Source organism: Micrasema longulum, unplaced genomic scaffold, assembly GCF_059751315.1.
Source record: "Micrasema longulum isolate JH-2025_06_02 unplaced genomic scaffold, ASM5975131v1 h1tg001016l, whole genome shotgun sequence".
Taxonomy (NCBI): domain Eukaryota; kingdom Metazoa; phylum Arthropoda; class Insecta; order Trichoptera; family Brachycentridae; genus Micrasema; species Micrasema longulum.
The window spans coordinates 3,996-274,922 of NW_028278204.1; the positions used below are offsets into that span (position 1 = coordinate 3,996).

The 270,927-nt window shown below is 32.6% G+C and overlaps 3 protein-coding genes across 5 annotated transcripts; 1 reads left to right on the forward strand and 2 right to left on the reverse strand.

Moving 5' to 3' along the window:
* Positions 1 to 22,938: 22,938 nt before the first annotated feature.
* LOC148277538 (uncharacterized) lies at positions 22,939 to 145,739 on the forward strand (the record flags this gene model as incomplete). The annotated part of the gene is made up of 4 exons (XM_088232752.1): positions 22,939 to 23,291; positions 46,137 to 46,178; positions 97,250 to 97,339; positions 145,451 to 145,739. Coding segments are annotated over 3 exons (434 nt in total), but the record flags the coding sequence as incomplete, so codon positions are not given.
* A 39,003-nt stretch (positions 145,740 to 184,742) lies between these two features.
* LOC148277539 (sorting and assembly machinery component 50 homolog) lies at positions 184,743 to 222,456 on the reverse strand. Of its 2 annotated transcripts, XM_088232755.1 has the most exons (13): positions 222,314 to 222,456; positions 218,804 to 218,896; positions 217,860 to 217,982; positions 215,844 to 215,939; positions 214,699 to 214,783; positions 212,751 to 212,880; positions 211,028 to 211,133; positions 205,282 to 205,369; positions 203,647 to 203,828; positions 201,009 to 201,161; positions 199,946 to 199,981; positions 191,524 to 191,650; positions 184,743 to 185,731 (listed from the first exon to the last, which is right to left on the reverse strand). In XM_088232755.1, exons 1-13 carry the CDS (start codon positions 222,332 to 222,334, stop codon positions 185,544 to 185,546), a joined length of 1,428 nt encoding a protein of 475 aa, XP_088088881.1. In that variant the 5' UTR covers positions 222,335 to 222,456; the 3' UTR covers positions 184,743 to 185,543. The 2 variants fall into 2 exon arrangements, with proteins under 2 accessions (XP_088088881.1, XP_088088882.1); XM_088232756.1 differs by lacking the exon at positions 199,946 to 199,981.
* A 6,008-nt stretch (positions 222,457 to 228,464) lies between these two features.
* On the reverse strand, positions 228,465 to 251,663 carry LOC148277540 (putative fatty acyl-CoA reductase CG5065). Of its 2 annotated transcripts, none has more exons than XM_088232754.1 (11): positions 251,603 to 251,663; positions 246,835 to 246,890; positions 244,746 to 245,142; positions 243,609 to 243,857; positions 242,120 to 242,275; positions 241,455 to 241,557; positions 238,829 to 238,888; positions 236,275 to 236,407; positions 234,485 to 234,724; positions 232,423 to 232,683; positions 228,465 to 228,639 (listed from the first exon to the last, which is right to left on the reverse strand). In XM_088232754.1, the coding sequence occupies exons 2-11, from the start codon at positions 246,873 to 246,875 to the stop codon at positions 228,564 to 228,566; spliced, it is 1,716 nt and encodes a 571-aa protein (XP_088088880.1). In that variant the 5' UTR covers positions 246,876 to 246,890; positions 251,603 to 251,663; the 3' UTR covers positions 228,465 to 228,563. The 2 variants fall into 2 exon arrangements, with proteins under 2 accessions (XP_088088880.1, XP_088088879.1); XM_088232753.1 differs by lacking the exon at positions 228,465 to 228,639 and adding an exon at positions 231,811 to 232,156.
* Positions 251,664 to 270,927: the final 19,264 nt, after the last annotated feature.

Sequence of the window (270,927 nt, forward strand, 5' to 3'; positions counted from 1 at the left end):
ACAAATAAGTGTAAAATGTCATGTCACAAAGTGAAAAATGTTTTTGATAACAATAATATTTATATTTCTATTTTCATTTTTTCAAAATCAATATTTTAGTAGGTTAAATGCTGTTGAAAGGCGATCCCCCGGGCAAATGGGTGGTAAAACGATGTATGATAGGTGCACAGATTTCGAAATCCGTGAACTGTGTAAGGCTGAGACATGCATTATCGACAGAATCAAGAAAGGGGTGCTGCGTTGGTTTGGAAATGTGGTCAATAGGCGGCGAAATAACGGCTAAAAGGATCTACGATGCGAATGTCGATTGATGCAGAAAACGAGGAAGACCGAGAAAGGCATGGAACAATCAAGTCCATCAAATACTTGAAGATGGACATGTCAAAAGTAGGAATAATCGGCGTGCGTGCATGAGAAGATGTATGAACGAAGAGGAAGCGAGGTCTATATGCAAAGATAGAGTGATATGGCGTTCTATCCTATAATCTGTTGTTGTTGTAAATTACTTTAGTAAAAATATCAATATAAAACGCCTCGTTATATTATTAAAAAATATTTTAAAAACCCGAAATAATATAAAAAAAAAATTATTTGCAACACTCAAGGGACCACAACGTGATTTAAATAATATAGTCAAACTTAACAAAAGAGATTTTAATGATAATTTTATAAAAATCATTATTAAAATTTAGCGAGTACCTCAGGTGAAAATCCTGCAAAAAGAAATCGACTGGAGATTAGTCGGTCTCATGGTGTGCTGGTTATTGCGTTTGCCAGGCATTAAGTAAATAAATAATTGTGAAACAATAAATACCGATCCACCTTATTGTATTTGATCATGCCGTGGTGTGAAATGCGCCAATCATGCGATATCACGCAGTGGGCTCGTGGTTTCAATTTCCGGCGAGAGCACAAAAATTAAATGTTATTTTTCTTAAGCCTGGGTGTTCTATGATGTAATTTACCGCTGTAATAAGCCACCTGGCCAGTTGTGGTGCAAAAAAATGTCTTTCATTCATATGCATACTATCTTCTTCCAAGTCGGTCCCTCAATGCTGAAGATCGTGATTATCATGAACACGTTTGATTAGTCTGTTCCACTCCAGCCTGTCCTCAGGCCGACGAACTGACTCATCAAATTTTAGCCCCGTAGCCACCTTTATTTGGTCAGTCCATCTATATGGAATTCTACCCCGGCTTCTCCTGCCTCCAACTCAGCCAAACACACTGACCATTACACCACGAGGCCGACAAGAAAGTATTGGGTGTTAACATACATTGTATCCGTCTTTTTCCAAACGAAGAGAATGAGAGGACACAGCAAAAAAATACAACAAATTAGTCAATAGTGTATTCTCCTTCAAATAAGTCAATAATTGTGTAATAAGGCAAACGCGCTGACCACTACAACACGACGCCGACGTTTGAATAAACTCGAACAGAAAAAAAATAAAGGGCGCAGTGCTTATTTATTTATGAGGGAGTGCGGATATTATCCATGGTGGTATCCCACTGAGTTCCTCCAGGGTATGCTCGGTTACAGCAGTTTGAAGATCAGACAACCCTGAAATTATGCGCAGCATTAGCTTTTATGTTCCGGATAATTATCTTAGACAGCATCAGCATAGACTGTTTCACATTCCAATATACAGGACCAACCTGCCAACGGTTATGCCTGTTGGAAGGGCTATCTCTATGTTTAACAATATTACTTTGGGCATTGACATTTTTTCGTCTCTGTGGGAGTTTTTCGTTACAATATTCTCTTACTTTTTTAACGTATTATTCTCTGGATATTAAGTGCACTTATGTGTTATTTTTATACATACCAATTTTCTATATGTATGAATTAAGATATTCCATTTTGTAATATACATATATATGAATGGATAAAATTTAAAAATTGAAATTTGTTAGTTATTTTAATGCTGAAACGAAAAGTGCTGAATATTTCGACAGCCCTGTTTTTTAAACTAAAATTTTAACGCGTGAGTTTTATTTTACGATTGTGTTAGTAACATGGCGTAATGTGCACACGAGCATGCGTTACGCAAGTGTTAGTGTATGCGAAAAGCCCTTCCACAATGCGTTGTCGCGACTCTCGCATACCTACCTACACGAAGTACATGTATTACACGGTTCTTACACATACATGCGCGTATAATACGTCACCAATTTCACAACCCAATGCAAGGCGTCTCGTGGTTTTCTGAGATAACAATTTCATTCCGTATCCGGACGGAATAAAAAATATAGTTATAGTCCTTAAAATACAGCTTGATTAGAATGACAGTTGTCAGCAAAAGTGACCACACAATTTTGTAGTGACGTATAAAGAGTGATTTATATTGACACACGAAAAATCATTCGTATCTGGCAGATTAATATTTTTTTTAAATACAATGCTTGACATACATATATACATGTAAACTAATTTTTATTAAATTTTTTTAACAATAATTTGTTAATACAATTTTTTTATACGTATAAGAATATTTTTTAATTTTTTTTTTTTATTTTATTAAAAACCTTTATTTTAGCATAAATAAACAATACATTCAGTAGAAAAATGAAACACTTAAGGTTGAACTTGCCAAAAAAGAGTCTAGCTCTTGTGTTTGGCAAGTTTACAAAATAACATAAAAATAAAACATAAAATGCAAAACAAATTAAAAAAATAAATAAAAAATTAAACAATTTTATAAATTGAGAAAATATAACACTAAAAAAAATATATATATATTTAATAAAAACACAAAATTTGTAAACACGGGCACATATTAAACATACATCTCTTTTTTTAAAATACAGTTAATGTTAATGTCAAGAATGATATGATATGTAAATGTATATTTTTTTTGTTTAAATTCTTTACAAGTTATTTACAATTTGCTTTTTAATTCAATTACTTTTCTTATATCCATATATATACTTTTTTCTTTTTTACTATGTAAAATTTACTTTTTATTTTGCATAGCAGTATGCTTTTTATTGTTTCTACGTGTATACAAAAAAGCGTTGTTAATCTTTTAAATGATTACTTACTATGTTTGTACTTACCTGTATATTTTTTGTAAATGCCCCTTGGGCGTATTGTAAAATTAAATAAATAAAAATATAAATTAACATAAAAATACAAAACCAGCTTTAAAAAAAAAACTAAAATAAACCTAATTATCAAAGACGTTCTTACAAGGTTACATCATTTTGCAAAAATATTTGAGATGGGACAAATTGATCAATGTAAATTGATTGAATAAATAAATAAAACATTTGATTTTGTTTATGAGGAAAAGTATAAATGTCTTATTTTTTGGTAAATAATTGTCTTAAACACACTATAATAGGCTTGTTTTTGAGTTTTTATATCAATTTTCGGAAACAGAGTTTTATGTTTGCCTGAAAAAACTAAAAAAATCAATTTGATCGGTATATGATCACTGATCAGTAATTTCCCATCGCTAGTGACATTAGTTTGCCAACAAGCTATATTTTAAGGACAATAGTAGTGACGGACCGAAGTTTCGGATTTGCTTTCGGTCAGTTAAACGAGTTTCGGCTGCGGTTTCGGTTTGCTTCGACATTCGGCCGGTGAGTTTTGTTTGTTGTCACGTTAAATAAAGTCCTTTTTGAAGCATGTATTGCCACTCTGTTGCAACAAATTTAGATTTGAATGACTCCCTTGGAAATCCAGCGTGTCTGAAAACATTTGAGCATACTCAATACATTGTTGAATGAACTTATTGGTAAAAGAAGAATTATAAAAATTTGAGAATTGTTTGAAGGCGTTTGCCTAGTGAATGAATTGGTATAGCCGGATAAATCTCACTCGCATGATAAAGGTTTCAGCTCTTTTACTTCACCAAAGTCAACGCTCTAATTTTCTTGTAGCTGCTTGATTGTGGAATAATCTACCCACTAATGTTACAGAGAAACATTCACATTCTATCACTTTTTCACAATATTTTAAATAATCCCACTTCGCCTGTTTATCTGAGAGAGCTCATCCAACCTCTTTCACAACACGGACTATCTCTTCTTTCCAGTAACGAGAGAACCCTTTTAATACCCTGTCATCGCTCTAATTTTCTTGCCTCCTCTTTCACAATAGTAGCTGCTCGATTGTGGAATAATCTACCCACTAATATTAGAGACGCCCCTTCTTTATTTACATTTAAGTCAAGATTGAAATGTCACCATTTAAATATTTGAGTTGTTCCTTTATCCTTCTTCTTTCCTTCCCATCCCCTCTCCTCTCTTCATAGTATACTGTTATTTTTTTATATTGATAGTAGAGTGTTAATTTATTATTTATTTTTATTTTGTTAATATTTGTTTTTAATTTTGGATAAAATTGTAAGATTCAATATGTCCATGTACTTGTGATTTTCTTAAACTGAACGGTTTGGGTAGGTAGGAAGAAATTGCCTTAAGGCAATATGCCCGCCCTTATATGTATATAAATTGTATAGTTTATTTTATTTTATTTTTTATTTTTATTTATTTAGGATAAACAACAGTTGTTTTATAAAAATATAAAAAATAGTACATACATCCAGTTAAAGTTTTTCACAAATATAATGAGAGAACATGTTACACAGTAAAGGGTTAAAATATATATTATTTGTTTTATTTATTTATTTTAAAGAAACAAATAGTCGACAATGATATAATAACATATTTTTTTTTAAATACAGTTTAAAGATAGACCAGCAAAGTTTCTAAATAAAAATCATACATATTATTACATTGTGTTACAACAAAAGGATGTGTTTATGTGTATTTGTAGGTGTAGATGTGTGTTTATGTGTATTAGTGTGGGAGTAAGTATTCAAAAGGGTGCATCATTAAATAGTAAGTGGGATCGTATCGCAGCCAGAAATAATAAGTCTTAATTTATTTTTAAATAAATTAAGACATTATAGTTAGTAATAAAAAACATTAGAGTTAGAGCAAGAACGAGATTATATAAGACATGAGAAAAAAAAGAGCTCGTAAGAAGGTTAAGGGATGAGGAAATAGAGTGAAGGAGTGAAGGAGAGGGATTTTCATAATATAGTTTTCAAAATTTTGATATTATAATAAAATAAACATAATTAAAGGAACATAAACTTATCACACACTGACAAATGTTTCATTTTACAAGTCACAAAATTTTGTATTAAAAATATCTAATATGTATATAAAGTGTTAAATTAATAAAAACAGATGGAGGGGTGTGTAAAGTGGCCATTTAAACCAGCCGATGGCAGGTCAAAAGCCCTGTAAATGCTTAAACTTCCATATTCTCTAAACAAAATTACTCATTAAATTCATGCCTTTCATTTTAATCTGTATTTTATAAATAACTAATTTTAATGAATTTAATAATAAAAGGCTATTTAAATAAGTTTTGGATTCGGTATCGCCTAAAAGAAGCCGAAATTCGGTATCGTTTTCGGTTGAAATTTTTTTTTCGGTCGATCATTAATAGTTATTTTATTAACGATTTTATACTGTAAAAATGCAGTCATATATAGACTTCATAGTTTGAGCAATAAGTACTGAGACATTGGTGATTCATTCCATAAGAAGTTTAGTTCCTACAAGGCGGCTCTGCTCTTACATTTAATGGGTGGGAGAAGAGGTTTTTTTTATCATTTAATATTTAAATAAACAAACAAACAAACCATCACGCCGTTTCTCCAAAGGGGTAGGCAGAGAGAATATAACGCCATATCACTCTGTCTTTGCATACACATCTCGCTTCCTCTAAATTCATAGATCTTCTCATGCACGCACGCCAATTATTCCTACTCTTGACATGTCCATCTTCAAGTATTTGATGGACTTGATCGTGCCATGTCTTTCTCGGTCTTCCTCGTTTTCTGCATCCGTCAACATTCACATCGTAGATTCTTTTAGCCGTTATTTCGCTGTCCATTCGCTTCATGTCCAAACCAACGCAGCACGCCTTTCATGATTCTCGTCGATAATGCATGCGTCTCAGTCTTACAAGTTGACGGATCTCGACATTTGTGCACCTATCATACATCGTTTTACCACACATTTAACTGAGCGATCGCATTTCGACAGCATTCAACCAACTTTAATAATTGTTTTTCTAATTCCATACTTCGCTCTCATACATTGGGGTTGGCACTAAACCTCTATTGTGAACTTCTAGTTTTGCCTCCTGCGACAAACATTTGTTTGCCAATGTAGATTTCAGTGCATCGTTCACTCTGTTCCCGGCACTCATCCTCCTTTTAATATCTTTCTCAGTCTTTGCATCCCTAGTAAACATACTTCCCAGATACACAAATTCTTCTATCTGATTCCGAATATCTCCGTTCGCACTAATCTCACATTTAGTTATATTTTCATCCCTTTCAAAAACCATCACTTTAGATTTATCAACATTCATTAGCCAATCGCTTTTCGTGCATACATCGTAGACATTTATTTGTTACTAAAAATTGCGGGTCTTCTTTGCTGCTAGCAAGAAGCACGGCTTCATCAGCATACAGAAGACAGTTAACAGTTATACCACTCATTTTTGCTCACATTTTGAAATCTTTTAGTTCTTTCATACAGTTATCGATGTATACGTTGACAACACACATCCCTGTTTGACTTCTTTAGGAATGTTAAACCACGATGTGAATGACCCATTTATCCTCACACATGCTGTGCTGTTCTTGTAGAGTGACGCAATAGCCCTCGTCAGGTTACCATTCACTCCGTACTCCGATAAAACCTTCCACAATTTTTCTCTTAACTCTATAACATGCTTTTTGCAGATCGACACATGCGCAGAAAAGCTTCTGGTGTTCAGTCATATTTCGTCGAGCAAATATCTGACCCTATTAAAAAAATTGATATATTTATTGATAGGTGTTTTTATCTCTTTATTTTATTTATGGGTTCGAAATACTTATTTTTATGATTTGTTTTCAATATGTCACAATAAAATATCGTATTTTTATATCTATAGTAGCTTTCAACCGCGGCTTTCCTCACGTGGTAAAAAGGAGAAATTATTTATGTATAGTCATGTCTTTTATCAGTAAGAGTTTTTGTTTATCTGTAAGAATTTTTCTAATGAAATGATATATTTTACCGGGATCGAAAGTAGTTTGGTTTTCCTTCTTGAAAGAAATACGATAATCCGTTTGACTATAGTGACGTAACATCGTTATTTTGTTCACAAATCCAAAATCCTACCACAAAACTAAAACGGGAAGCAAACCAAATGAACCATAGATAAAGTAACAAAATTAAAGAAATTTAAAGAATTAATTTCAAATTGATTTCAATGTGATTTTTCTAATGCCGAAGAATTATCTTTATCTGTGTAGGATTTAGGATGCTGAGGGTTTGGTTGGAGTTCCTACCCCAGTTAGAGATTGACAGAGAAGACACGAGGTTGCTGTTTGATGCGTATTTATTACATGGCGAATAAGATACAGCACTTGGTTGTGTAGCACGAGCGTAGCGGCGACGATGGGTTGAAGAAACTGCTCTTGAACTACATGCTGGAGCTGAGTGAACCGCACTGATCTTGTTAGGCTGATTGAACGAGCTGACTGATGTCGGCTGCGTCCTGTGGTCTCTTTATAGACCATATTCCTTTGTAGTTCATTTCTTCATGGTAGGGACGATGTGAATGTACTGCAGGGCGACGATCCCGTCTTTATGTGCAATATTGCTAGAATTGAAATATAAGTTGTATTGGATTCGATAGAAAATGATGACATCGCATCGTCGGTCATTAGTCTACTTTAGGTAAACTAATTTAACACGTGTGTGTCATCGACTATGGACTATGGACCCTACATCTGTACATATCGAGACGGTGCACTTAACTTCTGTACTATCTCTATCTACCTCGTATGTTCTACCGACTTGTCATCTCGACGTTATTGTAGTCCGCGTTCCTCACTTCATTTAAATTAAAACTAGTTCCTATTCATATTTTAAAAAGGCTTCTGTGATAAAAAGTTTCCACTTTAAAGCGTTTATAAACTCCAATAAATCCAAATCAAGCAAAAAGTGCTAGTTTAAACGTGATTTTTACATGACTTTTAACAATTACCACGACGGTATGCCTTACGATCGTCTGTATTTATCTACCGAGCGATAGCAAAGCTGTCTCCTTTTACGCTTTGATACGTACATTTAGGAATATTGTACAACAGATGGGAAAATAAAAAAACGACATTTATTTTTTATAGTGGCAACATTTTACGCCTAGATGCTCATATATGTAATTAGGACATAATCTAGCCACATTATCTGTGCATCTAGGCGTTTCTTTTTTAAAACTGACAGTTATGTCAGAATTCAATTCTACTTACAAATTTACTTGTTTCGCTCTCATATTTTTAATAGGCTTTTAAGAAAAAAAGTGCCGACCTCAGAATGATTAAAAATTAAAATAATTCGTAATTAAAGGAAAAATTGGGCTTACATCAAAACTTGAAGGTGAGTGGTCGGTAGTGTATCTTCGAAATCGCTCGGGAGAATTTATCTTCAACTATGACGTCATAATGAAGCTATATCACTTTTGTGCGTAGATATGTGTGCTGTGATGTACCCTTTCCTTTGTTACATATCGTTGTACCTACCCAAAAGTTAAAGATGAGGGCGTGAGGGGTCGGTAGTGTTTCTTCGTAATCGCTCTAGAGAATTAATCTTCAAATATACCGTCATGGTAAAGGTATGACATTCATAGCTTACCAACATAATCGCAGCTGATAGGAAGTTAAAATTTATCTTCAATTTTACCTACAAAGTAAAATTATGTTTTCTGTATTAAAAATAGAACATGTGCTTACAATTTTTTTTCTAAACATGTTCAATTACCGGTTACCGATGAAGATACTTTTAATTTCTATACAAATATACACACTTTCGTACATAAATATCGATATTAGTTTATACCGTCTCAGTATATACCGATAAAATAATAAATAGCCGTTCATAATCGCGGCCCTGGATGGTTTAGATTCACAATCGAACCGCGTAGGTGAAAAAGAAAACATTGAAATGTCAAACTCAGTGTCAAATGACACTTAGTATATAGTGTATTGAAAATTATTATGTAGAAAAAATGTTTTCCGAACTAGCTAATATCAGGCAAGCCAACGTTTGGGGACCATAACGTCTGGTCCGCTAGTAAATTATAATGAATTTCCACTAAGATTCATTACTACCTAACAAACTTGAATAATTTATAATTATTTGTTTTATTTGAAAAACCATTTTATGATGAAATCCTACTGTATGTTTTTTCATTAAAAATATTTTTCTTTTTTTTTCAGAAAACGGATTACCTCATTTACGATACTCCGTCAACTAAAAATGTAAGTGAAATATGTATATTTTAAAATATAGGAATGCAAAACACCATTATACTTTTAATCTTTATATATATAATTCTTCTGTACGTGTGATGTCACTGAACTCCTCTTAAACGGCTTAACCGATTTACGTGCGGATTTTAGCGAAATGAAGTAAAAAAAATAATTTTAAAGCAAAAATCTTTTTTTCATCGACCTACCAGGGTTGCATTCGACGAGAATGCATATACAAAAAAATGGAAGAATTTTGTTTTTTGTGTTTAAAAAAGTTTGTTTTTTAATATTTACAAACAATTGCTTTTTATGGATATCAATTAGATTCTTTCCTTACATTCTTTATGATTTTTACCCATTTATTTCTTATTACTGGATTTTTGGTAATACTAAAATAATATTAAAAGACATTCAATACATTTTTGAAAATCGTATTCATGAATAAAATGCACCTCTGTTGGTAAGAAGAGCTGAGTTTGACATTTGCGAAAAGAATTCTATATTTGAAATTTTTTTTTTTTTTTTTTTTTTTAAATCTTAAAGTAGGGCACACATATCATACATATCGTTATGTGTGTTCTAATAATAACATTGCAAATATATTTAATTTATAAATTGTTTATCACATATATGTCTTGACCATTATTTGAAATTGAAACATACACAAGTACCTAGGTACCTACTTAAATTCAATATTTGAATATTAATAATATTTAGTTTTGGAATTCAATCATTAACAAATACCTAGGTACCTACTTATCAAGGAAAAGTTTTTTTCCGAATAGCAGGCAAGCCAACGTTTGGGCAGCACAACGTCTGTCGGGTCCGCTAGTATATCTATAAAAATGCCTATATTAAAATTACAACTGAGACGGGGAACATTTTTGAAGAAAAGAAAATCTAGGCGGTTACAGGAGTTGTGACCCGTCGTTAATTGGATAAGGTGGTCACATTACGCACTGTGTAACATTTCGTTCGTTCGAAAAAAATATAAAAAAATTTACATGAATCTTTTCTGTAATAACTTGATGGTGACCAAAGAAAGAATGTTTATTGTAGGGATCATAGCAAAAAAATTAAGTATGAAAAAACAGTACTTATTAAGTTTACGGTTGCTCGTCTGAAGATTCCTAAGATAATATTCCACTATTAAGAAAATGCTCTCATCATTATTCCCTTCCCGCACCCAATGGTGCACAGGGCACTGCTTTGGTACACCAATCGCAGCATATCTTGATCATTACGTGAAGGATTTTTATTACATGAAGGTAAGATGATCAGTCTTACAGTTCAGGTGCCAGTCCAGGGGCTATTTTTTTAATTTTTTAAATTTATTTTACAATTTTAAAAAACCCGTTAGGGTTACATTAGAAATTTAATATTATCTAGTCATTTTATGTCTCGTTTAGTCTAGTTAGTTCAGTCATCATGTGCTTTTTCAGATTGATTTTAAATTTGTCTCCAGTAAAAGTTTTCAAGTAGTAAGGTAAGTCGTTGTAGTGTTAAAGTCCATTATGTAGTATTTTTGACTGTCCTGTGTTTGTTTAAGTGTTGATAAATCCACCTGGTCCATGAAGAAGTATAGAAATTGAAAAAGTAACATTTTCAGGCGTTGCCTAGTATGTAGGTAAAATAATTCAATTAGATGAATCTCACTCGCATAAATAAAGGTTTCGGCTCTTTAACTTCACAAACATCAATAGATGAAAGAATTGAAGGAATATAGATGTTCAAATATGGACAGAATGGTGAATGTTACACAGTGTGTAAAGTGGCCACTAAAACCAGCCATATACAGGTCATAAGCCCTGTAGATGCCTAGACTTCTATATTACCTTCTCTTGAGTGTTCTATATCTCTGTTGTAATATGTTAATACTTTATATTTGTACAATAATGATTTTTAATTTCTTACATTTGATTAGCTAGGCATTTATAACTAAGAAGTTTTAGTTTTTCTTTTTTATGTTATTTTTTTATTAGTATAGGACTACTTACGCTCTAAAGACAGAAAATCTCCATCTTAGAACAGGCTGTGCCATGTTAGATGGAGACTATCATAAACAGAGAACACTCCGTTTTCATTTTACATTAATTGGTTTTATATAGATTCCCTGTTATTAATTATGTATATTTTTTTTTAGCAATAAATTTATAAATAAAATAATATGACAGTTTTGCCAACATTAGTCTTTATGGAGAGCCACATTTAAATTTTCACAGATATACAGGGACTCGCTCCTTTTTTTGTACTTTGTATCCCAGAGCCGTATAAACACGTGATTATAATAACCACGCATTGTGTCCCGGTCCCGTGTTTTTACGTTGTTTATCAGCAGCAAAAAAGTACCAATAAAAGTCACTAGATGTCAATAAAATGCACTTTTTTAGACAGCTGATAAACCACGTGAAAACACGGGACCGGGACACAACGCGTGGTTATATAATCACGTGTTTTCACGGCTCCGGGATACAAAGTGTTAAGCTCTCAAGGAGTTAAGGATTGGATTTTCCTTAGTGGGAGGGATTTGAGTGGGAAAACTTCTTGATGATTTTCCTAATGTTTGAGTTTGCTGTTCACCATATTGATGGGTTATATATTTATTTTTATTTTTATTTTAATGTTTCTGATCCAATATATTTTTTGTGGCAATATACCCGTATGTCTGCGTCAACAATTTACTCTTCCCAACTCAGCACAAACTTTAAGTCCCATGGAGTCGGGACTTATGTCTCAAAAAATGTGTAATAAACTACCCTTAAGTAAATAAATAAATAAATGGTATTAAGTAAATAAATAGAACTTCATGTCGCACAGTGTAACGTGCGTTACCGAAGCGAAATAAATATTTGTTTATCTAAATTAAATTATTTATAAATATTTGTATCCACACTACAAAATGCAATGAAGGATATCGGTTTCATAATGATAATTGCCTCCAAATAACTGAAAAAATAGCAAAAAAAATATTAGGGCATAAAAATTCATAAAAATAAAAAATGGAAGAAGCAAATAAATAATAATGTAAATAGAATTAAAAAATTTATAAATATGTATTTATTATATTAAAAAATATATCAACTATCGAAAAATTAAAGTAAATTTAATTTGCATTAGCTCAATCCATATTACAGTACGGAATATTCGGATAGGGTGGTGCTTTTAAAACAAATATTTTGGCCGTCGAAAAAATACAAAAAAATATTTAAAATGTTGTATAAAAAATCGTCTACTTTTCCCCCCGTCGTATTATTTAAAAAAGGGTTTTAGATATAAAATCGTTATTTAAAAAGAATTGTTTACTTCAAATCCACTAAGACAACATAAATAGTAGTGTTTCTACGTCACAAAACGTAAGTACGCGACCTAGAACAAGTGGTATTATCTTAATTTAAAAATTTAAATCAACTACAGCACAACATCATTATACTTACAGATGATTTTTTTTTAAATAAAATATTTAAGTTTGTATCTAAAAATTCTTGATGGAAGTTCATTGTAATTTATTATGGAAATAAAATACTGGTGATACTTTAATCTCAATCAGGTCTTAAAAATCATTTACAAAGTGTTTTGGGTTAACTAATGAGTTGATATAATGATATTTTAATAAAGACAAAAATAATTTAATTTAATATACTTCCATTTAACTTTGAATTCTCTGTCCTTGTATCCTATCTCTGTTTTGTGTAAACGCATTGAATTTCTTAGTGAAGATACCAGTCTCGAAGATGTTGCGAAAGCGACGAAACCAGTCACTGGATATTCCAAATTTGTGGATTCAACTATCACTTGTATTTTATTTAATGAAATGAACAAATGAAATAAAAAGTGCAGTCAGGTATACAACATATTTAAGAAAAAAGTAAATAGTTATTACAATATTTGAATTTGTCCAAATGTTAACAGCTTTCCAGGGAATTGAATCCAGTCCTTGACTACAAAAATTTGGGCAAACTCAAAATAATATTGATAAATCCACCCGGTCCATGAAGAAGTATAGAAATTTAAAAAATACAATTTTCAGACGTTGCCTAGTATGTAGGTGAAATAATTCAATTACACGAATCTCACCCGCATAAATAAAGGTTTCAGCTCTTTAACTTCACTAAAATTAACAGATGGAAGAATTGAAGAAACATGGATGTTCAAACATAGGCAAAATGGTGAATGTTACACATTGTGTAAAGTGGCCACTTAAACCAGCCATTGACAGGTCATAAGCCCTGTAAACGCCTTGACTTCCATATTCCCTTATTTAAGGTATTTTCCATCCCTGTTGTGATTTGTAAATAGTTATTTTTGTAATTCTTTTTTGTGTAGCAGTGATTGAAAACACCGTTTTTTAAAAAATTTATATGTTACTAGCGGACTCGACAGACGTTGTCCTGCCCAAACATTGGCTTGCCTGTTATTAGCTGGTTCCGCAAATATTTCTTCGATATTCGAATTTCAAACACACAAAAAATCACTAAAACTGGAAAAAAAATATTGGTAAAAAAACATGTTTTTTCCCTAGAACCAGAATATTAAAGAAATAAGGACACACGTTATTAATTTTTCCTTTTTTTGAGCTATTTATAAATTCGTAATAAGGGTAAGTTTTTTGTTTGATTGGTTAAGAGTCCTCGTCGTGCTCAAATCAAAATCGTGCAAAAAATACTGCTCTAGTGCCATAATCAAGGGAGAAAATACAGGAATGAACGTGAATGAAGAAAAGTCAGACCACGTTTTACCCCTGAGCCCTCTAAAGTTATGACACTCAAATCATGCGCAACGCAAATTTAGTCATTCTTTAACCACCAGCCGGATGTTGTGTGGTCTTGACATTTAATCGGTAACCAATAGAAAAGAAAAGAAAAATTACCGATTGTGTCGTGAAAGCGTGCAAAAACTGTTGGGATAAAAAGAAAAAGCCTTTTCATTGATAAAAAGGTACCTTGGTCATTGTGTAGGAATGCGATTTTCAAAAATGTGTTGAATGTCAGTTAATATTATTTTCTCATTCCTAAAATCCATTAAAAAAAATAAATGGGTGCAAATTATAAGGAGCGCAAAGAAAGAATTGGATTGGGATCCATAAAAAGCGAATGCTGTTTATAAACATGCAAAACAAACTTTTTTAAACACAAAAAACAACATCTTCCCATTTTTTTGTAAATGCATTCTCTTCGAATGCAACCCTGTTAGGTCGATGAATAAAAAATTTATGCTCCTATTATTTTTTTTACATAAATTAGATTGAAGATTTTAATATCTACAAACACGCGCAACGCAAAGATCTACATTTCGCTGAAAACCGCACGTAAATCGGTTAAGCCGTTTAGGAGTAGTTCCGTGACATCACACGTACAGAAGAATTATTTATACGTAAAAACACTAAAAACATTTACTAATTAATAATTTAAAAAACAAATTATTGTAAGACGTCACTCCTCATTGTGTACACTATATATATTTTTTTTTCGTAATGGGAAACGTTAATGTAAGTATATGTATTAAATTTATATAAAAAATGTATTTAGTAGTAATATTGTATACTTGTATTTTTTTATCTGAATAAAGTTTAAAAAAATGTTTTCGTGAAAATGTTTCCTTAATCGATGTTCAATGTACAGTGAAATACAGAATAAATATTTTTTGCATTACATAGATAACACACTGAAATAAGACTCCATTTTGGTGTTAAATGTAACCCGAGTTACCATGGAATTATCCAATGTATATGGGTCTTTCGATTGTACTGAACTTTTTATCAAATTTCGAGAATAATTTGAGAAAAAAATGAATCTGTCTAGCAGATGTTTTAGTCAGGAATCTAGATTAGCATTACGCACACTTATTTATTTGATAATACAAATATTCGCACACATGTAATCATCTTATACACGCACTGGGCAAAATAACGTAATCAATATATCGTGGTTATACAAGTAAAAGTGACCATTTGCAAAAATGACGAAATTGAGATTATTAACTTTCTGACATTGTGTTAGCATAATGCTTGACTGGTAAAAACGCCAAGTCAATCCAACACTCCGAAAAAAAAATAGTTTTTAAATATGTGACCATTTGATAGAAGCTCAAAGATTTTTGACAAGTAAAACTGACCAACACATATCGTCACTTTTATTAGTAAATTTAAGACCCAAAGAATTGACCAAGTAACATTTTACATGTAGGTAGATGTCGCCAGTGAAGAGTTAGTTAGAGTTAGTAGTAAGTATTGAGTATGTTAGTATACGTTTTGAATTTAACAGATATGTTTTTTTAAACTAAAAGTTCATTAATAAAATGTATTCTTTAGATTACCACATAACACTTCTTAATTATATGTTCTTTTTCATATATTTTGTATTTCTGTGTTTATTTAACCTATATAAATATTTAAAAATCCCAAAAACGTTATTTACAGTTATAAAATAAAATAAAATAAACTAAAATAATACCTCCGTCAATGAACGAAACAAAAATGTTTATCTGTAAAATTTCATGACAAATTTTACAGGCAAAGTTAACTAAGTTTTTCAACTTTTTGTTTTATTTAAAGCTGAACACGTTTTTGAAATACGTTTATACTTTTCATTAAAGTTAAAAGTACCGTACATGTAATGTAATCAACCACCTTCTTGAAAAATCTGATCTTTGAGAAGCAATTGAACTCTCGAAAAACACTAAAATGAATATGCGTGCAAGTCAAATTTTAAACATCGTTTTTCTATCGGCCTTGTGGTGTAGTGGTCAGCGCGTATGCTTACCATGCAAGAGGTCTCGGGTTCGATTCCCGACATGGTTGACATGAAATAATTTTTTTTTTAAAAGGGTGTTTTTACACTAGAATATTTCATAGTCCCTGGACTGGTACCTGAAGCGTAAGACTGATCATCATACCTTTATGTAAAAAAAAAACCACACTGCGATTGGTGTAATAATGCAGCGTCCTACGCACCATTAGGTGCGGAAAAGGAATGAACGCAAATGCTTGAATTTAATTATCAAAAGGAATGGTGATGTTTTTCTGTCGCTCTTTCGCTCTTTCGCAAATGCTTGAATTTAATTATCAATTTAACATAGTAGTCTATTGCACGCTCATAAGCGCGTCTGGGCGCAAAAGAGTAGGAGATTATTTTTATAATTGGTTTGCCGTGAATACCATACCTTGCGCTTGTTCACAAATACTACACAAGCGTAATGTGTAAAAAAGAGTATTAAAAGCAAATATAGAAATCCCCACTAAATGGAAAATTAGTTATTGATGCCAAAATAAACTATACATAAAAACCTATCTACATAAATAAAAGTGTAATTCAAAACCGTCTCTAAATCTTGCAAAAACAGATTTCAATTATACTACTTGACACAGCAAACTTAGCATTCTCCATTGGGTTAGTGAATCGTGATTAGAAATCTCACAATTCTTATTTTCAAAGTTTTTCGCAATATCTCAACCACTCCTTCGATGGAGATTTCTAAGTTTGGTTCTCATACCCTCGAATGTATTGTTCACGCCAGCTCTTCTTAATAAACCAGTGTGCCTAGTTGTCATCTTCATATTTATAATTCCTCTGTACGTATGATGTCACCGTATTCCTCCTTAACAGAGTTATCAATTTACGTGCGGTTTTCAGAGAAACTTAGATCTTTGCGCTCTGCGTGTTCGTAGATATTAAAATATTCAATCGAATATGTAAAAAAGAAGTTAGGAGCATAAATGTTTAATTCATCGATCTACCGGGGTTGCATTTGAGGAGAATGCGTTTGCAAAAAAATGGAAAGATGTTGTTTTTTGTGTAAAAAAAAGGTTTTTTTTAATGTTTACAAACAGCATTTGTTTTTTGTGGATCTTAATCAGATTCTTTTCCTAAATTCCTTATAATTTCTACCCATTTGATTCTTTTTATTGGATTTTTGGTAACACTAAAATAATATTAAATTCTATACATTTTTAAAAATCGCATTCCCTTCGTAAGTTCACCTCTTTTTTGGTGAGACGACCGGAGTTTGACGTTTGCAAAAAAGCAATATATGAAAAAAAATATATATTTTTAAATTGAACCGTAAACAAGTACCTAGGTACCTACTTAAATGAAATATTTGAATATTTTCAATTTTGAGTTTTGGAATTTAATCGCAAACAAGTAGTTAGGTACCTACTTATCAATGAAAAGCCTTTTTCCAAGCTAATAGCAGGGAAGCCAACGTTCGGGCAGGACAACGTCTGACGGGTCCGCTTGTTAAATAATATAAATACATTTTGAGTACGTCGTTTAAGTACTTAAAATAACGCTTGCTTAAAATGACAGCTGTTAAACTAATGTGACTAGTGGTGGGAAAGTACTGATCACTGACTATGTACCGATCAAATCGATTTTGTCAGCTTTCTCATGCAAACATGTAACTCTGTTTCCGAAAATGGACATAAAAACGCAAAAACAAACCTATTATAGTGTGTTTAAGACAATTATTCACAAAAAATAAGACATTTATACTTTTTTCACGAACAACATCAAATGATTTTTTTTTTCTATCGTTTTACATTGATTCATTTGTACCATCTCTAACGTTTTTGCGAAATGATGTTACTTTGTAAGAACGTCATTAATAAATAGGTTTTTTTTTGTTTTAAAGCTGATTTTGTATGATTAATCAAAAATTTATAAAAAAACAGTAATCAGTATATATAGAAACAGTTATAAAGATACAGAACAAAGTGAAAAACAAAATAAAAAATGGAGTGAAAACGGTAAAAATGTAGTAAAAACATAGTAAAAATGTAGTAAAAAAACGAAGCAAAACATAGTAAAAACAAAGTAATAAATTTAGTGAAAACATAGTAAAATGCATTAAAAATAAATAAATATGTCCACAAAAATATTTTAAAACTTAGTAAATTGCGAAATAAAAACAGAATACATAGTAAAAAACATATTTAAAGTCATAAAAATAAAAAGAATGTATGTGTAGAGCAAATATATTAAATAAAACATAGCAAAAAACCGAGTAGAAAGAGAAAAAAAACAAATAAAAAAATAAAGAAAAAGATGTAATAAAAAATAAATAAATATGTAAATAAATCATTTTTTTTAAATAACACAAAAATATGTGTCAAGCATTGTATTAAAAAAATAAATTAACAGGCCAGGTCCGAATGATTTTTCGTGTGTCAATATAAATCACTCCTTAGACGTAACTACAACGTTATGTCTTCACTTTTGCTGACAACTGTCATTCTAGTCAACCTATATTTTAAGGACCATAGATTACGATAATTTTTGCAGGCACTGTACATTACATAAGTATCTGCTTACGCATACATCTACAGCTGCTACGTCATATCAACATTAACACGTCTGTCTCCCGTACGCACACATGCTCAACTACGTCATAATATAAAACTGGAGATAAGACTAGTAATAGGCACAACACTACTTCTATTAAATTAAATTAATTACCGTAAAATTAATGTACGAGTTTAAACGATTCATTAAAATATTTTTTAATGTGTTTTTACACATTATTTAACATAATTTATATTTTGATTATTGATTTATTTACGGGCTTATCAATTCCATTTAACAATGGCAAATACATTTACAATATTTGAGTTTGTCCAAACGATTGTAGACAAAAGACTGGATTTCACCCCCTTGGGGGTCGTTAAGATTAACAAATTACAACAGGGAATGAGAATACCTTAAATGAGGGATATGGAAGTCTGGGCATTTACAGGGCTTATGACCTGTCAATGGCTAGTTTAAGTGGCCACTTTACACACTGTGCAACATTCACCATTTTGCCTATATTTGAACATCCATTTTACTTCAATTCTTCAATTTGTTGATTTTAGTGAAGTTAAAGAGCCGAAATATTTATTAACAATATTTTGAGTTTGTCCAAATTTTTGTAGACAAGGACTAGTATGTAGTATGTAGTACCTAGTATGTAGGTGAAATAATTCAATTAGATGAATCTCACTCGCATAAATAAAGGTTTCAGCTCTTTAACTTCACAAACATCAACAGATGAAAGAATTGAAGGATTATAGATGTTTAAATATAGGCAGAATGGTGAATGTTACACAGTGTGTAAAGTGGCCACTTAAACCAGCCATTGACAGGTCATAAGCCCTGTAGATGCCTAGACTTCGATATTACCTTTTCTTAAATGTTCTTCATCTCTGTTGTAATATGTTAATAGAAACATTTGTTGTTGTGAAAAGATTTATTTGACTAAATTATTTTACGTACTAGGCAACGCCTGAAAACATTTTTTTATTATTTTTTTAATTGAAGAAATATGGATGTTCAAACACATAAAATTCTATAATACTTATAATCATTTATTTTGATAATTTGATTTTAGTTTTCCAATTATTGTTATTTATTTATTTATTTTAAAGAAACAAACAGTCAACAATGATTTAACATTTTTTAAAAATACATTTTAAAGACAGACCAGCGAAGTTTCAAAACAAAAAATCATCCATGTTATTAAATTGTGATACAACAAAAGGATGTGTTTATGTGTATTTGTATGAGAGTATGTGTAGATGTGTGTTTAGGTGTATTAGTGTAGGAGTAAGTGTTCAGGTGTGTGTAAGTGTGAGCATCATTAAATAGTAAGTAGGATTGTATCGCAGCCAGAAATAATAAGCACAATATTATCCTAAATAAATTAAGGGGCATGTAAAATATATCGATAGATGAAAAATAAGCATTAAAGTTAGAGCAAGAACGATAGAGGAAAGAGTGTTGTGCATAGTTAGTGCTACAGACTGGCAGATGGAACAAATACTTATTTCTCGTCGCGTGAAAGGGGACATTAAGATTAATTTTGGAGAGTAGGTTAAAAGAGTCTACTTTATTATTTAATAATTTATGTAAATAGCATATTTCAGATACAGTGCGTCTATTTTTAAGGGTAAAAAAACCATTTTGTCGGCAGATTGGCTGTAAGTACTAAGCGTTTTATTTTTTTTATAATCCAGGTATTTAAAAATTTTTTGTTGAACATTTTCAATCCTTTCTATGTTTGTTATGTAGTGTGGTCTCCACACTACGGATGCAAACTCCAAATTACTGCGTACAAAAGTTTTGTATAAAGTTTTTAAATGTATTTGGTTTAATGTATGTGTAGAACTACAAACTATTATGTAACAGGTGTCAACCGCCCCCTTACAAGGGTTCAAAGCTTTAAAAGGTCAATACGGACTTAAAAAATAAAAAAATATAACGTTTAAAAATAAAAATAAAATTTGACCATGTGGACGTTTGTTTTTTCAAATGAAATATTTTTCATGAAATTCTTTAATACTGTTTTTTTTGACAATTTGATTTTAGTTTTCCACAACAAACAAACAAAACAATCCATCACGTCGTTTCCCCGTAGGCGTAGGCAGAGAGGATAGAACGCCATATCACTCTATTTTGGCATACAGACCTCGTTTCCTCTACATTCATACATCTTCTCATGCACGCACGCCGATTGTTCCTACTCTTGAGATGCCCATCTTCAAGTATTTGATGGACTTGACCGTGCCATGTCTTTCTCGGTGTTCCTCGTTTTCTGCATCCACCAACATTCGCATCGTAGATCCTTTTAGCCGATCTTTCGCTGTCCATTCGCTCTACATGTCCAAACCAACGCAGCACCCCTTTCTTGATTTTGTCGATAATGCATGTCTTAGCCTTAAACTCTTCACGGATCTCGGCATTTGTGCACCTATCATACACCGTTTTACCACACATTCGCCTGAGGGATCGCAATTCGACAGCATTCAACCTACTTTCATAATTATTTTTCCAATTCCATACTTCGCTCTTATACATTACAGTTGGAACTAGAACTCCGTTGTGAACTGCTAATTTAGCCTCCTGCGATAAAAATTTGTTTGCCAAAGTAGATTTTAGTGCACCGTTTACCCTGTTCCCGGCGCTCACCCTCCTTTCAATATCTTTCTCGGCCTTTCCGTCCCTAGTAAACATACTTCCCAGGTACACAAATTCTTCTACCTGATTCAGAATATCTCCGTTCACGCTGATCTCACATTTAGTTATATTTTCATCCCTTTCAAAAACCATCACTTTCGATTTATCAACATTCATAAGCAAATCGCTTTTCTTTCATACATTAATAAAATACCGTTCTGACTAATGCTGTTTTTTTTTTCTTTTTTTCATGTATATTTACTGAAATATTAATTTAAACATTTAAAAAACTAAAACACAGAAAAAATACAAATGGTCCCTTCTGCCACCTGACTACCGAAATTATACAATATATACACTCCGCCGCTTATTCGCACATCGATAGTTATTTGTGATTGAGCTACTGGACAATATTATGTAAAATTTAATTTACCATCCATTGTGCACATTCTCTCAAAGACGAGAATTTTTCAAGTATCAGTCACTATATTATGGGGCACCCCTGAGAATCTCCCATTTTTCAACCCGAGAGCTAACAAAGTGAGTAAATAACGTGTAATTCCTTCGTTATTACCCGACTATAAGAGTTTGTTTTACCGCGATCGCAAGTGTTCCCCGATCTTAATTTATACACTCCGTTTAGCGTTTATTGTACGCAGCGTTGCCAGATCTACCGATTTTTCGGTAGATCTACTACCGATTTTGGGAGCGATCTACCGATCTACCGAATTCGATTGAAATTCTACCGATTTTTATACATTTCCTTGTTTTTTCCACAGAACAAAATTTCAATGCAAATAAAACTAATTCATATTATAATAATTTATTGCTTGTTTGCTCACTTCGATTGTCATTAGTTGCTTATTTAAAAAAAAACTGCTTATCTATCGTACATAAGTATACAATAAATGATAAATTAATTATGGAATTGGCTAGTATTGTTGAATATAATATGGTAAAATAAATCATGGCATAGAATTTCATGACATTATTGAAAAATGTATATATGTCTATTTTATGAAGTGAAATGTAGAGTGATTACTTTTCATATTGAAAATAATATAAATGGTTTTATCTTCAGTTAAATATCTATTTAAATTTAGTTGATCATTGTTTTAATTATTTGTTCAGTACTTCAGCAGTTAGCAGTTTTTATTAAGTTTTAAGTTTCGCTGAAAGAACTTTAAAACGTTAATTATTTTATTGTTTGACAATAAAAATACTATATATTTGGATAAAATTGTGTCATTCATTCAATAAAATAATATTTTGAATTTTAATCTATGCATTATATTATTATTTTTTATAAGAACCAACTCAAATATTTCTTTTCTTAAATGAATATTTGAATATTGAAATGAAATATTGTAATTTACATTTTTTTGTCAGAAAAAGAAGACATTATAAATCACTATATTTTGGTGATTAACTTATTGCAGTCCTTTTGGTTTTTAATTGTTCATTTACTAAGCGTTTTCAACTATTTAAAGCAACGACCTTAGGCAAAACGGCGCTTTAATTTCGAACAACTGTCAAATTAATTTTTGCCCCCCTCCTCCCCTCCTACCCCCTCTCCCGTATCTACCGATTTATTTTTCTGAATCTACATTTTTTCGCTTGATCGGGTCTGGCAACGCTGATTGTACGCCACTGTTCGCTGCACTTCTATGTAGCTCCGTGGAGGGGGGCACACACACCCAACTACACTCCTGACTGCGCGCGCACCGCACCATCTTCTTGGGCTAGGTCAGTAACTCAGTACCGCTCCGGTCCCCCGGCGGGCAGCGTTCCCAAGTCGGCAGCCACGAAACTAATTCAAATAAAGAACAGAACATTTTCAAATAATAAAGTGACGTTTGCACCGGGACGTTCGAAATCGAAATTCAAATTCAAAACCGGCGGGTTTTGCGTGCATCTGTGCGTCGGACGCCGCGCCGACGCGACGTCGACCGGACGACCCGAAAATTTCCACACGTACAGAAAAAAGTGCAGAAAATCAACTATTTTCAATGAAATCTACGAATATGTAAGTGATAATTTGGGGTATTAAGTTTATCTAATAAGAAACTCTCCGAAAATTCGTTTCCACATAATATTTCATTGTGTCGGGCGCCGCCCAGCGTGCGAATTTTAAACTAAAAATGAACTTCATAATTTTATTGAACATGCATTTTTACATTATTTTTATTCGAAGGCATAAACCTTTAATCAGACATTTAAATTACAATGTATAATTAATGCTATGTGACGGAATAATTCCCTTTTTATTTATCACATCTATATTATAAAAATCATTAAAAACTCCAAATAAAGTTATAACAAAAAGACAGTGTTTAAATATCGGGAAAAATAAATGCAGTTTTGGTGAAATTCAGCTGAAGGAAAAGAAAAAAAGGCATTTATATCATTTTATTATAATTAAGCGAAAAAGTCGCTTTGTTATCGTTAAAAAAAAAAATAATTTAATCTATTCTCTTTATTGCGCGATTAATAATGTCATAAGACACTATTTGTTCAGACTGCAGCGCACTGTTGTAAAATCAAAATGGTGGATCGTCGTTACAACATGCACAAGGTAAATCTCAATAAAATTAATTATCTATATTTACCACGCTTAATATGTCATTATCTGTTTCGAACGTTACGTATATGAGCTAAAAATATGATTAAAATAATCATTTCGTTGACATTCTACCATGCTTTGACCTTAACGCTAATTATTTATAGAAGATAAGTATATTTATTTATCTAATGAAATAATTTTTTATGCTGCGTTTGCTTAAACGTTTTTTTAAACTTTCTACCCCGTTTTTTTGTGTTTCTTAGCGTTCAATTGTTTTATCGCCGCCTGAAATTAATTCAAGATGGCCGCCGCGCAAGGAAATGCAATGCATATATATTACGTCCACATAGATACAGCTTTATCTAGTCTAGTGCACCGGACGCCAAGTCGATAAATGCGAATATTCCTTTCCCAGGTAACGCCGGCCATGTTTCTTTTTTGTGCGTCCGGAAAGCTCTCTATTTTTCAGTCTTGAGTCTTAATGTTTCATGTGAATTAAATATATTTTTTCGGACATTTCTGCGTTTAAATGGAAACAGCAGGTAGGTGCCTTATTACAAATATCAATTTAAGTCAATGGAGAGGGGGCGTTTTATGAAATAAACTATGAGGAAGTTTAGTGCTACGGGAAAACGGGTCCAGAGTTCCGAACCCACTTTACCCCACTTTTTCTTAAAGTAAGTTACTAATAAATTCGTTGAAAATGGACCCAAAATTTTTAATATTTTGGTAAATCATAGGAACGGAATAAAATTTTATATATAAAATTGTGCAACTATATTTCCATACAAATTTAAAGTATTTACGCACAGTAAACAATATTTTCTTACGCACAGTAAAAGTTAGAGCATTTAATTATATTGTGAAATTTCTCGAAAACGTACAAATTTAAAAAAATAAAATAAATAAACAACTTTAAACTACGGCTTAAGTTCATACGAATCTACTAATGATAGAGTGTTGTGATAGATTTCCGGTTTCCAGGAAGCCGAGTCACCAATCAGCAGAAATAACCCACGAGAACTTGTGACGTCACAGGCGAAGTAATTTTCAAAAAACATTTTTTTTTTAAACTCTTAAAAGACTGGTAAATAATGCATTTGTGTGCGGTGATGTAACATCGTGTTACCACAAGCAAAAGACGGAATATTCTAAAGTTCAGATATTTTTAAAAAAACATGGAGACATACTGTTTAATAGATTATTTTCCTTAACGTATTCAAATAAATGTATAATTTAGCCCTGTTATAGCACAATAAATTAAAAAACAAAAATAAGCCGCTCATATTACGCGCGTGCGTCCCCCGTCACTGTCATCAACCGACGGAAGACTGAATCTGTTTTACACAACACCCGCCACAGAACAGCGTCTCTGTCTTTCTTCTAATGAGTTGTATCTTTGTGCTCTCTCTTATACAGTTGTGTTGCTGAATTAGCGAACATTCATTCTTCGCGTAGAAAGGATAAATATTTTTTGTTTTAACATCCAGCATAGATATACAGATGTTACTTTCCAAATCCGGTGTGAAAATGTCCATTTGAAGATTAGAAAAAAAATACAAGTTCATCATTTAAATAAATAAGTGAGATATATCAAGTCTTGTATCGTTTGTAGACTCACCATAGCCGATACACCGCAGCAACATAAGAGTTAAATTACCGATTTTATTATTATTTTTTATTTATCTTTATTTTAAATATTGAAATAGGGCACACATAAACATATTCTTATGTGTGCTCCAATAATAAATTAATTTACAAATTATTTAACACACATTTCTTAACCTTCTGCTTGAGTTCCGTTTTTTTTCTTAATAAATGTTTTTTCCCATTACATAATATTTTTTAACAGCCTTATATAAAATTAAATTTTGTTACTTTACCTTTTTTCTAAATGGGAGTCTGATTTTTATCTTTTCTCTTGTATTGTGATTATGTTCACGTTTGTTTTAATCATTTTGTTTTAATCATTTCCGAAATACTGTGTTATTTTAAAAATTAATAATATTATACACAAACATCATCGTATGACAGGCGCCGTGGCGCAGTTGGTTAGACGGCGATCTGTGAAACCGGCGTCGCGGGTTCGATTCCCGCCAGTTGCAAGAAAAAAATCCAAAAAAGATTTTTTCTCAATTGGTCTGGGTGTTGTGGTGTATTTTTCATTACCTTCTTCCATATCCCCTTTATCCCACCTGCTGACAAGCCTTAAAATAGATGCTTAGCGGGTTATTCCTTAAAAAAAAAAATAGTAAAATATTCTTTCCAATTTACACTTGTGTGTCGGCTTTTTTTCAAACTGATTCTTCGCTGGTCTGTCTTCAAACCGTATTTTAAAAAAAAATATGTTATTATATCATTGTCGACTGCTTGTTTCTTTAAAATAAATAAATGTAATAAAAAATAAACAGCTTTCAAAAGTTTCATTTTATCCTATGTTGGTCTTGTTGCAGAAACAATCGATAAAATCGACGTTTCGTTGTCCCGTTTTCCGCACCCCAAAACTGAACCGATTTTGTTGTGTTTTTTAAGGAAGAGTATGAGAATGATATTTGCTATGTCGGTATTATTTCAGTTTTTTCTACATTTTCCAACATATCTGTATATCGTACGTCCGAAGACGGCAAATAAAGCTAGGCGCTTTTTTTTGGGTGGTCCTAGCTCCTATTGGAAACAATTTATAAAAAAAGCAAAATGATAGAAACCCGCCAATGGTAAATATCTATCAGTGGCGAGCCGTGATTTATTTTATTGGTAATCTATAAAAAATGTTCATTAATTTGTACTAAATATCGGTACCTACATCTTCTCTGGTCTCAATCCTGGGATTGGCTGGCAGCAATTACATTCATTCTTCTCCTCCATTCCTCCCTGTCTTGTGCGGCTCTTTTAAAGTCAGCATATGATGAGCAGCGCACGTCCTCTAATAGGTCCTCCGGGTACTCTCGGCGTGGGCGTCCCCTAGAATGTGTCCCCTCGGTCATCCCCTCCATTATGACATGCAGGAGGCCTTCTTGACGTATTACATGGCCGATCCATCTCGCTCGCCTTTCGGACAAGGTCCTGAGCAGGTGCCTTCCACCTTCGATTCTTTGGAGAACCTCTTCATTTGTAATGTGGTCTCTCCAGGAAATTCCTAGTAGTCTTCTATAGGACCACATCTCAAAAGCCTCTAGTCTCCGTTTATCTCTTTCGGATAGGCACCATGTCTCGCAGCCATACATAGGTCTTGATTAGGAGTATTCTTAGTTTTAGGTCTATATTATTTGATTAAATTATTTTTGACCTTTTATTAAATGCAAGTCTAGCTTGATGTATACGGCTGTCGACCTCGCTCTTAGACCGACCGTCCCACGTTATTTTGCTCCCGAGGTAGACAAACTCCTTGGTGTTCTTTAGTGGTATTCCCGACATCACTGCTCTCATCTGGTGTTGCATTCGGCCTACAGTCAGTAGCTTTGTTTTGTCTTTATTTATCTTCATACTGTAGTTATTTTGAATAATGCTTTCCATAGTTGTTAAGGCCTCTTGCAGTTCTTCTTCACTTTCAGCAACCATAGCAATATCGTCAGCAAACCTTATCATATCCACCTTTTGCCCGTGTATCTTTACACCTTCTCTGTGACTCATCGTCTCTCTCAAGTCGTCAATCGCACCCTGTATATAAGCGTTAAAAAGAACAGGTGATAGTGAGCATCCCTGTCTTACCCCTTGTCTTATATTGGATTCTTTTGTATCATCGTCACATCTGATTATAGCGGCCCCATTCTTGTATAGCGCCTGGATTATTCGTCTATCTCTATATTTCATATCAATTTTCTTTAAAATCTCGAAGAGTCTTTAAAATCTACCTACATAACATGTAAGTAATGTAATTATAAAGGACTATTTTTTTTGTGGTTCTGTGAAAATCAACTCAAACAACAATTATTATTAACTACGCGATATACGTAGCTTTATTCTACACTATTTTAATACAATACTAAACTTCTACAAAAGTTTATCAACAAATACCACAATAACATTCAGCAGATATTTCCATATGATCTCTTATTGACAGTACTGTCAAGACTTGGGCACTGGCCGATTTCTTTTTAAATGAATAATGCCTAAAACGGCCACTGCGAACGCCACCTGTCCTATGTGATACATAATATGTCAACGGTATCTTATCAAAGAAAAATAGTCCTTCGGAAATAATGTTCGAAATACTAGTTTCCAAATAGAGAATCTTCTAAAAATATTTGTAATCTGCAAGTTTGTTTTAGTACTAAAAAAGCCGACTTGGGTTAAAGACAAAAAATACAGTGTACTTTTTTGTATGGAAGAATAAGCTGAGGTAATCGGCTAGTTTCGTCGTTCAGCGAGAATGGAAAAATAAATAACAATTATTTTATTTATTTTCCCATAAACATAGTTACTATAAATTATTATTATTAAAAGTCAAATATAATGGTAAGCTGTGCATAATCGCTTATTTTGACGATTCGCCCCTGATATCTATGGTGTGCAAAAAATCACTGCTCAAGTGCCATAATCCAGGGAGGAAATACGAACTTAAACGGCTCTTATCAACTAACCATGTGATGTAACATATCGTGGGCATACAAGAGAAATTGACCAAGTGACCAAATCATGTTCAGGGGAGCCATTTTAGTGTTTTTCTAGAGTTCAATTGCTTCTCAAAGATCAGCCTTTTAAAGTAGGTGGTTGATAATTTTACATTATATGTACGGTACTTTCAACTTTAATGTCAAGTATAAACGTATTTAAAAATCATTATCACTTTTACATAAAAATATAAATAAAAATAAAACTTAGTAAGAAATTTTGCAGATCATCATTTTTGTTTCGTTCATTGAGGGAGGTAGTATTTTATTTTAAAACTATAAATTATGTTTTTGGATTTTTTTATTTCAAACATGATTTTTTTTATATTTATGAAGGTTTTTTTTTTTTTTTTTATTATATTGAAAACATATTATACATAATTATATACAATATTCCCAAGGAGTTTTTTTTAAAAAAAACTCATTTAGGGACATACAGATAATATTTTTTTTAGAGACGTTTTTAAATTTTAAACTATAATATTATTTAACAAAAGCAGAAAAATTAAAATTATGATATACTACAAATTAAAAAGGGTATGAAAAATACTTGAAAATAACAGAATAAACAGAATACTAGGCATGGAAATAAATTCAAAATAATGTTTACATTATGCAATCTGGGAAAGAAAATTGAAAAAGTTTAAAAATTACATGTATGTATATATACATACTGAACTAGTACAAAATAAAATCATTTTTTTTAATTAACAAAATATGCGCACACCCAATACAGGTTAATTTTTTTTTATCAAAAACGTTGAAAAAATTGAAATTATGTATACAAGCCAAAAAAAGTATATAAAAAGAAAAAAACACAAATAACATTTAAATAGTATTAAAAATTACATATACAAGCAAAAACGGTGAAATATTAAAAGGTATATGTTCAAGATGCGCATTCTCTATAAACTAACATTATTTATTCAAAGTACTTCTGGAAAAAATAATTCTTCAATTCGCACGTCCTGTTTCTATATTTTGAAAAAGGTACTAAATAGAAAAATAAATAGGTTAAAAAGAAATACAAAATTAATGAAAAATAACAAATAATTAAGAAGTGTTACGAAATAATCTAAAGAATAAATTTTATTAATGATATTTTTATAAAAAAACCGTATCTGTCAAATACAAAACGTATACTAACTTACTAACTACTAACTCTAATTAACTCTTCACTGGTGACATGACACCTACAAGTAAAATTAACAAACTGTTACTTGGTCAATTCTTTGGATCTTAAATTTACCAATAAAAGTGACTATGTGTGTTGGTCAGTTTTACTTGTAAAAAATCTGTGAGCTTCTATTAAATGGTCACACATTTTACGAATTAATTTTATTTTAGAGTGTCGGATCGACTTGGCATTTTTACCAGTCAAGCATTATGCTAATACGATGTCAAAAAAACAAAATCTTAATTTCGTCATTTTTGCAAATGGTTACTTTTACTTGCATAATCGCGATATATGTAATATACTCACTTGAGGCGGGAAAATAGCCTCGAAATTTCGAATATTTTAATCAATCATAAGAACGCAAATATGAACCTATTGTTTTATAAATGGAGCCAGTCGGCAGGTACTTAGGCGATTAAAGTTTAACGAGCTGACAACCTGGCAACATTCCTATCCACATATCTCTCCATTGGTCACTTATGCGAGGTGTTGATTGGCCGAATTCCAAGATTTATATAAACAAGCGAAATATATTCGTTACGCATCGTTTTCAAACTATTTCTATATTTTGCACACTCCGAATCCCTTACCACTACTATCTCGGGAACATATAGAGAGGAATAGAGAATGATGCAATCTCCTATCTAGTGTAGTTCAGATCCATTGGTGATGTCAATTTTAAGATATTTGACAGGAACATTTTAGGTTATGTACTATACAGAAAAATAGAGAAAGATGCAATATATATATATATAATTTATAGAATTAAGAAGAGTCCAGAAGGAGCGTAGAATCATATTTCAATACATCGGACTGTGCCTAATAATTCCCCCACTATGCCCCACTTTCGCCGCGCGCATTCGTGAAGTCGCCGGGTAATGTAAGGTAAAAGAAAAGCAATCTGTCAATTTTTCTAAAACTTTATTGTGCATGCGGAAACATCGATTGACACAACATAGTAGATAAGTAAAGGGTCATTTAATAAGAGTAATTGAATTAATGAACTTTGAACTTAAATTATACAACAAATTTTATTTTACATAAAAAAAATATTTTTATATCATATTAAATAATATTTCATATTTTAAAGATAATGTCGATCAAATGTCCTCTACGGCATTGTTTAATCCGAGGTCCAATTTTCATTATTTCTCTCATTAGATGAGCAAAGTAGGGTAAACAAATTTACTTCCCTGGCAACACTAACGAAATTTCCATTTTGTTTCTTCGACAATCTGACAGATGGAAAAATAATTCAAGTTTTAAGTAATGCATTTGCTCCTTAAACATTCGTTTGTTAATTACACATGAAATGTGATGCCATCCTATTTTTTCAAGATCCTAATAGTATTTTTACACTTTAAAAGGACAAACTCGGCATAGTTGAATTCAAATCAGAAGTAGCGTATTGAGAGACCTTTTAAAACCTAAGCCCTTGTAAAGCAGTGCCTTCAAACTTACCCATACACGCGTAATTACAACTGAAAAAAAACCCACACATATACGTTTTGTAGGAGTATACAAATCTGTTAATATGAAGATAACGGGCATTGGCAGTTCGTGCCTCTACCGACATTGGCCCTTAGCGGCGCCACGATCGGAACAAAACACTACTTATCCGAATAACATTTGGCGCATTTTTCAAACTTTACAAATAGTTACCGAATATGTCAAATTATTTTTTGTTATTGTTTTAATGAAATTCTAGTAGGGTAGGCACTGCTTTTGTGCCTATATGGAACGCACGCCACTGCTTCTGCGTACAAAATGGAGTGTTAAAGATATCAACACTATTAAAATTCTCGTTAAATGCTTCACATATACGGGGGATGGTAGAATGTTTCCGATGGTTTGTTTTAATAGTACGAATATAGAAAACATCAGACAGTCTAGTTGGTCTGGAGGGGACACGGTAAGCAAGAAGATGACTTAGTTCTGGGGAATCAAATTTATTATTTACAATTTTGTAAAGCGGAATCTGATCGAAAATATCTCTTCTGTGTGTTCATGAATCATATTTTAATGAAGCTATATAATTTGGAAAATGCAAATGAAATTTGTGTTCTACTTCAATATTATGTATCTTTTTTGGGTGATACCGTGTATGTTGGATTTGATCCGACGTTTCGGCTTACATTGCAGGAGCCATCTTCAGGGAAAACTGTGTGTTTTATAGAGAAATGTATGTGTTTATGTACTAGTAATTTGTACCGTGTCACAGTCAGCAGTAGGCGCATTTCTAGTTTTGTAGTAAAGAATAATTATGTTTATGTACTAGTAATTTGTACCGTGTCGCAGGCGGCAGTAGGCACATTTCTATTAGTTTTTGTCATATGTAGTGCTGGGAACCATGTTGAATTTAATTTAAGCCCGTCGTCTTTGTTTATATTATTTGGATGTCTGTGTATTTCAATTGCCTCTTTTATTATTCGTGCACTATAATTACTAGGTTTATGTAGAATTTTTGGTTCAAAGGCGAAAAAATGTCCTGTGTCTATAAAGTGTTCCGCTATTGTGTTCTACTTGTTTCAGGATTTTTTTTGAACACTCAATTCTATTGTTTTTCAATTTGTAAACAGGGGACCAGATAGCAAATGTACATAAGTTTTAAAAAGATTTGCACAGCCATTCTGACATTACTATTGGTACGCACAGAGGTGGGTGAGCCCTTCGTTAAATAAATAAAAATCAATATTCTCTGATCAAATCAGTACATAAATGCAATTTCAGTGGATGCTTTAAATGTATTATGAAACATAAAATTTCATTGCCTTTTGAAATTTGTCGAAAAATATATTCATTAGGGATGCGCAATTTATTTATTTAAATTTTTATTCCAGTAAAATGGCTATAAAGTGCAGAGCCAATTCTACCATATAAACATATAAACGTGAACATAAATATAAATATAAACAAAAATATAACAATAAACATAAATATAACAATAAATATAAATATAAACATAAAATAAGATTTTATATTGCAGCACTTATGGTGGTCTTAACATATCGCGCCATCGCTTGAACAACGGTGATTGGAGCCACTCTGCAGTGGCTTGGAGAATTTCGTTATTAGGCTTTTTTAGGCGTTCCCATAGGCTCCAGGCTCTTTGGCGAAGCAGGGCAGCGAAGGTGTTTATTCGTCCAGCTTTAAACATTTCAGAGGCACTGCAGTACCTAGGCAATCCGAATAATTGTCGGTATGAGTTTTTATACGTGATCCTTAATTTATTCCACGCTCCTTGCGTATAGTTGTTCCAAATTTCCGCTGTATACATGGACGTCAAATACGAAGTAAATATGATTTTCTTCACTTCGTTACTGCATTGAAAGAAGCGTCTCGCTAGCATAGAGGCCCTGACATTAATGGCTCTTCTCTGTCTCTCTATGTCCTGATCGTCTTTACAATTATCAGTCAGAGGCAATAAAATGGCCTATTCGTTTTTTGTTTACATAGTGTAACGATTGCCCGCAATCGCCTATAGTTCTTAAAATATAGCTTGATTAGAATGACAGCTGTCAAACTAATTTCATAAGGGATGGGAAATTACTGATCACCGATCAAATCGATTTTATCAGTTATTTCATGAAATCATGAAACTCGGTTTCCGAAAATTGATATAAAAAACGCAAAAACAAGCCTATTATAGTGTGTTTAACACAATTATTCACCAAAAATTGAGACATCTATACTTTTTTCATGAACAACATCAAATTAATTATTTTTTTATTCGATCAATTTGTCTATCTCTAACGTTTTTGCAAAATGATGTAACTTTGTAAGAACGTCGTTAATAATTAGGTTCATTTAAGTTTTCTTTTAGTTTTAAAGCTGATTTTATATACTAATGTTAATTTATGTTTCAAGCATTGTATTAAAAAATCATTAACACGCCAGATACAAATGATTTTTCCTGTGTCAATATAAATAAATCCTTTGACGTTACTACAAAGTTATGTTGTCACTTTTTCTGACAACTGTCATTCTACTCATGTTACATTTTAAGGACTATAACAATGCTTTAAAACGCCGATGTTTGATAATACACTATATTGCTTTCATATCTTCTTAAATGTTCAACGCAATATTTTTGCGATTTTTGAACGATTATCCGTCTTGCTTTACATGTGCACATTTTTCTTCCTTTTACCGTAATTGAGCACAAATGATTACACATATAAATAACATTTAAGTTAATACTTAATATTTTTAAAAAATATTAGTGTTTTGGATAGTTAGAACAAAATTATACACCTCCTCTCTTCCCCTTCACCTTCCCACTCCGACGATCCCACGAATCTCCTTCCCAACTACCTCTTGTTAAAAAATTGGCAGCCCATCCCTGGGTACGCATATCCTTATTTATCCATATTACATCTCTCAGACACCTATCGGGGTGTAATGTGTCGACATTATTTGATGCTTTGTTTACCTGTTCTCGGACTTCAGTGTACAAATCGCTATGACTTCTGATTTCGACGCCCAGGTATCTTAAACTCAGGAACAGTTCCACTGGCACTGGCTCCTTGTCAATAGTTAGCTTACACCTTATAGGTTGTCTGGACTCTGGATACTGTGAGTTTTTTTGTTTTGCTTGATGATATTGACATGTTTGGCCATTGTGACACTAGATGGAACTTATTCTGCATTCTCTCTAGGTCATCCTCAGATTCAGCTATTATAGCTGCGTCACCTTTATAACATATCATATTGATTGTTTTATTGCTTATTTTGTAGCACAGTTACAAGCCAGTTTTTTTTTGTTTTGAAATAATAAAGGATGTGAAATAGATTTTTGGCATCCCTCTTAAAATAATATTTTCTTGCAATTTGTTGTTTTTCAAATCAGTATTTTTAAACCACATTTTGGCGGCCTTCGTGGTGTGGTGGTCAAGAGAATTTACCTACGCCCGGAAGGTTCCGTGTTCGATTCCCGGCGAGAACACAAAAAAATAATGCCATTTTTCTCAAGCCCGGGTGTTCTGTGTTGTAAAAGGACCATTTATATGCCGATGATTTGCAATTGTGTATTAATTTCGAACCCGTCGACATTGTTGAAACACATAGAGTAATGTCACTTGCACTCGAGCATATCTCTTCATGGACATCTCATAAATCCAACAAAAACTCAAATCGTACTTGTTGGTAGTAAACAAATGTATTCAAAAGTGAATTTTTCCACACTTCCTCTTTTTCAAAATAGACGGTACAGAAATTCCATTCATGACTTCAGTCAAAAACTTAGGTATTATCATTCAGAAGCATTTAGGGTGGCACGATCAGGTTAACGAAGTTAGTCGTAAACTTTATAGCAGTTTGCACTCACTTAAAAGGTTACAGAATTTCTTGCCAATTAATGTTAAGCAAACATTAGTCCAGAGCTTACTTCTTCCACTCCTTGACTACGCGGATGTATGTTATCCAGATGCTAACTCTGAATTGCTTGATAAGTTAGAACGGTTGCAGAATATTTGAATTCGTTATATCTTTAATCTTCGCAAATTTGACCACATAACCGAGTATCGCACGCAACTACACCGGCTCAGTATCAGGCATAGAAGAAACATTCACATTCTATCACTTCTTCACAATATTTTAAATAATCCCACTTCGCCTGTTTATCTGAGAGAGCTCATCCAACTTCTTTCACAACACGGACTATCTCTTCGTTCTAGTAACGAGAGAACCCTTTTAATACCCTGTCATCGCTCTAATTTTCTTGCCTCCTCTTTCACAGTAGTAGCCGCTCGATTGTGGAATAATCTACCCACTAATGTTAGAGACGCCCCTTCTTTATTTACATTTAAGTCAAGATTGAAATGTCACTATCTAAATATTTGAATTGTTCCTTTTATCCTTCTTCTTTCCTTCCCTTCCCCTCTCCTCTCTTCATAGTATAGTGTTATTTTTTTATATTGATTAATTTATTATTTATTTTTATTTTGTTAATATTTGTTTTTAATTTTGGATAAAATTGTAAGATTCAATATGTCCATGTACTTGTGATTTTCTTAAACTGAACGGTTTGGGTAGGTAGGAAGAAATTGCCTTAAGGCAATATGCCCGCCCTTATATGTATATTTATTGTATATATATATATATATATAAAGTGTCAAATAAATAAATAAAAGGACGAACTAAATAATAATAATAAATAATTTTAATGTCCCCTTTCACGCGACAAGAAATAAGTATTGGTTCCATCTGCCAGTCTGCAGCACTAACTATGCACAACACTCTTTCCTCTATCGTTCTTGCTCTAACTATAATGTTTTTTTTCATCTATTGATATATTTTAAATACCCCTTAATCTATTTTAAAATAAATTAAAACTTATTATTTTTGGCTGCGATACGATCCCACTTACTATTTAATGATGCACACTCCTGAACACTTACTCCCACACTAATACACATAACCACACATCTACACTCACTCTCATACAAATACACATATTTTGTTGTAACACAATTTAATAATATGTATGATTTTTATTTAGAAACTTTGCTGGTCTGTCTTTAAACTGTATTTTTTTCAAAAATATTATTATATCACTGTCGACTGTTTGTTTCTTTAAAATAAATAAATAAATAAAAAATAAATAAACAAAAGAAAACTTTTTTTGAAGTAGCGTGGATCTGGTATGTATTTAGCCAAACTTATCACAAAACATTTATTTGCATGACGAGCTTTCTGATAATGTCAATTTCGTTTTATATTTTTGAAGAAGGTAGTCATCATTTAAGTGCATTTTACCTTTGCCATATGTCAATAATGGCTTGTTTTACAACACACATTATAGTCACAAAGTGGTATAATACCCCAGAAAGTATTGATGACCACTCTGTGGACGTGTGCGGTTTTTGCTCTAAGTAATCGGTTATACGGGCATGTATATTATATTATTTTTACGGTTTTGTGGATAAGAGCATCTGGGGGCAATTACAATACGAATATATGGAAGACTTCACCATTCCCATGACGATATAGTTGAAGATAAATTCTCCTGAGCGATTACGAAGATAAACTACCGACCCTATCTTAATTTTTTGAGTAGATACATTAATTAATTTATTTATTTATTTTATTAGGTAAACAAACAGTATGTTCACATATATTGCCAATTTCTTTGTATATTAGTGTAAGAAACTCACGCACACACCAAAAAAATTGTTTACACTTAATACAATAATTTAAATTATGTTCAATATAATAAATGTAAAAGAAACGAAATGAAAAAATATTTATATAATAATAATGTTAAATGTCTGCTTCTCTCAAAATTTCAATAATTTTTGACCTAAATTTACATACATTGCCACAAAAAATATCAGCCTCGGTAAATATATTGTTATATTGGTCGCATATTCTAGGTATTGTAGATTGTTTAAAATAGTTTGTTGACGCGTTTTCAGTGTAAAACAAAAGATTTTGTCTTGTCGGTCTAGATGGCACACGGAATGGAAGTCTTTCTAGTAGGTTAGGAGAATCAATTTTATTATTTATTAATTTGAATAAAAATAACTGGTCCAACATTATTCTTCGATTTTTAAGAGAGTTTATTCCATGGTACTGCATACTTTCAGCATGATTAGAAAGGTTAATGTTTAACCGGTAGTCGACCTGCTTAAAAAAATGTTGTTGGACCCTTTCTAGTCTATTAATACTTACATTATAGTAAGGTGACCAAATAGGAGTACATTATTCTACCTGGGGACGAACAAATGTTTTGTAGAGTTTTGTAATTAATATGTACAAAGGGCTCAAGTTCCCCAGTGTACACATTTATTTATTTGACGGACTTATGCAATAAAATTAAAGCTAGGACAAAAAAAATAATATTACTACCTCAAGACAAGATCCGGTTTATCTTAGTGAATTTTTAAATCTATAAAGACTTACACCAAAAAAGTCCAGATCTTGTTTCGAGTTAATACGACACAATCGGGACATTGGTGCATGCAAGCCAAAGTTTGTGCTGTGCTGATCGAGGAACAGCACATTATTATTTCGCAATCGGCGGATCGGAACACTGAATGCCACCTGTTCTAGTAACGATGGTACATCAATTAAGCCATTCAGCAAATTAAACATAAATATGGAGTCAATGTTATTTCTGCGTTTTTGTAGACTTGAGATTTTTAACATTGAGTCCATTTCTCCGTAAGTTTAGTCTCCCCTCTCGAGGCCGATCATCATACGAGTATATATATTAGTATTATTATGGATAACTTATATAGCGCCATTTTCGTAATACAATACTTCAAGTGCGCTTTACATAGTGATTATATAGATACTACTACTACTACCATCACGCCATTTCTCCATAGGCAGAGAGAATGGACCGCCACACACGTCTATCCTGGCATACATTCCTAGCTTCTTCCACATTCATACATCTTGTCATACATGCCCTTCGGTTCTGTCTCCTTTGGACAAGACCAGACTTAAAATTTTGGTGTATAGACTGGGGGATTATGTCTATTGTTCCAACGACTTGGTGTCCATTTTGGTCCGTATTATTTTATGAGACGCAACATTCCTGTTCAATTCACTTTTTACATGAATATCACACAAACGCGTGTATGAGCGGCTTGATTTATCATTTTGTATGTCATTAGAAGGCAGATATTTGAAATATTATGATATATTATATGGAAAAATAAATTTAACTGAAGCTTTTAAATTTGTATTTTAATTTAAACTATTTAATTTTTTTATCACATGCTACGGATTTATTCAAATGATTTAGAGAACAAGTGGGTTTTAAGTTTTTTCCCGAAACATCACTTCACTCTTACAGACTCGCACCTCTGCTGGGAGAGCATTCCATGCCTTAGGGCCTGCGACCGCGAATGCGCGTTCGCTGAATTTAGTGCGTTGTCTGCGTAGAGGTATAATAAATTTTCCTCTTGCCGTAGACGTAGCTGATCTAAGCGTAAGACGCCTGTCAGCTAGTTCATCTGAAACGCATAGTTCCTTTAGATATTCAAAAGAGTTCGTATTCCACCCTTTGTGGTGCGCGTAGCCAGTGTATTTCCCGAAGTAGTGGAGTGATATGACTGAAGTTAGATATTCCGAAAATAAGTCTCGCTGCAACATTTAATACAGACTGCGACATACAGATCTAAGCATTAAAAGTGACAAAAATTTTGTTCTACTGAGCAATTTTTGCTTTACTTGCGATCGATTCAAATTTTCGTTCTGAGGTCAACGGTTTTCTTCTTAAAAGCCTAATCGAATCGGGTTGTGGTCCCGTGGAAGTTGTGGAGTCACGGTGAAGTTTGAAAACTCTGGATCGTGTGAGTATGAGATCGATCCACGTAATCTTTGAGATTTGTAAAAAAATGTTGCCACTAGGAAAAGTAAATATAATTAAAAAAATATATATATTTTCATGAATGCACGTGTCAATACGTTGATAGAGCCGAATGCTTTTTAACACCAGCGTAGATAGAGATGGACAAAAAGTTAACCATGCTGTCTTACGAACTGTCAAATGTCATATAAAAATCATATTCAAGCCAGCGCTTTTTGCGTTAATTGCGATTTGTTTAATTTTTTTATTGTTTGCAAGTGGCTGTTTTTTATCGCAGAAGCCTATTTAAAATACGAAAGAGTAATACATTAACTTTAACTAATCATTGAACGCGGAGTAAAGATTCAGCGCCTAACCAACCACCCTAATCCACCTGGTCTATAATTTCAAAATATTGTTGATAAATTACCTGGTCCACGAAGAAGTATAGAAATTGAAAAAATAATATTTTCAGGCGTTGCCTAGTATGTAGGTGAAATAATTCAATTAGATGAATCGCACCCGCATAAATAAAGGTTTCAGCTCTTTAACTTCACAAACATCAACAAATGGAAGAATTGAAGGAATATAGATGTTTAAACATGGGCAGAATGGTGAATGTTACACAGTGTGTAAAGTGGCCACTTAAACCAGCCATTGACAGATCATAAGCTCTGTAAATGCCTAGACTTCTCTGTTGTAATATGTTTATTATATACAAAAAGTTAAATAAATAAATAAAAATTAGCAAGTATCCCATTTTGACCGAAAAAATAAACGGTTTCATTAGTCATTTAGCCATGTTACTTGTTACCGCTATTAAACCGCCATTTTATAATAGTGTTGGCTTTCGAAATACACTTTATAAGAGATACCAGCTGTTGCACACGACTAAATTTATAAAAACACTGCACTTTGAATGCATTTGTCTTACCATGGACCTCCCAAGACAGCAGGAGAACCATTTGGGACCAAACCGCGAAATGTATGCCTGGAAAGCAGGCTAAATATTATGTGTCCTCTCCAATTACCATTTAAGGACTTACTTGACGAAATGGAAGTGTTGAAAATGGGGACAGTGATCGGCCCGAAGCGCTGGCAAATGTCGCAATGTTGAAATAACGTTTGACAGTTGACAGTCTGGGATTTCCGGTAATCTTCGGCAATCTTCGGTATTTTTCCTAAAGGACTATTCAACTTCAGGGTGCCTGGAAGAGTGACTGGACAGGTGCCACCGTTTTGTAGCAACAATTCACGGACAGTGTGTACTTGTAATGCCGTATTAAATAGACTTCATGTACTCGGCAATAGTTATTTCCACGTATCTGATATATTTAGTGTAGGGTATTGTTCCTATAGAACAAACCTTTTGAACTTTTTCAAAGATGGTGAATGGTAATTATATTTATTTATTCATGCATTTCATAATATATATATATACATACAGTTTTTTGTTCATTCTGCCTAGCTGAGTGAAACAGTACTTATGATTTTCTTGTTGTTTTACTGTAGAATGTTTTACTATTTAAACTTTCTACTGAATATGCTGTATGATTATTAGGTTATTTTTTTAAATATAAATCTTCTATAATTTTTGGTATGATTTTTTTTTATAAATCTTAGGAATAGGGTAATTTATGTTTTAAAAAAAAAAAATACTAAGCCAAATATGTTAATATTATAAATGTTTGTAAAAGGCAGATTTGCTGTTTATGTTTATAAAATAAAATAAAAATAAAATAAATAAACGTAGTTTTGATGAAAGCAGCCGGTCCACAATTTTTAAAAAATAGGTATTGGTATTATCTAGTTCAGGAAGATCAATTCTATTTTCTGCTTAAAACAGCCGCTTGCATACAAAAAACTGTAATAATCTTCTGAAAATTTCACGATGTCAAAATGTATTGAAAATAAATGTCACCTCATACATTCACAGTTTGTATGAGGTTCAACATTACATCTGGCTGTTTTCTGCAAAATGCATATTTTTTTTAGATTTTTTTAGATTTAGAAAAATCATAATATTTCCTTTAAAACGTCTTAAAAATATTTTTAAAATTATTAAAATAAACCTATTAATTGATTCTTTACAAGAAAAAAATTTATATTCTACAATGTTTTGAGTATGTCCAAATGTTTGCAGATACTCGTAGGCTTGATTTTCTCCCAGGGAAGTTATTCAGATGTAAATTTGATGCAACAGTGGGAAAACTTCACAAAAGTCAACAGATGGAAGAGTTGTGACAACGTGGATATTTAAACATAGGCAGAATGGTGAATGTTAGTGTGTAAAGTGGCCACTTACACCAGCCAACAACAGGTCGTAAGCCCTGTAAATGCCTAGACTTCCACGTTCCTAACTCAAAAATGTTTTCCTTCTGTTGCAAAAAATTTAGTTAAAGCAATACGTTCAATATTTACATAAAGATGTAAAACACCAGAGTTTTGCTAGGGCTGGCTGTTTTCCGCAAAATGCACATCTTATGGTTGTGGGGTAAGCCAAATTTTAAAAATGATCAAATTATTTTTCGTGTAATAAAACAATTAATACATGCATTATTGATCATTCGTCAAAGCAAAAAACTATTCCAACTGTTATTTAGATTCGATTATTCACTCTTTTCAAAAAATTGCTATTATTTCAGTTTGACTTATCTGTGGCTGGCTGCTTTCTGCATAATTACGTCATAATTAATCATAATTAAGTCACTGCACAACTCTGCTCCAGAATATCTAAGGGAACTCTGTATTCCAGATGACTAGCTGACCGACGTCTTACGCTTAGATCAGCTACATCAACGTCGAAGGGAAAAGTTATTATACCTCTACGCAAACAGCGCACTAAATTTGGCGAACGCGCATTTGCGGTCGCAGGCCCTACGGCATGGAATGGTCTCCCAGCAGAGGTCCGAAACTGTGAGAGTGAAGTGATGTTTCGGAAGAAACTTAAAACAGACTTGTTCTTTAAATCATTTGAATAAATTCTTAGCATGTGGTGACAAAGTACATTTTTCTTAAATTGAAAAGTTAAAATTAAATTTATATCTGTATATTATCACATTGTAAAGCGCCCTTGAGGTATTATATTACGAAAATTGCGCTATATAAGTTATCCATAATTATTATTATTATTATTATTACGTTCGCATGATGTTTTATTGGAGTTTCAGTGAGTACCTACTTTGAAAAAAATAGTATTTATATTGCCCATTAACAATCATAGGGTTGGCTAGGGAAATAGATTATAAAAAAAAACATAGGCGGCGCTAGACTCACTATTGTCCAATGACGCGAGTCCCCGCCTTTATTTTATGAAGGGCCCGTTCGAAATAGAAAAGGGAGTATTTTTTATGGTGGGGGGTCCTAGCATTCTCATATTTTCTAGCGCTGTCAACATGTCATGTTTTTTTGACGTTTTTTCTACTAGCAACACTGCCTACCTGGAATGTTAAATGGCGGTGCGGCTTTTTGGTGGCAAAGGTGTACAGAATACCTAGAGATCAAATATTTTGATGCAAGATTCAACGAAAATATCATGACAAACATTATCCAACAGCAATGCTTTGCTATTGCTATATTGAGTAGGTATATACTCGTACATAGAGTAAATGGATACAATTGAAAGTTTGATATCAATTATTGTATTTAGTCCAAATTAGATATGTACGTATGCATTGTTATATTTGTTTTTCGGTTTACATAAATTGTGAGGACAGAGAATTTCAATAAATAAATATTCAAACATTGGTCCGAAAAAATACGCGTGTTCTAAGGCTTCTTTACAACTCATTGGTGCGAAGCAGACTTGAGTGTGGATCTCTGATCTGGGCACCCCACGAATTGAAGTACTCTCTTATGCTAGAGATGGTTCAGAAGAAATTTCTGAGGTATCTTTACTCAAGGGAGTGCGGATGCTATCCGTGGTTGTACCCGTCTGACTTCATACTGGGAATGCTCGGCTACAATAGTTTGGAGAAAATAAGAAATGCATACTTGCTTATGTATTTTTTCCGGTTGATCCGTGGTATTACGATCAACATAGGTGTAACGGAGAGTATTTGTCTTTATGTTCCTATTGACAACCTTAGACATAGACAGCTTAAGCTGTTTTATCTTCCTGCTGCCGATGGTAATGCCAGTAGGAAGAGCAAGATCTTTACTCAACAGTATCTCTTCGGATATCGACATCATTCATATTAGTGAAAAAAAGTTCAGAGGATAGCATTCTTTCTCTATAATTGCTGGGTATTTTTATTTGACCATCTTTGTATATTTAAATTTTATTATTAGATTTTTCGTTTTATGTATGCATTGAAATATTTTGTAATGTACGTATGTTTCTTATCAGCCCATTTCTCTCCACTGCTGGATATAGGCCTCTTCCAATTTTTTCTATGTTTTTCTGTTCTGGGCACTCTGTTTCCATCCATGGCCCACGAGTTCGACGACGTCGTCAGTCCATCTCCTCTGCGGTCTCCCTACTTTCCTTTTACTTTCGTCGGGTCTCCAGTTTATTATTCTGGGGGTCCACCTATCGACTTCTTGTCTCGCCACATGACCCGCCCACTGACATTTTTGTCTTCCCACTCTCTCTGCGATATCGGTCAACTTTGTACGGCGTCTTATCTCCTCTTTCCTTATTCGGTCTCTGAAGGAGACGCCCAACGTTTGTCTTTCCATAGACCGCTGAGTGCACTTAATTTTGTGAACACTTCTAGCAGTGAGTGACATGGTTTCAAGACTGTATGTTGCCACGGGCAGAACACGAGAGTTGTAGACTTTAGCCTTCAGACTATTTGGGATTTCCTTATTTCTGAAAGCATGTTTCAGCTTTCCAAACGCAGCCCAACTTAACCCGATTCGTCTAAGCAGTTTCGCAGTTTGATTAAATTTTCCCAATTTAATTTTGTGCCCAAGGTAAATGTGCTCATCGACAGTACCAATAGTTTTACTTCCAGTACATATGTTGCTAGGTATTGGACTCAATATCTTGGTTTTATATCCATTTCCATACTGATCTTTCTAGAGGTTTCGTATAATTCTTTTACCATAGTTCCCAGTTCATTCTCTTCACTTATCATTACTATATCGTCTGCAAAACGAAGGCGGTTTAGATACTTACCATAAATTTTTATGCGTTTGTTATTCCAATTTAGCATCTTGAAAACGTCTTCTAGGCTAATGTAAAAAGTTATGAAGATATCGTGTCACCCTGTCTTACACCCTTTTAGATCTTGATTTTCTCCGCCTTTAGATCGTCGTTTACTTTTGCATCCATGGTAGCATTTTCATATGGATATTTAATCGACCTCGTGTATCTAGAATCAATCCGGCATTTTCAAGTGCATTTATGATTGCCCAGGTTTCCACATAATGCTTTACGATAATCTGTGACGAGAATATAAATCTACATTAGATTATTGCACATTATTTGAGACATAAGTTCTAACTCATATTTATGATTTTATAAATTTAATAACGTTAGATTAGATGCTCTTCATTTAAGTCAGTTACCAGCTACGAGAAATCTAATGCCAGCAATGTCTAATGCTATATGATTTTATCGGCCAACGTTTATTTTCTAAAATTTTTAATAGATCTGGTCAAAGATGAATGGTTCACTTGAAATCCCTTATTGTAAATCCAGACTTGGGCAAAGGCACTCATTTTTCATAGCTCCAAGGCTGTTCAATGTATTTCATAAGGACAATAGGATAGATATGAATTATTTAAATTTGAATTTATTTCAACAGAGAGGGAAAACATTTTTGAGAAGGGAATATGGAAGTCTAGGCATTTTTTTTTTAAATTTATTTATTCACACTCTTTATCAAAATACAATTCCATATTCACTTTGCCCAGCTAACAAGGGTACATACCCCGTTCCAAGCTAGGCAATTACATTTTAATATATTATAATACTTAACAAATTAATATAGAGCACAGACAAACAAAATATAAACTTATTCGGATACACATTTTGATTCATATACATACAGACATACACATATATACACATGTACATACACACACACGTACATACACCCATGCGCATACACATACATACATTCATAAAAACATAGACAATTTATTTATGCGAAACTTCTTGGTTGTCATCTATAAATATATATTTTTTTAAATTATTCTTTATTTTTTATATTTTATTTTTGACATCCAGTAAGGTTCTCCAATCCGTGGCATGCATCAACTTTTCTGACTCCCTACGACCAATGTCATGAAAGAGCGAGGTCAACACCTTCCGTAACTTGACAACACTCCCGTCTTTCCACGATTCTGGCAAAAGGTTATGGACCTTTTTGCCTACGTTATAGTGTTGTCTCGATGCCAGAACAGTGTTGACCCCTTCACTTAGTATCAGATCCCTATTAGAGTATCTTGTATTATAGTTGTGGTTGACACAGGGATTAATGTTTTCCCTCTCTGTTAAAATAAATTTAAATATTAACAACTCCCTAGGGAGGAAACCCAGCCAGTCTGCAAGTATTTGGACATAATCAAACATTGTATTTAAATTTGTTTCAAATAATTTTTTTTTTAAATTATGGATAAAAAAAGCAGATTTGAAAAGCTTCATTTTTAATGAATAGAATTTACTTTTATTATATTTATTTCATTTTTAGTAACAAAAAAAATGTGTTCTCATTTTTTTACTTTTTGATATCTTTTGTATTCTTCCAGTAGCCTTTATTTCCATTAAAAATAATATTTATACCCACACACAGGCCATGCCTTTGTGGGATTTTTTTGGGTGTTAATGTAATATACCATTTTTTTGTATTTTTGAAACCACCCTGAAAACATTAAAAAAAACTATTTATTTATTTAAAACTTCAAGTAAAAAGACTTATTGCTAAAAACAATATCATCCAGCCAGCCAAAAAACCGACTGGTCAAAAGAAGAGTAATAATTATTAAAATACTTGGCATACTTCTACTTATTTATTTTGACCAATTAGCGCTTTCGCCCTCTAATGGGCATCTTCAGACTGGTGGAATAAGTGGAAGTGTACCAAGTATTTTTTAAATTAAAAACTTATATGTAAATATAAGTTATTACTCGTACATCATTACAATGGAATTCCATCAAAAATTGTCAATGAATAATTTAAATGTAATATTTATGTTTTATTAAAAAAAAAAAACATTTTACAATGAAACCCTGCTGTATGTTTTTTATTAAAAATATTTTTCCTTTTTTTCAGAAATCGGATTACCTCATTTACGATACTGCATCAACTAGAAATGTAAGTGTATTATATTTTAATATGTAGGAATGCAAAATACAAATATATTTTTATCAATATATCTTTTAAAATACTTGGGAACATTTAAGAAAAAAAATCAGGGCGTTTAAAGGACTTGTGATCCGCCGTTGATTGGATTAAGTGGTTACATTACGCACTGTGAACATTTCATTCGTTCGAAAAAAACACCAAAAACTTTACAGGAATCTTCTCTGTAATAACTTGATGGTGCCAAAAGAAAAAATGTTTATTTTAGAGATAGTTTAAAATAAAAAAATACGCTACAAATAGCTAGGGAGCGCTGAATCTGAGTGCCTTTCTAGTGATTATTGATCGCAACGTTCTACGCGGCTCTGTCCACTCTTACGTCATGACTGGTACTGCAGCGACTTCTCTTGAGCAGTGAGTGTCATTACTTCCCTACATTTTCATTTCAGATTATTATATAATATTACTCAGATAATATATTACTTATAACTTAATTTTACTCACATGTATGTATATTTAATAATGCATTTTTCATCGAATATGTAAAAGACACCTTTACCCGTATGCAGAGACAAACCTTAAGGTGAGGAAAGTACATTCTATTGTCTTCACTTTTGGGTTATTCTCTGCATTTGAAATTAGAATGTACTTTCCTCACCTTAAGTTTTGTCTCTGCATACGGGTATTAGTGTCGTTTATTTGAATTCAATGAAATAAAATAAAAATTACTATTTCAATATTTGAATATTATTAATATTTAAAGCACCAACTTTGTAGTCAAATTTATTACTGAATGATATTAAATACTTGAATAAAACCACTTACCGACTTTTCTATGTCTACCAGTTGCATGATGTACTCGTCTCTTCACCGGGACACCAATTAAACCAACATTTATTTATTTTATTATTATCATTATATTACATACACAAAATTATAATTTATGTAAAGTTGCTTTGACTGTCTAACTAGGGTTATTTACCCCGTTCTAAAACAGTCAAAAAATATAAAAAAACAGTAATCAATTTATAGAAACAGTTATAAAGATACAGGACAAAGTGAAAAACAAAGTAAAAAATGAAGTAAAAACATGTTAAAAAATGTAGTAAAAAATGTAGTAAAAACATAGTAAAATTGTAGCAAAAACATAGTAAAAATGTAGTAAAAACATAGTAAAAAATGTAGTAAAAAAAACGTAGCAAAAAAAATAAATTATAAAAACAAAGTAATAAATGCAGTGAAAACATAGTAAAAAAAAAACCATGAAAATATATAAATATGTCTATAAAAATATTTTGAAACTCAGTAAAATGCGAACTAAAAACAGAATACATAGTAAGAAACATATTTAAAGTCATAATAAAAAAATGAATGTATGTTGTATAGCAAAAAGCATATTTAAAGAACATGCAAAACAAAAATATTTTCATAACCTAATCAGTGCATGTTAGGGTTGTTTATTAAATGCATGCCGTGAAGGTGTATAGTGGGTTTTGCATGTTGGTTTAGTTGGTATCCTGACGAAGAGACGGGTACGTCTCGAAACCGGTGGACAAAGAAAAGTCGGTAAGTGATTATATATAAATTTTTGATAACGTTTAGTCTACTATTTTTGTGTTAATTTATTTTTAAAATATTTCAATGTGTTAATAGATATAAAAAAAACTGTGTTTGAAGTTAGATATAGATTTTGGAATGTAATCGGGGAGTGTTTGGGAAACGGACATTTTTTGTAATGTAATCGGAGAGTGTTTGGGAAACGGACAGTTTTTTGGAATGTAATCGGGGAGTGTTCTTTAACAGACGTTTTTAAAAAGGTATGAAAATTCTTTATTTTAAACAAATTAATATTGAAAATAAAATAAAGCCATTGTTATTTAAAGCATAATCTCTGAATACTGACAAAACAAATTTAAAAAAGACAATTTTAGGTACCTATGGTAAAAGCGAAAAATAAAATATACGAAAAATGTCCGTTTCATGAAACCGTGTTCATACAGGCTACCATGTAGTGGACACAATTTTACAAGGGAAAAATCCCCCGTGTAAAAAAATGTTCCAATGTGTATTAAAAATCTCCTGTGTAAAAAAAGGTTCCAATATGCATGAATAATTTTACAACATACTACCTAAAATTCGTCATTATAACGATATTGTAAACGTCTTGCCAGAAACGGAAAATGACAAAAAACGTTCAAATAGTCTTTTGCCATTTTGACAGCCACGCGAAATGCTTCCTCATTTCCCTCCAATACTTCGCGAGCGAGCATTTTCGTTCGGCAATGTTCGGAAGCGCGACTCGCACTCGATACACGTGCCAAATAAATACGTCTATTTTAGGAAAATTCGCCGTACGTCGAACGCTCATGAACGAGCGAAAATACATTTTCCACTCACGTCAAAGAGAGATAGTAATAATCACGTATGTTGCGCATTAAAACATATTTAGGTATTCTATGAAACGGTGATATGTTATAAACTATGTTTTCACGTGCGTGAAAGAGACAAGTAGCGAACGTACGTTTATTATTAACATCAATACAAAAATGACATTTCATAATAAATAATAACAGTATAATATAACATTACCTAGTTTATTACCCAGATATTTGAAGTATATTTTAATGATTTAAAAAAGGCATTATTACCGTTCTATAGATGGTGCCACGTTTTTTCATACATGTCAGGCACTTTTTTTCTCGTCATACTGCTTCCCGCGCTTTAAGAATTGGAGCGAGACCCGGATAGATTTAAAACAATGGGTCTGAAAGAGAGAGATATGAGAGAAAGTTTTGCAAGGCGGGAGATAAAGATATGATTCTTGTTGCCATGCAAAAATTATTACAGTGCGTTCGAAAAATCAGATAAAGTACCTGCCTATTTTTATTATTATTTCTAAGAGTCTGGGTGGATGAAGAATACAGTTCTGACTGTGAAATAGAAGTAGAACCCTGGAATAGCGTTTTCGATTCGATGGCTGCTCTCAAAAAAGACCTGAATAAGGAAATACAGTGGATACAAATTCGCCTCTTTGTGTAGGGATTGGCGCGTTTGCCTATGATTCTCTAGGACCGGGGTTCGATGCCCGGCTGGGTGGAAGTGAAATATCTTGTATATTTTAATTCTAAAAATAATTGATTATGTTTGTCGTGTACGGGCCCGTTTCATACGTATCGTGCCAATCCACTCGGTCCGGTAAAATTAGGGTGGATGGATACTTACATGTATTATTTATTATTTGGTTTTATTTAGGGAGAAGCACCAGTAAATAACCCCCCCCCCCCCAGTAAATGACCATTGGTTAATAAAACGCAATATAAAAGAATTGCTACATGTGTCCAGTCAAAAAACTTTTAACACTAGAAACTATGACAAAAGCAGTAGGCGGACACATCTTTTGGTAAGAAACAAATCTCAATTTTGAACTGTGAGTTGTCAAAATGTAATAGTGCGTCTTCCCGTTATTGTTCTGAGATTGATAGTGTTTTTATAAGGAAAGGTGTGGTAAGTGTTTTAAATGATGCTATTTCTTATGCAATTCTTTGAATATGTCCATATTCTGATGTGTTAGGGTGTTTTATAATGTTATGATGTAACTAAATCTGAGTATTATTTTTACTGGGGTAGTAGTGGTCATTCACTGGTGATTCTGCTATAATAGTAATATTAATTATAATTGTAACACTCGTATTTCAATAAAAAAGAAAAAGTACTTAGAAAAAATAACGTGTTTTTATTGTTTTCTTTTATTTTGTACGCTTAAATAATTAAATTTATACCGTTAATGTAGATTTCACTACAAGCTGAACCTCAAACGGTCATTCATTGGTGCTTTGACCCTACTTAGTTTCGACTCGCGGGTGAAAATTTTGCTCAAAGAAATCGAGTGGAGATTAGTCGGGCTCATAGTGTACTGTTCCGTGTGTTTACCTGCCTATTGATACATTTAATAATTAATTAAATAATTATTGATAAATCTGCCCTATGTTATTTCATGGTGCCGTGCTATGTTGGACGATCGACTGAATTGGCGGATAAGAATTTTACCTCTATCCTTTATTTTATTTTATTTATTTTATTTTATTAGGGAAATCAACAGTTCTACATACATATTTTTAGTAAACAAACATATATAGTGTATAAACTCAGAACTAATAACAGATTTCCACATAGTATACAAAGTTAGTAAAGAAAATATATATTACATATCAAATAAACACATACAATTTATACATATAAAAATGTTATTTTCATGTACTCAATAATCAAAGATTTTTTAAATATTAATTTAAGAACATTAAGTTACTGTAAATTGGGCGGGATAAGGACAAAAATGCTTGAAGAGAGGATAAGGAGGGGGGGGGGGGAGATGTACATATTTATTATTATAATGTCTACTAAGTTACATAATACATTTTTAGTGTAAATTTTAAATCTGACAGTGATGTTTGTATAATCTATATTTTCAAATTTTGTATTGTACATTGAAAAAGTCCTACGAAAAAAAGCATTTTTAACATACGATGTTTTACTTATTGGTACATGAAACAGGTGGTACCGTCTACAAATCCTGGCTGGCACATGTATTGTTATTAAACCAAGCAGCTCTGTACAGTCAACCATTCCTGTCACAATTTTGTAAAGCAGTAGTTGGTCCGCACACACTCTGCGGTATTGTAGAGAAATGATTCCATGGAAGGTGGAGGCAGTGAGAGTAGATACATAAGAAATACCGGTTTTGTATTTAAGGTACTTTATAAATTTGTTTGGAATATTTTCTATTCTACTTATATAAATTAAATAAATGAATAAATTAACTCATTTTTATCTGATAAAATTTGTCGTTTAAAGCTTCTTCGGTATAGCACCGTCTAAACGCTGTATATTAGGAAGAGAAGAGTTTAAATTTCTCGCTTACGTATAACTCCAATGAAACTCATTGAAATGTCAAAAATCATAACATTGAAATTTAAAAAAATGTTGTTTTTTTTATATAAATTGTTTTAAATTTGAGATAATTACAATACATTCTACAAAAAAAACATTTGACAGATAACGGTTCGCGGGTTTATTCCTGCGCTTTACCACGTTGCGTTGAACCCAGGTGTAAGCGTGGAATGAGTAACTATGGTCGCTAGCACAGCTTTATACCGAGTATAACTTTATGCGAGGTTTAAGAATTTTTAATATACCATCCTTATTCTACCACTTTGCCTTGGTATAATTTTATACTTTATCTATAAATAAGGCCCTACAAGTATTTTATTAAAATTATTTTGATGGCTAAGTATACAGGGTGTTCATTAAACCTTGTCACATCCGAAACCACGATGATCAGTATGAGCAAGAAGACATATTCACACATAAAAATATTTTTTAAAACGAATATTTTTTTTTTTAATATCAAAAAAAGCAAATGGTTGCTTACTTCTGCAGAGGAGAAGCGAGGAGTGGAAGAAGGGAATCTGATACTGCGCCGCACTTTCCTCACTTTTCCCCTGCAGAAAGAAGCAACCATTTGTTTTTTTTAATATTTTAATTTTTAAAAATTTCTAAATATTTTTTTAAATATGGTAATATGTCTTCTTGCCCATACTGATCATCGTGGTTTCTGATGTAACAGGGTTTAAAGAACACCCTGTATAGCGCCATTTTCGTAATTTAATCCCTCATGGTCGCTCAATAGAAATTGCACAGAAAAATATAATTAAGATATTGTACAATAAACATAGACTATTTCCTATTAAAGAATTATACGTAGAGAGTGGACTCCTTGGTTTTAGAAATTTACATTTATTTCAGTAAATAGGGAATTGTTTAGTAATAATTTAAATCGTATTAGCAATAGATCCGATAGTGTACTGTCAGTTCCAGGATGCAGAACTAAGTTCGCACAGAGGCACTCCTTACATGTTGGTCCAAGATCCTTCAATCTTCTAACCAAAGAATAACAAAACAAAAAATCACTGGTACAGTTGAACGTAGTTATGCAGAAAGCAGCCAGCCAGTCCACAATTTCGGAAAAATGCGATATTGATGTAATTGGGTGCAGTAAGGTCGATTACATGTTCTGCTAAAAACAGCCAGACCGCTTTCATATAAAAAACTGAATTAATCACCTCCGGAAAAAGGTGTCGTATTTCTCAATTTGCAGAAAACACCCACAAAACTAGAAAAATCGTATGGTACTTTAAAAATCTTTTAAACTGGTCAAATACACAATAAAATTCTTGTTTGTAATATATAAAAAACCTATGTATTTATTGTTTATTGTTTGTTGAAGTCAAAAACATTCAAACTATTGTGTAAATTTTATAATTCACTTTTTTCACAAAATGGCTATTATCTCAGTTTCTCTTTTCTATGTCTGGCTGCTTTCTGTATATTTACGTTCAGTTTAAAGTAGGTTTGAGGTCTTGGATTAGCACGGAAGGAAAAAAAAGACACCCTTTTTTAAAAAAATAGTTAAAATTATAAATAAAATGCACACTGCAAAAAAGGCCTGTTTTCGTAATATCAGCATATGTTAATTTTGTTTTTCTTTTCTTTTCATGGTCATGTCATACCATATGCTATAAACTTATTAATAATTAAAAAAGGAATGGCCCACGCTCAGGCGCTGAAGTCTTTGTTGGCATTTTTTCCACTTTGTTTGTTTGTTTGCTAAATTTTAATATGTATTTTTTTAAAGTGTATTTTTGTAATTAAAATTCCATGTAAATAAATGTATGGAAAATAAACAAATAAAAAAAATATTTTTAAAAAAAAATGGTGCTTTACTAGATGATTTATAACTTAAGCAGCGCATCCGAGGTCCTAATTAGCCAAGGCCTTTCGTTAAGGCCCGCAGAGCTGATTATTTGAGGTCCGGTGGGCCGAATCAACTAGCTTGTAATAGTCAGCGATAGCTGACTGTTATTATTTTAAATTACAGATTCTTGGCCAACCCTCATGTTGGCGGTATGAAAAAATGTTTTTTAACATATTTATATTTTGTTTCAATCGAAGTTGATTACGAATGAGGAAGTTCAGTGCTACAGGAAATTAGATTTAAAAAGTGTATTTAATTGGACGGCAAAGTTTCTCGAAAATGGATGAAAAAATATAAAATAATGGATTAATTTGCTCGACGTCCCGCGTTCTTGTGAATCAACTAATGATGAAGGTGATAGATATCCAGTTTAAGGGAACCCAATTTACCAATCGGCAGAACTCACCGTAGAGAACTTATGACGTAACATGTGAGTAATTTCGAAATCGCAAAACCTTGAAAATCCATAGCGGTGATAAAACGATATATTTTTTAATTTGTTTTATTTTGCTTAGTTTCATAGTCCATGGACAATAAAAAATATTGTTAATTAAACCGGCATTCACTTCGTAACACTTCATCGTAAATTATTATAAAAATAAAACTTTGTTATTAGTGTTACACAATTTTTATTATTTTACAAGAACACTACTACAGTTTCGGGAGAGCACTCCTCCCATCGACGGGTGTTATAAAACTAATATAGTAAACACAAAATATTGTTCACAATGTCATATAAGTCAGATGAGTGAAAAAAACCTCCCTATTCTAAGTTTCACTGATTAATTTGTTGATTTTTTGTTTAAATTCTATGACATTGTGAACAATATTCTGTGTTTACTATATTAGTTTTATTTCACCCGTCGATGAAAGGAGTGCTCTCCCGAAACTAAAGTAGTGTTCTTGTAAAATAATAAAAATTGTGTAACACTAATAACAAAGTTTTATTTTCATCAAAATGAATAAAAAATATTTTTTAAAACCACTAAACTTCCTTATTGGGATAATTGTGTGTTTTAGTTCATGATAAAAATTGAGAGTTCGTATAAGGATCAATCAATCAAAGGATATTCAGATATTTCATATAAATAATCCACCAAGAAAACTTATTTAAAATCAGTTTTTTTCTTCTTAAGGCAATCCATCCTTAGAAGGATAATTTTTGTTAAAATGTATTGCTGTCCTACAATATATGTTTATTGAAAATAAAATAAATAAAGCAACTTTGTTTTTAACCACTTATTTTTTTTTCTACTTACCGGTTTCAAAGCTATACAAGCTTCAACAAGTGTTAAACCAGCCATTGACAGGTCATAAGCCCTGTAGATGCCTGGACTTCTATATTACCTTTTCTTAAATGTTCTTCATCTCTGTTGTAATATTTTAATATAAACAGCTCCCCAGGGAGTTGAATCCAGTCCTTGTCTACAAAAATTTGGACAAACTCGAAATATTGTTGATAAATTACCTGGTCCATGAAGAAGTATAGAAATTGAAAAAATAATATTTTCAGGCGTTGCCTAGTATGTAGGTGAAATAATTCAATTAGATGAATCGCACCCGCATAAATAAAGGTTTCAGCTCTTTAACTTCACAAACATCAACAGATGAAAGAATTGAAGGAATATAGATGTTCAAATATAGGCAGAATGGTGAATGTTACACAGTGTGTAAAGTGGCCACTTAAACCAGCCATTGACAGGTCATAAGCCCTGTAGATGCCTGGACTTCTATATTACCTTCTCTTAAATGTTCTTCATCTCTGTTGTAATATTTTACTATACAAGCTTCTTAAGCATGGTATACCTAACTAATGAATTCCACCATATTTTATTATATTAGTATTATGCTATACGTATAGTAAGGAATAATCGCATGTGGTGGTGTTCTTACAACAAATATTTTACAGGTCGAAAAATACAAAAAATAGTTATAAATGTTATATGTAAAAACCCGCCTATTTTTCCCACTGCCAATTTTTTTTTTAAATGTAGTGTTTGAGAGATTGAATCGTTATAAATAATTCTTTACTTCAAATTCATAAAGACAACATAAATAATAGAGTTTCTACGTCACAAAACGTAAGTACGCGAACAAGAACTGGTAATATCTTAATTCTAAAATTAAGGAGTTTTAAAAAAAAAAACTCCTTGGAATATCAACAATATTTTGAGTTTGTCCAAATTTTTGTAGACAAGGACTGGATTCAACTCCCCGGGGAGCTGTTTATATTAACATATTACAACAGAGATGAAGAACATTTAAGAAAAGGTAATATAGAAGTTTAGGCATCTACAGGGCTTATGACCTGTCAATGGCTGGTTTAAGTGGCTACTTTACACACTGTGTAGATTCTTGGCCAACCCTCACGTTGGCGGAAAACATTTTTATTTTGTTTTAATCGAAGTTGATTATGAATAAGGAAGTTCAGTGCTACAGGAAATTGGATTTAAAAAGTGTTTTCTTACACGCGGAAAAATTAGAGTATATAATTGGACGGCAAAGTTTCTCGAAAATGAATGAAAAAATAAAATATAACGGATTAATTTGCTCGACGGCCCGCGTTCTTGTGAATCAACTAATGATGAAGGTGATAGATATCCAGTTTAACGGAACCCAATTTACCAATCGGCAGAACTCACCGTAGAGAACTTATGACGTAACATGTGAGTAATTTCAAAATCGCAAAACCTGGCCACTTTACACACTGTGTAACATTCACCATTCTGCCTATATTTACCTGGTCCAATTACCTGGTCCATGAAGAAGTATAGAAATTGAAAAAATAACATTTTCAGGCGTTGCCTAGTATGTAGGTGAAATAATTCAATTAGATGAATCTCACCTGCATAAATAAAGGTTTCAGCTCTTTAACTTCACAAACATCAACCGATGAAAGATGTTCAAATATAGGCAGAATGGTGAATGTTACACAGTGTGTAAAGTGGCCACTTAAACCAGCCATTGACAGGTCATAAGCCCTGTAGATGCCTAGACTTTTATATTACCTTTTCTTAAATGTTCTTTATATCTGTTGTCCTTGGAATATTATATAAAATTATGTATAATATGTTTTCGCCTGAGTTCGATAGGGATCATGTTAGGATCTGTCTTAGGATTTTGCCGGTAGTGTCTTAATAATTTGATGTTCCTCTGTGATTTATTATAGATACGTATTGTTTTTCTTCTGTTGATTGAGTGCATGTTGTATAGGGCAAATTATTCCAATGTTTCCTATATGTATTTGGGTTTCGTGTCGTTTGATTGATTTGTTTGTATTACTACGTTCTTCTTCCTTTCCGATGCGGGATCTGGAGCGTGCGGCCGCGGTCTCAATTTGGAACTAACACAGTATTCCTCCACTGTCATACTGGGAAATTAGAAAAAGGTGATTGTGCTGACCATGTGTATTTGATTGATCACAAACTGACAATACTGCAGCGAGGGGTACAATGAAAGTTTTTAAAGTTTATTTGTTTTGGTATTTTCGCGGTTTGATTGTAAAGAAATATTAAATTTTCGCTTAATTAGTTTTAAAAAAAAAAAAATTGATATTGATATGTGAAACTGAAGAAAGACTCAAGTCTTTATGAACAGTTTCGGGAAAGGGGTGGATGCTTTCATTGTAATATGTTTTTCAATTTAATTAAAAAATAAAATAATAGATAATATCTAATAATAATTACAGCCATAGAATTAAGAATAGTCCAGAAGGAGCGTAGAATCATATTTGAATACAACGGACTGTGTCCAATAATTGCCTCACTTAGACACACTTTCGCCGCGCGCATACTTGTAGTCACCGAGTAATATTGCCAGATCGCGAAGAATATAACCATAACACAAATGTAAGGTAAAAAAAAACAATTTGTTAATTTTTCTAAAATTTTATTATTGACACGAAAATATTGATTGACCCAACAGAGTAGATAAGTAAAGGGTCATTAATAAGAGTAATTGAATTAATGAACTTAAACTTAAAATATAAAACAAATTATTTTTAAAGGAATTTTATTTTACATAAAACGGATATTTTTTTATCATGTTAAATAATATTTTATTTTTTAAAGATAATATCAGTCAAATGTCCACCACGGCGTTGTTGAATCCGAGGTTCAATTGTCATTATTTCTCTTAATATATGAGCAAAGTAGGGTAATCATTTTTACTATCCTGACAACGCAGGTTCAATTTTTATTATTTATTATAGTTGGATAATTTATATAGCGCCATTTTTGTGAAAATCACTTCAAGGGCGCTGTACAATTAATAAATATCCCAGTACGTCTTGCAGCTACAGAGCGCATGGACGGTTGGGATTCTAGTTCCTCGTTTTCAATTAAGATCAATAAAAAAATATAACAGATAGGAGCTAGATTACAGGGCGTCTTGCAGCTACAGAGCGCATAGACAGTTAGAAATTTCTCTTATTATATGATCAAAGTAGGGTAAAAAAAATTATTACCCTGGCAACACTTACGAAGTTTCCAATTTATTTCTTCGACAATCTGACAGATGGAAAAATAATTCAATTTTTAGGTTATGCATTTGTGACAAACACATTCATTTGATAATTACACATGAAATGTGATTGCGTCCTGTTCCTTTAAGATCCTAGCAGTATTTATACACTTTTAAAGGACACAACACGGCATGGTTAAATTCGAATTACGAGTTGCGTACTGAGCGACGTCTACAAAGAAACTAATGGGTCAAAACGTAAACCTACTCATTTATAAGTAGTTGAGTCGCTTTCTGTTTGATGTGCGTATGCGGTTTCTGGACTATTCTTAATTCTATGACTACAGCACATCATTATTATACTTAAGAGGAATATTTTTCTTTAATTAAATGAACAAAGGAAATAAAAATAAAATATAAAAAATAAGGAATAATTAAAAAAATATATATTTATAGTTGACAACCATGAAGTTTCGCATAAATAAATTGTCTATGTTTTTATGAATGTATGTATGTGTATGCGCATGGGTGTATGTACGTGTGTGTGTATGTACATGTGTATATATGTGTATATTTATATATATGTGTGTATATATGTGTATGTCTGTATGTATATGAATCAAAATGTGTATCCGAATAAGTTTATATTTTGTTTGTCTGTGCTCTATATTAATTTGTTAACTATTATAATATATTAAAATGTAATTGCCTAGCTTGGAACGGGGTATGTACCCTTGTTAGCTGGGCAAAGTGAACATGGAATTGTATTTTGATAAAGAGTGTGAATAAATAAATAAATAAAAATATAAAAAAGTGCTGTCAGGAATACAACATATTTAAGAAAAAAGTGAAAAGTTATATTTACAATTATTTTTTTTGTAGCACTGATTGAATACACCGTTCATTATTTATTTTCCAATTTATTAGTTATACTAAAAATATTAATTATTAAAAATAAAATAAACAAATTCTTGTAAGACGTCACTCCCCGTTATGTTTACTAGAATTGTTTTTTCTTTTATTTAGTGGGAAACTTTTTTGTAAATATATGTATTAAATTTATATAAAAAAAATATTTGCAAGCAATATTGTATATTTATATTTTTCATCTGAATTAAGAATAAAAAAATAAAAAACTAAACTCCAGAGGATTGAGAGGAATTTATTATTTCAAAATGCTTTGAAATTGACATAACTAAATACTAAAAAGAAAATTTTATGAACTACAGTCATATAATAATCTCTTAATAATCTTTTTGATGTTTCTGATTTGGTCAAATCTATATCTTTCAATGTGCCTAACAGGCCAATGAGGCGTCATATTTATTTTAGATATTTTAATGTATCTAAGTCTATTTAAATTTATTTCAACAGAGAGGGAAAACATTTTTGAGAAGGGAATACGGAAGTTAGGCATTTACAGGGCTTATGACCTGTAATTGGCTGGTTTCAGTGGCCACTTTACACACTGTGTAACATTCACAATTCTACTTCTTAGATTTTCACGGCCGTTAAGATGCACAATAAGTTTTTCTGGGTTATTATGCCGTGTGTCGTTCATCATACATCAACCCTGATGATGGACGCTGTAACGCGATCCGAAACGTCGGTAGAGAGTACGAACGACACACGGCATAATAACCCAGAAAAACTTATTGTGCATTCACCATTCTGCCCATGTTTAAACATCCACATTTCCTCAACTCTTCCATCTGTTGACTTTTGTGAAGTAAAAGAGCAGAGACCTTTATCACGTGGGTGAGATTCATTCGGCTGAACCAAATCACCTACTAGGCAATGCCTGAAAACAATTTTCCAATTTTTATACTTCTTCTTTTACCAGGTAGTTAATTCAACAATGTTTGAGTATGTCCAAATGCTTGCAGACTGACTGGATTTCCTCCCTAGGGAGTTATACACATTTAAATTTATTTTAACAGAGAGGGAAAGCATTTTTGTAATTTGCACATTGATTCTCTGTTCCCGAGAATTCAGCCCTTGGGAAAAAACACACTGATGACCCAAAAATATATGTTTTTGTATAACTTTATCAAACTTGAACAACCAATTTTTCTTTTTTTAAAAAATTTGATTCTATTATTTTTATTTGTTTTTTCATATGATTTTTCTATTTAAATTGTATTTTTATATTTGTTAATTGTTTATAACCTATGCATATGTAAAAGCTCTTAGGGCGTTAATAAATCAATAAAAACTGCATTTTTAACGTGTGTTCTCAGATTTGGACATTTAGAGGGTTTACTGACGATATTTTCAAACATTCAAACGTAGAATAGAATTATTATTCCTGTTAGAATTTTGAACGGCGAACGAATTAGGCTCAAATTTACAAATTTATTTCGTACAGCCCCGCGTGCGTTGACGCAATCGTGAATAAGTAAAAAAACGTTAAACAACTGTTACGAAAACAAAAACACTCGTAAAAAGAGCATATCATTTCGTACGTGCATGATTCAAACCCTCGTTCTCTCGCGTCATTTTTACTAGCACGTGTAACTAATCTACGCTTTTTCTTCGCCCGGCCGCGCTCTCAGACTTTCTTTACTCAGCGTTCGAAAGAGACAAAAGTATATTAAAAACGCGTTGCTAAGCGAGATGGAATAGCGTCTGGGTCGCCGGCGCGGGAAAGAGACAGCGCTACAAGGAGTTCTGCGGCTTAGAGCGAGATGCGAAACTTCTGCATCGGAAATGTGCGACAGAAACAAAGATGTGCGATTTTCAGGTGTGGGAAAGAGACGTGTAGTGTCTGGGCGAACGAGTGGGATGGCCAGTTGACATATGCGCGGGAAAGAGATAGGAGTACATCCGTTGCATTTCGAGACTCCATTGTTTCGTTTTACTGCTCTTTATTTTAATAATTATCGATTTATTTTCGTTTATTTCAACATTTTAACCGCGAGTTCTACGACAACATTTCAAAATTTCTCTAGATGCACCTCTCCTTTTCCGATTTACATATTTTGGATGCAATTGCAGTGTGAAAAAAAGAGATAAATGCATTTCTGTCGGAAGGCGTGGTGCATTCTTAAAATTTATGAAGGTGTACGGTCATTTTTTTGAGACTTTTTTTGGTGATCGTCTGTTAACTTGTAAGACTGAAAAACTTTATTCAATATGGAAAAAAATATTTTTCTTAAATTATTTTAAACGAAGTTTTTTTACCATCAACATCAACATCATCACCTTTTCCTCACCCAGTGGTGCATAGGGCACTGCATTGGTATACCAAATGCAGCGTAGTTCGATAATCTTTTGCATGAAGTTTTGATGATCAGTATAACGCTTCAGGTGACAGTCCGGAAACAATGAAATATTGCTGTTTAAAAAACCTTTAAAATCAAAATTTCACGTCCGATCGAACCAGGAACTAAAGAATGGTAGACGAACGTGTCAACTAGGCGGACTTATCTTCACTCGATTTGCTTATTCATGTCTTCCCTGAGAGCAGCCATCTAGTCGAGAACACTTCTCGAGGGTTCTAGTACTATTTTACATACATAACTGTATCATTCGTGACTGCGATTATTAATTTTCATTTAATTATTTAAATACATAGCGAACAATTCACTACAATATTTTAAAAGTTGTACTGCTCCGTCAGGACCTATTAAAAAGGGAATATGAAAGTATAGGCATTAACAGGGCTTATGAGAACTATCGGCATTATCAGGGCTTATGAACTATCCTTGGTTGGTTAATGCGTTTACATGTGTAAATGGGAGCTAAATTTCTAACTGTCAATGCGCTCTGCAGCTGCAAGACGTCTTGCAATCTCGCTCCTATCTGTCATAATTTTAATTGATGTTAATTGAAATCGAAGATCTAGAATCCCAACCGTCCATGCGCTCTGTAGCTGCAAGACGTGCTGGGATATTTATTTATTGTACAGCGCCCTTGAGGTGGTTTCCACAAAAATAGCACTATATAAATTAATTATAACTATATCAAACTATACATATATATTTACCTCTATTGATGGAAATACTTTCAATTTCTATACTTCTTTTTATACTGGTTTGTTTGATCAACAGAATTGAGATTTTTGCTTTTTTACTTCACAAAAATCAACAGATGGAAGAGTCAAGGAAATGTTGATGTTCAAACATAGGTAGTATGATGAATGTTAAACAGTAAGTGGCCATTTAAACCAGCCTATGACTGGTCGTAAGCTCTGTAATTGCCTTGACCCTTCTCCCTTCTCAAAAATATTCCCTTCTCGGTTGCAATAAATTTAGATAAAAATATTCTTCTAAATTTGTTGCAACAGAGAGAAAAAACATTTCCAAGAAGTTATATGGAAGTCTCGACATTTAGAGGGCTTATGACCTGTTATTGGTTGGTTTAAGTAGCCATATACATCTTGTAACATTCACCATTCTACACATGTTTAAATATCTACATTTCCTCAACTCTTCCAGCTGTTAACTTTTTGTGTAAGTAAAAAAGCTAAAACCTTCATCGATATGGGTGAGATTCAGTTCAATTCATTCAATTTTCAGCTCTTCTACTTCACAAATGTCAACAAACGGAAGAGTTAAGAATATGTGGATGTTTTAAGATGAGCAAAATGGTGATGTTACATAGTGTGTTAAGTGGCCACTTAAACTAGCCAAGGCCATAAGCCTTGTAAATGCCTTAATGTCCATATCCCCTTCTCAAATATGTTTTCCCTTTTTGCTGCAACAAATTTAGGTCTAAATAACTCCCTAAGGAGGAAATCCAGTCTGTCTACAAACATTTAGACATACTCAAAACATTGTTGATAAATATTATTTTTCGTACCACGAGAACTTCCATAACTTACCTTATTTTTATGGTATAGATATAAATACTTAAATAATGAATGCGTCATGTTTTGTCTTAAAAGCTAGTAAAAATAATACATATTTCAAAGCCTCCCAATTACATAATGTAATCCCTGATATCGGCTAATAAATCTAGTGTTATCTTTGAGTTATACGAGATTATTAATATATATGTACATAGCAGGGGCGAACCGTGTATAGAAGCGATTATGCGCAGCTTACTAATATATTTGACTAACCATAATAATGTTTAATTGTAACTTTATTTACAGAAAAACAAATAAATAATAAACATTTATTTTAAATCATTTCCACTGTTTATATTTTTATTCTAATATAAATATACATTTTAATAAAGCGCGCCCAGTGCCTGTGGTGACCCAAAAAACTAGCCAATTATTCCACCTTATTTTTTCATACAAATAAGTATACTATATTTTAAATGTATTAACCCCAGTTCGGGTTTTTCTCCTAAACTTGCAGATTACACAAATTATTTGAAGAATCTTGATTTGGAAAACAGTATTTCAAACATTATTTCTCAAGGACTATTTTTCTTTGAGATGGTACTTTTGACATAAGACCATAATTACTTTCATGCGTCATATTGCAGGACATATAGCGCTCCACGCGGCCGTTTTTAGCACTATTAATTAATAGAACAATTCGGCCAGTTGACATTTCAGTTGAATACCTAATATCGACTGAATTCACAGTGGTATTTTTTATTTATTTTTTAATGAATTATATATAAAAGTAATAGATAATATATCTACATAATATAATAAATCACGAAGTTACATAGTTCGAGTTGATTTCATGGATGAAAGTTGTTGTATCACACAGAACCACAGAAAAATATCAATTTATAGTGTCTATTACTTACATTATATTTGTACCTCCTATGTAGATACAAATATATGATTTTTTATAGCTTACCTGTAAATAAAATTACCATTCGCCACTGGTACATGGATTGTTCAAAGGAAAGTAGATTATAGCAAACAAAGAGAGATCAATGAACTTAATTAGAAAACTATTTATTCCATTATATCGTAACTTTTTACTGATAACATTGCCACTATGAGATAAATCCATCAAGGACAAACTCACGTATCTAGTATCGTTGTAAAATTATTAATAGTTAATAACGACGAAACGATATGAATTTATTATAACAAAATATGGAAAACTAAAATTCATACAACGAGATAGCGCCAAACTTCATTCCATGTCCGCTCCCTAGTTGGAGCATATGGTGTTCAAAAAAAGCTACTGGCATCTCTGTCGACTGCCAGCTCCCGTGCATCCTTTCATGTCAGGTTCGCGTCCCGTAGTTCCGACATGAACTGCCGATGAACAGACAGCAGTGGACGTCCTGGACGTCGACAACCTGATGCCTTGTAAAACTCGAGAACCTCTCAGGAGGCACGCACAGTACATGATCAAGCCAACCGTATCGCCTCCGCTTGATGACGGTTCCCTCATTACGTCGTTCCGCACTAAGTCAAACCACTGCACACCCAAGATTCTTCTGAGACACCTTTTCTCAAAACTCAGTATTTTGCTGTTTTGGGCCTTAGTGAGGTGCCACAATTCGCATCCATGGAGGAGAATAGGTGTTATGCAGGCGTTATATAGGGGGCATTTGGTTTTCACTGATTAAATATCCGATCTCCAGACAGCCTTCATACTGTTGAATGTGGCACCTGCTATTCCTAGCCGCACTCCTAGTTTTTTTTGAAAGCTACTCTTTAACTTCACTGAAATCAATTGGTGGAAGAATTGAAGATATATGGATATTTAAACATGGGCAAAATGGTGAATGTTACACAGTGTGTAATGTGGCTACTACAACAAGCCAATGACAGGTCACAAGCCCTGTAAATGACGAGACTTCCATATTACCTTATCTAAAATGGTCTCCATCTCTGTTGTAATTTATTAATTCAAATTGAATACCATTAATTCATTGTCCTCGTTTGTATTTGCTACGTAGATTCATGTTATTTTTGTTCAGTTTCTTGTATATATGTTTTTCATTTTAAAAAAAATATATATTTATAATTTTTCAATGTTTGTATCTTTATTTTTTATACATAATAATGTTCCGTCACTGGGGCCGAAGGAAATATTTTACAATAAGTGAAACGTCCCTTAATTAGTCATTTAACATAGTTAATATCATAATAAAATAAAAACATAATTAATCAATTATCATCTTAAACATAATAAGGAATATAAACTAAAATAAGCATAAAAAAATATTAAAAATTCATATAGACCTGTAGACTAAATTTCATAAACAGGACACAACTTTTTTACCTTTTTGGCTCTATCCACTAACTGTTGTAATAATAATAATAATAATGTTTGGATAATTTATATAGCGCCATTTTTGTGAAAATCACCCCAAGTTCGCTAATTGGCTTAGTCCGAATAAATAATAAATAAATAAATATTTACACCTGAAAATGGGTAATTCAGAATCCCTGAAACTATTGGTGTGATAAATTATATGAAAACCTTGCGTGGTATATATACAAAGTGTTTTATTTATATTACATTGCAAATGTCAGTCTATCTTCTTTACTGACGCGCACAAAGCATACATTAAAAATTCTTTCAGCAGACTTCGAACTCAGACCCTCCCGTAAAAGAAACAGCTATACGATTTTTTTGTCAGTTTCGACTTTGAATGGTATTTTAAGATGTTGAAGTGGAAATGATGCACTGAAAAAAATGCATTGAACGAGAAAGAGACGGACTTATGATAATGCAGACTTTATAGTAGGTATAACTTTTGCTGTGGTGGTTGGCGCGATCGCCTACCACGCAGAGGTCCCGGGTTCCATTCCTGGCAACATCAACATGAAATATCAGTGTTTAAGGGTTGTTTTACACGGAAATATCTATAATATTATTCTTTCAGTCGGGGGCTGTGCAGGCCCATCAGAATGATGCAAAATGTCCATTTTTTTATTGATTTCTTCCAGTACAGACTTTATCTGCTTATACGGGGCGAATTTCTATCCCAGTAATTTAATCATTGTAAGAACGGATAATCAAATAAACGTTCAAATAAAAAGTTTAAAACTTAAATTGAATATTTCGAAAGACGTGTTGAGCTTTTTTTAATCACTACCCTGTGATGCACGTGCATCGTGGAAGAAAGATAAATAATTATTAATTTATATATTTGTTTGAATAAAAATAAATATTACCGTTTTCATAATTTACCCAAATATTTAAATTTTGAGGGGCATTTTCAAACAGTTGTAAATAACTCCAATCCATTCTGTCCTAATGGCCTTACTTAATAGGCCCTACGGGCCTCAGTTGAACGGATTTTGTTTTTCAATTAAATTCAATTTAATTAATTTATTTTAAATAATACATACATTATAAACTAAAATTTAATACGTACATATTATAAAAAGACAAAAAAAATATAAAGAGACCCTTGTCAAAATAGAATCCTGCTCCGGAAAACCCCTTCAGATACATGGAACAGATCAACACCCAGAGCGATGTTGATCAGCATAGCGGTAGCCCTTCCACCAGGCATAACCATCGGCAGGTTGGTACTGGATATCGAAATATGTAACAATCTATGCTGACGCTGTCTTAGGTAATTATCAGGAACATACAACCCAATGCTCATCATAATTTCAGAATTATCGATCACACCGCGCAACAATCGGTAAAAATGTGTAGTCAAATACACATTCCATCTAGTCTCTAAACTGTAGTCGAGCATACCCTGGAGAATCACGGTCGGGTAGTCTTTTAGGTCCTTGCTTAAATAGGATCACGGATACACTACATTCGTTATCCATAACACATATAAAAATCAATATTCATGAATTTTGGCGCTATATAAGCTATCCATAATAATAATGTATTTTTTTTACAATTTATTGGATCAAGATACGCTGCGATTTTATTTATTAATTTATTTATACTTTTACATTATTTGTATTCTTTTTTGATGCAGAATAATGTTCCCTCACTGGGGTGTCCCGTGCCGAGGGAAACATTTTACAAAATGTGAAACATGCCTTAAATTAGCTATTTAACAAAGTTAACTTAATTTTAAATTTAAATTTGATTTAATAGCATAATTATACATTTTTACAATTTAAAAAAATTTCACTTCTTATATTTTTACTAAAACTAAAATCCCACCAAGCCACTTTTTGTAGCTTGTTGGTGAAGATTATATTTATACTGACCTAATAATATTATTTACATTTATAAAACAATGAATAACATATAAAAATTAACAGCCGGAAAGATCAGAATAAACAGGTTTATGCAAATAATAATATATAAATTTATTTTTTAAATACAAGAAAATATATGAAGAAATAAAATATTTACACCTAAGCTACTATTCATATATAAACTCTTGATCGAGTAGCCACTCTCTTATTTTGCTCTTGTTACAATGTGAGTTAAATTTAAGTTCTTTTGGTAATAAATTAAAAATTCTAGGTACTAAATATTTGAGAGTTCTATTTCCATATTTATTACATACTTTTGGTACTACCAAGCCATCATTAGACGTGAAGCGTGTATTATGGTTATGTTTGTATAATAATAACTATAAATAAAACGTAATTAATCTAATTATCTTTAACATAATAAACAATATTAACCAAAATAATCATAAAAAATATAACCAATTTATATAGACCAATATAATAAATTTCATAAACAGTACACACATTTTACCTATTTGGCTTCATCCACTCATCAATCCGTGTGCAACCCACCTCCACTATCCATTTCTTAATAGCAATTTTATATTGTGAGAACTTACTAATTGTCGTTATGGATAATGGAAGTAGATTGTACACTTTAACCGAGTAGTAGGCCAATACTCTTTGACCGAAGGTTGTATTTATTTTTTTGCAGTATCTAGTAACTCTTGTATTTGTAACGGAAGGTAGAGAATAGTGTTTACGTGCGTATAGTAACAAAGCTTTTACATAAAGCTGTTTTATAGATTTTAGATTAAGATTTTCAAATATACCGAGGGAGCTAGTTCTGATTGGGACTCTAAAGATAATTTTTATTTAAGCTTTTTGTGCAATTATTATTTGATTGATCAGTGTGTCATTTGCACATCCCCATCCAATTATCCCATATTCCAAAACTGATTGAGTTATCGCGTAATATATTTTTACAAGTTTTTTTAGGCCAATTATATTTCTTATAGTTTTAAAAAAGTCAATTTGCTTTTTCAATTTATTTTTAATATGTTCGATTTGATTTCTCCATCTTAAATTCCCATCTATATAAATTCCTTAATATTTAATTGAGTCTACTCTGTCCAACGACGTACAATTGGTGTACAAATGCAGTGCCCTATGCACCATGAAGTGCGGAAAGGGAATGATGATGATGATTAAACTTTTGGGAATTTTTCAACTTTTGAGAACGAAATTTGGTAAGCGGAACGGTGCTGTGTTTAGGCTTTTCTTGATCAACCTGTCTTGACTGTTCAAGTTATCACTATATATTTTTTTTTTTTTTTTCATTAAAAATTTAAAAAAAAATATATTTATGAACTTATTAAGGCTTTTTAGGCTATGCCCGTGTCAAGCCACAATAAATAACAATAAAAATACATAGTAAAATTTATTAGATCAAATTATAATGACATAGAATCACAATCTAGAAAAAAGGTAAATGTAATAAATAATCAAATTCCAAAGAATTTTTTTTCCAAAGAATTCCAAAGAATTTTTCCAAAGAACTTTACACGCTGTGTAGCGTTCAGCATTATGCCTATAATATATGTGCTGATCGATATTTTCTCTTATAGTGAAAATATTATAATACACGAATAATATTTATTTTATTTAATTCACACGAACGCCCGGAGGGCTTTTACAAGTATGGCACACACCTACATGAATCTATAAACTTACCTAAACTCCAAACTCTCCAAACTCGAAGGAACATAACTGATGCCATTTTTATGTATAAAACTTTGAATAACATGATAGATTTCCCTAAGATTCTGTCACTTATTAACTTTAGAGTCCCAGTAACGCAGACCAGAAACCAATCTCTTTTTAAAATTTCTAAATGTTCAACTAAATCTTTTCAAAATTCATTTGTAAATAGAACCTGCCATATGTGTAATCAGAAATTAAATTGTATTGATATTAATAACATATCTTTAACTTCCTTTAAAAGTGAAATTTCCAAAAATAATTCAAGTTATGATGTTGCGCCTTGAATCCGCAGCCTATATTATGCAGGTGATGTGCAGTTCTGTATGTAGGCACATAATAAATGTACACTGGATGGTCAACTATAGTTGTATTATTTATTATAATGTGCAACTGTGTGACCAATATTCATTTACATATCTGGTAATATTATAAGTTTTGTATGATTAGTTATTTTATGTTATGTATAATTTTGATGTGACAACATTTACAATAACAATATTATGTGGAAGCCTCTAATTGGACTTTATGATATGTATTTATGGTATAATTGATTCTTATAAATGTATAAATGTCTGTTGGCTTTCCAATGAAATAAAATATAAAAAAAAGTGTAAGAAATATAATATAGCGTTTAGTACATTCAAATACATATTCCTTCATATAACTAGTAGTAGCGCGATGCTTGGACTAGAAAGAGGTAATTATTCTTATGCTGATATAAGTCAATGTTAAATATTTCCAGTCTACAAAAACGTAGAACTAATATTGACTCCATATATATGTTCGGCATACTAAATGGTATAATCGATGTGCCATCATTGCTCGGACAAGTAAAATTCCATATTTCGACTCGTAGGCTTAAAAAAAGGAAGTACTGTTCATCGATAAGCATAGAACAAACTATGGCCTTAATTCTCCAATGACCCGCTTTTGTCGTATTGTTGACTCAAGACAAGATCTGGACTTTTTTGGTTTAAGTTTACAGCGATTTGAACGAGCACTAAATAAATAGTCCAGATCTTGTCTCGATGTCCCTTATGTTTGTCAATGCTTCTTTTCTTGTTTTAAAAACGTTTTTAACTATTTTTTTTTTTTTTTTTTAATAAATATTTGCGTTCTTATGATTTACCCAAATATTTCATTTTAAGGGGCATTTTCAACCAGTTGTAAATAACTCACTATTAGAAAATGGGAATCGAGTTGGGGTAGAGTGGGATTCGAACCACGGACCTTTGGTCCGTAAGTCCAAGACACTAGCCACAGGACCACAACCCGATTAATTTTATATTAATATTAAAATCCTATAAATTGTACAAATGGACAATGTCCGTTAATAAATAAATAAGAAAACATAATTTTAAAACACATACATATGTATATAAAAATGACACGATACACCATAAATAATGTAAAATATTTTAATAAATCAATATACCCAGCAAAATAATATATTTTTTTTAGGATACGCTAAAAAAAATTATGTTGTTACAGTATGTTTATATAACACTGATTTTCTCAAATTAAACGAGTCGGGTAAATGGGACAAATTGCCTCAAGGCAATATGCCCGCCCTTATGTGTACGTAAACTGTAGGTATGTTTTTTTTTAAAGAAAGAGAACCCGGGTTCTAACTATTTACTCAAATATTTAAATTTTCAGACTATTAAATTTCCTAAAAGTCGTAAATAACATGCGCTGGAAAAATGGAAATCTATTTGTGGTACAGTGAGATTTGAGCCTCGGACCTTTGGTCCGTGAGTTCACAGAACTACCACGGGACTACAACCCGGTTTTATAAAGTGTATATAAATATAAAGTTTTTAAATAAATAAATAAATACATAAACTGCCTATGGTCACCTAAATGACTTTTTAAAAATGCGGTCTCGCTTTTCTTCACACAAACGTATTTACGTATTTTCTTCCTGGATTATGGCACTTGAACAATGATTTTTTACACAATATAGATATTTACTATGAGTGTGTCATCAGACACATTTTTTAAATAGGTTTTATTTTCTTTTATTTTATTGAAATAAACGGCACTTAGTGCCTTTTACATATTAGTTACAAATACAATGAAATATAATTAAATATACATACATGTAAGCATAAGTAATACAGAGCATTTAAAACAATATTATGGATCAACAAATTAGGAAAGTCTAAAAAAGATAAACCATATAAAATAATAAAATATTACCAGTTATTGAATTATCGATAAAAAAAAGATAATTTAGTATTTGAAATACTTTGAACCATTAAAAAAAACTAAGAAGACAATTTAGAATAATATTAATTTTTTTTTTATATAAATGTATTATTATTTAAAACTAATACTTAGGTAAATAGTATATATTTATGTATAAAAATATATAATGATGTGAAAAAAATGATGAAGAGAAATATTTTGTACTAATAAATTAATTCAGAAAAGAAACGAAAAAAAAATAAAAAAAACACTAATAAAGAGGTTAAAACCATTCTTAACAATAGTAACAAATAGTTACCTAGAACTATTACCAATGAAATAAAGAAGAAGAGCCGTTCTATATGTACTAACTTTCATGTGAAATGAGTCACCAACGTCCTGGTACTCATTGTCTAGAGAGTGAAGTCTATTGATGACAGCATTTTTACCAGGTTGTTTACTATGTGAACTAGGACCGTCCAAAAACCCTTAAAAAGGCCCAGCTTCATCTCTCGTCTTCTTAAAAAGTATTTCTTTAAAAAAAACCAACCAAATTGGTTCAGCTTTGGGGTGCGGAAAACGGGAGAACGAAACGTCGATTTATCGATTGTTTCTGCAGCACTACCACATGATCAATATAGGATAAAACGGGACTTTTGAAAGCTGTTTATTTTTTACTGCATGTAAGCAGATGACCGTCACAATAGATCGTCACAGGTCGCAGTGACGTCAGGAGCTTGAATAGCACTGACCTCCACCTCTGAGAATAAGAATGTGAACAGATGAAGAAGACAGTTGTGTGTGAAATAGAACCAGAATCTAGGACGAGCGCTTTTATTTATCTATGCTTTATTAAGTTCATTCATAACATCTTAAGAACTAATATAAACATTACATTTTTTTAATCAAAATTTTTCAATAGCATTTTTTTCAAATTAATTCGAAATATTTCGATCTCATCAATCTCCTTCATTTCTTCAGGTAACTCATTGTACAGCTTCAATCCCTTGTACAGTGAGTTTTGAGATTCTGTTTTTCTCCTCATTGCTAATCTTATCTTTTTTTTATCTCTTATTTCATATATATGACATTGTTGTCTAAATTTTATTATTGTTTTTATTTTATTCATCCCCTTAATTATTTCATACATAAAAATTGCTACATTATATTTAATTTGCTGCTTTACTGTAAGCGAGTCAATTTTTTTTTGTGTATTCTTTCTACATTAGAATAGATATTTCTTTTGAGTATAATCCTCATCGCCTTATTTGGAAGAATTAGTATTTATTTAATTTCTTCTTAATTACATAAAAAAATAATAGAAGATCAGTAATTTATGTGTGGACATATGATTGTTTTAAATATAAACACACTGCTCTTTACAATTTTTACATTTCGCAATCTTCCCATAAATGATTTTTGAAAAAAATATTTTTTTGTTACATATTGAGAATGTGTTTTGAAATTCAAATATCTATCCAAGTAAACGAAGGCTTTTGACTCGATGGCTACTCTTAGGAGAAAACCCTGAAAAAATTGTCGATTTTATTAGGCATAATCAGTCCGATTTGCAGATGTCTTTTTCGCACAATATCGGGGAGGCGTTTACGAGAGAGTGACAGAAAAACTATGCTTAAATACATATTTATCAAAATACACACCCACGCATATTCTCTTAAAAATGTTTTTTTATTTATTTATTCATTTTAATTTAGCTTGCTCGTTTCACATTGGTTTCTGGCAAGAATCTATTGGGTTCTAACAAAGATTGTGTCCCTTTTTTACAAATGAAGAGTAGGTACAAGAGAACACAACAAAAAAATCTCCTTAATTATTTTATAACAAATTAGTCAAAAATCCATATCATCTTTACCGTATACTGCCCAAAAGTCTCGAGCGGCTTTAGCAGCTTCATTCCCTTGATTAAACGCGAACAGAAGGAGGTGTCAAAAACGACCACTATCGTCCACTTGACATTCCATTTTCAAAATGGAATTATTTTATAACAAATTAGTCAAAAATCCATATCATCTTTACCGTATACTGCCCAAAAGTCTCGAGCGGCTTTAGCAGCTTCATTCCCTTGATTAAACGCGAACAGAAGGAGGTGTCAAAAACGACCACTATCGTCCACTTGACATTCCATTTTGAAGGCTTGTTATCAAATAAAATTATATTTTCACGTAAAAGTAAATACAATATCTTGTAGAGTAGAACGAATGACGTATAAATGCCATTTGTCGATGCGTTTTAAAGCTGCAAGACTTTTGTGCTGTTAGCTATCATATTATTTTTATTATATTATGTAAATATTATTAACTATCAAATATCTAAATTTAGTAAATGGGGTCGAGAATTTCAACCGTCCGTGCGCTCAGTAGCTGCAAGACTTGTTGTTATCTAACTTCTAATTTTATAAATTTGCTTTTTATTTCGTTTTTAAAATATCACTTAAATTCTAAACTTCATTGTCAAATAAAAATTTTAAAAATAAAAATGTAAATAGGGGCTAGATTTCTTATCGTCCATGCGCTCTCTGAAGCTGCAAGACGTTCTGTTATCTAGCTCATATATATCATAATTGGAGACAAGGAACTAGAATCTCAACCGTCCATGCGCTCTGTAGCTGCAAGACGTGTTGGGATATTTATTTATTGTACAGCGCCCTTGAGGTGATTTTCACAAAAATGGCGCTATATAAATTATCCAAACATTTTTTTATTTTATTTTATGTATAACGTTTACCGTTTTTAATGCTCATTTTTTAATTTGAAAAAAAATGACAACTTATGTTAGCTCTAAATATCGTGCGAAGTAATTCTATCTGGGACTTTGAATGGATATGATTTTTTTTTGTTGTCTCCAGGTAGATAAAGAATACAGTTCTTCTGTAAAATATAATCATAACACAGGACGGTAGTTTTCAGCTCGATAGCTACATCATCATCATTCCATGTCCGCTCCCCAATTGGAGCAAACGGTGTCCTAAAAGAGCCTCTGGGCATCTCTGTCGTCTGCCAGCTCCTCTGCTTCCTCACGAGTCAGATTTGCGTCCCGTAGTTCTGAGATGAACTGCCGACGATCAGTCAGCAGCGGACGTCCAGGACGTCGAGAACCTGATGCCTTGTAAAATGGGCAAGCGTGGTTAAGTCTCTCAGGAGGCATCCGCAGTATATGGCCTAGCCAACCGTATCACCCCCGCTTGACGACAGTTGTCACCGAAGTTTGCTGCGTCCGTTCTCTTATTACTTTATTCCTCACGAAGTCAAACCACCGCCCACCTAAGATTCTTCTAAGATACATATTTTCAAAACTCAGAATTTTGCTGTTTTAGGCCATAGTGAGGTGCCACGTTTCGCATCCGTAGGGAGAAGAGGTGTTATGTAGGCATTATATAGGCGGCATTTGGTTTTCACTACTCATATTTTATCAATTATTATTATTATATACCGCTATTTTATTTATTATCTTCTGCATTTGTTTTACATAACATAATTTGAATTATTGTCTACAGTGAAAACATGTTACATGAAAGCATGTTTTCAAGAGATGGAAGAGTAGAAAAGGATGTTGAAAAGAGAGTGAAAGCGGGCAACAAAATGAACGGGGCATCAAGCACAGTAATTTCTAATAAAAATATGACAATCGAAGCTAAAATGGCAGTGCACAACGGAGTTTTAGTATGGAAGTGAAACATGAAACTGGCAGAGGAAGAATGAAAGCCGAGTGAACACGATTGAAATGTGATCTCTTAGACGAATGTGTGGGAAATCAAAGCATGACAGGGTTACGAATGATGAAATCAGGCGAGAGTGTAAATCTGAGTCAAGTATAACTGATAAGATTAAGAAAGGGTCTCTGAGATGGTTTGGTCACGTAGAACGAGCGTTAAATAAATATTTCAGTATTGCGTCTGCAAACATTTGCACGAACTCAAAATGTTGTATTTTTAAACTTGAGTTCAAATTGGAAAGCTTCAGTTAGATTCTACTTGATCCCAAAACCGGCCGGCTGCATACTGCATGCTGCACTCTGCACACTGCACGCTGCACATTGCATACGTATGCAAGTATGCAAGTATGCAAGTATGCAAGTATGCAAGTACCTACTTACATAATATTATGTAGCCGAGTGCCGGTGATGACAATTATTGCTATTTATTTTCATTCGTTTAAATTAGCATGCTAATAATAGCATAGCACTTCAGCAATGAAAACGGTACAGTTATTTTTATTATTATTTTTATTATTTTATCAACATAAACAGAAAATCTGCCTTTTACAAAAGAAATATAATAATAACATTTAAAAAAAAAAATTAAATGTGTTGTTTTCATCAATATTTATTTATTTATTTATTTTAAAGAAACAAACAGTCGACAATGATATAGTAACATTAAAAAAATACAGTTTAAAGACAGACCAGCAAAGTTTCTAAATAAGAATCGTACATATTATTAAATTGTGTTACAACAAAAGGGTGTGTTTATGTGTATTTGTATGAGAGTAAGTGTAGATGTGTGTTTATGTGTATTAGTGTAGGAGTAAGTGTTCAGGTGTGTGTAAGTGTGAGCATCATTAAATATGTTTCAAAAATTCTATACATATCTACTTTTACACATCTAGTAAATGTTATCATTGTTTGGCTTAGTATTTATTTTTTTAAAACATAAATACCCTATTACCGAAGATATATAAATAAATTAAACCTTAAAATTATACAAGATTTATAAAAAAAATTAACCTATAAATTATACAACATGTTCAATGGAATGTTTAAACAATAATAACAATAATTTTAATTATAATAAAAAATAACTGAAAACATGAGTGGAAAAAGGTGTGTGACAAAAACGAAAGCAGAGATATCTGTAGTTCAATAACAAATAACTAGCGACGTGATAATAATTGCTCACCATGGTTGTTTATCGTATTCGCGATCACAGAGGAACATCATGAAATACAAAAATATTTACATTTCGCGACGTATTATCCTGCTGCGCAATCACATATTTTAATTTCACTGGTGTAAATATGAGAAATATTACAAAACTGTTATTTTTATTAATTTATTTATTATTTATTGTGCAAATCATTGCATTTAGCCAGCAGTTGGTAAGCCAAATGTCAAGAAAAGCATTCGCCATAGAAATTGTAATTTAACTTTCATTTTTTTGTATTAGATACTCCTTACTCTTTTGCAAATGTAATAAAGTGTTTTATTTTTATAGGAAACGCCGATTTTTTACCAATGATGTACGATTTATGTACGAGGAAAACAAAAAGCCAACCAACACGAGCGTTGACTTAGAGATTACACACGCGTTGACTTATGATTGCGATAACTTATGCGTGCCCGCTCAAATGTTTAGCATGTTTTTAAGCACGTCGATAGTTATTTGTGATTGAGCGACTGGGGTTTAATTTTTGAACAGCTCTTTTTAATGGCTTTCTGTGAAGGGACGGTACATAAAATTTAAACTTATCTAAAAAAGTAGAACCTCCATTCACTTTTTATTCAATTGTCATTGAACAATTATACATACATAGATTCTATAATACATACGGTAGAACTGCTTAAAATATTTCCGATGAGAATATCGATGGATGCAGAAATTGAGAACAGAGAAAAACATGACATGACTGAATCCAACAAATACTTGATAGACATGTCGAAATTCGTAATAATTGGCGCGCGTGCACGAAAAGCCAGCGTAGCGTGGTATTCTATCTTCTCTGCCTACCCTTATAGAAACGGCGTTAAAGTTTGTTCGTTTTGTTTCATTTGTTTGTTACGTACTTAAAAATCTTATAATTTGTAGATATTCGTCGATTTCTGCACCTCAAAACTGAACTTTTTTGTTGTTTTTTTTTTTTAGAAAGATTATCTGAATAAAATTTTCTGTGTCGATACCTTTTGCGTTTATTCAAAAAAAGTTACCATGTTAATTTGTATACCGTGCGTCCGAATACAAGAGACAAAACTGGGCGCTTTTGAGGATTTTTAAATGGTTCTAACTGTCAAAAAAAACAATTTATCAAAGAAACAAAACGACAGCGACATGTAAATAATAAATATCTATAGTGCGTAAATAAATTGTTCTCCAGAGAGAAAATACGGGAATACGTTTGAATGAAGAAAAGCGGGAACACGTTTCCTTTTAAGCATAGTAGGCGAACGCGCCAACCGCTACACTACGGGGCAGATTTATCTCAACTTGATTTCCTTCATCAGGATTTTTATCTCAGACGAGTCGAAAGCGCTCGTCGTATTTCACATGCAGAACTAACTGTATTCTTCATCCTCCCGGACACAAAAAACATGCAGGGTTCAGATACAAAATTACGTCAATTTTCTCACTGAAATTTCGAAATGTCATTTTGCACTTAGCAAAAGCATTTCAAATGCTGCGCTATTTAGGATATCATGCTATTGACATGAAAAAAATAGCAATAATTTGCACTTCAGTGCCGAGTTGGTCGGTACTCATTGCGATTCAGCGCAGACTCCGAAGAGGGGGCAGAGAAATGTCTCTCGAAACTCACCGCTCAGTCTAGTTCCCATCACTGTGGTGTGACGTCGTTTTTGTAAAAAAAAAACACAAAAAAACTCTTCTTTTTTAAATAAGTGGCTTATAATATTTTGAAGTAAGTGTACATACGTCTTTAAAATAATTGTAATACAAAAATTCACGGGAACCAATTTGAAATTGTTAATACCTGATCGCTTTTTTATGTGATTTCTTTCTACGGTCATTTTTGTATCCACATGCAATGGTGCATAGGGAACTGCAAATAATTTCATAAAAATTCGTTATTAATAGTGGTTCGTTGTGTGTCCGGACAAATAAATAGTACAGTTCTGTGTGTGAAATTGGACGAGAATCCTAGACGAGTGGTTTTGACTCAATGGCTAAATCCAGGTAAAATATTCTAATTAAATAAAATCCTTCTCTCTTTATCCCCCCCTCTCTTCATAGTGTAGTGTAGATATTTAGTAATTTTTTTATTTCTTAAAATATATATTATTACTATTTTATTATTTATAAATTTATTGCAAAAAAATAATATGCATACTTAATAACCGGGAATCTATTTAAAACCAATTAATGTAAAATGAAAACGGAGTGTTCTCTGTTTATGATAGTCTCCATCTAACATGGCACAGCCTGTTCTAAGATGGAGATTTTCTATCTTTAGAGCGTAAGTAGTCCTATACTAATAAAACAATAACATAAAAAAGAAAAACTAAAATTACTTAATTATAAATGCCTAGCTAATCAAATGTAAGAAATTAAAAATCATTATTATACAAATATAAAGTATATATATGTGCCAAGAATACATGTTACTTAAACATAAATAATAAAGTATACTATATAATAAAACAAATATAAAACAATAAAATGCATAAAAATAATATGTGTAACAATAAAGTACTACGTTTATTGATTTACATATATACTTGTATATGTTCATCAATATTTTATTTTATTATTTCTTTTTTTTTATTTCCCTTTCCGCAGCTAATAATGCATAGGGCACTGCATTGATACACCAATCGCAGTGTATCTTGATCATTTTTGTTACATAAAGGTAAGATGATCAGTCTTACGCTTCAAATACCAGTCCAGGGACTATAAAATATTCTGGCGTGAAAACACCCTTTTCAAATAAATATTTCATATCAACCATGCCGGGAATCGAACCCGAGACCTCTTGCATGGGAGACAAACGCGCGGACCATTACTCCACGAGGCCGACATGTATAGTGTAGATATTTGTAAATTTTTTATTTCTTAAAATATATATACTTGTATATGTTTATCAATATTTTATTATATAATTAACATATTATAATATACCAACAGCATGTTCATACGAGTATACCCCTGATTAAAAAAAAAAAGAACGGTTTGGGAAGGTAGGAAGAAATTGCCTTAAGGCAATATGTCCGCCCTTATGTATATGTATGTGAGCAAAAACAAAAAATCAACACGCCGTTTTCCCGTTCAAATAGGCAGAGAGACAAAACGCCACATCACTCTATATTTGCATACATATCTCGCTTCCTCTACATTCATACATCTTCTCATGCACGCACGCCGATTATTCCGACTTTTGACATGTCTATCTTCAAATATTTGTTGGATTTGGCCCTACCATGTCTTTCTCGGTCTTCCTCTATTTCTGCATCCATCAACACTCGCATTGTAAATATTCTTAGCCGTTCTTTCGCTGTCCATTCGCTCTACATGTCTAAACCAGCGCAGAGCCCCTTTCTTGATTTGTCGATAATGCCTATCTCAGCCTTGCATAATGTACGGATCTCTAAATTTGTGCATCTATCGTACATAGTTTTACCACACATTCGCCTGAGAGATCGAATTTCGTCAGCATTCAGCCTACATTCATCCCTGTTTTTACAAGTCAATACTTCGCTCCCATGCATCAGAGTCGGGACCAGGACTCCACTGTGAACTGCTAATTTTGCCTCCAATTTCTATACTTCTTCATGGACCAGGTGGATGTAGGCCCTGTAGATGCCTAGACTTCTATACTACCTTCTCCTAAACGTTCTTCATCTCTGTTGTAATATGTTAATATAAACAGCTCCCCAGGGAATTAAATCCAGTCCTTGTCTACAAAAATTTGGACAAACTCAAAATATGGTTGATATACTTATACGAATAAAAAAAAATGGTATTAACAAATAATAAAAATTTGTTTACAGTAAATATATATAAGATAATAACATAATATCATGTACACAAAAATATTTGATACATTCATTTCAGAAAAAGATAATAATACACATTAAAAACAGAAAAAAAATTGCATGAAAAAGAAAGTTTCATTACGACATTAATAATTAGTTTTAAACAGTGCATTTCAGAACGTTTTAAAATGGATAATTGTCGAATTAAAAATGTCTGTATCACAAGTGAATTTGTTGCATTTGCGAGAGAGTGATAAAAAAAGGATGATCGAATAGGTTCCAATTCATCAAAATTGTCTGGCCCGCATATTTTCTAAACACTGTAGACTGACAAATGTAAGGAAATCATACGATTTCGCCATTTTAAAACACAGTTTTTTCAAAATTGTGTACGCAACTAAAAAAATAAAGTAATTTAAAATTGAAATAAAGGTTACTGGAAAAATACGATAGATATCAAAAAGTTAAAAAATTATATCAAAATCACATTTTTCGTCGCTAAAAATGAGAAAATTTTAATGAAAGTATATTTTATTAATTTAAAATTAAATTACATTTAAACGACATTTTGAACAGTTGTTCTTGACCTAATGTTATTAAATATTTGTATGTAACCACTTGCTGGCTTTTCTGTTTTCCGCTTTCAAGACGTACCGTCTCTTCGTCAGAACACCATTTAAACCAACATGCGAAACCCACTATACACCTTCACCATGGTTGTCGCACAAAAATATAAAACCAGCACGACATGCATTTTAATAAGCACATGCACTGATTAGGACAAACATGCACGGATTAAAATATGAAAATATTTTATGTTGTTTAAGAAATAGTTGTTTTTGAAGTCGCTGGTCTTAATTCGCCGTATTACTGGCAGGGCCGGAGAAATGAAGTGCCGTATTAAACATGGAGTCATAGAATTAAGAAAAGTCCAGATTCCGCACACGCACATCAAACAGAAGGCGACTCAACTACTCATAAATGAGTAGGTTTACGTTTTGACCCATTAGATTCATTGTAGACGTCGCTCAGAACGCAACTCCTGATTTGAATTCAACTATGCCGTGTTGTGTCCTTTTAAAGTGTAGAAGTACTGCTAGGATCTTAAAGAAACAGGATGCAATCAGACATCATCTGTAATTTGCAAATGAATGTGTATATAACAAATGCATTACTTAAAAATTGAATTATTTTTCCATCTGTCAGATTGTCGAAGAAACAAAATGGAAATTTCGTTAGTGTTGCCAGGGTAGAATTTTTTTTTACCCTATTTTGCTCATCTAATTAAAGAACTAATGAAAATAAGACATCGGATTAAACAACGCCGTGGGGGACATTTGAACAAAATTATCTTTAAAACATATTATTTAACATGATATAAAAATATCCATTAATTCAATGACTCTTATTAAATGACCCTTTACGTATCTACTCTGTTGTGTCAATCAATGTTTCCGCGTGCACAATAAAATTTTAGAGAAATTAACAGATAACTTTTTTCTACCTTAAATTTGTGTTATGATTTTTTTTCCCATCAAGCCACATGACCCGGCGACTTTACGAATACGCGCGGCGAAAGTAAGCCGGAGTGGGGGAATTATTGGACACAGTCCGATGTATTCAAATATGATTCTACGCTCCTTCTGGACTATTCTTAATTCTATGCATGGGTATTGTACTTCCATGGCCCTTTTTTAAAAGGTTCTACGTCTCTGCTGAAATATCTCTGAATATGTTCCTAGTAAATAAAGTTCACTGCACTTTAAATTTGATTTAATACCTGCGTCTATGTTTGTTACGAGGTATAGTGTGATCATAAAATATATCGCCGTCTTGATGGCGAAATGACCTACGTGAAAAATGCTTAAGAGAGTAGCTGGTGTCTGGGAATTCTGATGAATATTTACAGACATTATTTTTGTAACACCCTGTCGCAAATGTCTCCCCGATCCTGTGGGAAAAAGACAACTGAACGTCGGACTGATTTTGCCCAACTAAAACAAACAAAATCGACATTAAACTGTCCCGTTTTCCGCAGCTTAAAACTGAACCGATTTTTTTTCCCGATTTTTTTTATTCCGCAAAGTATATAAATTAGTAAATTGTTTTCAGGCGTTGCCTAGTAGGTGAATTGGTTCAGCCGGATGAATCTTACACGCATGATAAAGGGTTTCAGCTCTTTCACTTCACAAAAGTCAACAGATGGAGGAGTTGAGGAAATGTAGATGTTAAAACTAAATAAAGATACTGCAGAACTAATTTACAAAACAATCATTCTTCCACATATAGATTACTGCTCAACAATATTATTTTTAGCAAACGAAGGAAATTTAAATAAACTAGAAATTTTACAAAATAAAGCGATGAGAATAGTTCTTAAGAAAAATAAATATAGCAATGTAAAAAAAATGAGAGATGAACTAAAATGGTTATCTGTAAGAAGGAGACTTAAATTTAATATGTTGATATTTATACATAAATTTTTTCACGATAAATTACCAAAATATTTTAAGGATAAAGTTGTCTTAAACAAAAATTGTCATGAATATGCTACTAGACAAAAGGATAAAATAAGACTACCATTATTGAAAAGAGCTGAGTCGCAAAATTGTTTGATGTATAAGGGTTTAAAAATGTATGATGAGATGCCTGAATGTATGAAGAATGAAAAGTGTCTGAAAGAATTTAAAAATAAAGGTATAAGTTACTGTAAGGAAATGTAAATATATATAGATGATGTAAATGTACATAATAGTTTATATTAGTTTTAATATAAGCTAACTTAAGAAATAAATAAAAAATTTAAAAAAAAACTTAGGCAGAATGGTGAATGTTACTCAGTGTGTAAAGTAACCACTTAAACCAGCCAATGACAGATCATCAGCCCTGTATATGCCCAGACTTCCATATTCTTTTTTCAAAAATGTTTTCTCTCTCTGTTGCAACAGATTTAGATTTGAATAACTCCTTAGATAGGAAATCCAGCCTGTCTGCAAACATTTGAACATACTCAAAACATTGTTTAATCTTCTTTGACTGAAAGTTGTTTTGATTTCCGATTGCTCTTGCAGCATCAGGGTGGAATGTCTAGTAACTCTAGAAGCTCATTCAAACCGCTTTAACTATTTTTAAAAATATTTTTTGGCTTAGTTTGATAGCAAATTTTTTTAAAAAATCACCGAACTTCCTTATTTGCGATAGTCCTGAACCTGATCAGCCGCTATAATAATAGACAGAGGATTAAGAAAGTTGACAGCTTAAAATACTTGGGAGTTCACATGACTGAGGATAGAAGCATGAACAAAGAGCTCGCAACCCGCCTAGGAATTGCTGGAGCATTATTTAACATGAAGCGTGTTGTCTGGAACTCTAGTATATACTTGGTCAAAACGAAATGCCCATTATTCACTTCTTATATAATACCAGTTCTTCTATATGGGTGCAAATCTTGGCACCTTACCAAAGCTCAGAACACCAAATTTCTGAGTTTTGAGAGTAAGTGCTTGAGAAGAATATTAGGTATAAAGGTTGATTGATTTTATAACTTACATTAAAGTCTGAGAACGGACGCAGCAGCCTCCTATAACGAGCGTCTTGACGATGCGGCAGTGAACCTGGTTTGGAAACGTGCTGTGCATGCCTCAGGAGAGCCTAAACTCAAGTTGCTTCTTCTTTAAACCTGCGGGCTCACGCTGTCCTGAAAGGCCATGAGATTACGATCTTTCAAGTTTATTTGGCGGAACTAAGGGGCCCTGGATTACAAATATATTTAAAAAAAATATGTGTTACAAATTCTCTTAGATGAGTTCTGCTGATTGGTGAATTGGCTTTCCGTAAATCACAAATCTATCACAACGCTTTATCATTGTTTGATTCAGAAGAACTAGTGACGTCGTTCAAAGTAGTTCGTTTTTATTTAAAACTTTTTCATTATTTTTTCCATACATTTTCGCGAAACTTGGCAGTAAAGTTTAATGCTCAAGCTGTTACCGCGCGCACGAAAAACCTTTTAAAAACAAGGTTTAGTTTTTAATTTCCTGTAGCACTAAACTTCCTTATTGAATTCGATTCAATGATAGCATGAAAGAAGATGACTAGTTATTAAAGAAATCAAGATATTTGCTGGCAGATCAAAGAGTTCTAGGCACGACGGAGTGAAAATAATAATTTAGTCTATGTTTTTCAGTATGAAAAAGTCAATTTTGTCTGTGGTTCTTGTTGGGATATTAAATTATATAAAGCTCAGTAGTTCCGCGGTTCAAAGAGTGTAATTTTTACCGCGCCTAAGAAAATATTTTTTCTATTTAATTTCTCGTAGCTCTGAACGTCTTCGTAATCATTCGCCCATTGATTGCTTTCGCTTAAGCAGGTATCTTCAAGTATTATTTTTTTAGAAATAAATATAATTTTAAAATGTCTTGTGATCATACTGTTAAATTTATATGCATTTATATCAATGTATGCCAAATATCTACCTGCGCGGATCGAATCTCATTTTTAGTCATTTTGCATATATAATTTATTAAAAAATACAATGTGAATCCACTTGTGCCTATATTTTGATACCAAAAAGCTTGCTTACCTATGGAATTCCGTTTAGTACAGAAAAAAAAAACTATTTTTTCTATGAAAATTGTACATTCAAATGATTGAAATATTGTCATATGTGTATAAATCTCATTTCTGAAAAAGCATTGCTGAACAACTAGAAGAATTTGTGTATCTGGGAAGCATGTTTTCAAGAGATGGAAGAGTAGAAAATGCGGGCAACAAAATTAACGTAACACTAAACACAGTAATTTCTAATAAAAATATGTCAATCGAAGCTAAACTGGCAGTGCACAACGGAGTTTTAGTCGCAACACTCATGTATGGAAGTGAAACATGGAACTGGCAGAGGAAGGATGAAAGCCGAGTGAACGCGGTTGAAATGCGATCTCTCAGACGAATGTGTGGGAATCAATGTATGAAAGGGTTACGAATGATGAAATCAGGCGAGAGTGTAAATCTGAGTCAAGTATAATTGATAAGATTAAGAAAGGGTCTCTGAGATGGTTTGGTCACGTAGAACGAATGGACGATGAAAGAATGGTAAAACAAGTATATATGGCGAAAATGAACGGCAACGCGAGACGAGGACGACCAAGGAAGACGTGGCATGATCAGATAAACCAAAATCTTAAGCCTGGTCATGTCAAAAGCAGACCGAACGAAAGGGCATGTATGACAAGATGTATGAATGGGGAAGAAGCTAGGATTGTATGCCAGGATAGATGTGTGTAGCGGTCCATTCTCTCTGCCTACCCCTGCGGAGAAATGGCGTGATGGAAGAAGTAGCTGGAAAAGCCCTGGGGGTGGGAGTCTATAAATACTATGAAGGCATCTTTTACTGATTCTTCGGGTTTAGTTATTCCACTGTCCATTAAAACAATTAGTAACGAAAAATTGTTAAAAAAGGCTTTAAAAAAATGGAGCTGGGTATGAGTAAGATTTATTTATTTATTTGGTTTACAAACAATAAAAAATAATACATAATACACATCAATATTAAACAATAAAAAAAATACACTCCTTATTTTTAATCAAATACACGTAAACACTCATTAAATACATATTCAAATAAAATGAGCAAAATAAATTATTAAATTGAAAATAAATTATTGTAAAAATTGTACGAATTGTAATGTATTATAATATAATGTATTTTTCAATAACATAGATATATTTAACTGCAGTAAACTCACTTTTAAAACAAGAATTAAAAAACTATTATATGAAAAAAAATATGTTTCTTTATAAAAAAAAATATTTTTACATTATTAATTTAAGTTGTTTCTATTCACTCATATCAAACACACACGCACTCTCTCCATAAACCCACTCTCCCACCCATATACACTCACACACATATTCACATACCTACCAAAACCACACTCCACTCACTTACCCACGCATCCTCACGCACAAAAACTAACTGAAATGGATTTTTATAATTGTATGTGGAAAACTGATTTGACTTTATTTTATGTTTTTTTATAATGTTGAATACATTTTTTTTGTATTGCTGTTGTTTTTCTGAATAAACAAAAAATAAAAAAACAAACATGAATAAAATTAACAATAAAAATCAAATTATTTTAAAGAAATCATTCATTAATATAAAACTAATAAAAGCAATCCATAAAATACCAATAAAAACAATAAACAAAATATGCATAAAAACAAAAGCAGCTATGTAACCTATTAAAATTAAACAAAAAAAAAGAATAATAATAATTATCATGGTTTATTATCAAAAATAACAGTGACCTTATCTACTACATACTCTATATTGTCACATCTCACAACATCTTCGAGATTTGCACTGGTTAAAAAACCCAGAGAGAATAAAATACAAGCTGTGCTGGACAGTATTTAAATCCCTTCATGAAATGGCTCTGAGATACATATCGGACCTTTGTATTAGGGAAAATACATGTCAAAGAAAATCTACTCTTAGGTCAGCATTTGATTCAGGAAGAGGAAAACTTGTCGTAATCCGGCGCTCCCCAAACACTAGATTTGGAAATCGTGCTTTTGCCACCGCCGTCCCCTCTGCCTGGAACCAATTGCCTTCAAACTTACGAATCATCGACAGTCACAGTCAGTTCAGATCCCAACTAAAATCCCACTTCTTTAGACTATCATACCCTCAATTTTAAATCTGGAAGTATAATATATTGCTTAAGTTTAGTTAGAATGTAAGTTTAGATATACAATCGTAAAGCGCCCTTGAGGTGATTTTTTACAAAAATGGCGCTAAATAAATCAGCCAAATATTATTATTATTACATACACAGTTAGGTAATAGATTTCTCTGGATCATGTCAAGTCTGTCTAACTAGGAACAACCTGTTTTAAGTATCAATATAAAAACGCATTTTGTATACACTTCTTAAATCTAAACAAAATGGATTGTCTCATTCTCCCAAACCAATATTGAATCACTTGCTCCACAAATGTATAATTTGTGTTATGTTTTTGTTATTTTATAGTGCTTTTTTTAATACAAATAATATAGGTATTTATAAATGAAATATAAACATAAATACGAAGTGTATAAAACTGTTTGAAAATTTTGTAAATTATCTCTGTGTATTGGTAGTCATCTTTGTTTATTTTCACATGTAAAAATATATTTTTTGAAAAGTATGAAAAGTATGTTTTTATGTGTCCTCGGCACGGGTAACCCCACATGTAGTGAGGTCACATTTTTTATTATTAATTATCATTGTTTATTTTGTGGAAAAAAAAAATTCGTCTTTTTTGATATAATAAATAAATTAAATCAATTTCAAATAAAATACAATAAAACAAATTAATGTATAAAAGTCACAGGGCCGTCGTAGGCCATGCAGGAGCTCTCGGGCAGACAGAGGTTGAGGTTTTTAGAAAGGGACCCTTTTAGAATTTCAAAGCCCCCATCAGGTCGGGGGCCCTGGGCTCGCGCCCCACGCGCCCTTATGGAAAATATGACCCCGAAAAGTTGCTTATATTTATTACATTTCTAAAATATCCGTCAGTTTTTACCATTCTCAATTTTTTGGAATAAAAAATTGACAAGTTTATAAATAATTTGCTTATCTCGGCTGAGACACAATGACATACATATACACGCAAGCGACTTTCAGAAGTATTAGTAACTGTTATTTCTAATTCACTAACACTATAAGAATTACGTTTATATGAAACAGGGTTGTGCAAAATATGAACAAAACAAAATTATTTTAACAAATGAAGAAAGAATAACAAACGAAAGTTTTATTTATTTATTTTTAACGCGCATCTGGCTTTTCATATTAATGCAACAACTTATTGATGTTTTCTGTAGATATTTCTTGATAAAACTTCATAGTTATTGATTTTCAGTCCTGCCTTTCAGATGCTTAATTAGGTGAAAGAACTCGTCGATCAAATTAAACACAATAAATCCTAAGGACATTTGATAGATATTTTTATGAAAATCATTAGCAGTGTTGTAAATGTCTTGGTATTTACAAAGTTTATGATCTGGCTCATTTCAGCAGTGGCCACTCTATAAAATTCACCTTTCCACCTATGTTTGGACATCCGTATTTCTTCATTTCATCCAACTATTGATTTTCGTCAAGTGCCCCTGCAAATGCTTAGCCTTCCATATTTCGTTGTAGTCTGATGAATTTTATGGAAATCAAACGATTTTGCCATTTTAAAACACAGTTTCATTCAAAATCCAGTTAATAAAAAAGGAAGTAAAAACCGTTTTCGGTAAAAGGTATTTCTGATAAAAAATATGTTAAAAAGTTTTATATAACTAAAATATAATTACTTTTTGACCAGAAAATTACGCTTCTTGAAATTTTGACTCAACTTAGGTACTCAAAAGACAATGCATTTGAGTTAATTTTGTTGTAATGATTTTAAGATAATAATTTGAACGAGACAGTGAAAAAAATATTTAAATTTTGATTTTAAAAAGGAAATACCAGCATTTTAAATGACACCAATTTGCCGGCATCAATTCTTAATTTTGAAGTAAAATTATGCCATCAATAATTGTTTAAAATAGCCAAAATATTTTAGATTTAAACTCTTTTTAACTTATTATGTTTTCGTATCGGATCTAAGTATTTACTTCAAACAGTACTTTTTCGGCCAAAATGTTAATTTATTTATTTATTTATTTATTTATTTCATTTTATTTGGGATTTTTACAGCTATTACATAAACAAAATAATTAGAAAAATCTTAAAAATACTAAAGCCAATTAAAAAAATCCACTGTAAATATAATGACACATAATATATAAGAAAAGAAGTTTAGTAATTGTATTTGTGTGACGTTTGTATTCATGTGTATGTGAATGTGTGTATGCGTGAATGAATGAGGGAGAGGATACATGTGCGTGTGGGAATGAAAGAGGGAGAGGGTGCGTTTGTATGGGTGCGTAAGTATGAAAATAATATATTTGCTTAAAACTTGTAAATTGTATTAAAAATGGTACAATAAAGAACTTAGTAAAAAGTTAGAAAGTTAGAAATGTTCATATTGGCATTTATTATTAATAGTTAATTGGTTTTAAAACATTGCCAGTCTCATTAACTGGTTGACTTGACTTGGGGTCTAAATCATGGCGGAGTAACGTTTTTAACGTGAACATTAAACAAAAATTAAATTCTTAAACGGCGTTTTCTAGCATCCCTGTTTTTCTTGACGTTCTACCACATACACAATTGGCGCACGCTAGAACGCACACACGTATTATTTTGCACTGTAATAATAACACACACGCACTAACACAAGCTCGTACATCTTATTACAGGCCATTGAATGTTTGTCTGTGACAGGGTTGTCAAGATTTGAAATAAAAACAAGCTGTTTTCAAAAACAATAAAAATGATTATTTGAATCAATGCCAATTTAAACAATATTAAGTACAACAACAGCCTGGTGGTGTAGTAATCAGATCGATCACAGGAAAACTATTTCTGAGAAGGGAGTATATAAGTCTAGGCATTTATGGGGCTTATGACCTGTCATTGGCTGATTTATTTGGACTATTTTTTTTCCTTTTTTTGCACCACAACAGGCCAGGAGGCCCAATTACAGTGGTGAATTACATCACAGAACACCCAGGCTTGAGAAAAATCACATTTTAATTTTTGTTTTCTCACCGGGAATCGAACCCGGAACCTTCCGTGCGTGAGTCAAGCGTCTTGACCACTACACCACGGAAGCCGCCTCTTGACACACTGTGTAACATTCACCATTCTGCCTATATTTGAACATCTATATTACTTCAATTCTTTCATCTGTTGATGTTTGTGAAGTTAAAGAGCTGAAACCTTTATTTATGCGGGTGAAATTCATCTAATTGAATTATTTCACCTACATACTAGGCAACGTCTGAAAACATTATTTTTTCAATTTCTATACTTCTTCATGGACCAGGTAATTTATCAACAATATTTTGAGTTTGTCTAAATTTTTGGAGACAAGGACTGGATCCAACTCCCTGGGGAGCTGTTTATATTAACATATTACAACGGAGATGAAGAACATTTAAGAGAACGTAATATAGAAGTCTAGGCATCTACAGGGCTTATGACCTAGAGATGCCTAGACTTCTACATTACCTTCTCTTAAATGTTCTTCATCTCTGTTGTAATATGTTAATTTATAAGAACCTGCTGACGAGTTGTATGTATGCAACTCAGCAGGACTTTAATTTAAGACTTTTTTGTAAATATTAAAAAAAAAAAAAAAACCAACCAACCCAACCAACCCTGTTTCCAGTTGTAACAACTACATACATGTGGACTTGTGTTTGTGTTGGCCGATATTTACGAACAAATTTGTACTGTTACTTACTATACATTAGTTACTCATATTCCAGTTATTAACTCCACGCATATATGCTAATATAAATCGTAAAACTCTACTCCTGATTCTGACGTCAGAAGATCTCAGCTTTCTGAGTGTCCGCAGATTAGATATTATATGAGTACAAATGTACAAACTAATCACCCCGCTGTTTCACCAAAGCGACAAGCAGCGATAATAAAACGCAACTTAATCTTTGCCTATGGATATCGCTTCCTCTACATTCTTATAGCCCCACCACACTATGCTCCTTGCGCTGCTCATGCTCATGCCCCTCGCGCTGCCGCCTTCTCGCCCGATGTTGCCCTCTCCGCCCACACACTGCTCTACTCGCGCAATTAATCGCGACGCTCCGCACTTGTCATTTGTCTTTCTATACAATGGACGATGAAACTGTGACGGCGTGCGCGCTATGCATTTTAGTACAGCTAATTATATCAATGTATGTTAATATAGAATGATGGAATATTTTTATGTTTTTTAAAATTTTTTTAATTACTTTAAAATAAAAAAGTACCTTATAGTCTTTAACAGAATATTTTCAGAAAGATCTTACATAACACAAAAATATTATTTCTGTCTATTTATTATAGGAGCAAAAATTCATAAACATTTCTTGTATAACCAGGAACAGGCCATGCCTGTGTGGGATTTGTGTTTGCTATTTTTACAACAATATTTTGAGTTTGTCCAAATTTTTGTACACAAGGACTGGATTCAACTCCCTGGGGAGCTGTTTATATTAACATTTTACAACAGAGATGAAAAACATTTAAGAGAAGGTAATTTAGAAGTCTAGGCATCTACAAGGCTTATGACCTGTCAATGGCTGGTTTAAGTGGCCACTTTACACACTGTGTAACATTCATCATTCTGCCTATATTTAAACATCTATATTCCTTCAATTCTTTCAAGGAATATAGATGTTGCCACTTAAACCAGCCATTGACAGGTCATAAGCCCTGTAGATGCCTAGACTTCTAAATTACCTTCTTTTAAATGTTCTTCATCTCTGTTGTAAAATGTTGCTATTTTTACAGTTAATATGTATTTCATTTATATGTAATTATCCTTTATTTTTCTAATAGGTACTTTGTTTCACCTCTTCTGTATATTGTAAAAAAAAATTACAAAAAAAAGTTTTAAAAATGTCATACAAATAAATATACATCATTTAAAAATGACGTGAGCGTCTTGTGTGAGCGCTCGATGCGTACTGCGACCCCGGGATTATGTGCCCCCCCCACTCGCGCTCATATTGCCGGCCCTTTGACTCCGACCGACAAAATAGGGAGCGATGGGCACGACGAGGAGCATGACGAGCGGCATGACGAGTAATGTTGCCACACTACGTCTCTGCCTCCTTTCCCTGCTACTTCCCATCCACTCGTCGAGTGTGGGAAGTAGCAAGTTTCAAGTTTTAATACTTCGTCTACAATAACATCAGTGGCTAATTTATGAATACATTTTCGATCGTTTTTAAATCGTATTTCTATATAAGTGTACACCCCTCTGTTGGCGAGAAGACCGGAGTTTGACGTTTGCAAAAAGAATGCCATATTTAAAAAAAATATATATAATTTATGTTTTGGAATTCAACCATAAACGAGTGCCTACTTAAATTCAATATTGGAATATTAACAATTTTTAGTTTTGGAATTTAATCACAAACAAGTACCTAGGTACCTACTTATCAATTAAAAGTATTTTTCCAAGGCAAGCCAACGTTCCGGCAGGACAACGTCTGTCGGGTCAGCTAGTAGCATATACGTCCTAAGCCAATTACAAAAGTTTCATGAAGAAACATAAATACAAGAAGTAAACAAAAAAAACATAAAACTTTGTAGCAAAGATAAACAAGGGCAATAAAGTAATGGTGTACAAAAGAAAAAATCATAAAAACGAAAGACATTAGACTTCGAGCTAAACCAAACCAATCCAACTTCATCCCACACTGTTTTAGTCGCGAAGAGATCGACGAAAAGCCGGAAGATCTATCCCAAAGAATTCCAAGTCGTGTGACGAATCGACCAATCTACACATTCTGGACATTGGGTAATTATTCTTATTTTGAAATAGAGCAATCTCTTAATCTGTCTTCATTGGATAGACGTAGAACTGAGATGGACCTTATATGCATTTTCAAAATACTTAATGCTATAAGTGATGTCCCATATCTGTTGCAATCAATTTCTTTTCATGTTCCCAACCGTGTCACCAGAAGTCAAAATCTGCTATTTATAAAATCTTCCAAGAGCAACTTTGGTTTTTATGCCCCAATGTCCAGAATGTGTAGATTGGTCAATTCATCACACGACTTGGAATTTTTTGGGATAGATCTTCCGGCTTTTCGTAGATCTCTTTGCGACTAAACAGTGTGGGATGAAGTTGGATTGGCATGGTTTAGCTCAAAGTTTTTGATCTTTCGTTTTTTTAAATATATCGTATACTATTATTGTTTTGCCCTTGTTTGTCTTTGCTAAATAGTTTTATGTTCTTTTAGTTCAGTTTATTGCATTTATGTTTCTTCATGTAACTTTTGTAATTGGCTTAGGCCGTATATATATAATAAATAAATATACGAGGGCATTAAAAACTATTTTTATACGGTACTGTATGGGAGTGTGTTCACTTAAGCGAACTGCCACTGTCAAAGATCTGGGAGTTATGTTTGATGCTAGACTGAAATTTCATACTCACATAGGCACTGTCTGTGACAATGCGCGCAAAATGTTGGGATTTGTTCTTCGAACAACTAAGGTGTTCTTGAATACTCGTGTTCTAAGGGTTCTTTATAACTCATTGGTGCGAAGCAGACTTGAGTGTGGATCTCTGATCTGGGCACCCCACGAATTGAAGTACTCTCTTATGCTAGAGATGGTTTAGAAGAAATTTCTGAGGTATCTTTACTCAAGGGAGTGCGGATGCTATCCGTGGTTGTACCCGTCTGACTTCATACTGGGAATGCTCGGCTACAAAAGTTTGGAGAAAATAAGAAATGCATTCTTGCTTATGTATTTTTTCCGGTTGATCCGTGGTATTACGATCAACATAGGTGTAACAGAGAGTATTTTTCTTTATGTTCCTATTGACTACCTTAGACATAGACAGCTTAAGCTGTTTTATCTTCCTGCTGCCGATGGTAATGCATGTAGGAAGAGCAAGATCTTTACTCAACAGTATCTCTTCGGATATCGACATCATTCATATTAGTGAAAAAAAGTTCAGAGAGGATAGCATTCTTACTCTATAATTGCTGGGTATTTTTATTTGACCATCTTTGTATATTTAAATTTTACTGTTAATTTTTTCGTGTTATGTATGCATTGAAATATTTTGCAATGTACATAAACGTTTATAAAATACATAAATTGAAATAAAAAAACAGCCGTTAAAAATAACTAGTTAATTTTTTTCGTGTATGTATCTTTTGAAATAAATGTATTTTTTAGTACAAATTTTTGACTAACCCTTCTTTTGACCAGTCTGTTTTTTGGTAGACTGGATGATATTTCTTGTATCAATAAGTCCACCAAAGTACCAACTATTTGTAATTGAAGATTTAAATAAATAAATTAGTAAAGTTGTTCTTCATTCTGTCTCGAAATGTACGTTTGAAATCACGGCCCGAAATATTTGCGTAAATCAGAAGAACGCAAAAAAAATAATATTTAAACTATTATTTGCAGCACTAGCTTTGAAACTTTTCATTTGAAATAATATAACAAAATAATGGATTAAATATCTTACATATTTCTAATAGAAGCCTAAAGTTATAAAATTAAATTAAATTTATTTTAAATAAAATTAAAATTATAAAAAATTGTCGAAAATAACCTTCTCGTAATTAATAAGCAAATAAATAATCACTTAATAATCCGAGTAAACAAAACACTTTTTCTTTTATTTTTTTCTTATTTCATCATTATTGTAATATTTAATTTATTTTTTACGTGTGGAATGATGCGGAGTGGCTTTTTAAAGGTACGCTTTTTTCTTCTTTTTTTGACATTGTATTTTGTAATGTATAGTTGGCCTATAATTTTGGTTTATTTGTTAATATATTTTTTTTGTTATAATGGCTGTTGTTCCCTTTTAATAAATAAAATAAATTCACTATTAGAAAATGGAAATCAAGTTGGGGTAGAATGGGGTTCGAACCTCGGACCTCTGATCCGCGAGGCACGGGACCACTCTGCGAACATTTTGGCGCATTCTGAATATTAAGTGTAATTTGTTTAAGAGAATGGCATAAAGACTCCGTAGAAATGTACCGAGTACTGACGCCCAAATTGGTTGCGAATGATTATTTCTCAACTTGTATTATGTAAGACAGAACCAAATCACTTGTACGGGTTTGTTATGCAAACCGTACTGTAGAAGTGAGAGGGGGTAGGTCTAACTGTGTTTCCCAAACTGTCTGTCTGCCAGGACCGTGCGGTAACTTTTCGTAAGTTCATTATGCAGACATTCAAGTTAGAATCCCTCTAAAACTTTGGTAAATAGATATATCATTTCAACCATTGGTCGTTGGCCAACTGGTCATTGATCGCTTCGGGCTCATCTCTTCAAAATAAAACGTGTTACCTCTCCATTTTTTTTATTTTTTTTATTTCGAATACAAACAGGTGTACGAGTTGAATTAATATTTTTAGAAAACTATATAACATGTATACATAGTAGGGCCTGCCATCCAATTATATGTATTCACTAAATAATACTGTAAGAAAGCAACGACGGTTTAATGTTCAAACTATATAAATAATAAATAATATTTATTAAAATAAGAGAAATATGGACAAAACAAGGAGATAGTGGGAAGGAAAATAAGGAAATTGATAAGGAGTTGTGAAGGATGATTGAAGGAAAGTAGGATTGGAAAGTTGCATTTGATTTAATGATGTCGAGCAAGAAAAGAGACAAAACGTCTATTCTCTGTTATTCTAAATCAAGCCTATTAGTTCTCTTCTGTACCTATTGTATGGAGTGTTAAATATATCAAGACTATTAAAATTCTTGTTAAATGCTTTACATAACTTCCTGGGGGTTATCAAGTGAAACTAATATTAATTTTATTCAAACCTTGCAAAATTCTATGATCAAATTGCTGCTACATAAAGATGTATACCGCCAGAGACACAATATTTCAATATCATTAATGTATAAATCTGTAAATAAATTATCTGTTAGGGCTCTACTTTGGTACAAATTAATTTGTCAGCATGCGTCGCACTCCGAGTATAAACTCAAGTTGGTACATGATTACAACACCAGGTTTACTAGTATGGAAGGGCTAGCTGTTCCTAGATACTGCAATAAATATGGCAAAAGGACACTGCAATACAGTATACCTAAAATATTTAACATGTTACCAAACAATATTAAAAATACTGAGTTAAATACAGGAGTGCGACGTTTGCTCAAATTATGGTTATTAGAAAAAAGTTTTTTGTATTAGTGATAGTTTTTAATTTTTCATAATGTAATCTGTAATTGTTTTTCAAGTAAAATTATTGTAAATGTAGGTTAAGTGTAAATAATCAATGTAATTTATAAGAACCTGCTGACGAGTTGTATGTATGCAACTCAGCAGGACTTTAATTTAAGAATATTTTTGAAAAATAAATAAAAAAAAAAAAACGGTAAACAATTGAAAAAAAATAAAAAAATGCGAGGGATCGTAGAATGTTTCCGATGGTTAGTTTTATTTTACGAATATAGAAAATATCAGAGAGACTAGTTGGTCTGGAGGGGACACGGTAAGCAAATAAATGAATGAGTTCTGGGGAATCAAATGTATTATTTACAATTTTGTAAAGCAGGGTCTGATCGAAAATATTAGGACTGTATTGGCGTACGGATGCGAGGTAGTCATTGACAGTGAGGCCAGCTGAGGTGCTGGACATGTTTGAAAGCAGAGTTCTTCACCGAATCTGGGATCCCGTGAACGATGGTGAATCGCACAGAATATATGAAGTCCCTAGTATCTCCTAGGTCAAGGCTCGAACCTCTCCATGTTGTGAATGCGGTTTCTAAATTCCCTTACCAGCTCAAATGTCTACCATCGTTTCTGATCTAAATCACTAAATTGTGTCAGTTACCTATTTGAACAATCTTGCCAACGAACTCTTTCAAAATTGACTAACTAACTTTATTGGTTGCAATAGTGAAAGATATTTTGTAATTGTGATAATTTATTAATATGATGTCTGTGACCAAACACTTAACTTGAGAGTGGCCAAAACAATGTGTCATGTCAAAGTAATGTGTCATTTGCTTTTATAAATCCAATTTTGTCATATTCTAAAACTGATTGACATACTGTAAATCCAATTAGCCAATAAGTAAATTAAGCCAATCTGTAAATCTACTTCATAATAAACTTGTACTTGACTGTAAACTTACCTTTAATGAACATATTGATACTATGATTAACAAGTCACTAAAACTCTTGGGTTTTGTCAGTGACTTTACTAATATGTTCACGGTTAAAACATTATATTGCTCACTTGTTCGTCCTCTTTTAGAATATGCATCCGTGATCTGGTCTCCCTTCTACGTAGGCCGGATACTTCATATCGCATCGGTGCATCATCGTTTGCTAAGAAAAGTAGCATGGATGATTGGCCTCGAGATGGGAGACTACACTTACGGAGAAATGGAGTCAATGTTAAAAATCTCAAGTCTACAAAAACGTAGAAATAACATTGACTCCATATTTATGTTTAATTTACTGAATGGCTTAATTGATGTACCATCGTTACTGGAACAGGTGGCATTCAATGTTCCGATCCGCTAGTTGCGAAATAATAATGTGCTGTTCCTCGATCAACACAGCACAAACTATGGCTCGCATGCACCAATGTCCCGATTGTGTCGTATTGTAAACTCGAGACAAGATTTGGACCTTTTTGGTGTAAGTCTTTATAGTTTTAAAAATTCACTAAGATAGACCGGATGTTGTCTTGAGGTAGTAATTTTTTTTTTGTCCTAGCTTGAATTTTATTTACTTATATTTTATTTTATTAGTGCCGGTATTAATTATAGGAAATTGTATTTATCATCGTTAGAAGGGACTGCATAAGTCCGTCAAATAAATAAATAAATAATATATTTTTAATAGTTCTTTTAAGCCAATCTGTAAATCTACTTCATAATATATTTTTAAAAGTACTTTTAAGCCAATCTGTAAATCAATTTTTTTTAGTTTATTCTTATTAGGTTTTTTATTTGTTTATTTTTCCATACATATATTAATTTATACTATAGGAATATAATTACAAAAATACTTTTTAGAAAAATACATCTTAAAATTAAGCTTTAACACGAATTAGAAAAAATTCCCACAAAGACTACAGCGTCTGAGCGTGGGCCAATTCTTTTTAAATTATGAAGCTTATAGCACATGTATATGGTATGACATGACCATGAAAATTTCATTAAAAGAAACAAAATCGATTCAGTTTTGATGTGTGGAAATCGGGAAGATGAAACGTGGATATTGTTCATTTTAAGGCAAAATCAGTCCGACGTGGAGTTGTCTTTTTTGGACGGTATCGGGAAGACATTTGCAGAAGAGTGATAAAAAAAGAAAGTTCAAATACCCTTTCATCAAAATTCTCTACCACAACATGTCCACTTAAGTAACACATCACATGAAAACAGTCCGCCATTGTACTAATTATATATTTTTTGCTATTGTTTCAGAAAGAAATGCATGTAACGGAATCTCTGAAGATGTCTTAATTGGGATTTCGCATTTTATTAGAGCTATAGGAATACCGCTGTTTAAATAAGGTAAGAAGGCATTATTTTTCCTCAGGTACTTCGCTTCCTCTACATTCATACATCTCCTCATGCATGCACGTCGATTATTCTGACTTTTGACATGTCTATCTTCAAACTTTGCTCATTATACACTACAGTGGTTTTCAAGAGTTGTGGCGATGTGGCTCTTGGACAAGGCGCAATACCCATAAAGCATAATGTTTTAATCATGCATCATTTTTTTAATGCAGTTATGTGTCAATGATTATGTACTTGTGAGAGGTATAGTGAGCGGTAATAGCGGGGTGGTCCGCTGTCATTCGGGTGAATATGAGTGTGAGTGTCCGTGCATCACCTTGCGGTCGCTTCTTGGTGTGCTGCCTGCGAGTGCAAAACAAAATAAATTAGAAATATACATAGCACATTGTTCTTGAACTTTGCAACAATGGTGATTGGACTCATAAAGGTAATAAACCAAAATCAGTGATCGAACATCCCATTTCCAAGACAAACGAAAACGATTTTTTTAGCCTTGTACATGACACGTAAGGCTTCTAAATACAGGGGTCCAAGTATATATAAAAATAAAAAATACATAAAAAACATAGCATATTGTACTCATGTAAGTGTGTTTTTTTTTCTTAATGCCCAATAAAGATTATTATTATCATTATGGATAATTTACAAAGCGTCATTTAAAAAAAAAACTCACTGGTGCTGTACAATTGGTATCACAACTCGTCTTGCAGCTACATAGCGCATGGACGCTTAGGATTCTAGTTCCTCGTTTCCAATTACGATAGAATATAATACAAGATAACAGATAAGAGCTACAGAGTGCATGGACGATGATTGGAGTTCTAGACCCTAATGATGATGAATTTTAAGTATTCAAATTCCTAAATTCCACACAAGTCATGGTCAAAAAAGCTTTGTCTTTAAAGGTGTAAAAAATTACAATAATCTTCCCAACGAACTAAAAACTATTCAAAATAACATATCAATAAATAAATTTAAATCTAAAGAAATTTTTTGAACACGTGTAAAAACTACAAATTAAATTTTAATTATTATGAATATATTATTGTTTTATGATTTTTCTTTATATATCCTATGTTTTTTTTTCTTTCTCATGTACTCGTATTTAAAATTTAAAATTATATAAACTCTTATAAATAAACAACTACAACAGTGTAAGTCACTTCCAAGCACAAGAGTTAGTCTATTTTTTTGGAGAGTTACAGTGATAACATTGACTAGATGTGTAAAAGTAGAAATATATAGATTTTTTTAAAAACATATACCTCTTATGAAATTTAATAATAAAAAACCAAAAAAATATTTGATAGTTTCTGATATTTTCACACGAAAATTGGAGTAACAAACGCTTTGCAGTTACAAAGCGCATGGAATTTTAGAAACTTACAATTATTTAAATAAAATGTAAACATCGAGCAGAGTAGTCAAGTTCAGTGTTCATGATAAAAAGTTAATAAAAAAAACAACTGAGTACTAAAGTACTGAATCATACATGATGAAGGAAGGGAAGTTCGAGAAAATCATCGAACAATACATTCCACAAAAGTGGTCCCAAAACAGAGCCTTGAGGACAGCCACATGAATTCTTACGTGATAAACGTGTACTACCTTCGGGATACGCAACGTTTCGATTTGTAAAATAGCTTATTATAATTTTGAATAAGTTTGCAGGTATTTGTCAAAGTCGTAGCTTGGATAAAAAGTATGATAAATACTATTAAAGTAGTGTGTAAAATGGTCATACCACGTTTTTCTTAGTCTTTTTCGCGATCCATTAAGATTTGCATTATAAACCCTTTTAGTTGTTCTTTCACTGTCCATTCGCTCTGCATGTCCAATCCACCGAAATACAACACTCCTATCTTGTTTTTGCCGTTCAATAAATTGAAAATAATGATTCCGTTAAGTATTTCATAGTTGCTGTGTCCAGGCGGTTCTGTATATAGTATTGAACCAGAATCTTAGACGAGTGTTTTAGACTCGATGGTTACTCATAGGTTAAAATCCTGAAGAAGGAAATCGAGAGGAGATAAGTCCGCCCGGTTGTCTAGTGGTTGGCGCATCAATTGACAATATTTAGGAGGATATGCGGTGCGAGGCATATTTTTTGAATCCGTATTTGAACACTGTTTTTCTGTCACTCTCTCGCAAATGTGCGTTAAAGACAAACGAACGTCGCACTCATTACGCCGAACTAAAATCTTCGTTTCGTTGTTTCGTTTTCCGCATAAACTGAACCGGGTTGTGGTCCCGTAGCTAGTGTCGCGGACTCATGTATCGGAGATCCAAGGTTCACACTTTGCTCTACCATAACTCGTCCCCATTTTCTGACTGTGAGTTATTTACAACTCGTTGAAAATAGCCCCCAAAATTAAAATATTTGAGTGAATCAGAAGAACGCAAATATTTCCTAAAAAAACACCAATATTATGATTTTTCTTAGAAAGAGAATCAGAATAAAAAAATCTGTGTAGGTTCCATTTGAGTTTTCCAAAAATAGTTATGATATTTGTATACCGTACGTCTGACGACGGCTTTTGGATGGTGCTAGTTTCCCATAATAAACAATTTATTAACAAAAAAACCTAGTTGATCACGCAAATGATAAATATCTATAGTGTGTAAAAAAATCATTGCTCCAGTGCCATAATCCAGGGAGAGAATACGTGAATACATTTGTTTGAAGAAAAGCGAGACCACGTTTCCTCTTAAGATCCTTACAATCCACCACAAAGTCATTACAGTTTTTTTTATGTAATTTATTTATTTATTTATTATATATACGGCCTAAGCCAATTACAACAGTTACATGAAAAAACATGAATGCTAGAAACTGAACAAAAATTACATAAAACTATTTAGCAAAGACAAACAAGGGCAAAACAATAATTGTATACAATATATTCATAAAAACGAAATACCTAAGATTTTGAGCTAATCCAACTTGATACCACACTGTTTAGTCACGAAGAGATCTACGAAAAGCCGGAAGATCTAAAGAATTCCAAGTCGTGTGATGAATTGACTAATCTACACATTCTGGACATTGGGGCATAAAAACCAATGTGGTTTTGCAAACTTAAACATTTCATTTAAATACAATAGTGAAAAATATTTTTACAAGGAGTTATCATGGACAGTAAACTAACCTTTAATGAGCATTTTATTATATAAATAAAACACGAGTGATACTTTAATCCACAAATTTGGAATATCCAGTGACCGGTTTCATCGCTTTCGCGACATCTTCGAGACTGGTATCTTTATTAAAAAGTTAAATGTATTTATACAGAACAGAGGTAAGGATACATAATTCAAAGTTATATTTAAGTAAATTAAATAAAGTTATTTTTATCTTAAGGATCATTATCGACAAATTTTCTATGGGTTAACTAATGAATGGATATAATGTTATTTTAATGAGTTTAAGTATTTTAACAATGTTTGATTATGTCCAAATGCTTGCAGACTGGCTGGATTTCATCCCTAGGGAGTTGTTCATATTTAAATTTATTTCAACAGAGAGGGAAAAAGTTTTCGAGAAGGGAATATGGAAGTCTAGGCATTTACAGGGCTTATGACCTGTCATTGGCTGGTTTAAGTGGCCACTTTACACACTGTGTGATAAAGGTTTCAGCTCTTTTACTTCACAAAAGTCAACAGATGGAAGAGTTGAGGAAATGTGGATGTTCAAACATGGGCAGAATGGTGAATGTTACACAGTGTGTAAAGTGGCCACTTAAACCAGCCAATGACAGGTCATAAGCCCTGTAAATGCCTAGACTTCCATATTCCCTTCTCGAAAACTTTTTCCCTCTCTGTTGAAATAAATTTAAATATGAACAACTCCCTAGGGATGAAATCCAGCCAGTCTGCAAGCATTTGGACATAATCAAACATTGTTGAATTACTACCTGGTAAAAGAAGAAGTATAAAAATTGGAAAATTGTTTCCAGGCGTTGCCTAGTAGGTGATTTGGTTCAGCCGGATGAATCTCACCCACGTGATAAAGGTTTCAGCTCTTTTACTTCACAAAAGTCAACAGATGGAAGAGTTGAGGAAATGTGGATGTTCAAACATGGGCAGAATGGTGAATGTTACACAGTGTGTAAAGTGGCCACTTAAACCAGCCAATGACAGGTCATAAGCCCTGTAAATGCCTAGACTTCCATATTCCCTTCTCGAAAACTTTTTCCCTCTCTGTTGAAATAAATTTAAATTAAGTATTTTATTTTATTGTTGGTGTCCCATCCTTCGTGAGTGTGGTTTTGTAAATAATGATTTCTGAAAAACAAAGGGTAAAAAGTCATTAGTAAAATTATATTACAATGGGTAAAGTAATGGGGAATGCACATGTGTTATCTGTTCATTAAGTAATTCTACGTCAGGTTTATTTTTTAATCTATTAATTTCGAGAATTTCTAATTTGTCAAGTTTATGGCCTTTGGGTGCAATATGAATTATTTTTACATTATTTTTTAATTTGAAGGAACTCATTAAAATAACATTATATCCATTCATTAGTTAACCCATAGAAAATTTGTCGATAATGATCCTTAAGATAAAAATAACTTTATTTAATTTACTTACATATAACTTTAAATTATGTATCCTTACCTCTGTTCTGTATAAATACATTTAACTTTTTAATAAATATACCAGTCTCGAAGATGTCGCGAAAGCGATGAAACCGGTCACTGGATATTCCAAATTTGTGGATTAAAGTATCACTCGTGTTTTATTTATATAATAAATTACAATGAACTTCCATCAAGAATTTTCACTTACAAACTTAAATGTTCTTTAATGAGCAGATTGATACCATGATCGATAAGTCCCTAAAACTCTTAGGTGTTGTTAGCAGAACATCCAGTGACTTTACTAGTATGTCAACAGTTAAAGCACTCTATTGCTCACTTGTTCATTCTCTTTAAGTATATGCCTTCGTGATCTGGTTTCCTTCTGTGTAGGCCGCATAAATCACGTTGAATCGGTGCAATATCATCAGTTAAGAAAAGTAGCATGGATGATTGGCCATGAGAGGGGAAACGCAGAAATGCATTGACTGCATATTCATGTTTAATTGACTAAATGGCTTAATTGATGTACCATCGTTACTGAAATAAGCTGGATTTAATGTTCCGACCCGCCGGTGGCGAAATAATAACGTGCTGTTCCTTGATCAGCACAATGGAAACTATAGCTTGAATGCACCAATGTCCCAATTGAGTCGCATTGTAAACTCGAGGCGAAATCTGAAGTTTTTTGGTGTAGGTCTTTCTAGATTGAAACAATCACTAAGATATACCAGATTTTGTCTTGAGGTAGTAATTATTATTTAATTTCCTTATCCTAACTTTAATTTTCATTCGTTTTATTTTATATCTATAGTACCTTTATGTTCTGCCGTGGCTCAGTTAGTTAGATGGCCAACTGTGAAACTGGCGTCACTGGTCGTCGATTACCGCCAGTTGCAAGAAAAAAATCCAAAAAAGATTTTTTCTCAAATGGTCTGGGTGTTGTGTTGTATTTTTCATTACTTCCTTCCATATCCCCTCTATCCCACCTGCTGACAAGCCTCTAAATAGAGGCTTAGCGGGTTATTCCTTAAACAAAAAAAAGAAACGTATTAACCTTTGTTAATACATGTTTTTTAAATAAATTAAATGTATTAACAAAGAATATTAATAAGGACCGAATAAATTCGTAAGTAAATGCATAAATAATAAATAAAAACGAATAACTGAATTTATTGGAAGCAAACACAGTTTTTGTGGTCATGGAAGAATGACAATATCCGACATAGGCCCTTAATATAATTTTACAAACTCACCGTGAAAGAGGCAATGAAATCTGTAGAGCTCAATTTAATAAACAATATTTTGAGTTTGTCCAAACCCCTGTAGACAAGGACTGGATTCAACTCCCCGGGGAGTCGCTTACATCAACATACCACAACAGAGATGAAGAACATTTAAGAGAAGGTAATATAGAAGTCCAGGCATCTACAAGGCCTATGACCTGTCAATGGCTGGTTTAAGTGGCCACTTTACACACTGTGTAATATTCACCAATCTGCCTATATTTGAACATCTATATTCCATCAATTCCTTCATCTGTTGATGTTTGTGAAGTCAAAGAAAGAAGAAAATAAAGGTTTCAGCTCTTTAACTTCACAAACATCGACAGATGAAGGAATTAAAGGAATATAGATGTTCAAATATAGGCAGATTGGTGAATGTTACACAGTGTGTAAAGTGACCACTTAAACCAGCCATTGACAGGTCATAGGCCCTGTAGATGCCTGGACTTCTATATTACCTTCTCTTAAATGTTCTTCATCTCTGTTGTGGTATGTTATTCAATTTAATAAGTATCGTGGTGTAAAAAGTAGATTTTTTTTTAAAGAAAAATTTGTTTATTGAAATAAAAATGTTTTTTAGTATGAGTAACATATACTGTAAGAAAATAATTTATGATGGTTATGTGATTCATGGGGTAGCAACATTTAATTTTTGATGTAAAAATAAAATTACTGAACAACAATACAAAATCAATCCCACGTATTGAGAATCTCGATTTATTTAAAAAATAAAATATTACGTTGTAGACAGTTGGGAAATCGCCGATTGAAAGCAGTTCGTCGACCCTCGTCTCGTCTAGACTGTGTCTAGCCAGCCGCCGGTAACGCTCCCATCGCGCCCCCCTGCCGGCGGAGCACCGCGCGCGCGATGCGAATGTGACCATTGATCGCCGAGGCGGGCGGTGTCGTAACGGCGCATGGCCCAATTTTTTTTCGTCTGTGTTTATTTTGCGTTTTGCATTCAGTCTGGGTAGGAGATTCGCAGGTGTCCTTGTTGCTTTGTGATGGAAAACTCTAGTATTATACAGCCGTGCGGGTATGGTATAATGCGAATTGTGGTACATAGCGGTCTGAAATCAGTGCGAAGTTTACAGTTCACAATCGTACGTGGGCACATTACTTACCGCAAAACTTCAGACGAACATTTTTTTCTTCTTTTACTTAGTTAGTGGTAACTCAGAATATGTATAACTCAAGAATATGGGCACCATTTTATAACTTCCATGTCGTGAAATTGGAAAAAGTTCAAAATATATTTTTTGGGTTCATTTAATTTATTTGACACTTTATATACGTATACATTTTTTATACATATAAGGGTGGGCATATTGCCTTAAGCCAATTTTTTCCTTCCTACCCAAAACGTTCAGTTTGAAAAAATTACAAATACATGGATATATCTTACAATTTTATACAAAAATTAAAAACAGAGATTAAAAGAGTAAAAATATATAAAAAAATAACACTTTACTATGAAGAGAGGAAAGAGGATGGGAAAGAATGAAGGATAAATACAAAAATAATATTTTACAAAATATTGGTTTCCGTTGTTCTCTTCGCTATACTAGATTAAATTCCCTTTTTTATGTACCAACTTGTAAAAACAATTATACCTCGAATTCATTCATTAGACGTACCTGTAGAAATTATAACGGACTCAGTATTGATGTAGATATTTCCAACTGCACGTTGCATTTGTAGAGAAAATTTCTTCATGGGGTCGATTATTTGGGATAGTTGCTGAATGTGCATCTTGAGTGGTTTATGCTATGTATATGTGCCGCACGTAATGTATATGTTTGTGTATGTTTTATATGTGCGTTCATGTGTGTGCGTGGATGGCTCGGAGTGTACATTCGGTATTTTTATTTATTTTAATTTATTACCTCCATGGAAAACGCAAATGTCAACAATTATTCTTTTCTCACTTAAAATTCTTATTTATTTTTTATTTTTTGTCACATTTAATGTTTGTATTTTTTAATTTATGAAAACTTCATTGGTCTTTTTACAGTAAAAAATTGTTGTTTTTAACACTTATTTTGTATGACTCTATGTTTTCTGAATAAAATAAAATAAAATAAAATAAATAAAGGAACAATTTAAATATTTAGGTAGTGACATTTCAATCTTGACTTAAATGTAAATAAAAAAGGGGCGTTTCTAACATTAGTGAGTATTTTATTTTACAGTCGAACAGCTACTACTGTGAAAGAGGAGGCGAGAAAATTAGAGCGATGAATGGGTATTAAAAGGGTTCTCTCGTTACTAGAACGAAGAGAGAGTCCGTGTTATGATAGAGGCTGGAAGAGCTTTCTCAGATAAACAGGCGAATTGGGATTATTCAAAATATTGTGAAGAAGTGATACAATGTGAATGTTTCTTCTATGCCCGATACTGAGTCAGTGTAGTTGCGTGCGATATTCGGTTATGTGGTCGAATTTGCGAATATTTATTTATTTTAAATACGGCATAAGCCAATTACCACAGTTACACGAAGAAACATAAATGCAAGAAACTGAACAAAAAGAATAAAAATATATGTAGCAAAGAATAACAAGGGCAAAACAATAATGATATACAACATATTCATAAAAACGAAAGACATAAGACTTCTAGGTAAACCATGCCAATCCAATTTCATCCCGCACTGTTTAGTCGTAAAGAGATCTACGAAAAGCCGGAAGATCTATCCCAAAGAATTCCAAGTCGTGTGATGAATTGACCAATCTACACATTCTGGACATTGGGGCATAAAAACCAAAGTTGCTCTTAGAAGATTTTATAAATAGCAAATTTTGACTTCTGGTGACATGGTTGTGAACACAAAATGAAATTGATTGCAACAGAGATGGGATCAATATCAAAGATATAACATATACAAATATTCTGCAATCGTTCTAACTTATCAAGTAATTCAGAGTTGGCACTTTAAACTTAATTTTCTTGCTGAACAGATTGACTATAACTTTTGACGTAACCATTTTAACCTGTCATCCCTTTCTACGCGATGAATTCTTAATGAAACAATCAATTTGTATAAAATGGCGAATGACACACTGGACGTTCCTGATTTAACGAGACTTTAAACAATATGATACAATATGTACACTGTACTATACGTAATTTAGATAAATTGTTTCAGTGGTGGTCCGCCAATAAACTACAACTTAATATTTAACATGTTGGACCCTGACATAAAGACGTCTGTCAGTTACAATGTTTATAAGAAGAAGGTGAGCAAGTGGATTAGGGGTAGACCTTTTTATATCCTGTAATTATTTTCATGACTAAAAATTGCGTTGCTTTTAATTGAAAAAAATCTCTTATTGTTTTTATGTATATTTCATTTTTACTTTTTATGTTTATTCATTTACATATGTTTTTTTTTCTTTTTAATACTAGTATTTTAACCGTATCTTATTTAAAAAAAAAAAAATATAAATGGTATATTCTGTAATTTATTTTTGTTCTTCAATTTTTATTGTTATCGGTATGTTTTCCAATTTATATTTTTGTTTAATTTCTTAATTACTCATTTTATATATTATAATGTGTATTTGTGGTTCAATTTTTATTATTATCGGTATGTTTTATAATTTATAATAATTGTGTCTCATTTATTTACTATTAATGGCATATTTTCTAATCTATTTTTATGATTCAATTTTTATTATCATTACTTGAATGTTTTCTAATTTATATTTATATTGATTTTTTCTAATGTTATTATTATTCTTTGAATTTATTAAGCATCATTTAATGAAATTAAAAATAAAAAAAAACACATGAAAAAAAATAAGGTCCTTCCTAAACACAGGAATTTCCTAGCTAGTCGGGACCTGAAACAAATAAACTCTGTACATTTTAAAATTGTGAAATACTAACTAAATAAATAAATAAATAAATTTAAAAATGCCAGATAATGAGATTACGTCCGAAAACAGCAGATGTATGGTCGATAATTCCGAGATTATGATGAGCATTGGTTTGTATGTTCCTGATGATTACCTAAGTCAGCGTCAGCATAGATTGTTTCATATTCCGATATACAGGACCACACTGCCGTTTGAAGGTCTACCGCTATGCTGAACAACATCGCTCTGGATGTTGATCTGTTCCATGTATCCGAAGGGGTTTTCCGAAACAGGATTCTCCTGCTATTTTGACAAGAGTCTCTTAATATATTTTTCTCTTTTTATTACATGTACGTCTTTAATTGAAGTTCGTAACGAATATGTTATTTTAAATAAATGAATTGAATTGACAATGTTTTAAGTTTGTCCGAATTCTTGTAGACAAGAACTGGATTGAACCCTGTAGGGAGTTGTTAATATCAATATATTACAACAGAGATAAAGAACACTTTTGAGAAGTAAATATATACGTCTAGGCATTTACAGAGCTTATGATCTGTCATTGGGTGGTTATGTAGCCACTTTCCCGTCTGAAGAAACATCTCATTTCTCTTCCTTAATCTCTCATATTTTCCTCGTTCTTCTTTTTCCTTTTTCTTTAATTTTTATATCTTAATTATCTTTTGAATTGAACTATAAAAGTTAAAATTTTATTTTATTGGTTGGTTGAAAGAAATTGCCGTTTGGCAACCGGCCCGCCAATGTACATTTACATTATGTACAAAAATTTTAATAAATAAATAAAAATATCCAATTCATTCACAATTCATATTTAATAACAATATTTTGAGTTTGTCCAAATTTTTGTAGACAAGGACTGGATTCAACTCCCTGGGGAGCTGTTTATATTAACATATTACAACAGAGACGAAGAACATTGGTCCATGAAGAAGTAAAGAAATTGAAAAAATAACATTTTCAGGCGTTGCCTAGTATGTATGTAGGTGAAATAATTCAATAAGATGAATCTCACCCGCATAAATTAAGGTTTCAGCACATCAACAGATGAAAGAATTGAAGGGCCATAGATGTTCAAATATAGGCAGAATGGTGAATGTTACACAATGTGTAAAGTGGCCACTTAAACCAGCCATTGACAGGTCATAAGCCCTGTAGATGCCTAGACTTCTAAATTACCTTCTCTTAAATGTACTTCATCTCTGTTGTAAAATGTTAATAAAAGCAGCTTCCCAGGGAGTTGAATTGTCCCAGTCGAAAATATGGACAAACTCAAAATATTGTTGATAACTTAGTAGACATTATAATAATAAATATGTCTACATCTCCCTTCCCCTCCTTATCCTATCTTCATGCATCCTTGTCCTAATCCCGCCCAATTTACAATAACTTAACGTTCTTAAAAATAAATAAAAAATCTTTGATTATTGAAAAATATTTACGAGTTCGTGAAAATAACATTTTTATTTGTACAAACTTATATGTATTTATTTAATATGTAATATATTTTCTTTACTTACTTTGTATACTTTGTGGAAATCTGTTATTAGTTCTGAGTTTATACACTATATCTGTTTGTTTACTATAAATATGTATGTAGAACAGTTGATTTCCCAAATAAAATAAATAAAATAATTTAATCTAGCTGTACCCTACCTAATATACACACTGCGTAACATTCACCGTTCTGCCCACATTTGAACATCTATATTCCTTCAATTCTTTCATCTGTTGATGTTTGTGAAGTTAGAGACCTGAAACCTTTATTTATGCGGGCGAGATTCATCTAATTGAATTATTTCACTTACACACTAGGCAACGCATGAAAATGTTATTTTTTCAATTTTTATACTTCTTCATGAACCAGGTGGATTTATCAATATTTTGAGTTTGTCCAAATTTTTGCAGACAAGGACTGGATTCAACTCCCTGGGTCATAAGCCCTGTAGAACCCTAGACTTCTAAATTACCTTCTCTTAAATTTACTTCATCTCTGTTGTAATATGTCTACTAAGTTACATAATGCATTTTAAGTGTAAATTTCAAATCTGAAAGATTGATTTTTGTGTAATCTATATCTTTAAATTTTGTATTTTACACTGAAAAAGTCCTACGAAAAAAGCATTTTTAACATACGGTGTTTTACTTGTTGGTACATTGGTTATGCGGGTTATGAAACTCATCGGCCAAAAGCCGAAACTAATTAAAGGTCTCAGGTCACAGGTCGCGTAGTCGCAGCACGAGCCAAAAGAGGCACCCGAGTACAGACCGCACTTTTCTGCCATTTTTTTAGGCCGAAACAGAAACCGCGGCCGCAACTCGTTTTACTGGCTGAAACTGACCAAATCCGAAACTTCGGTCTGTTACTAATAAATAATATATGCATATATGGCCCAGCTAACCGCAGAACCGCCACTCGACGACGGTTGTCACCGGAAATTTCGCCGTCCGTTATCTCTGTACTTAAAGCTGAAACGCTGGAAGTCACATTTGGTCAATTGTTCTGGTGAGCGGGTGAAGTTGTAAAACTTTCATAGTTTGACTTCCCTAACGAAACGTAGAAGCATTTCTGATCTGTCTTTCCTCTTCAAAATTTAAACAATTTTATCGATAGTCCATATCTCTCGGAGCGTATTTCAATCAATTGTCCCGTAAAGTCAACACGACAAGTTCAATTTATTGCCCAAAAAAAATTATGTTCAAAACTCGTTTATTTATCGTAGCTGCTCCAAATTTAATTAACTTTGTCCCCATTTAGATATTTTTAGTACAAAATTTCGTGACTTTTTTGTGAATTGACAACAATTAAAAGTATTAAAAGTAAATTAAAAAGTAAAACAAAAAAAAAACAATTAAAAGTAAAAGTATAGTGACAACAATTATCTAAATATACAAAACTATAAGGCTTCATTAATTATCTCACAATACATACTTGTATGTCAATAAATACTTACTTTGTTATATTTTCCCCGAAATTCAAATATAAATACCTAAATTTCCCATTACCTATTAAACACTTAGCCTAACTCTTTACCATTGGTTTTTCCCTCAATTATGATTAATGTACATGCTATAGTTCATAAGATTATTTTTATTTTCTACTTAAGTACCTTGAATTATATAACTATATAAGGACATTCAATCCAAATAATCTTCACATTCATTTGAAAATGCCCTAATAAGGCGAAACAATTGTCACGAAGTTTTTATTTTTATGTGTTTATATTTGTAAAAATAATATAAAGTGTTCAGTAGACTCAAATCAGTGTTTGATTTCTAATTATAAGTTCGATTCTATGTTTTGCTGAAAACAGCCAGGCCGCTTTTAACCAAAAAACTGGAATAATCATCTTCTAAAAATGGTGTTGATTTTAAAAGAACTCTAGAAAAATCTCACGGCACTTTAAAACTACTACTAAAACTGGTTTAATACGTAATTAGATACTTGTTTGAAATATATAAAAAAACTGATTAATTAATTGTTTATCATCTGTCAAAGTCAAAAACATTCCAACTGTTGTGAAGATTTAATTATTCACTGTTTTCACAGAAGTGCTATTATCTCAGTTTCAATTTTCTATGGCTGGGTGCTTTCTTCATAACTACGTTCAATTATACTATATTATTTAACAACAATATTTTGAGTTTGTCCAAATTTTTGTAGACAAGGACTGGATTCAACTCCCTGGGGAGCTGTTTATATTAAAATAACATTTTCAGGCGTTGCCAGTATGTAGGTAAAATAATTCAATTAGATTAATCTCACTCGCATAAATAAAGGTTTCAGCTCTTTAACTTCACAAACATCAACAGATGAAAGAATTTAAGGAATGAAGATGTTTAAATATGGGCAGAATGGTGAATGTTACACAGTGTGTAAAGTGGTCACTTAAACCAGCCATTCACAGGTCATAAGCCCTGTAGATTCCTAGACTTCTATATTACCTTCTCTTAAATGTTCTTTATCTCTTTTGTAATATGTTTATATTATTTATGTTTAAGTAACACGTATTCTTGGCACATATGAATCATTTATATTTGTATAATAACCATTTTTAATTTCTTCCATTTGATTAGCTACGCATTTTTAATTAAGTAGTTTTAGGTTTTCTTTTTTATTTTATTGTTTTATTAGTATAGGACTACTTATGCTCTAAAGGTAAAAAATCTCCATCTTAGAATAGGCTGTGCCATGTTAGATGGAGACTATCATAAACAGAGAACACTCCGTTTTCATTTTACATTAATTAGTTTTAAATAGATTCTCTGTTATTAAGTATGTACACTAATTTTTTGTAATAAATTTATATATAAAAAAAATGGTTAAGTATGATTGCTTATGACAATAAGACTTAATCTTGAGCAAAATCCCTCGCTGCGTCAGAGGTGGTTTGTTAAAAAAAATGTGTAATTTATTTGGTGTCCACTGCTTTAATACCAGCAGAGTGTTATTACTGCCCTACTGGTGTACTGGTGTTTTAGAACAAGCTATTTTAGTAGTGGTATACCGGAGGACTCCAATGTTTTAAGCATGAATAGAATCTGAATATATGAACAAAATGACATTCATAACTCAATTTTGAAAAAAATGGGACTTCCAGCCATAGAATTAAGAATAGTCCAGAAGGAGTGTAGAATCATATTTGAATACATCGGACTTGGTACAATAATTCCCCCACTATGCCCTACTTTCGCCGCGTGCATTCGTGAAGTCGCCGGGTAATGTTTTCTTGATGGTAAAAAAAATCATAACACAAATGTGAGGTAAAAAAAGCAATCTGTTAATTTCTCTAAAATGTTATCGTGCACTCGGAAATATTGATTGACACAAGAGAGTAGATAAGAAAAGGGTCTTTTAATAAGAGTAATTAAATTAATTAACTTATAACTTAAAAAATAAAACAAATTTTATTTTACATAAAACGGATATTTTTATATCATGTTAAATAATATTTGATGTTTTAAAGATAATGTCGGTCAAATGTCCACCACAGAGTTGTTTAATCTGAGATACAATTTTCATTAATTTTCTCATTAGATGAGCAAGTAGGGTAAAAAAAATTACTATCCTGGCAACACTGACGAAATTTTCATTTTGTTTCTTCGACAATCTGACAGATGGAAAAATAATTCAATTTTTAAGTAATACATTTGTTATATACACATTCATTTGCTAATTACACATGAAATGTGATTGCATCCTGTTTCTTTAAGATCCTAGCAGTATTTCTGCACTTTAAAAGGACACAACACGGCATAGTTGAATTCGAATCAGGAGTTGCGTATTGAGCGACGTCTACAAAGAAACTAATGGGTCAAAACGTAAACCTACTAATTTATAAGTAAATATTTTGAGTTTGTCCAAATTTTTGTAGAAAAGGACTAGATTCAACTCCCTGGGGAACTTTTTATATTAACATATTACAACAGAGATGAAGAACATTTAAGAGAAGGTGTTTTAGAAGTCTAGGCATCTACAGGGCTTATGACCTGTCAATGGCTGGTTTAAGTGGCTACTTTACACACTGTGTAACATTCACCATTCTGCCTATATTTGAACATCTACATTCCTTCAATTCTTTCATCTGTTGATGTTTGTGAAGTTAAAGAGCTGAAACCTTTTTTGAAAGTTAAGTAGTTGAGTCGCCTTCTGTTTGATGAGCGTATGCGGTGTTTCCAGCCTTTCAGCTTGAAGGTACAGGTTTTATTTCTGCATTCCTTAGGAGGCGAAAATGACGATGATAGTAAGTACGATTTTGAGCGGGTTGTTGCAACATTCTGAACAACTGTGTGCCCTGTTCCTAGCAGACAGCTTGCGAAATGGCAGTTTTGCAATCCAATGTGTTGGATTTGAAACATTGTATTAACTTTTAGATGTCATGGACTGTCTGGAGGTCTTAAAAATAAAAAAAAAGCATTCTCCTAACCCTTTCAGTCCGAATGCTTATTATACTATGCATGAATTTTATGATTTTTTTACTCTCAAACGTAACCACCAAAATAAATATCACGGCGGCCTCCGTAGTGTAGTGGTCAAGAAGCTTGACTCACACACGGAAGGTTCCGGGTTGTTATTTATTTATTTATTCAAAACTTTATAAACATATACAATATATATAATATATATATAACAGAACTAGCTCCCTCGGTATTTTTGAAAATCTTAATGTCAAATCTATATAACAATTTATGTAAAAACTTTGTTACTATACGCACGTAAACATTATTCTCTACCTTCCGTTACAAATACAAGAGTTACTAGATACTCCACCCTGATGCTACAAAAAAATAAAATAATAAATACAGCCTTCGGTCAAAGACTCGATTAAAGTGTACAATCTACTTCCATTATCCATAAGGACAATTAGTAAGTTCTCGCGATATAAAATTGCTATTAAGAAATGTATAGTGGAGGTGGGTTGCGCACGGATTTATGAATTATTTTTAATTGGTCTATATAAATTGGTTATGTTTTAATGTTTTTTTTTGTTTTTTATTGTTTTTTATGTTAATTATAATTAGGTTAATTGGATTAATTACGTTTTTTTTATTGTTATTATTACGTTAACTTAAATAGCTAATCTTAGGCATGTTTCACATTTTGTAAAATGTAAAAAAACAAAACAAAAAATACAAACATTGTAAAAGCATAAATAAATAAGGGCGGGCATATTGCTTTGAGGCAATTTTTTCCTACCCACCCAAACCGTTCAGTTTGAGCAAATTACAAATACATGGACATATTGAATCATACAATATTATACAAAAATTAAAAACAAAGATTAACAAAATAAAAATATAAAAAAAATTAACACCATACTACGAGTATAAAAAATAACACTATTCTATGGAGAGAGAAGAGGGGATGGGAAGGAAAAATGATGGATAAAGGAATGATTTAAATATTTAGATTGTGACATTTCAATCTTGACTTAAATGTAAATAAAGAAAGGGCGTCTCTAACATTAGTGGGTAGATTATTCCACAATCGGGCAGCTACTACTGTGAAAGAAGATGCAAAAAATAAGAGTGGCGTAGGGGTATTGAAAGGGTTCTCTCGTTACTAGAGCGAAGAGAACAGTACGTCTCCATGTTTTTTTTTTGTAAAATTGTAAAATGAGCTTTAGAATATTCCGTCTTTTGCTTGTGGTAACACGATGCTTTTTCACCGCGCGCTGAGGAATTATTTACCACAGTCCTTTAAGAGTTAAAGCCTGGGCATATAAAGGGATTATGACCTGTTATGTGGCCGTTTTACACACCGCGTAACACTCGTCGTTTTGCCCATGCCTGAACACCCGATCTATTAAGAGTTTTAAAAAATGATCTGCTCTGTGAAATTCAGTGAAACGCTATCAATCGACGTTTAGTCTTACACACGAGAGCAGACGTAAATTTGTCTGGAAATATCAGAACTGATATGAAATGAATGCACTTTCTTCATTTTCTAAAAATACATTTTGTCCTTATCAGTTATTTATAAGGTATGTTTTGTTGTACGAACTTGATAAGGATGTTTACTTAACGTGTATCGATCTTTTAAATTTATACTTTTAATGGTCAAATACTAGAAACATTTCGCAATATTCCAAAAAAGCAATATTTTATTTTATTTAATTTTTTTTTTTTTTTTTTAAAGAAATTTTTTCCACATAAGCATTCTTCTAAACAATTTTTTTTAATTCCCGCCAAACTGCAAAAGCAGTTTTTTTGCAGGGATTTCTCTCTTTAAACATTTTGGTAACACAAAATAATAATGTTTACATAAAAATATAAAAAATCTTAAATATATCGATAAAATATGTTAGTTTTAAAAAAAAATAAATACAAGTAAAGCAAGTCTTTTTTGATACCGAAATATATAAAAATAATGAACAAACACTTTTCTTATTTTACGATTTTTTTATAAATACAACTTACGGGAAAAATGCATTCTCTTCTTATACATTATTTGATAATATGTAAAATGCGTTTTTAAATTTATTTTTTCTTTTTCTTCTTAATATATTTTTATTTTTTGTTATTTTTGAGTAAAATATATGTTTATTTTTATTTTTATATGTTCAACATGTAAAAGCCTACATGGCGTTTAAATAAATAAATAATTTATAGCATTTTTCCATCTTATGGCGGCATTTCTCTTATAGTGTCACGAACGCCATATATATAAGTAGAATAGAAAATATTCAAAACAAATTTATAAAGTACCTTAAATACAAAACCGGTATTTCTTATGTATCTACTCTCACTGCCTCCACCTTCCATGGAATCATTTCTCTACATTACCGCAGAGTGTGTGCGGACCAACTACTGCTTTACAAAATTATGACAGGAATGGTTGACTGTACAGAGCTGCTTGGTTTAATAACAATACATGTGCCAACCAGGATTTGTAGACGGTACCACATGTTTCATGTACCAATAAGTAAAACATCGAATGTTAAAAATGCTTTTTTTCGTAGGACTTTTTCAATGTACAATACAAAATTTAAAAATATAGATTACACAAACATCACTCTGTCAGATTTAAAATTTACACTAAAAATGTATTATGTAACTTAGTAGGCATTATTTATTTATTTATTTATTTATTTATTTATTTTTGCACCACAACAGGCCAGGAGGCCCAATTACAGTGGTGAATTACATCACAGAACACCCAGGCTTGAGAAAAATCACATTTTATTTTTTGTGTTCTCACTGGGAATCGAACCCGGAACCTTTCGTGTGTGAGTCAAGCGTCTTGACCACTACACCACGGAGGCCGCCTTATATAATAATAAATATGTACATCTCCCCTCCCCTCCTTATCCTCTCTTCAAGCATTCTTGTCCTTATCCCGCCCAATTTACAGTAACTTAATGATCTTAAAATAAATATTTAAAAAATCTTTGATTATTGAGTACATGAAAATAACATTTTTACATGTATAAATTGTATGTATTTATTTGATATGTAATATTTTCTTTACTAACTTTGTATACTAAGTGGAAATCTGTTATTAGTTCTGAGTTTATACACTATATCTGTTTTTTTTACTAAAAATATGTATGTAGAACTGTTCATTTCCCAAATTAAATAAAATAAAATAATAAAAATAAAAATGTAGCCAAATAGTGATTTTTTAAAAACATTTTTAAAGTAATAAAGTTCTCATCATCTCTGCTGTAATAATAGTTTACTTTATTTATGATTTATTAAGTTAGTTCATAACATCTTAAGAACTAATAAAAACTTTTAATAATATTACAATTTTTTTATCAAAATTTCTCACTAGCATATTTTTAAAAATTAATTTTAAATATTTAATTTTTTTCTATTTCCTTCATTTCTTCAGGTCACTCATTGTACAGCTTCAATCCCTTGTACAATGATTTTTGAGATTCTGTTTTTCTCCTCATTGGTAATCTTATCTTTTTTTACCCCTTGTTTCATATGTATGACATTGTTGGTTAAATTTTATTATTGTTTTTATCTTATTCATCCCCTTAATTATGTATGTATAAAAAATTGCCACATTATATTTAATTTGTTGCTTTACAAGCTAATTTCTTTGTGCATTCTTTCTACATTAGAATATATATTTCTTTTGAGTATAATCCTCATTGCCTTATTTTGAATAATTTGTATATTTTGAATGAAATTTAAATATGTTAATGTTAACAGCTCCCCAGAGAGTTGAATCCAGTCCTTGTCTACTAAAATTTGGACCAACTCAAAATATTGTCAATAAATCCACCTGGTCCACGAAGAAGTATAGAAATTGAAAAAATTAAAAATTCAGGCGTTGCCTAGTATGTAGGTCAAATAATTTAATTACGCATAATTTTTTATTTATTTTATTAATTTTTCCTGCCCATAAGGCTTTTATATACATGGAAGTTATATATAAAACATGAGTATATAAACAACATAAAATTTAATAAATACAACATAAAGCAATAAAAGATAAAACAGTGTTTAGAAGTAATATTAGTATAAAAAAAGAAGATGAGTATATTAATAACATGAAATTATAAAAACACAATATAAAAAAAAAAAATATATGGGAACATTGTTAAGAAGTATGGTCGGAATAAAAATAAAACTAACAAAATGAGTGTATAAACAACATAAATTTAAAAAAAGTATATAAAGAAATAAAAAGCTTTCAGCTCTTTAACTTCACAAACATCAACAGATGAACACATTGAAGGAATATGGATGTTCAAATTTAAATCGGGTTGTGGTCCTGTGGCTGGAATCCCACTCTACCCCAACTTGATTCCCATTTTATAATAGTGAGTTATTTACAACTCGTCGAAAATGGCCCTCAAAATGAAATATTTGGGTAAAACATAAGAACGCAGATATTTCTTTTATAAAAAAAAACATGGGCAGAATGGTGAATGTTACTGAGTAAAAGTGGTCAAAACCAGCCAAAGACAGGTCATAAACCCTGTAGATGCTAATACTTCTATATTGGCAAATACGCATTTCATAGATAAATATTTCAATTTCTTATTTTTTCGTGATAATATATGCTCGCTTGTTTATTAATTTAACTTAAAACTGTCTTTCTTGCTTACCGTAACACTTTATTTATTGTTTGCTTTACATAATTTATTTCATAAGCTTATATCTTTGCATTTTTTGTTTATATGCTTACTGTTTTTTCTTGCATACCTTTGTTATTAATGTTTTTTTTATTTTTACTCTGTAAAACTTTTTATCATATTCTTTTTTACTAATTTCACAAATTTGTTCTGTATATTCTGAGTTTATTATTTAGTATGTTAGCATGTATTTCATTTTTATTTTTTGTAAATGCCTTTTGGGCGTTAATGAACAAAATAAATAAATAAATGTTACCTTCTCTAAAATTTTCTTCATCTCTGTTGTAATATGTTAATGTAAGCAGCTCCTCGGGGAGTTGAATCCAGTCCTTGTCTACAAAAATTTGAACAAACTCAAAATATTGTTGAAAAAAAACAGATATACGAGGGTAAAGTCGATGGTAAATGAAATGAAATTATTAACATATAAACAAAGAATATTTTACAATATAATGATATTTGTTCATAAAATTATAAACTCTAATAAAAAAACAGAATTTTGGAAAAAAAATGATCGGAACCAGCATGAACACGATCACAATACTAGAGAAAAGAACAAAATTAGACTTCCATTTAGGAAAAAGGCAAAGTCACAAAATTCAATTTTATTTAAAGCAATTAAAAAGTATTACGAAATGGAAAAAAATATTTATGAAGAAAAAAACATATCAAAATTTAAAATAATGGTCAAGACATATGTGATAAACAATTTATAAATTAAATATATTTGCAATGTTATTATTAGAACACACATAACAATATGTATGATATGTGTGCCCTACTTTAAGATTTAAATATATAATATAATATAATTATTAGTAGCATTAAAAATACTTTTAAATGTGTAATTTTGAATTCCCGCAAAACGGTCATTCCATTGGCCACGCCCCTAATCGCGATTTATGATAATTTTTTCCTGGCCATTGAAATTTATTTAGAACCATATCACAAGTCTTGACGTCACAGCAACCAAGGCCAAACACGTCCTATTTTACTAGTGTATTTATTTAATTTCTTTTTTACATTTATGTATGAAAACATTTCTCCAGAATATCCATATTGGTTTTGAAAATACAACGAATTATTCTTAATCCATTTCATATATTTAATTCGGTATTCGTAGTATGTAATTTTTTCTTATTAGGCCACAAAAGGCAATTACCCTATACGCCATTTTCTTCGCGTTTCTAACGTGTTTTTTATACGTCGTTAGTCAAACCAGTACTTCAAAAATGTATTTAGCGGAATAATGCAAGGTCGTATTGGACCTCCAGACGGTGACCCTGGGAGTCGAACACGATGCTCTTATTTCGTGATGGGAGCGTTCACTGACCTACTAAGCGTAGCCAATCAAGCGTACCTGTTTTTTAAATTACATTATTAAAATTCAACTGTACGTAGAATCGCAAGTGCAAAAAACATAACATAAATATCACGGAGCTTAATGCGTACATTTTTATGGCTGTAGGAGTTGGGTCAACAGTGGCTCAATCACGAATAACTATCGACGTGCTAATAAGCGACGTGATAACAAAATCTCCCCATGGTTGTTTATCGTATTCGCGATCACAATGGAACATCCGTGAACACCTAATATTAAATGGCAAAAATTTACGTTTCGCGACGTATAATCCTGCCGCGCAATCACATATTTGAATTTCACCGGTGTAAATATGGAAAATATTCCAAAACTGCTATTTTCATTTAAGTATTTATTTATTATTTATCACGCTATTGAATGCATTTATCATTATCATTATTTATTTATTATTTATTCTAAAGAAAAAAACAGTCGACAGTTATATAATAACATTTAAAAAAAATACAGTTTAAAGACAGACCAGCAAAGTTTCTAAATAAGAATCATACATATTATTAAATTGTGTTACAACAAAAGGATGTATTTATGTGTATTTGTATGAGAGTAAGTGTAGATGTGTGTTTATGTGTATTAGTGTAGTAGTAAGTGTTCAGTAGTGTGCATAATTAAATAGTAAGTGGGATCGTATCGCAGCCAGAAATAATAAGTCTTAATTTATTTTTAAATAAATTAAGGGGTACGTAAAATATATCAATAGATGAAAAAAAGCCGGCGGTTGGCAAGCCAAATGTCAAGAACTACAGTCGCCATAGTAATTGTAATTGATTTTCACTTTTTTGTATTATATACTCCTAATTATTTTGCAAATGCAATATTGTAAAGTGGCCACTTAAACCAGCCAATGACAGGTCATAAGCCGTGTAAATGCCTAGACTTCCATATTCCCTTCTCAAAAATGTTTTCCCTCTCTGTTGAAATAAATGTAAGTATGTTCATTGTGATCGCTCAAATGTTTTTAAACACGTCGATAGTTATTTGTGATTTAGCAGGTGTTTTTCTGTCACTCTCACGTAGGGCCTCTCCGATTATGTACGAAAAAGACAACTGCTTGTCGGACCGATAATGCCTAGCTTAAATCGACAAATGTTTTGTCTCGCATTTCTGTTTTCCTTTTCTAAAACTAGACCGATGTGTTTTTTTCTATGTCGCTATCTTTTGCGTTTTTCAAAAATAATAGGTTGTTAAAAAATGAATTTCCTAATTTTTAAGTTATTTCAAATGTATTTTTTTATTTGTTCAAATAAACAGAATCAATCCAAATACTGTCCATTATTATCGATGGTCTTTTGTCATCTTTCTTGTAGAGCCATGATTTCATCCTCATAGAACTTCTGTGGTTTGCAGGTAAAAAACTGAGACAAGCGATTTTCACCGTCAATTCTTGAATCCAATTTCTTTTCCCGTAGAGAGTTTTGAAGAGACCGGAACAAATGATAATCTGAAGGCGCAAAGTCAGGACTATACCGTGGGTGGGTCAAAACTTCACAGCCAAGCTCCTCCAGTTTTTGTCGGGCGACCAAAGATGTGTGTGGTCTCGCGTTGTCCTGCTGGAAGAAGACGCCATGGGATTTCATCAATTCTAGTCGCTTTTTCTTGATTACTTCGCTTGGTCTCGTTAGTTGTTGACAATAGTGATCCGAAGCAATATATTTGCTAGGCTGCAGTAGCTCATAGTGAACGATACCCTTGTGGTCTCACCACAGGCATAGCATCACCTTCTTATTCGTCAATTCTTGCTTTGCGACTGTTTCTGGAGCTTCTGATCGCTTCTTCCACGATTGTTTCCGCTGCACTTTGTCGTGCGTGATCCATTTCTCATCTCCAAAGACCATTTGTTTTAACAGTTGCTTGTTTTTTAACTTTTTCAGCAGCTCGTTTCAGGCGAAAATTCGGTCCTTTAAATTTGTTGCACTCAGCTCATGCGGCACCCATTTATCGAGTTTCTTGACCAATTCAGCGGAATGCAAATGGTTTGAAACAGTTACATGACCAATGTTTAACTCCTAAGCAATCTCACTAGTGGTCGCATGTGAATTTTCATGGACTTTTTCCATTATTTTGTCGATTTTTTCCGTGATGGGCCACACAGAGCGAGGTGCATCTTTGACATTAAAATTTACCGAACAAAACCGCTTGAATTTTTGTTGTGTCAGACGTATTATTAGAGCATTGTCGCCATAAACTGCACATTTTTTTTCACAGGCCTGCGATGCATTTTTGCCATTCAGAAAGTAAAACTTCAAAATACCACTAGTTTCCTCGCTCGACAATTTTTTAAATTTATTTATTTAACTTTTTGTGCATAATGTTATTTGTACTTTGGCGGGCTTATTGCCAAATGGCAATTTCTTCCGACCAACCAATAAAATAGAAGTATAATTTTTATAACTCAAGTTACAGAACATATTCAATAGAAAAAAAAGATTAAAAAGCTAAAGATAAATAAAAATAAAAATAAACGTATTTGTTTTTTAAATTAACTTACATCAAAACTATTACTCAATGGGAAAAGGGAAAAAAGAGAAAAAAGAGAAAAAAGGAAAGGAGAAGAGATTTAGGAAGAGATAGGAGATGTTTCTTCAGACGTGATTTAAACATAGATGATGTAGTAACATCTTAGATGGTGGATGGGAGATGATTCCACAGTCGAGCCGCATGGACACTATATGAGTTAGAGAAGAAAAATGAATTGTGGATGTGTATTAAGAGAGTGCCTTGAGAATTAGAACGAAGAGGTAAACCGTGAACTGATAAGCATGTTCAAAATAGAATAACTTTTACACGATTGATAAAAAGAAGTTTATTGAAATTAAAAATAATCTTTGAAATGTCACTTTTCCATCGCGAGCCTATTTGTCAAAATCGGTTCAGTGTTGTCAGAGCAAATTAAGTTCAACCCCATCTTGCGAAAAAATACGAAACTACTTTTTGAACAACCAATATTTATCAAATTTGTAAGCCGTACCTACGTCCGAAGACGGCAAATTAAATTATGCTCCTTTAAGAGTTTTTTGGTGGTCATAGCTCTCATAAGAAACAATTTATCGAAAAAACAAAATTATAGAGATATGCCAATGATTAAGAGCTATAGTGTGTAAAAAAATCATTGCTTTAGTGCTATAATCCAAAGAGAAGGGGGAATTTATATTGCATAGTAATAAGTCTGTCAACATATTAACTCGTCAGCCTCCAGGGCCTCGATTATGAGGGGAAGATAAAGACGTCATACACCTTGACGTTAAAGTTGAAGATAAATTCCCTCTAGCGATTATAAAGATATACTACCGACCCCCCACCTTCAAGTTTTGGGTAGGTACATCGATATGAATCAAGGGGAAGCGTACGTCACGGTACAAATATCTACGCTCTAAAATGACATAGCTTCAGTGTGACGTCATAGTTGAAGATAAAACTCTCCCGACCGACTTTAAAGGTACACTACCGATACCCCCCACCATCAAGATTTGATGTAAGTACATCGGTTTATACCGACGGGTCTAGAACTCCTCGATACGTTTATTTACGCATTAAAAGTGTCAAAAATTTTGTTCCACCCAACATTTTTTTCCTTTAATTATGATTTGAGGTGATGATGGTGATAGTTTTGAGGTTGCCCCTTTTTTTCTTAAAAGCCTATTAAAATATGAGAGACAAGTAAGTCAGTCTTGAAGTCGAAATAAATTCCGACATAACTGTCACTTTAATTAAACGAACGCCTAGATGTGAAAATAATGTGGCTAGGTTCTGTTCTACGGAGAAATAAGAGTATCTAAATAATAATTTACTTATTATATTTTTTCCATCTGTTTTACTAGCTTTCCGAGTGTATGTATCGAGCCGTTAAAGGAGCCGGCTTTGTAGTCGATCGGTAGATACATACAGACGATCGTTAAGCGTACCGTCTAGGTGATTTCCAATAGTCATACAAAATTCATGTTCAAGCGAGCATTTTTCGCTTGAATTGGGATTCATTAGAGTTTATAATCGCTTTGTGGGCACTTTTTATCACAGAAGCCTATTAAAATATAAATGAGAACTATTTTAAATTTTAATAATGTGAGTTTTTGGTTGGGTTCGATCATAGATTCCACTTTAAATTGGGAAGAACAGATAAAAACAGTTTGCAATAAGCTAAGAGTTTGCCTACTTAACATGTACCATTTAAAACCATACATACCATACCCAGTGCTGAGACTAGTTTACTTGGGGCTAGTTGACCCAATTATTCAATATGGATTAAGAATATGGGGACTAAGTTTTAAATCTTATACGGATAGAGTCTTGAACTTACAGGTACAAATTTTAAAAATTATCGTACCTGTAAAAATAAAGAATGAGGCAAAAGACAACAATAAAATATTATTTGGTTTTGTTAACGTTTTGCCAATAAACAAACAGTGTCAGTATAAGATAATGACAGATCATTTCCTCGATTGCAATTTTAAATCCAAAATAAACCACCAGATCTTGACCCGACAAGTATCGGCACAGCAGCTGATGGTACCACGACAGAAAAACTACTATGGTGACAGAACAATGGGTAGTGTAGTACCAAAACTGTACAATTTAATACCAGCCAAAAATCGTGAAGAAAAAAACCTAATTTCATTTTAAAAAATAGTCAAAAAATTATTAAACAGCAAGTGAAACTTAAGTGTATAAATAAATTTTATTCTTCAATTATTATTAAACTATGTACTTACTTATAAATTTAAAAAAAAAATGTAATGTAACCCGCAGACAAGCTTCGGCTTTGCGGGAACAAAAATACAATTATGTATGTTACTTATTTGTTAAAATGAATAAAACTTTAAAAAAAAAAAAATATTACGTCGAGATGACAATGAGGAAGTTCAGTGGTTTTTTTCAAATTTTTTATTTGTTAATAGACTGTTAAACTAAGTCAAATTTTTTTTTTTTTAATTTTTACATATCGTATTATCGGTGCTACGATTTTTTAAAGTTTTGTATTTCTGAAATAACTCCGCGTGTGACGTCAGAGGTTCATTTCCGCTTATTCTCATTCAGTTCTTCCCATTGGTCCAGAAGCGACAAGCAGACCGGAAATCTTCCATAGCTCTCAGATCATAGGTTGATTCACATGAACCAGTGACGTCATTTAAAGTAGTGCGTTTTTATCAAAATATTTTTTATTATTTTTTCTGTACATTTTCAAGAAACTTAGCAGTACAATTGAATGCTCTAATTTTTACCCCGCGTAAGAAAACATTTTTTGTATCCAATTTCCCGTAGGGCTGAAGTTCCTCATTCGGTAGAACATACCTAGATATATAGAGATAGTACGGAAGTTAAGTGTACCGTCGCGATATGTACAGATGAAGATAGTGTTTGTAATCGCGGCCCAGGCTCTCGGCAGGATACTCCAAACATTTCGACATCGGTTCGGCGATATCTCTTCAAACTCGCGTCTCGAGGTCGGCATTGCGAAACTTTAGTCTGCGAACTGGCTAGACGCCCTAACACACAGCCAAATAACACTCACACACATACAGTGCATCTACATGACAATAAAGCTATTGTATTTCACGCTTGAGCAAATGGTATGAGTGGAATGTTTGCTATTTTGCAAAAATCATTAGCATGCGAATTTTTCACTTAGCAGCTATTCAAATTTAAAGAGATGGATACGGGTCTATTTGTAAAACTAGTTTGAAGTATATATATATTTTTTCATTATTATTTTTTTTATTAAAATAAAAATTTGGGTTTTTATGATTCACCCAAATATTTAATTTTAAGGGCCATTTTCAACGAGTTGTAAATATTTAAATTTATTACAACAGAGATGAATAACATTTTACAGTAGGGAATAAAGAAGTCTAGACATCCACAGGGCTTATGACCTGTCATTAGCTGTCAATTAAGTGGCCACTTTACACACTGTGTAACATTCACCATTCTGCCCATATTTACCATAGTAAACCAGCCAATGACAGGTCATAAGCCGTGTGGATGCCTAGACTTCCATATTCCGTTCTGTAAAGTGTTCTTCATCTCTGCTGTAATATGTTAATGTTTACAGTTCCCCAGGGAGTTCAATTCAGTCTTTGTCTAGAAAAATTTGGACAAACTCAAAATATTGTCGCTTTCTTGTATTCTTTTCTTGCAACTGGCGGGAATCGAACCAGCGTCGCCAGTTTCACAGTTGGCCGTCTAACCAACTGCGCCACGGCGACTATCTGTTCAATTTATTAGCCAATTTGTTGAGTTCTTTATCTGTTTTTTTATTGTTTACTTTTTAGTATGAACACTTTACAAATTTACTATTATGCTTAATGTTCGTTTTTGTAAATTTATTGATAATTTTAAGTTGCCAGAATTTCACGTGTCTATGCACTTTGTAGCTGCAAGACGATTAGTAATCTAGCTTCAATAGGTTAATGTTATCAACTATCAAATATCCTAATTTAGTAAATGAGATCTAGAATTCCAACCGCCCATGCGCTCAGTAGCAGCAAGACTTGTTGTTATCTAACTTTTTTTTTATAAATTAGTTTTTTATATAATTTTTTTTAAATATCACTAAATCTCTAAACTTCATTGTCAAATAAAAAATAAAAAACGTAGAAGGGGCTAGATTTCTTATTGCCTATGCGCTCTGTAGCTGCAAGACGTGCTGTAATCTAGCTCCTGTATATCATAATTGGAGATGAGAAACAAGAATCCCAACCGTCCATGCGCTCTGTAGCTGCAGACGTGGTGGGATATTTATTTATTATACGGCGCCCTTGAGGTGATTTTCACAAAAACGGCGCTATATAAATTATCCAAATATATATATAATTTAAATTGACAATAAATAATAGCATCTGCTATTACTAATGATTTGTCAACGCTAATGCTGATATGCCATCACGCTTATTTGTATTTTTTGTGTGTGCATACTTTTGGCATATTTTATGTGTTAGTGTGTTATGACCCAGCAAATACCGAATACAGTAGCAAGGACGAATGATTTGAGATTTACCGTACGATAAAGGGGTATTCTAGTTTTAGTGCTGTACAACAGCGTTTATATGGTATTTTTTAGTAGCATATTATAATTAATTACTCATCAAGCTTAATGACTCTTCGGTGGGACACACAATAGAGAAATATCACTTTTTTAAAATCATTTTTAAAGTAATAAAATACTGTCCTGTAAAAAAAATACTTTTAAATTTGTAATTTTGGATACCCGTTAAATGATCATTCCATTGGCCGCGCCCCTAATACGTCACGATTCTTTTTTTTTTGTTCCTGGCCATTGAAATTTGTTCAGGACAATATCACGAATCCTGACGTCACAACAATCAAGGTCAAACACGTCCCATTTTTCTAGCAAAGTATTTTTATTAAATTTATTTTTCACATTTATGTATGAAAACTTTTCTTCACAACCTCTGAACTTCCTCATTTGTAAATTCGTAATTTTTACTAGTCGATATTATTATGTTTTGATAACTCTTGTGTGGCTGTGATGTCACACTAGTCGAAATAGGGCACAAGACTTGATACATCTCTCTTATTTTTTTAAATGATGAATTCGTATTCTTTGCAATCTTCAAATGGACATTTTCACACCTGATTTGGAAAGTAATATTTGTATAACTATGCTGGATTTTAATCCAGAAAATATTTATCCGTGCTACGCGAATAATGAATGTCCGCTAATTCAGCAACACATCTATACATATACCTTATACAAGAGAGAGCGCGAAGATAGAAGTCATAACAAAAAAGACAGAGACGCTGTGCTGTGGCGGGTGTCGTCTAAAACAGATTCAGTCTTCAGTCAGTTAATGACAGTGATGGGGGACGCTCGCACGTAACATGAGCGGCGTATTTGTGAGTTTTAATTTACTTTGCTATAACAGGGCTAAATTATATGTTTACTCGCATAAATTATGGAAAAGGAATGATTAAACTGTATGTCTCCATATATGTATATATTTTTTTCGAATGTCTGCACTTTAGAATATTCCGTCTTTTACCTGTGGTAACACGATGCGCGCAAAGGGATTATTTACCACAGTCTTTTAATAGTTTAAAAAACCTCGATAAAGGGAAAAAAGTACACGCAAGAACTCTTGTGTATGCATTTCTCCATTCAGTAGAGACGTCATAGCGACCTAGTTTCAAATCGGTTCTATTTTATTTTTTGCCAATTTGAGAATGCATTTTATCGCAAAAAATCCAATCTTTTGATTCCCGATTATAAAAACTATACAAAGAGGGTGAGGTACGCTGACGGATATGTTACCCCAGGTATAAAAATACTCGAGGTATGTATTTAAAAAAGTTTACTTTTTAATTGAACATCTGTTAGAAAATGGTTTAAAATGAGTTTTTTCGTGAGAAATAAACCTTTGACGAAAAAAGCACCGTTTATCTATTTATTTTATTTGATTTATATATACCTGGTAGGTGCACTAGAAGTGAGGAATTATTTTTTACAACAATTCACGGACCAAATTTGAAATGCACTCACCTATATCCAGGATACAAGTATGGAAATGAATAAAAACAAATATTTGATATTTTCAATACAAATTCTGTTCACAAATTTTGTTCATGTTATTTTTTAGTAAAGTAATGGATTTATTCTAAAATATAAGATAAAATTTAACTTTGTTTCCTGGAATACATGTTTTTTTATTTATTTAACTTTTTGTACATAATGTTATTTGTACATTGGCGGGCTTATTGCCAAATGGCAATTTTTCCAACCAACCAATAAAATAAAAGTTTTATTTTTATAATTCAAGTTACAGATAATATTCAATAGAAAAAAAAGATTAAAATAGAAATAAACGTATTTGTTTATAAATTACCTTAAATCAAAACTATTACTCAATAGGAAAAAGGAAAAAAAGAGGAAAAAGAAAAGGGGAGAGATTAAGGAAGAGAAAGGAGATGTTTCTTCAGACGTGATTTGAACAGAGATAATGTAGTAACATCTTTGATGGTGGATGGGAGATGATTATATGAGACATAATTTAAATTGTACATTGGTGGATTTATTGCCAAATGGTAAATTCTTCCAACCAGCTGATGATGATGATTTCACTAAATAAAGATATTATTTAGCTAATTAAATTTTTATTTTTTTATTTTATTTTATTGCTCAAAAAACTTATAATTTTTTAGTACTAGTATTTATAGGTACTAATGTTGTATTAATTTTTTTTATTATTATCCAGTTATTCTCAATTTTACTGTGTTATATTTATATTTAGAACACAAGATTTTCTCGTGGTTATGGTTATCTTTTATTTAGAGATGTTATGTTTCTTTTTTACTTTTTTGTTTTTGTAAAATGTTCACTATTTTTTTTAGTTTTTATTGTTCTATTATTTCATTCTACATACAACATGATTATTGTGCACTGTTGTGATTATTTCTGTAATTTTTTTTTTTTGTAATAGGTAACACACATACGCGCGGGGGGCATTTACAGTATGGAATTTGGAAAAGTGTTGATGAAAGTAGGTTAAATGCTGTCGAAATGCGATCCCTCAGGCGAATGTGTGATTAAACGATGTATGATAGGTGCACAAATGTCGAGATCCGTGAACTGTGCAAGGCTGAGACATGAGACAGAATCAAGAAAGGGGCGCTGCGTTGGTTTGGCCATGTTGAGCGGATGGACAGCGAAAGAACGGCTAAAAGGATCTACGAACGTTGATGGATGCAGAAAATGAGGAAGACCGATAAAGACATGGCATCAAACAAATCCATCAAATACTTGAAGATGGACATATCAAGAGTAGGAATAATCGTCGTGCGTGCATGAGAACATGTATGAATGTAGAGGAAGCGAGGTATGTATGCAAAGACAGAGTGATGTGTTTTTAAAAATAAAAATTGACTAAATACCTTTTAAATATCCGTGTTTTTACTTACTTTTGCTGTGTAAGTTATGTTTGTTGTGTTACTATAGTTTTAAGAAATTGTTTTTGTATATTTGGATACGTTTTTTTATGTGAATTGTTTGTGTAAATACATATTTTTTTAATAAAAAAAAAACAGAGGCATTGAGGGGATCCTGAGGGGTGGGGACGCCGTGTTGGCCTCTGTCCATACGACCTACTCCCCCCTCCTTAATCTGCATAGAGTTTGTATTCCTTAATAACTTTATTAAGAATATTCATAATAACTTTCCTCTTTGCGCAGCTGACAGAGAGTCTTCCAGGACTATATAACAGCTGCGAGTGGATGGTGGGCTTAAGGATCTCTCCTCAACGACTATCTACACTATAACAGGGGCGAACCGTGTATAGAAGCGATTATGCACAGCTTACTTTTATATTTGACTAACCATAATAATGTTTTATTGTAACTTTATTTACAGAAAAACAAAAAAATAATTACCATTAATTTTAAATCATTTCCACCGTTTGTATTTTTATCCTAATATAAATATAAATTTTAATAAAGCGTGCCCAGCGCCTGCGGTGAGCCAAGAAACTAGCCGATTGTTCCAGCTTATTTTTTCATACAAATGAGTATACTATATTTTGAATGTGCGGGTTTTTTCTCCTAGATTAAACTTGCAGATTACACCAATTATTTAAAGATTCTTGATTTGGAAAACAGTATTTCAAACATTGTTCCTTAAGGACTATTTTTCTTTGAGATGGTACTTTTGACATAAGACCATAATTACTTTCATGCGTCATATTGCGGGACATATAGCGCTCCACGCGGCCGTTTTTAGCACTATTAATTACTAGAACAATGCGGCCAGTTGACATTTCAATTGAATACCTAATATCGACTGAATTCATAGTGGTATTTTTTATTTAATTTTTAATGAAATGTATATTAAAGTTATGAATAATATTTTTATTTAATTTTATTCAGAAAACATACAGTCATACAAAATAAGTATTAAAAACAACAATTTTTTAACATAAAAACATCAATTAAGTTTTCATAAATTAAAAAGATATAAACATTAAATGTGACAAAGAAATAAAAAATAAATAAGAATTTTAAGTGAGAAAAGAATAATTGTTGACATTTGCGTTTTCCATGGAGGTAATAAATTAAAATAAATAAAAATACCGAATGTACACTCCGAGCCATCCACGCACACACATGAACGCACATATAAAACATATACATTACATGCGGCACATATACATAGCATAAACCACTCAAGATGCACATTCAGCAACTATCCCAAATAATCGACCCCATAAAGAAATTTTCTGTACAAATGCAACGTGCAGTTAAAAATGTCTACATCAATACTGAGTCCGTTATAATTTCTACAGGTACGTCTAATGAATGAATTCGAGGTATAATTGTCTTTACAAGTTGGTACATAAAAAAGGGAATTTAATCTAGTATAGCGAAGAGGACAACGGAAACCAATATTTTGTAAAAGATACGGCGAATCAACTATATTATTGAGAATTTTGAAAAGAAAAATTAAATCATATCTAAGGCGCCTTTTTTGTAGTGATTCTATATTAAAATTGATCAAAGATTCGCCGTAATCATTTTCAATGTTGCCAAAACGATATTCCAGGCTCCTTATAAATTTATTTTGAATGTTTTCAATTTGATTAATATATACATTATATTGAGGGGACCATACTAATATACATATATATAATATAATATATCTCGAAGTTATATCGTTTGAGTTGATTTCATGGATGAGAGTTGTCGTATCACACAGAACCACAGAAAAATATCAATCTATAGTATGTATTACTTACATTATATTATGTACCTCTTATGTAGGTACAAATTAGACAGCGGAGAGACTATCACTCCCTCTCACTTCTGTTCAATGTACTTCATAGTCCTAACGCTCCTATATACCTGTGTGAAAAATTTCAACGCTTATCAGTTCATGGTTTACCTCTTCGTTTTCATTCTCAAGGCACTCTCTTAATACCCATACACAATTCCTCTTTCTTCTCTAACTCATATAGTGTCCATGCGGCTCGACTGTGGAATCATCTCCCATCCACCATCAAAGATGTTACTACATGATCTCTGTTTAAATCACGTCTGAAGAAACATCTCCTTTCTCTTCCTTAATCTCTCCTCCTTTCCTTTTTCCTCTTTCCACTTTTTTCCTTTATCCCATTGAGTAATAGTTTTGATTTAAGGTAATTTATAAACAAATACGTTTATTTATATTTTTATATATTTTTTACTTTTAAATCTTTTTTTTTCTATTGAATATGTTCTGTAACTTGAATTATAAAAATAAAAATTTATTTTATTGGTTGGTTGGAAGAAATTGCCATTTGGCAATAATAATAAAAAATGTACAAATAACATTATGTACAAAAAGTTAAATAAATAAAATAAATGATATTTTTTTATAGCTTACCTGTAAATAAAATCACCATTCGCCACTCACTATACAGTATATGGCCCAGCCAACCGTACCGCCTCCGCTTGACGACAGTTGTCACCGCAGTTTGCTGCGTCCGTTCTCTTATTATTTCATTCCTCACAAAGTCAAACTACCGCCCCTTAAAACTCGGTATTTTGCTGTTTTGGGCCCTAGTGAGGTGCCAAGATTCAAATCGGTAGAGAAAAATTGGTGTTGATTTTAATTTTAGAGCCTTCTTTAAATTATGTTGATATTTCTTAGAATCTTGGTAGAGTTTCTTGAAAGTTTAAAAAATGTGTTTTGATAATAAACATACTTTTTTCGTATGGTATTTTTTAATGACCGCATGTTTCAAGAAACATGTTTTATTAATTAATAAAGTAAAACTAACATAATTGATGTTGCAATGGAGAAAAGGGCTGTTTTTCGGAAAAGTGGGTACCGTAAGAGACTTAGCATTTGTTGTCATCATCATCGTACCATACCGCTCCCTGATTGGAGTATTTATTTATTTATTTATCATTTATTTATTCATATATATGTACATTACAAAATAAAATATCTTATTTTTTTATTTTTTTTATTTATTTTTCTTTCTGTTGACGCCCATGGGGCTTTTACATTATACATACTATATAATAAGAACAAGTTACACATTAAACATAATTAACATTTTATCAAATATAAAAATTTAAAAAATATATTTTTTAAATTTAAAAATAAAGTTACATAGTTAACATAATACACTATTAAGACATAATAATACATACATTATATTATGTTCATAATATAAGGCATAGTAGGATTAAAATAAAACACAATTATTATTATTATTTTTTTTATTTTTTTACACCGGTAAACTAAACTTTAAAGTGAAGTTATCCAAAATGTTGAAAACTGAAAAGGGTTTTATAAACTAAAAATATAAAACATAACACGGACTAACTTTTAAGCATACATAAATACGATCGAAGATTTATTGACTAGACTCCGTCGCGTCGGTCGCCTGTAGTACTTTAATTCATACTTAATTCATACATATAGATATAATTAGGTAAAATTAGATATATATATAAAAAAACACATTAGTATACATAATATCCAAAGAATAATATGTTAAAAAAGTAAGAGAATCTTGTAACGAAAAACTCCCTCAGAGACGTGAAAAATGTCAATGTCCAAAGTGATATTGTTCAACATAGAGATAGCCCTTCCAACAGGCATAACCATTGACAGGTTGGTCCTGTATATTGGAATGTGAAACAGTCTATGTTGACGCTGTCTAAGGTAATTATCAGGAACATAAAAGCTAATGCTCCGCATAATTTCAGGGTTGTCAATAATACCGCGCAACAATCGAAAGAAGTGCGTTGTTAAATACACATTCCTTCTAGTCTTCAAACTGCTGTAACCGAGCATACCCTGGAGGAACTCAGTGGGATAAAGCCATGGATAATATCCGCACTCCCTCATGTAGAGAAACCAAAGAAATTCCTTCTGAACCCCCCTATATGGTGTCCACGAAGATGCTCCAGGTATCTCGGTCGACTGCCAGCTGCTATTTATTTATTTGACACTTTATATACACATACAAGGGCGGGCATATTGCCTTAAGGCAATTTCTTCCTACCTACCCAAACCGTTCAGTTTGAGAAAATTACAAAACATGGACATATTGAATCTTACAATTTTATACAAAGATTAACAAAATAAAAATACATAAGAAAAAATATCACTATACTATGAAGAGAGGAGAGGGGATGGGAAGGAAAGAAGAAGGATAAAGGAACAATTTAAATATTTAGATAGTGACACTTCAATCTTAACCTTAAATGTAATTACACAAAGGGCGTCTCTAACATTAGTGGGTAGATTATTCCACAATCGAGCGGCTACTACTGTGAAAGAGGAGGCAAGAAAATTAGAGCGATGACAGGGTATTAAAAGGGTTCTCTCGTTATTAGAACGAAGAGATAATCCGTGTTGTGATAGAGGTCGGAAGAGCTCTCTCAGACAAACAGGCGAAGTGGGATTATTAACATATTACAACAGAGATGAAGAACATTTAAGAAAAGGTAACATGGAAGTCTAGGCATCTACAGGGCTTATGACCTGTCAATGGCTGGTTTAAGTGGCCACTTTACACACTGTGTAACATTCACCATTCTGCCTATATTTGAACATCTATATTCCTTCAATTCTTTCATTTGTTGATGTTTGTGTAGTTAAAGAGCTGAAACCTTTATTTATGCGGGTGAGATTCATCTAATTGAATTATTTCACCTACATACTAGGCAACACCTGAAAATATTATTTGCCACTTAAACCAGCCATTGACAGGTCATAAGCCCTGTAGATGCCTAGACTTCCATATTACCTTTTCTTAAATGTTCTTCATCTCTGTTGTAATATGTTAATATAAACAGCTCCTCAGGGTGTTGAATCCAGTCCTTGTCTACAAAAATTTGGACAAACTCAAAATATTGTTGAAGTGGGATTATTTAAAATATTGGGAAGAAGTGATAGAATGTGAATGTTTCTTCTTTGCTAATACTGCTGCTCCCAAGACAAGTTCCCGTCCCGTAGTTCTGACATGAACTGCCGACGAACAGTCAGCAGTGGACGCCCAGGACGCAGAATTTATAGCCTGATAAAAAGCTATCACGCCATTAAAAAAAAGTTAATGATCATTAGATAATAATAAGTATTTAAAAGTCTGATGTATAGAATTATAATAGTTCAGAAATCGCGTAGGCGCATCAAACTAAAGCCGACTAAACTACTCATAACATAAATGAGTAGTTTAAGTTCTTTTTGTTCAGTTTCTTGCATTTATGTTTCTTCATGTAACTGTTGTAATTGGCTTAGGCCGTATGTATATAATAAATAAATAAATAAGTTATGATTTATGGAATATTTCTTCAGTAGATGTCTGTATCGGGACTCTAAGTAATATTTTAATGATGGATTTTTGTGCAACAAATACACTATTTAAAACTGTGTCACTCGCACCACCCCAACCGATTATACCGTACTCCAAAATTGATTGGCACAATGCAAAATAAATCTTTAAAAGTTCCTGTACATGAATTATATTTCGAATTGGTTTGAATATATACTTAGTCTCTTAAGTTTATGATCCAATGTGATCAATAATGAATGAGATATACCTGGCTGAAAAAAAATGGCGCGAAACACGAAATTACTTTTTTCGCAACCTATTATATAAAATATATATTTTTAGATAAAAAAAAAACATTTTCATATCACTATCATTTACCGAGTTATAAGGCCATGTATTTTTACTCTAAATTGCAACGTTTCTACATCATTTTTATTCCTTTTTTATTTACGTTTTTTCCATGTCTTCACGGTTTTTTATGAAGTGTTTTATTTGCACGGGAAGTTTTTTTACTTTCTTTAAAATGCATCCTGCGTCTGGCATTGCGCGAGGTTCCATCCAGCATCTGCTACGGCTACTTGAAGCTTTACTTATCCAAAGACGTAGGGTAATCCGATTTGAGCATATTGCAACACAGAAAGAAAACGCTTTTGTTTAGGGAGTCTTAAAGTCTACGCATTTACACGGCCTATGACGGCACGATTTAAGTGGCCTTGCCTAATAGGTGGAATAATTCAGCCAGATGAATCTCTTCCACATCAATAAAGGTTTCAGCTCGTTTACTTTACAAAGGTCAACAGCGATCTTTTCTACCGTTTTTCCCCTACAGAAGTAAAAAAATATTAGATTTTTTTAAAGATTATTTTTTTAAATATACCAAAACGTATTATTATGTATATTATGCCAAGACCTTGGCAGTTTTTTATTTTTTTTTATTTATTCATATTTTTCGCTTACAAACTATAATTAATAATAAAAACCATGTGATCTCACTGGGGTTTCCCGTGCCGAGGACACTTAACAATTTAATTTTTTGAAATTGCATTTGAGAATAAACAAAGAAGACTAACATAAAAAACAAACATAATTAACAAAAATGATTTTATTTTGTACTAGTTCAGTATGTATATATACATCCATGTAATTTTTAAACTTTTTCAATTTTCTTTCCCAGATTGCATAATGTAAACATTATTTTGAATTTATTTCCATGCCTGGTATTCTGTTTATTCTGTTATTTTCAAGTATTTTTCATACCCTTTTTAATTTGTAGTATATCATAATTTTAATTTTTCTGCTTTTGTTAAATAATATTATAGTTTAAAATTTAAAAACGTCTCTAAAAAAATTATTATCTGTATGTCCCTAAATGAGTTTTTTTTTTAAAAAACTCCTTGGGAATATTGTATATAATTATGTATAATATGTTTTCAATGTAATAAAAAAAAAAAAAAAAAAAAAAAACAAATATTTTTAAAAACAAGGTATTTATGTACATCTATATTATTTATATTACAAAACACACAATGAAAATAACAAAAACCTAACATAAACTATACAGTTGTAAAGTTTAAGTATCCACTTTATACACTATGTAACATTCACCGCTCTGCCTATGTTTAAACATCTACATTTCCTCAACTCTTCCATCTGTTGACTTTTGTAAAGTAAAAGAGCTAAAACCTTTATCATGGGTGTGAAATTCATCCGACTGAACCAACTCAACGTCTTGCCTCTCTGTTGCAACAAATTTAGATCGAAATAACTCCCTATGGAGTAAATCCAGCCTGTCTGCAAACATTTGGACACATTCAAAACATTGTTGTATTATTTATGTTCAAAGCATTAACTTTGTGCTCAAACATGTTAATAAATATTAGTATTTTACCACTTACCGACTTTTATGTCTACTGGTTTCGAGACGTCCCCGTCTCTTCGTCAGGAAACTCACTACGCTAACATGAAAATACTGAAATACACTTTCACTTTTAACCGCCACCGTATACGAAAAAATACAAAAAAATTACACACTATTAAATTCAGAATTTTTATATAAATATTTTTTTAAATTATAATTTTTAATAATTTATGTTTTTTTTCGTAGATAATATGTATACTACGGTGACGTAAAGGTGAAAGTGTATTTGAGTATTTGCATGTTGGCGTAGTGAGTTTCCTGACGAAGAGACGGGGACGTCTGAAAAAATCAGAATTTAATACTATGTTTTATTTAAACTATTTATTGACAATTCTTGATCGAATTCCATTGTAATGATGTAAAACCTTATATTTACATATAAGTTATTAACATATTACAACAGAGATGCAGAACATTTAAGAAAATGTAATATAGAAGTCTAGGCATCTACAGGGCTTATGACCTGTCAATGGCTGGTTTAAATGGCCACTTTACACACACTGTGTCACATTCACCATTCTGCCTATATTTGAACATCTATATTCCTTCAATTCTTTCACCTGTTGATGTTTGTGAAGTTAAAGAGCTGAAACCTTTATTTATGCGGGTGAGATTCATCTAATTGAATTATTTCATCTACATACTAGGCAACGCCTGAAAATGTTATTTTTTCAATTTCTATACTTCTTCATGGACCAGGTAATTTATCAACAATATTTTGAGTTTGTCCAAATTTTTGTAGACAAGGACTGGATTCAACTCCCTGGGGAGCTGTTTATATTAACATATTACAACAGAGATGAAGAACATTTAAGAAAAGGTAATATAGAAGTCTAGCCATCTCCAGGGCTTATGACTTTTCTTTAATGTTCTTCATCTCTGTAGTAATATGTTAATATATACAGCTCCCCAGGGCTGGCTCTGCTCGGCCTTCCGCGTTTTCTGCATCCATCAACATTCGCATCGTAGACCCTTTTAATAATAATAATAATTATGAATAACTTATATAGCGCCATTTTCGTAATATAATACCTCAAGGGCGCTTTACAAAGTGATTATATAAAGATATAAATTTAATTCAAACTTTTTAATTTAAGAAAAGTAATGTACTTTTTCATATTACTTTTTCACCACATGCCAAGAATTTATTCAAATGATTTAGAGAAAAAGTTTCTTCCGAAACATCACTTCACTCTCACAGTTTCAGACTTCTGCTGGGAGAGCTTTCCACGCTGTAGGGCCTGCGACCCCAAATGCTCGTTCGCCGAATTTAGTGCGCTGTTTGCGTAGAGGTATAATAACTTTTTCTTTCGACGTAGATGTAGTTGATCTAAGCGTATGACGTCTGTCAGCTAGTTCATCTGGAATGCAGGGTTCCCTTAGATATTCTGGAGCAGAGTTGTGCAGTGACTTATACATAAGCCAACAGAGTTTGTATTCCACCCTCTGTGGAAAACGTAGCCAGTGCAATTCCCGAAGTAGTGGTGTGATATGACTCAATTTATATTCCAAAAATAAATCTCGCGGCATTCAACACAGACTGTAGGCGAGTCATTTTATTCATTGGTAGACCTGCGTAGATACCATTACAATAATCGACTCTAGACACTACAAACGCATTTATTTATTGACGGGCGGCATCAACTGGCAAATTTTGGCGTATGCATTTAATCTGCCTCAGCTGGTAAAAGCATGAACTTATCGTTCTACCAATTTGAGCGTCAAGAGGAAGGTCAGAATTGAGGAAGACTCCCCGTAGTTTAACGGTGGGTAAAGCGGTACTTATCACATCGGGTAGTGCCGTATCCTGAATCAAATTCTTTCGTCTGGCTGAAGCCATCCGTAGTTGTTCCGTTTTAGATGGATCAAGTGTTAGTCTATTTTCAGCCATCCAGTTTCCTATTTTCTCATTGCATCCATTAATCAAATCAACAAGCACATTTCTCTCGCTCAGTTTAGCCGTTCTTTCGTTGTCTATTCGCTCAACATGTCCAAACCAACGCAGCACCCCTATTAATATGAGCTTTTATCTTTTTGAAGTTCTTTTGTACGCCTATGTACGGAATCGAATCCTGGAAGCGAACCTTTCTTACGTATTACATGTTATATATATGCTATGGGAACCGGGAGATCCTTTGGGGGTGTAAGGTCAATGTCTCAACGTTTTGCAATATGTTCTCAGTGTTTAAATCGTCTATCAGCTTCGTTTAAAACGAGCAGAGAAAGATGCCGAACGTCAAACGAAAATGTACTACTACTACCACCACGCTATTTCCCCGTAGGAGTAGGCTGAGAGGATGGACCGACACACTCGGCTAACCTTTACATAAATTTATAATATTACAAATCAAACACTGATTTGAGTCATCTGAACACTTTATTTTACCAATGTTTGAGTATGTCCAAATGCTTGCAGACTGGCCGGATTTCTTCCCCATGGAGTTGTTCATATTTAAATCCATTTCAACAGAGAGGGAAAACATTTTTGATTAGGGAATATGGAAGTCTAGGCATTTACAGTATGTAAAGTGGTCACTTAAACCAGCCAATGACAGGTCACAAGCCCTGTTAATAACTAGACTTCCATATTCCCTTATCAAAAATGTTTCCCTCTCTGTTGAAATGGATTTAAACTTTATTTTATTTTTACAAACATAAAAAATACAAATACAAAAATTTCATGGCAATTGTTTCGCCTTGTTAGGGCATTTTCAAACGAATGTGAAGATTAGATTTATTTAATAATCTTATATTTATTTATTTAAGGGTTTTGAACCACGAACCTTCGAGCCGTGAATCCAAGACACTGGCCACGGGACCACAACCCGATTTAAATAACTGTTAGTACTTAATCAAAAATATAAAAATAGATAATGAAATAACATCGAACTATCAACAAGCAAATAAAAGTATGAAAGGAAAGCAGATTAGTAAATTTTTACTATAGTCCTTAAAATGTAAGTTGATTAGAATGACAGCTGTCAGAAAAAGTGACGATATAACTTTGTAGTAACGTCTAAGGAGTGATTTATATTGACATACGAAAAATTATTCGTAATTGGTAAGTCAATTTATTTTTTTAATACAATTCTTGACATATAAATCAACATAAATATAGATTTGGTTCAGCCGGATGAATCTAACCCACGAGATAAAGGTTTCAGCTCTTTTACTTCACAAAAGTCAACAGATGGAAGAGTTGAGGAAATGTGGATGTTCAAACATGGGCAGAATGGTGAATGTTACACAGTGTGTAAAGTGGCCACTTAAACCAGCCAATGACAGGTCATAAGCCCTGTAAATGCCTAGACTTCCATATTGCCTTCTCAAAAATGTTTTTCCTCTCTGTTGAAATAAATTTAAATATGAACAACTCCCTAGGGAGGAAATCCAGCCAGTCTGCAAGCATTTGGACATAATCAAACATTGATGATATAAAATCAGCTTTAAACCTATAAAAAAACTAAAATAAACCTAATTATTAACGACGTTCTTACAAGGTTACATCATTTTGCAAAAACGTTAGAGATAGGACAAATTGATCAATATAAATTGATCGAATAAAAAAATTTTTTTTGATTATGTTCACGAAAAAAGTAAAAATGTCTTATTTTTGGTGAATAATTGTATTCAACACATAATAGGCTTGTTTTTGCGTTTTTATATCAATTTTCGGAAACAGAGTTTCATGTTTCCATAAAAAAACTGATAAATTCGATTTGATCGGTACATGATCAGTGATCAGTAATTTTCCATCACTATTCATTTGAGATTGACAGCTGTCATTCTAATCATTTTACATTTTAAGGACTATAGTTTAAAACTTTGTTTTATTGTGAATTCGCATACAAACAAAACTTTTCACAAACATTATTTAAGGATGTAAGGATAAGTCAGCCGGTCCTTGAGAAGAAAGGCTTAAACAAAAAGAATAAAAATTCAAAAGGGCTTTGTATGCAAGTATATGTGACGGGTCTCTCTCGAGATTTTTCGCAAGTATAGATAGTTCGTGAATTTGCCACGGCAAAACACTCACGCTTTTTCTCCGAAGCGGTAGGCAGAATATGTCAATCGACGCTAAACTGGCAGAGCGCAACGGAATTTTAGTACCAACACTTACGTATGGAAGTGAAACATGGAACTGGCAGAGGAAGGATGAAAGCCGAGTGAACGCGGATGAAATAAAAAAAAAATAGATTTAAATTTGTTTTAAAAATCTTTTTAAAAATTCTAAGGTTAGTGTCTAAAAATATTAAAAAATCCAAACAGTGTTCAAAAAGGGTTTATTTATTATTTTTTTAATATTTCGGTTTAAAAAAGGCTTGTTTTGCTATATTTTATTTTTTTAAATTTTATTTAGTTGATATATTTAAGGTTTTTTTCACGTCTACATTAAATTGTTTTGCTAACATATTTAAAGAGAGAGATCCCTGCAAAAAAACTGTTTTTCAGTTTGGCGGGAATTAAATTATTGATGACAATGAATTGAAGAAATATGGATGTTCAAACATTGGAAAAATTGTGAATGTTACACAGTGTGTTGGCTTTTATTCGCCATGCAATAAATACGCATTAAACTGCAACCTCGTGTCTTCTCTGTCAATCTCTAACTGGGGTAGAAGCTCCAACCCTCTCAACTACCTAAATCCTACAGATATATAGATATAGAAATAGTATTTGTTCATAAATTACCTTAAATCAATACTATTACTCAATGCTAGTCCTATCTCAACACAGGACTTTATAAAAAGGTTAAACTGGCTAAAAAGCCCAGAGATAATAAAATACAAGCTTTGCTGGACAGTATTCAAAGCCCTTTATGAAATGGTTCCGAGATACCCATCGGACTTTTGTATTAGGGAAAATACAGGTCAAAGAAAATTTTCTCTTAGGTCAGCATTTGATTCAGAAAGAGAAAACTTTTTAAAATCCGGCGCTCCCCAAACACTAGATTTGGAGATCGTGCTTTTGCCGGTGCCAGCCCCTCTGCCTGGAACCGATTCCCTTCAAACTTACGAATCATTGGCAGTCCCAGTCAGTTCAGATCTCAACTAAAATCTCACTTCTTTAGTTTATCATTCCCCTTAATTTTAAATCAGAAAAAAATAATTTGTCACTTTAGTTTTGTTGGAATGAAAGTTTAAGTATACGATTGTAAAGCGCCCTTGAGGTGATTTTTTACAAAGATGGCGCTTTATAAATCAGCCTAATATTATTATTATTATTATATTATTTACTTTCATTTATTTATTTTATTAATTAATTTATTTTTTACGTATTTATTACAGCAATTTACAAGTAATTATTTAGTAGTAAAAGTAAACATATATATTTTGTATTTTTGCTGTTGGTTCATCTAAACTGCCTAACTAGGGATAGCTTCCCCGTTCTAAGGCAGTAAATTATGTATTTTATAATGATATTTTAAAGTATTTACAGTTTTATCATAATGTGTGCTTTTTCAATCTTAAAGGTAAACAATGAATATCCAGAGAAAACATAAATAATACCAAAATCTCACAATCTTAGTCCCACGAAGTTGGGACTTGTCTCAAATAATGTACAATAAACTTTTGTTGGTAAATAAATAAAGAAATAAAATGGAATAAAGGGAATAAAGGGAAAAAAGAGGAAAAGGGAAAAAGAGGAAAAGAGGAAAAGAGGAAAAGGGGAAAAGGGGAAAAGAGGAAAATAGGAAAAGAGGAAAAGAGGAAAAGAGGAAAAGAGGAAAAGAGGAAAAGAGGAAAAGAGGAAAAGAGGAGAGATTAAGGGAGAAAAGGGAGATGTTTCTTCAGACGTGATTTATACAGAGATACTGTAGTAACATCTCTGATGGTTGATGGGAGATGACTCCACAGTCGAGCCGCATGGACCCTATATAGGTTAGAGAAAAAAGAGGCGAAAAGTATCCGCCGGGACACATAATAAAAATAAAAGAAAAGAAAACTATAAATGTATTAAGTTTAGTAATAAAAAGACAAAACAACGATATAAATTGAACAAAAATACTGTATAATTTCACATTAAGAGGAAATACGGTCTCATTCCCGTATTTTTTCCTTGGATTATGGAATAAGAGCAAAGATTTTGTTCCACAATCCATGGAGAAAATACGGGAATACGTTTGTATGAAGGAAAGTAAGACCATGTGTCTTCTTAATGTGATTGTTTTTTTTTAAAATTATTTGTTTCTAAAGGTAGCTAAGACTTTTTACCTTTAGAGTAAAAGTAGAGCAGTTTTTTCTGCCTTCTCGGACGTATGATATACAAATCTGATTTTTATTTTAAAAAACGCAACAGATGCGTCACAGACGATTTCATTCCGACACTCTTTCTTAAAAAGAAAACAAATCGACTCACTTTTGGGGTGCGGAAAACGGGTCAGCGAAACGTCGATTATGCCAATTTTAGTTAGGCAAAATTATGCGCACGTGCAGATGTCTTTATCGCACAGTAACAGGAAGGCGTTTGCGAGAGAGTGATAAAAACCCAATGTCCAAATACTTATTCATTAGAATAGCGAAACATAACTTTTTTTTACATTTTTAAAGTTATAAACGTTTATGAAGTACTGTAGAGTAAAAAAATCGGTCTCGTGGTGTAATGGTCAGTGCGTTTGCCAACCATGCGAGAGGTCTTGGGTTCGATTCCCGACATGGTTGACATATTGAATAAAAAATGTGTTTTTTCACTAAAATATTTCATAGTCCCCTGGACGGGAACCTGATGCGTAGGACTGAACATCTTACCTTCGTGTAACAAAAATGATCAAGATACGCTGCATTTGGTGTACCAATGCAGTGTCCTATGCACCATTTGGCGCGGAAATGGAATGATGATGAAAAAACTTTTTTTTTGTTAATTCTTAGTAGCATAAAAAATATTTTTAAATGTCTGATTTTGAATTCCCCCAAAAACGGTCATTCATGCCATTGGCCACGCCAAAATACGCCATGATTTGTGTTAATTTGTTCCTGGCCATTGACATTTGTTTAGAACATTATCACGAAGCTTGACGCCACAACAACCACGGCCAAACACGTCGCGTTTTTCTGTCAACGTATTTTTATTAAATTTATTTTTTACATTTATGTATGAAAACATTTCTACACAATAACCCATATTGATTGAGAAAATATAATTCGTTATTCTAAATACATTTAATATATTGTTATCGGTATTTGTAGTATGTGATATTTCCTTTTTGTTTGGCTCCTTGTGTCCTTTTAATTTCTTGGAAAAAGAATTCTTCTATTTGTGAATAATATGTTTTAGTGATTTTCTTTTGCAACCACCCTGTGCAAGTTTGCACACAAATAAAATAAAACCTTTCCCGACATTTCTTCCCACAGGGCGTCTGCATGTGTGGGTGGGTTCGCCAGGGCATTGAACTTAAGACCCTAGACTGCACAGCGTTCGCGCTATCAGCTTTCTGGACCACAAATGCATTATTCATTGGTACTTTTCGCCAATATATACATTTTTTAACGAAAACAATAGCCATTGCGATTAACAAATTAAAACAGATATTACAACAGAGATAAAGAACAATTAATAAAGTAATTTGCTTTAATACTTAACCTCAATATCAAATACATAGATGGCGCTCCAAACGCGCTAGCGAAAGCTTTCCTTGTTTAATGACATATACAAAAACCAAAACTGTCACCGATATGGATATTCGCTAATAAGCGGAATGGGGAATGTTGTAGAATTCTACATAAAAGTGGCCACTTGAACCCAACCTATGACAGGTCATAAGCCCTGTAAACGCTCGAATATCCATAATCTTGAAACAAAAATTCTACCCATCTCTGTAGTGATATAAATAATGAGATAAAGAACATTTTAAGGAAGGAAATATAGATGTCTAGGCATCTACAGGGCTTATGACCTGTCATTGGCTGGTTTAAGTGGCCACTTAACACACTGTGAAACATTTACCATTCTGTTAAGTGGCCACTTAAACCAGCCAACGACAGGTCATAAGCCCTGTAGATGCCTAGACATCTATATTGAATCAGTCCAACATCGCTTGCTTTGAAAAAAAAGCGTGGATGCTTGGACTAGAGAGAGATAATTATTCTTATGATGAAATAGAGTAAATGTTAAATATTACTAGTCTACAAAAACGTAGAACTAATAATAACTCCATATATATGTTCGGCATACTAGATGGTATAATCGATGTTCCATCATTACTGGGACAAGTTAAATTCAATATTCCGACTCGTAGATTGAGAAACAAAGTACTTTTCATCGATTAGCATATAACAAACTATGGCCTTAGTTCTCCAATGACCCGTCTTTGTCGTATTGTTAACTCAAGACAAGATCTGGACTTTTTTGGTTTAAGTTTACAACGATTTAAACGAGCACTTAATAAATAGTCCAGATCTTGTCTCGATGTCCCTTATAATTGTCAATGCTTCTTTTTTTTATGTTTTAAACTATTCTTTTATTGTAATATTTAAACCTTATAAATTGTAAACATGGACAATGTCCGTTAATAAATAAATATTGCCTTCTTTAAAATGTTCTTCATCTCTGTTGTAATATGTTAATGTTAACAGCTCCCCAGGGATTTTAATCCAGTCCTTGTCTGCAAATTTTGGACAATCTCAAAATATTCTTGAATTATAACAGAGATAGAAAAATCATTTCAGAGAAGGGAATATTGAAGTCCAGACATTTGCAGGGCTTATGACCTGTCATTGGTTGGTTTAAGTGGCCCCTTTACACACCGTGTAACATTCACCATTAACCATATTCCCTACCATATTATTTTCTCTAAAATGTTCTCCATCTTTGTTTAAATTTGTTAATCTTAATGACTCCCTAGGGAGTAAAATCCGGCTTTTTGTCTACAAACATTTGGAAAAACTCAAAGCCTTGTAATAAAATCTACTGGACCGAGAAGTTTAAAAGTTTGTAGCTCTTTTTAAAATATTTTTAAGCCAATCAACAGATTTTTGAAAGCCCTAACAGATTGGCATTATGGACTATATATTATATAATATCACTTAATCTAAACTATCTTAAATATTAGGAAGTGGTGATAACGAAATACCTTTGTTATAGAAAATACTTAAGTGCTATCCACAAACTAACACAACTATCTCACGTAGAATCAAACCCCGAACCCCCCAGATAATTTTTAAAAATACCAAATTATTCTAAAGTATTCTGTTTCTTTTGTTTCAGATGTCAATTGGAGGGAAAATCACCAGAAGATATTTTCAAAACAAGAATAGAACGATTTAAAAATTCAAACAGGAATGTAACAATAAACAAACACGACAGGACAACGCGATGCAGTGTAAAGCATTTTCAAAATTGAAATTTACAAGTATTTGGCATTTAATTTTTTTCAAAATTTTAAATATTTATATTACGTAAGTGTGTTGATTGATATAAAAAGCGCTTAAATCTGTTTTTCTGTATTTGAAAGTTGAGATATTTTTATGTTTAAAATTTTTTCAAATATCAAAAACTTCCTTATTCTTTATGTAAATTTTTTTATATTTTTTTTTAGATTTATATGGTTCTTCAGATGCTCAATGAATTTTTCTGGGTTTTTATGTCGTGTGTCATTCGCACGCACTCTTTTCGACGTTTCGGAACGCTTTTCACCCTCAGTCATGAGGGTTGGTGTTATTTGTGTAAATAATATGCAACGTTATGCACTTAGGATACAGGCATAGAATTATAATAGCCCAGAAACCGCGTACGCGCACCTTGCTTAAGCCAACTAAACTACTCATAAATGAGTAGTTTTGGCCATTAATTACTCTGTAGACATCGCCAAGTATGCAACTGCCGATTTAAGTTCAATTACTCCGTGTTGTGTCGTTTTTAAGTGTCGAAATACTACTGGGATTAAAAGGAAATACGGTGGGATCACATTTAGTGTGTATGTAGCAAATTCACAAATAATATTATTAAGGAATTCGAATATTTTATTTACCGTCTATCAGATTGTTAGATAAAACAAGGTGGACATTCTGTTAGTATTTCCAGGGTAGTCGAATTTTTTACTCGGTTTTCTTTTATTAAGCCGTAGTATAATATTAAACGGTATTTATTTACTTAATTATTGTTCAATTATTTTTTTACGTTTGGCTTATAAAGGTACTTGTTTTTTTTATAGTCCAGTCAGTAAAATATAACATAACATAACACAAAATCATCTTACATTTGTGTATATTGTTCACGGTCTGGCAACATTACTCGGCCATTTTACGCATGCGCGCAGGCGTTATGTCGGGTAGAGAGGGGACTTTTGGACACAGTGCGATGTATACAAACTCGATTCTACGCGCCTTCTGGTATATTATAATTCAATGGACTCAGGCAATATTATTTCATTAAAATTTACTGCTTCAGAGAGGAAACACATTTTTGAGAAGCAAATATGACATTTACAGGACTTTTACACACCACCATTGTACCATTCTGTCTTGTTAAACATCCGAATTTCTTCAACCCATTCATCCGTCTGAAAGCTTTTTTGACGAGGTTAAGATTAACCCTCCCTCCTCGGTGATGTGTAGCTAGTACACATTGCGTCTAATAACTATAATATCTTTATAAATATTGGGTTTAAATTTTCACTATCCCTCGATTACACATTAAGGAAATCGGGGATAAATTACAAATATCATCAAAAGTATTCTCTCAGTCAGTCACGTAGCCCAGTACTAGGTACGAGCTACGAATACTTAGTAGCTCTCGGGAAGTATGCGCGGGTGCACGTTTCGCCCAAATCGTAAGCCATACCCAATGTTTTTTTCATGTTTTTAGCAGTTAGATTTGAAATATTATAATTTTTAATGAAATTATGGTTAATTAAAGCCATTCCCTATAAATATTTCACTATTCCCTTTTTAAATCTCTTATTTTATTGATGTGTAGTGGCTACACAGCACCGTTACTCGAGGGTGTATTTAAAACAGTAAGGGATAGGTTAATCTGGCATTTTTTCAGTACTAGGTAACGCCTCAAAATATTATACTTGAAATTTTTTCAGTTCTTTGTACACCATATTTTTTTCTCAAAAATGTTGCAATAAATTACGATCTTATTAATTTACCCTGGGAGTGAAACCCAGCATTGTCTACAAACATTGGACATTCTCAAAATATTTTTGATTCAATGTTTTCAAATTAAAATTATTCAAAACATTTGGTTTTAAATTATGTTTTTTTGGATTTCCCCGATTTTTGGTCTTATCGACACAGTTGTTAATCTGTTTTTTTTTCTAGATTTTTTAAAGGTGTTTTATCAAAATTTTCATCAAGAAAACAAGTATTGGGTTTGTCTCATAGGTGTAACCCGTAGATCCGAACTTGTGTTATAAAATTAAGGATTTTAAACACATTTTTCTTACTTCACAAGCTCGGTTATACGTGGTATATCTGTGAGAATACGTTCTTCAAAACTGCTATTTTGGATTCATACTAAAATTTAGTAAACCTACTAATATATATATAGAACTGTATATCTTATTTTTATTTTATTTATTTCACATAAAACACAATTTTTTTTTCTATATGAACACCTCACTGGGCATAACCCGTGTCGAGGCATTTATTTACTTTATTTTTATTTTATGTTCTAGTACATGATAAATATGATATAATCTCAAAGTAATAATGCGTAACCTAGAGAGAAGCCCTGCCAGTATGTTTCATTGAACGCAAGCGATGTTGGTTTGTTGGTAAGCAACCAATTGGTGGCCATTTTGTTTTATTTGACAACATAAACATAACGGTTCGATCGGATGCTTTTGTAGCTGTGCTTGGCTTAGTTTGTAAATAACTTTGATATTTACGTTATAATAAATAAAAATCGACTATGGTGAATTGCAGTATGTTTGGTTGCAGCAGTAGGAGCGTCAAAGGTCTTAAAGGAGTCAGTTTTCACAGGTAATTGATTCCGAATATTTTCCCATGATTAACATTGATTTTTGGCATTTATTGTCCAGACACGTGTATTAAGTTGCTTACAAACTTTGCTTATTTACTTATACAGATACTATTTTTTCTCAATTTAGGAGATAAATTTGACAACCAAATAAATAAAAAAATAAATAAATAAATAAATAAATAAATAAATAAATAAATAAATAAATAAATAAATAAATAAATAAATAAATAAATAAATAAATAAATAAATAAATAAATAAATAAATAAATAAATAAATAAATAAATAAATAAATAAATAAATAAATAAATAAATAAATAAATAAATAAATAAATAAATAAATAAATAAATAAATAAATAAATAAATAAATAAATAAATAAATAAATAAATAAATAAATAAATAAATAAATAAATAAATAAATAAATAAATAAATAAATAAATAAATAAATAAATAAATAAATAAATAAATAAATAAATAAATTAATTAATTAATTAATTAATTAATTAATTAATTAATTAATTAATTAATTAATTAATTAATTAATTAATTAATTAATTAATTAATAAATAAATAAATAAATAAATAAATTAATAAATTAATAAATAAATCAATAAATCAATAAATAAATCAATAAATAAACAAATTAAATTTTTAAAAAATGAACAAATTAATAAAAATAAAAAATAAATCTCTTGAAAAAACGCCCCTAATACGCCACGATTCGGCTAAATTTCAAACTATGTTTGAGACAGTTTCAATTCGAACAAGACATCGTCAAGAATCTTGGCGTCACAAAAATCAAGTCTAAACATGTCCCATTTTTGTAGAGACGTATTTTTTTACAATTTTATACAAATCATTTTTCACAATACAATTATTTTTCTAAATCCATTTCACAATTTTTTTATCGGTATTTGTTAATGTGATATCTCCCTATTCTCTACCTTGGGAGATAATTAGCATTAAAGCCCATTTAAGCAAATAGTAAATAGGCGAAGCTTCTGAATGATCACTTTTCATTTAACTAATATTTTGTATATTCTAGTATGTGTTATATAAATAATATTATGTACGTTGCAAAAAGAAATGTAGAAGATAAAAAGAGTAGTGTTCTTATCTACAAAATAATCATATGTCCACACATAAATTGCTGTTATGCCATTATTTTTTTATGTTATGAAAGGGAACTTATAATGTACAAATTCTTCAAAATAGGGTGATGAGGATTATACTCAAAAGAAATATGTATTAATGTAAAAATAATGCACAAAGATATTGGCATGATCACAGTATTGCAACAAATAAATTATATTGTAGGAATTTTTATACAAAAAATTATTAACAGGATAAATAAAAAAAATATGATCAAATTTAACCAACAATATCATGTCTTTGAAATTAGAGATAAAAACGTAAGATTACCAATGAGGAGAAAAACAGAGTCTGAAAATCAAGGCGGTCTCCGTGGTGTGGCGGTGAAGACGCTTGACTCACGCACGGAAGGTTCTGGGTTCGATTCCCGGTGAGAACACAAAAATTGAATTTGATTTTTCTCAAGCCTGAGTGTTCTGTGCTGTAATTCGCCACTGTAATTGTGTCTCTTGGCCTATTGTGGTGCATTACAAAAATAAATAATGATTTTATTTTATTAGGTAATTCAACAAACTACATACTAGAAAACATACAATTTGAAAGCATTCTTCGATATAATTTGACATGCATATATATCTTCAGTTATAGAATTACACAAAATAGATTAATATGTTAAGTTGTAATGCATATTTTTTTTTTATTTTTTATACAGGATACAATGCAATAAAAAATAAGTTGTACGTGTGTACTTATTGAATAAGATTTATTCCTCAGAGATTATATGAAAATGCTGAGAGAGTAACATGAAAAATTACAATTTTATTGTTTCGGCAGTATATATTATACTCCCAACACATGCGGGCCATAGGTGTGTGGTTTGTAGCATTATTTGATTCATTATTTTGTTCAAGTGATTGAAGCTATACATTGAGTTACCTGAAGAAATAAAAGAAAGAGAAAGCATTGAAATATTTAAATTTAAATGAAAGTGAGACGAGGACGACCAAGGAAGACGTGGCATGATCAGATAAACCAAAATCTAAAGTCAGGTCATGTCAAAAGCAGACAGAACCGAATGGCATGTATGACAAGATGTATGTATGTGGAAGAAGCTAGGAGTGTATGCCAAAATAGACGTGTATGGCGGTCCATTCTCTCTGCCTACCCCTACGGGGAAATGGCGTGATTGTAGTAGTAGTAATTGGAAAAAATATGTTTTTAAGTAATTTTTGAAAAAAAATTGAAATGTTTCAAAAAGTTTCTATTAGTTCTTAAGATGTTATAAACTAACTTAATAAAAAATAAGTAAATAATGCGTCGGCCCCGTGGTGTAATGGTCAGCTCGTTTGCCTAGAGCTGACCATTACACCACGGGGCCATGCTAGAGGTCTTGGGTTTGATTCCTGACATGACTGATATGAAATATTGATTTAAAAGTGTGTTTTTACACTCTAATATTTCATAGTCCCCGAACTGGTACCTGAAGCTTAAGACTGATAATCTTACCTTCGCGTAGCAAAAAAAAGATCAAGATACGCCGCAATTTGTGTACTAATTCAGTGCCAAAAAAAAAAAAAAAAAACAATGAACCTTCCATCAAGAATTTTCACTTACAAACTTGAATGTAAAAAAAAATATCATAATTTTGTGAGGCTACATTGCGCGTTTGCCCACCATGCGAGAGGTCTCGGGTTCGATTCCCGACATGGTTGATGTGAAATATTTATTTAAATTAGTTTTTTTATATCAGAATATTTCATTGTCCCTGCACTGGTACCTGAAGCGTAAGACTGATCATCTTACCTTTATGTAACAAAAATGTTCAATATACGCTGCGATTTGTGTATTAATGTAGTGCCCTACGCACCATTAGATGCGGAAAGGGAATGATGACATTGTTATTTGGAAGCAATATTTTTATTTATTTATTTATTTTACATAAACGGCATTAATTGCCTTTAACATATGAAGAAAAAAAAATACATAAATAAAAACATAACAAAAAATTATAAAATTGCATAACTATAACAATAGTAACAAGTAGGTAAATACACATAAGCAACCAAAAATATTAATGAAATAAATACATAAATATGAAAAAACAAAAAAAGGAAAAACATTTTTAATTATAAAGAAATGTTTAAGAATAATATTGCGAGAGCAAAAAAGAAATCAGACTCGTTTTATAACTATCAAGTCCAGAACCAAATATATCAGCCTTGTCCTCATACTGATTGCCATATCTATGGAGCCTAGGGATAGGCGAGTGCATGTGATAGTTGGTCCTAGAACTTGCAGAACAAAAAGGAGATCTGTGGCGGGTATGTCGACCAGGTACACGGAAACACACCAACTCCAGCAAATCTGGACAGTCAATTAATGAATTGATCACCTTAAAAAGAAATATTAGGTCAGTTAGGATTCTTCTATCAGAAAGTCTTAAAAGATTTGCTGAAGACAACAATTGATTATAATTAAATTAAGCCCTATTATTGTGAAATTTTACGAAAATTTAATAATAATAAAAAAAAATATTTGTAAAACGCCATTAAAATTTTTAGTTAAGGCTGTTAACAAAATTAATTATACAAAGTTAATCAAAAAAGGGTTTCCACTAAAATGTGTAACTATGTTCTTTTTAAAAAACGATTATAGGAAGCATAATTTTACCCGAATTTTCTAGAAATATAAAAAATTTGTTTGATTTGGATTTTTTTTAAAATTAAAAATCTAAGTCAAACGAATTTGACGCGCTTTTGCGGTAAATAAAAATCAAATAAAAACAATAATTTTCCAAGGCATATCTGAAAAAAGTATGATTAAAAGTTTTATATAACAAAAAAAATATTATTTTTCCGCTGGCATATTACGCCTCTTGGCAAAATCGAATGATTTCCTTACTTTTTAAGACTAAAGACTGGTAATTAAAACTATCTATCTAAAAAACGTATTTCATCTAAGAATAATCTAAAATAAAAAGTGTGATTTTAACATATTACAACAGAGATGAAGAACATTTAAGAGAAGGTAATATAGAAGTCTAGGCATCTACAGGGCTTATGACCTGTCAATAGCTGGTTTAAGTGGCCACTTTCTACACTGTGTAACATTCACCATTCTGCCTATATTTGAACATCTTTATTCCTTCAATTCTCCCATATGTTGATGTTTGTGAGGTTAAAGAGCTGAAACCTTTATTTATATAGCTGCCTATATGGTGAATGTTACACAGTGTGGAAAGTGGCCACTTAAACCAGCCATTGACAGGTCATAAGCCCTGTAGATGCCTAGACTTCTATATTACCTTCTCTTAAATGTTCTTCATCTCTGTTGTAATATGTTAATATAAACAGCTCCCCAGGGAGTTGAATCCAGTCCTTGTCTACAAAAATTTGGACAAACTCAAAATAGTGTGATTTTAGTTAAATCTTAAGAGATTATTTGATGGGTGGTAGAATTCCGAATTAAAATTTGGTAACGTATCCAAAATAAAATACTTTTATCGTATTAAATTCTACTTTTTAATATTTTTTTTGATATACAAGAATGTATAAATAGGTGCGAAGGTTTTCACGGCCGCTGTTATCAATATGTTTTTTTTTGGGTGATACCGTGTGTGTTGGATTCGTTCCGACGTTTCGGCTACCATTGCAGGAGCCATCTTCAGGGTAAACTGAGTATTTTTTTAACACTGCGGTCAGCGAATGTGAAGCATCGTAAATAGGTACGACATACATCTTTGATTTCACAGTAAACTGGCATAGACAGTTAGTCATTTTTACTCCACTATGCGTTTTGCACGATAATGCTGATGCGGCACGACGCGACAACGCTCATTTTTAGATCATAATTTGAACCTGTCGTTCTATGAAGTATCATCTTTATTTAGTTATAGCTCGGTGTTAAAAATTGGTTATTATTCAACAGATTTGACTGTATTTACGAATATTTGTACAATTTTTTATAATATTTTCTCATCACGCATAAGGGATGGCATATTTCGGCGTCATTTCATAATAACAACCCCTTAGATAATAAAGGCATGGAAGGCGTTCTGTAAGGGGTCATGTTATTTTTTTAAAAATTTAAATCTTAAAATAGGGCACACATATCATACATATTGTTATGTGTGTTCTAATAATAACATTGCAAATATATTTAATTTATAAATTGTTTATCACATATGTCTTGACCATTATTTTAAATTTTGATATGTTTTTTTCTTCATAAATATTTTTTTCCATTTCGTAATACTTTTTAATTGCTTTAAATAAAATTGAATTTTGTGACTTTGCCTTTTTCCTAAATGGAAGTCTAATTTTGTTCTTTTCTCTAGTATTGTGATCGTGTTCATGCTGGTTCCGATCAATTTTTTTCCAAAATTCTGTTTTTTTATTAGAGTTTATAATTTTATGAACAAATATCATTATATTGTAAAATATTCTTTGTTTATGTGTTAATAATTTCATTTCATTTACCATCAAATTTACCCTCGTGTATCTGTTTTTTTTCAAAATGATTCTAAAGGCTTTATTTTGTAATACAGTTAGTTTATCTATGTTTTCTTTGTTTGATAAAAATAAAATGCTACAACAGTAGTTAACGTGTGGTTCAATAATTGCTTTGTAAATAGTTTTGCAGGAGTCCTTATCAATAAATCTTTCTGATCCTTCCCAAAATTGATATTTTTTTGCAATATTATTTATTACCATCTTAGCGTTTTGGTGAAATGTAAGTTTTGAATCCAACATTACACCTAAATATTTAATTTCAGTGACTTCATTAAGTTTTTCATTTTCTATTACAATTGATGGTGTAATTTCTATTCTTTTGTTTCCTATATTCATATATTTAGTTTTGTTAACGTTTAATTTTAATTTATTAATTTTTAGCCACAGTGATACACTATTAAGATCATGATTTAGTCTGTCCATAATTGTTTTATAATTTTCTCCCGATATATATATTAAGGCATCGTCTGCAAAGAGTCTTATTTTTGAATATTTTAATGTTTCGACAATATCATTTATGTATATAATAAACAAAACCGGTCCGAGAACCGATCCTTGTGGTACTCCCAATGAAATTTTGAGGGGCTCGGAAATTTCATCATTCACCTTCGTTATTTGGTATCTATCGCCAAGGTACTCTTCAAACCATTTTATAGTTTTTCCTTTTATTCCTATTTTTTTCAATTTTTTAATAATTATTTCTCGGTCTATTGTTTCGAAGGCTCTTTTAAAATCCAAAAAAACTGCAATTACGAACATGTTCTTATCGGTTTCCTACGTTTTATCTACAAAATGATAGGAAAATGATGATGAAAAGAGAGATTCTTCAGAAAGTGGTATGTTGGGATTTCAACGCTTCTGTCGAAACTAAACCTATGTTTGGGTGAGGTAGTAGGTTGTATAGTATTGTATTACACCATTTTAAGGCGACTGTGCGGCCTGCTAACTTTCCCAGATGTGTGGTTCAACCAACATCCAGCATCCCCCGACCAACCGACAGCCAACATCGGACCGATCCTCCACCAAGAAAGAAGACACTCAACAAAATATTATTACGACTTTTATATGGTGTTTTAACATATAAAAAAGCGTTTGCGTACTACTTCCAATGTATCGAAATATTTTGTGTTTTTTTTCAATTAACAACTGTGTTAGATAACGGGAATCAACTTGTGGTAGGTTGATTCTCTGACCTATACTTAAAAGTCCAATACAATTTCACGGAAACTGAATAGAAATTCCTTTTGAAAAATTGAATTTTATTATTTATGTATTTTTGTTCTAATAGCTTTAATGAAGTTAAATGTTTAAATTTTAAATATGAAACGATTGAATCATTTTCGGTGTAAGAATGTTCCAATTTTAAATAAGATACTATTTAATCATTTTCGACGTAAGAATGTTCCAATTTTACGTATAAAACAATTGAATCATTTTCGGTTTGAGAATGTTACAATTTTAAATAAAAAATAATTTAATCATTTTCGTCGTAAGAATGTTCTAATTTTAAATATGAAACGATTGAATCATTTTTGGTGTGAGAATGTTCCAATTTTAAATATGAATCGATTGAAATTTGTTGCAACAGAGGAGGGAAAATATTTTGAGAAGGTGATACGGAAGTCTAGGCATTTACAGGGCTTATGACCTGTCACTGGCCGGTTTAAGTGGCCACTTTACACACGGTGTTAACATTCACCATGTTGACCATGTTTAAACAACTGCGTTTCGTTAACTCTTCAGTCTGTTGACTTTTGTGAAGTAAAAGAGCTGAAACCTTTATCATGTGGGTGAGATTCATCCAGCTGAACCAATTCAACTACTAGGAAACGCCTGAAAACAAATCTTTATACTTTTAATACCAGTTATTTCAATCAAAATTTTTTTGAGTGTGTCCAAATGTTAGTAGACAGGCTGGATTTCGTCCCTAGGGAGTTATTTAGATCTAGATTTGCAACAGAGAGGGAAAACATTTTTGAGAATGGAATTTGGATTCACGTGGAATGTTTTTCAGTTGCAACAAATTTAGATCTAAAGAACTCCCTCGGTAGGAAATCCAGCTTTTCTACAAACATTTGGACGTACTCAAAATATTGTTGATGAATCGACTGAATCATTTTTGGTGTAAGAATGTTCTAATTTTCAACATGAATAATATAATAAAATATATATTAAATCATTTTCCTATATATTAAACTATTCTTATTTTAAACACGTTTTTTAATGTTTTATTTTATATTTTCAAACACATGTCGCTTTTGCTGTATGAAAATTTCAATTTTAAACGTAAAGTTTCATTTTTACATGTAATGTTGTAATTTAAAATTAAAATTTTATGTTTTCTTTCAGCATTTTCATTGCCCAATCGCAGCCCATTAAAAAAAGATTTATACTGTCTAAATCTAAAATTGAAAAAAAAATTTAACATTTGATTAAAATATAAAAATATTTAAATATTTGACGCATTTGTTATGCTGTAAAAAATAATAAATATTATGAAAAAAAAAAAAAAACTCGCGTTTTAGACATTTTCATAAAAAGCCAACGTCCTAAAAAAAAATTTAAAAAATAATATCAGTACCCAGCGCGATTTGTTTATCTCCATTAAAATTGTTTAATTTTACTATGAAAATTTTATGTTGAACATTATTTATACACATATTTAATAATTATTATGAAAAAATATATAAAAAATGCCAATATTAGTTTTATTTAGAAAATAAATATTTTTGTCGATCATAAAACATTTTTGTGTGTATTCTATAACTGTATTTTTCTATATTGAACGATAATTTAATATTTTAAACATATAGCATATATTTGGGATTAAAATATAAAATAAATAGTAAAATTGATCATAAAAATGTCATTAAGACATCTCAATAGAGACTAATATTTTTGTCTGGTTTACTTGTAAGTCACACTTTATACACCGTGTAACATTCACCGTCCCGCATATGAATATAATAAATTAATTTAATTTTTTATTCTGTTTTTTTTCTGAAGCCTTTATTGATGTTAATGAGATTCGTCCAAATTGTTTGGAATGTAGGTAACGCTTAATAAAACATATCATTAATTTTATATTTTCACAAAATTAGAATTTTTGTAATATGGATGTTCTAATAGAGGCAAAATGGTGAATGTTACAATATGAAAAGCGTTATAATGCGTCGTAAATCAGTCAATGACAATAATCATTAATAATTTGTTAGGTTGTAAAAAAAAAATATCATATAATAATATTTTGGGTTGTGGTCCTGTGGCTAGTTTCGCGGACTCACGGACCAAAGGTCTGTGGTTCGAATCCCACTCTACCCCAACTTGATTCCCATTTTTTAATAGTGAGTTATTTACAACTCGTTGAAAATGGTCCTCAAAATTAAATATTTGTGTAAATCATAAGAACGCAAATATTTCTTTTTTTTAATATTTTTATCATTTTATCAATACAAATCACTGCCAAAAAATATTTTGTTATCAGTATAACTAACATTAATTTATTACGTTTAACAAGAACAACTTTAGTTTTAGAAGGGAGCTCCTCCAAAACATTTTTATAATTCTTGTTGATAAGAAGAATTCTCTTCCAATACAAAAGTATTCTTACACGGTAAAAGTATTGCAATAAACAGGGAAAATATTTTTGGATGGAATGAAATATGAAAGTTTAGGCATTTACATGTTTTATGATATGTCATTGGCTGGTTAACGTGGCCACTTTACCCGCCGTGTAGCATTCGCCATTCTGCCTATGTTTAAACATTCACATTTCCTCTCCTCTTCCATCTGTTGACTTTTCTGAAGTCGTTGCCTACTAAGTGAAATAATTCAGTCTGATAAATTTTACCTACATAAATAAAGGCTTTAACTAAATCAGCTAAGCTCACAAAAAACAACAGATGGAAAAATTTAAAAAATATATATTTAAAAATGGGAAAAAATTGATGTTACACAATGTTTAAAGTGGCCCTGTAAATGCCTAGACTCCCATATTTCCTTCTCCTAAATGTTGTCCATCGTTTTTGAAATATTACAGGCTTAATGTTTTATTTAAATTCTCAATAATATATCATTTAGCGTTTTTAATAATATATATGAAAGTATTGGAAGCAAATTTTTAAATCCCCGCCAAAAACGGAAAATTGGTTGTTGATGCCAAAATTAACTGTACATAAAAACCCATCTACCGAAATAATAGCGTAATTTAAAACCGTCTCTAAATCTTCGAAAACAGATTTCAATTATACTACTTGACGCCGCAAACTTAGCAAATACATCAATCAAATACGCCTTCAATGGAGATTTCTAAATTTGCTTATAATACAGTCATATATAAATTTTAAATCTTTCAATTTTGTATTTTAATCCCAGATTCAACGTAAAATAAGGTTAAAAAATGTAAAATAAAGGTATTTTGATGATGCGATAAAATTGGCGAAACCAAATTTAATATTCGTTTAAAAATAGCGAAGCAATTGGCATAAGTCCTTAAAAATCTCAAGAATCAAAATTTTTTCAAAAACATAAAATATCACGTTAAACCTTTATTAAATTTATTTGAAAAATAAAAATACTGTTTTGAAAAAATATATTTAAAAATAAAATAATAAAAAAAAAAACGGTTAATTAAGCTGGCTTGATACAATTGGTTAGCTCAGCTGTTGAATTAACTGGCTGATCTTTTTAATTGCAAACTAGTTAAACACCGTCCTTCGATTGACTGATGAAGATGCAGCATTTAACGGCATACGAAGCGTACAAGGCGGAGATATCGCACATGTATTTCTTATGTGACACAACTCAAAAATCAGTGTTTTTGAGTTGTGACTATGTAGGAGATAAGGAAATACAACAGAATACAAGGAAATGCAATTTATCCGAACTCCAGTTACCCGGATTGCCAATTGTAAGTAATTTTTCGCGTTTTCTCAAAATGACATATTTTGAGTTGAATCACCTTTTTTTTATTTTTTTATTTTATTTTTTTATTTATTTTCATCACTTTACAAATACACGCGCGATTTATTATATTCACTCGATTTTCTGTTTTAGGATTTTAAGCCGAGAGCAGCCGTCGAGTAGAACATCCACAAAAGCACATCTTACACACGGGGTAAAATTTTATTTTATTTAACAAATTTACGGACAACGTCCAATTTAAACAAATAATATAACAAATATTAATACAGTAACAAATAATAGAAGAAATAGAACCAAGAAAAGCAAAGACAGACAGACATTATGGAATCCAGGTTAATTCTACAAATATACAGTTACAATATTTGAGTTTGTCCAAATGTTCATAGACAAAAGACTGGATTTCACCCCCTCGGGAGTCATTAAGATTAACAAATTTCAACAGGGATGGAGAATACCTTAAATAAGGGAATATGGAAGTCAAGGCATTTACAGGGCTTATGACCTGTCATTGGCTGGTTTAAGTGGCCACTTTACACACTGTGTAACATTCACCATTTAACAACAATAAAGGTTTCAGCTCTTTAACTTCACTAAAATCAAGAGATGGAAGAATTGAAGAAATATGGATTTTCAAACATAGGCAAAATGGTGAATGTTACACAGTGTGTAAAGTGACCACTTAAACCAGCCAATGACAGGTCATAAGCCCTGTAAATGCCTTGACTTCCATATTCCCTTATTTAAGATATTCTCCATTCCTGTTGTAATTTGTTAATATACAGTTAATTTACTGGGAATATTTCTTCTGTCTATTTATAAAAAACACTCAAGTCTAGGCATCTACAGGGTTTATGACCTGTCAATGGCTGGTTTAAGTCTAGTATATAGGTATTCTAGGTTAAAGCCTAGTATGTAGGTGAAAATATTCAATTAGATGAATCTCACCCGCATAAATAAAGGTTTCAGCTCTTTAGCTTCACAAACATCAACAGATGAAAGAATTGAAGGAATATAGATGTTCAAATATAGGCAGAATAATGAATGTTACACTGTGTGTAAAGTGGCCGCTTAAACCAGCCATTGACAGGTCATAAGCCCCGTAGATGCCTAGACTTCTATATCATCTTCTCTTAAATGTCCTTCATCTCTATTGTAATATGTCAATATCAACAGCTCCCCAGGGAGTTGAATCCAGCCCTTGTCTACAAAAATTTGGAAAAACTCAAAATATTGTTGATAAATTACCTGGTCCATGAAGAAATTGAAAAAATAATATTTTCAGGCGTTGCCTAGTATGTAGGTGAAATAATTCAATTAGATGAATCTCACCTGCATAAATAAAGGTTTCAGCTCTTTAACTTCACAAACATCGACAGATGAAAGAATTGATCCTTCAATATTCCTATATAGATATTCAAATATAGGCAGAATGATGAATGTTACACAGTGTGTAAAGTGGCCACTTAAACCAGCTGTTGACACGTCATAAGCCCTGTAGATGCCTAGACTTCTATATTATTACCTTCTCTTAAATGTTCTTCATCTCTGTTGTAATATGTCAAAATAATTTCGATCTTGATTTTCATTTACAAATGTAATCATTCTGGGTAGAGGCGCATGGAAACCATAATTAGTCTTATGATGACAGAGGAACAGAATTTTATTATTTCTGAGTCTACGTGAAGGAACGTTAAGAGATATTTGTTGGAGAATAGTCGGGACATCAAATAAACTATTAAGTATCTTAAAAATACTAATTAAATCTGCATTAAATCGACGTTGTGAGAGACTGGGAATATTCAAGAAAAGTTGTGGTTAAAAAAGAAATGGCTAAAAAATATAAATATTTTTTCTGAAAACTGTGAACTTCGCGTCGGTGCAGAGTTCAAAATATAATGTGCCTATTCAGTTGTCGGAGTATTTTAAAATATAACCCTAAAATCTTTATTCCTATACAATTTACTGGTACGCGAGTGACGAGAGATTTTTTTTGTCGCTTTGAAATAAAAGGGGTCGGATTTACCCCTGTTCGAATCCCCTCGTGTCGTATTGTATTTGCGAAAAAAATAATAAAAAAACGGAACCATCTGCTGTGTGCAATGCAAAAAACTGCATTATTCCGCAATGTGACGTCTAGACTCTCGCTCGTAAGATCATAGGGACATTACAAACTTCTTCATATTTGTTTAACTCTTAAAAGACTGTGGTAAATGATCCCTTTGCGCGCGGTGATGTAACATCGTGTTACCACTAGTAAAAAAGGGAATATTCTAAAGTCCAGACATTAAAAAAAAAAATTAAAACGTGGAGACATATTGTTGAATGATTCCTTTTCCATAACATATAATTGAACGTAGTTATACAGAAAGCAGCCAGCCATAGAAAAGTGAAACTGAGATAATAGCCATTTTGTGAAAAGAGTAAATTATAAAATCTACACAATAGTTTGAATGTTTTTGACTTTAACAAACGATAAACAATGAATTCGTAATTTTTTTATATATTAAAAACAAGAATCTTTTTTTGTATTTGACCAGTTTAAAAGATTTTTAAAGTACTATAAGATTTTTCTAGTTTTGTGGGCGTTTTCTGCAAATTGAGAAATGCCGTTTTTGTGATCGACACCTTTTTCCGGAGGTGATTAATACTGTTTTTTTTATATGAAAGCGGTCTGGCTGTTTTTAGCAGAACATAGAATCGACCTTACTGCACCCGATAACATCAATATCTCATTTTTTCGAAACTGTGGACTGTGTGTTTTCTGCATAACTACGTTCAATTTAGCCCTGTTTGAGTAAAATAAATTGAAAATCACAAATACGCCGCTCATGTTACACGCGTGCGTCCTCCGTCATTGTCATTAACCGACTGAAGACTTAATCTGTGTTAAACTGTTAAGCGACACCCGCCGCAGAACAGCGTCTCTGTCTTCCTTGTTGTGACTTTTATCTTCGTGCTCTCTTGTATAAGGAATCTGTATAGACGCGTTGCTGAATTAGCGGACATTCATTCTTCGCGTAGCAAGGAAAAATATTTTTCGTGTTAACATTTAGCATAGTTATACAATTTTTTTTTCCAAATCGGGTGTGGAAATGTCAATTTGAAAATTACAAAAAATACGAATACGAATTCATCATTTAAAAAAATTAGAGATATATATCAAATCTTGTGTCCTATGTCGACTAGTGAGACATCACAGCCACACAAGAGTTAAACATTCATCGATCTTCTTAGTGTTAAATGCGGTTATATGGAAAAGCGATAATAATAGAATTATAGTACAATATTTGAGTATGTCCAAATGCTTGCAGACTGGGTTTAAAATTTATTTCAACAGAAGGAATTTTTTTCTGAAAAGGGAATATGGACGTTTCGGCATTTATAGGGCTTATGACCTGTCGCTGGCTGGTTTAAATCTCTACTTTACACACTGTGTAACATTTACTATTCTGCCCATGTTTAAAGATTCACATTTCCTGTGAATGTCTAGACACCCATATTCCCTTCTCAAAAATGTTTTCCCTCTCTGTTGCAACAAATTAAAAAAACTGCAGAAAAATATTTAAAAAAATATATAAACCTTGTATATTTTAGTCGTGTTGTTACCACCTTTGTGTAGGCACCTAGTTGGTGGCCTAATTTTGTGATGTACAAAGTTAGGTGGGTGCACAGAATGAGAGCAAGTAAAACAGGGTACTTACGTTTTACACAAAGATTTATTCACGAAACTAAACTACTGAAGCTAACACATTGAAAGAAGGATTCTAATAACTATATTAGGCAAAATAAAATGAAGTTGGTAAATCTAAATTGGCGGTAATTTTGTGCCTCGAAGACGCGTGCGGTGAGGTCGGAATCCGGTAGTTTTCTCTCGGTCGGTTTGGCCCGTTCGTACGCTCTACGTCGGCGTTCGGCAATGTTCGGCTCGTGCCGTCGTTGTCGACCCGCCACACAGCCCCCTTCCAAGTTTTGAAATCTGTTTTTCAAAACTGACGCTGTATCACCCTCCTGCCGCTACGCGTTGTGTATGCCGGTTGTTCTGTTGGTGTTTCCGTTTCTGCTGGACTGGCTCGTTCTTCCGCTGTCTGGAACGCCGGCTTGCACCTGTCCAGCGAAACCTTTTTATGTTCGCCATCCACGTCCAGTGTTACCGTCTTTTCCGCCCTGGTGATGACCTTGTAGGGCCCCTTGTAGTTCGGCATCAGGGGTTTGTACACTCTGTCGTCCCTCAGAAACAAGTGTGTGGCTCTCTTTAGTTCCGGGTGGATGAAAACGTTACCTTTATTGTGGTGCTCGACTGGCCTTGGTTTGACGTTTTGCATGAAATTTACCAGTTGCCTAGTGTAGGAGTCCGGGTCAATGTAGTCGTTCGTCTGCTCCAGGATGTCTGCTGGTAACTTTAGTTTGCACCCATACAGCATCTCTGCTACTGAGTGCTCTGCATTCGTGCGCAGTGTGGCCCTCAGTCCGAGTAGTATGGTGCTGATCGATTTTGTCCACGGAACAGGGTGGTGAGCTTTAATGGCCGTCTTCAGCGTTCTATGAAATCGCTCGATCATGCCATTACTTTGTGGATGGTAAGGCGTCGTGTTGGAGTGTGCTATGCCTGATCTGGAACAAAACAAGTTAAAGTCCGTAGACATGAATTGCCTACCCTGATCAGTTATAATTTTCTCCGGTACGCCGTATCTCGCAATCCAGTTGTCCCAGATGGCTCTGATGATTGTGTGGGTCTGGATATCTGCGATAGGGATTACTTCCGCCCATCGAGTGTATCGGTCGATACATGTGAGGCAGTACCTCAGTCCCTCTGATGGTGGAAAAGGTCCGATGAGGTCGACATGGACCACGCAGAATTTCTGTCTCGGCATGTCGATCTTGATGATCGGTGTCCTCGTGTGTTTGTTGACTTTGCTCTTCTGACAGGGTATGCAGGCCTTCGTCCAAGCTGCGCAGTCTGCTTTCATATTTTTCCAGACGCCTCTTTGACTGATGGTCTTGGTCGTGGCGTCGGCTCCTGCATGGTTGAGGTTATGCACTTGGTTGAAGAAAGATCTCTGTAGCGTTTTTGGGATGTACGGTCGCATGTTGCCTTTGTTGAGATCGAAGACGATTTCTTGTCCCTGCATGTTGGTTTTGATCAGGTTCAGAGCAGTGTTCTTGTCGTCCAAGAGTGCGAGTAGTTCGTTGTCCTGCCTTTGTTCTTTATGGATCTTTTCGAACGATATGTTTGCCTCTTGTTCGATCATGTCGATTCTTGGTAAGGTATCGGCGACGACGTTGTCTTCTCCTTTTATGTATTTGATGTCCGTGCTGAACTGTGAGATGTAGTCTAGATATCTGAGTTGTCTGGGGCTTTCTTTGTCGTGACTTTTCCTTCTAAACACGAATTGTAGTGGTTTATGGTCCGTGTATATACAGAATTCTCTGCCCTCCAGATAATGTTGAAAGTACCTTACAGTCTCAAAAATGGCTAGTAGTTCCCTGTCGTACGTACTATATGAACACTGAGCCTTGTTCAACTTTTTTGAGAAGAAACTTATCGGTTTGTAGTTGATGCCGTCTGTGGTTTGTTGTAGCACGCCTCCGATTGCGTAATCTGAGGCGTCTGTCCACACTGACATCTTGCTGCTTTCCTCTGGGTAGCTAAGCTTAGTGGCGTTGATCAGCGAGTTCTTGACCTCTTCGAAATCGTGTGTAGTGACTTCGTTCCACTCTACTTTTCTGTTGTCATTCTTTTTTGCTCCCTTGAGGTAATCGTGTAGTCGTATCAATTTGTGTGCTGCTCGTGGTATGAATCTTCGGTAGAAGTTTCCCATGGCCAAGAATCTTCTCAACTGCTTAATGGTTTCTGGCTTGTTGAGGTTCGTGATGGCTTCCACTTTTGTTGGCGAGGGTCCGATGCCTTCAGCCGAAATTTCATAACCAAGAAATAACAGTGTTTTCTTGGCAAACTCGCATTTAGATGGGTTTACCACCATTCCATGATCTTGAAGTCGCTGGAACAAGGCTTTTAAGTGTTCCACATGTGTTTCTTCGTCTGGTGAAGCGATCAATATATCGTCGATATATGCGTGTACTCCTTCTAGACCTCTTGTGACTTCGTTGATGTGACGTTGGAATGTTTGTGCAGCGCATGATAGTCCGAATGGCATTCTTACAAATTCAAATAACCCGAATGGTGTGGTTATAGCTGTCTTTTTAATGTCAGTTTCATTAATTGGAATTTGGTGATATGCTCGTTGTAAGTCAATTTTGGAAAAAATTTTACAGTTAAATAAGTCATTGCATATATCGTGGATATGTGGCAAGGAATAACGCTCAGGTACCGTCTGTGCGTTTAAGCTACGGTAATCGCCACAAGGGCGATAAGTACCATCGCTCTTCTTCACCATATGCAATGGAGAGGCCCACTCACTCTTGGAGGGTCTACAAATACCTTGAGCCACCATGTGATCGAACTCTTGCTTCGCCTGCCTCAGTAGTTCTGGGGACAGCCGACGAGTCTTACACATAACGGGTTTGCCACGGGTATCTATATGGTGGATTGTGTTGTGTTTATCCAGCCCTGCGTATGGTTTATTGATATCTACTAGTTGTGGATACTTCAATATGAGTGAGTGGTAAATGTTGGTTTTGTCTGTTAATGATATGGAACATGTTATGTTGTTGTTTGTGGAGATGTCAAATGCTCTGACTATCTTGCCGTTTGTATTGTCTACTAACCGTTTGTTCCTAACATCTACTAACAGGTGGAAGTTGTGGAGAAAATCTGCTCCTATAATAGGGCGTGTCGTATCCGCTATTATAAACTTCCATGTAAACATTTGTTTACATCCCAGATTCAGTGTTACCGTGGTAACTCCGAAATTCTGGATCGTAGTCCCGTTCGCTGCATAGAGAATTAGCTTAGACTTTTCTCCATGGCGTTTGTGTAAAGATCTAGGAATTAATGATATTTCCGATCCGGAGTCAACGAGGTATGACACACCGGTATCCCGATCTTTAACAAAGAGACGTGTTGTGTTGGTTGAATCAGCCGCCTCCGCTATGATTCGACCATCTAGTTTTTTGAAGCTAGATGCGGTTTAAATTCACATGGTGTGACGCATTTCTTAGCTTGATCGCCAAATTTTGTGTGGAAGTAACAAAGAATAGTTTTCTTGTTATTTCCGTTGGCCCTATAGCTTGTTTTGTTGAAATTGTTGTTGTATTTGTTGTTATTGAAATTGTTACTGCTGTTACTTGTTGTGTGTTTGAATCTATTGTTATTGTTGTTGTGACTATGCTGTTTGTTGATTGTGTGAAATAAACTCTCTACCTTATGGGTTAGAGCTTGTACGGACTGTTCTAAACTACAAATGTTATTTTTATTGTTGGTACCTACTACCGCTACATTATCCTGTGTGTACACCTGTATTAGGCGATCTGCTATCGTCGCTTGCCTATCCCAGTCATCTTCGCTTATGGCTAAATGCGCTTGGATCGTCTTGGGCAGTTGTTGTATCCACAAGTATTGCAACGTCGTTTCGTCTATTTGTAAACCTATTGCTAGCGTCCGCATCTCTCTAAGTAGGCTGGATGGGTTTCGATCCCCAAGCTGTAAGGAAGAAAACAGTTTTTCTCTCCTTCTGTCCTGTGGACAGCCCATGCGTTGGATTATAGCTTCCTTCAGCCTCGTATATTTTGCTCGGTTCGGTTCCATGAGTAAAATATCTGAAACTTGTTCTATGTGCGCTTGTTCAAGTTTTGACACTAAGTGACTATAACGTGCGTCTTCTGAAACTATGTTTGCCAACTCGAATTGTGCTTCTATCTGTTTAAACCAAAGTTCGATGTTGTTCACCCATAGCTGTGGTAGTTTAACGCTAATCCTATCCGTGTGGAACATGTTGTTTGCTGTGTTGATATTTGTCAAGTCAGTGTTGTCCTTGTTAGCCATTGTTTACAGTTTAAAAATATTCGTTTTTAAAAAAAAATTCAGAAAAATGTATGTAATAATGATTACAGTATAAGTTAAAATATTGAAATAAAAGTATTCAATAATGAGTGTAGTTGTATTAAAAAGTTAAGTTTAAATTATTAGATTTAAATTTAAATTTTTATTTAAATTTCAAACAAAAATATTTATTTTTTAAATGTCAGAGTCACTATTTGTTATGTATGTACTGTGAAAGTTATAGAAAAGAAAATTAAAAACAGAAAATTTAAATAATTATTTTACCATACGGCGGAACACATTTTCCAACTATTAGGTATTTGTATTCTCCAAGCCTGAGTGGTCCCCTCAATATTAATATTCCTTTTGATTGTCCGTTGTACAATATATCAAGTTTAAAAATGTTTATGGTAAAACTTCAAATCTGTAACACATAATAACATGCATAGCCTAGGTTAAAAATATAAACATATATAGTACAGTCACACGATATAATGTATATAGAAAAAAAGTATGGATACTAATGTCCACGTACTAAGTTAAACATTCGTCGGCTTAGCCGCCCGAATATCTGTTTGTTTGATAGTTTCAAGTTGTTTACAAAAATAAAATTTTACAAATTGCAAGTATTGTGCACGACTGCGCCAGCTGAAAAATATTTCCGATAGATTTCGCTGGTAAAAAAAAAACTTACTCCCGCAGTGCGTTCACAAGGAGAAAACTTTCGGATGCCTACGTCACGCTTGTCTCGCCATATAATATTTGTCAAAAATAATTATGTTCCGGTACCCTGTAAGTACCTCTACTCAATCTGGCACCCTATGTAAATGTTCGTGTGAATTGTTTGTGTGTTCGACTCAAGAAAAATAAAAAAAAAATAAAATTTATATGTGTTGTAGGAATGTATTACTCGGCGTGCGATTTTTGGTGAGCGAGTCGCTCGAACGTATTATATTATGTTTGTTTATAATAATTTTAGTTAAATTATGAATCACCTGTTTGAATTAATCCCGGCCGAGTAATATTGTTAAGAAATTAATCACAGTTTAATCAATTCACTAGTTACATTAATTACATTTACATTAGTTACATTTACATTGAAGATTGTTACCGACAGAAAAATTCACTCGATTCGCTCGGTCTTTGAAAAATCTAATTCTATTATATATTATAATTATTATAATATAATTCTATTATACTAAATTAATTAACCTTACAATAAGTTAACCTTGAAATAGATTAACCTTGATTAATTACAAATAAATTAAAAGTGCAATCAAATTAAAAATGAAATTTTAAATTTTTCATGTACCGACCGAAAAAAAGTAATTGTTGTACAATTTTGTCAAGCGAAGATATTTCTGTCTGAAATTTTGCGCAATTTTTATGGAATTTGAATGGGGTCACCGTGATTGCTTGTTTAATGTTGTGTTTTCGTGTTCAAACGTCGGGGTATACCACTTTTAGTCGTGTTGTTACCACCTTTGTGTAGGCACCTAGTTGGTGGCCTAATTTTGTGATGTACAAAGTTAGGTGGGTGCACAGAATGAGAGCAAGTAAAACAGGGTACTTACGTTTTACACAAAGATTTATTCACGAAACTAAACTACTGAAGCTAACACATTGAAAGAAGGATTCTAATAACTATATTAGGCAAAATAAAATGAAGTTGGTAAATCTAAATTGGCGGTAATTTTGTGCCTCGAAGACGCGTGCGGTGAGGTCGGAATCCGGTAGTTTTCTCTCGGTCGGTTTGGCCCGTTCGTACGCTCTACGTCGGCGTTCGGCAATGTTCGGCTCGTGCCGTCGTTGTCGACCCGCCACAATATTATAATGTATATATGATGAATGTTCTTGGGACAAGATGTATGAATGTGGAAGAGGCTAGGAGTGTATGCCAGGATAGACGTGTGTGGCGGTCCATTCTCTCTGCCTACCCCTACGGGGAAATGGCGTGATGGTAGTAGTAGTAGTAGTAATGAATGTTCATAATTATGAAACTCTTATATAAAATAAAAAAATTACATTTAAAAAAAAATATGGTCAACTCCCTAGGGAGGAAATCCAGCCAGTCTCCAAGTATTTGGACATACTCAAACATTGTTGAACTAACTACCTGGTAAAAGAAGAAGTATAAAAATTGGAAAATTGTTTTCAGACGTTGCCTAGTAGGTGATTTGGTTCAGCCAGATGAATGTCACCCGCATGATAAAGGTTTCGGCTCTTTTACTTCACAAAAGTCAACACATGGAAGAGTTGAGGAAACTCGGTTGTTCAAACAAAGGCAGAATGGTGAATGTTACACAGAGTGTAAAGTGGCCACTTAAACCTGCCAATGACAGGTCATAAGCCCTGTAAATGCCTAGACTTCTATATCACCTTCTCTAAAATAATAAATTAAATACAAAATCTTTATCGATGTACTGCTTATTATTTTTGCATTAAATTAATTGACTTGTATCATAGTTCTGTGTTTCAGGCGGAACTCTTTACGGTCAGAAAGGCTCTGATCTGTTTTGAAGACTCCGCCGAACAGGTCGTAACAAAAAGAAAAACTGCAAATCTGGCATTCACGTACTAACAGGCCGCAGCTCGGCTAACCCAATTGTAATAGACACCAAGACGGAGATCCAGAAGCTACGATGAAGACATCAGATCGTGTACATCGGCGAGATAAAGGACACTGCGGAATCCTTGGCAGTGAAAAGGCGGACGAAAAGGCTCGAGAGACTACTGTCAAGAAGATGGCCCCTTAACCAATTTCTCGTTTAGCTATGTCAAAAAGAAAATAAAAAGCAGGATCCTTCAACTCTGGAATGGCCGTTATTTGAATGGTATTACCGAAAAAATTACTAAAATGATTTTTTCCTACAATTTTTTTATATTTTTAAAAATATATTTGGACCCCTGTATTTAGTAGCTTTACGTGTCATGTACAAGTCTAAGGTACTCGGAAAAAAATCGTTTTTGTTTGTCTTGGAAATGGGATATTCGATCACTGATTTTGGTTTATTACCTTTATGAGTCCAATCACCATTGTTGCAAAGTCCAAGAACAACGGCGCGTGATAACTACTTTTAACGACAGTGTGGATATCTAACAATCTTCTTTCTTTCAAAGTTTAACCCCCCTTACTAAACGTAGAAGTTTCTGATCTGTCTTTCGTCTTCAAAATTTTAAAGAATTTTATCGATAGTCCATATCGCTTGGAGCGTATTCCAACCAATTGTCCCGTAAAGTCAACACGACAAGTTCATTTTTTTAAATAATATATTGCCCAAAAAAAATTATGTTCAAAACTCGTTTATTTATCGTAGCTGCTTCAAATTTAATTTACTTTGTCCCCATTTAGATATTTTTAATACAAAATTTTGTGACTTAAAAAAAAAACTTTTTGAAACACTGTAAAATGAAACAAGTGTCAGTGTGTAATAAGTTTATGTTTCTTTAATTATGTTTATTTTATTAAAATATCAAAATTTTTAATTGGTCAACTATATTATGAAAATCCCTCTCCTCCACTCCTCCACTCTATTTCCTCATCCCTTAACCTTCTTACGAGCTCTTTTTTTTCTCATGTCTTTTATAATATATTATTTTTCTCTTTACTGTGTAACATGTTCTCTCATTATATGTATTTGTGAAAAACTTTAACTGGATGTTTGTACTATTTTTTTATATTTTGTATTCTTATATAACAACTGTTGTTTTTCCTTAATAAATAAAAAAAAACTAAAGATATCCCATCTTTCCTGCATTCTGCTTCCAGATTATGGCGTTGTAAACTGATAAATGAATTAAAACCCATATAGGTAACTTCTCATAGCTCCGTATCCGGTAAAAATTTGGGTCGTTTCGAAAGTACTTTGGTGATGATGACGGAAGTTTGCCGCATCAGCCAGCATTGGGTTTAGTGATTTTACCTGTAGAAGAAGCGCGGTAATGATTCTCCCAACGCTGCTGCGTATTTTGTTTTATACAGCGTTTAGCAAAGCTAAGAGGAAATTCTGAGAAAAAATGTGCCGTTCATTTACAAGTTGCGGCTCTTGCTAGTTCATCTGCTCTCTCGTTTCCTACGATACCAGCATGTTCTCTTATACCTACCATTTACCAAGCGTCTTTTTCAGGAGAATGCGGCAAGCCGGCTTCAAAGCTCAAGCTATCCCAAAACCTTACGGGTCACGGTGGGTTGATGAGCTACCCGCATCGCTTCAAGCTCTCCGAGATCGACAGCTGGCCATGTGATGATGAAACTCTTCTTGAGGACATTTTGATGTTCCTCACCTGTTCAGTTTCAATTTTATTTATTTATTCATATATTACAAAATGGAATATATCAATTCATACATTTAAAAATAATTAAAATAATTAGGTAAAATTGGGTGTATATAAAAAAAAACATAAAACATAATATCCAGAGAATAATATGTTAAAAAAGTAAGAGAATCTTGTAACGAAAAACTCCCTCAGAGACGTGAAAAATGTCAATGTCCAAAGTGATATTGTTCAAAATAGAGATAGTCCTTCCAACAGGCATAACCACTGGCAGGTTGGTCCTGTATATTGGAACGTGAAACAGTCTATGCTGACACTGTCTAAGGTAATTATCCGGAACATAAAAGCTAATGCTCCGCATAATTTCAGGGTTGTCAATAATACCGCGCAACAATCGAAAGATGTGCGCAGTTAAATACACATTCTTTCTGGTCTTCAAACTGCTGTAACCGAGCATACCCTGGAGGAACTCAGTGGGATAAAGCCACGGATAATATCCGCACTCCCTCATGTAGAGAAACCGAAGAAATTTCTTCTGAACCCTCTCCACCATAAGAGAGTACTTCAACTCCCTAAATCATCGAGTCACTCTCGAGTCTACTTCGCACCAACGAGTTATAAAGAATTCTCAGTACTCGTGTACTACCAAAAACCCTGGCAGTACGCAAGACGAATCCTAACATCTTCAACGAACTACTACAAACTGTTTCGATCTGATCATGGACTGTCGGGGAACAAGTGATGATGCATTGCCACTTTTTTGCTTTCAGATACTACAGCTGGAGACGCGATGCAGAAGTCTGGGTGACCTATAAGACGTCGGATCACTCTTCTAGTGGAACGGAAGACCTGTTGACTGTCAACTGTGTTGGCCGGCTTCTCCTGAAGAGTTTTAAATGGTTTCGTCTTCACAAAAGCAAATGCTGAGAAGTTCCTGATGCGCCTAATTCAAATTCAAATTATTTATTCACAAAGTAACATAACAAACAACAAAGGATTTAATACGTTAAATTGGAAGTTTATATCAAACCAAGAACCCTTGAGCAATGGTTCGACATTATTAAGGTATAATACTCTCTAATAGCAAGAGTATTTGCTTCTTAAACATAGTTTCACTAATGTGAAAGATGTCGATCTCCAAAGTGATAATGTTCAGCTGCTTGACTGCTCTTCCAATCGGCATGACCAGAGGCAGGTTGGTTCTGGAAACCGGGAGGTAAAACAGTCTGTGCTGACGCTGTCGGAGATAGCCATCAGGAACATAAAAATGGACACTCTCTAAAATGGCCGAGTTCTCGATGAAACCCCTTAACAGTGTGAAAAAATTGGTCAGTGTAGACCCATCCCTTCTAAGTTGTAAACTATTGGTCCCAAGCATACCCAAGAGGAACCCAGTGGGATAGAGCCACGGATAACTACCATACTCCCTCATGTAGAGATACCTCAGATTTTTTTTCTGAACCCTCTCCAACATGAGGGAGTATCTCGTTTCGTAATACAAAATATCCCTCCTGATCCCAAATCTGAAATAGAAAATAGAAGCTTCTTAAAAAGCTGAAAAAAACCGCTTTAATAAATATAAACTTTGTACAAAATAAACAAGGTAAATTATAAAAGCACATTTGAATCGGGTTTTGGTCCGGTGTAGAGATGTAAAGCTGGTGGTGTACCATACCTTCGAGTTCGACTATCGTCTATCATCTCATTAACCTTAATAATAAGTTAAGAAATACCTTTTAGTTTTTTATATTTTACTTTTTGTGCTGTTATATGTTCACTTAATTGCCATACTTACTAGTTCTTTGCTCGATGTATTATTATTGTGTTTTTAAAAAAAAAAATATTATAAACTTTTTAAAATCATTATTATGTTGTTGAAATTCCACTCGTCGATGCGCTTTGTAGCTGCAAGACTTTTTGTAATGTTAGCTATCATAATATATAAATCATATTACGTAAAAGTTATAAACTATCAAATATCTAAATTTAGTAAATGAGGTCTAGAATTTCAACCGTCCATGCGCTCAGTAGCTGCAAGACTTGTTTTAATCTAACTTCTATTTTGTAAATTTATTTTTTACTTCGTTTTTTAAAATATCGCTTAGACTCTAAACTTCATTGTCAAATAAAAAAAATGTAAATAGGGGCTAGATTTCTTACTGTCCATGCGCTCTGTAGCTGCAAAACGTGCTGTAATCTAGCTCCTATATATCATAATAGTTATATATCATAATTGGAGACGAGGAACTATAATCACAACCATTTATGCGTTCTGTAGCTGTAAGACGTGCTGGGATATTTATTTATTGTACAGCGCTCTTGAGGTGAATTTCACAAAAATGGCGCTATATAAATTATCCAAACATATATTGGTAGTTTATTGGCTTCCGTATTCTACCGTATTATACGGTAGAATACGGTAATTTTTGGTAATTTTTTAATTTTTTTTAAGAAAACGTTTTTGTTAACAAAATGGCTGTTTAATCACTTGAATAGTAATTTGAAGAAGCATCTCCTTTATCTTCCTTAATCTCTCCTCCTTTCCTCTTTCCTCTTTTTTCCTTTTTCCCATTGAGTAATAATTTTGATTTAAGATAATTTATTACGTTTATTTCTATTTTTATATATCATTAGCTTTTTAATATTCTTTTTCTATTGAAAATGTTCTGTAACTTCAATTATAAAAATACAACTTTTATTTTATTGGTTGGTTGGAAGAAATTGCCATTTGGCAAAAAGCCCGCCAATGTACAAATAACATTAGGAACAAAAAGTTAAGCAAATAAATAAATAAAAATTATACCCAGAGTATTTTATAGTAAGAAACTATATCTGTGTAAGAAACTGTATAATATGTTGAAGACGGTATTTTTATGTAGTTTTCATAGAAAACGTTAAAAAAAAATAAATGGCCATTTAATCATTTTATTAGTAAAAATTCCTTAATTTCGACCATAGCGCACTGCCTCATTTCAGTCCATAGGACACTGTTTGATATTTTTATTTCTTTGCCTTTCTCAGGTAAATTTTCCGTAAAGAAGCCGTTCTGTCACGGAACATGAAATCATTAATTAATAAACTACTTAACAGACGGCAAGGGGCTCAAAATAAAACAAGAATAACAAAATTATGGTAAGGCGACTTAAACCAGCCAACGACAGGTCATAAGCCCTTTAAATGCCTAGAGTTTCATATTATTCCCTTCTCAAAAATGTTTTCCCTTTATTGCAACAAATTATAAACCAAATTTATTTTGCTTAGATACTTGATCAAATAAAGTAGGGTTTTTTTTCTACTATGAAAAGTGGCCACTTAAACCAGCCAACGACAGGTCATAAGCCCTTTAAATGCCCAGACTTCCATATTATTCCCATTTAAATGTTCCCTCCATTGCAACAAATTTAGATCTGAATAACTGCCCAGGGAGGAAATCCAGTCAGTCTGCAAACATTTGGACATACTCAAAACATTGTTGAAAATAAATTTAATTCAGAAAGATGATAATCTAGCGCGGACATATTTTTTGTTTAAAACGAAATATCAGCAAAAAAACTGCAACCCTAATGTTACAATTACCCCTATTTTAAAAAATAAGGGTTGGCACAAAGCAAATTTGAGTTTGTATTTGTTCTTACTTACTTTTATTGGAACAGAAAGGGGCTATCGAAATAAGCCAAAAATAATATAATAAAAAAAAATGTATTGTTATCAGGGCTATGATTTTAAAGTGACGTTATTTTGAAATAACTTCGCTTGTAACATAGCGAATTGTCGTCGGCGAGTTGAGCTGACATTTAAAAACAGAACCCCGTACGTATGAAAACACGCTAAATATATTATCCCAGAAACCGGAAATCTGTCAACACATAATTGAGTGGCTATTTTAAATAGCGTTTGACCAGAACCTATGACGTTTTAAACTGGTTTTTTTAAACAATGTTTTGAGTATGCCGACAGGATGTAGCTCAATCACAAATAACTATCGACGTGCTTAAAAACATGCGAAGCATTTGAGCGATCACAATGACCAATAATGAACATGCTTAAGCTATCGCAGTCATAAGTTAACGCGTGTGCAATCTCTAAGTCAACGCTAGTGTCGTTTTGTTTTTTTTTCCTCGTAAATAAACACAGTTCGCTGACGAAAAATCGGTGTTTACTATGAAAAATAATATGATATAGTGCATTTGAATAATAGTAAATAGTATCCATTACAAAAAAGTGAAAATTAAATTACAAACGATTACTATGGCGACGTTTTTTCTTGACATTTGGCTAGCCAACCGCCGGCTAAATGCAATGATTAGCATGATAAATAATAAATAAATAAATAAAAATAGCATTTTTGGAATAGTTTCCATATTTACACCGGTGAAATTCAAATATGTGATTGCGCAGCAGGATTATACGTCGCAAAACGTTAATATTTTGATATTTAATATTAGGTGTTCGCGGATATTGCATTGTGATCGCGAATACGATAAACAACCACGGTGAGAAATCGTTATCACGTCGCTTATTAGAACGTCGATAGTTATTTGTGATTGAGCTACTGGATTCACTTTCCTTTCAACATCTTTTTCTCTTGAAAACACGATTTGTATCAAAAAAAACTATTGGAACAATGTTCTTATAGCTAATTAAAAAACAGGTCTTTTATAATACCAGCCGATTTAATTGAAACTATTTGCTCACTAGGAATGTTCATAAGCCCTGTAGATGCCCTGTAGATGCCCTGTAGATGCCCTGTAGAAGCCCTGTAGATGCCTGGACTTCTATATTACCTTCTCTTAAATGTTCTTCATCTCTGTTGTAATATGTTAATAAAAATTTAAAATACTAAAATGACTAGATTTAAAACTGAAGGTAAAATAAACATTCCACCTGCGAAAACTTCGTTCAATTTTTATAGTTTTAGTTTTTAGTTTTTAGTTATTATTTTTTCTTCAATATAGGTATAATTTAAACGCATATTGAAAGTCAATATATAGATAAATAAACTAAACAACACAGAACAAAGAAATTGTCAGGTTTCAATAAATAACTACTCCTTCCAAAAATAATCAAATAAACTAACACAATTAAAATAATACTATTAGTTCCATATACTGCTATCTTCCATGATATAGACCCTCGTGTATATTTATAATATGCTCCCACAAGATATATTTATTTATTTTTATTTATTTATTTAATTTTACAATACGCCCATAGGGCATTTACAAAAAATACACAGGTAAGTACAAAACATAGTAGTGGTAATTTGAAAAATAAACAACGCTTTTTTTTATACATGTAGAATCAATAAAAAGCATACTGCTATGCAAAATAAAAAGTGAAACTTTACATGGTAAAAAAGAAAAAAAATATGTGGATATAAGAAAAGTGATTGAATTAAAAAGCAAATTGTAAATAACTTGTAAAGAATTTGAACAAATATATATATATATATATATATATATATATATTTGTAAGTTAAAAAAATAACAAAGAAGACAATTTTGAATAACATTAAAAAAAATATATATATATGTATTATTATTAAAAACTAATATTTAGGTAAATAGTATATGTTTATGTAGAAAAATATACAATGATGTAAAAAATGATAAAGAGAAATATTTTTTACTTATAAATTAATTAAGAAAAGAAACGAAAAAAGAAAAAAAAACACTAATAAAGAAGTTTAAAACAAATTTTTAACAAAAGTAACAAATAGTTACCAAGAACTATTACCAATAAAATAAAGAAGAAGAGCCGTTCTATATGTAATAAATTTCATGTGAAATTTTAGTGAAGTTAAAGAGCTGAAACCTTTATTGTTGCGAAGAGATTCATCTGACTGAATTATTTCACATACTAGGCAACGCCTGAAAACAATTTTTCAATTTTTAAACTTCTTCTTGGACCAGTTGGTTTCATTACAATATTTGAGTTTTTCCAAATGTTCATAGACAAAAGACTTCCATATTCCCTTATTTAAGGTATTCTCCATCCCTGTTGTAATTTGTTAATCTTAATGACCCCCGAGGGGGTGAAATCCAGTCTTTTGTCTATGAACATTTGGACAAACTCAAATATTGTAATTCTTATTATATTGTGTTTTATTAACCAATTGTCATTTCTGGGGGGTGGTCATTTACCGGTGCTTTGACCCTATATGAAATTTAATATAACTTAATCTATTTTGCCAGTTTTTAGAGCGATAAAAAGTTTACAAAACTGCATCATTAAGCCAAATCCGAATACGAGAACATATTGTCTTATTTACTATGTATAATAAACGCCGATTTTCGGCACTGAACAAAAATCAGATAAATGAACATTTTTGCACATCCCTGCTACTCGGACAAAGTCAATAACAATGAGTTTCGATTTTTTTGCCATTTTCCATCATCAGATTCCCCCCTTTGGTTACATTTCGCCCACGGCTAATTTTCTTCGCTGTCTCGGTAAAAAAATACGAGTTGAAAAAAATCTATCCGCAGGAAAGTATTTCACATTATCACCCCTCTGTCGCACATTGAGCGATCACAGCTAAATAATTTTATTTTTAATAAAATAAATAAAACAACTTTGTTTTTAACCACTAATTTTTATTTTTCACCGACCGGTTTCAAAGCAAACAAGCTTCTTTGTCAAGGTTTAGGTAACTAAAAAACAAAAAAATAAAAAAAAAATAAAAAAAATTAGTGGTTAAAAACAAAGTTGTTTTATTTATTTTATTATAATGAATAACCACAAAGTTAGTGCTTCAAATATAAACTTTTTAATTTTATTTTTATTTAGACTAATATTTAATAGACCAACAAAATATACCGAGTATTGTCTCGATGTCGTTATTTTTTAATCCTATAGTCCTTAAAATATAGCTTGATTCGAATGACAGTTGTCGGCAAAACTGACGACATAACTTTGTAGTAAAGGGTTGATTTATATTGACACACGAAAAATCATTCGTAACAGGCATGTAAATATATTTTTTTTATACAATGCTTGACATATAAATCAACATAAATATATGATATCAGCTTTAAAACTAAAATAAACCTAATTATTAACGACGTTCTTACAAGGTTACATCATTTTACAAAAACGTTAGAGATGGTCAAATTGATCAATGTAAATTGATTGAATAAAAAAATAATACATTTGATGTTGGTCATGAAAAAAGTATAAATGTCTTATTTTTTGTGAATAATTGTCTTGAACACACTATAATAGGCTTGTTTTTGCGTTTTTATATCAATTTTCGGAAACAGAGTTTTATATTTGCATGAAAAACTGATGAAATCTATTTGATCGGTACATGATCAGTGATCAGTAATTTCACACCACTAGTGACAATAGTTTGATAGCTGTCATTTTATTCAAGCTGTATTAAGATTATTCAATTGTGTTTTATTTTAATTTTATTATTTTTGTTAATCATTGTATTTTTTTATTTTTTTTTACAAAATACATAAGAGATTATTTGAAAAAGTATTTTTAAAAAAAAATAATAACATGGCAATTAAATACATATTAAACCAAAAAATCCCACAAAGGCATGGCCTATTCGTGGGTATACAAGAAATGTATATGATTTTTTTGCTCCAATAATAATATACAGGTATAATATTTTTGTGTAATAAAAATAAGAAAGAGAAAATAAAATATTCCGTAAAATATAACGGGGTACTTTTTAATTTTTTAGTAATTTCTTATTTATATATTTTTAATTAAAAAGGAAATAAAAAATATTTAAAAACACAAAAATATTTCTTATTCTTTAATAATAATCTTATCTTAAATCTTTCTTGCCCTTGGCAACAAAATATATCATAGAAAAAAAAGGCTGATATTTTCAGTTTGAATCCAGGATAGTGCGTATTTAGGATTAACGAAATATTATTAGTAAAAAAAGATTAAAATTTTTGGGCTTGTAAATATGCATGCCTCTGTGCTAGCTCGTTTTACAATATGGTATTTCTAGCACACGATTCCTTGATAGAGATGAGATGAGACTTGATATATTGGAATAGCTAGTAAATGAATTTTGGTTCATGGATATATATTTTAAATTTTGAAAGCAATATGTTTATCTTATTTTCAAAAGTTTAGCTTCTAAGAACAATTGTGGAAAAGTGCGGTTTTTGTGAAGCATTATTTTTAAGATAAATTTTTGAACAGTTTCTAATGGCTTAATTATGGTTGGTTAAATATAATAACACTTATATAACTAACAAATTACAACAGGGATGGAGAATACCTTAAATAAGGGAATAAGGAGGTCTAAGCATGGTCGCGCCACTTGCCCGTTGGCAGTTGCGCGCTCGAAAATGGCCGATTCGATAAATGCGTTATCCTCTGCTCACTTTACCACAGAACCCTAAATACAATGATGGCAATTCCTACCTTATTCTGGGTTCTGGCGCCTCCATTGCTGATACTTCTTTCGCGGCTGTCAGGATCAGATCCTGCCTTGATGTCAGGGAGAAGGGGCACTTGACGGATTATACACACCGTAGATTTAATACTTAATTTAATATTATTGATGGCAAAAATATCTTTTTTGCAATCGCGATGACAATATGAAAATCACATGTGCACACGGCCGGTTCAATAGTTATTCTGTCGCCGGAACAATATAGGTACCCACGGTAGAAAAAATGCAACATCTTAACCAGGGTGCCGTAGGTAGTAAACAAATCCGAACGCCCCATCCTAGCAAATGTGCTAGATATATAATATATCAATGTGTGCACATGTGGCGTAACCTAGGCATTTACATGCCTTATGACATGTCATTGGCTGGTTTAAGTGACCACTTTACACACCGTGTAACATTCACTATTTTGCCTACTGTTTGAACATCCATATTTCTTCAATTCTTTTATTTGTTGATTTTAGTGAAGTTAAAGAGCTGAAACCTTTATTGTTGGGAAGAGATTCATCTGACTGAATTATTTCACATACTAGGCAACGCCTGAAAACAATTTTTCAATTTTTAAACTTCTTCTTGGACCAGTTGGTTTCATTACAATATTTGAGTTTGTCCAAATGTTCGTAGACAAAAGACTGGATTTCACCCCCTCGGGAGTCATTAAGATTAACAAATTACAACAGGGATGGAGAAAACCTCAAATAAGGGAATATGGAAGTCTAGGTATATACAGGGCTTATGACCTGTCATTGGCTGGTTTCAGTGACTTATATAATTAATAATCATAATAACTAACAGGGCCCTGATCCCCGATTACAATGCAAAGTTTACATTTATTTTCAATTTTATCTACTAAGTAAATTTAAGTGTTCTGTATGAAAAGCAGAATATGTATACCTATATTTTTTCTTCTAAACATGTTACCAATGAAAACACTGTAAATGTTCTTGCAAACAAACTCATTTTCGTACACAAATATCGATTTTTCTTTATAGACAGTCGAAGATAACTCTGTTAACTTCCCACTGTAATCGGGGCCTAGTGGTGTAATTCTGTAAAGAGTGGTTGATTTGAAGTTTTTTTTGCATGCGACTACACTTTGCTTCGTATATGGCCACACTGATAATTAAATGTCAAATGGTGTATTGTAAAAACGTGATAAGCCACACCAACGTCAAACAAAGGAAATTGATACTCATCAGTAGCTCAATCACAAATAACTATCGACGTGCTAATAAGCGACGTGATAATAATTTCTCACCATGGTTGTTTATCGTACTCGCTATCACAACGGAACATCTGTGAACACCTAATATTAAATGTCAAAATATTTACGTTTCGCGACGTATAATCCTGCTGCGCAATCACATATTTGAATGTCACTATTGTAAATATGGAAAATATTCCAAAACTGCTATTTTAGATTTTTTGTTTATTATTTATCATGCTATTCATTGCATGTAGCCGGCGGTTGGCAAACTAAATGTCAAGAAAAGCAGTCGCCATAGAAATTGTAATTTAATTTTCACTTTTTTGTATTAGATACTCTTTACTATTTTGCAAATGCAATATATTGTAGTATTTTTTTAGTAAACGCCGATTTTTGCCAGTGAACTGTATTTATTTACGAGGAAAACAAAAAACAAACCGACACGAGCGTTGACTTAGAGATTACACACGCGTTGACTTATGACTGCGATAACTTAAGTATGTTCATAATTGTTCATTGTGATTGTTCAAATCTTAGCATGTTTTTAAGCACGTCGATAGTTATTTGTGATTGATCTACATGCGCATTTTTCATTTTGCTCGCAGCAGACTAAAGTCCGTTTAATAAAACAGATGCCAATTGGCCGCAGGTTGAGGGAACATATTTCGACCGCTTATGTTTACTCTAGTTATATAGGTACATCAATGTATATGTCATATGACAATAGTAGGTATGCAGTGTCGATTATTGTCACAATTTCAACTACAACCTTTCTTAACCTACCTCAGTATTCCTTTATCAGTCGCGTGATTATTTTGTGATCGCCGCGCCGCTTTAGATTTCAATAAATCGCGCCAATGGAATCCAATCGCGCCAGTGTGGTGCCAGGAGCTCGCTCCAGAGGGCCTTACATGTTACGCGTATTTGGTGCCGCTTTCTCTAAGTCAAGTGTCAGATCCAATGGAGTGCTGAAGGAACGAGAAAGACAGGAAGAGGTAATGGCTACCCTGCCAGTCCATCATAGAATTATGCATGTTACTAGATATCGATTTGATAGTAACTACCAGAAAAGATATTTACATTCACATAATACAAAGCACAACGTGAAAGCTCGTCAGTGCCGAGGTTTGTAAACAAGTATGGCCAAAGAACACTTCATTATGCAATTACTCAAATTTTTAATAAGATTCCTAAGCAGATCTTAAAAGAAAATGTTGACAAAATTTTTAAGGAAAAAATAATTTAATGGCTCATATGTAACAAGGCTTTATACTGATTATTATTTTATTTTAACAATCATCTATTAATTTTTTTGTGTATAAATTTTGTGTAAAAATATGTTCGCTTTTAGTTCTTAATAATGTGTATTTTACTTTTTAAAATTATGCAATTTCTCTTAACGCTTTTCGATAGATGTTGAACTGATTCAATATTTTTGAGGTGAACATCATAATATGGAGACCAGAGTACTCTAGGTGCGGGTGAACTAGGGAACAGAAGAGAGTTTTAAGGGCGTTGATATTTTTGAAGTCAGTTGTGTTTCTGTTAATAAATCCAAGGAGTTTTAAGGATTTATTGATAACATGTTCAGTATGAACTGTAAAAGACAGTTTAGTGTCAAGTATAATCCCTAAATCTCATATACTAGACACAGATGAAAAATATTTCATCGTTCAGTGAGAAGTCATTTATGTTTGGGATTTCCAGACAAAAAAATCTCATAACCTTGCACTTACTTTTAAATATATATATTCATTTTGGGAATCGAACCCGAGACCTTTTGCATGGAAGGCAAACGCGCTGACCAGAACGCTACCAGGCGGACAATGTGTTTATGTACTAGTAATTTTTACCATGTCACAGTCGGCAGTAGACACATTCCGAGTCATTTTTGTAATGTGTAGTGCCAGAAACCACGTTGAGTTTAATTTCAGCCCATCGTACGTCGTCTTTGTTTATGTTATTTGGGTGTCTGTGTATTTCAATTGCCTCTTTTATTATTCGTGCTCAGTAATTTCTAGTTTCATGCAAAATCTTTGGTTCGAAGACGAAAAGATGTCCTGTGTATAAAGCGTTCCGCTATTGCAGATTTTCAGTTTTTTTTTCACACTGCAAAAAAGACACGGAATGATTTTTGTTTGCATATTTTACTATGAACCACACAGTTGACCCCGAAGATAGCTCCTGCAATGGTAGCTGAAACGTCAAAACGAATCTGACTTACACAATATCGCCTAAAAAAGATACATATTGATAACAGAGTAACAAACTTAAATTCAATCATCACATTGATCATATTTCCAAGAAAGCGTCCAAAATCTGTGGATGTATTTTGCGAATATCTAAGCCATTCGAAAGCCTAAAAATTGCAATTACATTGTATAAATCATTTGTTCTTAGCTTGCTTGAATTTAATTCTATGATATGGTCTATTAATTATAAGATTCACATAACGCGGATTGAATTGGTGAAACGTAAATTTTAAAATCGTTAATATTTAGAATGGGATCAAATACTTTCATAATTAACTATTATGATCGTCTAGAGTCTTTAATATCTTCAGTTTAGAATTCAGAAGGATTTTGGCTGGTTTGACATTCTTGCACAAATTAATATCTAACTGTATAGATGCCCATGATATTCTTGCTCAGATTAACCTTAATGTACCTCACCGTAACTTGCGTACCAATGTTGTCTTTGCTGTGGGAAATTATAAAACCAACATCGGATTCTTTTCCCCTCTGCCGAGGATTCTCAGAACAGAGAACAAAATCTGATTAAACGGTACTGCCGATGTGTTCCTACAGCAAAGGCAAGCGTTCAAGAAGCAAGTGATGTTGTAACTTCTGACTTGCGATGACACAATTACCATGTCCGCCTAGATTATGCCATAATTATACCTTAACTAACTAACTAACTAACCATCACGCCATTTCCCCGGAGGGGAAGGGGTAGGCAGAGAGGATAGAACGCCACACCACTCTGTCCTGGCACACTTCCTTTGCTTCCTTCACATTCATACATCTTCTCATGCACACACGTCGATTATTCCGACTTTTCACATGACCACTTTCAAGAATTTGTTGTACTTGATCATGCCATGTCTTTCTCGGCCTTCCTCGACTTCTACAACCAGACACATTCGCATCATAAATCTTTTTAGCCGTTCTTTCATCATTCATTCGCTCCACATGACCGAACCATCGCAAAAGACCTTTCTTAATTTTGTCGATAATGCTTAACTCAGCCTTGCATTCTGCTCTAATTTCGACATTAGGGCACCTATCATACATTGTTTTTCCGCACATTCGCCTGAGGGATCGCATTTCAACAGCATTCAGTCTACTTTCGTCCCTTTTTTTCCAACTCCATGCTTCGCTTCCATACATTAGGGTTGGTACCAGAACTCCATTATGAACTAAGTAAGTTTTCCGATTTTTCGCTACATAAATCCAGTAGCCATTTGTTTACAAATTTAATTAATTGAATTATACCTTTGTAAATTTAAATAATAATCATCATGTTTATTAACAAAAAATTACAATTTCTTTATCTACTACTTACATACTTACGAGTAGGTAATAGATTTCTCCGGATTCTGGAGTCTGCCTTACTAGGTGCAACCTGTTTTAAGGCAAACATTTTTATGCAAAAATAAACAATAACATGACTACCTACTAGTAAGTTTATTATAGAGTTTTACAATATTTAAATATACCATTTATTATTTTAGAATGTTGTTGAGTAAGTTTTCCGATTTTTCGCTACATAAATCCAGTAGCCATTTGTTTACAAATTTATTTAATTGAATTCGGGTCATGGTTTTGCAATGTCCGGGTAACATATTGAATATTTTGGGGCCCAGAAACCTGAAATTTCTTTGCCCGAATTCAGAGTTTGCGGTAGACCCCATGACTTATGACCCTTTAGTTTGACTTCTGGTTGTGTGGGAGTGTTACTTTTGGGATTTGGTAGAATAATTTGCTTTCACAAAGATTGTTTAGATTAAGTGTTATTACATAATATATACTCATTAATGCCAATCTGTTAGAGCTTTCATAATCCTGTTGATTGGCTTTAAAAAAAAAACAATGACAGTGAAAATCTACGCACCTATTTACTATTCATATGGCAATTAGTTTACTTTGATTTATGAATAAATGTAAAAAAAATTAAAAAGTAAAAACACAAGTAACAAGAAATAACAATACTTTTATTAATTAAACATACATTTTATTTACATTTTTTTTCTAATTCACGGTCAAATTTCTACAGTCGAATTGTAGAGGATTAACAATCAATATTCTACTAGAAGCTTCGAGAAAGAAAAAATTATTTACAAAAATATTTCTCGCAAATATCATTATCACCATCATAAATATAATTATTACATTTTTTCCTGTCTTCTTGAGAGTTCGTATCGACATATCGATGTCGGTAAATAAAGACAGATGAAAAGTTAAGCATACCATCTCGGGAATTGTCAAATGTCATATAAAAATCATGTTTAAGTGAGTACTTTTTGCTTTAATATCGATATTTAATAGCTTTTAATGACAGAAGTCTGTTTCAAATACGAAAAATAATAAGTAATTTTTTAATTTTAATTTAGCATCGAACACGGAGCAAAGTTTCGGTGTCACATATTCGTTGAATTTGATCATATGACATCTGAGATGACTGTAATGAAAAGATGAATCAACAAGTTTGTAGAGCATACCGAGGTAGACAGAGACAGTAGAAAAGTTAAGTATACCGTGCCGATATGTACCGATGAAGATAGCGTTTGTAATTGAGGTCCTGGACTGGCACTCGAAGCGTAAGAATGATCACTTTACCATCTTGCAACAGATGATTGAAATATGCCGCATTTGGTTTACTAATGTTACGCTGGGTGCGGGAGACGGAATGATGATGATTAGAATGATGTTACAACTCTCACGCGGTACTGGTTGAATTTTTTCTATGGAAAAGATTGTAATTTTGTTTTTGTTTATAAGAAGTTAATGCCTAGACCAAATTGTACGCCCGGAGCGGCGATGTCGCCAGGTTGCTGCCAAATCGGGAAGCAGTAATTTAATTCTAGCTTGGCGATGCCGCCGATGCGGAGCGCTATGCCCAACCCTGTCGCCAATCTCACGTCCTTTGTGATTGCCTCTATATTCTTTTCAGCGTCTTGATCTGAAATATAGAAAAAAAAACATTTTGAAAACGTCCCACACGCATACGAAACATTCCAAAATAAAAAACATTTTCGAATCATCATCAGCTTAGTGAGTTTTCAACAATGTTTTGAATATGTCCAAATGCTTGCAGACTTGCTGGATTTTCTCCCTAAAGAATTGTTCGTATTTAATTTGTTGCAACAGAGAAGAAAAAACATTTTCGAGAAGGGAATATGGGAGTCTAGGCGTTTACAAGGCTTTTGACCTGTCATTGGCTGGTTTAAGTGGTCACTTTACTCACTGTGTAACATTCACCACTCTGCCTATGTTTAAACATCCACATTTCCTCAACTCTTCCATCTGTTTGACTTTTGTGAAGTAAAAGAGCTGAAGCCTTTATCATGTGGGTGAGATTCATCCGGCTGAACAAATGGAAGAGTTGAGGAAATATGGATGTTCAAACATGGGCAGAAGGGTGAATGTTACACAGTGCCTGAAGTCGCCAGTTAAACTAGCCAATGACAGGTCATAAGCCCTGTAAATGCCTAGACATTCCCGTCTCAAAAATGTTTTTACTCTCTGTTGCAACAAATTTAAATAAGAAAGAAATATATTTGTGAATATTTGCATGTGTATGGTGATTTTCTTGCCTTTGTTTTACTAAGTGCAACGCATTATTCGCTATATCTAAGATGCAGTTAGTATGGGAGTAATGTGTCTATTTATTATACAATGATAGATAATGATGGAAATTCACCTTCTACGTCTATCTCAAATGAGATTTCTTCAGTGTGATGACGATCTTGCGAAAGCGTGTGGAAGGAAAAAAGAAACATGCGAGATGATTAGCGATCCAAATTGGCAAATCAGCATAAAAAAATACCAAACAAAAGGTTTTCCGTTAAGAGCTATCATTCAAAATTCAGTGCTATTTTAGAATGAGGAATTCCACTGTTTTCTTATTTATTTTTTTCTATTAGCGTACTATTTAACTAAGCAAAAATAAATAAAAAAAAAAAATTGTGCGTTATTTACAAAGATATGATTTTTTAATGTTACATTTATCAAATACCGCGCCAAATGACTGTAATCAGTGAGTCACTTTTCAGTAGTGACGTCATGAAACGGTTGGCGTTCTTACTTTCACTGACCTGACAAGAATCTATGGAATATTGCTTTGATTACTTCATGTTGATCGTAATTTGCTCATTTCTATGTAATGGTTGTTTTTACGAACGTTTCGATTTAGAAAAACCTAGAAAGTTGACATAATCTCTGGTTGAAATGTCAACAAAGTATTTCTATACTCTATATACTCTCTATTTCTATACTGTATACTCTTCTTTTTCTATGGTCAAAACGTTCCTTACAAGGTGCGGGGGCTTTAAAGCTGAAACCGGAAATACTACACGTAGATATAAGGAGTGACGTCATTATTTACGATTTTAAAATGAATACTATTTTTAACATTTTTTATTTATTTTTGCGTGCGTTTTTGAGATATTTCATACTGTTCTAAAATTTTTAAATATTCACGTGTACACGAAAACATTTTAAAAATTTAATTCCGGGTTGGGCTGGAATTCCTCATTGTCAAATTTACAGCCGTCACTCTTTGACATTTGCGCAACAAAAGCAAGACTGTTCATCTTCAGAACTGCCCTTAAGACCAAGGTAGGTCAGATGACATGGGCATTGATGTTTCTTGGTGAGTTACTTTATTATCAAAACAAATTCCTTAAAAGAATGACCATTTAGAAATATACAACTATAGTCCTTAAAATAAAGCTTAAAAATGACAGCTGCCAAACTAATGTCACTAGTGGTGGGGAAGTGCTGATCACTGACCGTGTACCGATCAAATCGATTTTATCAGTTTTTCATGCAAACGTGAAACTCTGTTTCCGAAAATTGATATACAAACGCAAAAACAACCCTATTATATTTATTTATTATATTTGGATAATTTATATAGCGCCGTTTTTGTGAAAATCACCTCAAGGGCGCTGTACAATAAATAAATATCCCAGCACGTCTTGCAGCTACAGAGTGCATGGACGGTTAGGATTCTTGTTTCTCGTCGGCAGTTATGATATATAGGAGCTAGATTACACGTCTTGCAGCTACAGAGCGCATGGACAATAAGAAATCTAGCCCCTATTTACATTTCTATTTTTTTATTTGACAATGGAGTTTAGAGTTTTAGTGATATTCAAAAAAATGAAATAAAAAACAAATTCATAAAAACAGAAGTTAGATAACAACAAGTCTTGCAGCTACTGAGCGCATGGACGGTTGGAATTCTAGACCTCATTTACTAAATTTGAATATTTGATAGTTGATAACATTTACCTAGTGAAGCTAGATTACTAATCGTCTTGCAGCTACAAAGTGCATGGACGAGTGAAATTCTGGCAACTTAAAATTATCAATAAATTTACAAAAACAAACATTGACCATAATAGTAAATTTGTAAAGTGTTCGTGCTAAAAAGTAAACAATAAGAAACTAAACAGATAAAGCACTTCAACACTATGGATAGCATAACAGATAAAAATATCCGAAGGGTAGCTTTCGTAGATGTTCGGTAGTCACTAGTCACTGTCGCAGTATCGCACACGTGCAAACACATGTTTTTGCTAAATTCCTAGACTTAACCTAACGTATACAATCAGTGATCAGTAATTTCCCATCACTAGTGAGTGACATTAGTTTGGCAGCTGTCATTTTAATGTTATATTTTAAGGACTATAATGAACACTGTTTACCGAATGCAAACATTAATTTGTATTGATGTAATACCTTATATTTACATATAAGTTATTAATTTAAAAAATACTTGGTACACTTCCACTTATTTATTTTGACCAATTAGCCTCTGTTCCATTGAAATATTGCGTATTGTATATTTTTCAACTTATTTTTAAGTGTACCTACACTTAAGATAGTATTTAGTTTTGTATAAATTATCCATACACTGTATAATATTCACCAGTCTGAAGATGCCCATTAGAGGGTGAAAGCGCTAATTGGTCAAAATAAATAAGTGGAAGTGTACCAAGTATTTTTTAAATTAATAACTTATATGTAAATATAATTTATTACATCAATGTACAGAAGTAACATACGTAACTGGAGATCTGAACATTCGTTTCGACCGCAAGACGGATTCAGAATCGGTTCGTTTTAATGCACTTTTAAGTGATTTCGATTGTTCACAAGAAGTAAATACCCCTACACATGATGCGGGAGGTACACTTGATGTTATAATACGACGGAATTGTGATAAAAAAATCACAGTTTTTGTAACAGACATCGGACTTTCAGACCACAGATTAGTGCACTGTAAAATTAATATCCAAAAACCAACACCAACTTACAAAACACTCGCATCAAGGCCATGGAGAAAATTAAATTTAGAACATTTTAAATCCGAACTTCTGACATCGTTGATTGGTCCGGACATTGACCGTCGCTCAAACGACGTCGATCAATTGGTTGGGTTGTACAATGAGGTACTATCTAACCTGATAGACAAACATGCACCATTTACTACGAAAACTATTCGAAAAAGGAAATCTGATGCATGGTTTGACGAAAATTGTCGACTCAAAAAGAAAGAACTAAGACGTCTAGAACGCAAATACAGAAACACACGGTCAACTTTGGACCGATCAATATGGTTAGATATGCAAGCCTCTTATAGGACATTTATAAAAGAAATAAAATCTAGTTTCTGGTGTACAAAAATCACTGAACAGAAAAAGTCTCCAAAACAACTCTGGCGAAGCCTTCAATCTGTTCGTGGTGACTGTATAGCAGAGACATCTAACACAAGCGCTACTGCCACTGATTTTGCCGACTTTTTTACAAATAAAGTCGAAAAAATCAGACTGGCGTGTAGTTCAGCGAAAAAACCTGTAATTTTAGATAATGCCCTTCAAAAATTCAGTAAATTTGAACCAACGTCTATAAATGAGGTTAAAAGGATTGTTGCGGCATTACCCAACAAACAATGTATATTAGATCCGATGCCAACATGGCTTTTGAAAAAATGCATTAACGTATTAGCTCCATTTTTAACAGATTTATTTAATACATCCATGGAGCGCAGCATTGTTCCGAGAGCCATAAAAAAAGCAAATGTAACTCCACTTTTAAAAAATTCCCAACTAGATGTGGAAGATCTTTCCAGTTTTCGCCCTATTTCAAATCTTCCCATCGTATCAAAAATACTAGAAAAAATAGTTTCTCACAGGCTCGTTAACTATATCGAGCGGAATTCTTTATTTTCGGTAAGGCAATCGGCATACCGACGTTTTCATTCCACGGAGACGGGAGTGATAAGAGTACTGTCTGACATTATAACGTCGGTGGACTCTGGTAATCTGGTGTTGATGGCTCTTCTGGACATGAGTGCTGCATTTGATACTGTAGACCATAATATTTTGCTTGAACGTCTGGAGAAAACTTATGGTATCCGTGATCAGGCACATATGTGGTTCAGTTCATATCTTAATAAAAGAGAATATGCAGTCGTGTTCCAGGGTAAAAGCTCAACCAACTTTCGGGTGTCTACAGGAGTGCCTCAAGGGTCAGTACTCGGACCACTTCTCTATCTCCTTTACACTAAAGATATAGAGAACATTATCAAAGAATGTGGATTGTGGTCGCACTGCTATGCAGATGATACGCAGATTTATTTTTATTGCAAACCAGGCGAGAGAAGTGTGCTTGTCAATTTAATTGATGGATGCATCAAGAAAATAGGAAACTGGATGGCTGAAAACAGACTAACATTAAACCCATCAAAAACTGAACAACTGTGGGTGGCTTCAGCCAGACGACAGAATTTGATCCAGGATACGGCTCTACCCAATGTAGGGAGTGCCGTTTTACCCACCGTTAAACTACTGGGAGTTTTACTCAATTCTGACCTATCTCTTGACGCTCAAATTAGTAGAACGATAAGTTCATGCTTCTACCAGCTGAGACAAATTAAATGCATACGCAAAAATTTGCCGGTTGATGCCGCCCGTCAATTAATAAATGCGTTTGTAGTGTCTAGAGTCGATTATTGTAATGGTATCTATGCAGGTCTACCAATGAACAAAATGACTCGCCTACAATCTGTATTGAATGCCGCAGCGAGACTTATTTTCGGAATCTCTAAGTTCAGTCATATCACTCCACTACTTCGGGAACTACACTGGCTACGTTTTCCACAGAGGGTCGAATACAAACTCTGTTGGCTTATGTATAAGTCACTGCACAACTCGGCTCCGGAATATCTAAGGGAACTATGCATTCCAGATGAACTAGCTGACAGGCGTCTCACGCTTAGATCAGCTACGTCTACGGCGAGAGGAAAAGTTATTATACCTCTACGCAAACAGCGCACTAAATTTGGTGAGCGCGCATTTGCGGTCGCAGGCCCTATGGCATGGAATGCTCTCCCAGCAGAGGTGCGAGACTGTGAAAGTGAAGTGATGTTTCGGAAAAAACTTAAAACCCACTTGTTCTCTAAATCATTTGAATAAATCCGTAGCACGTGACAACAAAATAAATTATTTTAATTAAATTACAAATTTAAAGCTTCAATTAAATTAACTTAACAATAGAGTCACCATGTAAAGCGCCCTTGAGGTATTTTATTACGAAAGTGGCGCTATATAAGTTATCCACAATAAACAATACATCATTACAATGGAATTCCATCATGAATGAAATAAAATTAATTTGTACAATGAACATGAAGGTAATTTTAGTACTGGGGTTGATTTAAAAAAAAAATGAATTCAGAAATACCTGTGCTGACGGGTCCCGTGTTGCCCCCGTTGACGAAGAAATGTGCCCGGAAAAGATCTCCGAATCCACCCCTACCAGGCCTGAAGGGCAGAGGCGTGTACAGGTGTAGTCCTGTTTCCCAGTAGAACTAGAAGAGACAAGTTAATTGATTTATGTTAGAATGAGGAAATTCAGCGCCACGGAATATTGGATATAATTTTTTTTTTATACGCTGTAAAAGCATTTAATAAAATGTACGGTGAAGTTTCAAACCCGTAAAGCATCAAAAAGATCTCAGCATAATCACATTAATAGATTTAAAATGGGAAGCTCACATCTCACATCTCTTCGTCTTCGTTTGGAATTCGTAATCCATTGTTATCTTTTTTTAAGTCATATCTCAGTGAAAGGAAACAGTTTGTAAGGGTAAATAATTCCATCTCAAACAGCATTAGTGTATCTTCGGGTGTACCACAGGGTGCTCACCTTGCTCCCTTGCTATTCAATCTGTTCATCGATGATATTCTTACCCACTAGTACTAAATGCACTCTTGTACAAGCATTACTACTACCCATTCTAGATTATGCTGATGTTTCCATGACTGATTTAAGCTGTGAGCAACTCCATAAACTTGAATGACTTCAGAATACATGCATAAGGTACATTTTTGGTCTTAGGAAATATGACCACATTTCTGATTATCGTAGGCAACTGAAATGGCTCAAAATTAGGCAGCGGAGAGACTATCACTCCCTCTCACTTCTGTTCAATGTACTTCATAGTCCTAACGCTCCTATATACCTGTGTGAAAAATTTCAACGCTTATCAGTTCATGGTTTACCTCTTCGTTCTCATTCTCAAGGCACTCTCTTCATACCCATACACAATTCCTCTTTCTTCTCTAACTCATATAGTGTCCATGCGGCTCGACTGTAGAATCATCTCCCATACACCATCAAAGATGTTACTACATTATCTCTGTTTAAATCACGTCTGAAGAAAAATCTCCTTTCTCTTCCTTAATCTCTCCTCCTTTCCTTTTTCCTTTTTCCTCTTTCCTCTTTTTTCCTTTTTCCCATTGAGTAATAGTTTTGATTTAAGGTAATTAATTACGTTTATTTCTATTTTTATATATTTTTAACTTTTTATTTTTTTTCTATTGAATATGTTCTGTAACTTGAACTATAAAAATAAAACTTTTATTTTATTGGTTGGTTGGAAGAAATTGCCATTTGGCAATAAGCCCGCCAATGTACAAATAACATTATGTACAAAAAGTTAAATAAATAAAAAAAATAAATATAAAAAATGCTTTTCTTACTTCATCAATTTGTCTGTTTGCTGATGACACTAAAATTCACAAACAGATTGACAGCCCTTCTGATTCTTCACTATTACAATCTGACTTATTGTCTTTTAGCACCTGGTGCTCATCCAATAATCTACATCTCAACTTAAGTAAGTGCAAGGTTATGAGATTTTTTTGTCTTGTAAATCCAACCATATACGACTACTCACTGAACGATGGAATATTATCTTCTGTGTCTAGTATACGAGATTTGGGTATTATACTTGACACTAAACTTTCTTTTACAATTCATTTTGAACATGTTATCAATAAATCCTTAAAACTTCTTGGGTTTATTAACAGAAGCACAGCTGACTTCAAAAATATCAGTACCCTTAAAACTCTCTTCTGTTCCCTAGTTCGCCCGCACCTAGAGTATTCCTCTGTTATCTGGTCTATATATTATGATGTTCACATCAAGAATATTGAATCAGTTCAACATCGTTTTTTAAGAAAGATAGGCTGGAGGTTGAGCTTATCCAGAGACCTATATACGTATACTGAGTTAGAAAATACCTTAAATATATCTTCTCTTCAAGACCGTTGAAATAAATCCGACCTTATAGTCCTTTTTAAAATTCTCAACTCACTCTTTGATGCACCTGAACTACTGAGCTCAATAAAATTAAATATACCAACTAGAAACCTCAGACAAAACTTACTCTTTCATACCGATAACCATAGAACTAACTATGGTTTTCATTCCCCTATGCCCAGAATTCTTAGGTCTGCCAACAAACATACCAGTCTTGATTTCTTTGATAACAAGTTGTCTTCTTTCAAACGATCACTGAATCAAATTCAGTTATAAACATCTCTCTCCCGCTTACACTTCCACAGAGTCTACTATAAACCATTGAGTCTTTCTAATTTTTTTATAATAATTTTCTATGTATAAATGTGTCCATAAAAATGCCCATTGGGCATTATATAAATAAATAAAATAAATAAATCTCATACATATATTGCCAAGAAAGCCAAATTGCTCCAGAGATATTTCTTAAAATATACAAGACCCCTGAAAGGCCTTTTTTGGAGTATGGATATCAAGTATGGAGTCCCCACTTTACTTAAGACATCGAGCTACTGTAAAAAGTCCAAAGATGTGCTACAAGAATCCCCATGTTACTCAAAGGATGCCACGGTAGATTATAAGTTTTTTTATTATAGAAATAAAAGACGAGTGCTACTTTAATCCACAAATTTGGAATATCCAGTTACCGGTTTCATCGCTTTGGCGACATCTTCGAGACTGGTATCTTTATCAAGGAGTTCAGTGTATTTATACAAAACAGAGGTAAGGATAGAGAATTCAACATTGTATGAAAGTCAAGTCAATTAAATAAAATTATTTTTATCTTAAGGATCATTAAAAAAAAATTCGGGTCAACTAATGAGTTGATATAATGCTATTTTAATGAGTTTAAGTATTGTTTATTTATTTTTATTTTTTTTGGTGTTCCATCCTTCGTGAGTGTGATTTTTGTCAATTATGATTTCTGAAAAACATAGAGTAAAAATATATTACAGTGGATATAGTAATAGTTATCTGTTCATTAAGCAATTCTCTATGTTGGGTTTATTTTTTAAATCTATTAATTTCGAGAATTTCTAGTTTGCTAAGTTTATGGCCTTTAGGTGCAATTTGAATTATTTTTTAAATCGAAGGAATGTTTATTTAAAAAAAAAAAATATTGAGTTTTTTTTCTTGCACCACAACAGGCCAGGAGACCCAATTACAGCGGTGAATTACATCACAGAACACCCAGGCTTGAGAAAAACCACATTTAATTTTTGTGTTCTCACCGGGAATCGAGCCCGGAACCTTTCGTGTGTGAGTCAAGCGTCTTGACCACTACATCACGAAGGCCGCCTTATTATTTTCTATTAAATGATTGGCGAAATTTGAATTATCATTATTGTTAGACCTAGTAATAATAGTAAAATGAACTCGATGTAGAATTACTTAATGAACAGATAACACACATGCATTCTCCATTACTTTACCCATTGTAATATATTTTTAATAATGACTTTATACCTTTTGTTTTTCAGAAATCATAATAGACAAAAATCACACTCACGAAAGATGGGACACTTAAAATAAAATACTTAAACTCATTAAAATAGCATTATATCAACTCATTAGTTAACCCGAAAAATTTTTGTTAATGATCATTAAGATAAAAATAATTTTATTTAATTCACTTTCATACAATTTTGAATTCTCTATCCTTATCTCTGTTTTGTATAAATGCACTGAACTCCTTAATAAAGATACCAGTCTCGAAGATGTCGCGAAAGCGATGAAACCGGTCACTGGATATTACAAATTTGTGGATTAAAATATCGCTCGTCTTTTATTTCTATAATAAATTACAATGAAATTCTTTTAAGAATTTTCACTTACAAACCTAAATGTTGTAGGCTATAAGCTCTAGGACTTACATCATTGGAAGAACGACAGAAGAGAGGGGGCTTGATCAAAACTTATAAGATACTCAATAATTACTATGACAGCCCCCTGCATGAGATGTAGCAATTAAATCCCAATACAAATTTACAGGATCATAACTGGAAGCTCTATCGTCCTCAACTCCACGTCAATCCCAAGAAAAACTTCCTTTCCAGCAGGGTAGTTTCAGACTGGAATAAATTGCCAAGCCTCGTTGTCCATTCCATTTTGGTCGACCAGTTCAAAAACCGTTTGGATGCTTTTTTTAAAGGAAAAAGAACTCAGACAAAAAGCAGTACACGAGATATAGGAGCATCAGCAAAGGCTGTCTGCCTATCACAAATCATAATAAAAAATAATAGCTAAGTTCTTAATTTTTTTTAAATTCCCTTTTAATGGTTGCGTCAATAAGGATCTTCGCATTACTTTAGACAGTAAACTCTCCTATCGTGAACACATTGATAATATTGTAAACAAATCCCTCAAACTTCTTGGTTTTATCAATAGAATGACGACGGACTCCGAAAATATTACTACCATCAAAACTCTTTACTTCTCACAAGTTCGACCCCGTCTAGAATATGCTTCTCCAATTTGGTCTCCATTCTACAGGACTCATATTGACCATATCGAGTCTGTCCAACACCGTTTTCTAAGAAAATTGGCATGATTGCTCGGTTGCAAAGGGGTAAAGCTAGGGTTTCCTAGGACAGCGGTGCCCGTATTTTAACGGCCGTAGTGAACGGTGATGCAGTGGACAGCCGTCGTAGAGGTGACTAGAGTGTGGTTTTTTAGGAAAACGGTGTTATCAACACCATTTAACACCGTTTTCCTAGGAAACCACTCTCTAATCACTTTTACGATGGCTGTCCACTGCATCACCGTTCACTACGGCCGTTAAAATACGGGCACCGCTGTCCTAGGAAACCCTAGCTTAATTATTCCAATTTTGAAATAGAGCAATCCTTTAATCTGTCTTCATTGGAGAAACGTAGAGCTGAGATGGACCTTATATGCATTTTCAAAATACTTAATGCTAGAAGTGATGTCCCATCTCTGTTGCAATCAATTTCTTTTCATGTTCCCAACCATGTCACCAGAAGTCACAATCTGCTATTTATTAAATCCTCTAAGAGCAACTTTTGTTTTGTGCCCCTATTTTTGCTTAATATGATGGTGATAGTTTGCAAATAATATCTAAATTTATTGTAACTGACTATTCTAGTGTGGTCAGGTCAAGTCGTCAAGCCTATCCTCATACGAAAGTCTACACTCGACACAAAGCATGCGGTATCTTGGTAAATTAGTACTGTAAAACTAAAAATTACGTGGGACACAAAAAATATAAATATAAAACTCAACAGTTTAGAGAAAACTATTAAATTATTCAGCAATTTCATAGGAGTAAGAGATGATCGATAAACAAGTCACAATGAATTATTAGATGTATTTTTATTCAAGGAGTTATTAACAGAACGGACCAAAGAACAAAGCATCAAAAAATACCGTTGACAAAAATTAAAAATGCTGTGATAATTTTCAAATTACAAATCGGAAGAAATCATTTTGAGAATGCCGAAATTTTACCCTTTAGGAAGCTATCAAGATCTAGAAGTTATATTACATGCCCTGGGTACACATAGTAATCGCTAGTAGAAATATGTCAATCGAAGCTAGACTCGCAGTGTACAATAGAGTTTTCATGCTTGTGTATGGAAGCGAAGCTCGGAACTGGCTGAGGAAGGATGAAAAATGCAAATGAGAAATCGATGTATGACAGGGTTACAAATGGGAAATCGGTGTACGACAGGGTGTCGAATGGAAATCTATGTATGACAGGGTTGTAATGGAAAATCGAAGATTGACAGCGTTACAAATGGGAAATTGATGTATGGCAGGGTTACATATGGGAAATCGATGATTGACATGGTTAGAAATAGGAAATCGATGATTGACAGGGTTACAAATGGGAAATTGATGTATGGCAGGGTTACAAATGGGAAATCGATGATTGACAGGGTTACAAATGGGAAATCCATGATTGACAGGGTTACAAATGGGAAATTTATGTATGGCAGGGTTACAAATGGGAAATTGATGATTGTCAGGGTTACAAATGGGAAATCGATGATTGACAGGGTTACAAATGGGAAATCCATGATTGACAGGGTTACAAATGGGAAATTTATGTATGGCAGGGTTACAAATGGGAAATTGATGATTGTCAGGGTTACAAATGGGAAATCGATGATTGACAGGGTTACAAATGGGAAATCGATGATTGACAGGGTTACAAATGGGAAATCCATGATTGACAGGGTTACAAATGGGAAATTGATGTATGGCAGGGTTACAAATGGGAAATTGATGATTGACAGGGTTACAAATGGGAAATCCATGATTGACAGGGTTACAAATGGGAAATTGATGATGGCAGGGTTACAAATGGAAAATTGATTAATTTGTTGTTTTTTTTTTAAAGGAATAACCCCCTAAGCCTCTATTTTGAGGCTCGTCAGCAGGTGGGATAGAGGGGATATAGAAGGAGGTAATAAAAAATACACCACAACACCTAGACCAATTGAGAAAAAAATCTTTCTTGGACCTTTCTCTTGCAACTGGCGGGAATCGAACCGTCTGGGCCGTCTAACCAACTGCGCCACGGCGCCAGTCAAATATTCCTCGCCTGTCATTGATAAGGTTACAATGGGAAATCGATGTATGACATAGTTACAAATAAGAAATCGATGCAAGACAGGGTTACAAATGGGAAATCGATGATTGATAGGATTACAAATGGGAAATCGATGATTGATAGGGTTACAAATGGGAAATCGATGAGTGACAGGGTTACAAATGATGAAATCAGACTAGAGTGTAAATTGAAGACAGGTAAAATGAGAAAGTTCAGAGGTTTTAAAAAATACATTTGATTAATCTTTAAAGATATATCAAATAAACGTATATTAATATACTATCAAACTAAGTAAAAAAAATATTTTCATGTATTGTATTATAATTGATATGATTCCTTTAAGTTTTGTGATTTAAAAAATCCCCACCGAAACTTCGAAGGACACCCACCACCTACAATGTCATAAGTTACATTCTATGAGTGATTCTGTCATTCAAAAGTAGTGAGCCCCGTACAAATTATTTGTACCCTCTAAGCAACATGGTAAACACGTGTTCACATGAACCTGTGACGTTGCAAATAGCTCAATTTTGATGAACCTCCTCATTGAAAAAATAAAAAAGGGTCACGAAAATGGTTTGGTCGTGGAGAACGAATGGATGATGAAAGAATGATAAAACAGATACATGTATAGGGTTTTTCAATAGGGACGACGCATTTTGTTTTTGACATTTCTCGAATTGGAGTGAAGTTGGCTTTGCAATTCATTGACATTTTTAAACGTCAGTCTATGCCATTTAATCATGGAGAGATACACGCTTCAACAACGTTTGCAAATTATTCATTTAAAAGTATCAAAGTTCACGTTCTATCGCGACTAAAAATGCTGTACAATAAATAAATATCCCAGCACGTTTTGCAGCTACAGAGCGCATGGACGGTAAGGATTCTTGTTTCTCATCTCCAGTTATGATATACAGGAGCTAGATTACACGTCTTGCAGCTACAGAGCTCATGGACAATAAGAAATCTAGCCCCAATTTACATTTCTATTTTTTTATTTGACAATGGAGTTTAGAGTTTTGGTGATATTTAAAAAAATGAAATTAAAAACAAATTTATAAAAATAGAAGTTAATTACAACAAGTCTTGCAGCTAAAGAGCGCAAGGACGGTTGAAATTCTAGACCCCATTTACTAAATTTAGATATTTGATAGTTGATAACATTTACATAATATGAAAGCTAACATTGGTGGCCTCCGTGGTGTAGTGGTCAAGATGCTTGACTCACACACGGAAGGTTTCGGGTTCGATTCCCGGAGAGAACACAAAAAATTAAATGTGATTTTTCTCAAGCCTGGGTGTTCTGTGATGTAATTGGGCCTCTTGGCCTGTTGTGGTACAAAAAAAGAATGTGTAAATGTGTAAACATCACAAAAAGTCTTGCAGCTACAAAGCGCATCGACGAGGGGTTACATTAAATCCCTGGCCTATGCCAACGAGCCAGCAACGTTAGAAGAGCTGCAGGCCAACATCGAACGCGAAATTTCTGATATTTCGGCCGATCTGTGTGCTAGAGTCATGGAAAATTGTGTCCAGCGTATACACTTATGCGGACATTTGAACGATGTCATATTCTATAAATAATGGCATCAATTTTACTTTCATTTGGAATAAAAATCATTTGCATAACTAACCCGCAAGTCTTTTTTCAATTGAAAAAACAAAATGCGTCGCTCTTAATGAAAAACCCTTATATATGGCGAGAATCAATGCTAATGTGGGACGAAGATGGCCAAGCAAGATGCGGCATGATCAGATGGACGAAAATCTCAAGTTTGGTCACGTCAAGAGCAGACACGATCCGAGGGCATGTATGACAAGATGTATGGATGTGGAAGCAGCTAGATTTCGGATTCGGTGTTCTGGTTCTAAGTCACAAAAGTAATAAATAAAAAATTACAGCATTTATAATTCCCGTTAACGAGCAAACACATCTCTTACTTTCACTCCATCGATTCTTGTCACAGAGTAATCACACTGAAAATAAATATGATCAAAACTTTAAATTATTATATTTAAATACTGTCTGAAAAAATATCCCAGCAGAATCGAGGGTCAAAACGCTAATGTGCTATTATGCATAGCTGAAAATCTATTTATTTATTTATGCTTTATTAAGTTAGTTCATAACATCTTAAAAACTAATACAAACTTTAAATAATATTACAATTTTTTTATCAAAACTTCTCAACAACATATTTTTTAAAATTAATTTTAAATATATCGATTTTTTCTATTTCCTTTATTTCTTCAGGTAACTCATTGTACAGCTTCAATCCCTTGTACAATGAGTTTTGAGATTCCGTTTTTCTCCTCATTGGTAATCTTATCTTTTTTTTACCCCTCGTTTCATATGTATGACAACTGTTGGTTAAATTTTATCATTGTTTTTATTTTATTCATCCCCTTAATTATTTTATGTATAAAAATTGCGACATTATATTTAATTTGTTGCTTTACTGTGAGCGAGCCAATTTCTTTGTGCATTCTTCCTACATTAGAATCGAGTTGTACTATACGAAGTTTGATAAAAAAAGTATATGAAATATTATAATTAACATATTACAACAGAGATGAAGAACATTTTAGAGAAGGTAATATAGAAGTCTAGGCATCTACAGGGCTTATGACCTGTCATTGGCTGGTTTAAGTGGCCACTTTACACACTGTGTAACATTCACCATTCTGCCCTTATTTGAACATCTACATCCCTTCAATTCTTTCATCTGTTGATGTTTGTGAAGTTAAAGAGCTGAAACCTTTATTTAAACGGGTGAGATTCATCTAATTGTATTATTTCACCTACATACTAGGCAACGCCTGAGAATGATATTTTTTCAATTTCTTAACTTCTTCATGGACCAGGTGGATTTATCAACAATAAAATGTTCTTCATCTCTGTTGTAATATGTTAATATTAACGGCTCCCCGGGGAATTGAATCCAGTCCTTTTCTACGAAAATTTGGACAAACTCGAAATATTATAGTAAATTTGTTTACTTACATTGCTTCCGAGAGCATTGCCTTCGCTCTGAGGCCCGACCCCTCGTTCCCGGAAGCCGCGGATGCTCTGTGGACCTCCGATAAAGAAGTGTTCCGTCAGATTAGTTCCGTAGAAGTCGTTTAGAAGACCGATGTGAAGTCCTCCTTGCAGTACCTACGAGAGTAAAAAGAATTTCATTATTTGTTATCATATTTATTACCTTCAGTGTGGCTACATGCAAAATGTGTGGATATGTGACTTGATTTGAATTCATCGTTCTTGCGTTTTCTATTACTATTGTATTCGCATTTATTATTCTTTTATTCGTAATTTAAAAAATATTTTTAAACATTTTATTACGGTTATTACTTGCATTTTTAAATTCTGTTTCTGTATTTCAATTTTAATTTATTTATTTTAAAAACATTTATGTACATAACAAAAAAATTCAATGCATACATAAAACGAAAAAATTAACACTAAAATTTAAATATACAAAAATGGTAAAATAAAAAATACCCAGCAATTATAGAGAAAGAATGCAATCCTCTCTGAACTTTTTTTCACTAATATGAAAGATGTCAATATCCGAAGAGATACGGTTGAGTAAAGACACTGCTCTTCCTACTGGCATTACCATCGGCAGGTTGGTTCTGCAAGCAGGAAGATAAAACAGTTTAAGCTGTCTATGTCTAAGGTAGTCATTAGGAACATAAAGAAAAATACTCTCCGTTATACCTATGTTGATTGTAATACCACGGATCAATCGGAAAAAATACATAAGCAAGTATGCATTTCTTCTTTTCTCCAAACTATTGTAGCCAAGCATTCCCAGTATGAAGTCAGACGGGCACAACCACGGATAATATCCGCACTCCCTTAAGTAAAGATACCTCAGAAATTTCTTCTGAACCATCTCCAGCACAAGAGAGTACTTCAATTCGTGGGGCGCCCAGATCAGAGATCCACACTCAAGTCTGCTTCGCACCAATGAGTTATAAAGAAGCCTGAGAACACGAGTATTCAAGAACACCTTAGCTGTTCGGAGAACAAATCCCAACATTTTTCGCATTATGTCCCTATTATACAGGGTGTTCTTTAAACCCTGTCACATCCGAAACCACGATGATCAGTATGGACAAGATAAAATATTAGCATATTTAAAACAAAGAATTTTTTTAAAAATAAAATATTTAAAAATCAAATGGTTGCTTATTTCTGCACGCGAGTGAGGGGAGCGCGGTGCAGTATCAGACTCCTTCCAACCCCCTCCTCGTATCTCCCCCGCAGAGGTAAGCAACTACAGTAAAACCCCCGTTTTACGTTTTTCAAGGGAGCGATAAAAAAGTGTGAAGCTGAGGAAAACTTTAGAAAAATGTATGGAAAAAATGAAATTTCATTAAAATATAATTATTGTATAAGACTATACTAAATATACTGCAGAAAAATTGTAAGACCGTCATGATTGGAGATTATTCATATTTACCAATGATTTAATAAAAATATTTTGTATTTTTTCAAGTAATACCACAATATGTTATTTTTTAATTAATTTAAAAAAAAACATGTTTAAATTATTTTATCTGGGTACTTAACAGTTAAAACACGACAATAAAAAAAAATATTTGCATAAAATGCATACAACGATTTTTTCCCTAAATATTGGGAAATTTTATTTATATGGTGTCACTTTTTTTAGTATGGCACCACCAAATTTCAACTGTGATTTACATCGCAGCAAAACTGTTTCACACTTTTATGAAAACTGTTTGAAATATCTCCTTTTCACATTATGTGTGTATAACATCAAATAATATTTATATTGCCATTTTTTTTTACTTTCTGCATCGTATTTTATTGATATAAAGACTTTATTCTTCCTAAACATGCGTCAACTGCATGTCACTATTTAGTTAAATGTCAAAATTAGACACTTGAACAAAATGGTCAATTACACTGCACCTACTTTGAATTTAGTTTGAGACAATACTTTACACATTTTTTTATTTACCTCGATTTTATTCTCCATTCACGCGGCGGCGTGTGCCTCGTCTCGTATCTCTTTTTCACATAATGTTTATAACATCAAATAATATTTCTATTGCCAATATTTTAATCTTTCTGCATCGTAATTTATTGATGGAAATATTTATTCTTCCTAAGCTTGCGTCAACTGCATGCCACTATTTAGTTAAATGTCAAAATTAGACACATAAACAAAATGGTCCATTACACTGCACCTACTTTGAATTTAGTTTGAGACAATACTTTACACATTTTTTTATTTACCTCGATTTTATAATATATGTCACTTTAGCTTAGTTTGAGTATCCGATTGTAAAGCGCCCTTGAGGTGATTTTTCACAAAAATGGTGCTACACAAATAAGCCAAATTTATTATTATTATTATTGATCGATAACTTGTAAAAACATGAAATAATGAAAAATTTTGTTAATCTTCAAATATATTGTTGTTTTCATTTGCTTATCACCAAAGTTATTTTATTTTTATTGATTTTAATTTCAAAAGATCTTCTGGTCTGTCCAAAGATATAATAATGTCTGCGCGTGTTAGGAGATATAATGCAAAGTTGTTAAGTTAAAAAAATCAATAACAGATGAAAATAAACATGATAGGTCTTGTTATCTCCTGACTTACAAACTGATCAGCCAGCTGGATATTGTGCTGAAGAAAGAGGTCGTTCTTCAAGAAGGCCATACTGCCTCCGAGGCCCGCTAGCTCCGAAGTGAACTGGACCAGCGTGCCTCCGGTCGGGAATATTTTGTCGTCGCGCCCGTCCACAGATACGATATGGCGAATGGCAGATTTCATTGTCGGACCTGCATAAAACAATGTTACACAGTTTGGAAAAATACAATAAATAGAGGATTTTGGATAAAATATTTTTTCACTATTTATTAGTAGCATAAAAAATAATTTAAAATTTATAATTTTGAATTTCCGCTAAAACGGACCATTCATTGTCCACGCCCCTAATACGTCCCGATTCGAGGAAATTTTTGAACTTTATTTGTAAGCGTTTAAATTTAAATAGAACATCATCACAAATCTTGATGTCACAAGGCCAAACATGTTGCGTTTTTATAGAGACATATTTTTTTATAATTTGCTTTTTAAAGTTATTTATGAAAACATTTCTCCAAAATATCTATGTTGAATGTTGAAATCTATTTCATATATTTTTATCGCTATTCGTGGTATGTGATATTTACCTTTTAGGGAGATGTCTGGGTAATGGAACTGTAAGATTGATTTAATAAAATACAGTAAAACCCCCTTTTTACATTATCAAGAGAGCAAGAAAAAAAGTATAAAACTGAGGAAAACGCTAAAGTGAGGAAATGAAAAATGTATAGAAAAAATAGGAATCACATAAAAATTCAATTAATTTGCTTTACTATAGTGTACATATACTTCCAGAAAAGTTGTAAAAACGGTGATAATTGGGGATAGTTAATATTTTTTTTACTATTTTCAATGATTTCACTAAAAATATATTTATATTTTGTATTTTTTCAAATAATATTATGTAATTTGATTTAAAAACAGCATGTTAAAATTATTTTATGTGTAAATAAAAAAAATAAATATAAAATTTTGAATTGGCATAAAATAACGTACAATATTTTTCCCCTAAATGTTGGGAAATTTTATTTGTATGGTATCATTTTTTTTCTATGGTATCACTAAAAACAACTGTCATATAGATCGCGACAATTTTTAAACAATCTTTTTTTAAATTTTAAATATTTCTATTGGTATGTTTTAAACATCGCGATTTATTAATATTAAAACTTTATTGTCCCTTAACGCTTGTTAACCGCGTGTTGTGATTTGTACAAGTCAATATGACGTTTTTGTTTAAATGAAAACTAAGACTAACCCTAAAGGAATACACTTAAACAAAAAGGTCAATCACACTGCACCTGCTTTGAATTTAGGTTTAAGACAATAATTTATCCTTTATTAGTTGTTTACCTGTTTTTATTCTTCATTCGCGTGGCACACGCGGTGGCGCGCGGACCGCGGCATCATTATTACGTCATAATTTTGGGTTTTTTGACACATCAAATGAATTCCGATTTTTTTTTACGTAAAACCGGGGTGATGAAAAGTGTAAAAAACGTTAATAGGGGGGAATATTTGTATGAGAATGTACGAAGAAACCTGAACATTTCGGTGTAAAAAGCGGGAAAATGTAAAATCGAGGAACGGAAAAACGAGGTTTTACTGTAATATAAAGTAGTATGTAAAAATGGAAATTAAAATTACCTGCACATTCTCGTACTGCAAATGATGAATTTCTCAAGAGGGGATTTGTTTCCCTAAATAAGCCTTCCCATTGCAAGTTGTGATGAGTCTGGAAGGTTGAAAAAATAGGTGTGATTATTGGTATAAATAAATAATATCGACTGCTCCAAGTAAGACAGCACTAAGTCATAAAATATAGTTTTGCGGGAAAGCAAATTGAAAGTTTGTTTTTTTTTCCATATTCTTGGGCCAGGATTCATGAGTTTTTAAAAATTGTAAAAATATATTATTGGTCTACACTTTCTAAGTAATCTAATTTCCTACTATTTTATAGTGTTTTGGGACATAGTGCTGTTTTCGTCGGAATTCGTGTTTCAGCTTTGTGTAGTATGTTGATTTACTTCTCTATTCCAGGGAAAATCAAATAAATTATTAAACTTCCAATGAGCTATTTTATTTTTAAAAAATGAAAAAGATCAATTATTAACATAAAAACCACCCAAATTTATGATATTTTTGAAAATCCCAATAAATCAACTGTTCAAGGCATACAGTTGGTCTATAAAAATTAGGACATTCTCAAAATATTACAAAATTAAGAGATTTTAAACATAAATTTATCTCATCTCTTTAAAAACCTACATTTATCATAAGAAATAAAAAATAATTGTTGATGTTGAAGGATCATATTTTTAAAATTGTCGAAACATTAAAATATTCAAAAATAAGACTCTTTGCAGACGATGCCTTAATATATATATCGGGAGAAAATTATAAAACAATTATGGACAGACTAAATCATGATCTTAATAGTGTATCACTGTGGCTAAAAATTAATAAATTAAAATTAAATGTTAACAAAACTAAATATATGAATATAGGAAACAAAAGAATAGAAATTACACCATCAATTGTAATAGAAAATGAAAAACTTAATGAAGTCACTGAAATTAAATATTTAAGTGTAATGTTGGATTCAAAACTTACATTTCACCAAAACGCTAAGATGGTAATAAATAAGATTGCAAAAAAAATATCAATTTTGGGAAGGATCAGAAGATTTATTGATAAGGACTCCTGCAAAACTATTTACAAAGCAATTATTGAACCACACGTTAACTACTGTAGTAGCATTTTATTTTTATCAAACAAAGAAAACATAGATAAACTAACTGTATTACAAAATAAAGCCTTTAGAATCATTTTGAAAAAAAACAGATATACGAGGGTAAAGTCGATGGTAAATGAAATGAAATTATTAACATATAAACAAAGAATATTTTACAATACAATGATATTTGTTCATAAAATTATAAACTCTAATAAAAAAACAGAATTTTGGAAAAAAATTGATCGGAACCAGCATGAACACAATCACAATACTAGAGAAAAGAACAAAATTAGACTTCCATTTAGGAAAAAGGCAAAGTCACAAAATTCAATTTTATTTAAAGCAATTAAAAAGTATTACGAAATGAAAAAAAATATTTATGAAGAAAAAAACATATCAAAATTTAAAATAATGGTCAAGACATATGTGATAAACAATTTATAAATTAAATATATTTGTAATGTTATTATTAGAACACACATAACAATATGTATGATATGTGTGCCCTATTTTAAGATTTAAATAAAAAAAAAAATAAAAAAAAAATTACAAAAAACAGAAATATAATGAATATTCTGATACAAGTAATACCGTATTGGATGAATCGAAAAATTCCAAATTCATTCACTTTCTTCGTCTGATACCGTATCTCTTGTATCAGAATTTTCAATTTCAGAATCAAATGATAAATAAAAATTATGATATGCCTTTGGAATTAGTAAATTGTTACATAATGATAGCAAATCTGTTTGCTTAAGTTTGTTTTTTATTGTACGCAGCAACAGGTTTAACCATTCTTGCAGACTGCCTTCCTCTAGTTCGTTTTTCAAGAATGGCGGTTAAAGGTTCTTCCATGCATCCATACCTAATCAAATCTTCCAATGGTCAAATAACAAAGTTTTATCGACATTATTTTTTTTATTATTTTTTTTTTATTTTTTTTTTTTTTATTTAATATAATCATACAATGCATATACATTATACTCCCAGGAGTTATTAGAACTCATTCCGGGACTGAGGAAAATATAACAATTTTATAAAGTACATGATATAAAGAGTTACAAGAGACATCGCATTTCTGGCTAATCTTAAACCAGTTCATACAAATAGAAATTTGAAGATCAACCAGATCAGATTAATTTCAATAGAGATATGCCAGTTTAAAGTGTAACAATTATACAATTAAAAATATACATCCTAACTACAAACAAACATCTTACCTTGAAAGAAAAATCTAACAATTATAAAAAAAGTACATCATTTAAAGATCAACCAGAAATGGACCAGTTTAATGTATAACAATTATAACAAAATACATAATATGATAGACTAATAAATTTATACTACAATATACAATTATAAAATATACAATATACATCCTAACCAAAAAGTACATAGTATGAAGAACAAACAAGAAAAATACTATTTTATCCTACAAATATGCAATTATAAAATAAAAAAAACATACATCCTAGCTAAAAAGCATTAAACATCAGATATAGAGAAACCTTAAATAAAACAAACCATTAAAAAGCAAGCAATCAAAAAGAAGGAAAACAAACACAATTTCTTATAAATAGAAACAGTAAAACATCAAATTAATATCCAGTCAAAAATAACCTTTATATTTGTTTTCTATAAAAAGGTTTAGGAAGAAATTCTTAAGGGCCACGCTTTGCACTTTACGAATTTTGTTTTCTTTAATTTTACTTGGTAGCTTGTTATAAAGAGTTCGAGAGATATTCTCCAAAGACTTTTTTCCAAACTTCGTTGAATTAAATTTCGGTATATGTAGATTTCTTGAGCTACGCGTATTGTGGCTATGTATCTCGTTATTAAGGGGGTGTTTTAAATTTGTAAGAGCTGAGAAATTTAAAATGTTTAGTATGGTGCTGGTGATATCATGCATAGGTATGACTTTAAAGGGAAGTATTTTGGTTTGCCTGTATATATCTTTTACATGTGTATCCCAAGGCAGACCGAAAATACTCCTCAAAGCTCTGTTTTGGAGAACCTGGATCTCTGAGATCAGTTTTTGTGTTGCAAAACCCCAAATACATGATAGATAAATCAAGTGTGAGTGAATCAAGGCATAATAAATTGAAAGTAGAATAGGTTTAGGAAGTAGACCCCTAAGTCTATACAGAACTCCAGTTACAGGTACAATCTTGGATTTTACGTGGTCAAATTGATGGTTCCATGAAAGTTGGGAGTCTATCAATAACCCTAAATATTTAGTGACATGTACTCTTTCAATTTGATTCGTTCCGAGTAAAATGCTGAGATGGATATTTTTTTTATTTCCAAATAGAATATACGAAGTTTTTTTAACATTTAAGCTCAATTTATTAATTCTCAACCAATTCGCAAGGTGAGCGAGATCTCTTTGCATTGCATTCTCCAGTTCCTCAATCGTAGGGCAGTTATAGAAGATGATAGTGTCATCAGCATATAATTGAAACGTACCTTTTATGCCCCAAGTAGTGACATCGTTAATGTAGATTAAGAATAATAGTGGACCAAGAATGGATCCCTGAGGCACACCACATGTTATCATTCCAAATTCACTTGAACACTCTCCAATTTGAACCGAACAGTACCTGTTGGTGAGGTAGCTACGAATTAGTTCAAGAGGAGTACCTACCACTCCCAGGTGTTCAAGTTTATTTAGTAAAATTTCGTGGTCAACAGTGTCGAAAGCTTTTTTTAAATCTATAAAGATACCAGCTGCGAAATTGCCCCTGTCTAGGTTTTTTTGTAAGTTGGAAATAAAATCAAAAGCAGCACATTTTGTATTAGAGCCTTTCCGAAAACCGTACTGTTGGGTTGTAATAATATTATTCAGATTCAAATATTTTATTAACCTATCTTTGATTACGTATTCGAAAATTTTTGAAAATACCGAAAGAATTGATATTGGCCTGTAGTTGGACACATCTTTTTTGCAGTCGTTCTTATATATTGGGACAATTTTTGCCATCTTAAGCTGATCTGGAAAGACACCAGTTAACAACGATTCATTTACAAGAATTGCAAGGTGATCTGCTAATTGATCTCTGCAGATCCCAAGGACAGCAGGAGTGACACCATTATTATTTATCGATCGAAGAAGAAAGTAAGTCTGACTTACAACCATAGACGGAGAATATTTCCCGGAGAGTAAGGAAGTAAATCAACTTACTTCTTTATTCTATGAAAAAAAATAGCTTTTTGACATACAACTATTTTTTATATTAATTTATTAACCAATTTAAAAGAGATAGAATTATGAAAGTCTTCTTGGAAGGAAGACAATGATTTATGACCTTCAAAAATGAAAGTAAGTCAAAAACCTCAATTTCGGAGTTACTGCCTTCTTCCTTGGAGCAGTCGATGTATCAACATTATTTTGAGTTTGTCCAAAATTTTTGTAGACAAGGACAGTGGTGGTGGAACCTAGTTTAAATTTACTATCTGAACTCAGATCAAACACGGTCAACCTCAGGTTACCACACAGTGACTCGAGGGAGTTTTTTCACGGAGTATGTTAGTAGTGAAAAAAAATTTTTAATGGAAAAACCCTACTGTAAAAGGATTTACCACAATGTGCAATTCCATACTTTGATAAGTTATTTAACCACTTAATGCTCGGGTTTTTTTCACAAAAATAGAACTAACGAAATTGCAATTTATCACTAATTTTTAATATGTATTGTTACGGACGTCGTATAGACTCAGCAGCCCTTCCTGGGGCGACTTGAATAAATAGTGCAGAAACCTCGGTATATGTAAACACGAAATGCTGCCTCCCCAATAAAGACTTTAATTTGTTACCTTCGGGGGTGGCTTTCGTTATACCGAGGCCTATAGAATTAGGATGTTATTTGTAAATGTAAATTAATAATATTTTCTCTGTCCATGTTTCTTACCGCGCGGTCTGCACCCTAGTGCGGGCGGGTGGCGGAGGGAGGTAGTCCTTACACGTGGCGAGAGAGAGATAGACAGAGCGGGCGACAGCGCGCTATCCCTCTCGCGACAGGATTGGTCGGCCTACTCCTGCCCGCCATTGGCCGGCCTATGTCGGCCGCGCGGATTCGTTATGTATAAAACAACGCAGCGCCGAAAATAAATCAGCCTCTATCTTTTACTCGTGTTTGAATCATCTCCCGCTCTACTCTCCGCCGATACCGACTACGCTATAAGACCTTCGCCTGCCCTTGGATTCGACTTCTGGATTTCTCACTTTACGGATCCCGACCGCGGCGCTCTCTTGGAATTGAGTCCTTTTCAGGACTACTAGTCAAATCGGCCTTTCGCTGCAGTGAACCAGTGCCAGTGCTTCGCCCTTCGGTTCCCGCCGCCAGTGAAATTAAGTGCGCGCTTCGTTCTTCGGTTTCTGCTGCCTTACAAACAGCGGAAGGGACGACCTCGTGAAGAGTGGTGGACCCGCTAACTCGTCGGTAGCGCGTCAGCTACATGTATAATACTTGCAAAATATTTTTGTAATGAAAACAATAAGTTAAAACAGAAGAAACAATTTGCGTGAACCTCTAGGAGCGTCAAGTGGGCGACTGGCGAGCTCACAACTCAGTACGTTTGCTAAACGCGATACGACACATGCGCCGTGCGCGAACAATGCTCGTTCAAATGCATTAAGCGGTTAAGTTTTATATGCACCTTTTTTGTGCTTTTGAAGCCAATGTCTAAAAGAAGCCCCCTGTCCAGCTGGCGGAATCCTGACCATGGAAATTCTCCGGCATGCTGGATGAGACTGGCACTCAGTCTGGAACAAAAGGATAGAGAAAGATCGAAAATGCACGAGATTAAAATATGCTCTGTGTCTACTGACGAACAGTAAACACACAGTTCTACTGATCGTATAGAAATAATAACAATTATAGTTAACAATATTTTGGGATTGTCAAAATTTTTGTAGATGAAAAAAATTCAGGTGAAGGAATTAAAGGAATATGGATGTCCAAACACAGGCAGAATGGTGAATGTTACACGGTGTGTAAAGTGTCCATTTAAACCAGCCAATGAGAGGTCATAAGCCTTGTAAATCACTAGATCTCCATGTCTCTTCTCTAAAACGTTCTTCAACCTTTGTAATCTTTTTAGATTTAGATTTCTTTATTTATGAAAAAATACAAGGTTTTTAAACTTTACATATTACATTACATTACAAATTTTATTTGTACGAAATATTCCCAATCAGCAAAAGTGCCGGTATGAGGGGTTATTTTATAAAAAAAAAAGTTTAAATAAAAAGTGGATAAAATATCATCACATATCACTTGTCACACGGGCTGTAAGAACTGATTTATTTTAGTGTTTTTTAAGTACGTATATGTTTTGCATATTTTTTAGGTCATATAAACAGCTCCCCAGGGAGTTGAATCCAGTCCTTGTCTACAAAAATTTGGACAAACTCAAAATATTGTTGACTGCTTTGATATGTTTTGTCCACGCTAAATTTTTATCCACTTCCAAACCCAAGTACCCATCTTAACCTCAATAACTCCTAAATAAATAAAATAATTGTTATTAATTATAAATCACTACCACCATTTATATCTTCCTACAAAAAAATACATCTATAAAGTGCGCCCAGCCCGTTCTCAGTGAAAGATGAAACTAGCCAATCACCTCAGCTTATTCCTCCATACAAGAAAGTACACTATATTTTATATCTTTTACCCAGTCGCGGTTTTTTAGTACTAAAACAAGCTTGCATATTACAAATTAACGTAAATATGCAGAAAGCAGCCAGTCCAGATTTGAAAAAAATAAATATTGGTGTTATCGAGTGCAGTAAGGTCAATTCTATGTTCTGCTAAAAACAGCCAGACTGCTTTCATATAAAAAACTGTGATAATCACCTTCTGAAAATAGTGTCGATCACAAAAACGGCATTTCTCAATTTGCAGAAAACACCCACGACACTACAAAAATCATTAAAACTGGTCAAATACATTATTAGATTCTTGTTTGTAATATAAAAAAAAACTAATGTATTCATTGTTTATCACTTGTCAAAGTCAAAAACATTCCAACTGTTGTGTAGATTTGATGATTCACTATTTTCATAAAAGTGCTATTATCTCAGATTCACTTTTCTATGGCTGGCAATTCTCTGCAAAACTACGTTAAAATATAATTCGAAGATTCTCTATTTGAAAACTAGTATTTCAAACATTATTTTGGAAGGACTATTTTTCTATGATAGTATTTCGTTGACATATTATGCATCACATAGGACATGTGGCGTCTGAAGTGGTCGTTTTTGGCGTCTGTCGCACGATAACTGCTTTTAACGACAATGTGAACATCGGCTAGGTATATTCCAACTTTCCTGCATTCTGTTTCAAGATTATGGCGTTGTTTATGGAGTACTTACACTGGTTGTAGTTTCGAGTTGGGATATGGCTTCATGAACGACAAGGAGAAGTTTGAAGATTTCCTATTCCCGAGGCTATATTCACACTGAACTCGTTCCCCTCTGCCAAGTAAATTTGGCATTTTTACACCTGAAATTAATAATCACTCGTTATATTTAAAAATACGCACAATCATCATCATCGCCTTGTCCGCACTGAAAAATCAACGTTAATAAAAAAATGTGTAAATTGTTGTCTCAAACTAAATTCAAAGTATGTTCAGTGTAATTGATCATTTTGTTCAAGTGTCTAATTTTGACATTTTACTAAATTGTGACATGCGGTTGACGCATGTTTAGGAAGAATGAAGTCTTTACATCAATAAATTACAATGCAGAAAGTTAAAAAATTTGGCAATAGAAATATTATTTGAAGTTATGAGCATAATTTGGAAAGAAGATTGTTTAAACAGTTATCATAAAAGTGTGAAACAGATTTGCCGCGATGTAAACGACAGTTGAAATTCTGTGGTGCCATACCAAAAAAAGTGATACCATTTTTTTTTAAATCCCAATTTTTAGGGAAAAATCATTTTATGCAAATTCAAATTTTTATTTTCGTGTTTTTAAGGTTAAGTACCTACATAAAATTATTTTTGAAAGTTTTTTTTAAATTCGATTTAAAAAAACACATTATGGTATTGATTGAAAAAATCCCAACTCTTTTTAATGAAATCAAAGGTAAATATAAATAATCCCCCATTATGACCATCCATCTCTATAACAGATAGTCAAATTCGCGACTGAGGTGTTATTATTGATACGAAACTAATGTTTAATATTCATATCATGAATCAGTCCTGAAAAAAGCATATAAAATGGTCGGACTTATTATGCGAGTATCTAAACCATTTAAACATGCAGAGACATCAAAAGCTCTACAAAACGTTTGTCCCCAGGTAGAATACTGTACTCCTATTTGGTCACTTTACTATAATGTAAGTATTAATAGACTAGAAAGGGTCCAACAAAATTTTTTCAAGCAGGTCGACTACCGGTTAAACATTAACTTTTCTAATCATGCTGAAAGTATGCAGTACCATGGAATAAACTCTCTTAAAAATCGAAGAATAATGTTAGACCAGTTATTTGTATTCAAATTAATAAATAATAAAATTGATTCTTCAAACCTACTTGAAAGACTTCCATTCCGAGTGCCATCTAGACCGACAAGACAAAATCTTCTGTTTTACACTGAAAACGCGTCAACAAACCATTTTAAACAATCTACAATACCTAGAATATGCGACCAATATAACAATATATTTACCGAGGCTGATAATTTTTGTGACAATGTATGTAAATTTAGGTCAAAAATTATAGAAATTTTGAGAGAAGCAGATATTAAACTTTATTATTATTATTATATACATAGTTTTTCATTTCGTTTCTTTTAAATTTATTATATTGAACATAATTTAAATTATTGTATTAAGTGTAAACAATTTTTTTGGTGTGTGCGTGAGTTTCTTACACTAATATACAAAGAAATTGGCAATATATGCGTACATACTGTTTGTTTACCTAATAAAATAAATAAATGACCGTTTTTACAATTTTTCTGCTGTTTTTCATTTCCTCAGTTTAACACTTTTTTTCGCTACTACCTTGAAAAACGTAAAACAGGGGGCTTACTGTATTAAGCTTCTACTATATTGAGACTAAATAAAAATAATATGTAATAAACTAACTGTAAGTAAATAAATAAATGGTGGGCTTAACAATGAAGTTGGCTGTAGTATTGCCTGATGTAAAAAAGCTAAAATAACACCACCTGCCGAGAAACAGGTAGAACTAATTCATGTCCCTATTATATTATTATACCTTACCCGCCAGAGCACACGGAGAAAAGTCTCCTCTTAAATAAAGTCTTTTTTAATAATTAAAGATGCAATTAATTTCTACAAACCCACAACAAGCGATCCTTCATTTTTCCCCACCATAGTGTTGACTCCTCCTATGACCCTGGATAGCTCTTTCACATGGAATGTTACCTAGAAATACATTAAAAAAAATTTGTATTTATATTATTCGGGTTCAGGTCCAAATGCTGGTTTCCAGATTAAGAAAACTGTGTCACGTATTCTGCTCGCTTCGGAACATCTCGGACATTGGCACTCAGAACTGTGAATTTCGCTCTTTTCCAGTCAGTGGCAACCTGTGGTATAGTGGGCTGGGGAGGTTGCGATGCGTCCATCGTGAATTAATACTTAAAGTGATGCTTCGATGTCCCCCCACTTTACCATCTGAGACATTGTTTCAATTTATGAAGGTACTGGACATAAGACAATTTTTTTAAAAGAGTCAATGACACATTTCTGGTCATGTGGTTACAAGAGGAGATCCCAGCAGAATGCCCGTACGATGTTTTCCTGTAATTCGAATTATTCAATACAAAAAATACGTATGACTTTTGCTCAGAGAAATTTCTCTTTTGTGGCCCCAAGAGTGTTCAATGTCCCGGATTAACATATTAAGTTCTCCAAAACGAAACCCATTTTCAGGAGAAATGTACAAGTTTTGATTTTGTCAAGGGAAGAGACCATTGCAAGAGACTGCTGCGAGATATTGCATAGATTTATATATTTATTTATTTAACTTTTGTACATAATGTTATTTGTACATTGGTGGGCTTATTGCCAAATGGCAATTTCTTCCAACCAACCAAAAAAAAGTTTTATTTTTATAATTCAAGTTACAGAACATATTCAATAGAAAAAAAAAGATTAAAAAGCTAAAGATATATAAAAATAGAAATAAACGTATTTGTTTATAAATTACCTTAAATCAAAACTATTACTCAATGGGAAAAAGGAAAAATGAGGAAAGAGGAAAAAGGAAAGGAGAGATTAAGGAGATGTTTCTTCAGACGTGATTTAAACAGAGATAATGTAGTAACATCTTTGATGGTGGATGGGAGATGATCCACAGTCGAGCCGCATGGACACTATATGAGTTAGAGAAGAAAGAGGAATTGTGGATGGGTATACTATTTAGAAAATATTTGACAAAGAGAAAAGTTCTAGTTTTTAAAGAGAGATATTTTTAACTAACCTCAAATCCATCTGGGCTAGCATTGGGGCCCTTAGATACATCGATAAATATTCCAATATTGCTAAAACACCCCATGGAGTCGAGTTTGGACCTAACCTAGAAAAGTGTAAATAGATTGGACTAAGTATAATTTTTTGAGTTCAGGAGGATGAAGAATAGGTTCTGTGTGATTAAGTTCTATACCAGAACCCTGGATGATTGTTTTCTGCTCGATGGCTACTCTCAGGTAAAAATCAGGAAAAAGGAAATTGAGCAGAGATAAGTCCAGCTCGTAGTGTGCATTCGCCTACTGTGCTTGAGGTCCCAGGTTCTAGTCCTGACAGGGATGACATGAAATAATTGCTAACCGTTTTCTTGGCAATCTATCCTATAGGATACATACAATTTCATTATTTCTCATTAACGTTTTTTTTCACCGTTTTCTAAGAAAGGTGGCATGGTTGCTCGGATTACAAAGGGGTAATTATTCCTATTTTGAAATAGAGCAATCTCTTAATCTGTCTTCATTGGAGAGACGTAGAACTGAGATGGACCTTATATGCATTTTCAAAATACTTAATGCTTTAAGTGATGTCCCATCTCTGTTGCAATCAATTTCTTTTCATGTTCCCAACCGTGTCACCAGAAGTAAAAATCTGCTATTTATTAAATCTTCTAAGGGCAACTTTTGTTTTTATGCCCCTATGTCCAGAATGTGTAGATAAGTCAATTTATCACACGACTTGGAATTATTTGGATTAGATTTTCCGGCTTTTCGTAGATCTCTTCGCGACTAAAACAGTGTGGGATGAAGTTGGATTTGCATGGTTAAGCTTGAAGTTTTATGTTTTTCGTTTTTATGAATATATTGTATACTATTATTGTATTGCCCTTGTTTGTCTTTGCTACATAGTTTTATGTTCTTTTTGTTCAGTTTCTTGAATATATGTTTCTTCATGTAACTGCTGTAATTGGCTTAGGCCGTATATATAATAAATAAATATGTTAAAACAAGATTAAAAGAGCATTAAGTTAATAATAATATATGGCTGATTTATTTAGTGACATTTTTGTGAAATATCACCTCAAGTGCGCTTTGCAATTGTATACGTAAACTTATATTCTAACTAAGCTAATGTGACATATTATATTTTCTGATTTAAAATTGAGGGTATGATAATCTAAAGTGAGATTTTAGTCGAGATCTGAACTGACTGGGACTGTCGATGATTCGTAAGTTTGAAGGCAATCGGTTCCAGGCAGAGGGGCCGGCAATGGCAAAAGGATCTCCGAATCTAGTGTCAGGGGAGCGCCGGATTTTGACAAGTTTTCCTCTGCCTGAATCAAATGCTGACCTAAGAGTAGATTTTTTTGACATGTATTTTCCTTAATAGATAGGCCCGATAGATATCTTGGAGCCATTTCATGAAGGGATTTGAATACTGTCCAGCAAAGCTTGTATTTTATTATTTCTGGGCTTTTAACCGGTGCAAATCTCAAAGATGTGAGAATATTGTTTTACTCCTGTATAAGCCTTGCTGCTGGATTGAAAACAGATTGAAGGTTATCTGTTTGGTGTTTTGGGAGATTTGCGTCTATTACATTACGGTAATCTAGACGCGAACCTGCTTTACCATATTTTTCAATCAAAACTGCATTATCACAATTCATAATACACTTTTTTTTTTTAATGTTTGGAATTCTGAAGGTTTCAGATAAGAGTTAAAAAGACATATACAAGATCTGCTTAAAAAATAAACAGAATTTGAATAAATATTGATTTATTTCTCAATATTAATAAGGTCCTCCTCAAAGTTATCACTATCGGACATAATACACTTATGTGTACGTTTTTTCAAATCCTCATAATATTTCTGGAACGAACTTTATTCCATGGCCTTCGATTTCGTCAACGATTCTGTCTTCATTTTCTGTATGGTCTTGAAAGTCGTCGAAAAAAAAAATGGCAGGGGGCCAAATCAAGAGAATAAGGTGGCTGGAGAATCAATGAATAAATAAACTATTACAATCATATACCTTGTCCGCTTTGACAATGACTTCTTCAAAATCTGAAGCGTGGAATAAGTCGTCAATAGAATCCTTTATAATATCATCCTTAGTCCTTCCAAGTCCATCTATGTAAACATTGTCCACTCTAGCCTGGAAATTATACAAAGCAATTTATTCAGTAATTTTATTCAGTAGTTATAACTCTTGGCTTTTACATATCGTCAGGTTTATTCAAATTCAAATAGATTTATTTGACTAAAATAACACTATAAATAAAAAATAGCTGTTTATTGTATTTTTTTATTTATTTAAATATACGCCCCATAGGCATTTTTAAGGACATATTTATACATAGAAAATTATTATAAAAAAACTCAATGGTATATAGTAGACTTTGTGGGAGTGGAAGCGGGAGAGAGGTGTTTATAATTAAGAAGAAATTTTTCTGTTCGACAAGGTATTGTGTTTGCTTTTATCATCATCATTCCCTTTCTGCACCTAAGGGTGCATAAGGCACTGCATTGGTACAACAATCGCAGCGTATCTTGATCATTTTTACAACATGAAGGAAAGATGATCAGTCTTACGCTTCAGGTACCAGTCCAGGGACTATGAAATATTCTGGAGTGAAAATACCATTTAAAATAAATATTTTGTGTCAACCATGTCGGGAATCGAACCCGAGACCTCTTGCGTGGTAGGCAAACACGCTGACCATTACACCACGAGGCCAGTTTGCTTTCGCGTTATTTTTTATTTTTATTACAAGCCTTCAAAATGGAATGCCAAGTAGAAGAAAGTGAGGATTTTCGACACCTCTTTCTGTTCGCGTTTAATCGAGGAATAAAGCTGCCAAAGCTGGTTGCGATATTTGCGACATATACATCAACATTTGTGTGCTGGGATTAAAACTCCCTTGTGCACTGCCAGTCAAGCTTGGGTAAGTAAGAAATTAAATAAATTATAGTTACTTTGACTTCGCCATATCTAGTTTTCGGTTGGTAAGAATCAGAGTCGAAATTTGAGCCATTACTGGAGTCAAAAATGGATTTATCCCTTCCTTCCTGAAAAGTGTAGTAATTTGTGAAACAAACTCTTAAAATGATTTATTTTTCTTTAGTAGAATCAATAATAAGATATGGTATAAAGTCGTGGGGACATTCGACTAAAACTAATATTAAAATGATCCAGGGTCTACAGTATTCTATAGTTAAGCGAATTGTACCTGCAGAGATTTACGAACAAAGAAGTAATAATGATCTCCTGTACAAAACAATCAAAACTCTGCCTGTTCGAGGACTACTGTGGCTTTGCATCATTTTGGAACAATTCAATAGTAATACATTCAAGTTTCCTCTCAAACATAACCATAATACAAGGTTCACGTCAAATGATGGCTTGGTAGTACCAAAAGTATGTAATAAATATGGAAATAGAACTCTCAAATATTTGGTACCTAGAATTTTTAATTTATAACCAAAAGAACTTAAATTCAACTCACATTATAACAAGAGCAAAATAAGAGAGTGGCTACTCGATCAAGAGTTTATATATGAATAGTAGCTTAGGTGTAAATATTTTTATTTTTCATATATTTTCTTGTATTTAAAAAATAAATTTATGTATTATTATTTGTATAAACCTGTTTATTCTGATCTTTCCGGCTGTTAATTTTTATCTGTTATTCATTGTTTTTATAAATGTAAATAATATTATTAAGTCAGTATAAATATAATCTTCACCAACAAGCTACAAAAAGTGGCTTGGTGGGATTTTAGTTTTAGTAAAAAAATATAACAAGTGAATTTTTTTTTAAATTGTAAAAATGTATGATTATGCTATTAAATAAAAAAAAATAAAAAAAATACAAATTAATAAAATATTTATTTGCCAATTAGTATTTACAATAGAATTAAATGAGATTAAACAGTATTAATACAGTGGAATCTGCAAAGATGTGATTTGAACAGAGATGTTGCAGAAACATCTTTGATAATGGATAACAGATGATTTCACAGTGGGGCCGCATGGACATTATATAAGTTAGAAAAGAAGCAGGAATTGTGGACGGGTATTAAGAGACTGCTTTGAGAATTAGAATGAAGAGGTAAACCATAAACTAATGAGTGTTGACAGAGGAAATAGGTACGTTAGGACTATGAAGTACAGTAAACAGAAGTGAGAGGCAGTGATAGTCTCCCCACCGTCTAATTTTAAGCCATTTCAGTTGCCTACTATAATCAGAAATGAGGTCATATTTCTTAAGACCAAAAATATACCTAATGCAGACATTATTTCTTTTAATCAGTATGGTGTAAAGTCAACAGATTAGAACTAAATATTAAAAAATGCAAAATAATGTCATTTCAAAGAACAAAACAACCGATTTCCTTCGAGTACCTAATAGAAAACTCCAAAACTGATGTAGTTAAGTCCATCAGAGATTTAGGAGTTGTTTTGGACTATAAACTGACATACGAGCATATAGATAATACAGTAAATAAATCACTGAAATTACTTGGCTTCATTCACACAACAGAATATCCTCTGATTTTACTATTGTCCGTACAATCAAAACTCTTTATTGCTCAACTGTTCGCCCTCTTCCAGAATATGCCTCTGTGGTCTAGTCTCCATTCTATGTGAATCGTATAAATCACATTGAATCAGTTTAATATCGCTCGTTTCGAAAAGTAGTATGGATGCTTGGACTGGAGAGAGGTAACTATTCATATACTGATATAGAATCAATGTTAAATATTTCTAGTCTACAAAAACGTATAACTAATATTGACTCTATATATATGTTGTGGTGTGCCATCATTACTGGGACCTGACAGGTAAAATTCTATATTCCGACTCGTAGGTTGAGAGACAATGAAGTTCTGTTCATCAATAAGCATAAAACAAAACTATGGCTTTAATTCTCCAATGACCCGTCTTTGTCGTATTGTTAACTCAAGACAAGATCTGGACTTTTTTGGTTTAAGTTTACAACGATTTAACTGTCTTGCCTTGATAGTCCGGCTCTTTTGTCGGAGTTATCATTAAATGTCCCCGGCTACCGCACCCGTCACACGTCGAGCTCTCTATTTCATGTGCCAGCAGTTCGTACGAACTATGCCCAGAACTCTCCACTTATACGTTTTGTTAGTGAATATAATTTGAACTTTCCCCTTATTGATACATTTGATTGTAAAAAAATAACATTTAAAATGCGCATCTTAAAACATACTTTTTTGTCTTATACTTAGTTTCAATAATAAAGTCTTATTTTATCTTATCTTATTTTATTTTATTTTATTATATTTTATCTCTAATTCTTAATATATTTGTATTTTCGACACTTGACACTTGTGCAATATTTACACACATGTCCACTCTCATTCCAATATAACACCCACTCACCCACCCTCTCACTCACTTACACTCACACAAACACACTAGTATGTATTGTACGTGTATTTAATGTATTTCTGTGGATATCTGTCATTGGTTTTATTCTCTGTATATTTTATTTGTTGTATTTTTGTTACATATATTACTGTTGATATCCCCAATAAATAAAAAAATAAAAAAATAAATAAAAACGAGCACTAAATAAATCGTCCAGATTTTGTCTCGATGTCCCTTATGTTTGTCAATGCTTCTTTTATTATTTTTTAATGTTTTTTAATATTGTTTTTTACTTATATTATAATATTCATCCCTATGAATAAATGGACAATGTCTGTAAATAAATAAATGTATTCTGAAGACGTTTAAGTTTATTGAATAGTTTGTGGCTTAAATCAGTCATGGAAACATCAGCATAATCTAGAATGGGAAGTAGTAATGCTTGTACAAGGATGCATTTAGTATTAATGGGTAAGAACTTTTGCAACCTTCTAAGTGAGTGTAGACTGAAAAATATTTTGAGGCTTAATTCATTAGTACGAGCTCGCCAGCAGAGATGTTCATCCATTAGTACTCCTAGATTTTTTACAGATCTCCTGTATTAGATATAGGTACCATTGACATTGAGAGAATTAAGAGTAGGCATGTTAAACTTACAAAGCAATCTTTGGCAAGAATAATCAGGTTGAGTCAGGATTAAAATTTTGGTTCAGCTATGTTCATGAATATTTTTGTCTTCTATTTAATGTTATCAAACAGTTATTGATATCAAACGTTCCATAGTGATTACAATAAGCAGATTCCACTTTCAGTAATTAATTTATTAATTATATTTCAGTAATCATGAATGAAATTCGAAAATACTCGAATAAAAATTAAATGAAATATCGTAATTATTAAACTTTGTTAATGTTTTTTGGAATATAAAATGTTTTAGACACGAGATGCATATTTTTAAAATAAATAAACCATTCTTATCTACAAAATAGACAGAATATTGTAACCTCACTTACTGGGTATTGTGTAACATGACAGATCGATCAAAAAACATTAAATACAACGGATTTAGATAGTTTAAAAAATACCTTTGCATGGACGGTGCCCATTTTATTTTTTATTAATAGAACTACTTAAACGAAGTTGAGGGAATTACTGTAAATTAAAATTTCGACAGGAGTTGCTTTAATTTGTTTTCCTTCGGTTAAAGAGTGTAGCCAGACTGAAGACTGATTATAAATTATTACAACATACAAAAATATGATGACGCAATAAAAGTACTTACTTGTTGGCAGCTGTCAAATTCAAAACGAAATGAAAAAAATATAATGAAATACATGTGAAATACATAAAAAACATACAAATAAATAAAAATACAAGGAGGTTTGATGATTTCTTCCTGTGTAAACTTTCATTTTACTTATACTGCGGCCCTCTAATATGAGTAAATCTGGGATTTGACTCAAAAGACAGAGGATAATAATAAAAAAAAACTATGATGTCGAAAAGTTCAGAAGATGTTAAAGGCTTTTATGGAAATGTCTTGACCCTTTTTCCTAATTAGATGTATATAATGTATTAATGTACGCCGTTTTTGAGTTTCGGGTTCTTTATTAAATTTAGATGGCTTACTAAATTAACTTTTTGCATATAAAGAGAGCCTTTGAGAGTTTTTTTGTTTAAAACCATTAAAATAAGTTTTGTTTTCAATAATGTATTGCTTGCGTGTTGTGCAAATTAAATAACAGCGCTTTCGAAAAAAAATAACACTTCGATCTCGATGTATTAATTAAAAATAAAGTGATATAATATGTTAAAAGTGACAGCAAATACATTTCGGGGCCCAAAATGCTGACAATTTTAAATGTTCAAAAGTCGAATTAACTGCGCCCGAAGGGCTGAATTTTCTGTCATTTAACTGTGCATGTACATGCTACTAATAATTTATTATTTTTCGTCATAATGATGAATCTGACGTGTGGAATCGGTATTTTTCTGTGTAAGTTCTCCCAACAAAGATTTACTACCGAACTGTGCCAGCGTCCACTAAGACCGCCAGCTCCATTCACAAGCTCTGCCTGCATCACACGTCAGCAACCTTCCCTTCAAATACAGCTAGCCATACCGGGCATCTGAGGAAATGCGGTCTGATTAAAAAAAAAAAAAAATTATTTTATTTGGGATTTTTACAGCTATTACATAAACAAAATAAGTGGAAAAAATATTAACAATGCTAAAGCCAATTAAAAAAAATCCACTGTAAATATAATGACACATAAAAAAATATGAAAATAAGTTTCGTAATTGTATTTGTGTGACGTTTGTATTCATGTGTATGTGAATGTGTGTATGCGTGAATGAATGAGGGAGAGGATACATGTGCATGTGGGAATGAATGAGGGAGAGGGTGCGTGTGTGTGGGTGCGTAAGTATAAAAAAATAATTGTTTAAAACTTGTAATTGTATTATTTTTCAAGTTTTGTAAAATTATAATACTTTTCAAATAACACTTTTCATTAAAAAATTATAAATAATGCCACCTATGAATAATTAGTTTCATATTTTCGTTTAGAATCACCTTAATTATACATTACATATTTTTTTATATTATCAAAAAATAAATGATTTTGAACAGAAATAACAGAATGTTTTTTGCAAAATAGTTTTATTAAATAATCACAAATTTATAAATGAAGTTCTTGAATAACAGTTATGAAGATACCTATGTTTAAAATTTATTTCAACAGAGACGGAAACATATTTGATAAGGGCATATAAAAGTTTAGCTATTCTCAGAGGTTATGATTGTCATTGACTGGTTTAAGTAGCCATTTTAGTGCCCTATGAACCGCTATGTGTGGAAAATGAGTTAATAATAATGCTTTTTAAACGATGTTTTAAGTGTGTCAAAATGTTTTATTTAATTTATTTATTCATCTTTTTTCACATCATAAACTATGATTAATAATAAAAATAATGTGACCTCACTGTTACACTTAACAATATACTTTTAAAAATATTTTTACATGTGAGAATATACAAAGAAGACTTAATATACAGAGAGAAATAACAAAATATCCTCACGGTTTTAAACACTAGGGGAAGGGTGTACAAAATGACATAGGCGGGTAAAATGACATAGTAATCATATCTCAGAAACCAAACTCTTGATCATGTTTGAACCTGCACAAGAATGAGCACTGGTACGACACATAAATACTCACCAATATTTAGGACGCTTATGGCGACCACCCGAGAAGGACGTGTTGCGGGTTACTTTGTGAAGTAAATCAATATATTTGTTGCGCGGACACCGAAGGTATTATTATTATTTTATTTGCATTATTCTACAACACAAACTTTTTTTTTTTTGGTTTTCCCTCTCGGTTGAAATAAATTTCAATATCGATAACTCCCTAAAGAGTAGAATCTAGCTTTATCTAGAAACATTTGGATACGTTCAAAATATTGTTGATGCCCAGGTTTAATATTTATTACTGTACAAAAAAATAACAAAAATGCTTTAATTATTATAAATTCATTTAACTACACCGACTCCTTAAAATATTATAATTTCAAAATAGTTAATAGCTTGTAGTCAAAAAGAAAATGTTGCTAGCAGAAAAAAATAGGTGAACGTAGCGTAGCAGAGTTCACATGACGACAATTTATAGACAGGACAATACTGTCTCGACTGCGCCACGGTAGGATAGTCGGACAATACAAACATAGTTCAAAAGTGGAATGCTGCAAAAAAGGAAATGGAAAATGAGATGGGGTAAGCTATTGTCCTGCGGAGATAACCTGTCCGTCAATCTCCAGAACAATTTCTTGGTCCATTGTTCAGTACTCCAATATTTTGTTTACACTAGGACAATAGGTTCAAAGCTGTGACAAGACAGTATTATCCTGTCCTTGCTGAACTGCGTATAAGAATGAAATCCCACCACACATATCGCTAGCCCAAATCGACGGTGAAATATCTCTGAAGAATATATTTTGTGATAATCAGACTTTGAGGTGTGTAATGGGTCTGAATAAATTAAATTATTCGAATATGATTATTAATATTATATTTTAACATGGGTTAAATATCTAACTTCAATATTTTATCATTTGAAAACATTAATTTACTCAATTAATTTACCATTTGTTCACTGTACCAAAAACACCTGCGCGTAACGGTGCTGTGTAGTCAATACACATGCAAAAAATGATAGATTTTAAATGAGAAAAATAGAATATTCATGGACAATTGCTTCAATAATTTAAAGCTGAAGTCAAACGTGGTAATATTTCAAAACTTATTACTAAAAATATGAGAAGACCGTTTGGCTGACGTTCACAGCGAAAAGAGGGGCTGCCCCTAACAAAAGCTCGAAAGCAACTGCGCAAAACTGGCGACTGGCGTACTATGGCAGTGGTACAGGTCACTTTGCTACTGGCCTGCGTGACGCGTGAATTTGTCTCTCTTGCTCGCGAATATACCACCTACCGGAAATCTAAACCAAATATGAATGATATTTGTAGAGGTATTAAATTTATTAGATGCAATTTGTACTGACTACACATTTCTCGGAAGGGAGAGTTAACATATCTGCATGTCAATGGCGAACAGTGATTTTATTTACAGGTAAGATATATAAATTATCATAAATTTGTACGTACATAGTACATAATATTATAATAAAAGTAATATTATACTGTAAATTGCTATTTTTTCATTGGTTATGTGTGATACAACATCTCTCATCTATGAAATCAACTCAAACAACGATTATTATGAACTTTGTTATATATTATGTTATCCATTACAAGTTTATAAAAAATAGCACAATTAGTTCAGTGCGTATTAGGTAATCCCATTACGATTAAAATTTCAACTGGCCGATTTGTTCTAGAAATTAATAATGCCAAAAACAGCCGCGTCGAGCGCCACATGTCAAAGAAAAATAGCCCTTAAGAAATAATGTTCGAAATACTGTTTTTCGAATCGACTTCAAACAATTAGTGTAATCTGCAAGATTACTCCAGGAGAAAAAAACCGTCACTGCGTTTAAGATATGGGATACTTATTTGCATGAAGAAATAAGTTGGAATAATCGGCTACTTTCATGGCGCACTGCTGGTGCAGGGCGTGTTTTATTAATATTTTGAGAAAAATACAAACGAGGGCAATGATTTATAAGAAATAATAATTATTTGTTTATTTTTCTGTGAATAAAGTTAAATCAAAACATTGTTATGGATAATCAAATATAATAATAAGCTGCGCATAATCGCTTATATAGACGATTCGCCACGGCTGCATGTGTATATTAAAATCGTAAATTTCGGGATTATCTCACTCACTGTTGCTTTACTGATCACTCTCAAAAGAAGAATAGCCTCACATATTTCGCAATGAAAACTTATTGTAGAAGGAAATATAGAGGGCAGGCGGGGTATGGGACAGAAAAGAGCATCATCAGACTTTAAGACACAGTGCAATGTATGCTAACTTGGTTCTACGCCCATAGTTGAAGATAAATTCCCCCTAGCGATTATAAAGATATACTACCGACCCCCCCCTTTCAAGTTTTGGGTAGGTACATCGATATGAATCAAGGGGAAGCGTACGTCACGGTACACATATCTACGCTCTAAAATGACACAGCTTCAGTATGACGTCATAGTTGAAGATCAAGTCTCCCGACCGACTACAAAGGTATAGTACCGATACCCCCCCCCACCATCAAGTTATGATGTAAGTACATAATTTTATACCGATGGGTCTAGAACCCCTCGATACGTTTATATACGCATAAAAAGTGTGAAAAATTTGTTCCACCGAGCGATTTTTCCTTTAATTATGATTTATTATTTTTTTTAATCATTTTGAGGTTAGAATTTTTTTTTTTTAAAGTTTTTAAGTTTTATAGTTGAATTGAATTCTGACATAACTGTTACTTTAATAAAACGAACGCCTAGATGTAAAAGTAATGTCGCTAGGTTCTCTCGTATTAACAAACAAGAGTATCTAGGCGTCAGACACAGATTATATGCGTCAGAAAGTTACCACTAAAAAACTAATTTGGTTATTATATTTTTTTCATCCGTTTTACTATCTTTCCGAGTGTATGTATCGAGACGTTATAGGAGTAGGCTTTATAGTCGATCGGTAGATACATACAGACGATCGTTAAGCGTACCATCTAGGTGATTTCCAAAAGTCAGGCAAAATTCTTATTCAAGCGAGCATTTTTTGCTTGAATTGGGATTTATTGGAGTTTATAATCGCTTTGAAGTGAGCACTTTTTATAACAGAAGCCTATTTAAACTATAAATGAGAACTATTTTAAATGTTAATGACGAAAGGAACGCGGACTAATTGTTTGCGGTCATTCCATTGGCTTGTTTTGATCATATGATGTCGATATGACAAGCAGGTAGAACATACCGAGGTAAGATACAGATAGTACAGAAGTTGAGTATACCGTCTCGATGTATACATATGAAGATAGCGTTCATAATCGAGGCACTGGTATATTATAATGAGGAATTCCAGCCCAACCCGGAATTAAATTTTAAAAAGGTTTTCGTGTACACGTGAATATTTAAAATTTTTGAAGTAGGATGAAATATCTTAAAAACGCACGCAAAAATAAATAAAAAATGTTAAAAATAGTATTCATTTTAAAATCGTAAATAATGACGTCACTCCTTATATCTACGTGTAGTATTTCCGGTTTCCGCTTTAAAGCCCCCGCAACGTTTCGACCATAGAAAAAAAAGAGTATAATTTGTGTAATTTGACATTTCAACCAGAGATTATGTCAACTTTCTAGGTTTTTCTAAATCGAAACGTTCGTAAAAACAACCATAACATAGAAATGAGCAAATTACGATCAACTAAATGAAGTAATCAAAGCAATATTCCACAGATTCTTGTCAGGTCAGTGAAAGTAAGAACGCCAACCGTTTTATGACGTCATCACTGAAAAGTGACACACTGATTACAGTCATTTGGCGCGGTATTTGAGAAATGTAACTTTAAAAAATCATATCTTTGTAAATAACGCACAAAAAAATAAAATATTTTTGCTTAGTTAAATAGTACGCTAATAGAAAAAAAAATATTAGAAAACAGTGGAATTCCTCATTCTATGCGGTTAGTTTTAAATATTTCTATTTTAAATGTTTTGTCCTGTATGACGCGTATTAAAAAATGTATCGTCTTTGTCTTCGGCTCTTTCTAAATTTTGTTTTTTTACTAAAACATGCCTTGATAAGATTGATGAATTAAAAATAAGCTATAATTGACAACGGCGAATCGTTAAAATTAAAGTGTAAATTATTTTATCTGAGTCTAAAGAAAAACTTCACTGCGCAGTATCCGGAGACAACTTGGATGAAACGGTGAGTCCAGTATAATCTGAAAACAAAAAAAAGATCGAATGTTAACGAATGTAAGTTCTATCCATATTTTTTTTTAATTTGAAAATGAGTGCCAAAACTAAAACAAAATGGTAAAGTGTATGAAAAGAAAAGAAAATTTTCTGTTCAACAAGGTATTGTATTTGCTTTTTATTTATTTATTTACACTCTTTATCAAAATACAATTTCATGTTCACTTTGCCCAGCTAACAAGGGTACATACCCCGTTCCAACCTAGGCTAATTACATTTTAATATATTATAATAGTTAACAAATTAATATAGAGCACAGACAAACAAAATATAAACTTATTAGTATACCCATTTTGATACATATACATACAGACATACACATATATACACATGTACATACACACACACGTACATACACCCATGCGCATACACATACATACATTCATAAAAAACATAGACAATTTATTTATGCGAAACTTCATGGTTGCCATCTATAAATATATATTTTTTTAATTATTCCTTATTTTTTATATTTTATTTTTAACATCCAGTAAGAATCTCCAATCCGTGGCATGCATCAACTTTTCTGACTCCCTACGACCAATGTCACGAAAGAGCGAGGTCAACACCCTCCGCAACTTGACAACACTCCCGTCTTTCCACGATTCTGGCAAAAGGTTATGGACCTTTTTGCCTACGTAATAGTGTTGTCTCGATGCCAGAACAGTGTTGACCCCTTCACTTAGTATCAGATCCCTATTAGAGTATCATTTAAGTTACATGTGTTATTTTATTTTGATTATAGGTAAGCCTTCAAATGGAATGTCAAGTAGACGAAAGTGAGCATTTTTAACACCCGTAACTCAATCACAAATAACCTACGACGTGCTTAAAAACATACTAAGCATTTGAGCGATCACAATGAACAATAATGAACATGCTTAAGTTATCGCGGTCATAAGTCAACGCGCGTGTAATCTCTAAGTCAACGGTCGTGTCGGTTTGTGTTTTTTTGTCCTCGTAAATAAATACAGTGGCAAAATGTCGGCTTTTACTATAAAAAATAATACAATATATTGCAATATTTTGCATTTGCAAAATAGTAAGGATTTACTAATACAAAAAAGTGAAAATTAAATTACAATTACTATGGCAACTGCTTTTCTTGACATTTGGCTTGCCGACCGCTGGCTAAATGCAATAGATGGCATGATAAATAATAAATAAATTAATGAATAAAAATTGCTGTTTTGGAATATTTTCCATATTTACACCGGTGAAATTCAAATATGTGATTGCGCAGCAGGATTACGTCGGGAAACGTTAATATTTTGACATTTAATATTAGGTGTTCACGGATGTTCCGTTGTGATCGCGAATACGATAAACAACGGTGAGAAATTGTTATCACGTCGCTGATTAGCACATCGATAGTTATTTGTGATTGAGCTACTGGAAGTTTTGAGAATAGGTGTTTCAGAAGAATCTTGGGTGAGCGGGGGTCTGACTTTGTAAGAAATGAAGTAATAAGAGAACGGACGCAGCAAACTCCGGTGACAACCGTCATCAAGCGGAAGCGATCCAGTTGGCTTGGCCATGTACTGCGGATGCTTCCTGAGAGCCTTAATCACGCTTGCCCACTTTACAAGGCATCATGTTCTTGACGTCCTGGACGTCCACTTCTGACTGTTGGTCGGCAGTTCATATCAGAACTACAGGACGCGAACCTGACTTGGGAGGATACACAGGAGCTGGATGACAACTTCTGACAATTTTCGTTTTCCACAAGCGGATATATCTAATATATCTAAATGGGGAAGGCGAAACAAACATAGGTTTAATGTTTCCAAGGGTTTGGTCACGCCCTTCACTAGGGCCCAAAAAACTTTTTTGCTACAAAATGAATGACCAGAATCTGATATGAACATCGAATGTTAAGGATCTGGGCGTTAAATTTGTGAGCACCCTGACATTTCATGAACATATAGAGACAATCAGTGGTAAAGCATTGAAGATGTTAGGATTTGTTCTGCGTACTGCCAGGGTTTTCGAAAATACCCGCGTACTCTTTACAACTCCTCGGTGCGAAGTAGACTCGAGAGTGGCTCGATGAATTGGGGGCCACATGAACTGAAGTACTCGCTTATGATAGAGAAAATCCAAAAGAAGTTTCTGAGATATCTCTACATGAGAGAGTGCGGGTATTATCCTCGGCTCTACCCGGCCGAGTTTCTCCAGGGTATGCTCGGCTACAACAGTTTAGAGACTGGAATGAATGTGTATTTGACTACACATTTTTATCCATTGTTGCGCGGTATGATCGATAATCCTGAGAGTATGATGAGCATTGGTTTGTATGTTCCTGATAATTACCTAAGACAGCGTCAGCATAGATTGTTTCATATTCCGATATACAGGACCACCCTGCCCGTTGGAAGGGCTATCGCTATGCTAAACAACATCGCTCTGGATATTGATATGTTCCATATATCCGAAGGGGTTTTCTGGAGCAGGATTTTCCTACTACTTTGACATGAGTCTCTTTCGTGTATTTTTTCTTCTTTTGTATAATATGTACGTATTGAATATATGTTTGTAATGTATATGTTATATTTAAAATAAATAAATTGAATTGAAAAAATTGAATTGAATTGATGCTTGGAGGATCTTTGTGGATACCATATTCTTCAACTAGGGAGTGGACATGGAATGATGATGATTTTGATCTATTTGTGTTCATAATGAAATAAGATAAAATTAATATAAGTGAGCAAATATCTGTACTTTAAAACTGAAATGCTAGAAGTCATATTTGATAAATTGTTCAGGAGAGCGGTTTGAAGTTGTGAAATGGTTTAAAATGTACCGATTGATGGTCTTTCAATAAGAATATTTAAGAAAATAACATTTAGAGTATGGACTATTTTAAATAAATATGGGACTGTTTTTTGCTCCAACCGCCCGGCCTGCGCCCTTATTTTTCATCGGACTTCAGTATAAAAAGTAATGTAGATTGAATGAAAAACAATGCATTTATAAAACTTTCTTTAGTCAAAAACAGTAAATAACGTGCCATTAATTAAAACAAAAATTATTTATGAAAATAACAGGTAAATACAAATTTAATGACATGATATGAATAGCAATAAAACAGTAATTAAAAGTAAACTTTTAAGTTTGTAAATGAAAATTCTTGATGGATGTTCATTGTAATTTATTATATAAATAAAACACGAGTGATACTTTAATCAACAAATTTGGAATATCCAGTGACCGGTTTCATCGCTTTCGCGACATCTTCGAGACTGGTATCTTTTTTAAAGAGTTAAATGTATTTATACAAAACAGAGGTAAGGATAGATAATTCAAAGTTATGTGTAAGTAAATTAAATAAAGTTATTTTTATCTTAAGGATCATTATCAAAAAAAAAATCTTTGGGTGAACTAACGAGTTGATATAATGCTATTTTAATGAGTTTTAAGTATTTTATTTTATTTTTAGTGTCCCATCTTTCGTGAGTGTGGTTTTGTAAATAATGATTTCTGAAAAACAAACTTTACCCATTGTAATATAATTTTACAAATGACTTTTTACCCTTTAATAGCTAATTAAAGGCATGTTTCACATTTTGTAAAATGTTTCCCTCGGCACGGGACACCCCAGTGAGGGAACATTATATATCTGTATAAAAAAAATATACATAAATATGAACAAAATGACATTCATAACTCAATTTTGCAAAAAAAATGACTTCCAGCCTTTCAACTTTAAGGTACAGAAATAATTTTGGAATAAATAAATAAATCACCTTTGTACTTTTAGCTTGGCAGCGGGCATAGAGTCCAGCGAATCTTTCAGTATGAATTTCCTTATACCCATCAGGTAACAGGCCAGATAGGCGTTCCAGTCGATGGGCTTTACGCTGCAGGGAAACTCGTTAGTCTCCTCAGTGGTCTCCAAGGCCCTCATCAGCGCGGTCATGTTCTCTATGGAAAACTTGAACTCGTTCATTGCGAAGAACTCGCCGGTTAATGTGGCCATTTTGAAACGACGCGCCAACTTCATCATTCTAAAAAATAATTACAGGAAATTATTACATGCAGCATTATAAAAAGTCAGCGAAAGTCTTAAATGCCGTAAGGGGCAGAGCATAATTTGTATAACAGAATTAATGTCGTTGATCATTATCAACGACATATATCCCCTCATTAGGAATTCCAGCCCAACCCTGAATTAAATTTTTAAATGTTTTCGAGTACACGTGAATATTAAAAAAATTTGGAGTAGGATGAAATATCTCAAAAACGCACGCAAAAATAAATAAAAAATGTTAAAAATTGTATTCATTTTAAAATCGTAAATAATGACGTCACTCCTTATATCTACGTGTAGTATTTCCGGTTTCCGCTTTAAAGCCCCCGCAACGTTTTGACCATAGAAAAAAAAGAATATAATTTGACATTTCAACCAGAGATTACGTCAACTTTCTAGGTTTTTCTAAATCGAAACGTTCGTAAAAACAACCATAACATAGAAATGAGCAAATTACGACCAACCAAATGAAGTAATAAAAGCGATATTCCATAGATTCTTGTCAGTTTTGTTATTGGCTGGAGAAATACAACTTACCGCGGTCAGTGAAAGTAAGAACGCCAACCGTTTCATGACGCCACTACTGAAAAGTGACACACTGATTACAGTCATTTGGCGCGGTATTTGATAAATGTAACTTTAAAAATCATATCTTTGTAAATAACGCACAAAAAATAAATATTTTTGCTTGGTTAAATAGTACGCTATAGAAAAAAAAATTTAGAAAACAGTGGAATTCCTCATTCTGAAAGTTTTTTCAATAGAAAATACGGCTGATTTAAGAATATGATGAATTAATTTTTATAGCTGCAACTGTTGACGATCCATTAAAAAAAAATAATTCAATAGCCTGATTCGTTGAGATGGTCAGTGTCAATTTTGAACAAGTTGTGACTTGTCAGTCAGCGTTGAGCTAGAAGTCTCTGGTGTAATCTGCGTCTGACGCGCATTATGGATTTCAAACAACGAGTTAACATTACGCTTTGTTTTGTTGCCAAAAAATGTTAATGAAGCTCATAAAATGTTAGTTTCAGTATGTGGCGGTAATGTGGTGACTGAAGAGTGTTTACAAAGTGATATATGAGCCATTTAAAAGTGGAAACTAGTCGGTTTAAGACGAGCAACGGTTGAGAACCAAAAAAAAACTCAAAAATAGACGAAAACGTGCGAAAAGTAACAAAAAATATTCGTTGAAACGGGCTATTGATAATTCGAGATCTTATCGAAGAACCGAATATATCACATGGGTCCATGGAAAGCAATTTACTCGTTTATTTGCAAATGAGACGAGTAAGTGCCAAATTAGTCGTAAAACCTCGCTTTGATCCGCAAGTTTTTAAAAAAATATTTTCGACTTTCGTCATTTGCCTTTCTCTCTGAAATTAGACCACGAGTCTTATGGCTCTTTCCAAAAATAAAAAGCCGTCCCAAAAGAAAAAAAGTTTTGATACCAAGGCCCTTCCGAAAGAAGATGCTTCCAATCATGGGATTAACGTTGGAATAAGTGCATCGCTGGCCAAAGAGAGTACTTTGAAGGAAATTAATTCAATTCTTGTTCGTTATTGAATAATTCACCGTATCTTCGATCAGCCCTTGCCCCTTTAATTATTTGCCCAAACATTTCTATTTTCAGACTATTTCCAAAAAATCTTTATTACGCCAGATGGAAAAATAGGAACCGAGCTGTGGTAGAGTGGGATTTGAACCTTTGATCCGTAAGTTCACAATACTACTACAGGACCACAACCCTATTCGATTAAAAAAAATGATTGACTCACAGGGGTTTTTTTCCTTGCGCCCTCATGATCATATCAAAGACGATGCTCGGTAAGTAGTGGGTGCTGAGTTCCCAGAACAGGTTGGCCAGCCTATTGGTGGTGTAGTTGAAGTTCGGGTACATCATCACGTACTTAGTGGGGCTGATTCTGGCGTGGTCCACAGCATACTTGGTGAATTGGTACCAGGTCAGTGGGTTGGTGGAGCCGGAGGTGCAGTTGTAGATCATAGGCTGGGAGACCCTGAGGAAGAAAAAAAAGAGTTGTTGCTCAAATGAAACGAGAGAAAAACATGTTTTATTGGCAATAATCTTCTGTCGTCAACACCTGAAGCGGAGAGATGATGTTCACATAACTACAGGAAAAATACCTTATTTTGTGTGACTTATGAATATTTATGAAGTTTTTTTGTGGCTTACCTATAAAAAAACCACCGCTCGCCGCTGCCATTCACTCTACATGTCTAAACAAGCCTTACATACTGCACAAATCTCAACAATTAATAAAACATTTATGCTCCTAACCTCTTTTTTGACATATTTGAAGATTTTAATATCTACGAACACGCACAGCGCAAAAATCTATATTTCTCTGAAAACCGCACGTAAATCGGTTAAGCCGATTAGGAGGAGTACGGTGACATCACACGTACAGAGGAATTATATATATATACATACATATATATAGTTGGATAATTTATATAGCGCCATTTTTGTGAAGATCACCTCAAGGGCGCTGTACAATAAATAAATATCCCAGCACGTCTTGCAGCTACAGAGCGCATGGACGGTTGGGATTCTAGTTCTTCGTTTTCAATTAAGATCAATTAAAAATTGTAACAGATATGAGCTAGATTACAGGACGTCTTGCAGCTACAGAGCTCATAGACAGTTAGAAATTTAGGGCATATTTCCACATATTAAAACTTGACAAATAAATTTAGTGTATTGATGATATTAAACAAATAAAATAATATTAATAATGAAAAGGAGTAAGATTACAACACGTCTTGCAGCTACTAACGCATAGACGACTGGAATTCTAGACCCCATTTACAAAATTTAGGTATTTTAAAGTTGACAAATTACAACAGGGATGGAGCATACCTAAAATAAGGGAATATGGAAGTCTAGGCATTTACAGGGCTTATGACCTGTCATTGGCAGGTTTAAGTGACCACTTTGCACACTGTGTAACATTCACCATTTTGCCTATGTTTGAACATCTATATTTCTTCAATTCTTCCATTTGTTGATTTTAGTCAAGTTAATGAGCTGAAACCTTTATTGTTGTGAAGAAATTCATCTGACTGAATTATTTCACAAGCTAGGCAACGCCTGAAAACAATTTTTCAATTTTAAACTTCTTCTTGGACCAGTTGGTTTCATTACAATATTTGAGTTTGTCCAAATGTTCGTAGACAATCCAGTCTTTTGTCTTTGAACATTTGGACAAACTCAAATGTTGTATTTTAAAGTTGATATATATGCTAGATAACCAATCATCGTGCAGCTACAAAGCGCATGGACGAGTGTTATGTGAATTATAGATCTAAAATAATTCAATTAATTTTACTATGTGTTTTGTGTTCTTGTTTATTATCATGGCTTGACACGGGCACAGCTTAAAAGGCCCCAATTAGTTCATGAATCTGTAAACGAGTGTTATTTTGAATGAATAAATAAATCTCCCTACGAAAAACGCGTTTTCGTGCGTCGCATAAAATACCCGACTCATGCGTGATCGCTAGCCCATTGTTTCTCCTTAAGACTGGTCAGATTATTTTATTTTACTTGTGTTTTGTGTGATGCCAAGCAGCTGTTATGCAGGAATTGACGGCCAAATCCACTGGGACCAGGTCCATCACGCCATTTTCATTGCAGATGGCGCTTCTGATTGTGCCTCTTGATATCTCCATGACGATACCTTGAATAAGAAGACAAAATTGTTGATATCGTTTCAAATCAACTTTAGAAGTAGGGTTAAGCCAGCAAAGAGTGCCCACTATCAAAGGATGATTTATTTTGAACACGTTTCCAAAGTTAACAACACTGCGATTTTAATCAGTTCACTATAGTCTAAAATATAGAATTAAGAATAGTCCAGAAGGAGCGTAGAATCATATTCGAATATTTCGGACTGTGACAAAAAAACACTCCCTTACGCCGCACGCATGCGTGAAGTCACCGCGTAAGGTTGCTAGATCGCGAAAAATATAATCATAACACCCATCATGATAAAACTGTAACTACTTTTTAAAATTATTATAAAATACATAATTTACTGCCTTAGAACGGGGAAGCTATCCCTAGTTAGGCAGTTTAGATGAAGCAACAACAAAAATAAAAATATATATGTTTACTTTTACTACTTAATTAATTTGTTGTATAAATAATTACTTGTAAATTGCTGTAATAAATTTGTAAAAATAAATAAATAAAATGTAAGATAGTTATATTTAAAAAAAGCAGTTAATTTTTCTAAAATTTTATTGTATTCGCGGAAACATTGATTGACACAACAGAGTAGATAAGTAAATGGCCATTTAAAAAGAGTAATTTAATGAATGAACTTTGAGCTTAAAAAATAAAAATAAAAATATTTGACATAAAACGTATATTTTTATGTCATGTAAAATAATATTTTAAATATAATGTCGGTCAAATATCCACCACGACGTTGATTTTTTATTAAATTTTTTGTTTTTTACAATATACATAAGAGGTAAAACAGAGTATTAAAAAACAAAGGATAATTACAAAGCAATGAAATACATATTAATAGCAAACAAAAAAATCCCACAAAGGCATGGCCTTGGTTCGTGGGTATACAAGAAAATTATAATTAATTTTTGCTCCTATAATAAATAGACAGTTATAATATTTTTGTGTAACATAAGAAAGAGAAAATGAAATGTTCTGTAAAAGATTATATTATGATTTAATCCGAGAGGTCCAATTTTCATTAGTTCTTTCATTAAATGAGCAAAGCAGCGTAAAAAATTTGACTACCCTGGCAACAAAATGTTCATTTTGTCTTCTTTGACAATCTGACAGATGGAAAAATAATTAAATTTTTAAGTAATGCATTTGCTACTTACACGTGCATTTGATACTTACACATGACATGTGATCCCATCTTGTTTCTTTGAGATACCAGCTGTATTTCTACACTTTAATACGACACAACACGGCATAATTGAATCGAAATCGGGATTTGCGTACTGAGCGACGTCTACTTTAAGAGTAGTTTAGTCTCCTTCTGTTAGATGCGCGTATGCGGTTTCTGGACTATTCTTAATTGTATGGTCTTAACTTATCGATCGGCGTGTCGTTACATTACATTTCTTTAAGATGCTATTGAAGTTTTTTGTTGGTTTTGATCTAAAATCGATAAAAACAAATCATCTAGTACAATACTAGGAGAACTACTATGGCAGTATTATTTTATTTTGTTTCATGATAATTTAACTTAGCGCTTTATAAATTATCCACAGTAATAATTGATACTGAGCCAGTGTAGTTGCGTGCGGTCTCGTATAAAAGTGTGTTTTTGGGTCACTGTTATTCTCGGGGTTGACTACATATTGTTTCAACAATGTTTTGAGTATGTCCAAATGTTTAAAGGCAGGCAGGATTTAGTCCCTATAGCGTTATTTAGATCTAAATTAGTTGCAACAGAGAGGGAAAACGTGTTTGAGAAAAGAATATGAAAGTCTAGGAATTTCAAGTTTTAACTTAGTTTAAGTGAATTTGTTTTTGTCACTAGAAGATTACGCATGCGTATTCTATTGAAGATTTATATCTTATTCTTTCTGTGCCATATTAGGTCCCCCTGACGCCGACGTTGGCGATCACCCTAGAGTAGGCATTCCGATCCTGTGCCAACTGGAACAGCGCCTCAACCCCACGCACTTCCGTCCAGTCACGAATGTTTCTCAGCCAGGACATCTGTTGCCCCAACTCCACGCTTTCTTGCGATCTTCCCCATTATGATCAGCTGTAGAAGCGCATATTTGCTTCCGCGCATGATGTGGCCTAGACATGCGAGTTTTCTCTGTTTTGTTAGGACAGTAGTTCTTTTTCAGCACTGGCTTGTCTCAGCACCTCGACGTTGGTAACTAAATCTGTCCATGGGATTCTCAGCATTCTCCGTGGAAGCCACATTTCAAAAGCCTCTAATTGGTTTATAAAGTTCACCTTGAGGGTCCATGTTTTAACCCCGTAGAGCAATATTGTCTATTTTTTAGTGATAATATTAGAGCACATAAAAATATATTTATTTGTGCTCTATTTCAAGGTTCAAAATAATAATATAAAACAATTAGAATGAAATGTAATAACAAACCTGTCACCCCAAAAAGATTATCGATCCATCCTGGAAAAGGTTCCTTGTAAGCTGCTGTCACTGCAAATTAGAAGAAATTTTTTTTTGAATACTCGTTATTTTTTTCAGGCGTTAAAAAGACTTCGGAAGGCAAAAATTTGAAGTCAAATTTGAAATTCCACCCATACATGTTGCAAATCGTTCAGCAGTTGAATGAAGGAGATAAAAATATGTCAGAAAGAATTTTCTACCCCGACATGTTTAAACTAAAACAAAATATAGTAACAAGGCGTATTTTCACATTGCAGAGTATGTCAATAAACTGAATATTCACTATGTGAGCGAGAGCAACCCGCAAGTAAATTATCTTTGTTGTAAAGGTGTCAATTATATTATTCGATTGTTAGTTGAAAATACATGATTTTAAAAATTAAAATAACGTAGGACCAAATTAAAAACCTTGCGGAATGCCGTTTTTCGTATCAAACAATTTTTACTTTCTAGACTGCATTTTACGAGGTTTGATTAATATGCTCCATTATTGACCTATTTTGAAGTGAATAAGAAAGGTTTTCATACCTTATTTTATGACGTAGTTTCGCTGAACTTGAATGCACTTCATAAATCGATGCTGCAACATTTCTATAACATGAGCCTGATCCCTGCCAACCACCCATGACCTCATTGTCGTCCAAAACATTCTTTCCAAGCAAATGTACCTCGAGTTTTGGAATTACCCGATAGTCACTGGGGACTAGATCAGGTGAATATGGAGGGCGTTCAAACTTCAAACTTAGCTTTATAATACCAGCCATTGATACTAACGTCTTATGTGCTGGAGAAACAGCATCTTGCAGCATTTTGCAGTGGTCAGCGGCCTGTTGTAACTAAACCGTTGCAGGTTTCAACTTGTTCGCTATTTTACACGCAGGCATTTAGGCTACATGATGCATATACACGAGCTCGACTGTCAACTCGAAGCAGGTCAGGGGTGGAGCATTAATCAGTCGTCGTATATTTTATTGCGATAGTATTGGATGACAGATATACTCATATAGTATTCATGTATTAGTTTGTACAGATATTAACACATAATTAAAGAGAAATGACTCGATCAATATTTCCATATGAATATTTGATCGAGGAAGCGGCATAGAGAATAGGGGAGCCAATCTATTTAATTATTTATACAGATCGAAATGAAGATAGGTACGAATAAAAGTGCTGTTGAAATTGAGCTTCTCATCATTAAATATTCATGCATAGAGACATTACGGCAATTGATATAAGTGGATCAAGTTTATGTTTATTTGTAGAGTTCTCTTTAGCCAAATTATGGCATGTTAACAATCATTTATAATCATTAATAGACACGCTATTATTTTGCAAGGAGCATATCGTATTTAGCAAATATTGCGTTACCCCAAAGAATTGAAATTAAGGAATAGCATACCACGATACACAATCATGCAAACATTTATGTAAGACATACGCATTTTCTTTTATTTAACGGTGGCATCAAACACCTCAGTTAGCAAAAGGGGTTACTGTCTCGGCATCAGGTGGCAACCGCCCGTAAAATAAAAACCAAACAACAAATCTCCTAGTCCGACGTGTAGACTGAGGCCTAGGAAGGCTGACCTTAACCAAATGGGATAAACAGCCAGGAAAAGGAAGTACAGTATTTAATTCAGAAAAAAATACCACAGTAAAATACGAAATTATATCAATTAACTCGGCAGTTGCCATCTCTTGTGCTTTAAAATCCATGGAAAAATAAAAGTATGATTATTAACAGAGTAAAATGAGAATTTATATAGCATGCGTGAGACCAATAGTGACATATATGCCAGAAAGCATAAAAAATTAAATTAATGTAAATATATTTAAAATTAAATGTAAAAAATATATATGTGAAAAATATAAGGTAGTAAATAGTGTTAATAGTGAATATAATTAATGAAAATGTACATATGAAACAGTTAATATTATAAATTAGGATACAGTGTATAATAGTGATAAATAATGTTAGAATAAGTATAGATGTAAATGTTGTGTTGTAAATATATATTAGACTATGTAAATACATAGAACTAAATAAATAAATAATAATAATAAAAATATATGGCGCTGAAGCAAAAACAGACTCAGTCAGGACTAAACAGGTATTGAGGACTTCCAAGATGAAGAGACTGAGAATGATAGCAGACAAATTTCTAAGATATCGTGAGATGTGTGAGGCTGAAGGCATTGTAAGATGGAAGAGACAACAAAAGAAGAACTGGTACGGTCATGTCTAAAGAATAGACACTACCAGGTTTTATTATATCGCACTTATATCGGGATTAGTTTTCTTAGAAGAGCTCTCAAAAGATGAAAGGAAAGATGGAAATCTACCTCACAGGAGGAAGATCGCTCTAGAAAACAGACCACATAAGCCTATAGCGATAAAGAATACCATAGTGGTATATTTACGTTTTCCATTATGTAAAAGATAAAAAACCATTCTTTTATGCCATAATGGGTAGTGACGTTTTACAATGACGTCCATTATTTTTTTGCAGATTCAGTCAATTTATTCTTACGTTGTTTTTCTGGTGTATATTAACTTTTGTTTTAAAATTATTTTCTCTCAAATTGATCTTACCAATCGATGGTCTCATGATGCATATCGGGAGTCCAGCTCCATACTTCAGGACGATCTGCTCTCCTAATGCCTTGGTGAGTGTGTAAGTATTAGGATGAGATCCCTGGGGAATATACATGATATAATTAGAGTATGTGCCTTGATTGTATTATATCCCCTCTATTATTCCAAAAAACTCTTGAATATTCTAGTCTGGGAGTGAAGATCAGTGGAGTCATTATAAATAATATCAGACATGCGGATGCAAAAAAAATACTGGCAGAAAGTATATCAGATCTTCAAGAACTCTTTAATATAATTGACGTGACAGGAGAGGAGTAAGATTTGAAAATTAATGTTGCTAATACCAAATGGATGACGATGGAGCAACTTGATTATTCTGCATCTACTTTACAGTTCAATGAGGTGAAAAAAACTTTGGTAAACGTGGTCAAATGCCACACTACATATATTATACATGGTTGGTTTTCTTGGCTGTGAAACATGGACTCTGAAGGTGAATGTATTGAATCATATGCATAAAATGTTGAAAATATCAGTCTGTCTTGTCATTTTTGGAGCCTCCCTTGATTACAAAGTCTGGTTACGGACGGATTGAAAGAAGAGAGGAAGAAATAAGTGTTCTAGTTAATGATATATAATTGGGAAAAAATGGTAGGGTTTACCTGAATTCTAGGAGTGATGATGTCCAGAAGTTCCTGAGGAAGAGCCGCAGAACATTGGATCAAGGCGTCAGGATCGTGAGTAACTGGGTAAAACTTCTCGTCAATTTCAGAATTCTTGTCTGAATTGCTGTAGGCCGTGGACACGTGAACAATGCTCTGGAATTATTTATGGAAAATATAAATGTATAATATAACATAAGTTGTGAAGTGAAGTGACTTGAGCCTCAAAAAGAATATATAACCCCACAATTCCAAAAAACGTTGCAGTTAAGGATAAGGTTTGGACCCGAAGTATTTGCTGTTTACCATGTGTTGAGATACTTCACCAAGATACCAGCCGAATTGAATCACCCTACAAAGGAAAATGGAACAAAAACATGCACGCAAACTACTGTCCGGACCTTAAAAGATACAACAATGTTTGAATATGTCAAAATGCTTGGAGACTGGCTGGATTTCCGCCCTAGAGAGTTATTCATATTTAAATTTATTTCAACAGTGAGGGAACAAAAATTTGAGAATGGAATATGAACGTCTAGGCATTTACAGGGCTTATGACCTGTCATTGGCTGGTTTAATTGCCCGCTTTATACACCGTGTAAAATTCACCATTCCTACTATGTTTGAACATACACATTTCCTCAACTCTTCCATCTGATGACTTTTGTAAAGTAGAAGAGCTGAAACCTTTATCACGTGGGTGAGATTCATCCGGCTGAACCAAATCACCAGTGTTTCAGCGTTTGTACGAAACAGATTCAGTTGGATATTGACAGTGATGGGGGTGCACGCATGTAAAATGAGCGGCGTATTTATAATCTTAAATTTATTTTGCTATAACAGGGATAAATTATATGTTTATTTTTACAATTTATGGAAAAATAATTATTAAACCGTGTGTTTCCATGTTTATATTTTTTTCAAATGCTTTAACTTTAGAATATTCCGTGTTTTACTTGTGGTAACACGATGTTACATCACTGCGTGCAAAGGAATTATTTACGACAGTATTTTAAGGGTTCACTTTACAAAATACAATATTTATTTATAACTTGTGTCTACCAGGTATTCGAATTTGAATTGATTCAAGCAAAGCAGTGTTGTCAATTATCGATTTCAATATTCTAGAATTTGCTAAAACTTTACGGTCTGGCAATGGAGGCAATCTCATTTTACTTTTTAAGAAATAGTGATTTTGGGATTCGACAGTAGTATTAATTTATAAAGCGCTAAAATTTATTGAGTACTTTTTCTGTAGCATGACACTAAACCGAAGAGTTGTACGAGTATTCAAGTCGTTTTCTAACTAGTTAAGAGTGCAATGATTATTTCACAGTAAAATCTTTTTTAAATTTGACACTACTCTCAAAACAAATCCAAACATCTTCATTCCATCACTAGCCATCTGATTAATATGAAAAGTAAACTGCAGTTTCTCATCAAGCGAAATACCCAGATCTTGTATTTTATCTTTAATTTTTTTTCCTACCTTGAGTACTTTCATCCTATGACACAGTTCCAACATCCGCTTTGTTCCGAGCGTGTTCAATGTCAGTGCTTCTGACAAAGGTTCTATGAACCTGATGGTGGCAGCCGAGTGTATGACTATATTGATTTCCTCTTCCAAAGTCTTGCAGTTGGCTGGACTCATTCCGAGATCTGGCTGGGCTACGTCTCCCTCGACTGGAATGATTTTTTCCAGTCTCTCGGGCCATTTGTCACGAATCCTGTCAAAGATCTGAAAAATACGTAATAATTTAAAATACTTTCTTACAATAAGCTTCACTTCTTTTGCCTTTGATTTCACCTCAATTTAGAAATAACAGAGTAGTTTCAAGCTGAAATTATTGACAAAAATAATACATTTGTTTGATCGATAATTAAAAAAATTGTTTGAAATTTTTCTAATAGTAGAATACTTCGGGATATCTTGTGTAAAATTTTGAATACCTACAAGGTAAGATTAGAAACTTTGGAGTTATTTTTTATAGAAGATTGCTGTTTGGGTCTCACATATTTATGTTTATCTGTCATTGAAAAAGTTCACCAGATGCTGGACTTCATTTTAAGAATTTCCAAACCCTTTAAAAAACTTTATACATTTAAGATTCTACACAACACTTTTGTACGCAGTAACTTGGAGTTTGCTTCAGTTGTGTGGAGCCCATTATACATTACAAATATTGAAAGGATTGAAAATGTTCCAAGGAAATTTTATAAACACCTAGATTTTAAAAATTATAAAACGCTTTGCACTTATCACTTAGTGTCCACATAAAATAGTGCACTCAGCGGTCTATGTAACGACAAATCTTGGGCATCTGCTTAACAGACCGAATAAGGAATGAGCAAATAAGATGCCGAACACAGCTGACTGATATCACTGAAAAAGTGGGAAGACTAAAATGGCAGTGGGCGGGTCATATAAAGAGACAAAACATTGACAGGTGGACCCCCAGAATATTAAATTAAACTTACGAAAATTAGAAAGTGGAGAGACTACAAAGGAGATAGACTGATGACACCGTTGGACATGGAAAAATTGAAAGTGACCAATCCAGCAGTAGAGAGAAACAGGTTGAAAAGAATAGAAGAATAATCATTGAATATGTGCATAATATCATACCTGATTCTTCAGAAGGTCTTTATGCCTTTGTTCTACACTTAATCCTCTCTTCGGTCTCATCAACACATAGATAAATTTAATATCTCCACAGGCTCTGAGCAGTTTCTCAAGAAGTGCTTTTCCCAAAAAGCCCGTTCCTCCAGTAACGAAAACATTGGTACCGTAGTAAAAGTGTTTAACACTCCCGGGTAATGGTTTGAGGATCGCGTCGTCAATTTCTGCGCTTTTTGCTTTGATGCTTTCTGCGCCTTCGATACTGGCAGAGATTTTGGCTTCGTGTATATCCTCAAGTAGTTGTTTTACTTCTGTGTCGATTTTCGTTATTGGTTTAAAATTTTCATCCAAGTTATTGTTGTTGTCTTCAGAACTATGATCTTCAACCTCAGGAGGCAATGATCTAGAAACAATAAACTCAGTTGCGTAATTATTTCGGAAGTATGGAAGTGCAAGACATGATTTTTTGGTCAGGGGCGTCAGGGCCCCCCCTGATGTCGGGGCCCCCAAGTAAATAATAATACTAACTACTGAGCCCCCAAAGAATCTTCTCTTCCTCCTGGGAGTGCAACATTTTGTTTGATTGACAAATAAACAAAACAATAAGTATTTTTTATGTTCAAAGCATTAACTTTGTGGTCAAAAATTTTTATTTCGACTTTTAATTCGTCAGGACACTCACTACACTAACATGCAAATACTAAAATACACTTTCATCTTTACTATCACCCAGGGGCGAATGCTCCTTATAATCGATTACATGCAGCTTAACATATTTTTTTGACATCGAAAGTAATGTTTTATGTTACAGTATTATTAGGAAAAAACACATCATCAAAAAAATTTATTACTTTTCTTGGGTAAGTAAATTTATATCATATTCCTTTATTCCATACAGCGACCAGTTGCGCCTCTATTGGCCAAAATTATTACTACTGGATTACACAAGATTACTCTGCTAACTTAAATACACTAATTCAAATACGTCTTTAACCTAAAACTTTAGAATCTCGTTCGAAAAATTACACTTGCGATTACAGTAAAATCTTGCAGCTTTCATTAATGCAATTTAGTCTTTCAATACTTTTTCATAAGGTATTCTTTAAAATACATCAATTTGACTTACGACAGTCTAAGGGAGGTGACAATATACGCACTTGTTATGTGCGAGAATCACTAATATATATTGTTTGTCTTAACAGGGAAGTTACAATAATAAGTAAGTAATTGATCATACTTATGTTTCGGTGGTTTGAAAGTAAATTTGCTTTAAAATAAATTAATATTTTGATATTTTAATCGAAACGAATTGATATTTGAATCCATAATATAGTATAAATCCTTTAGTGGGTTTTAAAAAACAAAGATTCGCTAATTGTTTTTTAATTGTAACTCATTTTTGTGCATACGATGACAGTTGAATATCGTAGGTTATTCTTCAGTATCTATTTAAACTTTAAAAATTAAGTTAGAGTTATGTTAAAAACGTTACTAGTGTATAGTGTTAAGAATAAATATATATGAAGAATTATAAAATTTGCTCATGTGGAGAGGAAACCACTTAAAACTCTTCAGGAGAAGCCGGCCTGTTGGCCTGGAGGCTGTTAATAAATCCAACTGAAACAGTCTTGTGGGCTCTGAAGGCCTTCAGGGGGGCGGGCGGTAGAAGGCCATAGAAAATTAAAGGGTGTTGTGGCGGTCTAGGGGGGCGACACCTGAATTTGAAAAAGGCTTTCAAAAGGTACTTGTCAGACCTGCTTTTAACAAACTCCTTAAAGTGTATTTAATATTGATTTGAGCTTATCATGGTCCAGGTTGGTATGCTATTTTTTCATATGGAGCTCTAGAAAATTAATTGTCATTTGGACTAAAGAATAGATTTTTTTTTTTTTATATATTTTTTTTTTATTCATAAATTTCATAAAAAGTACAAGTTTTTGTAAAATTCTAAACATAACTACTTTTACACATCTAGTAAATGTTATCACTGTAACTCTCCAAAAAAAGAGACTAACTCTTGCGCTTGGAGAGTGACTTACACTGTTTTAGTTGTTTATTGAATAATATGGAATAATGATGAATTAGGAACACTTACTTTGATTGTTCCACTTGGTTGGTTGCCAGAATCCCAGCCATGTTGACAGACCTTTCCTGAAAAAACAGTACAATCAGACATTCATTTTAATATAAAAGGATCTCTCTGTAATCTGGTAGTCCTGGCTTTTTTGTCCTAATATGGAAGTCTAGGCATTTACACGGCTTATGATCTGTCATTGGCTTAATTATCTGTCATTGGTTTAATTTCACTAAAATCAACAAATGGAAGAATTGAAGAAATATGGATGTTCAAACATAGACAAAATGGTGAATGTTACACAATGTGTAAAGTGGCCACTAAAACCAGCCAATAACAGGTCATAAGCCCTGTAAATGCCTAGACTTCCATATTCCCTTCTCAAAAATGTTTGCCCTCTCTGTTGCAACAAATTTAAATATGAATAACTCCCTAGCGAGAAAATCCAGCCAGTCTACAAGCATTTGGACGCACTCAAAACATTATTGAATTAACTACCTGGTAAAAGAAGAAGTATAAAAATGGGAAAAATATTTACAGGCGTTGCCTAGTAGGTGGATTGGTTTAGCCGGATGAATCCCACTCACGTGATAGGGGTTTTAGCTCTTTTAATTCACAAAAGTCAACAGATGGAAGAGTTGAGGAAATGTGGATGTTTAGACATGGGCAGAATGGTGAATGTTACACAGTGTGTAAAGTGGCCACTTAAACCTATAGGCCCGAGGATATATAACCTTATCCCAGATTCATGGAAATGTGGTGGGATTGCCAGGCTGAGGAAGGTGTTGACTGCATTTTTAATCCATATTGGTCGGAGGGAGTCAGAGAAATTGTTGTCGGATGAAGAAGGACGTAGGCTGGTTTCTTGTTTTACTATACTATAGAGGTTTTGGTGTTATTTATGTTTTCTCTGGATATTTATTGTTTACTTTTAAGACTGAAAAAGCACAAATAATGATAAAACTGTAATTACTCTTTAATATTTTTATAAAATACATAATTTACTGCCTTAGAACGGGGAAGCTATCCCTAGTTAGGAAGTTTAGATGAATCAACAGCAAAAATAAAATATAAATATGTTTACTTTTACTACTTAATTAATTTGTTGTTTAAATAATTACTTATAAATTGCTGTAATAAATTTGTATTTTTTTTTTTAAAAAACGGCCAATGACAGGCCACAAGCCCTATTAATGCCTAGACTTCCATATTTCCTTCTCAATATTTCATTTTAATCGTACTTGTATAAAAAAAGATGCGTTTTAATTAAACTAAACGGACTAAATGAGTCAGTATATAAAAAATAAATGAATTCCATGAAGCAACATTTTGTGGCTAGGGTAATTTATTTCTACTTATATATTATTATTTAATGGATTAAGGTTTTTATGTTGAACATAAAAATAAATAAAACAAATGTATAATTTAAAAATAGACGGTTTGCTTTGCCATGCATCTACAAAAGTTTTATAGACCCTTTTGTTTGGGGAAATATATATGAAACATGCATCAAATGCATTAGCTATAAATTTAATACTTTAATAAAAATAAAATATTTACGATCAACGCTCTAATTTTTTAAGATCTCGTAAATGATTACACCGCATTGATCCAAACATGATTCATTGCAAAAAACCACCTCAATACTTAACTTTAAAATGTCACATAAATTTTTTATGTTTGACGCGCTAACATTGTGGTTATTCATAATATAATTAATTTAATTTTATAATTACTATTTTAATTATATAATTAAATTAATCCTCATTCCTATTTACCCTGTTTTTACTATGTTTTTTAATATGCTTTTATTAATTTAGTAACGAGAAAATGTTCAAAACGGCTATAAAAAATGGATAGTGGAGCTGAGTAGAAGTAAAATTGATTGTCTCATTCGCCCAAACCAATATTGAATCAACTGCTCCACAAATATATAGTTTATGTTATGGATTTGTTCTTTATTTATGTTTTTTTAATAAAAATAATATAGGTATACATGAACAAAATATAAATATAAATACGTTGTCTATAAAACATTTTGTCTGAAATCTTCTTTGTATATATATCAAATATCGCACGCAACTACATTGGCTCAGTATCAGGCATAAAAGAAACATTCACATTCTATCACTTCTTCACAATATTTTAAATAATCCCACTTCGCCTGTTTATCTGAGAGAGCCCTTCCAACCTCTATCACAACATGGACTATCTCTTCGTTCTAGCAACGAGAGAACGCTTTTAATACCCTTTCACCGCTCTAATTTTCTTGCCTCATCTTTCACAGTAGTAACTGCTCGGTTGTGGAATAATCTACCCACTAATATCAGAGACGCTTCTTCTTTATTTACATTTAAATCAAGATTGAAATAAAAATATCTAAATATTTGAGTTGTTCTTTTCCCTTCTTTTTATCCTTCCCATCTCCTCTCCTCTCTTCATAGTAAGTGTTAATTTTTATTTATTTAATTGTTGATTTGAATTATTTAACATTTATATTTAACTGTTTGGGTAGGTAGGAAGAAATTGCCTAAAGGCAAAATTCCCGCCCTTATATGTATATTTATTGTCTATGTATATAAAGTTATAATTTCTTATTTAATTATCTTTTATTGTAACTTTATTTTCTGATGATTTTGTTTTATGCATATTTTCTGTACTTGTGTACAGGTGTTTTGTTTCATCATAACTGTTTTTTAATATTATTTTATACCTTGTCAAAGGCGTAAGCCGTCGAAAAAAAAAAATGAATCGTAAAAATCAAATAAATAAATATATTTTCAATGGTATTTTTTTGTAAAAGTATTCCGTTAAGTGTAATCGGCACGGGTAACCCTAGTGAGGTTACATTTTTCAAATTTTTAAATCAATGTTTATTACGTGGAAAAAAAAATTGAACTTTCTGTTCATAATGTAAATTGTACACTAGAGGACTTTTTCAGACAGGTTGGATTTCTTTCCTAGGGAGTTATGAGATCTAAATTCGTTGCGAGAGAAATGGGAAACATTTTTAAGAAGGAAAAATTAAACCCTAGGCATTTACAGGGCTTATGGTATGTTATTGGCTGGTTCAAGTCACCCACATGATAAAGGTTTCAGCTCCTTTACTTCACAAAAGTCAACAGACGGAAGAGTCGAGAAAATGTGGATGTTAAAACACGGGCAGGATGGTGAATGTTACACAGTGTGTAAAGTGGCCACACAAACTAAATTAAATTGCGTTATTTTAAGGTTGTTCAATGATCTCCCACAAATCATCATTAACATGAAATATCTTCAAATGAAAAAAAAGAACTAAAGAAAAACTTTATGGTGCCCGTCAATAAATAAATTGGTACAATATAAAAAAAAGTAACTAACATATTACAACAGAGATGAAAAACATTTAAGAGAAGGTAATATAGAAGTATAGGCATCTACAAGGCTTATGACCTGTCAATGGCTGGTTTAAGTGGCCACTTTACACACTGTGTAACATTCACCATTCTGCCTATATTTGAATTCAGTCCTTGTCTACAAACATTTGGACAAACTCAAAATATTGTTGATAAATTACCTGGTCCATGAAGAAGTATAGAAATTGAAAAAAATAACATTTTCACGTTTCTAGTATGTAGGTGAAATAATTCAATTAGATGAATCTCACCCGCATAAATAAAGGTTTCAGCTCTTTAACTTCACAAACATCAACAGATGAAAGAATTGAAGGAATATAGATGTTCAAATATAGGCAGAATGGTAAATGTTACACAGTGTGTAAAGTGGCCACTTAAACCAGCCATTGATAAGTCATAAGCCCTGTAGATGCCTATATTTCTATATTACCTTCTCTTAAATGTTCTTCATCTCTGTTGTAATATGTTAATATAAACAGCTCCCCAGGGAGTTAAATCCAGTCCTTGTCTACAAAAATTTGGACAAACTCAAAATATTGTTAAAAAAGTTATGTATTTATAAAAATAAAATCTAAATATACATAAAAAAAAAATATTTAAAAAAAAAAATAAAAATTAATGTGCCCCACCGAAAAGTCTTTGGACTTAGTGGGTAACAATTTCAAATATTTTGTACGTCAAATGAATGCTGTTCTGCAGCTCTGAAACTGAAACCAGCCGATGACAGGTCATAAGCCCTGTAAATACCTAGACTTCCGTATTCCCTTCTCAAAAATGTTTTCCATCTCTGTTGCAACAAATTTAGAATATAAATAACTTTTACACATTAATTACAAGCAGTGAAGGATTAGTTATTTTACATTATATTTATGTAACAATTATTTATGTTACCAATATAAAGAGGAAGCGTCTAATTTGATCTTATGAAATGTATTATAATATATATCATATTTTTATAAACGTCTGTTGGCTTTCCAAAAAAATAAAATAAAATATCAAAACACAAAAAAAATGTTAATAATATTTTTTATAAAATAAAAATAATTATTTCTAATATTTTCATTCTTTCGTCAATTCTCATAGCTTGCATTATCCTGATTATAAACAAGCAAAAGCCACTTGACCAAATTTCAGCCACCTTGCCTCATTAAATTTTTTGCAGATATTTTTTAATGTATCAGAAGGATAAAGATACCAATGTAACATATAAAAAATACATGAATAAACTATGTTGTAAATATAAAGCCTCCAAAACACAAAAACCTTTTTTTTTGATGACGTAACTTTCACATTGCGATTTCTTAAATGATATTTTTTTGGGTTTACTGACTTTCCCACACCAAAAAGAGGTTATCTTATTTTAAGTGTGGTAGTTAAAAAAAAATCAGACTTACCGTCTATTTTTTTGATAAAACTGAACACCAACTCACTGGGCCATAGGCGACTCAACACTGAGTAGGTAGGTTGACGATTCTCCCCTCCCTAAGAAAATATTTTTTCCCCTGTCTAAGAGCATTCACTTCTGTCGTCTATGGAAAGCAATTTTCATATGTAATGTTTCCTAGCTCATTCAACTTGTATGAAAAGACTTAGAATTAAATTTTTACTGATTATCATATTATATTACATTTACAAAATTATAATTTATACAAAGTTGCTTTAACTATCTAACTAGGGTTATTTACCCCGTTCTAAGACAGTCCAAAATATATAAAAACAGTAATCAAAATATAAAAACAGTAATAAATACTAATCAGTAGTTGTTAACGAAAAGGGGGACTGTAAATGAAAATCGTATTTCATTCAATTTTGTTATTGGGAAATATTTGAGAAAGGAATAGGTACATTTAGTGGATACCTACCTTTAATATAATCTGAATGTTCTTCAATTTCTGGCACTGGATCACAAAATGAACTATAAAATGAGACAATGTTTTCCATGACGCGTGACGATTCCCAACCCCTTTTTATCCGATTTTATGTCAAGCCAAAAATGTTGTATTGTTTTTGTTCTAAATCAGAATCTTCTAATTTTGAATACCTTCTATTTTGATGTTAGGTAGGTACCATAAGGATGGGTCAAAGGAAGGATGGGAACGAAAGGTAATCGACCAGGAATAGTATCGATAAATGCTGTTATTTACTTAACAGTAGTAATCACTTCCACACTACCAGAAGTCAAACTAGAGGATGGGTCATGGGGCCTATCACAAACTCTGAATTCAGGCAAAGAAATTTTAGGTTTCTGGGCCCCAAAATATTTAATATGTTTCCCGAACATTGTAAAACCATGACCCGGATTCAATTTAAAAAAATTATAAAAAATTAGTTACTGGGTTTAGGTCGAGAAAAATCGAAAAATTTACTCAAAATGCATTCTTAAATAATAAATGGTATAAATTAATATTGTTTAACTGTATAGTTAATTAACTAGTAGGTGGTAATGTTATTGTTTATTTTTTCATAAAAATGTCTGCCTTAAAACAGGTTGTACCTAGTTAGGCCGACTAGACATGATCCAGAGAAATCTATTACCTAAGTGCGTATGTAGTCGATAAAGTAATTGTTATTTGGTTAATAAACTATGATTGTTATTATAAATATATATAAATAGTTATAAAGATAGTGGACAAGGTGAAAAACAAAGTAAAAAATATAAAACATGGTAAAAAATGTATTAAACACATAGTAAAACGTTGTTAAAAATGAAGCAAAAATAACGTAAAAACAAAGTAATAAATGTCGTGTAAATATAGCAAAAAACGTAGTAAAAACATAGTAAAAAACATGAATATTATACATATAAATATTTTAAAACACAGTGAAATGCGAAGTAAAAACATGATACCCGACAATGTCCTAATTATGACGGACAATAAATTAAAAGTTCATAAAAGCGTACTTCAAAAAAAGGCCTATTATGGACTTAATGAGTACAGAGAAGATAGCATTATTTAGAACTAATTGTATTATTTTATTTGTGTTAGTTTATTTGATTATTTTTGGAATGTGTAGTTATTTATTGAAAACTGACTATCTCTTTGTGTTGTTTTGTTTATTTATTTATGTATTGACTTTCAATAAGCGTATAAATTTTACCTATTTTGAAGAAAAAATAAAAACTAAAAATAAGAAACATATTTAAAGTCAGAGTAAAAAATAAATGCATGTGTACAGCAAAAAGCATATTTAAAAAACATAATAAAATACCGAGTAGAAAGAAAAAAAATAAATGTTAAAAAATAAAGTAAAAGATGCAATAAATTATTGCGATCATCCTATTTATTTATTTATTTCATTTTATTTGGGATTTTTACAGCTATTACATAAACAAAAGAATTAGAAAAATCTTAACAATACTAAAGCCAATTTAAAAAATCTACTGTAAATATAATGACACATAATATATAAGAAAAGAAGTTTAGTAATTGTATTTGTGTGACGTTTGTATTCATGTGTATGTGAATGTGTGTATGCGTGAATGAATGAGGGAAAGGATACATGTGCGTGTGGGAATGAAAGAGGGAGAGGGTGCGTTTGTATGGGTGCGTAAGTATGAAAATAATGTATTTGCTTAAAACTTGTAAATTGTATTAAAAATGGTACAATAAAGAGCTTAGTAAAAAGTTAGAAACCTTTTTGTTAAAATTCAAATGACGAAATCATATAAATTGTTTTTTTTTAAATTTTTTTTTTTAAGTATGTTATATTAAAAAAAATATATAAATCTATATATATAAAATAAATTATATCATTATAATTAGTAAATAAAACGATATTAATCATTCAACAATGTGCCCCCAAAGACGTACGTCAGCAAAAATCTAACGATTTAAAGTATCTCGGTATTACTCTACAAGCATTTCTTTATTTTAATTTTTCTCCTTGGACCTGCTGGTTTTACTAACAATATTTTGGATAAGTCTGAAATTTTTTAGACCAGGACTGGATGAGTCATTAAGATTAATATATTACAACAGAGATGTAGAACATTTTAGAGAAGGAAAATTTAAAAAGAGAGAAAAAACTTTTTAATTTAATACTTTTTATCATAGTAAGTTTAATCAAATTCTTTTATTCAGGAAACATACAGTACAATTACATAGTTTTAGAGCATACAAAATTAACATATTACAACATAGATGAGGAAATTTTTAGATAAGGTAGTAGGTAGTATAGAAGTCTAGGCATCTACAGGGCTTGCGACCTGTCTGTGTTTCTTTCAATACTAAATATCCTAATTATCTTTGTAACCACACGAGGCCTTACAATAAACCTTGTCGAAAATAATTTCAATCATAATAAATTGATTGATGTGTGAACCTTCACATATGCTGTGAACTGTGTCGCACTGTATTGATTTATAGAGAACGGTTTCCAAATATCTTATATCTTTATGTCCATTATTTTATTGTACTTAGAAAATACTAGCCAGGGGCGAATCGTCTAAATCAGCGATTATGCACAGCTTACCATTATGTTTGAATTTCGATAATAATGTTTTATAGTAACATGTTTATGGGAAAATAAATGAAATAATGGTTATTTATTATAAATTACCACCACCATTTAAACAAACAAAAAAAATCTATAAAGTGCGCCTAGCGCTCAGCCCGCTCTCAGTGAACGATTAAACTAGTCGATTACCTCAGCTTATTTCTCCATACAAAAAAGTACACTATATTTTACGTCTTTAACCTAGTCGCGTTTTTTTAACACTAAAACAAGCTTGCGTATTACAAATATTATTACAAGATTCTCTGTTTGGAAACTAGTATTTCGAAAATGATTCCCGAAGGACTATTTTTTTGATAGGATACCGTTGATGAATTATGTATCACATAGATAGGACATGTGGCGTTTGCAGTGGCCGTTTTTGGCATTATTCATTTTAAAAGGAATTAGCCCGGGCTCAGTGTTGACATTAAAATAAATCATAATGAAAATAGCTGCTGAATGTCATCGTGGTATTTTTAATTAACTTTTGTACTAGTATTGTATCAAAATAGTATTGAATAAAGCTACACATATCGCGTGGTAAATACTAATGGTTTTTTTAGTTGATTTTCATGGAACCACAGACAAAAATAGGCATTTATATTACTTACATATTATGTACTTACATGTAAGTACGAATTAATTATAATTTTTTTGTAGATTACCTATAAAATAAATCACGGCTCGCCACTGATACTAGCAAGCAGAATTTAAAGATATTACATACTGCTTTCGTATGATTTACTTTTTGGTTTTATTAATAGAATGACGACGGACTTAAAAAAATAATACCATCAAAAGCCTTTATTGCTCACTAGTTCGATCCCATCTAAAATACGCTTCTCCAATTTGATCTGCATTCTATAGGAATCATATTGACCATATCGAGTCTGTTCAACACCGTTTTTTAAGAAAAGTGGCATGGTTGCTCGGATTGCAAAGGGGTAATTATTGCTAATGTTAAATAGAGCAATCTCTTACTCTGTCTTCTTTGGAGATATGTAGAACTAAGGTGGACCTTATATGCATTTTCAAAATACTTAATGCCATAAGTGATGTCCCATCTCTGTTGCAATCGATTTATTTTGATGTTACCAAACGTGTCACCCTAAGTCAAAATATGCTATTTATTAAATCTTTTAAGAGCAAATTTTGTTTTAATGCCCCAATGTCCAGAATGTGTAGATTAGTCAATTCGTCACACAACTTGGAATTCTTTGGGATAGATCTTCCGGTTTTTCATAGCTCTCTTTGCCACAAAAACAAACTGGAATGAAGATGGGTTGGCAAGGTTTTTTAACTTGATGTATGCACTACTTTTTATAATTTATATTATTATACAAGGTGTTCTTTAAACCCTGTCACATCCGAAATCACGATGATCAGTATGAGCAAGAAGACATATTGGCACATTTAAATAAATTTTTAGAACAAATAAAATTTAAAAAATAAAATATAAAAAAAAACAAATGGATGCTTACTTTCTTTAATTTTTTTAAAATTAAGTTTTATTCATTTTAACAAGTAAATAACATACAAAATTGTATTTTTGTTCCCGCAAAGCCGAAGCTTGTCTGCGGGTTACATTACATTTTTTTTTTAAATTTATAAGTAAGTACATAGTTTAATAATAATTAAAGAATAAGATATATTTATACACTTAAGTTTCACTTGCTGTTTAATAATTTTTTGACTATTTTTTTAAATGAAATTAGGTTTTTTTCTTCACGATTTTCAGCTGGTATTAAATTGTACAGTTTTGGTACTACACTACCCTGCAGGGGAGAAACAAGGTTGGGGGAGGGGGAAGTCTGATATACCGTCAACCGCGCGGCGGCGCCCCCCTCGCTTCTCCACTGCAGAAGTACGCAACCATTTGTTTTTTTTTTAATTTTCTTAAAAAAAATTTTTCGTTCTAAATTTTTTTTTTAAACATGCTTATATGTCTTCTTGCCCATATTGATCATCGTAGTTTCGGATGTGACAGGGTTTAAAGAACATCCTATATAACCACTGTTGTTTTTCCTAAATGAATAAAAATTAAATAAATAAATAAACTTATTACAATATACGAAACAAATCAATACGATAATTTATTTCTAAAGGATTTTTGGTTAATACCGGTCTTTCAAATAACTATTACTCAGTAATTCTGCATTTCAAATTGTCCTATGCAAGTGGGTACTTAGTGAATTTAAAAAAAAAACAAGTCAGTGCATTTTAAATTTAACAGTTTGGCAACAGACAGGCCGGAGCACTTTAGGCTTAAGGGCAACAATACTATTTAAGCCCAAAGAAATAAAAACGTATTTATTTATTTACATAAACGCCCAATGGGCATTTTTAAGGAGACAGAACATTATTATAAAAGAAAGTAGAAAGACACAATGGTATATAGTAGACTCGGTGGGAGTGGAAGCGGAAGAGAGATGATTATAATTGAATTCGATTCAGTGAACGTTTAAAAGAAGACAACTTGTTATCAAAGAAATCAAGACTGGTATGTTTGTCGGCAGACCTAAGAATTCTGGGCAAAGGGGAATGAAAACCATAGTTAGTTCTATGGTTATCGGTATGAAAGAGTAAGTTTTGTCTGAGGTTTCTAGTTGGGGTATTTAATTTTATTGATCTCAGTAGTTCAGGCGCATCAAGAGTGAGTTGTGAATTTAAATTAGGACTAAAAGATATCCCAGATTCTTGGTAGTGTGGTGAATTGCCAGGTTGAGGAAGATGTTGGACACATTTTTACTCTCGAGGGGGCAGTCAAAGAAATTGTTGTGCAATGTAGCGAGACGTAAGTTGATTTCTTGTTTTACTAGTGATAACTTAGGATTAAGGTATTTGTAGTACCTGAGTATTGATTATTTACTTTTTAATTTAAAAGAAGACACACTTAAACATATTATTGTGCGCTGTAATAGTATTAAAAATATTGAATAAACTTACATCCCATTTGTAAATAGTTTCACACGTGTGTCTTAACTGACAGTTTGAATTTTGATAATATGAATGAAGCTAATTTATTACTGTACAATTCGATTCAAATTTATGACAATTTATCTATTTTTTTATATTTAATATTTGTTATTGTCCATTACATATTAACAATGTTGTGAGTTTGTCCGAATTTTTGTAGACAAGAACTGAATTCAACCCCCTAAAAGCTGCTACATAATACAACAAAAATAGATATCCAATTAGAGAAGTGAATACGGAAGTCTCGGCATCTACAGGGCTTATGACCTGTCATTGGCTGATATCAGTAGCCACGATTTTTATATCTATTTCTTGCTCTACAACAGGCCAGGAGGCCCAATTACAGCGGTGAATTACATCACAGAACACACAGGCTTGAGAAAAATCACATTTTAATTTTTGTGTTCTCACCGGGAATCGAACCCGGAACTTTCCGTGCGTGAGCCAAGCGTCTTGACCACTACACCACGGAGGCCGCCGCAGTATACGCAGCTATACTCGCAGTGCAGCATTTACCATTCTGCCTATATTTAAACATGGATTTTCCTTCAATTCTTTCACCTGTTGATGTTTCTGATTTAATTTTATAAGCCCTGTAGATGCCTAGACTTCTATATACCCATCTCTAAAATGTTCTCCATCTCAGTTGAAATATGTTAGAATAAACAGCTTTCTAGGGGGGTTGAATCCAGTTCTTGCCTAAAAAATTTGGACCAACTGAAAATTGTTGATAAATCCACCTTGTCCAAGAAGAAGTATAAAAATTAAAAAACATTTTCAGGCGTTGTCTAGTATGTGGGTAAAGTAATTCAATTAGATGAATCTCACCCGCAACAATAAAGGCTTCACCTCTTTAACTTCGCAAACACCAACTGATGGAAGAATGGAAGGAATACAGTTTCAAATATAGGCAGAATGGTGAATGTTACACAGTGTGTAAAGTGTTCACTGAAATCAACCAATGACAATTCATAAATCCTGTAAATGCCTGGACTTCTATATTCCCTTCTCTAAAATGTTTTCCATGTCTTTTGTAATATGTTAACATAATGTATTATTTTTATCTCCTTTTGATTGAAATGTTTAAGCTGTACCTTTCTCCTTCTTCTTTCCATCCTATCACCTCTCCTCTTCTCTCTTCTCCTCTCTTCATAGTGTAGTGTAATGTTTTAGTTAATTTTTGTTTAAAATTGTTGTAAAAAAATTACAAGATTCTGTTAAAATATGTCCATGTACTTGTAATTTTCTCAAACTGAACGGTTTGGGTAGGTAGGAAGAAATTACCTCAAGGCAATATGCCCGCCCCTATATGTATATAAATTGTATATATAAATTAAGTGTAAATAAATAAATCATCCCCTTTCCGCATTGAATTGCGCATAGGGAGCTGCATTGGTACACCAATAGCAGCGTTTTTTTAGCATTTCTGTTACATAAAGGTAAGATGATCAGTCCTAAGCTAAGGTGCCATCCAGGGACTATGAATTTATTTTTAAATAAATATTTCGTGTCAAGCATGTCGGGAAACGAACCCGAGACCCGAGACTCTTGCATGGTAAAACGCGGTAACCACTGGGCCAAGCCGACAACATACGTTAGTTTGCGTTAGTGTCATCGATTCATGACTGCATATCCGCGGTACATTCAGAGCCTTGTTTATTAACCTGTAGCTCAATCACAAATAACTATCGACGTGCTATAAGCGACGTGATAAAAATTTCTCTTCATGATCTCCCGATCACAACGGGATATCCGTGAACGCCTAATATTAAATGTCAGAATATTTACGTTTCGCAACGTATAATCCTGCTGCGCAATCACATATTGGGCTGTGTATAGCGTGTGAGCTCGCCAATATATGACAGGAAAAATTTTATTGTCTTTGAATTTCCTAGAGTTTTAACCATCGAAAAAAAAGAAGATTGCAAATCAAATCAACAGACAATAGAAATTTGATGTGTATTATTTTAATAGATTGTTTATTACAGAAAAATACATAGAGAAATATGCATTTTTATTTTTTGTAATAAAAACAGTCTAGTAAATTCGAATAAATAAAAATACGCTTTATATTAACAATATTAATTAAAATGCAAAAATAACATTGAATACTTGAAAAATAAATACTATTTAGTGTTACAAACATAATTTAAAAAACGGATAGCGATTAAAAGTAAAAACTATCTTTAGTTTAATTCTTATAGCGATAAATACATAAACATTATAAAACAGGAGTTATACAAATACAAAAATAATATTGTAACTAGGCGGCTACCTACACGGTTAAATTTCGAAACACCACGCAATTTCTTATCTCGGCTACGCTATGTAAAATGAAAAAAAATGTTTAAATGAATAATTTCATCACATCATGAAGTCGCCCCTGGGTAGCGCCTGCTAACGTCAATCAACAAAAACATCCTCGTTTTTATAACAGTATTTCGGCTACGCCATGAATTTCTTATAAAAAATGTCAAAACGTCACAAAGCCACTCTCTGAGTGTCGCTACTGACATCATTTACAAAAACATAATTATTTGTGCTTTTTTCAGGTAGGCAACATTTTTTTTAAATACACCTACCTAACCGTTAAAATACTATTAGTAATTAAACCAAGGTGTGCTTTAAAGTTCCGTATGGCCAAATAATATTATTTATTATTTGAATATTATTGACATGTAGTTCAAGCATTGCTGCATTCACGTTGCTTTACTTCTGAGAGCTCAACTGCTATGTTTTTCTATGGTTATGTTTACTGTCATCTGTCATGTATTGGCGAGCTCACAGGCTATACTTACGCCCTCATATTTGAATTTCACCGGTGTAAATATGGAAAATATTCCTAAACTGCTTTTTTATTTATTTATTATTCATCATGCTATTCATTGCATCCAGCGGTTGGCAAGCCAAATGTCAAGAAAAGCAGTCGCAATAGTAATTGTAATTTAATTTTCACTTTTTTGTTTTAGATACTCCTTACTATTTTGCAAATGCAGTATATTGTATTTTATTTATTTATTTTAAATCATAGCAAATCTGCCTTTTACGAAAAAATATAGTATTTACATATTTAGCTTCATATACATTTTTTTTAAAACATAAATTTCCAAAATGTAGTGAAACCAACTGGTCCAAGAAGAAGTTTAAAAATTGAAAAATTGTTTTCAGGCGTTACCTAGTATGTGAAATTATTATGTCAGATGAATCTCTTCACAACAATAATGGTTTCAGCTCTTTAACTTCACTTAAATCAACAATTGGAAGAATTGAAGAAATATGGATGTTCAAAGATAGCAAAATGGTGAATGTTACACGGTGTGTAAAGTGGCCACTTAAACTAGCCAATGACAGGTCATAAGCCCTGTAAATGCCTAGACTTCCATATTTCCTTATTTAAAATATTCTCCATCTCTGTTGTAATTAATTAAACATGAATTTCCTTTTACCCAAGATATATAAAGGAAAAATAAACCTAAAAATTAAACAACATTTTCAGTAGAAAGTTAAAAAAATGTAAGACTAAATGTAAAAGACAAATTAAACAATAAAATATTTTTCAGTAATATAACAAGAAAATCATAAAGTACTGTTTCATACAGCTGGGCAAAGTGTATTGTGTTTTCTAGTAAACGCCGATTTTTCGCCAATTAAATTGTATTTATTTACGAGGAAAACAAAAAAACAAACCGACACGAGCGTTGACTTAGAGATTACACACTCGTTGACTTATGACTGCAATAACTTAAGCATGTTCATTATTGTTCATTGAATTGCTCAAATGCTTAGCATGTTTTTAAGCACGTCGATTGTTATTTGTGATATAGCTACTGGTATAAAGTTAGGAATATCATTCTTATTCTACCACCATAATGAGAATGGTATTCCCATTCGTATTCTGCCGTTATGCCTAGGCATAACTTTACAGCAAGTTTACGATTAAGGCTCTATGTTACGTAGAGTTACGCTAATGTATGGTAAAGCGGGTACTGCAGATATGCCCTCTTACGTAGACTGCAGACAAACTGCTTTCACTCAAGTGCATTAAGAACTAGAAGTTAGAAGCAACTTCCGTAACATAAATCACAAACCAATAACTACAGCGAACTGCAGCAAATGCACATAAATCTTTTTTTTTTGTAAGAAACTAAGACTTTCACTGAATGCCGAAACATATGACTACAAGAATTAAGAATTATATGAAGAAATCAAAAAGATTTGCAAAGAAGATGACACAATTCTATTTAAGCATTGTGGGGCACTTCCGATGAAGCAACTTTAAGCTAATAATAAAGCATTTTGATGGGGGAAAAACCCTGCTCAGTCACCAACGTGGAAGAAGATCGATAACAGCCATGAAACTGGTAGAGTCTATAGCACAAAACTTTTATGGAAGCAGGACGACAGAATACACTGTACCGAGTCTGTTTAATAAGCTTCCTGCCGAGGTCAACAACTCTACCAGTTTGCAGCAAAGAAGCAAACGATTGAAAGATTTCCTCATCAAGATTCAAAATTTTAATGTGTAAAGTTGAGTTCATCCAGTCCAAGTAAATTTGTGTTGTTCAATTTTTAGAGTGGTTTGTTTGTTCATGTGTTTATTTGATATTTTGGGATAGTTTAAAATTAAATTATTTTTTTCAAAATGTATTAGAAACGCGCCGATAAACTTTTATTTATTATGAGTTTGGCGCGATCTAGATTTTGTTTACTGTTGTACATTATTTTGAATATAATAAAAAAAAGTTAAATTGAAAAAAAAAAAACGTATTTCAGTTTGTTAGAAAAAATTGAGGACCGTTTTCGCCAAAATTAATATTTTCGTGAGAAGGTTTTTTTATTGTAAAAAAATAACTACATATCGTCGCTTTAGTTCGTTTTCGTTCAATATACCATTTTTAACGGAATTGAGTTTAACAGGAGAGTTTGAGAAAGCTTTTATTTATGAAACTCAAATGAAAAAAATGTTTTTTTTTAAATTGTTAAGGGGTTTTTAAACGGATTTTGTCTTAAGTTGTGGTCATTATATATAACATTTAGTAAACTGTTTGACCACAAAAATAATGCTTTAAATATAATAATAAATAAATATCTATTGATTTAAAAAAAAAATCCTGTCGTTTTGATTATTTTCCAGATTCAGGTTGCAACAACGACCAAGCAGTTATCTATATTAGCTAAAAGCGTCAGCTGGTGTTACGTAGCTAGCGGTAGGCAGCATGTTGCACGCAAGTCTAGCATAGGTAGACATGCACGATATTATTGTAATTGCGTGCAATAGTACCTGCGTACTTGTATACAGTACTTTAAGTACGGTGCACTCTATTGCAACTAGACGCAGCGCCAGCGTGACATTTGAAGTTAACCTCTTGAGGTCTTGGCGTTTTTTTTTTTGAAAAATAAGAATTTGCATTTACCAATTATTTAATTTTGAGAGCCATTTTCAAAGAGTTGTAAATAACTCACTTTTTGCATTGACATATTTTAACAGAGATAAAGAACATTTCAATGAAAGTAATATAGAATTCTTGGTAACGAAAGTCTACGATGTATGCAAGAAAAGCGATTTGCTTATGAATGTTGATAAATCGACAGTGATGGTTTTTGAAAGGATGTGAAAGTTCTCTTCTTCTCCCTTTTTAGAGCGATTAGTCATTTTGCCAAATTTGAGAAGATGTGCGATCTTGATATATTTAACGACTCAGCTCTCCGCTACAAACGGAAGCTGAGCCTCATTTACAATAATAATATTTAGCCTCTTTTAACAATATTTAGCTTCGATCAATAACATAAGCCTTAATTAATAACATTTAGCCTAATTTGGAAAAATTATATAAAACAAACACCATATTTCACACAAGTAAAGTCATGCATTAAACATATTCTTGTCACAATTTGTTGTCCGGTCCGAAATTGTATTATAACAAAACCTGAAAATTTTTCACTCAAGATTCATTTGTTCATACCTAATACTTAGTGCAAATGTGAAAATTTAGAACGAGTAAATTCAATAAAATACTTAGAGGTCATAATAGATTCTAAACTTAGCTGGAAAGATCAAATTATAGAAATATCCAATCAAATACGGAAATAAGCAAACATTTATAAAAGCCTAAGAAATATTTTGAATGCTCAACTTATGAGATAAATTTACTTTGCTTTTTGCCAAAGCAAACTATCATATTGCAATTTAGCTTGGAGAGGTTGCTCTCGTTCAATCCTTGAACCAGTAAAAATATCACAAAAATGGATCATGAAGATCATTCTCAAAAAACCCTCGAGGTATTCAACGGAAGATCTATTCGCTGAGTTAAAGATATTGGATGTAAGACAATTGTTTGTGAGGTGCCTACCACTTAAATTTTATGATAAATTAAGTGAGGTCAAAAGAACCCAACAAAATATAAACACTCATTCAGCAACACAAATTAACTGTATTGTCCCATTTGTATCAACCGCCTTTGGTAAAAAGCAATAAAATAAAATTGCTCCAAAAATATTTAATGATTTATTTCCAAATATAGAACACTCAAAATGTAAAACAAATTTTAAAATAAAAATAACTGCAGATATAAACAGTGTAGCAAGAGATTAAATAAAAAATATATGTAAATCAATAAACGTAGTACTTTATATAATTAGTACACATATTTTTTTTATTTTTATGAATTTCATTGCTTAATATTTGTTTTATTATATATTAAACCATATTATTTCTGTTTAAGTAACATGTATTCTTGGCACATATATATACTTTATATTTGTATAATAATGATTTTTAATTTCTTACATTTGATTAGCTAGGCATTTATAATTAAGAAGTTTTAGTTTTTCTTTTTTATGTTATTGTTTTATTAGTATAGGACTACTTACGCTCTAAAGATAAAAAAATATCCATCTTAGAACAGGCCGTGCCATGTTAGATGGAGACTATCATAAACAGAGAACACTCCGTTTTCATTTTACATTAATTAGTTTTATATAGATTCCCTGTTACTAAGTATGTATATTATTTATTTTTTGCAATCAAATAATAAATAAAAAAAATATTGTGTTGTGTACATAATTGGTGCTCTGTTTGGGTTATGTTTTTTGTAATAACACGGTTATTATATTGATATAGCACTGTGTGCACGACAATAACCTCAATAAAAAAAATAAATTAAAAAAACAGTTTCGGGCATCAAGAGGATAATAGAAAACAACTCATTTATTTCTGTGACGTCATAAAACAAATGCGTTACGCTGTCGTTACGAAAGTTTGCGATGAGCGTCGTCTTACACGTTTGTTACGTTCAAGCAATGTTGGCTGTGAAACTGTTGAGTGTGATTTCTCAAGAGAGACGGACGTTTTTAATTTGGCAGCATTGGCGTTGCGACAAAATTTAGAAATAAGCGCTGTGTCGGTTTAGACATATAGAGCGATTTGACAGCGAAAGAACGGCTGAAAATATTGAAGTTATTGATGAATGCTAAAAACGAGGAAGACCGAGAAAATATTGTCGATTTCATGAGTGACCATAGAGTCCTTAAAATATAGCTTGATTATTATTTTTTATTTTTTTTCTTTTATTTAGGAAACATACAGTACAGTTACATTGTTTTATATTTTACACAGTTAGACTTAACTCTAATGGCCCAGTGAAGTTTCCATATTATAAAATAATTATATGTAAGGTTATTAATTAAAGTACAAAAAAGAGAAGGAAAATAGACATAAATAGAAGTTGTTTAAAAATTACAATTAAAGTAAAAAAATTAAGAATATTTGTAAAAGTAATTAAAAGTTAAAAATTAAAATAAAGAATGAAAAACATGCTTAGATGTAAAAATAAAATTATAAAATTTTTTAAAAAGGAAAAACATAAATATACGCATACATATTTTAAGGGATTCAAAGAAACGATGAGAAGAATCTTTAAAGAATCTTTAAATAAGAAATAACAGTTTATAATGACACTTGTCAGCAAAAGTGACGACATAACATTGTAGTAACGGAGTGATTAATATTGACACATGAAAAATAATTCGTATCTGGAATGTTATTTTTTTAAAAAAATACAATGCTTGACATATAAATCAACATAATTATATAAAATCAGCTTTAAAACTAAAAATAAATAAACCAAATTATTAACGACGTTCTTAGAAGGTTACATCATTTGGCAAAAATGCTAGAGATGGGACAAATTGAACAATGTAAATCGATCGAATAAAAAAATTATCAATTTGATGTTGTTCATAAAAAAATATAAATGTCTTATTTTTTGTTGAAAAGTTGTCTTAAACACACTATAATAGGCTTGTTTTTGCGTTTTTATATAAATTTTCGGAAGCAGAGTTTTATGTTTGCATGAAAAAACTGATACAATTGATTTGATCAGTACATGATCAGTAATCAGTAATTTCCCATCACTAGTGACATTAGTTTTGCAGCTGTCAATTTAATCAAGCTATATTTTAAGGACTAAAATAGAGTTGCCCATACGAAGAAAAAAAATCTATGATTATTGACAAGGAAGTTAGCGACATATTACAGTCATATAACTTCAGTAGGTACTTGGGTTGAGAATAGGGATATATAACTTTTTAAAAACATTTTTAAAGTAATAAAGGTCTATGAAATGCTGTCCAGTAAAAAAATATGTAATTATTAGTAAACTAAAAAATATTTTTAAATTTGTAATTTTGAATTCCCGCAAAAATGGTCATTCCATTAGCCACGCCCCTAATACGTCACGTTTCATGTTCATTTGTTCCCGGCCATTGAAATTTGTTCAGAACAATATCACAAAACTTGACGTCACAACAACCAAGGCCAAACACGTCGCGTTTTTCTAGCAACGTACTTTTATTTAATTTCTTTTTACATTTATGTATGAAAACATTTCTCTGGAGTATCCATATTGATTTTCAAAATATAATTAACTATTCTAAATCCATTTTTATCGGTATTGGTAGTATGTGATATTTCCGTTAAATTAATTAACGTTATGATAAGTAATTTTTTGTTTTGTACCCATTTTGTGTAAAGGACCTTAATTATATTGTTATGGTATTTGTTTCAATCAATATAGTGTAAAGTTTTGTAAAATTTCCATTTAAAAAAAAAGGTAAAAATTGCATTTTTCAAAAAAAAAGATTAAAGCGCCATCTATGAATAATTAATTTCATATTTTAAAAACTAAACAAAATTTGGAACCTCGTGTTTTCTGTTGATCTCTAACTGGTGTAGGAGCTTCAACTCTCAACCGAATAATTACCATGCTCAGAAATTTATTCATGGGGGTCTGTAGAAGTGGTAAAAAAAGCAGTTAATTTGTATTTTAAAACATTTATTCTCTCGAAACAGCCAAAACTGTAACAAAATACTGCCACCTTTAGACAAATATTGGAAGTATTTTTTAAAAATAAAATCGACCATTTGTGTCGTAGTATCGTGTAAATCCCACAGATGTCATTTTTTATTTAATATTTATTTGTTTATACAGGAGTTGCTTTTTTTTGTCCTGCTTATTATGTACAAGGCTTATATTAACTGCAAAAGGGATGTTCTTTCTAATTACTCTAACTTTACTATAGAGTGAAGATCTGGTGGGATAATCGGCTGGTTTATCTCTTGTGTGGCTGTGGTGTCACACTAGTAGACATAAGACACAAGACTTGATATATTTCTCTTATTAAAAAAAATGGACATTTTCTCACCGGATTTGGAAAGTAAAATTTGTATAACTATGCTAGATGTTAATACAAAAAAGATTAATATATATTCTTCTCCTACGCGAAGAATGAATGTCCGCTAATTCAACAACACATCTGAATAAGAGAGAGCACGAGGATATAACTCATAACAAGGAAGACAGAGACGCTGTTCTGTGGTGAGTGTTGTGTAAAACAGATTCATTGAAATTCAGCCTTCAGTCGGTTGATGACAGTGATCGGGGACGCACGCGCGTAATATGAGCTGCGTATTTAGTATTTATGAGTTTAAATTTATTTTGCTATAACAATGATAAATTGAATGTAGTTATGCAGAAAGCAGCCAGTCCACAATTTTGAAAAATTGAGATATTGGTGTTATCAGCTGCAGTAAGGTCAATTTCTATGTTCTGCTAAAAACAGCCAGACCGCTTTCACACAAAAAACTGTATTAATCGCCTTCTGAAAATTGTGTCGATTACAAAAACGACATTTTTAAACTTGCAGAAAACACCCACAAAACTACAAAAATCATTAAAGCTGGTCAAATACATAATTAGTTTTTGTTTGTCATATGAAAAAACGAATGTTTTCGTTGTTTATCATTTGTTAAAGTCAAAAATATTCCAACTGTTGCGTAGTCTTGATTATTAAGTCTTTTCACTAAAGTGCTATTATCTCAGTTTCACTTTTCTATGGCGGGCTGCTTTCTGCATAACTTCGTTCAATTATATGTTAATTTGCATAAATTATAAAAAAAAATATTATTAAACAGTATTTTTCTGTTTTTTTTTTTTTAATGTCTGAACTTTAGAATATTCCGTCATGAACTAGTGGGAACACGATGTTACATCACCGCGCGCAAAGGGATTATTTACCACAGTCTTTTAAGAGTTATGGAACTCATTATGAAAACTCATTCGCAAAAAGCCGGACTATAGACAGGTGTTTGGCATTTTGTGTCATATTTTTTTTAATTTCAACAATTACCTTTAATATTTTTACCATGTATGATATTACCTCACGCAATAAGTCCTTATGACTTATTTCTGTTCTATTACTAACTATTCCTCATCCAGACTTCTGCATGGCGCCTCCAGCTGCATTAGCTCTAAGATGAAAATGGGACCATGCACCAACAAATAAGGGACATCTAAGGGTGTCTCGTCATCACATGGACAACAGCTATTGATTTCTGAGAGCTTAACGGTGAAGATAGCTCATGGAACCTCAGTGGCCGGTGAGGATTTGAGTCAGTTCGTAGCCAACTTTCTGCGTTTTGCGCATGAAAGATTGTTGCCATTTTTAACGTACCAACTAAGAAAAAAAAGTGCCCACAGCTGTCTTTAGCAATAATTTACCATGAAACACTTTTATTTCCAAGATTTAAATACTACAATATTTTGAGTTTATCCAAATTTTTGTAGACAAGGACTGGATTCAACTCCTGGGGAGCTGTTTATATTAACATATTAAAACAAAGATGAAGAACATTTAAGATAAGGTAATGGGCCTGGTCCTAATAGGCCTGGTCCATGAAGAAGTATAGAAATGGAAAAAAAATACATTTTCAGGCGTTGCTTAGAATGTAGGTGAAATAATCTCAATTAGATGAATCTCACCCCATAAATAAAGGTTTAGCTCTTTAACTTCACAAACATCAACAGGCGAAAGAATTGAAGGAACATATATGTTAAAATATGGGCAGAATGGTGAATGCTATACAGTGTGTAAAGTGGCCACTTAAACCAGCCATTGAGCAGGTCATAAGCCCTGTAGATGCCTAGACTTCTATATTACCTTATCTTAAATGTTCTTCATCTCTGTTGTAATATGTTAATTTAAATACTAAGCAAAAAAAGGTAATGATTTAACTATTTATTAAATATTAAGCAATAATATCCAGAAAATATCGAAATACGAGGTATCCGAAATTTGAATTTGTAATATCGAAAAAATACCGAAATTTGAAAAGCGATCCGATAGTCGCTCTCGGCCTAAGTTCATGGGTCTGGGAACAAATGTAATTTTACATGAATAAATATACATTTTCATCATCATTCCCTTTCCACACCTAATGGTGCATAGGGCACTGCATCGGTACACCAATTGCAGCGTATCTTGATCAATTTTGTTACATGAAGGTAAGATGATCAGTCTTACGCCTTAGATACAAGTCCAGGGACTATGAAATATTCTACCATAAAAACACCCCTTTAAATAAATATTTCATATCAGCCATGTCGGAAATCGAACCCGAGACCTCTTGCATGGTAGGCAAAAGCAATGACTATTACCATTACACCACAAGGCCGACAAATATATGTAAATATATAAAATGTATATAAATATAATAAATTTTGATGACTCAAAACATTAGCTAGCCATTTCTCAAAACAAGTTATTTTCTACAACAAGGATAACAACAACAAACCATTACGCCGTTTCCCCGCAAGGGTAGACAGAGATGATAAAACGCCACATCGTATCTGTGCATACAGATATCGCTTCCTCTACATTCATACATCTTCTCATGCTCGCGATTATTCCGACTTTTGAAATGACCATTGACAAATATTTGATGGATTTTGTCAAGCCATGTCATTCTCGGTCTTCCTCTATTTCTGCATCCATCAACGTTCGCATTGTAAATATTTTTAGCCATTTTTCGTTGTCCATTCGCTCTGCGTGCACAAACCAGCGCAGAGCTCCTTTCTTGATTTTGTCGATAGTGTTTATCTCAGCCTTACATAATATACGAATCTCGACATTTATGCATCTATCGTTCATAGTTTTACCGCATATTCGCCTGATAGATCGCATTTCAACTGCATTCAGCCTAGTTGTTTAATCCTGATTTTCCAAGCCCATTCCATATGGAGTCCAGGTCCCGACCCTGATGTACTCCCGTACATCAGGGTCGGGACCTGGACTCCATTGTGAAATGCTAATTTTGCCTCTTGCGATAAAGACTTATTTGCCAAGGTTGATTTAAGTTATTTTCTAGTTATAGGTATATGGAACTGAGTATATGGTATATGGATCAAAAATGAAATAATTTAATCAGATGAATCTCTTCACAACAATAACGGATTCCACTCTTTAACTTCATTGAAATCAACAGATGGAAGAGTTGAAGAAATATCGATGTCCAAACATAAGCAAAACGGTGAATGTTACACAGTGCGTAAAGTGGCAAATGATCACATAAACCGGCTAATGACAAATCATGAGCTCAGTAAATGCCTAGACTTTCATATTTCCTTCTCTAAAATGTTCTTCAATTCTGTTGTAATTTGTAAATAAACAGAAGAATTTAAAAGTGAGTAAACATTTATTTACAGTCCACAACATTCCATCTGTTATCACTGTCCAAAGCCTGAAGGGATTGAGCTGACCGAACACCAATTACTAAATGAATAAGGAAATAAAATCAGAATAAATAAATTAAAACGCCTTATCTTCTTCGAAATGTTTTTTTTATTGTTTAATTAAAAAGTCCTTAACCAATCTAACAACAAAAATATAATTTATTTACAAACACATAAAT

Bases quoted from the DNA above. Each gene is read 5' to 3' on its own strand.
- LOC148277539 (XM_088232755.1), bottom strand. From the start codon at position 222,334: ATGGGCACCGTCCATGCAAAG. The intron at 212,881-214,698 runs GTTTGTAGAAAT...TATTAATTTCAG, and splicing joins TGAAGGATCGCTTGTTGTGG to GTGTAAAAATGCCAAATTTA. The intron at 185,732-191,523 runs GTATTTCTGAAT...TCTATATTTCAG, and splicing joins CACGGGACCCGTCAGCACAG to ATCAAGACGCTGAAAAGAAT.
- LOC148277540 (XM_088232753.1), bottom strand. From the start codon at position 246,875: ATGGCTGGGATTCTGGCAACCAACCAAGTGGAACAATCAAA. The intron at 234,725-236,274 runs GTAAAATAAAAT...TTTCTTCCTCAG, and splicing joins TGGCATCACACAAAACACAA to GGTCTCCCAGCCTATGATCT. The intron at 232,684-234,484 runs GTGAGTCAATCA...ATTATTTTTTAG, and splicing joins GCGCAAGGAAAAAAACCCCT to AATGATGAAGTTGGCGCGTC.